Raw genomic sequence first — 279,364 nt, 5'->3', positions numbered from 1 at the left:
TTACAATGACGGCCAACCCCGGCCAAACCCTCCCCTAACCCTGACGACACTGAGCCATTTTGTTGCCGCCCTATGGAACTCCCGATCATTATTGTACTGGTTATGATACAGCCTGGGAACGAACCAGGGTCTGTAGTGACGCCTCTATAAGCTCTGTATTTAGTTCCGTTTTACTTCCATGGTAACAGAATGTATCTATCTCTCTTGATGTAGCCATTGTTTATTTCCATTGTAACAGAATGTATCTGTCTCTCTTGATGTAGCCATTGTTTTTTATTTCCATGGTAACAGAATGTATCTCTCTTGATGTAGCCATTTTTATTTCCATGGTAACAGAATGTATCTCTCTTGATGTAGCCATTGTTTTTTATTTCCATGGTAACAGAATGTATCTCTCTTGATGTAGCCCTTGTTTTTTATTTCCATGGTAACAGAATGAATCTATCTCTCTTGATGTAGCCATTGTTTTTCTCTGGTCTATTGACTGTTCCCTACTATCTTATGACCTTGTTTAAGATGTATTTTTAGGGGGTAGGTCAGCTTTAATCTTTCATCTTGAACTTCTTACATTTTCTAATAATTGTGCCAACAGTTGTTGCCTTCTCACCAAGCTGCTTGCCTATTGTACTGTAGCCCATCCCAGCCTTGTGCAGGTCTACAATTTTATCCCTGATGTCCTTACACAGCTCCCTGGTCTTGGCCATTGTGGAGAGGTTGGAGTCTGTTTGATTGAGTGTGTGGACAGGTGTCTTTTATACAGGTAACGATTTCAAACAGGTGCAGTTAATACATGTAATGAGTGGAGAACAGGAGGTCTTCTTAAAGAAAAACTAACAGGTCTGTGAGAGCCGAAATTCTTACTGGTTGGTAGGTGATCAAATACTTATGTCATGCAATAAAATGCAAATTAATTACTTAAAAATCATACAATGTGATTTTCTGGATTTTTGTTTTAGATTCAGTCTCTCACAGTTGAAGTGTACCTATGATAAAAATTACAGACCTCTACATGCTTCGTAGAGTAGGAAAACCTGCAAAATCGTCAGTGTATCAAATACTTGTTCTCCCCACTGTACATATATATATATATATATATATATATATATATATACATACATACATACATACATACATATTTTTTATATATATAGATACATTTTGTTACCATGGAAATATATATATATATATATATTTCCTTTATTCCCCTCCAACCCTACCACCCATCCCCCAATTGGAGTAAACTAGTGAACAACAACACTTAGGCCTGTATTTACAGCTTATGCATAAAATGTACGTTTTATGGACACAGTCTATTTTACAATAGTTATATTTTGTTTGTTTTTACTCCTGTCCTTCCCCTACCCTCAACCTCCCATCTATATCTGATCTCCATCTGGTGTGATTTGACCCTGCTGGTCATCTATGAACATTTGAACATCTTGGCCATGTTCTGTTATAATCTCCACCCGGCACAGCCAGAGGAGGACTGGCCACCCCTCATAGCCTGGTTCCTCTCTAGGTTTCTTCCTAGGTTCTGGCCTTTCTAGGGATTTTTTCCTAGCCGCCGTGCTTCTACACATGCTTTGCTTGCTGTTTGGGGTTTTAGGCTGGGTTTCTGTACAGGACTTTGTGTCATCAGCTGATGTAAGAAGGGCTTTATAAATACATTTGATTGATTTCTATTTGCCATATCTTTCAAACTGTGCTCTTTTAAAAAGTTATTATTATTAACCTATATACGTTTTACAGACACAGTATGTTTTACATTAGTTATCTTGTTATTAGTAGTTATTATAAGGAACAGTATGTTTTACATTACTAATCTTGATATTAGTTGTTATAAGGACACAGTATGTTTTACATTAGGTATCTTATTGTTATTAGTTATTAGTCCCAACCTTCAGCTCCATTCAACCCCTCTGTCACGCCCTGACCTTAGTTATCTCTGTTTTCTTTTTTCTTTTGGTTAGGTCAGGGTGTGAAGAGGGTGGGTATGCTTGTTTTGTATTGTCCAGGTTTTTTTGTATGTCTAGGGGTGTTGATAAGTCTAGGCATATGTATGTCTATGGTGGTCTGAATTGGTTCCCAATCAGATGCAGCTGTTTATCGTTGTCTCTGATTGGGGATCATATTTAGGTTGCCATTTGCCTTTTGGTTTTGTGGGTTCTTGATCTATGTTTAGTTGCCTGTCTGCACTATCCATATTAGCTTCACGGTTTGTTTTGTTATTTTGTTCGTTTTGTTCAGTGTTCTTTTAATAAAGAGGAATGTACGCTTATCACGCTGCGCCTTGGTCTCCTCCTGACGACGGCCGTGACACTCTCCCATCTATCTCTTAACAACATCCATATTGGATTTATATTTGTCATATATTTTTGCTGTGATGTTTCACGAAAGTTCTGAACATTTCTATTCTCATAGTTTCTATGGATTGTAAATTGAAAATATTATTTTTTTATGAAAGTATTATTGATCGATTGACTATGAATTTTCAGATCACCCAGTATTACTATCTGTGGGGTTAGCTCTAGAAAAATATTTAAATTCTTCAGCCATTCCTGGACCTGTGACCAAAAACAAACTACATATGGACAGTAACAAAACAAATGATCTAATGATTCTGCCTCTTCACAGAGCTGAGAAGGTTGTATCCCCCATGTAAATAACATTCTATTGGTTGCAAGAATTTTGTATAGAAATTTAAATTGAAACATTTTAAGTTCTATGGCTTGTTTTAAAAATAGCGATATTTGGGAGATAATTTAATTTTCAAATAACTGAAAGTGAGAGGTTGTAATCTGAATAAAGGGATAAAGGCCTTTCTTGAACATGGGGTGAGACAGTCTTACTAATTTTCTAGAAAACAAGTTTGGATTTAACTAACTTTTGTATGACTGAAGCCTTTAGTGAGAGGTCTAATGCTTTAATATTGAATAATTTCTGCCCTCCGAATTCATTTTCTGTAAGGGCTGTCGTTCTCCTCTTCCTCAGATGAGGAGAGGAGAGAAGGATCAGTGGACCAATACGCAGCATTCGGGAAATAAGCCATCTTTTATTTGACACGACGGCAACACGAAAACAAAACACTTTCAAAATTACAAAACAAAAAAACGACGTAGACGAAAAACCTGAACATGAACTTACATAACTAACGTAAAACTCACGGACAGGAAACAGACTACATCAAAATAAACGAACAGCCAAACAGTCCCGTATGGTACATACATTCGACGACACAGGAGACAATCACCCACAAACAAACAGTGAGAACACCCTACCTAAATATGACTCTCAATTAGCGGAAAACGCAAAACACCTGCCTCTAATTAAGAGCCATACCAGGCAACCCAAAACCAACATAGAAACAGAAAACATAGACTGCCCACCCAAAACACACGCCCTGACCATAAACACATACAAAAACAACATAAAACAGGTCAGGAACGTTACAGAACCCCCCCCCCCTCAAGGTGCGAACACCGGGCGCACCAGCACAAAGTCCAGGGGAGGGTCTGGGTGGGCAGTTGACCACGGTGGTGGCTCAGGCTCTGGACGCTGTCCCCACACCACCCTAGTCACTCCCCGCTTCTGTCTTCCCCTCCCAATGACCACCCTAAAACTAACATCCCCTAAATGAACGGCCAGCACCGGGACAAGGGGCAGCACCGGGACAAGGGGCAGCACCGGGACAAGGGGCAGCACCGGGACAAGGGGCAGCACCGGGACAAGGGGCAGCACCGGGACAAGGGGCAGCACCGGGACAAGGGGCAGCACCGGGACAAGGGGCAGCACCGGGACAAGGGGCAGCACCGGGACAAGGGGCAGCACCGGGACAAGGGGCAGCACCGGGACAAGGGGCAGGTCCCGGCTGAGATACTCAGGCAGATCCTGACTGAACGGCTCTCGACGCTCATGGCTGGCTGACGGCTCTCGACGCTCATGGCTGGCTGACGGCTCTCGACGCTCATGGCAGGCTGACGGCTCTCGACGCTCATGGCAGGCTGACGGCTCTCGACGCTCATGGCAGGCTGACGGCTCTCGACGCTCATGGCTCTCTGACGGCTCTGGCTGCTCATGGCTCGCTGGCGGCTCTGGCAGATCCTGTCTGGTTGGCGGCTCTGGCAGATCCTGTCTGGTTGGCGGCTCTGGCAGATCCTGTCTGGCGGGCGGCTCTGGCAGATCCTGTCTGGCGGGCGGCTCTGGCAGATCCTGTCTGGCGGGCGGCTCTGGCGGCTCCTGTCTGGCGGACGGCTCTGTAGGCTCATGGCAGACGGGCGGCTTTGCAGGCTCATGGCAGACGGGCGGCTTTGCAGGCTCATGGCAGACGGGCGGCTTTGCAGGCTCATGGCAGACGGATGGCTCAGACGGCGCTGGGGAGACGGATGGCTCAGACGGCGCTGGGGAGACGGATGGCTCAGACGGCGCTGGGGAGACGGATGGCTCAGACGGCGCTGGGGAGATGGATGGCTCAGATGGCGCTGGGGAGACGGATGGCTCAGATGGCGCTGGGGAGACGGATGGCTCTGGCCGGATAAGGCGCACTGTAGACCTGGTGCGTGGTGCCGGAACTGGAGGCACCGGGCTAAGGATAAGCACCTTCCTACTAGTGCGGGGAGCAGGGACAGGGCACACTGTACTCTCAAAGCCCACTCTATAACTGATGCGAGGTACCGGCACTGGTGACACCGGGCTGAGGACAAGCACATCAGGATTAGTAGGGGGAGAAGATACAGTGTGTACAGGGCTCTGGAGACGCACAGGAGGCTTAGTGCGTGGTGCCGGAACTGGAGGCACCGGGCTAGATACACGCACTACAGGGAGAGTGCGTGGAGGAGGAACAGGGCTCAGGAGACGCACTGGTAGCCTAGTGCGTAGTGTAGACACTGTAGGTACTAGGCTGGGGCGGGGAGGTGGCGCCGGAAATACCGGACCGTGGAGGCGTACTGGCACTCTTGAGCATTGAGCCTGCCCAACCTTACCTGGTTGAATACTCCCGGTTGCCCGACCAGTGCGGGGAGGTGGAATAACCCGCACCGGCCTATGTAGGCGAACCGGGGAAACCATGCGTAAGGCAGGTGCCATGTATGCCGGCCCTAGGAGACGCACTGGAGACCAGACGCGTTGAGCCGGCCTCATGACACCTGGCTCAATACCCAATCTAGCCCTACCAGTGCGGGGAGGTGGAATAACCCGCACTGGGCTATGCACTCGTACAGGAGACACCGTGCGCTCTACTGCGTAACACGGCGCCTGCCCGTACTCCCGCTCTCCACGGTAAGCCTGGGAAGTGGGCGCAGGTCTCCTACCTGCCCATGGCCCACTACCTCTTAGCCCCCCCCCAAGAAATTTTTGGGTGTTACTTACGGGCTTTTTGGGCTTCCGTGCCAGACGCGTTCCCTCAGAACTCCGGTTCCTCTCTCCGGTAGCCTCTGCTCTCCTCAGTGCCTCCAGCTGTTCCCATGGGAGGCGATCCCTACCAGCCAGGATCTCCTCCCATGTGTAGCAACCTTTTCCGTCCAATATATCGTCCCAAGTCCATTGCTCCTTCTTTTCCTGTCCCTTACTCCGTTGAGCTTTCCCTTGCCGCTTGGTCCTAGCGTGGTGGGTGATTCTGTAAGGGCTGTCGTTCTCCTCTTCCTCAGATGAGGAGAGGAGAGAATGATCAGTGGACCAATACGCAGCATTCGGGAAATAAGCCATCTTTTATTTGACACGACGGCAACACGAAAACAAAACACTTTCAAAATTACAAAACAAAAAAACGACGTAGACGAAAAACCTGAACATGAACTTACATAACTAACGTAAAACTCACGGACAGGAAACAGACTACATCAAAATAAACGAACAGCCAAACAGTCCCGTATGGTACATACATTCGACGACACAGGAGACAATCACCCACAAACAAACAGTGAGAACACCCTACCTAAATATGACTCTTAATTAGAGGAGAACGCAAAACACCTGCCTCTAATTAAGAGCCATACCAGGCAACCCAAAACCAACATAGAAACAGAAAACATAGACTGCCCACCCAAAACACACGCCCTGACCATAAACACATACAAAAACAACATAAAACAGGTCAGGAACGTTACATTTTCATTATATAAATAGACCCGTTTAATTTTGTCTGGCTTGCCATATAAAATAAAATAGAATTTTCTCATATCATTTTCAAAAAACTGTTCGCTAGGTGTAGGCAAGACCATAAGCAAATAGGTAAACTGGGATATGTGTCACGTTCCTGACCTATTTCTGTTAGTTTGTTGTATGTGTTAGTTGGTCAGGATGTGAGTTTGGGTGGGCATTCTATGTTTTCTGTTTCTATGTTGGTTTAAGGGTTGCCTGGTATGGCTCTTAATTAGAGGCAGGTGTTTGGCATTTTCCTCTAATTGAGAGTCATATTTAGGTAGGTTGTTTCACAGTGTTCATTGTGGGTGGTTGTCTCCTGTGTCAGTGTTTGTCGCACCATACGGGACTGTTCGGTTTGTTTTTGTACATCGTCATTTTGTGTAGTCTATTTTCCCTGTTCGTGCGTTCTTCGTGTTAATGTAAGTTCGTCGTCCAGGTCTGTCTACTCCGTTTGTTGTTTTGTTAGTTTATTAGTGAAGTTCGTGTTTTCGTGTTTTCTTTAAATAAATTATGTATTCACAACCCGCTGCGCCTTGGTTCAATCACTACTCCTCCTCTTCGGATGAAGAGGAGGAGGACTACCGTTACAATATGACTAAAGAGTTAATCAGGGTAAACTGGGATATGACTGACTAAAGAGTTAATCAGGGTGATTTTTCGACAAATAGAAAGGTATTTACCTTTCCATGGCAACAAGATCTTATCTATTTTTGTTAACTTTCTATAAAATGTATTAGAGTGAGATCATTTAGTTCTTTCAGGATATGTATAACAAGTATGTCCACATCCCCGTCAGACCATTTTATTGGTAAACTGCACGGTAATGTTAAAGCTGTATTGTTTAGTGATCCTACACATAATACAGAACACTGATCATAATTTGGTTGTAATCCAGAGAGGTTGCAATACAATGATCTAGATCCTCTATGAGGCTGTGGAGGGATTCTAATTCTAAAATCATCTAGATCCTCTATGAGGCTGTGGAGGGATTCTAAATTCTAAAATGATCTAGATCCTCTAGGAGGCTGTGGAGGGATTCTAATTCTAAAATGATCTAGATCCTCTATGAGGCTGTGGAGGGATTCTAATTCTAGAATGATCTAGATCCTCTAGGAGGCTGTGGAGGGATTCTAATTCTAAAATGATCTAGATTCTCTAGGAGGCGGTGGAGGGATTCTAATTCTAAAATCATCTAGATCCTCTATGAGGCTGTGGAGGGATTCTAATTCTAAAATGATCTAGAGCCTCTATGAGGCTGTGGAGGGATTCTAATTCTAAAATGATCTAGATCCTCTATGAGACTGTGGAGTGATTCTAATTCTAAAATTATCTAGATCCTCTATGAGGCTGTGGAGAATCCAAGTTGTGGATTTAAAAGAAAACATTAATCATCAACATAAAATGACACCTTTGTTTTAAACTTTGTGTTTCTAATCCCTTGATATTGTTGTTGGATCAGATTTTAATAGCTAACATTTTGATGGCCATAATAAATAGATATGCCAATAGTGGACAACCTGGTTTTACTCCTCTAGACAGTTTAAAACTTTGAGAAGCAGCCATTATTTACTATTTTACACCTAGGATTACTATACATGATTTTAAACAATTTTATAACAGATTCTCCAGATTTGAAATGTTCCAGGCATTTATACATAAACTCCAGTCATACTTTATCAAAAGATTATTCAAAGTCAGCTATGAAAACCAGGCCTTCTATCCCAGATGTTTCATAGTGTTATATTGTTTCCAGTACTTGTCTTATATTATCACCAATGTAAAAAACATGTCTGATAAGAATGAATAATGTCCGACAATACCTTTTTTAATTCTGTGCGCTATGCATTTTGCTAGAATTTTTGCATCACAACACTGAAGTGTAAGGGGCCTCCAATTGTGTAAATGGACTGGATCTTTATATTCCCCACTTGTATCCTGTTTCAGTAATAATGAATTCAGACCTTCTTGTTTAGTGTCTGATAATCTACCATTTACATCGGAGTGGTTAAAACATGCAAATAATGGTCCTCTGAGTATATATAAACAAAATAAAAAAGGTATGTTATACCTCAACTGGTGTGTCATCCAGCCCAGGAGTTTTCCCAGACTTAAAGGCTTTAATTGTATCAAGAAGTTCCTACTCTGTAATTTCACCTTCACATGAGTCTTTCTGTACGGCTGTTAATTTTACATGATTAATATGAAAAGAATCAACACAATTAGCTTTGGTTAGAGGAGATGGAGGAGACTGAAACAAAAACACATGAAAGAGGAAGTAAGTACTTTACTTCCTCTTTCAAAATATAATTTTGTGAATCATGGGTGACTCCATTTGTAACAAGTTTCAGTAAAAAAATGTTGGTATCATTTCTATGTTGAAGATAAAAAAATAATTTGGTGCATTTTTCCCCATATTCCATCCAGTTTGCTTTATTATTATAATATATTACACTTGATCTTTGAATAAGTTCATCCATTTCTTTTAGTTTTTCCTATAACTTATTCTGAGCCTCTATGGTACAGTTTTTATTGCAATCTATCTGTTCTGTTAGACCTTCAATTTACTTTGTTAATATGGACTCTTTTGAACTAAATTGCTTTGTTTTAGAGATGAGTACTGAGTTGCTTGGCCTCTTTAAAAGTGTCCCATACAATAAGTGGACCTACAGTATGTTATGTCGGAAAAAATATGTTATCGACTTTCCTATTTAAAAAAACATCCAATAGGCTTTGATTAAATTTCCAATATCCTCGCCCATGTGGAAATTCAGTAAGAGAAATGTTTATGCCAAGTATCTGATGGTCCGACCATATTCTATCAAATATCAACACTTTGTAAACTTTTGGTGCCAACGAGAATGACATAAGTAAGAAGCCAAGATGACTAGCTTGATTAAACCTCCGCCATGTATATGTCACTAGGTCAGGATATTAAACCTCCTCCATGTATATCTCACTAGGTCAGGATATTAAGGAGTTAGAGCCCTGTCTATGTTCGTAGATAAGATGAGAGCAACCCTCCAGCTAGGATGGAGTCCGTCACTCCTCAGCAGGCCAGGCTTGTTCCTGTTTGTGGGTGAGTCCCAGAAAGATGGCCAAATATCTACAAATTCTATCTTTTGGGAGGGGTAGAAAACAGTTTTCAGCCAGCGATTGAGTTGTGAGACTGCTTTAGAGCTCATCACTCCCCTTAACTGGGAGGGGGCAAGAGACAATTACTCAAGGCCGACACATTTTTCTAGCTGATTTACATGCTGAAGCAATGTTGCAGTTGGTGACCTCTGACTGTTTCATCCTGACATCGTTGGTGCCGACGTGGATAACTATATCCCTATACTCTCTACACTCGCCAGTTTTAGCTTTAGCCAGCACCATCTTCAGATTAGCCTTAACGTCGGTAGCCCTGCCCCCTGGTAAACATTGTATGATTGCTGGATGATTATTTTAAAGTCTAATACTGTGTGTAATGGAGTCGCCAATGACTAGAATTTTCAATTTATCAGAGATAATGGTGGGAGGCTTCGGCGCATCAGACCCCTTAACGGGAGGAGGAGAGACCAGAGAAGGCTCGGTCTCTGACTCCGATTGTTAATGGGGAGAACCAGTTGAAAGTTTCTGTCGGTTGAATGAGCGACACCGGTTGAGCATTCCTACAGCATTTCCTTCCAGAAGCCATGAGAAAATTGTCAGGCTGCGGCGACTGTGCGAGGGGATTTATACGACTATCTGTACTTATTGGTGGCACAGGCGCTGTTTCATCCTTTCCTACACTTATTACCCTTGCCTAAAGATTGCATCTGAAGCTGGGCTTGCAGCACAACTATCCTCGCCATAAGGCAATTGTTCTCCTCTATATTATGAGTACAGTGACTGCAATTAGAAGGCATAATGTTAATGTTACTTCTTAGCTTCGGCTGGTGGAGGTCCTGACGAACCACGTCCAGATAAAGTGTCCGGGGTGAAAAAGTTGAATGAAAAAAGTTGAGCGAGGGAAAAAATCCAAATATATAACGGTAAAGCAAAAAAAGGTTGGCAACAAACTGCGCAGCAGCACGTAAACAAGTCTACAAGTTGTGACCGGAAATGACGTCAAGTGCCTGAACATGAGTTAATATCTACAGACCAATGAGTTGTGCCAGTAGTACACAACGACAGGGAGTCAGAAGTCAGACTGACAGGGGTTAAAACGCAAAGTGATACAGTATATTGGCTAATGTTCTATATTTAAGTCTGCTAATTCAGGCAAAACAAAGGAATTCTATGGTAGTCTATAATACAAATTCTATAACATTAGGCCTAAGGGTACCCGGAAATTGCATCTCCTGTGTAACGAGTGCGCTGAGAGTCGGGAAGCAAGTACAGGGAGTGAGTGTTTTAATATATAAACAAAACAATAAACACGAAACACAAACAACGCACTGACATGAAACAGAGTCAATAACTCTTGAGGCAAGAACCAAGGGGAGTGACGGATATAGGGAAGATAATCAAGGAGGTGATGGAGTCCAGGTGAGTGTCATGAGGCACTGGTGTGCTGGACGATGGTGACAGGTGTGCAGGATAATCAGCAGCCTGATGACCTAGAGGCCGGAAAGGGAGTATACGTGACATCCTGATATATTACTAAAAACAAATGGTTTAAAAATAACCTAACAATCAACCCTATAGGGACACTGTAAGTGTGGGCTATGTATTGTCTCAGTTTGGGTACCATGCTAAATGGATAATACAGATTTTATTATATTCCCAATAAGAGTTTTTGATTCTTCTATTTAGCCTATTATTAGTTTATTTCAACAACTACAAAAAATGTTTTTCGGGCCCTCCATATACACACACACAATATGTCTACTTACATCATTCATTAAAACAAGTTGTTTTAAAACAGTCAAACTACCCAGTCTCTACCCTTTAGCTCAGTGCGAATGTTGCCTGTAATCCATGGCTTCTGGTTGGGGTATGTACATACAGTCACTGTGGGGACGACGTCCTTGATGCACTTATTGATAAAGCCAGTGACTGATGTGGTGTACTCCTCAATGCCATCAGAAGAATCCCGGAACATGTTCCAGTCTGTGATAGCAAAACAGTCCTGTAGTTTAGCATCTGCTTCGTCTGAACACTTTTTTATAGACTGAGTCACTGGTGCTTCCTGCTATAATTTTTGCTTGTAAGCAGGAATCAGGAGGATAGAGTTGTGGTCAGATTTACCAAATTGAGAGCTTTGTACGCATCTCTGTGTGTGGAGTACAGGTGATCTATAATTGTTTTCCCTCTGGTTGCACATTTAACATGTTGATAGAAATTTGGCAGAACTGATTTAAGTTTCCCTACATTAAAGTCTCCGGCCACTAGGAGCGCCGCCTCTGGGTGAGTGGTTTCCTGTTTGCTTATTTCCTTATACAGCTGACTGAGTGCGTTCTTAGTGCAAGCATCGGTCTGTGGTGGTAAATAAACAGCCACGAAAAGTATAGCTGAAAACTCTCTAAGCAAGTAGTGTGGCCTGCAATTTATCACAATATACTCTACTTCAGGCGAGCAAAATCTGGAGACTTCCTTAGATTTCGTGCACCGGCTGTTGTTTACAAATATGCACAGACCGCCCCCCCCTCGTCTAAGATAGTGTGCTGTTCTATCTTGCCGGTGCAGCGTATATCCCGCTAGCTGAATATCCAATATCCACCCATTTTGAAATCTGACAAAGTGGCTGGATTAACAAGAAGTTAAGCTTTTAAACGATGTATGACACTTGTATTTTCATGAGTGTTTAATATTACAATTTTTGTCTTTTGAATTTTTGTATTTTGTATTTTTAACCTCCCAAAGAAGTTTTAACATGTCTGGATTTTTTTTTGTTTTCAGATAATGAAACATGGGACAAACGCTTTACATGTTGCATTCATATTTTTGTTCAGTGTAGTTTAGAGCAATGATGCCCGTACACCTCCGTCTTGTGGTTTTGTTTGAACAATATCAGTCAGTTAACATGACCTTTATGAATTATGAAGTCTTTATGTACTTGTTTTGATTACATACACTTTTCAAAATTCACATAAGGTTATCTCATTGAACAAAACGTATAAGATCTCCTAAGCCTGTGTTTACCACAGACCTCGGCATTTATACAAAAAAAACTACAAAACCCCCATTCATTTCCTCATAGGCTTTGGCCAACGGAGTAAGTGCCTATTAAAAGCCATTAGGTTACTAGTGCTACAGCTACTACTGTCTTGCAGCTTTGATGGAAAAGGTCTTGTATTTTCTAGCGCTGGTTCTGGAGGTCAGAGGAATTAAGTAAATGGGGACTGTGAACACAGATCTTCCCTGCTCGCTATTGGCGGTTGCGCCTCTGACCTGATGCCTGTCAAACTGCTCGTGTGTAATCCAATTGACTTCTTAGTGCCAGGGCGGGCTAATAATAGTGGCAATTTACAGGAAGAAACAAAACGTTTTGAAACACCGTAACATTTCAAGGATCTGGTTATGGAAGAAATGGATTCGGCTGTTTTGTGTTGAGCCACTGGCATGGAGTACAGTTTGGTTACAGTCTTGCGTTGCTTGATGGACTGTAGCTCCTAGTTACAGAGAGGACGACAAAACTACATGCAATGATCACGAGGATTATATTGGAGCAGTGTTGACAACGCTAAGGATATTACTGAAGGTTCGAGTTCTTCACATATCGATTGTGACCAGGTAAAATGAAACCCACGTGAACAGAATGTTCTTCTTTCTATCTTTTTAAACCGGGAAGTGTAATTTAGAAAATCACCTGCTAATAAAATGTGATAATTGGATAGTTAAGGGCTGTTCTGTATCCTGTTGTAAACCCACTGTATCTCTTTTTGTTGTTGATACAGGTAGGCCTAAACATTATAGACCATATAGTATATTGCCATATCCATGTTGGCTTCATGCCAAACAAAATACAAAAAGGTAGGCTTAAAGTTTGTGGGCTTATATAGGCTACTCAACAACTGCATACTTACTTCCAGTCTTTGCCTTTGTAGGTTGTCCTTTGGTAGATACTCAGCCTAAAGTGTAGAAAGTATGCCCAAAAGTACATTTCTGTTTGAGTCTGACAGTGATTTGTAAACACATCTTGGGCAAACGCTCTCCAACACACACACACACACACACACACACACACACACACACACACACACACACACACACACACACACACACACACACACACACACACACACACACACACACACACACACACACACACACACACACAGTTCCCAGACTCACTCTCTATATTAGATATCCCTCTCAATGTCTGACACAAATATTTAAAATATAATTCAAAGTATGTCTTTGTTATTCACATGACAAGAGGTACAGATAGTGTCAGACCACGACAGTACATTGAAGTTCACATGGCAGCTATTGCTTTATGTCATTGGTTGTCATGATATGCGGGATTGTTGGCATGTGGCACATTTAAAGGGATACATCACCAAGCCTACTGTAAATGACTGGAAGCCACTGATTGTCTGATTGTGTTGTGGTGTAGATTCAAAGAAACACTGCAGAGGTCTATTTGTGTTAAGTTTTTGTTTAGGCAACATCCCTCCCTGCAGACCATTTTTGAACAGACACTTATCAGACAAGCTCAGAAATGATTTCAACCGCTTCCATGTACTTCACTCCGAGTATCAGCTTCTCCCCTCAGGCAGACGCTATAGGGTCCCAAATGTGTGTATGCTGAACATGCATAAGCACTCCTTTATTCCCATGTCTATCAAATACCTAAACAGCGTAGTTGAGCTGTGTTAATACACCACTGGCATAATGTGTAAAGGCAGTGTGCAATATGCATTATGTATGTGGTTGTACGAGACATGTACAATATGTATGACATGGGTAATGTATGTATTATGTTGAGTGTGTAATGTACAGTGTTTATTTTGGATACAGTAAGTAGTACTGTATACAAAGTAGTCCTATCCTATTCTCTAATCTACTATTCTATGACATGTGCTACTATTCTACAAAGTTTATTGGTGGAGCCTTCCCCTTCCTGGCTGATAGGGTTCTTACTTCCTGATTAGAGATTTTCCGATTTATCTTTAAGGGTTTTCTAGAAATGAGTGGGCTTCTGCACCTGAGAGGTTGCTGTCCACTGCCTTGTGGTGCTGAACTTCAGAATTCTGATTATCCCGCTGTTCGCTTCAGTGGTGTCTGCTATTTGTTTGCTTGTTTACTTTAGCACCCTCAGAATTCTACACATGTGACAAAGTTGCCACAAATGTTTCAAACGGCCAACATGGGCCTAAGCGATGGACTGGGGCGTCACTTTGGAAAATTATGTCACAGGGATGTTAACTACTTGAACCATAATCACCAATCGCCTCTTCTTAAAATATCCTGTAGTTTTCAATCCATACATCTTATTAAAAAGAAATGTCTCCTATCAGTAGATGCAATCACATTGCAGATTGCAGTTAGAAGCCTACATTTCCATGGAGTGTGTATGCCCCAAGTCCCACCATTTACCCTTGTACCACACAACCTGGGCCTAAAGTGACAGTGGCAGGGGTTTTGGAGTTGTTTTTAAAAGTGGTAGGAATGCACAGTATATCTGATCCAGAGCTTGTAATGGATTACAACAAGAGAATGGGCAGGGTTGACCATCTTGACCAACTGAGGAGCTATTACAATGTTTGACACACAGACAGAAAATGGTGGAAGAGAGGGTGTGTGGTGTGCATCCGGAGTGGATGCAGTGCAGAGAGTGGGAAATGTGTAGAAACCTCCTGAAGCTCTCATCAAGGCAAAGGGAGGCTACTTTGAAGAATTTGACTAACAATATTTTGGTTACTACTGTGTTATTTCAGAGTTTTGATAGCTTCACTATTATTTTACAATGTAGAATATAGTAAAAATGAAGAAAATCCCTTGAATGAGTAGGTGTGTCCAAACTTTTGACTGGTCTGTGTACTTCCATATATTTTTTCAACTGGTACCGGGGGATCTTAATACAAGTCATGAGGCCTGTGAGCGTCCTAGAACAAACAACATGTACAAGTTTGTAAGAGTCGCACCTTTCCACAGAATGGTCTTATTATTGTGTAGCCCAAACTGTTCAGATGCTACAGACAGAAGTTGGAAGATGGGCTGTACCGACTTCAGACGAGTCCCAAGACACTTGTGGGGGTTGAAAAATGGAGAACATAGAGGGGTCATAATTAGAGGTCGGCCGATTATGATTTTTCAACGCCGATACCGAAACCAAAAAAAAGCCGATACCGATTAATCTGACGATTTTTATATACAGTTGAAGTCGGACATTTACATACACCTTATCCAAATACATTTAAACTCAGTTTTTCACAATCCCTGACATTTAGTCCTAGTAAAAATTCTCTGTCTTAGATCAGTTAGGATCACCACTTTATTTTAAGAATGTGAAATGTCAGAATAATAGTAGAGAGAATTATTTATTTCAGATTTATTTATTTACTCACATTCCCAATGGGTCAGAAGATTACATACACTCAATTAGTATTTGGTAGCATTGCCTTTAAATTGTTTAACTTAGGTCAAACGTTTCGGGTAGCCTTCCACAAGCTTCCCAGAATAAGTTGGGTGAATTCTGGTCCATTCCTCCTGACAGAGCTGGTGTAACTGAATCAGGTTTGTGGACCTCCTTGCTCACACATGTTTTTTCAGTTCTTCCCACAAATTTTCTATGGGATTGAGGTCAGTGATTTGTGATGGCCACTCCAATACCTTGACTTTGTGGTCCTTTTACTTCTTGTCAATAGGGTGGTGCTGTTTCCACTTTGGAAAAAATCGTGCCCAAATTAAACGTACTCTATTCTAGATCGTACAATATGCATATTATTATTACTATTGTTTAGAAAACACTCTCAAGTTTCTAAAACTGTTTGAATTATATCTGTGAGTAAAACAGAACTAATTTTGCAGCAAACTTCCAGACAGGAAGTGAAAAATCTGAAAACTATGCTCTGTTCCAGGACCTGCCTATTCAATTGCCTAATATTTATCGATATACATGCACTTCATACGCCTTCCACTAGATGTCAACAGGCAGTGAAAGGTGAAATGGGGTGTCTAGCTTGATCTGAGGTCGAACAAGAGCTCTTGGAATGACGTGTCCAGAATTTCCTTTCTCTACCTAGGCGCAGGAAGCACCTCCATATTGTCTTATGATAAGCGTTCGGTATACACGGCTAATATCTCCGGCTCTGATTTTATTTGATGCATGCATAACATCGTAAAGCAGGTTTTTTCAACCGAGTTCTATCAGTTTATTCAACGTTTATTGGGTCTTTTGGAGTTTTCCATTCTTTTCGTCGAGAGAAACTGGGAACGTCATCAACCTTGGCTAGCCTTGTAGAGCGAATTCGACAGGAGAAAAGGACATTCTAAAACCAAACAACGATTTATCCTCGACGTAGGACTCCTTGTACAAGATTCTGATGGAAGCTCAGCAAAAGTAAGAACAATTTATGTTGTTATTTCGTATTTCTGTGGAAAATGTTATTTCTATTCTCTGCCGTTTTGGGCGGGCGCTGTCTCACAATAACGCAAGCTATTTGTTATGGTAAAGTTATTTTAAAAAATCTAACACAGCGGTTGCATTAAGAACCAGTGTATCTTTCATTTGCCATACCACAAGTATTTTTATGTAAAGTTTATGATGAGTTATTTGGTCAGATTAGGTGAGTGTCCAAGATAGCTCCGGACATTCTGGTGAATCGATGCTACGTATTCACAGTGTATAACCACGGTTTGCAGCTCTAAATATGCACATTTTCGAACAAAACATATGTGTGTTGTATAACCTGATGTTATAAGTGTAAGGCCTGGGTGTCGGAGTGGAAGTCAAGCGCAGGCAACAGCAGGTGCAATGACCAAATGTTCTTTAATGAACATGTAGAAAACTAGGCCACCCAACTAACACACTGGGTGACCACTTAAACAACCCCAGACACGGGGAATACGAAAACAGTACAGCAAACACGATGCACGAAACAAACACCACCACTTACAAACAAACAATCCCGCACAAAGAAACGTGTATGCCGGCTGATTAAATAAGCCCAACTAATTAACCCTCATACAAAACAGGTGCGCCCAATAAACACATAGGGAGGGGGAGAAAAGGATCAGTGGCAGCTAATAGGCCGGTGACGACGACCGCCGAACGCCACCCGAACGGGAAGGAGAGCCTGCCTCGGTCGAAGTCGTGACAGTACCCCCCCTCTGACGCGCGGCTCCCGCAGCGCGCCGACACCGGCCTCGAGGTCGACCCGGAGGACGAGGTGCAGGGCGATCCGGATGGAGGCGATGGAAATCCCTCAACATAGACCGATCCAAAATGTCCCCCACCGGTACCCAGCACCTCTCCTCCGGACCGTACCCCTCCCAGTCCACGAGGTACTGCAGGCCCCTCACCCGGCGTCTCGAGTCCAGAATGGCCCGTATAGTGTACGCCGGGGACCCCTCGATGTCCAGAGGGGGAGGAGGGACCTCCGGTACCTCACCGTCCTGCAGGGGACCAGCTACCACCGGCCTGAGGAGAGACACATGAAACGAGGGGTTAATACGATAATAGGAAGGGAGTTGTAATCGATAACACACCTCGTTTATTCTCCTCAGGACTTTGAAGGGCCCTACACACTGCGGACCCAGCTTCCGGCAGGGCAAGCGGAGGGGCAGGTTTCGGGTCGAGAGCCAGACCCTGTCCCCCGGTACAAACACGGGGGCCTCACTGCGGTGGCGGTCAGCACTCCTCTTCTGCCGTCCACTAGCTTGTTGGAGTGATTCCTGGACGGCTCTCCATGTCTCCTTGGAGCGCTGCACCCATTCCTCCACCGCAGGAGCCTCGGTCTGGCTCGGATGCCATGGTGCCAGGACCGGCTGGTACCCCAATACACACTGAAAGGGGGACATGTTAGTAGAGGAGTGGCGTAGTGAGTTCTGGGCCATTTCGGCCCAGGGAATGTATCTCGCCCACTCCCCTGGCCGGTCCTGACAATACGACCGCAGAAACCTACCCACCTCCTGGTTCACTCTCTCCACCTGCCCATTACTCTCAGGGTGATAACCGGAGGTAAGGCTGACCGAGACCCCCAACCGCTCCATAAACGCCCTCCATACTCGGGACGTGAATTGGGGACCCCGATCAGAAACAATGTCCTCCGGCACCCCGTAGTGCCGGAAGACGTGGGTGAATAATGCCTCCGCAGTCTGTAGGGCTGTAGGCATACCGGGCAACGGGAGGAGACGACAGGACTTCGAGAACCGATCCACAATCACCAGTACCGTAGTATTCCCCTGAGACAGGGGAAGATCGGTCAGAAAATCTACGGACAGGTGCGACCAAGGTCGTTGTGGAACGGGGAGGGGTTGTAACTTCCCTCTAGGAAGGTGCCTAGGAGCCTTACTCTGGGCGCATACCGAACAGGAGGAAACATAAACCCTAACGTCTCTCGCCAAGGTAGGCCACCAATACCTTCCCCGAAGGCTCCCCACTGTCCTCTTCACCCCAGGGTGACCCGAGGAAGGTAGAACATGAGCCCACCGAATCAATTTGTCCCGGACACCAAGCGGCACGTATTTCCGCCCCACCGGACACTGAGGAGGAGCGGGTTCCGCCCGTAACGCCCGCTCGATGTCCGAGTCCACTTCCCACACCACTGGTGCTATCAGCCTAGAGGCGGGAAGGATGGGAGTGGGTTCGGAGGGCCGATCGTCCGAGTCGTAAAAACGGGACAGTGCATCCGCCTTTACGTTCTGGGAGCCCGGTCTATACGTTAAGGTAAACTGGAATCGGGTAAAGAACATGGCCCACCTTGCTTGACGTGGATTCAGTCTCCTGGCTGCCCGAATATACTCCAGATTCTGGTGGTCGGTCCAGATGAGAAAAGGGTGCTTAGCCCCCTCAAGCCAGTGTCTCCACACCTTCAGGGCACTGACCACTGCTAACAACTCCCGGTCCCCCACATCATAGTTACGCTCCGCTGGGCTGAGCTTCTTCGAGAAGAAAGCACAGGGGTGGAGTTTTGGTGGCGTACCAGAGCGCTGTGATAGCACGGCACCTACCCCAGCCTCGGACGCGTCCACCTCCACTATGAATGCTAGAGAGGGATCCGGATGTGCCAACACGGGCGCATCCGTGAACAGCGCCTTCAACCTGTTGAAAGCTCCGTCCGCTTTTGCTGACCACTGCAAACGCACCGGACCCCCCTTAAGCAGTGAGGTAATAGGAGCTGCCACCTGGCCAAAACCCCGGATAAACCTCCGGTAGTAGTTGGCAAAACCCAAAAACCGCTGCACTTCTTTTACCGTGGTCGGAGTCGGCCAATTACGCACGGCCTTAATGCGGTCACTCCCTACCACCACGCCCGAGGTGGAAATGCGATAACCCAGAAAAGAGACGGCTCGTTTGGAGAACACACACTTCTCAGCCTTGACATATAGGTCATGCTCCAGTAGTCTACCAAGCACCTTGCGTACCAGAGACACATGCGCGGCGTAAGTGGCTGAGTAGATCAGAATGTCATCGATATAAACAACCACTCCCTGCCCGTGCAGGTCCCTGAGAATATCGTCTACAAAGGATTGGAAAACGGCTGGAGCATTCTTTAACCCATACGGCATGACGCAGTACTCATAATGGCCCGATGTGGTACTAAATGCGGTTTTCCACTCGTCTCCCTTCCGAATACGCACCAGACTATACGCGCTCCTGAGATCCAATTTTGTGAAGAACTGCGCTCCGTGAAATGATTCCATTGCCGTAGCAATGAGAGGTAGTGGGTAACTAAACCCCACTGTGATGGCATTTAGACCTCTATAATCAATACACGGACGCAAACCTCCCTCCTTTTTCTTCACAAAAAAGAAACTCGAGGAGGCGGGTGAGATGGAGGACCGAATGTACCCCTGTCCCAGAGACTCAGTGACATATGTCTCCATAGCCACCGTCTCCTCTTGGGATAATGGGTACACGTGACTCTTGGGAAGCGCAGCGTCTACCTGGAGATCTATCGCACAATCCCTTCCCGGTCGATAAGGTGGTAATTTAGTCGCTTTCCTTTTACTGAAAGCGATTGCCAAAACGGCATACTCGGGGGGAATGCGCACCGTGGAACCCTGGTCTGGACTCTCCACCGACGTGGCACCGATGGAAACTCCCAAACACCTTCCAGAACACTCCTTTGACCACCCCTGGAGAACCCCCTGTTTCCACGAAATTTTAGGATTGTGCCGGGCCAGCCAGGGAATCCCTAGTACCACCGGAAACGCAGGCGAATCAATAATATAAAAGCTAATACGCTCCTTATGATTCCCCTGCGTCACCATGTCCAGGGGAACCGTGGTCTCCCTGACCACCCCTGACCCTAATGGCCGGCTATCTAGGGAGTGCACGGGAAAGGGAGAATCTATCGGCACAAGCGGAACCCGTAACCTAAAAGCGAGTCCGCGATCCATAAAGTTCCCAGCTGCGCCTGAATCGACTAGCGCCCTATGCTGGGAAGAGGGGAAAAATTTAAGGAAAAAAATCAAGACAAACATGTGACTAACGGGGGGTTCTGGGTGAGTTTGGTGCGGACTCACCTGGGGTGATCGAGAAGTGTTCCGCCTGCCATCTCGACTCCCAGACGGACCCCCCCAGCACCGATCGGCCGTGTGTCCTCTCCGACCACAGCTGGTGCAGGGAGAGCCTCCTCCTCCGGTACCCCTCTGCCCAGCCCCTCCCACCTCCATCGGAATAGGAGCGGAGGGGCTGGGTGGTGGAACGTACAGGACCCTCTCAGAACGCCCGCGGGCAGCCAGCAGATTGTCCAGACGGATAGACATGTCAATCAGCTCATCCAGGGAAAGAGCGGTGTCCCGACATGCTAGCTCCCTGCGGACGTCCTCCCGGAGACTACACCGGTAGTGATCAATAAGGGCCCTGTCGTTCCACCCAGATCCTGCAGCCAGGGTCCGGAACTCCAGCGCGTAATCCTGGGCGCTCCTCTTCTCCTGCCTAAGGTGGAACAGTCGTTCTCCCGCCGCTCGGCCCTCTGGAGGATGGTCAAATACGGCCCGAAAACGGCGGGTGAACTCTGGGTAGTGCTCCTTCGCTGAGTCTGGGCCATTCCAGACTGCGTTTGCCCACTCCAGAGCACGACCCGTGAGGCAGGAGACGAGGACACTCACCCTCTCCGCTCCCGAGGGAGTGGGTCTTACGGTGGCAAGGTACAGCTCCAGTTGGAGTAGGAACCCCTGGCACCCCGCCGCCGATCCATCATAATCCCTCGGGAGTGTCAGATGGAGAGCGCTGGAGCCGAGGGATGGAGAGTCCTGGGCTGGAGGAGCCGAAGGTGGAGAGAGGAAACCACTCCTCTCCCATCGATCCATACGTTCCATTATTGACTCCATCGCTGATCCAATACGGTGGATAACCGTGGTGTGATGGAACACCTGTTCCTCCATCGATGGGAGAGGGTTGGCCGCTGCTCCTGCTGACTCCATATTTGTGGTGCGGGATTCTGTAAGGCCTGGGTGTCGGAGTGGAAGTCAAGCGCAGGCAACAGCAGGTGCAATGACCAAATGTTCTTTAAAGAACATGTAGAAAACTAGGCCACCCAACTAACACACTGGGTGACCACTTAAACAACCCCAGACACGGGGAATACGAAAACAGTACAGCAAACACGATGCACGAAACAAACACCACCACTTACAAACAAACAATCCCGCACAAAGAAACGTGTATGCCGGCTGATTAAATAAGCCCAACTAATTAACCCTCATACAAAACAGGTGCGCCCAATAAACACATAGGGAGGGGGAGAAAAGGATCGGTGGCAGCTAATAGGCCGGTGACGACGACCGCCGAACGCCACCCGAACGGGAAGGAGAGCCTGCCTCGGTCGAAGTCGTGACAATAAGACTGTCATCTGATGAAGTTGGTCAAGGTTAGTGATTAATTTGATATCTTTTGCTGGTTTTTACGAATGCTATCTATCATTTGAATAAATGCTGTTGTGTGTTAGACTATTGTGGTACGCTAATATAAGGCTATGTTGTGTTTTCGCTGTAAAACATTTAAAAAATCTGAAATATTGGCTGGATTCACAAGATGTGTATCTTTCATTTGCTGTACACCATGTATTTTTCATAAATGTTTTATGATGAGTATTTAGGTATTTCACGTTGCTCTCTAATTATTCTGGCTGCTTTGGTGATATTTTTGATGGTAGCTGCAATGTAAAACTATGATTTATACCTCAAATATGCACATTTTCGAACAAAATATGAGTGTATTGTATAACATGTTATAAGAATGTCATCTGATGAAGTTGTTTCTTGGTTAGTGACTAATTATATCTTTATTTGGTCGGTTTTGTGATAGCTACCTATGCGGTAGACACATAGTGAAAATATGCGGTCTTTGGCTATTGTGGTTAGCTAATAGAAATACATATTGTGTTTTCGCTGTAAAACATTTTAAAAATCGGAAATGATGGCTGGATTCACAAGATGTTTATCTTTCATTTGCTGTATTGGACTTGTGATTTCATGAAATTATATTATATGATATCCCTGTGACGCTAGGCTAGGCTATGCTAGTCAGCTTTTTTGATGAGGAGGATCCCAGAACCGGGAGGGTGACTCGTTAGAGGTTAAGCCATTTTGCCACAACTTTGGAAGTATACTTGGGGTCATTGTCCATTTGGAAGTCCCATTTGCAACCAAGCTTTAACTTCCAGACTGATGTCTTGAGATGTTGCTTCAATATATCCACATAATTGTCCTCCCTCATGATGCCATCTATTTTGTGAAGTGCACCAGTCCCTCCTGCAGCAAAGCACCCCCACAACATGATGCTGCCACCCCCGTGCTTCACGGTTGGGATGGTGTTCTTTGGCTTGCAAGCCTCCCCCTTTTTCCTCCAAACATAACGATGGTCATTATGGCCTAACAGTTCAGTTCATCAGACCAGAAGACATTTCCCCAAAAAGTACAATCTTTGTTCCCATGTGCAGTGAAAAACCGTAGTCTGGCTTTTTTATGGCGGTTTTGGAGCAATGGATTCTTCCTTGCTGAGCAGCCTTTCAGGTTATGTAGATATTGTACTCATTTTACTGTGGATATAGATACTGTTGTACCTGTTTCCTCCAGCATCTTCACAAGGTCTTTTGCTGTTGTTCTGAGATTGATTTGCACTTTTCGCCAAAGTACGTTAACTCTAGGAGACAGATTGTGTCTCCTTCCTGAGCGGTCTGACGGCTGAGTGGTCCCATGGTGTTTATACTTGCGTACTATTGTTTGTACAGATGAAAGTGGTACCTTCAGGTGTGTGGAAATTGCTCCCAAGGATGAACCAGACTTGTGGAGGTCTACAATTTTATCTGAGGTCTTGGCTGATTTCTTTTGATTTTCTCATGATGTCAAGCAAAGAGGCACTGAGTTTGAAGGTAGGTCTTGATATACATCACAGGTACACCTCCAATTGACTAAAATGACTGTCAATTAGCCTATCAGAAGATTCTAAAGCCATTACATAATTTTCTGGAATTTTCCAAGCTGTATAAAGGCCCAGTCAACTTAGTGTATGTAAACTTCTGACCCACTGGAATTGTGATACAGTGAATTATAAGTGAAATAATCTGTCTGTAAACAATTGTTGGAAAACTTACTTTTGTCATGCACAAAGTAGATGTCCTAACCGACTTGCCAAAACTATAGTTTGATAAAAAATAAATTTGTGGAGTGGTTGAAAAATGGGTTTTAATGACTCCAACCTAAGTGTATGTAAACTTCCAACTTCAACTGTATATACAGTATTTGTAATATTGACAATTACAACAATACTGAATGAACAATGAACACTTATTTTAACTTAATATAATACATAAATAAAATCTATTTAGTCTCAAATATATAATGAAACATGCTCAATTTGGTTTAAGTAATGAAAAACATAGTGTTGGAGAAAAAAGTGAAAGTGCAATATGTTCCATGTTTAAAAGCTAATGTTTAACTTCCTTGCTCAGAACATATGAAAGCTGGTGGTTCAATATTTCCAGTTAAGAAATATTAGGATGCAGTTAGTATAGGAATTATGACTGGTCGACCATTTCTCTCTATACCATTTGTATTTCATATACCTTTGACTATTGGATGTTCTAATAGGCACTTTAGTAGGAAGCATAGTGGGGCGGCAGGTAGCCTAGTGGTTAGAACGTTGGACTAGTAACTGAAAGGTTGTAAGATAAAATCCCCTGAGCTGACAAGGTAAAAATCTGTCGTTCTGCCCCTGAACAAGGCAGTTAACCCACTGTTCCTAGGCCATCAAAGAAAATAAGAATTTGTTCTTAATAACTGACTTAAATAAAGGTAAAAAAAAGGTTTTAAAAAAAGGTAAAAATTGGAGTTGATAGGCTTGAAGTCATAAACAGCGCTGTGATCAAGCATTGCTAAGAGCTGCTGGCAAACGAAGTAAAGTTTGAATGAATGTTTACGAGCCTGCTGCTGCCTTCCACCGCTCTATCAAACCATAGACTTAATTATAATATAATAAACACAGAAATACGAGCCTTTGGTCATTAATATGGTCAAATCTGGAAACTATCGTTTCGATAACAAAACGTTTAGTCTTTCAGTGAAATAAGGAACCGTTCCGTATTTTATCAAACTGGTGGCAACCCTAACATGCTGACCAGACCGGACACGTTGCATGCGCGAGCGTTGCAAAATAAATTTAGAAATCCATGTTATTCAATTATTGCACCCACACTGCTCGCACGCGCCAACGAGCGTCTGCGTTGCCAAGGGCTAAAATAGAAGTCATTCCTATTTCTGACGCAGATCGCGCTGCAAGTCCTGCCTCTCCCATCCCCTCATTGGTTTATAGAAGCAGGTACCCACGTATCATCTCCTCATTGGTTATACCCATGTGGGTGATTGAAAGACGGAATGTTTTGCCGGTTGTCAAGGTAATACTATGAAAGTGTAGATGCCAATCACAATATAAGGTCAAAGAATAAAAAGCCTGGAAGGAGGAGAGATGACTAGAAATTATTCGGTTGGCCGTTTTATGTGTGGATTAATTGTCGGAGTAGAGGACCTTGTGCATTTCAGGTAAAATAACAACTCAATATCCCAAGACAAATTAGCTAGCAACAGCAAGCTAACTAAATAGGACAAATTAGCTAGCAAGTGCAAGCTAAATAGCTAAATTGCCATACATGTTTAATGCTTTTCAACCTGTCCCCAAATGAATGTCATTGGTTCAGAGTTTGTTTTGATATTTTAACCTACGTGTCGAGATTGCGTTTGGTGTGGGGGGACAAAATAAATGTATGCACGATAGCGCTCGATGGTGCACGTGCGCAGCTGGTTTGGGTTCTGTGTTAGTCTAAATATTGCTGTTACATTGCACAACCTTCAATGTTATGTCATAATTCTGGAAACTTCTGGAAAATTATTTTGCAACAAGCCAGGCGGCCCAAACTGTTGCATATACCCTGACTCTGCATGCAATGAACGCAAGAGAAGTGGCACAATTTTCCTAGTTAATATTGCCTGCTAACATGAATTTCTTTTAACTAAATATGCAGGTTTAAAAATATATACTTCCGTGTATTGATTTTAAGAAAGGCAAAAGATGTTTATGGTTAGGTACATTTGTGCAACGATTGTGCTTTTTTCGCGAATGCGCCTTTGTTATATCATCACCGTTTGGCGAAGTAGGCTGTGATTTGATGATAAATTAACTCAGTTTCCAGGTGTGTGAGCAGGATGAGCAGAACATTTGTGACGCTAGCAGAGGTGTTGGAGACTCGAGGAGGTCCCCTTCTGGAGGATGAAGTGTGGTCCCTCCTCCTGGGCACCACAGAATCCCTGGTGGATGTCTCATACAAAGGTACAGTAACACTACTGATGTGCTAACTCAGTACTATTAAATACTAAATAATACTAATACTCCTCCTGGGAACCCTTACTGAAAAACCACATGATTTTGCATTAACTTCACATAAGATCACATGTGATCACAGAGAAACATTTTGGGAACACTTACGTGATCACATCAGTGGTGTTTCGCAGGTCCCCCCCCCCCACATTTTTATTTTTATTTTTTTATTTTTTATGGACCAAAGTATCAGCTATCGCACCATGTGAAGGAACAACCTCAATAAAAAATGCAACTAACTGAATTCATGTCAACTCCGTCAGCCACCATTAAAGGCATTTAATTTTTACAATTATTGTCCAACAAGTGTTAAAATGCTTTGATTGTTTCCTTCTAAAATGTGATTATTCAAATATGTAAAACATATCTCCAGACTTCTTTTTTTAATTTTTAGAGCACTTTTAAATGCTCCAGGGCTAATTCCGTTAGCATTTTGTCATGTTATCTAGATTTAGAACGTAGAACAAATTTATAAAGCAAACATTATCCCTTAGGTCTAACACAGCAAATACTTAAATTGTTTAAGTATACATTGCAGAACAATGATTACAATATTTTTTCACAATGTTGACGGACAAATCTATCTTGAGGGAGTTGGCCATCAGCAACTGAGTTGACAAGCCACTGACAGAGTTGACAACAGATACTGATGTAACGGATGTGAAATGGCTAGCTAGTTAGCGGGTACGCGCTATTAGCATTTCAATCGGTTACGTCACTTGCTCTGAGACCTGAAGTAGGGTTTCCCCTTGCGCTGCAAGGGCCGTGGCCTTTGTGGAGCGATGGGTAACGATGCTTCGTGGGCGACCGTTGTTGATGTGTGCAGAGGGTCCCTGGTTCGCGCCCGAGGTCGGGGCGAGGGGACGTACTAAAGTTATACTGTTACACTGAAAACATACATATTTTTGCCTCTAAAAATAAAAGTTCAATACAAACATTTGTAAAATATGGAAAATTGTTTTTTGAAAATCCCCAATAACAGCAAACATTCTATCAGATTTTTCAGCACTCTAATGGAATTGACGTTGGACAAAAATCTGACTGAGTTCATGTTTTGCGAAGTAAACAAAAATGTAATTTGTCTTCTTCATTCAAGTGATATACAAAGTGGCAATTTAGTTGTTCCTCAGTTGCTTTATGACTCTTCAACCTAATTACATGTAACAGATTTGAACCAAAATTCAGGCAGATGGAGTTGGTTGTGACCATGGTGATTCTAATATTTCTTCCAGACATTAATGGTCTTGTTGCACTACATGTAATGAGCACATGAATAAGGGGTCCTTATGGTAGAGCTGACCATGCTCATTCCTGATTAATTTAGGATTTTAGAAATCTGACGGAGTAAATCAACTCTCTGGACAGATCTTTTGGGAATGTAAGTTTTGACATGAAAGTTATTTAAAGTCACAGAGGGCTATTGCAATAAACTCCATAAGACAATTATTCAGTTAATATCTTCTTTTTTTAACATTAAACACTTTTTGTGAGAGGTTGAAATTGGGATCCTTTTCTCCGGAAAAGGGCATTTCCAGGCATTGAGCAGGCATGGAAATTATTAATATAGAAATTATTGTGAAAAAAACAACTCTTTTCACTTTTTAAAATTCCTCTAAATGTACATTTTAGCTCAAATAATGCAACAAAATCTTTTTTTTTACATCAAAATAAAGTTTCACTGCCGGACAAGGATTGTCCTGACTTACAAGAATCCCTTTGCTAATTTCCTGCTATTCTACACATTTTACCATGAGCTTGAGAGAAAGTGTTGCAGTTTTAAAGCTAATTTCCTGTAATTATCAACATGTTTTTTTTATTAAAAAAAGAAATTACAGGAAATTTGCTCATGAGTTTTGAGGGCCCCCAACCCCCAGAAGTCGGACCCCCCAGATAGCATAGCCATAGCATAGCTGTCTGGGGGGCCTGGCCCCTGGGTTTGGGGGCCCTCAAAGCTTGTGAGCCCCATAGCTTTGCAATATTATTTGCTTTGCCAGTGGATCACATGTGAAATTCATATTTTTTTTATGTAAGGGTACCCACTACAATACTATACAGCTACTAATAATAATGTAGTGACTACCGCATACTAAATACTACTTCAGTTGTACAGCTTAAATTACATACTGACCACATGCTAACTAAGGGGATATGGATTTGTAGAGAAACATGATTTAGAGACATTGATCAGGTATTGCATGTCATTTCCAGTATCTTTATTTCTGTTCCCTTCTCAGGACATAACAGTATGTGTAGCATCATAAGCCCCTCCTCCCTGTTGCTCTTGGACACCGGCACACTGGCGTTTAAGGACTGTACCCTATCAGACGAGGCGTGCAACTTTACTGCGCCAGAGATGCTGCAAGGCCATGCTTCCTCAACCAAAGATGTTAGGGAGAAGGTTAGCACACACCGGACACAAGCCCCAGCTCCAAACACACGTTTCCCGTAGGCACAGATCTAGAATCAGCTAACCCTCCCAAATCCTATCCTTATATATCAGGGGGCGTAAATGTAAACCTGACATTAGATTAGCGTCTATCACAATGTGGTTTCTGATGTTGACATTAGTAGCAGTTCTGCTGTTGACCGTTAGAGAAGTGTGAATGTGGTTTTTCATGGTTCACCTCAGAGAGAGAGAGAGAGAGAGAGGATTTACAGTATGGCGTAATCCATCCCTCACATGGCCTTGGGCCAGCACCACTAACTAAAAGCATTAATGGCACTATCAGCACAAACACTGCTGCAGCGAGCTAAGTCCTTGTACTGAAGCTAATACACAAGGGGGCAGCACTAACATAGTGTGTGTGCGCGCCGTGTACTCCCGATACAGTAGATGGAAGCACTTACAGCAGTGAGCCTCAAGTAATATTTCGCACATAACCCCATCTAGTGGTTATCGAGAGGAATAACGTTTTTTTAAGTGCTGCCCTTGTGTAGACACTGCTTTGCCTTTGTAAACCTAACACAATACACCAGGATACACCATCTGCGCTGTTAAGGTGAATTGTTTTGGCATACAGGGGTGTTTTCAGAATGATTTAATGTCTGACTCATATTAAGTGTCATGCTCTAATCTGTCTATCTTCTCCCAGATGCTGGTGTATTCACTGGGTATGACTCTCTACTGGTCTGTCGATTATCATCTACCTCAGAATCAGGTGAGGCCAATTTTTTTTCAAACACCACATATAGACTTAGAAGACTGATTAGAGCAGTGATACCAAATGTGGCTCTCTCTTGTTACACAACAAAGTTAGTCTCTCAAGTTTTTCTCTCAAGCATGTTCTGTCTTCCAGTGGTTTCGGGCACACCACTACACTTCTCTTATTCTCTCTATTCCCGTATTGGTATTAGTATCTGGAGAGAGATACCTCGTCTATCGTCTCTATTCCTGTCTCTCCTAGCCGGTCCAGTTGAGTGACCACCTGAACGGCCTGCTAGTGAGTATGTGTGAGGACCTGGCCCACCGCAGGGTCAATCTGAACAGTATCCTGGAGTCCTGTGAGTCTCAGCACAAAGCCTCTCTCCTGCCTCCGCCCAACAGAGTCATACGACAGCTGGTGGAGGATGTCTTTCACGAAGCTGTGAGTGTGTGTTGGGGGTGGGGGGGGGGGGAGTCTATCATGTGTATGTGTGTGTCTGTCTCTCTGTAATGCCGCAATCTAACCAGTAGAATGCTTTTCTCTCAGGTGGACCATGGGTCTGAGCCGTTTGTCCCGCTGTGTGGGAGGAGTCAGATGATCAGAGAAAGGGTTAACGGTAAGGACCGCTTCTAAACGATCTCTATAGCCCTGTCTGGGATCTTGTCTGATTTTCTTTTTATGACATTATGTCCAGACCTTTCATTGGACCTAATCTCCAGACCTTACAATAAACTAATCCGGTAGTAGTACTAGTAAACTGGGACAGGTCAGAGTGTCCAGGCCCCCTATCACTCTTAGAGGCTCTTAGCTCTAGATTTGAACTACTACCCTAAAAAAAAGTAGCATGACATCATCGAACATCACATCCTCTGTCAGCTCTTGTTTCCATGACAACAGAGTGATAATAGTGGGTAATAGGGATAAATAGAGTCGTAAACAAAAACAAAATTCTAATCCCCCTGACTGCCACTAAATTATCTTCCCAATGTGATTTGACTTCTGTTTGCTGAGTCTTCAAATTGCTGAGTCTACCTTTAATCGCATCTAATAGTTTGGATTAGGTTGCTGTATGTCGCGTGTAAACAATAAAAGGTCATTTTTATCTTTTAGCGTTACTGACAACACAAAGACGTAGACCACCTCTATTGTTCCTGCGGTAAGACTTTTGTTAAAAATGATTAAGAGTTTAACCTTGGGGCACAGCAAGGATTAGGACCTGCAGTGATAACTCGTAATCTATGGATGCAGAGTAGACGCACACACACAAACACACACTTACAGACATTTACATTTACATTTAAGTCATTTAGCAGACGCTCTTATCCAGAGCGACTTACAAGTACATACATTCATACTTTTTTTTTGTACTGGTCCCCCGTGGGAACTCGAAGATGGAGTAGTTACCCAGGTCAAACGGACAGGCAGCCATACTTACCCCTATTTCTGGAACTTTGTGCAAGAAGCAATAAAGAAAATAAACTCTAAACTCTTTGATCGCGGACCATACTATTTTGGCATCTATGGACTGACTGGCTTTAACTCCACAAACAAAGACATAGACAGCTAACGAAGCTGGGTAAGATTTGCGTTTATCCACTGAAAAAACAACAACACTGTGCTATGGAAAGTCTATGGTATTTATGGAACGTGGAACCTTGGTTTTGTTAGGGTTCGTTTCTTACGTCCTTCTTTGTCAATCATTGGTTCATTGGTGAAATTAGCATTATGACAATATCTTTAATTAAATCATTCAAAAACCTTTATTAATGCAATTGCAGACAGAAGTTGACAAACAGGAACATAGCACGCACGTTTCTGAGTAAGTTCTGCCTCAAACAAAAGGTCTCCAGTGGTTTTATTAAACGCTAAGTCGCGCCCTGGTGACGTCACTGCCTAAATCATCATCCTCTACTCCTGGGACCAAAACCATGCCTACAAAGCTGTATAAACAGGGCCCTTATTGTTAGCTAAACACTTAGCAGTAAATGTCCCCTTCCCCCAAAGTTGACCCATTGTGAAATGTTTACCTAGTCTTATCTCCTTCACTCCCCTGCAGAGTTCTGTCTAAGGGCCTCTTTATAATGAGGCAGAGAGAGAGAGAACTAAAATACAAATGTAGAACAATACTAAACTACTACAATGACTATATCTATTGTTAATCAGTAGTCTAAAACCCTATAAATGTAAGGAGGGAGGGGTATTTTAACCCCTCCCCTTCTATTAATATAACATAAGCATAATCAATTATTCTAATACACCAAACATTTGTACAGCCCCAATCATGACCCCTAGGTAAATCCTAACAGTTTGAACCTTTAAACCTGGTAAAGCCATTAGTCACCTGGTTGTTTACCTGGGTTGTATTCACAAAGCACTCAACGGAAGAAAACTTCTTTCCATTTCCTGCTGCAAAACATATTCTTATGTTTGCTACGATGTTCGCTAATGAATACACCCCTGGTTTTACCGGTTGTTTTACCTGGTATTTCACCTGTTATCTACCAGGTATTTTACCTGGTGTTTTACCAGGTAAGCATGATCGGTATCCTGACTACAGTGAGGGCTGTGCGGCTGGAGCAGGGAGCAGACAGTACTCTAACAACTCTGACACCAAGTCAGGTCAAATGCATTGGTTAGAATGCTTTGGTAGGAACAAATGATAGAAAGTGTTTTGAATAGGAGAATTAGTGTTCTTATTGGACAATTGTTTTCTCTCATTTAGTGACTCCTGAAAAAAATTACTGATGTACAGTCCATTCGGAAATTACTTTTTCCACATTTTGTTACGTTACAGCCTTATTCTAAAATTGATTAAATAATTGACACACAATACCCCATAATGACAAAGCTACAACAGTTTTTTCAACCTTTTTGCAAATTTAAAAAAAATAAGAAACAGAAATACCTTCTTTACATAAGTATTCAGACTCTTTGCTATGAGACTAGAAATTGAGCTTGGTACATCCTGTTTTCATTGATCATCCTTGAGATGTTTCTGCAACTTGATTGGATCCACCTGTGATAGATTCATTGTATTGGACATGATTTGGAAAGGCACACACCTGTCTATATAAGGTCCCATGGCAGAGCTTGAGAGGATCTGCAGAGAAGAATGGGAGGAACTCCCCAAATACAGGTGTGCCAAGCTTGTAGAGTCATATCGAAGAAGACTTGAGGTTATAATCGCTGCCAAAGGTGCTTCAACAAAGTACTAAGTAAAGGGTCTGAATACTTATGTAAATGTGACATTCCCTGCATTCATTTGTTATAAATTTGCAAACATTTCTAAAAACCAGTTTTTGCTTGGTCGTTATGGTGTATTGTGTGTAGATTGATGAGGAAAAAAATCTATTTACTCCATTTTAGAATAAGGCTGTAACGTAACAAAATTTGGGAAAAGCCAAGGGGTCTGAATACTTTATGAATGCACTGTACATCGTGTGAATTCATTTTGGATTTTCAAAGGGGTAGCTAGACAGAGCTCAGTGTTTTTAAAACTGTATATTTGTTATTACTGTACAATAAATTAGATTTCTGTTTCATCTGTTTTTGAAAAATGTTGTAGATGGTCTAGATTAGGCACTCCTAATGGTTAATTTGCTCAGTACAGTTACTGAGATAATATTGCAGTGGACCTTCCTTTTTTTAGTAAATGAGTGATATGTGTATACTTTTTATTGCAATTGTTTCAACGGTATAATGTGTGATATATGTTTAGAATATTTAAACTTCTTGTCAATATGGGGGCGCTGTTTTCACTTTGTAAAAATTCGTTCCCAAATTAAACTGCGTCGTACTCAATTCTTGCTCGTACAATATGCATATTATTATTACTATTGGATAGAAAACACTCTCTAGTTTCTAAAACCGTTTGAATTATATCTGTGAGTAAAACAGAACTCAAGTTGCAGCTAACTTCCTGCCAGGAAGTGAGAAATCTGAAATCGGGCACTCTGTTCCAGGGTCAGTTTATTAATTTGCATGTAATCTATGAGTCGACATGCACTGCATACGATTTCCCCTAGATGTCAGTAAGCAGTGAGAATTGGAATTGGGTTGCTAAGCAGATCTGAGGCCCTATAAAGGGTCTTGGAACGTGGGGTGCACTCTTTTCAACGTTCGTCATGGCGCAAGACAGACCTCAGGATGGCATTCTGAAAAGCTCTCGTTATAGGCCTTAGATATATCCGGCTCTGATTTTATTTGATATAGGTGTTAAAGACATCCTAATGTAGTTATTTTAAACCGAGTTATATCAGTTTATATCAGTATATTGCACTTTTCGGAATTTTCTTTGTCCTGCGTAATGAAGAGTTGGACACGTCTGGGCCACATAGCTAATGTTTGCTGCTAATTCCTAAACTGAAGACGACAATCTACAACCGAGCAATGATGATTCTGGACAAAGGACCACTTGCACAAGATTCTGATGGAAGCTCATCAAAAAGTAAGAACTATTTATGATGTTAATTCGTTTTTCTGTTGAAAAATGTTACACTACTATTCCGCCATTAATTTCGGCGCGGTCTCGCTTTAACGCATGCTGTATGTCGTAGTAACGTTAATTTTAAAAATCTAACACAGCGGTTGCATTAAGAACTAATGTATCTTTCATTTGCTGTCCAACCTGTATTTTTTAGTCAAGTTTATGATTAGTTATTGATTAGATTAGGTGCCTCTCCCAAGATTTCTCCCGACATTTTCTTTGCAGCTTGGCTACTATTCTCATTGTATAACCACGATTTGTGCCGCTAAATATGCACATTTTCGAACAAACAATATATGTATTGTGTAATGTGATGTTATAGGACTGTCATCTGATGAAGTTTTGAGAAGGTTAGTGAAAAATGTAATATCTTTTGCTGGTTTATTCGCTATCGCTAACGTGCATGAATCAATGCTGCTGTGTGGTTGGCTATTGTAGTAAGCTAATATAATGCTAAATTGTGTTTTCGCTGTAAAACACTTAAAGAATCTGAAATATTGGCTGGATTCACAAGATTTTTGTCTTTCATTTGCTGTACGCTGTGTATTTTTCATAAATGTTTTATGATGTGTATTTAGGTAATTCACGTTGCTCTCTGTAGTTATTCTAGTTGCTTTGGTGAGAGTTGTGATGGTGGCTGCAATGTAAAACTATGATTTATACCTGAAATGTGCACATTTTTCGAACAAAACATATGCTATACAATAAAATATGTTATCATCTGATGAAGATGTTTCTTGGTTAGTGACTATTTACATATTTATTTTGTCGAATTTGTGATAGCTACCTATGCAGGAAAAAAATGGTGAGAAAAAGTTGTGTCTTTTGCTATGGTGGTTAGCTAATAGAAATACATATTGTGTCTTCCCTGTAAAACATTTTTAAAATCAGAAATTATGGCTGGATTCACAAGATGTGTATCTTTCACTTGGTGTCTTGGACATTTTATTATATGATATCCCTGTGGCTTTAGGCTAGGCTATGCTAGTCAGCTTTTTTAATGGGGGGGATCCCGGATCCGGGTGGTTGACTCGTTAGTGTCTTTGAACGAAACAAATGTTTGTATTAGGCCTATCTTTTCCTTAAGTATGTGTTTTATCAGTGTCATTTGGTGTTTGTGTTACAGAGAGTTTACTTCACAAACCCTGGAGACAGAAACCCAGAAGTTCTCCCACCCCTGCATACCCACCTAACATAGACAGGTATACATGCCTAACAAAGCAGATAAACAAACACACACACACACATTTGCACAGACACACACACACACACACACACACACACACTCACACACATACCTGTGGGACTGACCTGTGTGTGACCTCAGGTAGTTAACAACAAGTAAGACTCTGGAGAAAGACGCACTCCCACATCCATTACTGTGTCCTATACAATAATGGACATAAACAAATAATTTTATGTTGATTACAATCAACTTGATAATGAGCAACTAATGTTGTGAAAGTATTGGAAAATGTGTTTTGATTTTTTGAGATTGAGGCGTACGGTTGAAGCTCTTTTTCTGAACTTTCTATATCTGTCTCTCGCTACCTGTCGTCTTTTAACTTGAGTGTCTGTCGCTCATCTCCCCTTTCCCCTTCTGAATGTTCTCCTTGTTAATCTCTCTCGCTCTCTCTATCCCTGTCTTTTAATCTATTTCTGACTCTCTTCTCTCTCTGACTTTCTTTCTCCACTGTCCCTCCAGACTGCCACGAGGTCTCAGACACATGGAAAGTAGCAGTAGCTGGCTGTGTCAGAGCCCCTACATTGGCGCCCCCTCAAAGGATGCACCCCAACCCCACAGCCCCTCCATCACTTTCAGTGACCCCTCAGCCAGCCTCACCGAGAGGAAAGCCAAGGTAAATCTGTCTGTCTGTCCGTCACTCCATCCGTCTGTCCATACATCCGTCCGTCTATGATCTATCAATGCCACGGTTCCTCAACTGGCGGCCAGCAGGCTGAATTTGACCCACGGGGGATTTTATTTGGCCCCCCAGGTTTATTTATTTGACATAAAACAGAAAATCATTCCAAGTGATCTTCATTTTGGAAATCTGTTCCAAAGTATTCCCAATCATAACAAAGAGATATGATAGTATACATACAGTACCAGTCAAAAGTTTGGACACAACTACTCATTCAAGGGTTTTTCTTTATTTTGACTATTTTCTACATTGTAGAATAACAGTAATGATATCAAAACTATTAAATAACACATATAGTAACCAAAAAAGTGTTAAACAAATCAAAATATATTTCATATTTTTGATTTTTCAAAGTAGCCACCTTTTGCCTTGATGACAGGTTTTCACACACTGGGCATTCTTTCAACCAGCTTCACCTGGAATGTTTTTCCAACAGTCTTGAAGGAGTTCTCACATATGCTGATGTCGTGTCTTGGACTATCATTAATGTGAAGACTGTTATATTATCAAATCAATTCTCTATGTGTAATTATTATGTGATTAACTAATCATGTAAGCATTAATTAACTGGGAAGTCGGGGCACCACGGAAAAATGTTGTTTAAAGAGTTACTATTTCCCTAATTTAACTCTCTTCAGATATTTTCATATCTTATCAATAACAGTCACCTATTAATGTATTATTTCCTCATCAGTCATATTCTGAATGTTGCAAACTCTTGGATATCTAGCATAAATGATGAATCAGCAATATACCAATTGGCTTAATTATTTATTAACTAACAAACTAAATAATCACACAGAAGTACATAAACACACACAGGCTAGGTTATACATTGGTTACTAACATGATACAATGAAAAATCCCCAGTAGACTAAACCGATATGACGGCTTGTTACACCAAATTAAAAGGGAGGGGCGCATGTAAGAAAGAGCGGGAGAAAAGACAAAGGACTCCACTACCGTACACACAGCTGATAACTATGCTCATGGAAATGCTAATACAGCCACTCATTCGAAAGGATTTGCAATTTACATATTACGATTGTATGCCTTTGTTGTCTCTCTGTTGAAATCGCCGGTCCGTCTGCTGGAGAGTCAGTCGACAGAAAGTCTCTGGTTTGACACCCAGATCCTTTGTAGTTATACAGTTGAAATCTGAAGTTTACATACACTTAGGCTGGAGTCATTTAAACTCGTTTTTTCAACCTCTCCACAAATTTCTTGTTAACTTCTTATGAGGTGCCCATAGTAAACTGCCTGCTCCTCAGTCGTAGTTGCTAATATATGCATATTATTATTAGTATTGGATAGAAAACACTCTGAAGTTTCTAAAACTGTTTGAATGATGTCTGTGAGTATAACAGAATTCATATGGCAGGCAAAAACCTGAGAAGATATCCAAACAGGAAGTGGGAAATCTGAGGTTGATCGATTTTCAACCAAGCCCCTATTGAATACACAGTGGGATATGGATCTGTTTGCACTTCCTACGGCTTCCACTAGATGTCAACAGTCTGAAGAACCTTGTCTGATGCCTCTATTGTGAAGTGGGGCCGAAGGAGACAGGAATTAGTCAGGTCTTCCATGAGGTGACCATGCTCTGACCATGCGCGTTCACATGAGAGGGAGCTCTGTTCCATCGCACATCTGAAGTCAATGGTATTCTCCGGTTGGAACGTTATTCAAGATTTATGTTAAAAACATTCTAAAGATTGATTCAACAGATCGTTTGCATGTTTCTACTGACTGTTACGGAACTTTTTGACATTTCGTCTGCTTTTAGTGAGTGCGCTTCCTGACTTTGGATTTGTTTACCAAACACGCTAACAAAAATAGATATTTGGACATAAATGATGGACATTACCGAACAAAACGAACATTTCTTGTGGAAGTGGGAGTCCCGGGAGTGCATTCCGACGAAGATCAGCAAAGGTAAGTGTAGATTTATAATACTATTTATGAGTTTTGTTGACAGCACAATTTGGCGGATAACTGTATGGCTTCCTTTTGTGGCTGAACGCTGTTCTCAGATTATTGAATATTGTGCTTTTGTCGTAAAGCTTTTTGAAATCTGGTAAACCAACAGGACATGTCTGGTCTAGGCCATGTCTGATCTTGTGAAGGCTACTGGACATGTACATGGGTTAATCATACATAGACAAAACAGGTCTGAACTTGTGAAGACCTTTGGACAGCAACATTAGCTAAGGGGTATGCATGTCATGCCACCAATAGAATCTATTCCCCAATAGCTGAGCCAATAAGAGAATGGAAATTATGTAACAAAAAAAGATTCATAAAATGGGGTGATGACGTTGTGTAAGGGTAAGACTGTATAAAAACCAAGCACTAAGAATGAAGATTCAGTTCTTCCATGGAACTGCCCGGCTTCTGTTACTTTTGTAATAAAAGTCTAATTGAATTTACGAACTCCGGTATTGGGAAGTATTTGATTAAACCTTTTCCACAACATTAGCGGGTTTTCTGTTGTGCAGTAAGCACACATGATGTGATGTTGCCACCAATGGACTGGGTGAAGTAAAAGGCCAGCAACACCGTATTATTCAGAGCCCAATGAAATGACACCGCATATACATATCTAGCCTGCATAACACGTTATAGACTTATTTGTCGATCTGTAATGCTAGCTAGCTGTGCAGTCTGTTTGCAATGGGCAGCAAGCTAGCTAGATATGTCTAGCTAGTAGTGCTGAAGAGACATTATTCAAGTTGAAGTTGAATATTAGTTGTGGTGAAGGATCTGTTATCCAGCCAGCTCAAACTTAACTTCAGGACTTCAGTCAGTCTGCTGTCTGCAGATCATACAAGCCAACATAAAATATCAATAGCATCTACCCAACCTCTTAGCTGAATGGTTATTGACACGTTTCTACTATAACGTGTGGGACGTTTATTTTGAACATTTCTGAAATTTCGTGACCTGGAAGCACTTTTTTAGTGTTGCTGATGAGTCGCTGATCAAGTGAGGAGTTCACAAATCAAAGGTCCCCACTTGTACTGCCACTGGACAGCGAAAAACAGGTAAGTTAACCTTTATTGTAATTTAAATGAGCTTGTAGTAGTTGTTAAGTGCTGAGTTACATTGCATACAATTTCAGTGACTTCACAGCAATTGCTGTCTAGCCAACATTTTGCTAGCTAGAAGGCAACATTTTGCTAGCTAAATGCAAATCCCCCCAGATACAGCCATGTCTTAGTCATGCCATGAGATCTGTACATGAAAGAAGAATATAATAATACGGATTGAATCGAGTTCCCATTTAGAGTTTCTGGCGCAGCACATAGTTTCCCTTATCCAATTGGTGTGACAAAGGAATTTCCTAACAGACCTGTTAACTTACTTTGTTGTTACTTTTAAGGTTGGAACCAACATGCATTTCCACCAGCAGGAAGAGAGGCTAGAACTAATTTGTCTGCCAGCACAGGGACAAGCTACACTATTCACAGCCCTGTGTAATGTTCAATGTCATTTTATTGCCAGACTTTTTGAAACTTTTGGAACTATTTGTATTGTTTTAACAATGTACAAATAAATGGAAATGTATGGTTTAAACATGTCTTTAATGTTTATTTGCTTTAGCTGTTAGTGATAATTCCCTAAGTGTTAATACATTTGTGTTTACATCATTAAGCCTTTATGTATGGGTTATGAATGCCCAAAGGTGTCTGACTTTATAGTAAGTAAAGCGTCATATGATATAAGACATTTATATATGTGTTATGAATGACCAAAGGTGTCTGAGTTTAAATTAAGTACAGCGTCATGTGATATAGAGTCTTTATGGATGTGTTATGAATTATCTGTTAGGTTCTAAATATCTGAGTCTAAACTCAACGGACACTATGAAAGCTTAAACTAAGTTTATTCACCCCAAAGGATCGAACAGCTGGACAGACAAAATACATATTCACCAAGCACTGATTAACCCTTTCTAATATGCTGTCTCCTCCTACATATCTGAACAGCCTATGCATCTCTGTTGCTAGACAGAACCTTAGTGATATCTGTTCTTCCTCACTTCATCTGACCTGACCTCTGCCCCAAAGTGCTCACTCCTTCCCAACTCACGGCTGTCATGTTGACTCTTACCAGACTGCGTCTTTCCTCCTCCCATATGATCCCTGATGGCTAACAATAACATGTCTTGACATAATGTAAACATTATAAATTACCCTCTCTCCCTCAGTGAAAGGAATACAGATATTTCATGAATCAGAAACCAACAGTCCTTCCTCTTGAACAATAGCTTCCTACTGTTCAACTAAAATAAACTTGGACATATACTCATAAATTAACAAACATGATCAACATTCACAGTGAGGTTTACAAACTCAAGAGACTGATGGCCTCTGTTCCATAGTCACCCCATGCAAACTGTTATTTCCATTTCTCATAGAACACTGATAATAACTTGTCCACTGGAGCTGTTGATTTCTTCCATTTCAACTTTCTCCTGGTTCCTAGGAGAGTGATAGCACAAGACTTGAAAAGCAAAAAGAAAGACAAGACATAACAGTATTAACAATGTGGCAAGATATGCATAATTATATATGCACAGAAAACCAAAGTCTGACAACATGAAAATTCCCACTCTCTCTTCGCCTGACTATGCCTCCATGAGGAGGCCCTAGAGAACCTCATGCTTTCACCCAGTCGCCCCCTTTCCGGTCACAGGCTCCGAGAGGTGTTCCCAAGTTATGTTCTTTTCATTTTGTTCCCCATCTCCATCTTCCTCCATTGCCACCTGATAGGCAAGTCACCTGATAGGCAAGTGCGTATCCCTAATCAACGCTACATCCTATTGAGGTAACGCAGCACTGTACTGTCGTGGACAAAAGTTTTGAGAATTACACAAATATTAATTTTCACAAAGTCTGCTGCCTCAGTTTGTATGATGGCAATGTGCATATACTCCAGAATGTTATGAAAAGTGATCAGATGAATTGCAATTAATTGCAAATTCCCTCTTTGCCATGCAAATGAACTGAATCCCCCAAAAACATTTCCACTGCATTTCAGCCCTGCCACAAAAGGACCAGCTGACATCATGTCAGTGATTCTCTCATTAACACAGGTGGGAGTGTTGACGAGGACAAGGCTGGAGATCACTCATGCTGATTGAGTTCAAATAACAGACTAGAAGCTTCAAAAGGAGGGTGGAGCTTGCAATCATTGTTCTTCCTCTGTCAACCATGGTTACCTGCAAGGAAACACGTGCCGTCATCATTGCATTGCACAAAAAGGGCTTCACAGGCAAGGATATTGCTGCCAGTAAGATTGAACCTAAATCAACCATTTATCGGATCAAGAACTTCAAGGAGAGCGGTTCAATTATTGTGAAGAAGGCTTCAGACGTCAAAGAAAGTCCAGCAAGCGTCAGGACCATCTCCTAAAGTTGATTCAGCTGCGGGATTGGGGCACTACCAGTACAGAGCTTGCTCAGGAATGGCAGCAGGCAGGTGTGAGTACATCTGCACATACAGTGAGGCAAAGACTTTTAGAGGATGGCCTGGTGTCAAGAAGGACAGCAAAGAAGCCATTTCTCTCCAGGAAAAACATCAGGGACAGGCTGATATTCTGCAAAAGGTACAGGGATTGGACTGCTGAGGACTGGGGTAAAGTCATTTTCTCTGAATCCCCTTTCTGATTGTTTGGGGCATCTGGATAAAAGCTTGTCCGGTGAGCACTACCATCAGTCCTGTGTCATGTCAACAGTACACCATTCATGTGTGGGGTTGCTTCTCAGCCAAGGGAGTGGGCTCACTCACAATTTTTCCTAAGAACACAGCCATGAATAAAGAATGGTACCAACACATCCTCCGAGAGCAACTTCTCCCAACCATCCAGGAACAGCTTGGTGACGAACAATGCCTTTTCCAGCATGATGGAGCACCTTGCCATAAGGCAAAAGTGATAACTAAGTGGCTCGGGGAACAAAACATCGATATTTTGGGTCCATGGCCAGGAAACTCCCCAGACCTTAATCCCATTGAGGACTTGTGGTCAATCCTCAAGAGGAGGGTGGACAAACAAAAACCTACAAATTCTGACAAACTCCAAGCATTGATTGTGCAAAAATGGGCTGCCATCAGTTAGGATGTGACCCAGAAGTTAATTGACAGCATACCAGGGCAGATTGCAGAGGTCTTGAAAAAGAAGGGTCAACACTGCAAATATTGACTCTTTGCATCAACTTCATATAATTGTCAATAAAAGCCTTTGACACTTATGAAATGCTTGTAATTATACTTCAGTATTCCATAGTAACATCTGACAAAAATATCTAAAGACACTGAAACAGCAAACTTTGTGAAAATTCATATTTGTGTCATTCTCAAAACTTTTGGCCACGACTGTATATGCTTTCACATCAATGCCTTAAGAATGTTGTCCAGAGTACAATTACCCCAACATCTATCCTTTTATATGATGCATTAACCAATAAAGCAACTAACCCAACCCATTCATGGCGGTTAAGGTAGCTCCCAGACCCAACCCCTCTGCATGTTTACAGTGGAATCTAGTATTTCTCTCTCTTTAGCTCCACTTCCTCTGTCATGGCATCTTCAAGCTCACCCATTATGCAGTTGGATCTCTCTTAACCTCTACTGCCTCAGAAACCCGGATCCGGGAGCACCCCCCACACCCCACACACTGTTTAGCATAGCTAGCATAGCTTCACAAGTAGATAGTAGCATCTAAATATCATTAAATCACAAGTCCAAGACACCAGATGAAAGATACAGATCTTGTGAATAAAGCCACCATTTCAGATTTTTAAAATGTTTTACAGGGAAGACACAATATGTAAAGATGTAAATCTATTAGCTAAAAACACATTAGCATAATCCACCATCTTTTATTTGTCCACCAACACCAGTAGCTATCACCAATTCGGCTAAACTAAGATATTTATAGCCCCTAACCAAGAAAAAAACTCATCAGATGACAGTCTGATAACATATTTATGGTATGGGATAGGTTTTGTTAGAAAAATGTGCATATTTCAGGTAGCTGACATAGTTTACAATTGCACCCACCGTCACAAATGGACTAGAATAATTACAATGAGCAACGTGTTTACCTAACTACTAATCATCAAACATTTCGTAAAAATACACAGCATACACTAATCGAAAGACACAGATCCTGTGAATACAGACAATATTTCAGATTTTCTAAGTGTCTTACAGCGAAAACACAATAAATCGTTATATTAGCATAGCACATAGCACATAGCAGCCCAGCATTGATTCTAGCCAAAGTGAGCGATAAAAGTCAACATCGCCAAAATATATTAATTTTTTCACTAACCTTCTCAGAATTCTTCCGATGACACTCCTGTAACATCATTTTACAATATACATATACAGTTTGTTCGAAAAGGTGCATATTTAGCCATACAAAACCGTGGTTACACAATAAAAATACTAGGAAATCAAGCCTCAATATGTCTGACGTCATCTATCAGAGTGATCTAGTTTAATTGAAAGCTAATCATATACTTGACTAAAAAATACAGGGTTTACAGGAATCGAAAGACAAATTAGTTCTTAATGCAACCGCTGATTTACATTTTTAAAATTATCCTTACTTTTCAATACAGGGTTCGCCAAGTGAAGCTATACCAAACAAAATGGCGAAATATGCGTTTAAAATATTTCGACAGAAACACGATTTATCATATTAAATATTGCTTACTTTGAGCTGTTCTTCCATCAGATTCTTGGGCAATGTATCCTTTCTATGTTATAAACGTCTTTTGGTCGATAGATGTCCTCTGTCCTTCGAAATGTCCACCACCAACGACCGACACCCCAAAACGTGTCCAAAGTTTCAGAGTGCACAACAAATAAATTCCTCAAAATCGCACTAAACGGATATAAATTGCTATAAAACGGTTCAAATTAACTACATTATGATGTTTTTAACACCTATAACGAGTAAAAACATGACCGGAGAAATATTGCTGGTTAAAAAACGATTTGGAACGAGGCAGGTCCGATGTCCTTCACGCTTCAGGCGCACGACGAGAAAGGGCGGTCTCTATACATTTTGGTCTTTTATAATGGCTGTGAATGTCCCATCGATTCCATTGAAAACGTGATGACGTACAGACACCCAGAGGAAGACGTAGGCAGTGTCGGTTTCTTCATAGCATTCACTGTCGCCTTAAAAACAGACCCCAGATCAGAGGTAAAAATTTCTGAAATCTGAACCCTGTCATGAAAAGTGCTGTAGAAATTGTTCTGTACCACTCAGAGACAAAATTCCAACTTCTATAGAAACTAGAAGGTGTTTTCTATCCAATAATAACAATAATATGCATATTGTACGATCAAGAATTTAGCACGAGGCAGTTTAATTTGGAGACACAAATATGCTAATGCGGAACAGCACCCCCTATAGTTCCAAGAAGTTTTAACATGAGAATTGTGAACCCACCGACGAGAGACATGACGATCATTACCGCCCTACATGTTGCAAGGAGTACTGTGTCTGGACCAGACCAACGCTGTCCCAACACCCCCACCTGATGTGTCTTTATGTACACTCAATCTCCAGAATTCAGCCCATGCTCTCGGTTATCTCCTGTGTCTCACTTCAAACTAAGTATTACAGGACACTACATGAAGTGTCAATAAATAGGTTATTAACGTTCTGCTTATTTATAAAGTTCTCTCATGATCCACAGGGTACTGTAGGGTGTGAGAGGTATTTGTGATAGAACACATACCACAGTCAAAAAGTCATAATTATTGTTAAACCCTGCCCATTTCCACAAGTTATCTTTTTTATATTTATTTTTAAACCTAACTAATGAAGTCCAAGTTTGATGGGTTGGTCCACCAGACCTTCCGCACATTTGGGCAGAAGTATCTAGGAATGAGATTAGGTGTAATGTGACTAAGATGTTATCACTTTAGAGCGTATGCCATCCTTCAGCACATGTCACCCTTTATAAAGCACATGTTCATATCATATTCGACATATCGTGTTATGTCACTTTAGACATTGGTGATTATGTCACCACCACCACCACCACCACTGATAAGTCCGTGATAATCGAAAACTTCAACAAACATTTCTCAATGGCTGGCCATGCCTTCCACCTGGCGACTCCAACCTTGGCCAACAGCCCCGCCCCCCCCGCTGCTACTCGCCCAAGCCTCCCCAGCTTCTCCTTTACCCATATCCAGATAGCAGATGTTCTGAAAGAGCTGGAAAACCTGGACCCATACAAATCAGCTCTGCTTGACAATCTGGACCCCCTATTTCTGAAACTGTCCGCCGCCATTGTCGCACCCCCTATTACCAGCCTGTTCAGCCTCTCCTTCATATCATCTGAGATCCCCAAGGATTGGAAAGCTGCCGCTGTCATCCCCCTCTTCAAAGGGGGAGACACCCTGGACCCAAACTGTTACAGACCTATATCCATCCTGCCCTGCCTAGCTAAGGTCTTCGAAAGCCAAGTCAACAAACAGATCACTGACCATCTCAAATCCCACCGTACCTTCTCCGCTGTGCAATCCGGTTTCCGAGCCGGTCACGGGTGCACCTCAGCCACGCTCAAGGTACTAAACGATATCATAACCGCCATCGATAAAAGACAATACTGTGCAGCCGTCTTCATCGACCTGGCCAAGGCTTTCGACTCTGTCAATCACCATATTCTTATCGGCAGACTAAATAGCCTCGGTTTTTCTAATGACTGCCTTGCCTGGTTCACCAACTACTTTGCAGACAGAGTTCAGTGTGTCAAATCGGAGGGCATGTTGTCCGGTCCTCTGGCAGTCTCTATGGGGGTACCACAGGGTTCAATTCTCGGGCCGACTCTTTTCTCTGTATACATCAATGATGTTGCTCTTGCTGCGGGCGATTCCCTGATCCACCTCTACGCAGACGACACCATTCTGTATACTTCCGGCCCTTCCCTGGACACTGTGCTATCTAACCTTGCATGCTTTTCAACCGTTCGCTGCCTGCACCCGCACGCCCGACTAGCATCACCACCCTGGACGGTTCCGACCTAGAATAGGTGGACATCTATAAGTACCTAGGTGTCTGGCTAGACTGCAAACTCTCCTTCCAGACGCATATCAAACATCTCCAATCCAAAATCAAATCTAGAGTCGGCTTTCTATTCCGGAACAAAGCCTCCTTCACTCACGCCGCCAAACTTACCCTAGTAAAACTGACTATCCTACCGATCCTCGACTTCGGCGATGTCATCTACAAAATAGCTTCAAATACTCTACTCAGCAAACTGGATGCAGTTTATCACAGTGCCATCCGTTTTGTTACTAAAGCACCTTATACGACCCACCACTGCGACCTGTATGCCCTAGTCGGCTGGCCCTCGCTACATGTTCGTCGTCAGACCCACTGGCTCCAGGTCATCTACAAGGCTATGCTAGGTAAAGTGCCGCCTTATCTCAGTTCACTGGTCACGATGGCTACACCCACCCGTAGCACGCGCTCCAGCAGGTGTATCTCACTGATCATCCCTAAAGCCAAAACCTCATTTGGACGCCTTTCCTTCCAGTTCTCTGCTGCCTGCGACTGGAACGAATTGCAAAACTCTCTGAAGTTGGAGACTTTTATCTCCCTCAACAACTTTAAAAATCTGCTATCCGAGCAGCTAACCGATCGCTGCAGCTGTACATAGTCCATCTGTAAACTACCCACCCAATTTACCTACCTCACCCCCATACTGCTTTTATTTATTTACTTTTCTGCTCTTTTGCACACCAGTATCTCTTCTTGCACATGATCATCTGATGATTTATCACTCCAGTGTTAATCTGCTAAATTGTAATTATTCGATTTATTGCCTACCTCATGCCTTTTGCACACATTGTATATAGATTCTCTTTTTTCTACCATGTTATTGACTTGTTTATTGTTTACTCCATGTGTAACTGTGTTGTTGTCTGTTCACACTGCTATGCTTTATCTTGGCCAGGTCGCAGTTGCAAATGAGAACTTGTTCTCAACTAGCCTACCTGGTTAAATAAAGGTGAAATAAAAAATAAATAAATAAATGTCACACAGTTATGCCACATTTATGAACCCTTTATAAAGCATGACATACGCGTATAGATGCTTTGTAACACATTTATGCAGGGCTTATGAAGGCTTTATGAAGCCTTTATAAGCTGAATGTGATTTAAAGAGGGACCCAAATATTATATCTGTTTGGGCTTTTTGTGGACAATTTGCAGTCTACAATTTATTTGTAATTATGTTCCGGCCCCCTGACCTGAGAACAAATCAGCCCGCTGCTGAATCTAGTTGATGATCCCTGATCTATGGCACCCTGTGATGTGGGTTGATGTTCTTCTGAGACCCCGTCGAGTTATCTGCTGAGCTCTGGAGGTGATAATACACAAATAATATGCAACAGAATGCATGACTCTGAGTCATACATTCTATAGATTCCATACTTCTTATTATTCTCATAGTTTTTCCTCTGACGCATACAGCTCCTTGACAGTTTAAGATATAATCCCAGTCTCATACACTAAAGCAAATATGATAATTAGATTGATTTGTATGTTACTCAATGAACGTTCATTGAAAATAATTTGTCTTTGAAAACTAGGATGTGTACGCACAGCGGAGTGTGTATGGGGATGAAACGAAGATACAGTAAGCTGGGTGTAGTCAGCGTAGCCTGTGACGTCACTGCCCCAGTTAGATTGAGGTAGCTGTCACCTCCGACCCAGTTCTGGTTTATCAGTCTTGACTTGAGACTGCAGTGCTGCTGGAGCATGGTGACGGTCATAGCCAGGACTGATGCATCCTGTGTGTGTGAAGGTGTGTGTGTGTATATTGTGGTGTATGAATTGTTTCCACGTGTAGTGATGTTAGCATGATGTGATTGTGTATATGCACTGCTGTGTTTACATTGTGTTGTGTCTTTTCAGGCTCTGGGTCCTGAATTTATCAGGATGGCTGACGAACCCCATGTAGATCTGGAGCTTCCCGGATCCATAGTGGTAAAAACATAAACTTTTTTTTCTAGAAATGTTCTGGAAGATTTATGTTTTGGGGTTTTGAGTGTATTTTTTGTTGACTAAAGATTGATTATCCTCTCTCTCTCTCTCTCTCTTTCTCTCTCTCTCTCTCTCTCTCTCTGTGTCTCTCTCTCTCTCTCTCTCTCTCTCTCTGTGTGTGTGTGTGTGTGTCTCTCTCTCTCTCTCTCTCTCTCTCTCTCTCTCTCTCTCTCTCTCTCTCTCTCTCTCTCTCTCTCTCTCTCTCTCCTCTCTCTCTCTCTCTCTCTCCTCTCTCCTCTCTCTCTCTCTCTCTCTCTCTCTCTCTCTCTCTCTCTCTCTCTCTCTCTCTCTCTCTCTCTCTCTCTCTCTCTCTCTCTCTCTCTCTCTCTCTCTCTCTCCCCCTCTCTCTCCCTCCACCTAATCCATCTTCTTTCCCCCAGTCTAAGAAGGGTAGGTCTAGTTCGTCCCAGAGAGAGGTTAGTGTGGTGTTGCCCAGTGGTCAGTCTGTATTGGTCAGATGTGACAAAAAGTCCAGAGGGAGAGATGTGTTCGACATGGTGGTGGCTCACGCTAACCTGGTAGAGCACTTCTACTTCGGACTGGCCTTCATCGATGGTAGGAAACTGACAACAACCCATCTTATGTCTCTCATAAACATATACTGTACTTGATTTATTGATTTATAATCATACTACGTATCCTATGTCATTCTTTCTTTTAGATGATGAATATTTTTTCCTGGACCACGAGATTAAAATCTCAAAAGTTGCTCCTGACAGTTGGAAAAAAGTAGTGTCGACTTCTTTTCTTGTTTTTCTACGGGTCAAGTTTTTCGTTGACGACATCTCTTTCATATTGTGAGTCTGATCATTATTTTATATCTTTCATTTTACTGAAAAGTACCTCGTTTTCGTATCATGAACTGTTAGTGAAATGCAGTTATTAGTTGTCTCTTTAAAGAACTGCACATTGGGTGTTCCAGACACAGGGTGACGCGTCACCAATACTACTTGCAGCTGCGGAAGGATATCCTAGAGGACAGGTTGTACTGCAACGAGGAGACATGCATGTTCCTGGCGGCTCTTGCTCTTCAGGCAGAGTTTGGGGACTACATGTCTGAGGTAAACTGAGTGAACCACTGTCTCAGAAACAGAATTTTCCTTCAGTGTTTTTCTTTTCTTTAATGATCTACTTTTTATTTTATTTAACTAGGCAAGTCCGTTAAGAACAAATTCTTATTTACAATGTGTCACGTTCCTGCCCTGTTTTCTGTTAGTTTTGTATGTGTTAGTTGGTCAGGACGTGAGTTTGGGTGGGCAGTCTATGTTTTGTGTTTCTATGTTGGTAAATGGGTGACCTGATATGGCTCTCAATTAGAGGCAGGTGGTTTTCATTTCCTCTGATTGAGAGCCATATTAAGGTAGGTGGTTTCACATTGTTGGTTGTGGGTGGTTGTCTCCTGTGTCAGTGTCTGTATGTTACTCCACACGGGACTGTTTCGGTATCGTTCGTTCGTTTTGTATGTAGTCTGTTTCCTGTTCATGCGTTCTTCACGTTATATGTAAGTTCGTGTCCAGGTCTGTCTACATCGTTTATTTGTTTTGTAGTTTATCAAGTGTATTTCGTCTTCGTCTTGTTTAATAAATCATTATGTCACATAACCACGCTGCATTTTGGTCGAATCACTACTCCTCCTCTACGTATGAAGAGGAGGAGGAATTCCGTTACACAATGACAGCCTAGGAACAATGGGTTAACTGCCTTGTTCAGGGGCAGCACAACAGATTTGTACCTTGTCAGCTCGGGGATTCAATCTAGCAACCTTTCGGTTACTGGCCCATCGCTCTAACCACTAGGCTACCTGCCACCCCATAATGGATTAGGTTCTCCATAAAATCCTGAGAGATTATATGGCTCTTAATCATTCTTCCAGCCAAAGCAGTATGTTTATGAGGAAGTAGTATCTCATTGATAGACCTGTTATATCTGTTCAGTACAACATCAATGGCAATATTGACTGACCTGGGTAATGTTCAGTATGGCACACAGTACCAAAACATTTTGAAACAGAAAAATAATTAAGTCAAGGTAGTCCTTCCCTGTTGCAGTTAGTTTTATTGAGTTTGGTACCTATTGAATGAAATCCTGTTATATCTGTATGGTAAAGACTACTACATTAGTGGCAGTATATGTCATTGACAGGACTGTTATCTCTGTTCAGTTGTATGGTAGGAACTACTACCAGCCGGAGCAGTATGTGTCCAAGAGAATGCTGGAGAAGATGGCTCTGCCCACTCTAAAGGAGGAGTTGTCCCGTTTCCACGCTAACAATGCCCAGATGCTGCCCGAGGAGGCTGAGACCGAGTTCCTAAAAGTAAGAAAATTGAACAGTGGTTGAACACTGTATTAAATGTATTATTATTTGCAGAAATCAAAGTTTTGGAAATGAATCCCCAGTTCAGATACATAAGACGAGACAAGACGGTTTCCTGCAGTTTTAGAACAAAGTTTTCTTGATCTGAACAGCCTAGTTTTAAAACGGCTCATGTCTGCTGCTGGAGTCAACATGTCAAATCTTTAGCTAAAGTCTTGCGACGAGACGGATCTGTTTAGCCAGTCAGAGAACAATGAGCTGATGTTCTGTTTTAGCCAAGCAGTTAGTTAGCTAGCCTAGCTTGCTGATACTTCTCTGACAAAATACCAATGTGTGGTTTGTTTCTGGTGCATGTGTTTCATGATACTCGTTTGATACAACAACTTGCTACAACAAGTGGCCACTTGTTTCAAAATTTCATCACGTCATTGTGAAGAGGCACCATTAAAGCGGGAATGGTCTCAACTCCACGTCTCGTTTGTTTGATCTGAATGCCCGGTCTTCAGTCAGTTTTACAACACAACATTCTAAAACTGGGTAGTTTTGTCTCGTCTTATTTCGGCTGATGTATCTCAACTGGGCTTAAAGATACAGTAAAACAAAGCTTCTATTATTGCAAATCATAATCAATTTAGTGCTTGCCCTTTCAATTTTCTTTAATCTATTTTGGTTCCCAGGACCCTTTTTACATGTCTACACAAGAAGATTTTGAATTGAGCATGTTCTCCTCTACTGAGATCAACCTTGCAACACACTTGTTCTATCTACTCTCTAGATCGCTCAGCAGCTTCCAGAGTATGGGATGATGTTCCATCGGGTAGGCCGGGAGAAGAAGCCGGTGGTGGGGGAGCTGGTGCTGGGAGTCTGTGCCACTGGAATCATTGTCTATGAGCTGAAGAACCACCTCCGTACCGTCACACGACGATTCCTCTGGAGGGAGACCGATACCATCTCTGCCAATGTGAGTACTACTGGAATACTAGTGTTGTATTCTATACTGTGCTTTCAGAAGTGTGTTTGACATTAACAGCTCCAATGCTCTTGATTTAAAAGACAAGCCCCTGACGATTGTCTCTCCCCCCCTTCCCCAGCGTTGTAAACTGACAATAGAGTGTGGTGGTCCCAGCAATAAGAAGCACAGTTTTGTGACAGAGAGTTCTAAGATTGCTCAGTACCTCCTTAGTCTCTGCTCCGCGCAGCACAAGTTCCACAGTGAAATGACCTCCAGGCAACTCAACTACAGCATCGCTCAAGGTACAGGACTCTTAAAGCACAAAGTCAGGCAGGAAGGCACGCATGCACACACACACAAACACACACACATTTGTGTATTCATTATGATTATTTGTTGTACTTACAGATGAGAACATTGAGAAGTACCAGTCTATCTGTCGGACACGTGACTCCCATATGAAGCGTCTTTCATGTTCCGAGGTCGTCCTGAACAGTGTAGAGATACCGGCCAACCTCAGCCAACGCGAGTCGCTAAGTAAGTTGTGTGATGACATCACAGCGAAGGTGGAGGCATGTCTACGGCAACAGAGTGAGATGAGGGAAATCAACAGAGATCTACCCGAGCCATGCCCACTGTCAGAGGTGAAGGAACAGGCCTGGAGGTAACATTACATAACACTACATAACACTACATACACTACATGCAGGTAACTGCCAAAATAAAGGAAACACCAACATAACGTTTCTTTATGGGGCGTTGGGCCACCCAGAGCTGCCAGAACAGCTTCAATGCCTCTTGGCATAGAACAGCTTCAATGCCCCGTTTCATATCTATGAAACGACATGAAATGTAGAAAGGCGCTGGAGGGGATGGCTGATGTTTTACGTGCTCTTAACCAACTATGCTATTTTGTTAGTTTTTTCACATTGCTTATTGTTTTACTTATTTTGTACATAATGTTGCTGCTACCGTCTCTTATGACCAAAAATAACTTCTGGACATCAGAACAGCGATTAACCACCTCGAACTGGAAGAACAATTGTTCTTTAACGAGTCCGACGCAAAGGATATACTGCTTTCTCACCAACGGGCCCAAATCCCAGTAATTTGCGTGAAGAAAAGATGGAGGAAAATGGGCTGCCTTCGGAGAATTCGTAGGCGAATGAGTAAACTCCCAATGCCATCCGTTTTATTGGCCAACGTGCAATTATTGGAAATAGAACGGATGACCTACGATCAAGATTATATTACCAACGGGACATAAAAAACTGTAATATCTTATGTTTCAATGAGCCATTGCTGACCGACGACATGAATAATATAGAGCTGGCGGGATTTTCCATGCACCGGCAGGACAGAGAAGATATGTCTGCTAAGACGAGGGGTGGGGGTATGTGTCTACTTGACAATAACAGCTGGTGCGCAACGTCTAATATTAAAGAAGTCTCGAGGAATTGCTCGCCTGAGGTAGTGTGATCTACAGCTTATCATAAGATACTCTATCTACCAAGAGTTCTCATCTTTATTATTCGTAGCCGTCTATTTACCACCACAAACTGATGCTGGCACTAAGACCGTACTCATCCAGCTGTATAAGGCCCCAACCAGCTGTATAACGCCAAATGCTCATCCAGAAGCGGCGATCCTAGTGGCCGGGGACTTTAATGCAGGCAAACTTAAATCAGTTTTACCTAATTTCTACCAGCATGTCACATGTGCAACCTGAGGGGAAAAAACTATAGACCACCTTTACTCCACACACAGAGATGCATACAAAGCTCTCCCTCACCCTCCATTTGGCAAATCTGACCATAATTCTATCCTCCTGATTCTTGCTTACAATCAAAAACTAAAGCAGGAAGTACTCTCTCTCAATACGGAAGTGGTCAGATGACGCGGATGCTATGCTACAGGACTGTTTCGCTAGCACAGGCTGGAATATATTCCAGGATTCATCAAATGGCATTGAGGAGTATACCACCTCAGACATTGGCATCATCAATAAGTGCATCGACGACGTCGTCCCCAAAGTGACCGAACGTACATATCCCAACCAGAAGCCATATTACAGGCAACATCCACATCAAGCAAAAGGCATAATTAACTCAAGAAGCACCTGCTTTCAATAGGTTCTGTATCCTTCATTTACTCAAGAGCTGCCGCTTTCAAGGATGGGACACTAATCTGGATGCTTATAAGAAATCCCGCTATGCCCTCAGACGAACCATCAAACAAGCAAAGTGTCAATACAGGATTACGATTGAATCCTACTACACCGGCTCTGATGCTCGTCGGATGTGGCAGGGCTTGAAAACTATTACGGACTACAAAGGGAAACCCAGCTGCGAGCTGCCCAGTGACGCGAGCCTACCAGACGAGCTAAATGCCTTTTATGCTCACTTCGAGGCAAGCAACACTGAAGCATGCATGAGAGCACCAGTTGTTCTGGACGACTGTGTGATAATGCTCTCGGTAACCTATGTGAGCAAGACCTTTCAACACATCAACATTCACAAAGCCGCGGGGCCAGACGGATTACCAGGACATGTACTCAAAGCACGCACAGACCAACTGGCAAGTGTCTTCACGGACATTTTCAAACTCCTTCTGACCGAGTCTGTAATATCTATATGTTTCAAGCAGACCACCATAGTCTCCATGCCCAAGGAAGCAAATGCAACCTGCCTAAATGATTACCGCCCCGTAGCACTCACGTCGGTAGCCATGAAGTGCTTTGAAAGGCTGGTCATGGCTCACATCAACATCATCCTACCCTAGACCCACTCCAATTTGCATACCGCCCCAACAGATCCACAGATGATGCAATCTCTATTGCACTCCACACTGCCCTTTCCCACCTAGACAAAAGGAACACCTATGTGAGAATGCTATTCATTGACTACCGCTCAGCGTTCAACACCATAGTGCCGTCAAAGCTCATCACTAAGCTAAGGACCCTGGGACTAAACACCTCCCTCTTCAACTGGGTTCTGGACATCCTGACGGGCCGTCCCCAGGTGGTAAGGGTAGGCAACAACACGTCCGTTATGCTGATCATCAAAGCTGGGGCCCCTCAGGGGTGTGTGCTTAGTCCCCTCCTGTACTCGCTATTCACTGCGTGGCCAAACACAACTCCAACACCATCATTAAGTTTGCTGACGACAGTGGTAGGCCTGATCACTGACAACGATGAGACAGCCTATAGGGGGGAGGTCAGAGACCTGGCAGTGTGGTGCCAGGACAACAACCTCTCCCTCAATGTGAGCAAGACAAAGGAGCTGATCGTGGACTACATGAAAAGGCGGGCTGAACAGGCCCCCATTAACATCGACCGGGCTGTAGTGGAGAGTTTTATGTTCCCTGGTGTCCACATCACCAACAAACTATCATGGTCCAAACACACCAAGACAGTTGTGAAGAGGGCACGTCAGCAGCTTTTCCCCCTAAGGAGGCTGAAAAGATTTGGCATGGGTCCCCAGATAAGTTTTCTAAAGCTGCCCCATCGAGAGCATCTAGACTGGTTGCATCACCACCTGGTATGGTAACTGCTCGGCATCTGACTTTAAGGCGCTACAGAGGGTAGTGAGTACGGCCCAGTACATCACTGAGGCCAAGCTTCCTGCCATCCAGGACCTATGTACAAGGCGATATCAGAGGGAAGCCCATAAAATTGTCAAAGACTCCAGTTACCCAGGCCATAGAATGTTTTCTCTGCTACCGCACGGTAAGCGGTGCCGGAGCTCCAAGTCTAGGACCAAAAGGCTCCTTAAAGCATTTCCTTCACATGATGCATCAATTTAGACAACTTTGTCGGGTAAGCATCATTAACATTTATAAAATATTTAGATCTGGACACTTATGTTTTTGACATTGCAAGTAACCATTTCACTGTACCGTTTTTACCTTCTGTATCCTGTGCATGTGACAAATAAACTTAGATTTAATTTGATATTTAATTTATTTTTATGTCACCTTTATTTAACCAGGTAGGCCAGTTGAGAAGAAGTTCTCATTTACAACTGCAATCTGGCCAAGATAAAGCAAAGCAGTACGACAAAAACAACAACACAGAGTTACACATAAACAAAGGTACACAAAATAAAATTAAAATTGAAAAATCTATGTACAGTGTGTGTAATGTAGAAGAGTAGGGATGTAGGCAATAAATAGGCCCTAGAGGCGAAAATAATTACAATTTAGCATTAATAGAGATACTGGGGTGCAAAAGAGCAAAAGGGTAAGTAATAATATGGGGATGAGGTAGTCGGGTGTGCTATTTACAGATTGGCTGTGTACAGGTACAGTGATCGGTAAGCTGCTCTGACAGCTGATGCTTAAAGATAGATAGGGAGATATAAGACTCAAGCCTCCGAGATTTTTGCAATTCGTTCCAGTCATTGGCAGCACAGAACTTGAAGGAAGGCGATCAAAGGAAGTGTTGGCTTTGGGGATGACCAGTGAGATATACCTGCTGGAGCGTGTGCTACGGGTGGGTGTTGCTATGGTGACCAGTGAGCCGAGATAAGGCGGTGCTTTACCTAGCAAAGACTTATAGATGACCTGGAGCCAGTGGGTTTGGCGACGGATATGTAATGAGGGCCAGCCAACGAAAGCATACAGGTCGCAGTGGTGGGTAGTATATGGGGCTTTGGTGATAAAACGGATGGCACTGTGATAGACTGCATCCAATTTGCTGAGTAGAGTGTTGGAGGCTATTTTGGACTGAGCCAACTGGACTGTTTTGGACTGAGCCAACTGTTTTGGACTGAGCCAACTGAGCCACACGGTCCCGTGTGGCTCAGTTGGTAGAGCATGGCGCTTGCAACGCCAGGGTTGTGGGTTCAATTCCCACGGGGGGACCAGGGTTCAATTCCCACGGGGGGACCAGGATGAATATGTATGAACTTTCCAATTTGTAAGTCGCTCTGGATAAGAGCGTCTGCTAAATGACTTAAATGTAAATGTAAATTTTGTAAATGACATCGCCAAAGTCAAGAATCGGTAGCATAGTCAGTTTTACGAGGGTATGTTTGGCAGCATGAGTGAAGGATGCTTTGCTTCGAAATAGGAAGCCAATTCTAGATTTAATTTTGGATTGGAGATGCTTAATGTGAGTCTGGAAGGAGAGTTTACAGTCTAACCAAACACCTAGGTATTTGTAGTTGTCCACGTGTTCTAAGTCACAACCGTCCAGAGTAGTGATGCTATACGGGCGGGAGGGTGCGAGCAGCGATCGATTGAAGAGCATGCATTTAGTTTTACTTGCATTTAAGAGCAGTTGGAGGCCACGGAAGGAGAGTTGTATGGCATTGAAGCTCATCTGGAGGTTAGTTAACACAGTGTCCAAAGAAGGGCCAGAAGTATACAGAATGGTATCGTCTGTGTAGAGGTGGATCAGAGAATCACAAGCAGCAAGAACAACATCATTGATGTATACAGAGAAAAGAGTCGGCCCGAGAATAGAACCCTGTGGCACCCCAGTAGAGACTGCCAGAGGTCCGGACAACATGCCCTCCGATTTGACACACTGAACTCTGTCTGAGAAGTAGTTTTTGAACCAAGCGAGGCAGTCATTTGAGAAACCAAGGCTGTTGAGTCTACCGATAAAAATGTGGTGATTGAAACAGTCGAAAACCTTGGCCAGGTCAATGAATATGGCTGCACAGTATTGTATTTTATCGATGGCGGTTATGATATCGTTTAGGACCTTGAGTGTGGCTGAGGTGCACCCATGACCAGCTCGGAAACCAGATTGCATAGCAGAGAAGGTACGGTGGGATTCGAAATGGTCGGTGATCTGTTTGTTAACTTGGCTTTCGAAGACCTTAGAAAAGCAGGGTAGGATAGATATACGTCCGTAACAGTTTGGGTCTAGAGTGTCTCCCCCTTTGAAGCTGGGGATGACTGCGGCAGCTTTCCAATCTTTGGGGATCTCAGACAATATGAAAGAGAGGTTGAACAGGCTAGTAATAGTGGTTGCAACAACTGGGGCAGATAGGTTTTAGAAAGATTACATTAGTTTACTCTTTAGTTTATCCCAGAGAACTGAGAATCGGGAAGGGACTCTCTCTCTGTACTGTATACAGTCAAGACAGTGCTGTCAGGAGCCTACCCACGGTGTACATCAACACCGAGGTCAAGCCAGCCATGACTGTCCAGCCTTGTGGTAGTCCTGATTCTATTCTACTTCACCTGTAGAGATTTTTTTGAGAAAGAGAGAATCCTCTCTGTTTCTGGGCATGTGTGAGCTATGACATTATTTACAGTGACATAGCCCTACCTTCACAATAAGCTACTCAAATGAATGTGTACACTGCATTTTTCTAGACAAACTCCAGTGAGGCTGAATTGTTGTTGTCTGTTGACTCCTGAAACACAGACACAAATGTGGAGTTAGTGAATAGTCGCATTGCCTCTCTGTCATGGATCAACATATAGCCTAAATTATTTGAACTTGACAATAAGATACAATGACATACTCAAGTGTTCTCCGTGGAGAGGAAGGTGTCTGTCTGGCCATGGTTTCACTTCTGTGGCCATATAGAGCAGAGGGGGGCTTGGATGGTGCCTGTATGGCTCAGTTGGTAGAACATGTCGCTTGAAATGCCAAGGTTGTGGGTTTGATTACCACGGGGGAAATGTATGCACTCACTACTGTAAGTTGTTCTGTTTAAGTGTGTCTGTTAAATTACTAAAATGTATATGGGTGGCCAAATAGAAAATGGCATATAGGCAACTATAATATTAGTTCTCACATCCGGGGGCCTGTTGGATAGGACAGAATGATACTCTGCTTAACACAGAAGTGCAACATTTTGGGATTAACTCATTTCACTAGCTACAGTGCATTCGGAATGTATTCAGACCCCTTGACTTTTTCCACATTTTGTTACGTTACAGCGTTATTCTAAAATTGATTAAATTGTTTATTACCATCATTAGTCTGCACACAATACTCCATAATGACAAAGCAAAAACAGGTTTTTAGAAATATTTGGAAGTTCATAAAAATGATAATAACTAAAATATCACATTTACATCGGTGGAGGCAACTACATGTTCACATAGACATGCGTTTTTGATTGGACACCCTATATATAGTTAGTGACCCTTAGGCCTACTCATGCTGCTATGCATATGAAAACAACTCAAACTTTATTTGTCACCTGCGCCAAATACAATGTGTAAACCTTACCGTGAACTGCTTACTTACAAGCCCTTAACCAACTGTGCAGTTTAAGAAAGAGTTAAGAAAATATTTAAGTAATAACAATAAAATAACAATAACGAGGCTATATACAGGACCGAGTCAATGTGCGGGGGTATAGGTTAGTCTAAGTAATTTGTACATGTAGGTAGGGGTGTAGGTTTGTACATGTAGGTAGGGGTGAAGTAACTATGCATAGATAATAAACAGCGAGTAGCAGCAGTAACTATGCATAGATAATAAACAGCGAGTAGCAGCAGTGTAAAAAACTAATGATGGTGGGGGGGGGGGGGTTGTTAATTGTTCAGCAGTCTTTTGGCTTGGGGGTAGAAGTTGCGTCCTGTCCTGCAATTCAAATAAATAATCGTAATATTAAACATTTATGAACATACAAGTGTTTTATATCGGTAATTACCTTATGGCTTGGGGACAGTATTTCGACGTCTGGTTGAGAAGCGTGCCCAAAGTAAACTGCCTGTTACTCAGGCCCAGAAGCTAGGATATGCACATAATTGGTAGATGTGGATAGAAAACACTCTAAAGTTTCCAAAACTCTTAACATGATGTCTGTGAGTATAACAGAACGGATATGGCAGGTGAAAACCTGAGGTAAATCCATCCAGGAAGTGGGATTTCTTTGATGTGGGTATTTTCAATTGAATGCCTATAGAGTATCTAATGGGTTAGGACCCAGATTGCAGTTCCTATGACTTCCACTAGATGTCAACAATTTTTAGACATTGTTTCAGGCTTGTTTTCTGATAAACGAAGAAGAATGAGATCTTCCTGTCAGTGGACTGTAGAATTATGCAGTGCTGGTTTGCGCGTGTGACCGAATGCGCGCCCTTCATTGTTTTTCCTTTCTATTGTCCGGTTGAAATATGATCAATTATTTAGACAATTGACAACCTGAGGATTAATTATAAACATCGTTTGACATGTTTCAACGAACTTTACCGGTACTATTAGGATGTATTCGTCTGCATGTTTTGACCGCCTTTGAGCCAGTGGATTACTGAACAAAATGAGCCAACAAAACAGAGTTTTTGGGGTATAAAGAGGGACTTCATTGAACAAAACAAACATTTATTGTGTAGCTGGGACTCTTGTGACTGCAACCATATGAAGATCTTCAAAGGTAGGTGATTAATTTTATTGCTATTTCTGACTTTTGTAATTCCTTTACTTGGTTGTAAAATGTTTGCATGCTTTGTAAGCGGGGCGCTGTCCTCAGATAATTGCATGGTATGCTTTCGCCGTAAAGCCTTTTTGAAATCTGACAAAGCGGCTGGATTAACAAGAAGTTAAGTCATTAATTTGTTATGAATGTTTATTATGACTATTTCTATATTTTGAATTTGGCGCTCTGCAATTTCACCGGATGTTGTGGAGGTGGGTCGCTAGCGGAACGCCTGCGCCAGAAAGGTTAAAAGCTTAAATTCTTGTTAACCTGTTTGGGCTGCAGGGGCAGTATTGAGTAGCCTGGATAAAATGTGACCATTTAAAACGACCTCGTACTCAATTCTTGCTCGTACAATATGCATATTATTATTACTATTGGATAGAAAAATGGTTTTAGATGTTTTCTATCCAATAGTAATAATAATATGCATATTGTACGAGCAAGAATTGAGTACGAGGCCGTTTGAAATGGGCACCTTTTATCCAAGCTACTCAATACTGCCCCTGCAGCCCAAAGAAGTTAATGCAACCGCCGTGTTAGATTTTTAAAAATAACTTTACCATAACAAACAGCTTACGTTATAGCGAGACAGCGCCTGCAAAAAGGGCGGAAAATAGGACTCAACATTTTCCACAGAAATACGAAATAACATCATAAATTGTTCTTACTTTTGTTGAGCATCCATCAGAATCTTGTACAAGGAGTCTGTAACGTGAGCTGGGTGGGAATTCTATGTTGTGTGTCTAGTTTGTCTGTTTCTGTGTCCAGCCTAATATGGTTCTCAATCAGAGGCAGCTGTCAATCGTTGTCCCTGATTGAGAATCATATATAGGAGGCTTGTTTTGTGTTGGGATTTTGTGGGTGATTGTTTCCTGTCTCTGTGTTTTGTCTGCACCAGATAGGGCTGTCTCGGTTTTCACATTTGTTATTTTGTTATTTGTATTAGTGTTACCGTTTATTCATCTACTAAACATGTTGAACACTAGCCGCGCTGCATTTTGGTCCTCTCCTTCATCCCAGGAAGAAATCCGTGACAGAGTCCTAGGTCCAGAATAAATCGTTGTTTGGTTTTAGAATGTCCTCTTCTCCTGTCGAATTAGCAACCTTAGCTAGCCATGTGGCGCGAACATGCCCATCTTCTCCTGACGCAAAGAAAGGAAAATGCCAAAAGTCGCAATAAACGTTGAATAAACTGATACAACTCGGTTGAAAAAAACTACTTTATGATGTTTTTATCACATCTATCAAATAAAATCAGAGCCGGAGATATCCACCGTCTATACCGAACGCTTTTCAGAAGCCAATGTCGATGTCCTTCCCGCGCCTAGGTAGAGAAAGGAAATTGTGGTCACGTCATTCCAAGAGCTCTTGTTTGACCTCAGATCAAGCTAGACACCCCATTCCACCTTCCACTGCCTGTTGACATCTAGTGGAAGGCGTATGCAGTGCATGCAAATCCATAGATATTAGGCAATTGAATAGGCAAGCCCTGGAACAGAGCATCGTTTTCAGATTTTTCACTTCCTGTCTGGAAGTTTGCTGCCAAATGAGTTCTGTTTTACTCACAGATATAATTCAAACAGTTTTAGAAACTTGAAAGTGTTTTCTTTCCAATAGTAATAATAATATGCATATTGTACGATCTAGAACAGAGTAAAAGGCCGTTTTATTTGGGCACAATTTTTTCCCAAAGTTAAAATAGCGCCCCCTACACACTAGCATGTTTTAAAACAAGCCAAACTATGTTTCTATTTAATCCTTAGGTACCCTAAAATGTAAATAAACTATAATATTTCTTACAGAAAGAAGTATGTTCAATGGAAAAGTAAAATTAGCAAGTGCGAGTCCTCTTCATCGCGTGCCCACCAGACTGATTTCCAACTGTGACTCCTGGTACTAAAACTCAGAATTCTTCCTCATTTTGGAAGAAACAAGCTTGAAACCTTGAACAAAGAGACGGTTGACATCATCTAGTGAAAGCCATAGGAATTGTAATCTGGGACCTGGAATTGCATAGGACCCATAGGATTCCATTGAAAGAGCATGGGATCTAAAAAAAAAAAAAAAAAATTCAGGTTGGTTTTTCTTTGTCTAACATATCAATTGTGTTATAGTGTCATACATTATTTTAACATTTCTCCAAACTTCAAAGTGTTTTCTATCCAATGATACCAATTATATGCATATCCTGGCTTCTGGGCCTGAGTAACAGGTAGTTTTCTTTGGGCGCGTCAGTCAGTCGGAAATTCAGAAAAAAGGACCCTAGCCCTTTAAAGAGCTAACCAACTAGGTTCAAAGTTAGCTAGCTAATATTAGGCTATGACTAGCAATGCAAATTACTTTCTGATTCGAATAATATTACTACACAGATCATACACGTAATGTTAGCTTACGCTCGCTAGCTACTGTAGCTATCAGTATGCTTTAACTTGCAATGAAATGTATAATATCTGAACATGTAGCTAGACTACATGTTCTACATGTTCTTACCAGTATACATGAGTGAATGCTTCACATCAGACTGGAACCATTTAACTCTGTTTTGTTTGTATCTACCAACTGATCTGTTGATAGCACCTGCTAAATTCAGGGCATCAATCTTGTTGAGAAAAGTAGCAAAACTTTTGTACATTATATCTTTCAAAAACGAGTGGTGGAAAGGACTATCAAGACATACTGACCAGCTCACGCTATAGATAGAAGCATGCTACATGGCAGACTAATCCAAACTCATCTCCTGGCATCTCCAGCTCATCCATTAACTCAGCCAATCATGGCTAGAGAGAAGGTTCCTGATTTTCTCCGTGGCTAAACCAACGAAGCTCGTAATTTAAAAATTGTATTCGCATTTACGGATGGCATACACATTTGTTATTAAAGCACATGGAAGTTCACATGTTCCAGAAGGCATTTCTGCCCCCCAAAAATGCATTTTTTAACAAAATAAATGTTTACGTTCAACTGCCTCCTGTGAAGTAGTGACCTGTGACCTATTTTCCTGAAACGAGTCACAATTTTTAAACGGGCTGTTTGAGAGGCAAGTTTGAGGTAGGGTTTTTGAAGTGTTTTTTCTCCAATTTATGCTTTGTCCAAATTCGAATATAGGACGAGTCAACAACATTATTTGGGTAATGGCTTTAACAGTTGCAGATGGTTGCGGATAATTTTCGTGATGCATCAGGAAATTCAAATGAGCCTCGTGATTGGCTAAAAATTAGCATTTCTCTTTCTCTCCATGCGGGGGGCAGTTGAGTCAATGGAATCAAGGCTCGCTATCTTAATCTAGCGCTCGCTCAAACGCTATAGGCCTAGGTCCTATTACTGCAACATTCAAATGTACAAAAATTTATCTCATTGGCTTAAAATGAGCAGAGGGACATTTCAAAATGGTAAATGTTTGCACTTTAGCAAGTCTTTATTCATATAAAATATCAGATTAATTTAATTTTCCATGTGGTCTATATTAAAGTTTTGGCAACTAGTAGGTATTTTTTTAATATGTAGTTCATAAATGCATAATCTATGAGCAGAATTACTGTCTTACCTCAATTAGCCATGAAATCCCCAGTTTGAAAGCAACTGTTTTCTGGAAACTGTGTGGTGCCATTTTCCCTACATTTACACCCACGTAGGCAAGCCCCCTAGCGATTCGATGTTCAGTTAATGACCTTCATTCCCTTGCAATTTGAGTGACAGCTAGTAAGATACACACACAGTAGACCGAAAGAGAGAATGACAGAGAGCACATATCTGCACATTTGTAACGTAGTACGCAATTTTCGGGGACCACATAGTTGGTGGTACAGTAACCAAAAAATGTTGGTAAACATTGACTTAGATTGTATTTTACTCAAGTACAATGTGCCGCCTTAAGAAACTACTCAAGTAAGAGTAAAAAAAGTATTATTACAAATTTAGTTTGGTAATTGTTTATACCTTATGGTAAACTATGACAGCAAACAAAAAGGACAACAGCTAATTTGACATTTAATTTATTATTAAAGCCTGCCAACAACATCTTGCAGATGTCCTCCAGCATAGGAAGTCTCCAATGAAGACTGACATCAAACAAAGTCCGTAGGCTGTACTGTTTCAATTACGGTTATTCAACGTTGACTTGTTCTCTATCAATGTGCAATTTCATTTACCCTGGATTTACCCTCCATCCTCCTTCTCTTCTGAACCGCTGTAACGGTTGTCCTCCTCCTCTTAGTCCAAAGAGGAGGAGTAGGGATTGGACCAAAGCGCAGCGTTGTTATATGACATAATGAATTTATTAAAGTAATGACGAAACACGAAAATACTTCAACAAACTACAAAACAAAATAAACGATGTAGACAGACCTGAACTAGAGAACTTACATAAACACGAAGAACGCATGAACAGGTACAGACTACACAAACGAACGAACAAACGAAACAGTCCCGTGTGGTGCACAGACACAGACACGGAAGACAATCACCCACAAACAAACAGTGTGAAAAACCTACCTTAATATGGTTCTCAATCAGAGGAAACGTAAAACACCTGTCCCTGATTGAGAACCATATCAGGCTAAATGACATTGAACCTAAACATAGAAACACATAACATAGAATGCCCACCCCAACTCACGCCCTGACCAACTAAACACATACAAAAACAAGAGAAAACAGGTCAGGAACGTGACAACCGCTCCTTTCCACTTTGAAAGTTATTTAATTTATTTGGCTGGCCCATTCTCACACCCTCGGTTGTGTCGCTACAAGTTGTAAATAAAAAGACACAGAAAAACTAGATGTCTAGTATATGGCACCAAAAGCTTATGGAGATGATACACTGACTGTATGGCAGAGGGGCTTATTGGCCTTTTCATAAAAACAGAATGACATTTAAACACACATAGACAAACATACACTGAGAGCGAGAGAGAGCAATGCGTAGGAGGATGCTGTGGTGGACTGACCCATTGGTCTAGCTAACGTTAGTTAAATACATGGTTGACAATGCAGCTAGCTAGATAACTTAGCCAGCTTATTTAGTGACAACCTAATGTGATAGCTAGTTACCCACTGCCACACATATCTGATTAATCTGTGCACGCTTTATGCAAATGACAAGGTGGCTAGTTAGCCAAAAAACAGAGATTATGTGGGAATCTAAAAAATGTATATTAAACTTTTTCTGTCAGAATCTGGGTCAGCCGAAGCTAGTTAACTATCTAGCTAGTTAGCTACCTAGCCATTTAATTTGCACTTGTCCACAAAACACAATTTCAGCATTAGAATTATATCTTAGAAATAGATTTCTTACTCCAGAAATATATAATATTACAAAGGCAGAAGTTAATTAAAGTCCAATATACCTCTGATCGTGTCTGGCTGAGAACCCAAGAACAAAGTGAAGTGCGCTTCACTTCAAGAGCCTTGGTGGAGATAAAACTGGGTTTGATGGACAACTTGGAGAGCCATTGGACTTAAGAGTTTTTATGAGAAGCTATTTTGAATTTCATTGGTCAAGGGGTTGTGAAACGTTCATACAGACATAAAAGGGAACCAATAGTATCGGTTCATGTAAAAAAAAAATCTAAATCAAAACATTTGGTTAGGTGGTTTTCCTCCGACAGCAACAATATAATAATATACAGTGCCTTCGGAAAGTATTCAGACCCTTTGATGTTTTCCACATTTTGTTACTTTAAAGCCTTATTCTAAAATTGATTAAATAAATACAAATCCTTAGCAATCTAGACAGAATACCCCATAATGACAAAGCAAAAACAGGTTTTAGACATTTTTGCAAATGAATAAAAAATAAAAGACACAAATACCTTATTTACACAAGTATTCAGACCCTTTGCCATGAGACTCAGGTGTATCCTATTTCCATTGATCATCCTTGAGATGTTTCTACAACTTGATTGGATTCCACCTGCGGTAAATTCAATTGATTGGATATGATTTGGAAAGGCACACACCTGTCTATATAAGGTCCCACAGTTGACAGTGCATGTCAGAGCAAAAACCAAGTCTTGAGGTTGAAGGAATTGTCCATAGAGCTCTGAGACAGGATTGTATCGAGGCACAGATCTGAGGAAGGGTACCAAAACATTTCTGCAGCATTGAACATCCCCAAGAACACAGTGGCCTCCATCATTCTTAAATGGAAGAAGTTTTGAACTACCAAGACTCTTCCTAGAGCTGGCCGCCCAGCCAAACTGAGCAATCGGGGGAGAAGGGCCTTGGTCAGGGAGGTGAACAAGAACCCAATTGTCACTCTGACAGAGCTCCAGAGTTCCTCTGTGGAGATGGGATAAACTTCCAGAAGGAAAGCATCTCTGCAGCACTCCACCAATCAGACCTTTATGGTAGAGTGACCAGATGGAAGCCACTCCTCAGTAAAAGGCACGACAAACCACTTGGTATTTGCCAAAATGCACATAAAGACTTTCAGACCACGAGAAACAAGATTCTCTGGTCTGATGAAACCAAGATTCAACTCTTTGGCCTGAATGCCAAGCGTCACATCTTGAAGAAACCTGGCACCATCCCTACAGTGGGCATGGAGGTGGCAGCATCATGCTGTGGGGATGTTTTTCAGCGGCAGGGACTGGGAGACTAGTCAGGATCATGGAAAATATTAACTTAGCAAAGTACAGATATCCTTGATGAAAACCTGCTCCAGAGCGCTCAGGACCTCAGACTGGGGTGAAGGTTCACCTTCCAACATGACAACGACCCTAAGCACACAGCCATGACAACGCAGGAGTGGCTTCAGGACAAGTCTCTGAATGTTCTTGAGTGGCCCAGCCAGATTGAACGTCTCTGGAGAAACCTGAAAATAGCTGTGCGGCAACGCTCCCCGTCCAACCTGACAGAGCTTGAGAGGATCTGCAGAGAAGAATGGGAGAAACTCCCCAAATACAGATGTGCGAAGCTTGTAGCGTGATACCCAAGAAGACTCAATGCTGTAATCACTGCCAACGGTGCTTCAACAAAGTACTGGGTAAAGGGTCTGAATACTTATGTAAATGTGATATTTCAGTTTCATATTTTCAGTAAATTAGCAACAATTTCTAAAAACCTGTTTGGCCTTGTCATTATTATATTGATGAGAAAAAAACGATTTAATTAGTTTTAGAATAGGGTTGTAACTTAAAAAAATGGGGAAAAAACTCAAGGGGTCTGAATACTTTCCGTAGCCATTGTAAATCTTTTGTAACTCAAGTGATTTGGTAAAAAGTAAGTTACTTCCTTCAGAAATTACTTGAAATTACAAGTACAGCCCAAGGAGAGTAACTAGGAAAGGTACTAGTTCCTCCAAAAATGTAAAGGTAAGTAGTGGGCCAGATTCAAACACATGCCTACTCTGGCACGTGTGTTGTTGCCAGCAGCAGTACCTGCTGGACCACACAGGCACTGAGATTATATATATACATATATATATATATATATATATTGTCTGATGCTTGCCCTGAACATATAATAAACCATTGATCTAAAAAAACAGATTTTACATCTACCCCCTGCAAATATTGTACATTTATTATAATCCGCAAACAGTGCCTTCAGAAAGTATTCACACCCCTTGACTTTTTCCACTTTATGTTGTGTTATAGTGGAACTAAAATAGTTTTAAATGTCTTTAAAAAAAAAAACATTTTAACATTTGTAAAACATTTATGAAAAATAAAACACTAATATATCTTGATTAGATAATCATTCAACCCCCTGAGTCAATAGATGTTAGAATAACCTAATAGTCTTTCTGGGTAAGTCTCTAAGAGCTTTACACACCTGGATTGTACAATATTTGCACATTATTCTTTTTAATATTCTTCAAGCTCTGTCAAGTTGGTTGTTGATCATTACTAGACAGCTATTTTCAAGTCTTGCTATAGATTTTCAAGCTGATTTAAGTCAAAACTGTAACTAGGCCACTCAGGAACATTCAAAGTCATCTTGGTTTTAGGTTATTGTCCTGCTGAAAGGTGAATTTGTCTCCCAGTGTCTGTTGGAAAGCAGACTGAACCAGCGTTTCCTTAATGAGTTTTCCAAATCCAATCAAATCAAATTTTATTTGTCACATACACATGGTTAGCAGATGTTAATGCGAGTGTAGCGAAATGCTTGTGCCTCTAGTTCCGACAATGCAGTAATAACCAACAAGTAATCTAACCTAACAATTCCACAACTACTACCTTATACACACAAGTGTAAAGGGATAAAGAATATGTACATAAAGATATATGAATGAGTGATGGTACAGAACGGCATAGGCAAGATGCAGTAGATGGTATAGTGTACAGTCTATACATATTAGATGAGTAATGTAGGGTATGTAAACATAAAGTGGCATAGTTTAAAGTGGCTAGTGATACATGTATTACATAAAGATGGCAAGATGCAGTAGATGATATAGAGTACAGTATATACATATACATATGAGATGAGTAATGTAGGGTATGTAAACATTATATTAAGTGGCATTGTTTAAAGTGGCTAGTGATACATTTTTACATAATTTCCATCAATTCAAGTGGCTGGAGTTGAGTCAGTATGTTGGCAGCGGCCACTAAATGTTAGTGGTGGCTGTTTAACAGTCTGATGGCCTTGAGATAGTAGCTGTTTTTCAGTCTCTCGGTCCCTGCTTTGATGCACCTGTACTGACCTCGCCTTCTGGATGATAGCGGGGTGAACAGGCAGTGGCTCGGGTGTTTGTTGTCCTTGATGATCTTTATGGCCTTCCTGTGACATCGGGTGGTGTAGGTGTCCTGGAGGGCAGGTAGTTTGCCCCCGGTGATGCGTTGTGCAGACCTCACTACCCTCTGGAGAGCCTTACGGTTGTGGGCGGAGCAGTTGCCGTACCAGGCGATGATACAGCTCGACAGGATGCTCTCGATTGTTCATCTGTAGAAGTTTGTGAGTGCTTTTGGTGACAAGCCGAATTTCTTCAGCCTCCTGAGGTTGAAGAGGTGCTGCTGCGCCTTCTTCACAACGCTGTCTGTGTGGGTGGACCAATTCAGTTTGTCCGTGATGTGTACACCGAGGAACTTAAAACTTTCCACCTTCTCCACTACTGTCCCCTCGATGTGGATGGGGAGGGGGGGGGGGGGGGTGGGGGTGGGGGGGGGGTGCTCCCTCTGCTGTTTCCTGAAGTCCACAATCATCTCCTTTGTTTTGTTGACGTTGAGTGTGAGGTTATTTTCCTGACACCACACTCCGAAGGCCCTCACCTCCTCCCTGTAGGCCGTCTCGTTGTTGTTGGTAATCAAGCCTACCACTGTAGTGTCGTCCGCAAACTTGATGATTGAGTTGGAGGCGTGCATGGCCACGCAGTCGTGGGTGAACAGGGAGTACAGGAGAGGGCTAATGATTTTTCCAGTGCTTAGCTCTATTCTGTTTTTTTTTTATCATAACAAGTTCCTTAGCCTTGCTGATGACAAGCATACCCATAACCTGAGCGTCCGTGCTTGAAAATATGAACAGTGGTACTCAGTGATGTGTTGTGTTGGATTTGTCCCAAACATAACGATTTGTATTCAGGACATAAAGTTAATTTCTTTGTCAATTTTTTGGTAGTTTTACTTTATTGCCTTATTGCAAACGGGATGCATGTTTTGGAATATTTATATTCTGTACACTGTTCTGTCTTTTAAGCTAGTATTGTGGACTAACTACTGCAATACCCTTGTTAAAACCAAGTAGTGAGTTTATTTGTTATAATTAATTGGTATTAGATTTAAAAGGTGATTGAATTGCTCCTAAATTGTAATGTTGATAAATATTTATTTTGAATAAATATTTATTTAATGTATAAGTGAAAAGGTTGGTTTACTTTTAAGTTTAAGTTTTGACCAATAATGTCGCCTGTTAAGCTGTGGCCAATGGGAGTGGACCTGCTTAATTGGAGGCCTGGGAAAAAAGAGAGGGAGAGAGACCTTGAGAAAAGGATGGGTTTTTACATTAGGACCGTTGGTGAGGAAAAATTATAAAGAAGACGACAAAACTAGAACAAAACCCATACCTACTAACACATGAAGGGAAATACCGATTTTATTTTATAAGAGAGTTGTTATAATTTTGTTAAGACTTAGTGAAGACTGAAGCTAGCATCTCATCGTGAAGGTATTTGACAGCCTTGAGGTTAGCCTAGCATCGTGTAATACTGAGAGAGAATTGTTTTGTAAAGCTTAAACGAGTTCATGTTCCCATGGGATGTCGTTTATGACTAAGGAGTACTGTCTGCATTGATAGCGGTGCTTGCTGTGGATCTTGTGAGGAAACCTGCAAGGAACTGCCATACTTCGCTAAAGGAATATCTACAAGTAACGTTAGTGAGTAACCACAAGGTGAGGTGCTTCTGGACTTTGTGTGTGTCTTAATTTTTTGGAGCTCCAACGTGCGCCAACGGGTTATTAAGAAAGCTTGAAATAATTTGGACATGTGCACGACTCATTGGGGTTTATTATTATAATATTTTTTTTATGTTGTGCTATGTTAATATGTAATAACACACATATTGAACCGTATGTATGTTGCTTTGGTGGAGTTATTTAATGTTTCAATCTAATTTAATGCATTGGATAGCCTATCCTGATACAATAACAGAAACATATAATAATTTCATCTGAGGTTAATACCAATTGTCATCACCCTAGAAAGTTTACAATAGGAGTTCTAATTGGAGATGTCCTTCTCACCTAACATCCCATGCTGTTGAGATACGTTAATAAGTTAATATTGCGAGAGTCATATTCAAGCCCGGTGAGAGGGTTACACTACAATGTTGTTTCCCCCCCCCCCTCTTTCCCTAAAATGCAGGCTGTAACACAACAAAATGTGGAAAAAGTCAAGGCGTGTGAATATTTTCTGAAGGCACTGTAAGAATTCATACAAGACTAGCTTACATAGGCTACTTGAACTGACGCTCAGTGGACTTGCAGTCTAAGTGATTGTATAGCATACAACACCACTTCCAGCTGTCCCGTGGCAGTGCTTCTAAATATTAAATATCCTTTCAAATCCTCCTGCTGTAGGATTTTTCCCGTGGCAGTGCTTCTAAATATTAAATATCCTTTCAAATCCTCCTGCTGTAGGATTTTTCCCTCCTGCAACAAAATGGGACATATTAAGATCTGACATCTGTACAACATTTTTTTTATTCGTCCACAAAGGGAGAGACCCTCTGCTTACTTACATTGACTTCATCCGTTGATGATAATAACCATTATTCTGACAAACTGTTTGTCGTTGTGTTCTAGTACTCCATAATTATTTCCATCAGTTTATTATTATACTAATTATCTATGTAAACCCATGACTGTGTTTGTGTTCCAGTACTTCAGAGCCCATCCCCAGAATCATCTCCAATGCCTCTCTACAGAAACAGGACTCTGAGGGCTTCTTAGAGGCCCCCTCCACAAGCTCCTCCATACGAGGTGAGGACTGAGTATGCTATATCTGAAATATATACTCTCAAGCTGCATATGTTTAACTCTTTGCATTAACTTAATTCTTCACTCTTATCTTAGCTTATTTTATGAATGCTCTTGGTATTGTGTTTAACCCCTGACCTGTGCGTTGTTTTACAGTAGACACATTAACCAGGGGTTCTCCAGAGCGAGAGATCATCTGTCTGGTCCTACGGAAAGACCCTAAATTGGGCTTTGGTGAGTAGTAGGGTTTTAGGGGTGATTGGGTGGTTTTCTAGATTTGTTTTTAGCCATAGAAATACAATGACTCTGGTCCTCTGTCTCTGTGTGTATGTGTGTCTCTCTCTCTCTCTTTTTCTCAGGTTTTGTGATAGTGGGGGAGGACAACACAGGGATCCTGGACCTGGGAATCTTCATAGCCTCCATCGTACCTTACGGACCAGCGGACAGAGACGGCAAAATCAGACCAGGTACTGAACAGGGAGCTAAGTCATCAGGATTCAGACGAGGTTACTCATCAAGTTAACAGACACACAAACACATCATACTAGTCTTTTCAGTTTTCTTTGGTTGATGGTTAGACTGATACTGTGGTTGGGTTGATTGATTATGTAGGTGGTCGTCTGATCTCTCTGAATAAGATCAGTCTGCAGGGCGTGACGTTCACCAATGCAGCAGCCATCCTCCAGAGCAGCCCTGATGAGGTGGAGCTCATCGTCTCACAGCCCAAATGTACGTAGCACCTATTACAATAAAATACATCCCCACCCAACTATACGCTACATACTCTCTCATCGTCACAGTTCTCTCTCTGTCATACACTCTCTGACAGACCATGTCTGTCTGTTTCTCCCTCTCTCCCTCTATCCTCTTTCCCATGCAGGTTCTCTGAGGGACAGTAAGGGCTTGCTGCCACCCAGTACCCGGGGTATGACATTGAAGAATTGACTTCAACACTTTTGTTCTCGGGGAACATAGGTTATGATGTTGGAGAGGGAGTTCAAAAAGCCACCCACCATCTGGTGCTGTATAACCAGTAACAACTTCTATATTGCCCTTTTCAGACTATTGTGTCAAACTGTGCTGGGCTGGACATTTTCTTTTTACATAGTCTTTTTCAGCACTTTTCCAGCAACTGTGGTGGTTGAGTAACCAGGCCAGCTCAGTACTGCTTGGTTTGGCTTGATACGGCTCATTAGTGTGAAAGCCCTTCTGAGTCCTCTCTCTCCCATGCAGATTCTCTGAGGGACAGTAAGACTTCTCTGGCCCCCAGTACTCAGAGTCTGATGTTGGAGAGGGGCTTTGGGTCCCAGACCACCCTGAATGGGACAGAGGAAGCACTGGCTCTGTCTAACATGGCCACATCTAAACATGGCAAGAGACTCCACAACCCTGTGGTTCGGATCCTAGACGCTCAGGTAACACTGCCCACTGGGCACACCGTCAGCACACCGTCATTTCATCGTGGAAATATGGGTAATATTTGGTTGAGACATTGATAAATGAGATCTCAACCTTTGTTGAAAAGACAGCCAACAGTTATTTTTTAATTTCAGTACTATCGAGTTTGAAAACTATACACAACTAATAATCAACTACATTTAAATATTGGAGTGAGGTTAACCTCACTAGGGTATGTGGGACGGTTGCGTCCCAACTCTTCAACAGCCAGTGAAACTGCAGGGCGCCAAATTCAAAACAGAAATCCCATAATTTAAATTCCTCAAACATACAAGTATTTTACACCATTTTAAAGATATACTTGTTGTAAATCCAGCCAAAGTGTCCGATTTCAAAAAGGTTTTACAATGAAAGCACACCAAACGATTATGTTAGGTTAGAGCCAAGTCACAGAAATACAGCCATTTTTCCAGCCAAAGAGAGGAGTAACAAAAAGCAGAAATAGTGATAAAATTAATCACTAACCTTTGATCTTCATCAGATGACACTCATAGGACTTCATGTTACACAGTACATGAATGTTTTGTTCGGTAAAGTTCATATTTATATCCAAAAATCTGAGTTTAGGCGGGACGCTACTGTCTCACTTGGCAAAAAGACAGAGAAAATGCAGAGCGCCAAATTCACATTAATTACTATAAAAATCTAACTTTCAGTAACTTCTTGACGCTAGGAGGCAGAATTTTTATGTTTGGAAAAATAACGTTCCCAATGTAAACGGCCTATTTCTCATGCCCAGATGCTAGAATATGCATATAATTGACAGATTAGGATAGAAAACACTCTAAAGTTTCCAAAACTCAAAATATTGTCTGAGTATAACAGAACTGATTTTGCAGGAGAAAACCTGAGGAAATCCAACCCGGAAGTACCTCTTATTTTGAAAAATCCCTGTTCCATTGCCTGTCTTTCCTTCATTTAAAGGGATATCAACCAGATTCATTTTCCTATGGCTTCCCCAGGGTGTGAACAGTCTTTAGACATAGTTTCAAGCTTTTATTCTGAAAAATGAGCGAGATTTATCAAATCCAGTGGTGTCCTTGATTAGTTCTTGCGCGCGAAAATTGTAGCTCAACATTTTATTTCTGTCTTCTATTGAATAGTTTACTGTCCGGTTGAAATATGATCGATTATTTATGTTAAAAACAACCTGAGGATTGATTATAAAAAACGTTTGACATGTTTCTACAAACTTTACGGATACTATTTGGAGTGTGCCAAATCTATTTGGCACTTGTGATTTCATGAATATAAATATTTTTAGCAATTAAAAAAAAAAAAGCTGCAAGAAGGTCCCTTAGAAATCTGTTTTACCAATGAAACCTCTTTGAAAAGAGTGACCTCAAAAAACAAAACAAATCTGAATGGTTTGTCCTCGGGGTTTCGCCTGCTAAATAAGTTCTGTTATACTCAGACATGATTCAAACAGTTTTAGAAACTTCAGAGTGTTTTCTATCCAAATCTACTAATAACATGCATATCTTATCTTCTGGGGATGAGTAGCTGACAGTTTAATTTGGGCATGCTTGTCATCCAAAATTCCGAATGCTGCCCCCTACCCAAGAGAAGTTAAGAAAACATTGGGATCTGATTTGACCAAAACACACCATGAATTCAACAAGGATTACCATCAATCCATGAAGTTTGTTGATTAGTTGTTTAGAAGTAGTTGCCATTTTGTGAAGTAGGCTTGTTTACTTTAAATAAGGATAAGTTCCTGAGCTAAGAATAGGAAAACAAACTGTATCAAGCAGGACCTTTCTGATGTTGCACACTCTTGAAAAGCATGCTGATGTATAATACAATTCTACTCTTGGTGCAAAATGTATCTTCTAGACTTAGGGTCTATGCTACTGTTGGCTATTGTCATTCTGTGTAACACAATTAGAGCAGTAACTTGGATTGTGTAAACCTTTGTCAATGTAAAAACTGTTATTCAAAGTAAATAAAAAGGTCAACATTTTATTACACTTGAAAAGAAAATGCTATGCACCATATAATACTGTAGATGTACAAGCCATTAAAATACATTTTAAAAAAGCCAAAAAAAGTCATTTCTGGCACAGGCTTCTGGAAACACAAATGAGAAGTTCAATATATCAGTAAAAGTCACTGTCGGAAAAGGCTTTAATGCTTTTAATTTCTTAAGTGCTATTTTATCTCCTTAGTCATTGGTCCTCCCACTGCCCCTCTTGCAATCAGGTGCATGTCTCAGGCAGGTTGACATCGCCTGTAGTATTTCTGCCTATGTAGCCTTTGATTCGCAAAGACTCACACCTCCTGCAAAGGGGGAAAACAAATGATTAGCTAGAGAAGGTATTCAAATGTCATGTAAAATGTCATAATTTGGCCTCCACTGTACCTATAATTATGCTGCAAAGGTTGGAGACCTCAAAGACCCTCTTCCTTTTGTTTCCTTTCATATTCATCGTTGACATGAGGCCGTTTGTCAAGCTTCTCTATAGAACACAAAATATGTACTTTACAAGCAACACGCCAATTTCAATCAAATTTGTTTATAAAGCCCTTTTTATATCAACTCATACCAATGAAACATTTAATTTCTCACCATGTATTTTCGAAAATCATTCTCCATTAGCTGCTCTTCCATCTTTAGTAAATATTCCTTTGGCTCTTTCAGGTTAAAGAGAAATTCCTCAACCTGACTCGGGCTACTGGCCTTTACAAGATTTTGCATCATCTTTCAACTGAACAAGAACAGGCAAACATTCAGATATTATGCTGGGGATAATTTTGATGCAGAACATAAGATGGCAACAGTATTAGAAAAAAGTTTAAAAAAGATATCTTCAGGAACGAGTGAGCATGTAGTTACCCAGGTGTCCCACACAAGTTGCCCAAATGTACCAAGTGGCCAAATTGGTACAGTGATGCATTTTGAAGAAAATGACTATATACAAAATACTAAAATGCTATTCTAACACACCCCCCCCCCCCCCCAAAAAAAAAAAAAATAATATGAAAATTTGAAAAATAAATAAATAACAAGGTTAACTATGTACACACATTCAATGTATAATATACAATATTGTGAAGACCCTCAGTCCTCTACATAATATTGTTCTGCAGATGCCATGCCCAATAGCAGTCTCTTTCTGCTGTAAAGCAGAGGGTTACTGAACAGGTGGTGCAGGTGATGGGGCATTTCCTGTGACAAAGCACACATCAACGCCTCCCCACTGTGCCCTTTTTGCCCTAAGGCACATTCATGCCTGCAGAGATGAATCTGGGCAGGTGAACAGCACTGGTTGGAGCAGAAGGGGCAGAGGTAGAGGGAACAGAGGTAGAGGGGACAGAAAGGGCTGCAGTAGACTTTCTGTAGCAAGCAAGCTCCTGCATGAGCAGCTCTCGGAAGGCTAGCTGTGAGATGTGGGGCTGTCCACAGCTCTTAGCCATTTCCTTCTGGAGGATGAAGGAATTCACCACAGCAATGTCAATGAAGTGATAGAAAAATGTCTTGTACCATTTCATTGTCTTGTGGAGCACATTGTAGTAGCCAATCAGTGCATCTGACAGGTCCACACCTCCCATGCTCTTGTAGTCCTTGATAGCTAAAGGAATGGGGACATTTTTGGTGGTCCATGCCCCGGCAGCATCTTTCACACGCCTGATGACATGATCCCCACTGAAGGACTTGTGGATAGTGGAGCACATGACCACCTCTCTGGTATCCATCCACTTCACAAACAGCAGGCCGTCTTGGCGAATCCATCTCATGGTCCCCCGCTCAGCACGCTTAGGCATGTCGTTCACCTTTGTCTTCGGAAAGCCCACTCTGTTGGTCCGAATGGTGCCACAAGCCCACACCTCCAGCTTCCTCAGGTCTGCAAACAGGGTAGGGCTAGTGTAGAAGTTATCCACAAAAAGTTTGTAGCCCTTCCCCAGCAGCTGAAAATCTAATAACTGCATAACGGAATCATAACCGAGTCCCTTACCGGTCCCAAAACTGCTCTTCCCCTCATAGACAAAAAAATTGCACGTGTATGCACACACAGAATCAGCCAAAACAAACAGCTTGTAACCCCACTTAGTTGGTTTGTTACGCATGTATTGTTTTAGGCAAATTCTGGCCTTTGAGGCTACCATCCTCTCATCGATGGACAGGTTCTGGGCAGGATGAAAATAAGTCTTGCATGCCTCAACGATACTGGGGTAGAGGTTTTATTTTGCAAAGCTTATCAAACCTTGCTGTGCCTCTCTTCTTCTCGTTGTCCTCATTAACTTCTGGGTCACTGATGTGAAGCGCCCGTGAGATTGTCAGAAACCTTTTTCAAGACATGACAGTGGACGGGAAAGGCAGTTGATAGAGGGGAGCAGTTTTCCAGTAGTCTTTCAGGGTTTTGAGCTTCACAAGACTCATGTAAATGACCATTGACAGGAAACAAAAAAGATCTGACATGGAAATGGGCTTCCATCCCTCTTTCTTGCCTACCTGCTTCTTAGCACCATACTTATTAGTGTTCAACACCAGGGAATCAACAACAGATGAGGTGAAAAACAGCTGAAAAAGTTGCATGGGGCTGTACTTGGATGTCATATCCAGCTGAGGGCCTGATGGCCTCTTTGGTCTGAATAATGGAGGTGGAGGCGCCACATCCTCCTCCAGCACAGAGTGCCAATGACCCTCCTCCTCTCTGATTGCAGGTGTATCTCTTCCCCATCTCCGCTTCTTTGTCACAGACTTCACACCTGGCAGGGCGGGGGTAGATGTGGAGCCGGAGACAGCAGGGGTCCGGCTAGATGAACGAGCTCCCCTGGGGGATGGGCAACTTGGCAGTGGGGGCTCCCAATCAGAATCGGAGGGACTGTGAAATAAAGACAGACACACACAGATTATATATAGAGTAGTGAAACAAAATCATTTTGGAGATCTGTGGTTCTATTCCATATTTAGATAAAATAAATCTAAAAAATCACATATATACAGACACACAGATTATATATAGAGTAGGGAAACTCAATCATTTTGGTATTATTTTCAAACAACGGCATGAGAGTTACTTACCGATCGAGAATTGCGTCTTCTCCATACCAAAAACATATCCTCAAATTGGGAGTCCAAACGTGACATACAATCATCTTCTTGTAAATCTGTGTCACTTTCTCTATCAATTTCGTTATCAATTTTGTCAATAATTGCATGTAGATCTTTATAGCTGGACTTTGCCTTCGATTTTCCAGATTTACTCGCCATAATTCTTTCAATAAAATAACGGAAAATGATCTCGACTCAATACTGCTACGCGCAAACAAAGTGGCTCCTTCAGTTAGAAATTAATGGCGAATGTCTGCATAACGCAAGACTTTCGTTCAAGACCGGGTCTTCCCGGATAGAACCATTAGATATTGGCGTTTACCTCAGCTCATTGGCTCTCTACCAAGCTAGATTTCAAGACGATCAGTGGTCATTGGGCCAAAATACAATCAAAGAAGCACTGGTCATATCATTGGCGCGCAATGAGGTCATTGTTTGGTGTGTTCAAATCAGTTCCTTTTGGTTAATACGCCCCGTAAAAAATAACCATCAGGTATGGTTGTGTTACTAACAAACAGAGGATTGCAATGAAACCCACCATGACTAGATACACGTACACAGCTGCACTACCTGAGCCACTTGTGTGGGTTGTAGACTCCGTCTCATGCTACCACTAGAGTGAAAGCACCACCAGCATTCAAAAGTGACCAAAACATCAGCCAGGAAGCATAGGAACTGAGAAGTGGTCTGTGGTCACCACCTGCAGAATCACTCCTTTATTGGGGGTGTCTTGCTAATTGCCTATAATTTCCACCTTTTGTCTATTCCATTTGCACAACAGCATGTGCAATTTATTGTCAATCAGTGTTGCTTCCTAAGTGGACAGTTTGATTTCACAGAAGTGTGATTGACTTGGAGTTACATTGTGTTGTTTAAGTGTTCCCTTTACTTTTTTGAGCAGTGTATTTTGAATTTCGCGCCCTGCACTTGAGCTGGCTGTTGTCATAAGTGTACCGACGTCGGGCTTGCAGCCAAAAGAAGTTAATGTAAAAACTTGAAACTCAGGATTCTGTAAAAGCCTGCCCCAAGGAGGATATGTTTACTTTCAGCTTCCTGTGACAACTGGAAGTGCCATAAATTGGGGTCATAGGGGCTGTTTCAAAGGGTTAAAAAGGTCACATCTTTCCAAAATGTCATATGTGTGATTAGGCAACCCTCATGAATTGTAAATCAGTCATTTCTCCCATCAGATGTCCAAGAAAAAACTCACACACACTGCCAGGATGGAGTGACAGTGTGGTACTTAGACACACAGAGCCTGTAATAGTTACCGGCGTACACACCATCAAAGAACCGTCAGACCTAGAGCGCTGAAACTTAATAAACCTGTTCTAGAGCTTAAGTAAGTAGTGCACGGTGAGTTATGTGGCTCTAGGCGGTTCTCAGGCTGAGAAACAGCCTCGGCCATTTTCAATATATTCAATACATTTTTAATGGTGTAAAAATAACGACATTTAAAAAAGGCCCAGAATCATAAGACTAGGTGCATTGAAACCGCCTCGGCCCATAAACTGACCCTACACGTTTCTGTCCTCTAGCTCGTTCAAGGTCCCTGTAGCAACCCCCAAAATAAGTGCATTTTCAGCACTAATTAACATCACTGCTCGGGCTCCGAATGACCTATCGAGCCAAGATTCGAGGTCGCCTCAGCTAGGCCTACACATAATGTCAGAACTGGACCTCCAGCTCGAATATAACTATGGTTTTTATGGTTTTTTATGGTTTTAACAGAAGGTACTATGAATTGTGGGCCGGCTCTGAAATGTGTGATAGTTGGCTTCTAGAAGAGTTAGACAAAGTGGGTTTGGTGTCTGTATGTATACGTTTGGTGGCAGACTTGATGGCAGTATAATATTGGGATTGTACATTTTATATTGCAAATGGACAGTGTACATTTCCAATGTGTTTAACCTTTCACGAGTATCTACCCCGGGTCCGGGAGCACCCCCCACCCCCCCCACACTGAGTAGCATCGCTAGCATAGCGTCACAATTAAATAGTAGCATCTAAATATCATTAAGTCACAAGTCCAAGACACCTAATGAAAGATACAGATCTTGTGAATAAAGCCACCATTTCAGATTTTTAAAATGTTTTACAGGGAAGACAAAATATGTAAATCTATTAGCTAACCACGTTAGCGAAAGACACCATTTTTCTTTGTCCACCATTTTCTCTCTCCACCAGTAGCTATCACCAATTCGGCCAAATAAAGATATTGATAGCCACTAACCAAGAAAGAACCTCATCAGATGACAGTCTGATAACATATTTATGGTATAGGATAGGTTTTGTTAGAAAAATGTGCATATTTCAGGTATAAATCATAGTTTACAATTGCACCCACCATCACAACTCGACTAGAATAAATACACAGAGCAACGTGTATTACCTAATTACTAATCATAAAACATTTCGTAAAAATACACAGCATACACTAATTGAAAGACACAGATCCTGTGAATACAGACAATTTTTCATATTTTCTAAGTGTCTTACAGCGAAAACACAATAAATCGTTATATTAGCATACCACATGTGCAAACATTACCAGAGCATTGATTCTAGCCAAAGAGAGTGATAACGTAAATATCGCCAAAATATATTAATTTTTTCACTAACCTTCTCAGAATTCTTCAGATGACACTCCTGTAACATCATATTACAACATACATATAGAGTTTGTTCGAAAATGTGCATATTTAGCCACCAAAATCATGGTTAGACAATGACAAAAGTAGCCCAGCTGGTCAGAAAATGTCGTGCGCCATATTAGACAGTGATCTAGTCTTATACATAAATACTCATAAACTTGACTAAAAAATATAGGGTGGACAGCGATTGATAGACAATTTAATTCTTAATACAATCGCGGAATTACATTTTTTAAATTATCCTTACTTTTCAATACAGGTTGCGCCAAGCGAAGCTACACCTAACAAAATGGCGGAACATGCGATTTATCATCTTAAATACGATTTATCATCTTAAATATTTCTTACTATGAGGTGATCTTCCATCAGAATCTTGGGCAATGTATCCTTTCTTGGGTCTAATCTTCTTTTGGTCGAAAGATGTCCTCTTGTCTGTCGAAATGCCCACTAACGTTCGACCGGGACCCCGAAACGTGCCCGGCGCTTCAAAGTGCACAACAAAGCAATGCCTCAAAATCGCACTAAACGGATATAAATTGGTATAAAAGGGTTCAAAATAACTACCTTACGATGTTGTTAACACCTATAACGAGTAAAAATATGACCGGAGAAATATTACTGGCTAAACAACAGCTTGGAAGGAGGCGAGTCCGACATCCTTCGTGCGCCAGGCGCAGGCAGCCAAAGAAAGTTACTTCCGGTATTTAGTGATTTATAGAGGCACTGATTGCGCAATCGACTCAATTCAAAGCGTCATCACGTACTGACATCCAGGGGAAGACGTAAGAAGTGTCTGTTTCTCCATAGCATTTACACGGACCTTTAAACTGACTCCAGATCAGGGGCCAAGATGTCTGAAATCTGACTCCCTATCATGAAAAGTGCTGTAGATTGAGTTCTGTTTCACTCAGAGACAAAATTCCAACGGCTATAGAAACTAGAGTGTTTTCTATCCAATAATAATAATAATAATAATATGCATATTGTACGAGCAAGAATTGAGTACTAGGCAGTTTAATCTGTAGAGCAAATTATGCTAATGCGAAACAGCACCCCCTATAGTTGCAAGAAGTTAATGAGGGGTTTTCCATCATAAAATGGACAGGCTAAAATCAACACCAGCAAGCGATGGAGGGGGACCACTATCACTGCTAGGCCATCCCGAGTTCAACGTGCCAGATAATTGGGCATTTCAGCAGTATATTAGAGCATGTCCACTTTGTGATGGTAAATGCCCATTGTAATACAGTGCAAATGGACAGTACATTTGTACTTTTCCAATGTATTTAATGAGGGATTTTCCATCACCAAATGGACAGGCTGAAATCAACACAAACGAGCGATTGGACAGTGTCCATTACACACATGCTATATTGTCCAACTTCCTATGATCATATATGGCAAATGGATATAACATACTGATTTAGTACTTTCAATACTGATATATGTCATTTGGACATGGTTCACTGACTTTTGGGCTCTGGCCGACATCCTATGATCATATATGGCAAATGGACAAAACATAGGCCTTATGGACAAATTCAATAACATTGAAATGTATGTCCTTACGGTTGCTACATATGCATAGTTGACAAAAAAAATTGTTCTTCTAAAAACGGTCCAAAAAAGCACTTTATATGAGGTTTAAAAATTGTATTTTTTTTATTTTGAATATTTCACCCTTGAGACCTGACTGACCATTTCCCATATGAAATCCTACAGTGGAGCGTGTTCACTGCCTTTAGGATTTTTGGAGTTATGACACTTGGCATTTGCCATGTCCACTTGCAATATCTTTTTAATGTACTACTGTCCATTTGAGTGGTATTTGCGATTGTGTATATGGTTCGCCCAATGCCAATAAGATACCCTTCATTTTTGTCCGTTTCATGGGGGTCTTCTCTTATGTTCTTTGGTGAGTCAGCATCACAGATTATTTTGACAATTTATGGAGTAGTTGCTTGAAGAGGAGGTTAGGATTTTAACCAGAAAGTGTGGGTAGTTATGTTAGTCAGCTAGCTAGCTAAAGCATGCAAGATTTGGTTCTGGTTTCTGAAAATAGGGTTAGTTCAGCGTTATAATGCAGTGTGTGTCTCTGTATGTTAGCTCTGTGCTTTATTAAGCACGCTCCCTCGCTATACCTCCTCTCTCTGTTCCATGTTACAGTTAACCTCTCTTGGGTAGTGGGCAGTATTTTCCCCTCCAGATGAAAAGCGTGCCCAAAGTAAACTGCCTGTTACTCAGGCCCAGATGCTAGGATATGCACATCATTGGTAGATTTGGATAGAAAACACAAAGGTTTCTAAAACTGTTAAAATGATGTCTGTGAGTATAACAGAACTGATATGGCAGGTGAAACCCCGAGGACAAACCATCCAGGGGGAAAAAACAAATTGAGGTCATAGGATTTTCCAATGGGTTTCTTTGGGATACCCTTATTAATAGGAACCTGGTTGTAGTTCCTATGGCTTCCACTAGATGTCAACAGTCTTTTGAAATTGTTCTTTGTTTTTCTTTTGAGAAATTAAGAAGTAGTCCTATTCATTGTAAGTGTCACTCCAGGTGGACTCTACTGTTTTGGTGCGCGTGAACTGGAGCGCGCTTCATGTTTTTATCCGGTATTGGAAACAGTTTATTCCGTCTTAAATATTTTGATTATTTACGTTTTAGGGTACCTGAGGTTTGATTAGGAACGTTGTTTGAAATGTTTGGACCAAGTTTACAGGTAATTTATTAGATACTTGGTAGGCATGTTGAGCAAGTTGAAACCGGTGTATTTTAGAATCAAACATGCCAAATAAATTGAAATTTTTGGGACATAAAGAACATTATCGAACAAAAGGGCCATTTGTGATGTTTCTGTGACATTTGAGTGCCAACACAAGAAGATCTTCAAAGGAAAGGCAATTTGTATCGCTATTTCTGATCTTTGTGGCGCACCTGCCTGGTTGAAATATGATTTTCATGTGTTTGTATGCGGGGCGCTGTCCTCAGATAATCGGCTTTCGCCGTAAAGCCTTTTTGAAATCTGACACCGGCTGGATTAACTATAAATTAAGCTTTATTTTGATGTATAACACATATATTTTCAAGAAAGTTAAATATTTGAATTTGGTATTTTTGAATTTTGCGCTCTGCAATTTCACCGGATGTTGGGCAGGTGGGACGGTAGCGAAGAAGTTCATTCTCTGATCTAGTAGAAATTAGCTCTGTGTGTCTCACTTTCACCTCTGACTCTGAATTCAGGATTACACAGCGATCAGACGGTCTGCCTCAGTCTAGTTAACATGCAAATGAGTTGTCATGGAATGCTTGGTGCAAATTGATACTGTATGTATCTGTGGCCCACCATTGTAACCACACAATCTAATTTTACATTAGTGCACAAAGTATGGTGAAAAATAAATTGAGGCTGATTCAGATCATTTGTTGTGGTTAGTAAAAGCCTGCAGACCTCCCTACCAATATGCCCCTGCCCTCTGCAGCAGACACACACACCCATAATTCCTTGTACTGACCCTTGACCTCTCATCAACAGAGGGTCTTGTTCCTGCTCAGTGGGGCTCTGTCTGAGGTCCACCTGACTCTCTGCAGACCTGTTCCTGGAGTACTGTCTCAACTGCACGCTGACACACTGGTGATTTTGCGCACACACACACATACACACACACACACACACACACACACACACACACACACACACACACACACACACAGTAACAGGCAAACACATACTGAGCACTGAGTTTTATCTCGCTCTTTAAATAGGTTCCTTTCCCATCTCCTACCAGTGGGGTGAGGTCCAAGTCTCTAGACATCAGACTGGGAGAAGACTACAGCCAGCTACTCAAGCTACAGTCACACCAGATTCACCAGGACCATCAGTACAACAAGGAGAACCAGGCCCAGAAGGGGCCTATGAAGTCATCATATGCCCAGGAACAAGCATCCAGTCAAGAGAGTCAGGACAGCGAGATGATAGCAGCTGAGAAACAGCCATCCTCACTCTCTCCCACCCCTCCCTCACCCCCCTCCCCGATTTCCCTCGCCAGCAGAAGTGACCCAGCAGACCATGAAAAGTTGTCTGTTGTGGACGATGAAGTTTCCGAAGAAATTAGCTTGGCATCTGGTGGGTCCAAGACCAGCGTTAGTCTCATGTACGCCAGGTAACATTATTGAACATTCTATGTACAGTAACATATTATTGATGGCTGCCTTTTGGAAACAGGTCTCTATTGTAAAATACATTTTTGTTTTCAATGGGATTTACCCATATAATTAAAGGATCAAATAAATTAACACACACAACCGAACTGTGATTGAACTCTGTATGCACTTTCAGTTGCATCAGAGACGAGGCGGATGGCGGTTTGACATACTGCCTTATGGGTGATCAAATAACCATTCTGGCTGATCAAGAGTACTTGACCATCAGTTCAACTTCTGACAGTCCCTCTAGCCTCACCTCAAAAACCTCACGTACCCCTAGTGTGGTTTCACACACCACCTCTCATACACCCAGGCCCAGATCCACCACCCCTACTAGTGTCCGATCCACCAGCCCCAATTGTACTTCCATCCCCCACAGCTTGTCCTCGCAGACCACAAGCTCAACAAACCCCAATCTGTCCTCGAAAACCGCCTCTGTCCAGCAGACACGATCTCAGCCCTCTTCTAGGCCTCCATCCAGCCTCTCTTCTAGGATGTCTGACCTCAACATCAGCCACTCTGTGCATCATCCCCAGCCCCAGCCTGCTACACCCCCTCTTCCCAGCCTCTCCTCCCATACTGCAAACCCTAACTCCAGGACCTCCGACTGCAAACACAGCTTTACCTCCAATCGTAAACATAGCATCACCTCTGATTGCAAACCCAGCATCACATTCAAGACTACCAATGCCTCCAACATCATTAGTACAGTCATCCAATACCATCCCCAGCCCCCTGACACCTTGCCCCTCTCTCAACCCCCCACACACCACCCCTCTCCCCAGCCTCCACCATCCTCACTCTCTCCCCTCATTCAGCCTGCACCCCTCCCATGCACAAATACTACCTGGAGACAGGAGACAGAAGGGGAGGAGGATGAAAATGATGATGAGGATCCAAGAAAGGTAAGACCTAGGGCTCTATTGTAATAAACCTAATGCAATGGTAAATCCAAGCGCTTGCAGTAGCGCCATAGGAAAGTATTCAGCCCCCTTGACTTTTTCCACATTTTGTTACGTTACAGCCTTATTCTAAAATCGATAAAATACCCCATAATGACAAAGCAAAACATGTAATATCACATTTACATAATTATTCAGACCCTTTACTCAGTACTTTGTTGAAGCATCCTTTGGCAGCAATTACACTCTTGGGTATTTGAGAAGTTTCTCCCATTCTTCTATGCAAATCCTCTCGAGCTCTGTCAGGTTGGATGGGGAGCGTCACGGCACAGCTATTTTCAGGTCTCCAGAGATGTTCGATTGAGTTCCAGTCCGGGCTCTGGATGGGACACTCAAGGACATTCAGAGACTTGTCCCGATGCCATTCCTGCGTTGTCTTTGTGTGCTTAGGGTCAGCTTGCTGTTGGAAGGTGAACCTTCGCCCCAGTCTGAGGTCCTGAGCTCTCTGGAGCAGATTTTCATCAAGGATCTCTCTGTACTTGCTCCTTTCATCTTTGCCTCGATCCTGACTAGTCTCCCAGTCCCTGCCACTGAAAAACATCCCCACAGCATGATGTTGCCACCACCCATGCTTGACCGTAGGGATGGTGCCAATCTTGGTTTTATCAAACCAGATAATCTTATTTCGCATGGTCAGAGTCCTTTAGGTGCCTTTTGGCAAACACAACGTGGACTGTCATGTGTCCTTTACTGAGGAGTGGCTTCCGTCTGGCCACTCTACCATAAAGGCCTTGTTGATCGAGTGCTACAGAGATGGTTGTCCTTCTGGAAGGTTCTCCAATCTCTGCACAGGAACTCTGGAGCTCTGTCAGTGACAATTGGGTTCTTGTTCACCTCCCTGACCAAGGCCTTTCTCCCCTGATTGCTCAGTTTGGCCAGGCGGCCAGCTCTAGGAAGAGTCTTGGTAGTTCAAAACTTCTTCCATTTAAGAATGATGGAGGCCACTGTTTTCTTGGGATGTTCAATGCTGCAGAAATGTTTTGGTACCCTTCCCCAGATCTGTGCCTCGACACAATCCTGTCTCAGAGCTCTACGGACAATTCCTTCGACATCATGGTTTGGTTTTTGCTCTGACATACACTGTCAACTGTGGAACCTTATATAGACAGGTGTGTGCTTTTCTACATGTCCAATCAATTGCATTTACTACTGGTGGATTCCAATCAAGTTGTAGAAACATCTCAAGGATGATCAATGGAAATAGGATGCACCTGAGCTCAATTTCAAGTCTCATAGCAAAGGGTCTGAATACATATGTAAGTAAGTTGATTGGTTTTCACTCTCTTTGTTAGAACAGACAACTAGTCAAAGCTCAAACCAAGTTCATTCACCAAAGGGATCAAACAGCTGCAAAGACCAAGACATATTTACACGAGCACTGGTATTTATTTACCTTTCTGCTATGCTGCGTCTCCTCCTTACACATCTGGACAGCAAATCCATCTGTTGCTAGACACGACTTTAGTGAGACCTGATCATTCTCACTTCATCTGACCTGACCTCGGCACAGATTCCTCACTCCTCCCCAACTCACAGCTTAAACGAACAGAAAATAATACATGAACATTCACAGTTGATTATTATGTTTACACCCCAGACTTATGGCTTCTGATCTCGACTTACACTATGCACGCATCTCTCGTCAGACAACTGAGAATGACATTTCAGCTGGAGCTTTTGACTTCCTCCATTTCAGCTTTAGCTTTTTACTTTCTCGATTTCCTTCTGATTCCTAAGAGAGTGATAGCACAAGACTTGGAAAGCAGAAAGAAACAAAACATAAGTATTAATAATGTGTTAAGCTATGCATAATTATATATGCAAAGAAAATCTGAAGTTTAATAACACGATGATACCCACTCTCTCTTCACCTGAATCTATGCCTTCTGGAACATTTTCTGCTGGGTTACACAAAAATGAAAACTTCCTCATGCTTTCACCCAGTCTTCCCCGCCCAGACACTGGTTACTAGAGGTGTTCCCAAGCCATGTCATTTTCACTTCGCTCCCAATCTCCTTCCTCCTCCATGGCCATCGTATATACACATGCTGTGGCCCTAATCAACTTTACCTCAGGAAAATCAGCACTGTATATAAGTTTCAACATAAATGCCCTCAGAAGATGATATCCCAACAATGCTACCAAGCTAACCCCTGCTACTACTAACACTGCCCATGACGCATACTTCAAAATACCCCTCATTTACACCTTAGTCCAGTTCCATGCTGTGACTATAACATCCTTCACTACTACTACCGCTCCTTCAGTTACTGTCCCTACAGCGACTGCCGTGAGAATAGCTATTACATGGAATCTGTCTCCTGCTCTCCTATTGCCTTTGTGGTTCACTGATAGATCTAGGACTGAACCTTTCAGATACTCCCTACCTGTCTCCCAACTCATACCCGGTCCCATAGTCACCAACCTCTCCAATGACCTGTTTTCTGCTACAGTCGGTACCTGTGGATAACACTTTCCTGTGCTCAGGTTAGGTAAACATCGCTCATCCCAAGGCCGATGTACACCCCACCCCTTTGTGAACGCTTTCGTTAGTGTAAACTTTGGGTCCTAACGGTTGATAAGCAGCCACCTTCTGACACTTTCCGTTTAACGTCACTCGGTCCCAATCTTTTGGGAGATATGCCAAGTGTTTGCTGGCTGTTAGGAATGGAGGAGAGATTAGTGGTGTTGGAAGAGTATCCAACCTTACAAAACTCTGAGCCACATGTTTCTTAATCACACTCTGCAGGAGATGTGATGCTACTACTACAGCGAACTTCTCTTCCGTTGATGTGGCCTCCTGTATACAGGGATCTGTGGCTATTCTTTCAGGCGTTGTACCTTCTTTGACAATCCCATCACTGAAAGTGTCTGAAATGACAACACTATCTCTGCTACTCTCACCATGATCTGAGTATGTGTGACGTTCAATTTAACTTCATAGTAGTCTCTATATTGTGCACAGTTAGCTGTCCTTCCTCTCCTACGAGCTATCCTCTGTAACAATATACATAGAGGAGTGGTATCGTTCCCCAGAGACTCTATTACCCACTTCCTTAATTTATTAGCCACTCTAATCTCCACCACAGTCATATTAAATTTTGCTTCCCCAATTCCCTGTGATGTTAACACCTTGGTTTTTGGGACTCCATAGAATGCACTGACATCGGTCCTGCCATAATCTACAACCAACACTCCATAAGACTGACCCTTGACACTCCCCCGCCATCATACCATTTACACTGATGGATTTCTGTCTCAGTCACTAGTTCAGCCCCTAATTGAGACTAAGTATGCCTTCATCTGCTCCATATGCATCTTCTTCCCCCTGACGCTTGACCGTAATAATTAGTTGGTTCCCATATTCACCCCTTAGGATGTTGTCCAGAGTATAATTACCCCCAACAAGCTATCTTTCTCCATGTTCTTAGTCCACTGGTGTCTAAAACTTTCCCTGGCCACTTCACTCCCTTAGTTGCTGTACTAAGGGGGATCACTGGTGAATAAAACCTCCTTTTACGCGATAGCACTTCCCCAACACTATCCTTTGCTGCTCCATTGTCAGCAATGGTTGTGTCAATGCTATTAACCTCCTGAAATGGTTTTAGTCCTGGTAGCATTAATCTGAAATATATCGACTGACCTTCAGCTGATTTAGAACCCCGGCACCTTATGTCCATCTGCGGCAAAAGAGGAAATCTAGTTTCGTTCTTTAGACTCTATTACGTTCCTTCCACACTCAAATCAAAGTTTGTCATGTGCGCTGAATACAGTGAAATGCTTACTTACAAGCCCTAACCAACAGTGAAACTTTTAAGTAAAAAATAGGTATTAGGTAAACAAAAGATAAGTAAAGAAGAAGAAAAAATGGACCTACAGTACCAGTCAAAGTTGTGGGGATGTTTTTCAGCGGTAGGGACCAGGATACTAGTCAGGATCAAGGGAAAGATGAACTGAGAAAAGTACAGAGATCCTTGATGAAAACCTGCTCCAGAACGCTCAGGACCTCAGACTGGGGCAAAGGTTCACCTTCCAACAGACAATGACCCTAAGCACACAGCCAAGACAACACATGAGTGGCTTCTGGACAAGTCTCTGAATGTCCTTGAGTGGACTTGTACCCGATTGAACATCTCTGGAGAGACCTGAAAATAGCTGTGCAGCGACACTCCCCATCCAACCTGACAGACCTAGAGGGGATCTGCAGAGAAGAATGGGAGAAACTCCCCAAATACAGGTGTGCCAAGCTTGTGTCGTCATAACCAAGAAGACTCTAGGATGTAATCGCTGCCAAAGATGCTTCAACAAAGTACTGAGTAAAGTGTCTGAATACTTATGTAAATGTAATATTTCCTATTTTTTTGTATGAATTTGCAAAAACATGTTTTGGCTTTGTCGTTATGTGTGTGTGTGTGTGTATATGATTGAGGGGGGGAAATATTTAATCAATTTTAGAATAAGGCTGTAGTGCAACAAAATGTGGAAAAAGTCAAGGGGTCTGAATACTTTCTGAATGCACTTTATTTACACAAGCACTGGTTTTAATACCTTCCTTCTATGCTGTGTCTCCTCCTTACACATCTGGACAGCCAATACATCTCTGTTGCTTGACAGGACATTAGTGAGAACTGTTCTTTCTCATTTCATCTGACCTGACCTCGGCCCAGATTCCTCATTCCTCCCCAACTCACGGCTGTCCTGTTGACTGGAATCAGATTTCGGCCCTTCTCTATAGGATTCCCGATGTCTAACAATAACATGTTCTGACAGAATATAATGTAAAACAGCAGAGATGGTGTCCAGTCCTTTGGTCTATATATCTATCTTTATTTCCCTCCAGGTTATGATGGAGTTTGAGATGTGTGTGGTTCTGACCAAGTTGTCGCGCAGTAGTTTTGGGTTCACCATCACACGCAGCAAACTGGATGCCTGCTACTACATCCAGGACATACTGGACAACCCTGCTAAGACTGACGGACGGCTCAGACCAGGGGACAGACTAATCACGGTACACCAGTGGAGGCCGCTGAAGGAAGAACGGCTCATAATGGCTGGAATGGAGTCAATGGAGTGGTATCAACTACATGGGAAGCATGTGTTTGATATGATTCCATTCCAGCCATTATCATGAGCCGTCCTCCACTCAGCAGTCTCCACTACGGTACACACACACACACACACCCACAGGCACACATTATCCCTTACCGGTTTCTTCCATTTTCCCCTCTCCCAGGTCAACGGCCAGGATGTGACAAACGTGACAGATGAGGTTGCCATGTCGATCCTGAGGTCATCTCCTAGGAGGCTGAGTATGACCCTGGGGAGGGCAGTGACCAACCTGATAGCTCCACCTTCTCCAGACAACCTGCAAGACATCATTCTACACAAGACACCTACTGGACAGCTTGGTAAAAAACTGAGTGGGAGCGGGACAATTAGGATTTAGTTGAGGGAATCATCTTATGGGTATGCTTGTAATCGTTAAGGATAGTCTTTCAGGATAAAAACGGAATGGAGCCTAAGGACAGGCAAAATCCTAGAGGAAAACAATGCAAGCCCAAATATACACTGGAGTTGCTTACTAAGAAAACAGTGAACGTTCCTGAGTGGCCAAGTTACAGTTTTAATTTAAAGCTACTTGAAAATCTATGGCAAGACCTAAAAATGATTTTCTAGCAATGATCAACAACCCAATTAGAATTTAAAAAAGAATAATGGTAAAATGTTGGCGTGGAAAGCTCTTAGACTTACCCAGAAAGACTCACAGCTGTAATCGCTGTCAAAGGTGCTTCTACAAAGTATTGACACAGGTGTGTGATATTTCATTTTCAATACATTTCGCACAAATTTCTAAAAACATGTTTTCACTTTGTCATTATCGGGTATTGTGTGTAGATGGGTGAGGGGGAAAAATCATTGATTTATCCATTTTCACTTCCGGCTGTAACACAACAAAATGTTGATTAAGTCAAGTGGTATGAATACTTTCAGAAGGCACTGTATATCTGGATGGTGTTCATTAGGGCACACCTTAGCAAATATTTGTAAGATGAAAACATTGTTAGTCAAGGTCTCGTCGTTTCACTGAGTCTAATGAACACCTCTCAGGTATAAAGCTGACAGGTGGTATAGGCAGCAAGAGGCAGGGGATCTACTGTCTGGAGGTGGTTCCTGGTTCACCTGCCTGTGAGGAAGGCAGCATCCAACCAAACGACAGGATCCTGTACATCTGTGGCCGATGCACCATGGGAATGACTTTAGAGGATGCTGTCAAGGCCTGTGAGAACGCTCCACGCAAAGTGAAACTCAAGGCCACCAGGTGTGTTTGTGGAGGGCGGTGTGTGTGTGTGTTTGCGTGCCCTTGTGCTTGTGTGTGTATCTTCTTCATGCATGCATGTGTGTGTGTGCACTGAAGTGTGTGTTTTTGTTGTTAAATTAACTTTCTTTCTTGTTGTAGAGATGATCAGCCTGTGACGCCCAAAGCCAAGAGGAATGGTGTGTATCAGACCATATAGGGAGATGATGAACACTATGTTCAGTTCAGAACTCCTCTTGATGTGGATGACTGCTGGTTCAAAGAGAAACAGAAACTCTGGAAGGTGGCCAAGTGGTGCAATAGGTTAAGTTGATATAATGAGAGGTTCGTAGGTTGACGCCTCATTGAGGAAGTAGATGCTATTCTCAGATCAATCGTTACCAGAGTTGATAACCATACCTTAGACAGAGACAGAGGCTTCATGGTTTGGCGTTTCAACCAGTGGAGGCTGCTGAGTGGAGGATGGCTCATAATAATGGCTGTAATGAAGTGTAAAGGCCTTTAATTAAGTGAATGAAATGGTATCAAAACAATGAGAACCATGTGTTTGATACCATTCCGTTCACTCCATTCTGACCATTAATATGAGCCGTCCTCCCCTCAGCAGCCTCCACTGGTTTCAAAATAGGGTGGCAGGTAGCTTAGCGGTTAAGAGCGTTGGGCCAGTAACCAAAAGGTCACTAGTTTGAATCCCAGAGCCGACGAGGTGAAAAATCTGATGCTCAAGCTGAAAAATCTGATGCTCTTGAGCATGGCACTTAACTCTAATTGCTCTTGTAAGTCGCTCTGGATAACAGCATCTGCTAATTGACAAAAATGCAACAGTAAATGTAAACATGACACTGTGATTCGGTGTCCTGTCTGTCCAGGTCTCAGTGACCTGAGAGAGTGGAAGAAGGAGAAGGAATGGAAGTATTTCACTCATTTTGAGGAACCTGCCTTTCCTGAGCCAGAGACACCTACAGAGCAGGGTAAGAAACTTCTCGCTCATTCTTTCGCTCTCTCATCTCGTCTCTTTTTCTGTGTTTGTAGCCGTAGTGGTGCTAATAGACAGGGTGCTGTGTGTGTGTGTGTGTGTGTGTGTGTGTGGGGGGGGGGGGGGGGTTGCTGACGACCACACGGTTATAGGCCTGATAATCATCAACAATGGCGAATCAGCCTGTAGGGAGGAGGAAAGTGAACTGGTATTGTGGTGCCAGGAAAACAACCTCTCCCTAAATGTCAGCAAAAGAAAAGGAGTTGGTGGTTGACTTCAGGAAGCAGAGGGAACATGCCCTGATCCACATCAACGGGTCTTGCAGTAGAGAGTCAGCATCCACATCACTGAGGACTTGACATGGACCAAAAACACCACTCTCGTCAAGAGGGCACAACAGCATCTCTTCTTCTTCTTAAAGCGGCTGAAGAAATTTGGCATGCTTCCCCGGGTCTTCTCAAAATACTACCGCTGATTCATTGAGCACGTCCTGACTGGTTGCATCACGGCCTGGTACAGGAATTGCTCAAACCAAGACCACATGGTGAAGACAGCCCAGTACATCTCTGGAAACGTGCTCCCACCCATCCAGGATATCTACTTGAAACAGTGCCTGCGGAAGGCCCGCAGCATCAAGGACCTTACACACCCCAGCCACGAGCTGATCACTCCTATACCGTCGGGCAGACAACATCAGAGCATGAGGTCTGATCCTAACAGGCTCAGAGACAGTTTCTATCTACAACTTATCAGTCTGCTGAACACATGAGCTGGACTAAACACCTGCACGAACTCTCCGCACACATGCACTCACTCACGCACACACCCACACAGATATACACTCATCCACGCACGCGCACACACACCCACATAGACATAAATGCTACACACACATCACAACCGCAAAATTCTGCACAATTTAAAAACTTGCCCCCCAAGACACATGTAAATATTGGACTATAAATTGTGCCCAAGCCCGCCCCCCCCCCCCCCCCCCCTTTTTTTGTTGTTGCAATTACCTTGTTTGAACACCTTAGTATTTCGTTTTAAATGACTTAATTGTTTTGCCTGATTAGGCCTCTTTTATTATGCAGTTTGTCATACCATGTAATGGTTGATGCAGCCATTCATTCATAGACAGTTCTTTGATCGCTTAAAGCCGAACTGCTTTTGAATACTGGAGCATGTAAAAGGGGAGAGTTTGGAGCAGAAACATAATTCAAGCAGAATAAAACAATTGTATCGGCCTTCTCTCCTGCTCAAGTTTTGCTCTGGTACTGTTCAGCCACAAGCTCTGGGCATGATCTGCCTAACATTTATTGTTTCCTTTATCACTATTTTAATTAGAACCCAAAGCAGGTGGAGGAAAATAAGTTTATTCAAAGAGAACAAATTGTGGTGGGAGGTAGGTTCATTTTCCCCTGTCCTCAGTGATTCTCTCCACAGAACAAAGAGACAGGATGCAGCTTTACAACCCAGCCCTAGCCTCTCCCCGTGTACTGAGGACGTACAGTTGAAGTCGGAAGTTTACATAGACTTAGGTTGGTGTCATTAAAACTTGTTTTTCAACCACTCCACAAATTTCTTGTTAACAAACTAGAGTTTTGGCAAGTCGGTTGGGACATCTACTTTGTGCATGACACAAGTAATTTTTCCAACAATTGTTTACAGACAGATTATTTCACTGTATCACAATTCCAGTGAGTCAGAAGTTTACATACACTAAGTTGACTGTGCCTTTAAACAGCTTGGAAAATTCCAGAAAATGATGTCATGGCTTTAGAAGCTGCTGCCAGGCTAATTTGACATCATTTTAGTCAATTGGAGGTGTACCTGTGGATATATTTCAAGGCCTACCTTCAAACTCAGTGACTCTTTGCTTGACATCATGGGAAAATCAAAAGAAATCAGCCAAGACCTCAGATAAAAAGCTGTAGACCTCCACAAGTCTGGTTCATCCTTGGGAGCAATTTCCAAATGCCTGAGGGTACCACGGTTTATCTGTACAAACAATAGCACGCAAGTATAAACACCATGGGACCACGCAGCCGTCATACCGCTCAGGGAGGAGACGCGTTCTGTCTCCTAGAGATGAACGTACTTTGGTGTGAAAAGCGCAAATCAATCCTAGAACAACAGCAAAGGACCTTGTGATGATGCTGGAGGAAACATGTACAAAGTACCTATATCCAGAGTAAAACAAGTCCTATATCGACATAACCTGAAAGGCCGCTCAGCAAGGAAGAAGCCACTGCTCCAAAACTGCCATTAAAAAAGCCAGACCACGGTTTGCAACTGCACATGGGGACAAAGATCGTACTTTTTGGAGAAATGTCCTCTGGTCTGATGAAACAAAAATAGAACTGTTTGGCCATAATGACCATTATATGTTTGGAGGAAAAAGGGGGATGCTTGCAAGCCGAAGAACACCATCCCAACCGTGAAGCACGGGGGTGGCAGCATCATGTTGTGGGGGTGCTTTGCTGCAGGATGGACTGGTGCACTTTACAAAATAGATGGCATTGAAGCAACATCTAAAGACATCCGTCAGGAATTTAAAGCTTGGTCGCAAATGGGTCTTCCAAATGGACAATGACCCCAAACATACTTCCAAAGTTGTGGCAAAATGGCTTAAGGACAACAAAGTTAAGGTATTGGAGTGGCCATCACAAATCCCTGTCCTCAATCCTATAGAAAATTATGGGCAGAACTTAAAAAGGCCTGCAAACCTGACTCAGTTACACCAGCTCTGTCAGGAGGAATGGGCCAAAATTCCTCCAACTTATTGTGGGAAGCTTGTGGAAGGCTAACCAAAACGTTTGACACAAGTTAAACAATTTAAAGGCAATGCTACCAAATACTAATTGAATGTATGTAAACTTCTGACCCACTGGGATTGTGATGAAATTAATAAAAGGTGAAATAAATCATTTTCTCTATTCTGACATTTCACATTCTTAAAATAAAGTGGTGATTCTAAGACAGGGAATTTTTACTTGGATTAAATGTCAGTAATTGTAAAAAACAGAGTTTAAATGTATTTGGCTAAGGTGTACAGTATGTAAACTTCCGACTTCAAATGTATATGTTTTGCAAAAGATATGGGCAATACAGTGACTTCTTCACCTGTATCTACTGCTAAGCTATTAGCCATGTTCACATATATTCCATCCGATTTCATATGTACCCAGCTGAGATAGGACGTAAGAGGGGGTCTATTAGTTTACCTCCACAGCGTCCAGCAAACTCTGCTGCTGAGCCGGAGAGAGATTCTTCCATTTCTGCATCAGCATTGTGTCGTTGTGGCTGTTGTCATAAGAACACGTTTTATTTCCCGACATTCTTGTTGCCAGTGACCAGAAATCCCGCAATGACATTCACCAGGTTTCTCTTCTGCTGAAAGAATAATGTTGGTTTCACTTGGAACCTGCACAACTCTGACAGCCGGTTTATTACGTTGATTGATGTCTTTGTCCAGTTGTGACAACCTGTCGCCAAAGTTTTGTCTCCCAGTCATTAGTTGTGGAAACATGTTGACTCGAAGCCAGGCAATGCTGACCAGATGCTTGAAACCTGATCTGCCTTGCGCAACTCAGTGTGGGTAGATTGAGGGAACAAAAGGTCCACATGTTGGAACCAAGTCTGTTTTTACGACCGTTGCCTATAATTGTTGTATTTCTACTTTCAGGGTTTTTATCTGTTCACCAAGAGCTCTCAAACTATCTTTATCTCTCTGCAATGTCCTGTCATGATTCTCCAGAGACAATTTCTCATCCCGTTTTCTTACTTTGGCTAAAACAGTTAAAGACCATCTTGTATTTCTCAACTAGTTAGATTTCCTCTATTTTTCCCCAGCTTTTTGTGTATCAGACAGATTCCGTCTTTGTCAACAATGACAGAGTATTTCTTTATCTCTTGCCTACACCTCTCTACCTTGAAATGGTTCTTCAGATCACAAAATCTTTTTCATGCTCACATCCGGAGGAGCTGTCCCACCCTTTCTAAAGTGTATTTCTCACTTAACAATGGCATTACATTAACTTCAAAAGTTGTATAATATATATCTCTTTATTTAAAGAAAAAAATATATATCACCCCTTGAACTCAAACCTCCTAACTATAGATCACATTGTTTCTGTAGGGCCTGGTTACCCATAACACGTGTGTTCACTTCAAAAGCTTGTTGAAGGCTTACATTAACAGCACATTTCTCAACACTAGTGCAACTCATGTCGCCTATGGTAGGCCTACAGTATATCGGGAAAAATATTTTTTTCAATGAAGTGACCGCGAATAATTACACATGGGTCACCGGCACGGGTATCTAACATGCATCTGTAGCAACGCATTTTGTACTGCGATGCAGTGTCTTAGTCCACTGCGCCGAACAGGAGGCTCTATCCACAAGTATCAAAATACATAGAGGTGTTCGTAAAGGTATATTGTCCTGCTAACAGCCCAAAATGGGCTATTATAATACTCTACATGGTGTCCAGGTCAGGATAACCAAAACATTTCTTTATTAACTTCTCTAGGGTATGTGGGACGGTAGCGTTCCACCTCGTCAACAGCCAGTGAATCTGCAGGGCGCCAAATCAAAACAAAACAACAGAAATCCCATAATTTAAATTCCTCAAACATACAAGTATTTTACACAATTTTAAAGCTACACTTGTTGTAAATCCAGCCAAAGTGTCCGATTTCAAAAAGGTTTTACGACGAAAGCACACCAAACGATTATGTTAGGTATGAGCCAAGTCACAGAAAAAGAGAGCCATTTTTCCAGCTAAAGAGAGCAGTAACAAAAAGCAGAAATAGAGAAAATTAATCACTAACCTTTGATCTTCATCAGATGACCCTCATAGGACTTCATGTTATACAATACATGTATTTTTTGTTCGGTAAAGTTCATATTTATATGAGTTTAGGCAAGACGCTACTATCTCACTTGGCAAAAAGCCTGAGAAATTGCAGAGCGCCATATTCAAATTAAATACTATGAAAATTACTATAAAATCAAATTTTCATTAAATCTCACATAAAAGATACCAAATTAAAGCTACACTGGTTGTGAATCCAGCCAACATGTCAGAATTGAAATAGGCTTTTCGGCGAAAGCATACGATGCTATTATCTGAGTATAGCACCATAGTGAACAAAGAGATAAGCATATTTCAACCCTGCAGGCGCGACACAAAACGCAGAAATAAAAATATAATTCATGCCTTACCTTTGACACGCTTCTTTTATTGGCACTCCAATATGTCCCATAAACATCACAAATGGTCCTTTTGTTCGATTAATTCCGTCGACATATCCAAAATGTCCATTTATTTGGGTATGCTTTTCATCCAAATGTGAAAATGCTGCCCCCTACCCTAGAGAAGTTAAAGACTATCAGAAAGAATGTTAGTTATTTCTTTTATTTATTTTGATCCAAAGCCAAGAATGAGTGAGTTACTCAGCTTTATGTAGGTGCCGGGCTATATTACTCTGCCATCAACTTGATAATATATAACAATATATTGGAGGTTATTTAGTTTTCAAAAGAAAGTAAGCGATTTGCAATTTGAATAAAGGCCAAAATAATATTTTTAAAGGCCAAAACATTTATTTCTGTTTTTTAGAGGGAGAGATACGCTGGGTCATTTGTCTGCCGCCCTATGGGACTCCCAATCACGGTCGGAATTGATACACAATAATAATAATACTTTTTTGTATTATTTATTTTGTATTTTCTGGTGGATTAAATTGCAACCAATCACGGCCGGTTGTGATACAGCCAACCTAACTAACCTAACCAACCTACATTTGACGATATAATTCTCCCCCTACCCTCCTTCTAGGCAAGTCTATTGTCCAGCTACCTCCTAATAGCCATAATGGCGCTGTACAACATGACCGTGTGTGTTTTGAATGGGTATTTTCCAGTAAGCAACAATTTGTTTACCTTCATTAGACAATTTTGTTCCAATATTTCTGGATTTCAGTGATATTTATTCCCATAGTAATTCATTATGGATCCATAACTAAATAAACATCTGCATTTTAAAAATTGTATTTTTATCATTATTTTATTAACGAAAGTATAAAGATTCTGATAAAGAAATACAGTACTGTACAGTAAATGCTTTTACATTTGGATAGTAAAGCATTTTTAAGATATAAGCCACCTGCATTTGTTTATTAGGCTACTGTGCAGTCTGACAAATAAACATAGCCTACAGTACATGGGAAAGTGCCTAATTCCTTACATAAGGGAGAGCAGGCCATGTCCAGACTTTGTCGGTGACCTCAAGTACTCATTAACTCTGTCCTTAATGCTTTTTCGGGTTGCATCTGTCATGGACAGAAACTTCTGAGACAGTGTTAATGATGAACACCCGGAGGTTCACTGGTAAGCCACATTTGCCTTGGTCAAGTTACGTTGTCAGAAGAGGAATGGAAATGTCAAGGTGAACCGACGACCTGACGAACCTTCCAGTTATGTTGACTCTGCCTGGCAGAGGTGGAGTTCCAGAGCTCACAGGTGCTCCTGGCATAGATTGTGACTCCATCTCGTTCCTCGCCCTCTTCAATGCGTCATTCTCCGCCTGACTCTCCGCCAATGCCGCCTGGCTCTGGAACAATGCATCAGCTGTCGCCCGTATCTCTGCCCTCCAGATAATGTTTCGCTCTCTGCTGGTCTGCCTTCAATGACTCGATCTCTGTCTTCAAAGATTGAATCTGATCAATGTGCACCTTCATCAGATGAGCAGAATGGTACCGCCTTGAGCCACCATCGATTACAGTGGCCTATGATGGAAATGGTAGATTAATTAAAAGTGACTCTAACACACAAATTCTGCGTACACATTTTAAGAATCTAGTAATTCTAACCGCTTTCTTGGCAACCATGCGTTTTTTCGGTGCGGCCCGTGTCCAGCCCTTTGTCCACTGTTCTCCACGAATGGTTGTCGGCATGGTTGTATGCTCTGCAAAAACACAGTCATGATTTTAGTACACAATATTTTATTTTTTATTTAACCCTCGATTTCATTACACAGTATGCCTACACATTGATAGGCTATATACATTTTATTTTATTTAAGAAAATGCACTGAAACCAAAATACCTTTTTTGTTTTGGTGATCCTCAGCTCCTGCTTATTTTCAATTCATCTCGTGGTTATGGTCCTAACCCTGGAATGGGTAACACCGTAGAAAGATGCTGGCTTGATGAAAACAATGTCCATTTAGTTTGTTTTCTTTGGTCGCAATGTAATTTTCTTTAGATAAACAGCTAGTTTATGAATGGTAACTGTGTTATGGGTGGAGTTTGGGGCGGGGTGAGGAGAACTGGAAAGGTGTGACTTTCAGTTTACAATAGGCCGTAAGTATACAGCAGATCGCCGATTATGCTGCTAATCGGGTTACAAGTGTTTGAAAACCTGTTTTTAAAATGTCACCAGCTGTCCATCACCACTGTAAAAAACATTTAACATTTCAGCCCTCTTTCCCTGGATCAACTCACAGTTGAGTTTTTCATGACCAATACATCCGGGTCACGGCAAGAAGTGTTAGTAGTTGATGTTACTCTTCAATAACACAGACCCCAAAGCAAATCATGGGGAGGAAAATAGGTTTATTCAAAGAGAACAAATCATGCGGGGAGGTAGATGTTTGGGAGGTAGATGTTCATTCTCCGCTGTCCTCAGTGACTGTCCTCAGTGACTCTCCACAGAACTAAGGGACAGGATGTAGTTTTATAACCCAGCCCTAGCCTGTGGTTGACCAATTTAGAAATCCTTGCAATAAAACTGGGCCAATGGCCAAATAACAAGTATCCTATTTCAGGTTCAAAGTATAGACAATTTGGACCAATGAGAACTTGCCATGTAGCTATGAGTCCCGGACTGAAATTCCTCCCATGTCTCTGACCTATTGATATTACAGAAAATTTCCATTGATTTTTAGTACTTTATTGACCTCATCCTCTGCATTGTGTATTTATCTTGGAAGTATTCTTACACCCTTTGTCTGTATGAACGTTTCATGACCCCATGCCAAATGAAATGTATTCAAAATAGCTTGTCATCAAAACTTTTAATTCCATTGTCTCTCAAAGTTGTCCGTCAAACCCTGTGTGACATCAACTGAGTGATGTCACACACTCTGGCACCAGGGAATCAGAATGTCAGAGGTAAGTTGCACTTTAATTACCGTTTGCCTTTGTAATATTATACACTGAGTGTACAAAACATTAAGAACACCTGCTCTTTCCATGACATAGACCAGGTGAATCCTGGTGAAAGCTATGATCCCTTATTGATGTCACTTGTTAAATCCACTTCAATCAGTGTAGATGAAGGGGAGGAGACCGTTTAAATAAGGATTTTTAAGCCTTGAGACAATTGAGACATGGATTTTGTATGTGCGCCAGTCAGAGGGTGAATGTGCAAGACAAAATATTTAAGTGCCTTTGAATGGGGTATGGTAGTAGGAGGTGCCAGGCGCACCGGTTTGAGTACAGGAAGAGCTGCAACGACGCTGGGTTTTTCACTTTCCCAAACAAAGTTTTATCTCCTGTTTTTAGCTCCCAATCTCTGCTTGTTGGTTAACTAGCCACCTTGTCATTGGCATAAAGAATGAACAGATTAATCAGATGTGTGTGACAATAGCTAACTAGCTATCACATTAGGTTGCCGCTAGATAAACTGGCTAAGCTAGCTAGCTGCAGTGTCAACTAAGTAGCTAGCTAACGTTATCTACAGTAGATCAACCGGTTAGCCCAGTGCCAGGGGGTCTAAATGTTATTCATTTTTTATGGCAAGGCCTATAAGCATATCTATCATACAGTGCATCATCTCAGTAAGCTTTTTGTGCCACATACTAGAAATGACTTTTTGTTGTGTGTGTGTGTGTGTCTTTATTTACAGCTTGTAACACAACCAAGGGGGAGGAGAATGGGCCAGCCAGGAAAAAATACCCTTCAAATTGGAAAGGAGACGTTCGGAAGAGAGGCAGGGTAAATCCTACCTCGGCAGGGGGGGGGGAAGTATTGAGTTGACTATTGCAATTAATTCTGTTTCTCCGCTTTGATTATTTATTACTTGCATGATTCTTACCTGAATAGACTACCTACCTTGCTGTTTAATTCCATGCTGAAATGTGTCTGATTTGTATACTAGTAACATTGATAGTGAAATTTCGACATTGATTGTTGTTTGACTGCTGTAACACTTCCTCCTTGATATTGAAGTAAAACATGAAACATCACACTTGGTGTAAATCTTTTTAGTACGCATTCACCATCATATGTACTTGAAATTAATTTCAAATAGTTATATTTAAATTGGGAAATTATTCCAATGTCTGGAGTAGGGCTGTTATGGTGACCGTATTACAGCTACACCGGTGGTCACGAGTCGTGATGCCAGTCAAATTCCACGTGACCGTTTAGTCACAGTAATTAGGCTTCTCCATGCCCTGATGCTGCTTTTGGTTATTAGTAATCTACCAAACGTACTAACTGCCTGGTACTCAGCACTCTATTGTCCCTCTAATCACTTTGACATCAATCCAAATGTAATCAAAAATCTAATCAAACCCTTCATTAGATCCCATGAGCTCATGTTACGCAACATTTCTTAGGCTATGCTATTGCGTGAGAAAACTGCTTTGGCCTCTATTAAAAAGAGGAGGATCCCATCAGCTTTCTATAGGCTAGGCCTAGTATATAAATGTAGTAACTTGACAAGGAATGCCCACACGCATTTCTATATTACTTTCCTTTATTTTCAACTTAAGAAATAAAAGGTGTACAGCCATGTACAAATGTTACCAATATAGCAAAACGATACAGCCCACTCAACATGTGATAGTCACCTTTTACAGATACGACTGTGGGTGATGACCTCATCAAAGGGGAAAGGTCACAGTCAATGCTAATGCAAATAATAATCATGCACACATGAATACCAATCATTCTATACTGGAGGTAAGGACAATACATATTCAATGTAGTTATTTATATGGTGTCGACACTAACAAATATCTAGACTTTCCTAATATGAGGCACATTGCTTGTCTTTACAACATGAGTATAGCCTACCTGACTGGCATAAAAATGAACCACTGGAAAAGCGTCCTCCATTTGCTATTTAAGTGCATAGATGACATGGATTTTTTTTTCTGCCCATTTTGAGACAGGTGCATGATATGGTCCATTCTAAATCAAAACAAATTTCACACATATTAGTTAGTATAAGTCAAGACAATATTAAATCAAGAATAGTCTAATGGCTGAAAATATTAGCATATCGCTTGTGAATTATATATAATCACCTGTGAATGATGCCCAGCATGAGACAAGAAACAATGCATACCTTTTTTTGCAACTTTTTCAAAGTCTTGTAGCGTAGCCCATAGGCCTATATGTTTGTATCACAACTAAAATGGCCAAAATAACTTATTTAAAATTAAGCACATTATTCCGCTTTACAATGGGTGTAGAGCGTAACTGGCATACATACGTAGCGCGTGAGTTTCAATTTTGGGGGAGAATTTTCACCATAAAAATGCACCTTTATAATAAAAGCATTACATGCATAATCGCATTAGCGGTCACTTTTGATAGTGATGTTTCCTGCTAATGGAACATCCAGGCTTATAGCCTGCCGTGGGCGCATTACTGCGCTTATGTGAAGAAATAGCTTAATAGTTTATCAACATTTTAAGCTGAATGTTCTGATCTGTTGCATCAGCCTCATTGTGTAAAAAATATATATTTTTAATGCTAGTGGTTGTATAAATGTGGGATCTATCGCATCCCACAACTGTCCTAGTCTATGTTTGGAATATTTATCTCTCGCACGGAATAGTATAGTTAAACTTTTGTACTATAGGGGATAGTAGATTGACATAGCCTAGTGCGTTTGCTGTTCGTTAGGCCTACTCATCTTGTTGGCTAACGAAAAGTAAATGTGGACAGTGGACACTTCCAATATCTTCAAATTGCGCCTCGGAATTGGATAAGAACGCTTGCAGTTGTGTCCCCTATGTCTACACCTGTAGCCTGTGAGAAAGACCCGATCACCTGACAGAGCCATGTGAGTGAGAGATGCTTCAGAGCATTAAGCATGCAGGGAAAAGGGAATTAAAATGATTATATTCAGCCCAAGGGCACAACGGCTACTGGCCGCAAAAGGCATGGATATTTTTAGGGGGCATTAAGGTCACACAAAGGGGATGCCGTAGGGAAATTCAAGGCGTTAGCAAGTGCTTGTCAAATTGTGAATGAGAGACTAATGAAGTGTTCAGCCTGCACAAATACATAGCAGAGCTCATGCCTTTCATGCAACCTTTTTCAAAACATCATTAGTTGCATCATGCAGCCTTAGAATGTATTAAAAATTTAAACCATATAGCCCTACGTTTGTATCACAATGAAAGTTACATAAATAACTCTAAATGAAGCGCATAGGAGTACCTGTTTTTTTTTTGTTAACCGCTCTACCCAGAATAGCCGCATATGCGGCAATTCTGTGGAGAAAATATCCTTTCTATTTTATTCAGCTTTGTTCAGTTGTATTCTTCATACTATGAAATACAATAAAATAATGCCACGGAATTCTAAGCAAATCTCGTCTGCTAATTGAGTATAGCCCACAGCCATATGGCATAGCCAGATCAGGACCTAACATAAGGACAATTCAGAGTATGCTATTCAGTTCTTCTGAAATAGACTTCATTTTCTTCATATCGTGCTTCTTTAGACCTGTCTAAAATAAATAAGGGATTTATTGTGAAGGTGTAGGCTATATTACATGGATTTATTAGACTTTTTAAAATGTAGATGTTCCAAAGGTCTACATCAGTGGCTTGTAGGCTATGTTTTGAAGCCAGGTGATGCTAAATGTGTTTGTTAATTAACGGTCAATTACCGTGAGACCGGTAGTTATTTGGTTGACAAACACCGGCTGACAATTTCGGGACTGCCACAGCCCTAGTCTCGAGTACCATTGACCTTTTAGTAAAATTGAGCACATTGATAGATATTAAGTCAACTTTGAATAAGACCATAATTGAAACTGTACAGCCTGCAGACTTTTTTTGGCGTCAGTCTTCATTGGAGACGACCTGTGCTGGAGGACACCAAAGGGTCAGGACAAATCCTCTTTGTGATATCAGAACAGGTTTGGCAGATCTCTGCTCTGCTTTAAATGCCCTGATTGAGAAATATGCCCAATGTATTGTGACACTTTTGTTTACTAAAGACCCCATAATTAAACAGTTAAAATTCTTCCTGTTAATAAAAACGACTACACACAACATTGTCCAAATAATCTGTGCACACCTCAGACATGTTTTGCCCAGCAGGTGATTTTTGACTCCTGGGCTGCATTTACACAGGCAGCCCAATTCTGATATTTGTTTCACTAATTGGTCTCTTGAACTGGACTGTGTTTACAGCGCGACTTTGGATCATTAGAACACATTCACCAAAAGCCACGAAACACCCCTGAATGGATTTCTGCACTTTTGTAAATGCCACAGGAGTCCTCTTACATTTTGGAACTTTACAGTCCATGAAAAGGTAGGCACTCACTCACAATCAAGAACTAATGCTAGCCAGAGGAAGATTATCTAAAATCCAATGAAGGAACATTAAAAACTTAAACGTTTTCAGCTAGTTGGCTGTCAAAATTGCACTGACAAATGATGGCTGACGTGATCATTGCCCTTGCTAATTTGATTTTATTGACATTCCCAGCCTTAGTTACATTTGTCCGTTTTTGCCCAGAATGTTGAGTCATTGAAACTGAAAACAGTGCATTCCCAATGGAGACAGCAAACAATGTACCAGGCCAGCAATGATTTACAACCTGGTAGCAATATGTTTTGGACTACCAAGAAATGTATTGTTGAATTATATTAATCATGCATTGCACTGAATCCATCTATTCTGCCAACAATGTCTTCGTGTACGTCATGGAATGTTGAGTGAAATAGAACCTATTTTTAAAACCTCTTATGAAGTTGGTTTTGTAGCATAAACTGGGAATTTGATATTTTTGTCTGTTTAATGTCTGCAAAGTAGTTAAAACTGTCAATTCCACCTAAAACTTTAGGTCACCGGTTACTTTATGTGCTGAACGTGAAATGTTTTTTGCAATGGGAAGTAGTAGTTTTACATTTTGATTGGGAAATGCTTAATTGTTTTTATTTTTATTTTTTATGATTGGGACATACTGGCTTATTATGTCCGAGTTTACGGACTGCTTATCCTTTTAACATCATGCTTAAACCACTTTAATCTGATTGGGTGGGCCTGTGTCCACCCAGGCCCATCCATGTCTACGCCCCTGATGCAAACAACGCAACATGACAATTGCACATCACAAATAACACTTCGAACTAAAATGTTTCAATACCTGGTTTGCATACACATTGTTGCCTTAGTTAGCATTTACTGGTAGATATCATAAGTTGAAATGTCTTTCCTACCCTACCGGCTACCGATTCTTCTGTGAGCTGCTCAATGCCAAAACCAGTTTAGAACTGAAAACTCTTCCTGCCTGCAGATGACATTCCGCTGAAACTAGGCTATGTGCAGCGCACATGTGAATGTATTTCACGTGCTTTGCGATTGTGTAGGCTACTTTATGCATGATTTCTTTATTGTACTACATAAATTGTATACCACCACTACACTACTTTCATATGCATCAGTAGGAATTAAGAAGTGAGTATACGCAATACCCACAGAAAAAAAGTGTGTCTTTCTGTCCGAGAGGAGACCTACACACCAAAATGGCCACAGAGGATAGAGGTCAATGTGAGTTTTTGTCCTGTTCTGACTACAGTGCATTCGGAAAGTATTCAGACCCGTTGACTTTTTCCACATTTTGTTACGTTACAGCCATTGACATCACCAGACCCGGGCTTTCGTGGCTTTAGCCGCCCGAATGATTTTGCCTCAGCCCGATTCTTTTGCCCTGCTGGGATGGTGTAAAACAAGCTAGGCTATACTGTATTACACATGGCAATGAATACTCCAAACTAGAGCCCTGGCCTGGCTCTGCCTTTTTAGTGCTGCCTCAAACCAGCATTTTTGTGTACGATGTCTCTTTAGCAGGCAGAGACAAAGTGGTTTTCCAAAGTCATTTTTGATTCATCCCAAAAAAGTATATTTCGGCACCTGCGGGCGACTGTTCATTCTCTGAGGGAGAAAGTGTAAAGATGAGAAGGAGAACCGGAGGTAAAACTTTGTTGGCTTGCTATTACTATAGCACATTTTGTTAGCCCATGATGATGTTATTGACCTCACATTAAGACAGATTCGACTAACTTACATTTAAACATGTTGACTCAACATTATCTGTCAGTGCAGCTTTTAAGATAACTAATTAACGTGAGGGACTACCCAGTCTAGCTAGCAGCAGTGCTGCTTAATTAGAAACCTATCAAATTTTATGAGCAGAGTTTTGACAGCACATTTATTGATTAGCTATCTGGACACTGAATCCGACTGCTGGAGCTCTGTCACCACTCGACAAAGTATCACTAACTAACCAATTACTGTCTAATCAAGTACTGTCCAAATATATTTAAAAAATGGTAATAAAGATAGCTTGCTAACGTGACGTTAGCTACTTTTGGAAATGTCGAAAGAATTGTCAAAAGGACTCTCAGACCATGAGAAACAAGAATCTCTGGTCTGATGAAACCAATATTGAACTCTTTGGCCTGAATGACAAGCGTCATGTCTGGAGCAGAACTGGCACCATATCTACGGTGAAGCATGGTGGTGGCTGTGGGGATGTTTTTCAACGGTAGGGACTGGGAGACTAGTCAGGATTGAGGGAAAGATGAACGGGGCAAAGTACAGAGAGATCCTTAATGAAAACCTGCTCCGGAGCGCTCAGGACCTCAAACTAGGGCAAAGGTTCACATTCCAACAGAACTATGACACAAAGTACACAGCCAAGACAATGCAGGAGTGGCTTCGGGACAAGTCTCTGAATGTCCCTGAGTGGCCCAGCCAGAGCCCGGAATTGAACCCGATCGAACATCTCTGGAGAGACCTGAAAATAGTTGTTCAGCGACGCTCCCCATCCAAACTGACAGAGCTTGAGAGGATCTGCAGAGAAGAATTGGAGAAACTCCCCAAATACAGGTGTGCCAAGCTTGTAGCGTCATACACAAGAAGACTCAAGGCTGTAATAGCTGCCAAAGGTGTTTCAACAAAGTACTGAGTAAAGGGTCTGAATACTTAAACAGTGATATTTCAGTATTTTATTTTGAATACATTTGCAAAAACCTGTAAAAACCTGTTTTTGCTTCGTCATTATGGGGTATTGTGTGTAGATTGATGAGGGAATAAAACCATTTTATCCATTTTAGAATAAGGCTGTAATGTGTCAATGTTGATAAAGTTGTGGAGTCTGAATACGTTCCGAATGCACTGAATATTGTTGAAGTGAACAGAAATTAGGCTTTGTTTTGTGACTGGAGGTATATAACTAGTTTCAAGGTCAAACAGGCATTGATACAATGTATGTGTTATATTAATCTTGTTTCATTATAAGTCTGCATTGGTTATGGTACCTTTGCTTATGAATAAGACAAGGGGCGGGGGGGTGTCTATTTGTCAATAACAGCTGGTGTGCGATGTCTAATATTAAAGAAGTCTCGAAATATTGCTCGCCTGAGGAAGAGTACCTTATGATAAACTGTAGACCATAAAATCTACCATGAGAGTTCTCATTTACGTATATTATTCGTAGCCATCTATTTACCACCACAAATCGATGCTGGCACTAAGACCGCACTCAACCAGCTGTATAAGAAAACAAGATAATATTAATCTTGAGTGGCCGAGGAAACTTAAATCATTTTTACCTAATTTCTACCAGCATGTCACATGTGCAACCAGAGGAAAAAACTCTCGACCACCTTTACTCCACACATAGAGACGCATGCAAAGCTCTCCCTCGCCCTCCATTTGGAAAATCTGACCAGTGACTCGCTCAATACGGAAGTAGTCAGATGACGCGGAGGCTACGCTACAGGACTGTTTTGCTAGCACAGACTGGACTTTGTTCCAGGATTCATCCAATGGCATTGAGGAGTATACCACCTCAGTGATCGGCTTCATCAATAAGTGCATCGACGACGTCGTCTCCACAGTGACCGTACGTACATATCCTAACCAGAAGCCATGGATTACAGGCAACATCCGCATCAAGATAAAGGCTAGAGCTGCCGTTTTCCAGGAGCGGGAGACTAATTCGGACGCTTATAAAAAATCCCGCTACGCCCTCAGACGAACCATCAAACAGGCAAAGCATCAATACAGGATTAAGATTGTATCCTACTACACCGGCTCTGACGCTCGTCGGATGTGGCAGGGCTTGAAAACTATTACGGACTACAAAGGGAAACCCAGCCGTGAGCTGCCCAGTGACACAAGCCTACCAGATCAGCTAAAGGCCTTTTATGCCCACTTTGAGTCAACCAACACTGAAGCATGCATGAGAGCACCAGCTGTTCCGGACGACTGTGTGATAATGCTCTCGGTAGCCGATGTGAGCAAGACCTTTAAACAGGTGAACATTCACAAAGTTACGGGGCCAGACGGATTTCCAGGACGTGTACTCAAAGCATGCGCGGACCAACTGGCGAGTGACTTTACTGATATTTCAACCTCTGCCTGACCGAGTCTGTAATAACTACATGTTTCAGGGAGACCATCAAAGGTTGTGTGCCAAAGGAAGCAAATGTTACCTGCCTAAATAATTACCGCCCCGTAGCACTCACGTCGGTAGCCATAAAGTGCTTTGAAAGGCTGGTCATGGCTCACATCAACAGCAGCATCCCGGGTAACCTCCCCTCCGATTCGCATACTGCTCCAACAGATCCACAGATGCAATCTCAATCGCACTCCACACTGCCCTTTCCTACCTGGACAAAAGGAACACCTATGTGAGAATGCTGTTCATTAACTAAAGCTTAGTGTTCGACACCATAGTGCCCACAAAGCTCATCACTAAGCTAAGGACCCTTAGACTAAACAGCTCCCTCTTGCAACTGGATCCTGGACTTCCTGACGGGTCGGCCCCAGGTGGTAAGGGTAGGCAACAACACTTGGGTCTGTGCTTAGTTCCCTCCTACTCCCTGTTTACCCACAACTGCATGGCCAAACACGACTCCAACACCATCATTAAGTTTGCTGACGACACAACAGTGGTAGGCTTGATTACCGACAATGATGAGACAGCCTATAGGAAGGAGGTCAGAGACCTGGCAGTGTGATGCCAGGACAACAACCTCTCCCTCAATGTGAGCAAGACAAAGGAGCTGATTGTGGACTACATGAAAAGGCAGGCCGAACAGGCCCCCATTAACATCCACTTGTGCTGAAGTGGAGCAGGTCAAGAGTTTCAAGTTCCTTGTTGTCCACATCACCAACGAAATATCATCATCCAAACACACCAAGACAGTTGTGAAGAGGGCACGACAACATCTTTCCCCCCCAGGAGACTGAAAAGATTTTGCATGGGTCCCCAGATCCTCAAAAAGTTCTACAGCTGCACCATCCAGAGCATCCTGACCGGTTGCATCACCGCCTGGTATAGAAACTGCTCGGCATCTGACCGTAAGGCGCTACAGAGGGTAGTGCAAACAGCCCAGCACATCATTGGTGCCAAGCTTCCTGCCATCCAGGATCTATATTCTAGGCGGTGTCAGAGGAAAGCCCGAGAAATTGTCAAAGACTCCAGTAACCCAAGTCATAGTCTGTTTTTCCCCCCCACCCCCCATTTGTTTTAACACTGCTGCTACTTGCTGTTTATTATCTATGCATAGTCACTTTACCCCTACCTGCATGTACAAATTGCCTTGACAAACCTGTACCCCCCCGCACATTGACTCGGTACCGGTACCCGCTGTATACAGCCTTGTTAAACTGCGTTGTTGGTTAAGGGCTTGTAAGTAAGCATTTCACGTTAAGGTCTACCTACACCTGTTGTATTGGGTGCATGTGACAAATAAAGTTTGATTTGATTTGATCAATGATGGCTGTTCCTAATACTTTGCAAATAGTTTTTGCCTCTCAGTAGATTTGGTTACGTTGAGCAGGATTGAGGAACAGTAGCTATCAATTACCTTACCTGCCATACTGGCCTTTGCGTTGACCATAGGACTTACATAACATAGCAAACTTTGATGTTCTTGCAGAGATATGTTTTTTAAGCTCTCTGTCTCATTTTGTTCCGTCTCTCTGTGTTTGTTCTGCAGCTAAAGCCGTGACCGAGACCACTGGGAAATTCAGATCACGTCTTTTTGTCACCTCAGATCAAGATGTAAGTAAGATCGCTGTCTACCTATCTCTTTTTATTTCTCGCTCTCATTATCTCCCTCTTTCTATTGCTCTCTCTTCCTCTCTCTTTCTCTCAGTGATGACACAGGTTGAAGCTAGAGTCATCTGTGCTCTCGGCTCTGGGGGGGCTGTGTGGGCATTCTCACCTGATTCATGCATTCATATTTTACTGCTCAAACACTGCTCACTTCAGCCTCTTGGCAGAGAATTGCTTAATGCACTTATATTTTTACTGTCTTGGTACAAGAGGAATGGGGAAATTCCTAACTTTCTAAACTGAATTTTCACTTAATCATGCATTGATATCAATGGGAGACTTAATGCAAATGTGTCTTTAAGTGGAAGTTAGAATTGACCCCTATGAGTGGATTTGTAACGTCCCACTTTCCCTCTATCAGAGCTGTATCTTGCAGATAGATGTCTGTAAGCCAGAGGGAGGGTGGCTGGGCTTTGCTCTGATTGGAGGATGCAATGGGAGCGTGCTTAGAGTGAAGAAGATCTGCACTGGAGGCGTGGCCCAGCAAGACGGGCGGCTCAGAGTGGGAGACATACTGCTCGAGGTACGCGCAAGCACGTACACACACACACACTTATCAATGACTGATTATGAGTCCTAACATTACTTTTAATATATTTGTACTAAATACAGTGAGCTCCAAAAGTATTGGGACAGTGACATTTTGTTTTTGTTTTGGCTCTGTACTCCAGCACTTTGGATTTTAAATGATACAATGACTATGAGGTTAAAGTGCATTTTGGGTGAACTGTTTAGAAATTACAGCTCTTTTTGTACGTAGTCCCTCAATTTTAGAGGACCAAAAGTATTGGGACAAATTCACTTACTATATATGTATAAAAATAGTCAAAAGTTAAGTATTTGGTCTCATTCAAAGCACGCAATGACTACATCAAGCTTGTGACTCTACAATTTGTTGGATGCATTTGCTGTTTGTTTAGCTTGTGTTTCAAATTGTTTTGTGCCCAATAGTAATTCATGGTAAATAGTGTATTGTGTCATTTTCGATTTACTTTTATTGTAAATGAACACTTCTACATTAATGTGGATGCTACCATGATTACAGATAATCCTGAATGAATCGTGAATAATGATGAGTGAGAAAGTTACAGAGACATAGATATCATACCCCCCCCCAAAAAGAAAATACACTGCTCAAAAAAATAAAGGGAACACTTAAACAACACAATGTAACTCCAAGTCAATCACACTTCTGTGAAATCAAACTGTCCACTTAGGAAGCAACACTGATTGACAATAAATTTCACATGCTGTTGTGCAAATGGAATAGACAAAAGGTGGAAATTATAGGCAATTAGCAAGACACCCCCAATAAAAGAGTGGTTCTGCAGGTGATGACCACAGACCACTTCTCAGTTCCTATGCTTCCTGGCTGATGTTTTGGTCACTTTTCAATGCTGGTGGTGCTTTCACTCTAGTGGTAGCATGAGACGGAGTCTACAACCCACACAAGTGGCTCAGGTAGTGCAGCTCATCCAGGATGGCACATCAATGCGAGCTGTGGCAAGAAGGTTTGCTGTGTCTGTCAGCGTAGTGTCCAGAGCATGGAGGCGCTACCAGGAGACAGGCCAGTACATCAGGAGACGTGGAGGAGGCCGTAGGAGGGCAACAACCCAGCAGCAGGACCGCTACCTCCGCCTTTGTGCAAGGAGGAGCACTGCCAGAGCCCTGCAAAATGACCTCCAGCAGGCCACAAATGTGCATGTGTCTGCTCAAACGGTCAGAAACATGAGGGAGTCTCCATGAGGGAGTCTGTAAAATAGCATTGTATCTGGTCAAATACAATTTTTTCCAAAACCTTACTAAGGTTTGGTAACAGGCTGATTGGTCGGGTATTTGAGCCTGTAAAGGGGGCTTTACTATTCTTGGGTAGCGGAATGACTTTTGCTTCCCTCCAGGTCTGAGGGCACACACATTCTAGTAGTCTTGAATTGAAGATATGGCAAATAGGAGTGGTAATATAGTCCACTATTATCCTCAGTAATTTTCCATCCAAGTTGTCAGACCCAGGTGGCTTGTCATTGTTGATAGACAACAATCATTGTTTCACCTCTTCCACACTCACTTTACAGAATTCAAAATTACAATTCTTGTCTTTAATAATTTGGTCAAATATACAGTAACAGTCAAAAGTTTGGACACACCTACTCATTCAAAGGTTTTTCTTTATTTTTACTATTTTCTACATTGTAGAATAATAGTGAAGAAATCAAAACTATGAAATAACACATATGGAATCATGTAACTAAAAAAGTGTTAAACAACTCAGTATATTTGAGATTTTAGATTCTTCAATGTAGCCACCCTTTGCCTTGATGACAGCTTTGCACACTCTTGGCATTCTCACAACCAGCTTCACCTGGATTGCTTTTCCAACAGTCTTGAAAGAGTTCTCACATATGCTTGGCACTTGTTGGCTGCTTTACCTTCATTCTGCGGTCCAACTCATCCCAAACCATCTCAATTGGGTTGAGGTCAGGTGATTGTGGAGTCCAGGTCATCTGATGCAGCACTCCATCACTCTCCTTCTTGGTCAAATAGCCCTTACACAGCCTGGAGGTGTGTTGGGTCGTTGTCCTGTTGTACAAATGAAACTCCCACTAAGCACAAACCAGATGGGATCGTGTATCGCTGCAGAATGCTGTGGTAGCCATGCTTTTTAAGTGTGCCACCATCACACCTCCTCCATGCTTCACCGTGGGAACCACACATGCGGAGATCATCCGTTCACCTACTCTGCGTCTCACAAAGACATGGCAGTTGGAACCAAAAATCTCCAATTTGCACTCATCAGACCAAAGGACAGATTTCCACCGGTCTAATGTCTATTGCTCGTGTTTCTTGGCCCAAGTAAGTATTTTCTTCTTATTGATGTCCTTTAGTAGTGGTTTCTTTGCAGCAATTCGACCATGAAGACCATTTCACGCAGTCTCCTCTGAACAGTTGATGTTGAGATGTGTCTGTTACTTGAACTCTGTGACGCATTTATTTGGGCTGCAATTTCTGATGCTGGTAACTCTGATGAACGTATCCTCTGCAGCAGAAGTAACTCTGGGTCTTCCTTTCCTGTGGTGGTCCTCGTGAGAGCCAGTTTCATGATTGTGCTCGATGGTTTTTGCGACAGCCTTTGAAGAAACTTTCAAAGTACTTGTAATTATCCGGATTGACTGACCTTCATGTCTCAAAGTAATGATGGACTGTCATTTCTCTTCGCTTATTTGAGCTGTTCTTACCAGACTATGGACTTGGTCTTTTACCAAATAAGGCCAAGAGTGTGCAAAGCTGTCATCAAGGAAAAGGGTGGCCACTATGAAGAATATAAAATATATTTTGATTTGTTTAACACTTTTTTGGTTACTACATTATTCCATATGTGTTATTTTATAGTGTCGATGTCTTCACAATTATTCTACAATGTAGAAAATAGTAAGAATAAAGAAAAACCCTGGAATGAGTAGGTGTGTCCAAACTTTTGACTTGTACTGTACATGTACGTGGATGTGTAGTGTCAGCTTTTGTTGCTGGCATTTCATGCCTAAGTTTGAAAAACTTGCCATTGAAATATAATTAAAGTAGTTGTCAATATGAATTGGTTTTGAATTGAATGAGCCATCTGATTCAATGAATGATGGAGCTGAATTTGCCTTTTTCCCCAAAATATCCTTGAAGGTGCTCCTCCAAAGCCTTTTACTGTCATTCTTTGTCATTTATCTTTGTTTCATAGTGTAGTTTCTTATTTTTATTCAGTGTAGTCACATGATTTCTCAATTTGCAGTACATTTGCAAATCGGTTGTGAAGCCAGACTTCTTTGCCATTCCTTTTGCCTCATCCCTCTCAACCATGTACTTTTTCAACTTTTCATCAATCCTCGGGATTTAACAGTTTCTTAATGGGTGCATGCTTTTTAGTAACTGGGATAAGCAATTTCATAAATATGTCAAGTGCACCGTCTGTTTGCTCCTCATTACACACCACAGACCAACAAATATTCTTTACATCAACAACCTCGGAATCACTTCAAAACTTATTGAATGACCTCTTATACACTGTACTAGGCCCAGCCTTTGGAACTTTGGTTTTCCTGTATATGGCTACTATATTGTGGTCACTACATCCAATGGATCTGTATACTGCTTTCAAGAACATTTCTGCAGCATTAGTAAAGATGTGATCAGTACATGTTGATTAATACTTTAAAATAGGGGGACTATGCAAAAAAGTGCTATAATTTCTAAACTGTTCACCCAATATGGATGAAAATACCCTCAAATTAAAGCTGATAGTCTGTACTTTATCCTCATAGTCATTGTATCATTTCAAATCCAAAGTGCTGGAGTATTGAGCCAAAACAACAAAAATGTATCACTGTCCCAATACTTTTGGAGCTCATTGTATGTGTCATTGTTGTATTCCAATGTGTTTTAGGTGAATGGGATAATAGTATCAGGTCTGGGCCACAGTAAGGTGGTGGATATCCTTCGTAAGGTAAAGGGAAACGTCCAGCTCATCATCTGTAGAGACATCATACCCCGGGTCAATACAGCACCCTGCACTGATGGTTCCTTCTATATGGCCTCTTGCCATAGAGACAACATTGCCGCCTGCCCTGGATCAAATATGGCCTCCTGTCCTGGATCAGGATCCAATATGGCCTCCTGTCTTGGATCAAATATGGCCTCCTGTCCTGGATCAAATATGTCCCCTTGTCCTGGGTCAAATATGATGACCTGCCAAGGAGTCAACATGGCTATCAGCACTGGGTCAAATATGGCCTCCTGTTCTCGATCAAATATGGCCTCCTGTCCTGTATCACATGTGACCGCCTGCCCTGAAGCCCATATGGGGGATAAAGCGGAGCTTGTCTCTAACCCTGCTGCCTGCTCCTTACCTGATGTCCAGCAGGAGGACCTTCCCCCTGGTGAGATCTAAGAGGGCCAGTTAATCCCAAATTAATGTTTATTGGGGGGGTTTCATACTTAAAAAAAGTTATATTTTTAGCTATTTTTAGCTAAGTATATATTCCAATCTGCAGTCATCAAACCTAAACAAAATGTACTTAAATAATTGAGTTTATACTGTATGTATGTATTTTTGCCTGTGTGTTTGATTCCAGAGTTGACTTCAGATCCAGTACCCTATGTAGAGGAGGATATTACCCCACTTTCTCCCCCACCCCTCTCTCCTCCCCATCATCCCGCACACCGCCTGCAGGCCCTGACAGGGGGCATGGCTGGACAGGTAACACACACACACACATTCACAGTGCTCTAAATAAAATAACATAAATTGTGGCACTGGTGCTCCCAACTTTAGAAAGTTAGGAGTACCACATAAAATTTAGGAGCACCAGAAAATACAATTTCTTGTTGATTGAGACAGTCTTTATTGGGCCTATATTAATTCTAGTTATTGTAGTTTTCAAGCAGATGTTGTGCCCTAGAAACAAATATGTTACCCTGTAAAGACATTTGTTTATTATAAAAGCTAAAATCTTGATACAAATACCTGTCATTGAAATTACAAAGTAATTTGTGGAATATTAGGTTTCTACATTGTGTAAAAAGCACTGTTTCCTATTGAGATGCATTACATTGAAAGTTGTACACTGTCTCTTTAAGAATGTCAGTGACGTTCTGAGTGACAACATGCAAATATGTCATTCATTAATTGCTATGATCATTGATCTCTCATTTCCATTATTTCTGTGCCCCAAAATGTTTGGATATACTGGTAAAGTTGGCAGGTGGTTAGCTAGCCACCTATTGAGGTAACATGACTGAACAAGGTGTTAACAGCCCACAAGTAGTTTTAAAACGAGATGGTTTAAGAATGTAAAATGTGGCCCGCCAATTGAGATGCATCCAGCTGCAACGTAGATTATATGGGTCACAAATTCTGAACAGTTTGGGCTAGAGACAAGCGGTTTTCAATGTAGTAATGGTACAACCACCACGGTCACAAATCTGCACTCACTTTGTTCTCTAGGGCACTTGGAAACAGCAGTACAGCGATGCTTATTGTAAATGCTTTTACTCAAATAGTATTTTACTGGGGGACTTTTACTTGAGTCATTTTGTATTAAGGTATCTTTACTTTTACTCAAGCAAGTATGACAGTTTGGTAGTTTTTCCACTACTGCATGTTATGTGTATGCTTGTCATCAGTAAGGACTCAGGAGTTTAGGATAAAAAATAAATGGAATAGAGCTTAGCACGAGCAAAATCCTAGAAGAATATATGGATCAGTCTGCTTCCAACTGACACTGGGAGACAAATTCATCTTTCAGCAGGACAATAACCTAAAACACAAAGCCAAATATACACTGGAGTTGCTTACCAAGACGACATTGAATGTTCCTGAGTGGCCTAGTTTCAGTTTTGACTTGAATCGTCTTGAAAATATATAGCAAAACTTGAAAATGGCTGTCTAGCAATGATCAACGACCAACTTGAGAGCTTGAAGAATTTTTAAAAGAGTAATGCACATATGTGACCCTTTTCAGGAAACTAGGTGTATGTCGCGGGTCACTCCTTCACAGGAGAGTTGTTTGAACGTAAACTTTTTATTGATTTATCAAAATGCGTTTTTGGCAGAGATGCGTTCTCGAACATGTGAACTTTCATGTGCCTGAATAACAAACTTGTATGACATCTGTAAATACGAATACAATTGTTAAATTACAAGCCTAGTAGGTTTAGCCAATGAAAAAGTCAGCAACCTTCCCGCTAGCCATGATTGGCAGAGATAATGAGGGGACTGGACATGCCGAGAGATGAGTTCGGATTGGTCTGCCAGATAGCACGCTTCTGTCTATTTGAACTGGTCAGTATGTTTAGGTAATCCTTTCTTGAAATGTATTGCATATTAAAACTGCATCAGCCTAATGTCAAGTTAAAGTGTACTGGCTCGCTAGCTAACGTTACGTGTATGCTCTCCACTTTCTGGAGGACCGAGTTTTGAAATCAGTGGAATTCAAGTATGATAGCTAAGGAGATGGAGAAAACACCTGTCTCCGGATTACATCTTCAAACTAAGGGCAACCATGGCATCCGACAGGAGACGCATTCATTTGATCATGAATAAGATAGTCTAGCTAGCTACATTTTCAGATATTACACGTTTCAAATTTTGACAAAGTGGTTTCATTCTAAGTTAAAATGTACAGTTAGCTAGCTAACGTTAGATGGCTGGCTCGCTAGCTAATGTTACGTGTATGATCTTATTATTCGTATCGCAGAGCCATTTGTTTGACTAGTTATAGCCTTATGTTAGCTAGTGTATGCCAGAGCTCAGAATAACTGATGATTTTACGAACGCTCAACACCTGTTGAATATGGCCGTGTCAGTAAACGTCGGCAGAAAAACATAATTAAATTGTTGCCAGCAGCACAGTTACAGTCACCAACGCTCTGGATAACATGAAAACAGCCTAACCAGCTCTGCTAGGGAGAGTCAAATAGTCCGAGTGGGGTTTTCTCTCATTATGTATCTGGAAGTAGCTAGCAAGCTAGCCAATGTTAGCCAGTTAGCTTGGGTGCCTGACTGCCGTTTTGAGGTCAGAACGCTCGGATCAACCCTACTTTTCAGCCAGAGCGCCCAGTGTCCGCTTGAACGCTCCGAGAGCGAAACGCTCTGAATTTATGAACAGACATTCTGACAGCACAGATCAAATCAAATCATATTTATTTATATAGCCCTTCTTACATCAGCTGATATCTCAAAGTGCTGTACAGAAACCCAGCCTAAACCCCAAACAGCAAGCAATGCAGGTGTAGAAGCACGGTGGCTAGGAAAAACTCCCTAGAAAGGCCAAGACCTAGGAAGAAACCTAGAGAGGAACCAGGCTATGAGGGGTGGCCAGTCCTCTTCTGGCTGTGCCGGGTGAAGATTATAACAGAACATAGCCGAGATGTTAAAATTTTCATAAATGACCACCATGGTCAAATAATAATGATCAAAGTAGTTGTCGAGGGTGCAACAGGTCAGCACCTCAGTAGTAAATGTCAGTTGGCTTTTCATAGCCGATCATTGAGAGTATCTTTACTGCTCCTGCTGTCTCTAGAGTGTTGAAAACAGCAGGTCTGGGACAGGTAGCACGTCCGGTGAACAGGTCAGGGTTCCATAGCCGCAGGCAGAACAGTTGAAACTGGAGCAGCAGCACGGCCAGGTGGACTGGGGACAGCAAGGAGTCATCATGCCAGGTAGTCCTGAGGCATGGTCCTAGGGCTCAGGTTCTCCGAGAGAGAGAAAGAAAGAAAGAAAGAAAGAAAGAGAGAATTAGAGAGAGCATACTTGAATTCACACAGGACACCGGATAAGACAGAAGAAATACTCCAGATATAACAGACTGACCCACCCCCCCGACACATAAACTACTGCAGCATAAATACTGGAGGCTGAGACAGGAGGGGGCAAACCCAGACAGGAAGACCATGTCAGTGACTCAACCCACTCAAGTGACGCACCCCTCCTAGGGACGGCAAGGAAGAGCACCAGTAAGCCATTGACTCAGCCCCTGTAATAGGGTTAGAGGTAGAGAATCCCTGTGGAGAGAGGGGAACCTGCCAGGCAGAGACAGCAAGGGCGGTTCGTTGCTCTAGTGCCTTTCCGTTCACCTTCACACTCCTGGGCCAGACCACTCAATCATAGGACCTATTGAAGCGATGAGTCTTCAATAAAGACTTAAAGGTTGAGACCGAGTCTGCGTCAAAAATATTCAAGGCCATTTTCTCAAAAGTGAGTTTATTAACCTTCAAAGCAAAATAACTTCCCCTTTGCTCTTCAACTGTAGTGTATGATATACCATTTTCTAGCTCCGAGTCTCTACTTTTATCCAATGTTTAAAAAAATAAAAATTTAAAAAATACAATTTCAAATGTTGCTACATAAGACTGATTTGAGCCGGTCGGTCACATATATTGTTATTTTCCAGGTGTGCAAAGCTCTTAGAGACTTACCCAGAAAGACACAGCTGTAATCACTGCCAAAGGTGATTCTAACATGTGTGAATACTTTTCTACTTCTGTAAATTAGATATTTCAGTACTTCATTTTCAATACATTTGCAAACATTTCTAAAAACATGTTTTTACTTTGTCGTAATGGGGTATTGTGTAGACCAGTGACACATCTCAATTTAATACATTTTAAATTCAGTCTGTTACACAACAAAATGTGGAAAAAGTCAATATTTCCTGTATGCAACAAAATGGTTGCGCTTTAGAGCCCTACACACATATACACACACACACCACTGTAACATTGCAGTGTATCTTAAGAGCCACCTGTCACCTCACTCTCTTTCTCTCTTGTTCTCTCTCTGTGTGTGTGTGTGTGTGTGTGTGTGTGTGTGTGTGTGTGTGTGTGTGTGTGTGTGTGTGTGTGTGTGTGTGTGTGTGTGTGTGTGTGTGTGTGTGTGTGTGTGTGTGTGTGTGTGTGTGTGTGTGTGTGTTTTGTGTAGGAGAGCTGTAACAGTACACCCTCTCATCCGGCTTGCTGTCTGTCTAGCAAGAGTGTGACTAACTTGCTGTATGACGCTTCTGACAGGTAAGACTAATTTGATCCTCCTCTTTCTTCTCTTCTCTTCCTCTGCTCCATCTGTCTCAATAACAATCGCACATTTGGGCCTGTACGATTTTGGTTCTTAAAGCTAAGTTCACTTTACTTGAATTATCAGTTTCAGACGCAAAATAGATGATCCTTGATGAGTTAACTGCCCTGTAAGCTCTGTGTATTAATATTAAAGTCATGTTTCAGTTGTTGTTCTCAGAGTACCCTGTGTACATCTGTAGTGCCAGACCACACACTGTTACTCCACGTTACTGACTAGTGTAGACTTACTTTGACCACAAGGAGGGAGCAAAGTGTCACTAATAAAACACAAACTCATGTTTCCTATGATGATATAACCATATCACAATAGAATGTTCTAGTTGAATATAAGTTGACTTGACTCTTAAAAGCTCTTCATGGTCTATCCGAACTGCAGTGGCCATACAGCATTTACTGCCTCCCCAAAAGTCAGAGCATTCATGCTTTTTGCACTTCAGGGACCTGTCATACACATCCAATACATTTTTCTGTACTGCGCTACTCGTAATGATTGAGGGCTAATCTCTATAGCCATCCAGTTAATTACAAGTGACTGGCTCAATGAAAATACCTTACCTCTTCTGAGATGTTGGAGTTCATTTCCCGGTGCTTGACATAGGAGCTCAGCCAAGTTAGCATGAAATACAAAGACTGCCCTGTTTTCCCACCTGCATCTCCACCCCAAATTTCTCAGCAAAATTAGCCTACATTTAGGCTATTGTTTATTTGTGTATTTCAAACTAAGTTGAAGTAAAAATCTGAGTATAATGCTTGTATGGATTTCAACCCCATCGTCATCAATCAACTACATAACAGTTAAAAACTACTTTGACTACCATAACTGATTTCTGTGTGCTAGCTATGCTTCTTGCTTATACGAATGGGAGTTAGCATTTGGCAGTCACTTTTTCTAAACCTTAAAAGGGACAATTTCTAAATGCTATGCTGCCAAATATATCTAAATTGTATTTTAGTAACCACATTGTGGGCCTGTTACAATACATCAATCATGACAGATTTGACAAATATCCACTTTGTTAGACCAGATGTGTTAAATGTGCGCCAAGCCAGTGTCCTTCTATCTCCCATGGTCTGCATTCGATTGACCTTTTTACTACTAAATTGTATTAAACTTCATCTACTTTTTAATGGGATTTATTGAACATTGTAAACCTCCCATTGTTAAAAACTCCCATGCCGAAGCTATGACTTTTAACATTCTATTCACTTTAAACAGTGTAACTTTTGATGCAAATCAGCTACTTTGACCACTTTCCCAACAACTTAGAGAAATACTTCAAATGTATGAAATCTGAGTCTTCTCTGCTATTTAAATCTGGAATCAGAACAGAATTATCTATTACCTATCAAGAGGTAGAGCTGTTTTAGTAACCACATCAACTACTTTCATTAGCTAACTTCCTACTGTTTAATTAACTGTCAAAGACCTTTCAGAAATGTCTAATTATAGCACTGGGTGAGCACATTCTAAGCATTGTGACTTTTGACACAAATCAGCTACTTTGACCACTTTCCCATAATTTAAAACAAAACTTAAGAGTGTATGAAATCTTTGTCTACTTCTCTGCTTTTCAAATATAAAATCAAAACAATACAGCTGTTTTAGTAACTGCATCAACTCCATTTTCTTTCAACTTTTAGAAACAACTGATATTTTGACCACTTTCCCAGTACTTTAGACAAAAACTTAAAAGGTATGACATCTTGATGTACTTCTCTGCTATTTAAATCTGGAATAAGAACACAATTATCTTCTACCATTTAAGAGTGTCGTGACTTGACTTTAACATCAATCTGAAGACTTATTTATCTAAATAACTAACTATGTTTAATTGTTACCTGATTTAAATTAGTGTAACAATTAACTCATTAGGATCTGGGGCACCACGAAAGCAGTACTTTAAAGAGTTACCATCTCTCGAATTAAACTCTAAAATGTCTTTAGCTATCACATCTATAAACAGTTAACTTATTAATCATAACCTCGTATCATATCATCATTCTGAACAGTCGTAACCTCCTTGCATCTGCAAAAATCTGAGCATTGCTTATGATTCAGTACTACACAAATTGGTTTAACCTCTCTAGGGTACGTGGGACGTTAGCGTCCCACCTCGTCAACAGCCAGTGAAACTGCAGAACGCCAAATTCAAAACAACAGATATCCCATAATTAAAATTCCTAAAAGATACATACATGTATTTTACACCATTTTAAAGATACACTTGTTGTAAATCCAGCCCCAGTGTTCGATTTCAAAAAGGCTTTACGACGAAAGCAAACCAAACGATTATGTTAGGTGTGTGCCTATTCACAGAATAACACAGCCATTTTTCTAGCCAAAGAGAGGATTCACAAAAAGCTGAAATATAGAGCAAATTAATCACTAACCTTTGATGATCTTCATCAGGTGACACTCATAGGACTTCATGTTACACAATACATGTGTGTTTTGTTCGGTAAAGTTCCTATTTATATCCAAAACTCTGAGTTTACATTTGCGCGTTACGTTCAGTAGTTCCAAAACATCCGGTGATTTTGCAGAAAGCCACATCAATTTACAGAAATACTCATTATAAATGTTGATGAAAATACAAGTGTTATGCATGGAACTTTAGATGCACTTCTCCTTAATGCAACCGCTGTGTCAGATTTCAAAAAAGCTTTACGGAAAAAGCAAACCATGCAATAATCTGAGGTCGGCGCTCAGAGCCCAATCAAGACATAAAGATGTCCGCCATATTGTGCAGTCAACAGAAGTCAGAAATAACATTATAAACATTCACTTACCTTTGATGATCTTCATCAGAATGTACTCCCAGGAATCCCAGTTCCACAATAAATGTTTGTTTTGTTCGATAATGTCCATCATTTATGTCCAAATTCCTCCTTGTTGTTCTAGCGTTCAGTACACTTTCCAAACTCACGACGTGCGTGCAAGTCCAGCCGAAAGTAGGGACGAAAAGTTAAAAAAGTTATATTACAGTCCGTAGAAACATGACAAACAAAGTATTGAATCAATCTTTAGGATGTTTTTAACATAATTCTTCAATGACGTTCCAACCGAAGAATTCCTTTGTCTTCAGAAGTGCGATGGAACAGAGCTCGCTCTCACATGAACGCGCATTGTCAGCGCATATTCAGCTCATGGTAGACCTTACTCAATCCCCTCTCATTCCCCACTTCACAGTAGAAGCATCAGACAAGGTTATAAAGACTGTTGACATCTAGTGGAAGCCTTAGGAAGTGCAACATGACCAATATCCCACTGTATCTTCAATAGGGAATGAGTTGAAAAACGACCAACCTCAGATTTCCAACTTCCTGGTGGGATTTTTTCTCAGGTTTTTTTTCTGACATATGAGTTCTGTTATACTCACAGACGTCATTCAAACAGTTTTAGAAACTTCTGAGTGTTTTCTATCCAAATCTACTAATAATATGCATATTCTAGCTTTTATGGCTGAGTAGCAGGCAGTTTACTCTGGGCACGCTTTTTATCCAGACGTGAAAATACTGCCCCCTGCCCCAAAGAAGTTAATTATTTATTTACTAGCTAATTAAATGGGAACACAGGATAAACATACACACATTGCATCGGTTATTGACTTAATATGCTGAAGACAGGTCCCTAGCAGAATGACAGCATTGGTACATTCAGAAATTACTGTCACTTACAGTAACCATATACTTGCATTTACCATCATTTATACAGTTTGTTGGAAAGGCTGACACACTTTCTCATCTCACTCAGGGGCGGTGACTACACACTTTGCAAAGTGTGTAGTCAATTAGGTCTTATAGCTAATCAAACACATCCCACTCTGAACAAAAACACTTTCATAATTTTTTATAATACATGCTCAAAGCACAGTAAGGAAACTTTATACATGTAGTGGGTATACTTTTAAGTTACAATATTTCCTTTATACATTTTTTTATGTCATCACAAAATAACAAACAAAATTACATTAGTGTTTTATAGATTGCCCTGACCATTCCCCACGTTCTATGTTGGACAGTCTGTTTGAGATACAAGTTTGTGGTGGGCTAACAGAATATTACACTGGACAGTTAATTTCAGCTAACTTTCCACAGTTGAATTTATTATCAGAAATATCTCATAGCACTGGATTAAGACATTCTAAGCCTGAGACGATGAGTAAACATTATGACTTTTGATACAAATCAGCTACTTTGACCATTTCCCAACAACTTCGACACAAACTTGGAGGGTATGACATCTCAGTCTACTTTTCTGCTTTTCAAATCTAAAATCAGAACAGAAATCAAGAGTGACCTCTGTTTTAGTAACCGCATCAACTACTTTTCATCTCAACTTTTACAAACAACAGACATTTTGACCATTTTACCAGCATTTCAGACACAAACAGTGGGTATGAAGTATTGATCTTACTTCTATACTATTCAAATCTAAAGCCAGAACACTTCTTACAGTACTAGAAAAACAATTTTAAAGAGCTGAAGCAAGGCACATAATTTTACTTCATGTAAAATTACCATCTCGTTTGATATCAGATATAATAGCAGCTTTTCTAGACCGTATTTGGTCCCGCTTTAAATGACATGCAGACATGCAGTTCTTTCCAAGATGGCGTAGCAGTCGGACGTGTGTTTGTCTTGTCCCGTCTTGTCCCGCGTAAATAGTCCTCGTATTTTTTGTATACATTTCGTATATATTTTAATTTCACTTTCCATCTTGGAATTGAATATACATTCCCGCAACCCGCCTCACCCAATGTGGTACGGATCTGCTATTTTTTTTATACTTTAGAACCGTAACCCCAATCAGAAGCTAGCCAGATAACTAGCTACTAGCTAGTAGTCAGTTAGCCACTGCTGCGGTCTTCACCCTTAACTCGGACACCAGCCAGCTTCAGCTCGGGCCAATACATGCCAGTCTGCAGGCGCGATATCAACCCAGAGAATATAGGACTGCTTTTTCTCTACCACATCACCGGATTCCTGACGCAAGCTCTGGACAATTACACCGGATCATCGTCGCTAGCTAGCTGCAACCAAGTGGCTACTACTGGCTAATACCTCTGTCCCGAAACAAGCACCAGTTAGCCTTGAGTTAGCCTCGAGCTAGGCCCATCTGCCGGCTAGCCGAAGAGGTCTACCTGCGAATTCTTGGGCTACAGTACCTCTTTTGCCAATTGGACTGGACCCTTTATTGCCGAAACGGAGCCCCGCCGATCCATCACGACTGGTCTGCCGACGTAATTGTCCGAGGTGGTTTCAACAGGCTTTTCCATTGCGACGTTTCTGAATACCCATCTGCTAATTATTAGCTGTCTTATCGGCTGCTATCTAAATAAATATACCGGACAATTTTTTCTTTTTTTTCTTGGGACTTATCTATCTATCTATTTTGCCAATTGGATCGATCCCCTCTACCACACGGAACCCCACTAATCTACCGACGGATACGAACGAGGTGGGGGAAAAAAATTATAATAATAAAAATAAATAAAAACAGACCTCCATCCTATGTTATCTTGCTACCGATAGCCAGCTACCCGGCCAGCTGTCTGGATCGCCGTGACCCCAACCAACCTCTACTCACGGGACCCTTATGATCACTCGATTAAGCATGCCTCTCCTTAATGTAAATATGCCTTGTCCATTGCTGTTCTGGTTAGTGTTTATTGGCTTATTTCACTGTAGAGCCTCTAGCCCTGCTCACTATATATCCAACCTCTCAGTTCCACCACCCACATATGCGATGACATCACCTGGTTTCAATGATGTTTCTAGAGACAATATCTCTCTCATCATCACTCATTACCTAGGTTTACCTCCACTGTATTCACATCCTACCATACCTTTATCTGTACATTATTCCTTGAAGCTATTTTATCGCCCCCAGAAACTTCCTTTTACTCTCTGTTCTAGACGTTCTAAACGACCAATTCTCATAGCTTTTAGCCGTACCCTTATCCTACTCCTCCTCTGTTCCTCTGGTGATGTAGAGGTGAATCCAGGCCCTGCAGTACCTAGCTCCACTCCTATTCCCCAGGCGCTCTCTTTTGATGACTTCTGTAACCGTAATAGCCTTGGTTTCATGCATGTTAACATTAGAAGCCTCCTCCCTAAGTTTGTTTTGTTCACTGCTTTAGCACACTCTGCCAACCCAGATGTTTTAGCCGTGTCTGAATCCTGGCTTAGGAAGACCACCAAAAATTCTGACATTTTCATCCCTAACTACAAGATTTTCAGACAAGATAGAACGGCCAAAGGGGGCGGTGTTGCAATCTACTGCAAAGATTGCCTGCAGAGTTCTGTTTTACTATCCAGGTCTGTTCCGAAACAATTTGAACTCCTACTTTTAAAAATCCACCTCTCTAAAAACAAGTCTCTCACTGTTGCCGCCTGCTATAGACCACCCTCTGCCCCCAGCTGTGCTCTGGACACCATATGTGAACTGATTGCCCCCCATCTATCTTCAGAGCTTGTGCTGCTAGGCGACCTAAATTGGAACATGCTTAACACCCCAGCCATCCTACAATCTAAGCTTGATGCCCTCGAACTCACACAAATTATCAATGAACCTACCAGATATCACCCCAATTCCGTAAACACGGGTACCCTCATAGACATCATCCTAACCAACTTGCCCTCCAAATACACCTCTGCTGTTTTCAACCAAGATCTCAGCGATCACTGCCTCATTGCCTGTATCCGTAATGGGTCAGCGATCAAACGACCTCCACTCATCACTGTCAAACCCTCCCTGAAACACTTCAGCGAGCAAGCCTTTCTAATCGACCTGGCCGAGGTATCCTGGAAGGATATTGATCTCATCCCGTCAGTAGAGGATGCCTGGATATTTTTTTAAAATGCCTCCCTCACCATCTTAAATAAGCATGCCCAATTCAAGAAATTTAGAACCAGGAACAGATATAGCCCTTGGTTCTCTCCAGACCTGACTGCCCTTAACCAATACAAAAACATCCTATGGTGTTCTGCATTAGCATCGAACAGCCCCCGTGATATGCAACTTTTCAGGGAAGCTAGAAACCAGTATACACAGGCAGTTAGAAAAGCCAAGGCTAGCTTTTTCAAGCAGAAATTTGCTTCCTGCAACACAAACTCAAAAAAGTTCTGGGACACTGTAAAGTCCATGGAGAATAAGAACACCTCCTCCCAGCTTCCAACTGCACTGAAGATAGGAAATACTGTCACCACCGACAAATCCACTATAATTGAGAATTTCAATAAGCATTTTTCTACGGCTGGCCATGCTTTCCACCTGGCTACCCCTACCCCGGTCAACAGCACTGCCCTCCCCTCTGCTACTCGCCCAAGCCTTCCCCACTTCTCTTAATCCCAAATACAGTCAGCTGATGTTCTGAAAGAGCTGAAAAATCTGGACCCTTACAAATCAGCCGGGCTAGAAAATCTGGACCCTTTCTTTCTAAAACTATCTGCTGAAATTGTTGCCACCCCTATTACCAGCCTTTTCAACCTCTCTTTCGTGTCGTCTGAGATTCCCAAAGATTGGAAAGCAGCTGCGGTTATCCCCCTCTTCAAAGGGGGAGACACTCTAGACCCAAACTGCTACAGACCTATATCTATCCTACCCTGCCTTTCTAAGGTCTTCGAAAGCCAAGTCAACAAACAGATTACCGACCATCTCGAATCCCACCATACCTTCTCCGCTATGCAATCTGGTTTCAGAGCTGGTCATGGGTGCACCTCAGCCACGCTCAAGGTCATAAACGATATCTTAACTGCTATCGATAGGAAACAGTACTGTGCAGCCATATTCATTGACCTGGCCAAGGCTTTTGACTCTGTCAATCACCACATCCTCATCGGCAGACTCGACAGCCTTGGTTTCTCTAATGATTGCCTCGCCTGGTTCACCAACTACTTCTCTGATCGAGTTCAGTGTGTCAAATCGGAGGGTCTGTTGTCCGGACCTCTGGCAGTCTCTATGGGGGTGCCACAGGGTTCAATTCTTGGACCGACTCTCTTCTCTGTATACGTCAATGATGTCGCTCTTGCTGCTGGTGAGTCTCTGATCCACCTCTACGCAGACGACACTATTCTGTATACTTCTGGCCCTTCTTTTGACACTGTGCTAACAACCCTCCAGGCGAGCTTCAATGCCATACAACTCTCCTTATGTGGCCTCCAATTGCTCTTAAATACAAGTAAAACTAAATGCATGCTCTTCAACCGATCGCTGCCTGCACCTGCCCGCCTGTCCAACATCACTACTCTGGACGGCTCTGACTTAGAATATGTGGACAACTACAAATACCTAGGTGTCTGGTTAGACTGTAAACTCTCCTTCCAGACTCACATCAAGCATCTCCAATCCAAAGTTAAATCTAGAATCGGCTTCCTATTCCGCAACAAAGCATCCTTCACTCATGCTGCCAAACATACCCTTGTAAAACTGACCATCCTACCAATCCTCGACTTCGGTGATGTCATTTACAAAATAGCCTTCAAAACCCTACTCAATAAATTGGATGCAGTCTATCACAGTGCCATCCGTTTTGTCACCAAAGCCCCATATACTACCCACCACTGCGACCTGTACGCTCTCGTTGGCTGGCCCTCGCTTCACATTCGTCGCCAAACCCACTGGCTCCAGGTCATCTACAAGACCCTGCTAGGTAAAGTCCCCCCTTATCTCAGCTCGCTGGTCACCATAGCAACGCCCACCCGTAGCACGCGCTCCAGCAGGTATATCTCTCTGGTCACCCCCAAAACCAATTCTTCCTTTGGCCGCCTCTCCTTCCAGTTCTCTGCTGCCAATGACTGGAACGAACTACAAAAATCTCTGAAACTGGAAACACTTATCTCCCTCACTAGCTTTAAGCACCAGCTGTCAGAGCAGCTCATAGATTACTGCACCTGTACATAGCCCATCTATAATTTAGCCCAAACAACTACCTCTTTACCTACTGTATTTATTTATTTTTGCTCCTTTGCACCCCATTATTTCTATCTCTACTTTGCACCTTCTTCCACTGCAAACCAACCATTCCAGTGTTTTTTTTACTTGCTATATTGTACTTACTTCGCCACCATGGCCTTTTTATATTTTTATTTATTTATATATATATTTTGTTTGCCTTCACCTCCCTTATCTCACCTCACTTGCTCATATTGTATATAGACTTATTTTTCACTGTATTATTGACTGTATGTTTGTTTTACTCCATGTGTAACTATGTGTTGTTGTATGTGTCGAACTGCTTTGCTTTATCTTGGCCAGGTCGCAATTGTAAATGAGAACGTGTTCTCAATTTGCCTACCTGGTTAAATAAAGGTGAAATAAATAAAATAAAAAAAATGATAAAGCCTTCATAAACCCTAAATAAATGTGTTACAAATCATCTATAAGCATATGTCATGCTTTTATAAAGGATTCATACATTTGGCCTAACTCTGTGACATAACAACCAATGTCAAATCTGACATAACCCACTATGTCAAATATGACATAAACCTGTGCTTCTCACATATTGGGATCAATTCCCTTGACAACCCATATGTAAAAATGTATTCACGCATGACTGTATGGTACATTTGTTGAATTATATTATATTTCACTAAAACATTAGTGCACCCACTAGGGTGCATAGTCAATATTGGACTTGATCTCAACTTACCCCAAAATATTGGTAGAGCCTTTTAAAATAGTTTGAAATTTTTAGCCTACTTCTGTTTTGTTTTTTTTTATTCCGTTTTCTTGGTTTTGGTTTTCCAGGTTTCGGTTTACCCCAGTTTTTTCACACTTTTTTCATAGAAAAACAACAGCATTTAATTTTCTGTGTTAACAACAATGCTTAAACCACATCAGGGGATGTCTTTTGAGGTCTGGAAACAATCTTACATTTACATTACATTTAAGTCATTTAGCAGACGCTCTTATCCAGAGCGACTTACAAATTGGAAAGTTCATACATATTCATCCTGGTCCCCCCATGGGAATTGAACCCTGGTCCCCCTGTGGGAATTGAACCCACAACCCTGGTGTTGCAAGCGCCATGCTCTACCAACTGAGCCACACGGGACCACACGGGACCAAGAAATGTCGATTTTTGAGTGTACTTGCCCTTTAATTCAGTGAGCATGCCCATTGAATGTGGAGTACATTGAGTGTGACATTGAATGTGATTCGGCCGCCAATGGAATGGGTGGCGTAAAAGGCCAGCAACACTCTGTATCATTCAGACCCCCATGAAATGATACCATACAGTACATTCTACAGACCCTACTGAGTATTCACTACAATTATTTTGCTGTTGCAGAATGAGTTATTTCTCTAAGCCAATATGTATTCCATATACAGTGATTCGCATTGTCTTCATTTATTTGACCATGGAACATGTTTTTAAACAGTCATTTAATGCATGTCACTTAAATATGAACAAATATGAATCATTGTTAATGTTTAGACAATTATTTTACATATATCATGAATGGTTATTGACACTTTTCTACTATTACGTGAAGGACTTTTATTTAGATTTTGTATTTTAATTTCGTGACCCGGAAGTACTTTTTTAGTGTTGTTGATGAGACACTGATTTTTCCACATTTTGTTACATTGCAGCCTTATTCTAAAATTGATTAAATATGTTTATTTTTTCAGCAATCTACAAACAATACCCAATAATGACAAAGCGAAAACAGGTTAAGACGTTTTTGCAAAATATATATTTTCAAAAACAGAAATTCATTATTCACATTAGTATTCAGCCCCTTGGAGTTTGCCAAAATGCACCTAAAGACTCTCAGACCATGAGAAACAAGATTCTTTGGTCTGATGAAACCAAGATTGAACTCTTTGGCCTGAATGCCTTGTGTCACTTCTGGAGAAAACCTGACACCATCCCTACGGTGAAGCATTGTGGTGGCAGCATCATGCTGCGGGGATGTTTTTTAGTGGCAGAGACTGGGATATTAGTCAGGATCGAGGGAAAGATGAACGGAGAAAAGTACAGAGAGATCCTCAATGAAAACATGCTCTAGAGCGCTCAGGACCTCAGTCTGGGGTGAATGTTCACCTTCCAACAGGACAACGACCCTAAGCACACAGCCAAGACAAAGCAGGAGTGGCTTCGGGACAAATCTGAATGTCCTAACATATCTAGATTGACCTGAAAATAACTGTGCAGCAATGCTCCCCATCCAACCTGACAGAGCTTGAGAAGATCTGCAGAGAAGATTGGGTGAAACTCCCCAAATACAGGTGTGCCAAGATTGTAGTGCCATACCCAGAAAGACTCGCTGCTGTAATCGTTGCCAAAGGTGCTTCAACAAAGTACTGAGTAAAGCGTCTGAATACTTATGTAAAAGGGATATTTCAGTATTACATTTTTTATGAATTTGCAAAAAATTCTTGAAACCTGTTTTTGCTTTGTCATTATGTGGTATTGTGTGTAGATTGATAAGGGAAAATAACGATTGAATACATTTTAGAATAAGGCTGTAACGTAAAAAAAAAAAGTCAAGGGGTCTGAATACTTTCCGTGGTCACTGTATGTGTTATGAATGACCAAAGGTGTCTAACTTCAAACTAAGTATTACAGGACACCACATAGTGTCAATAAATAGGTTATTAATATTCTGCTTATTTATGAAGGGTCCCTTCATGATCCGCAGGTGGTTACTGTAGGATGTGAGAGGTATTTCAATTGGTTGATGGACCTGCAAAGCGTGTGTGTGAGTGTGTCAGAACCAATATGATTTGGAGTAGTCCAACCTGAGACTACCTGTTCCCATGCTGGAGACCAGGGCTTGATTGCAACCTGTTACAATGGTGCCAACATTTTGTCGCTGATCTTCCCCGGTGGGGGGGGGGTGAATGTTTTTGTTGTGTGCATGTTTGTGTACTGAGGAACATGTGACTTGGTTCCAGAAGAAAGACACTTTCAATTTCATTATGTTGGTGGCTTTCATCAAGTGTTTCTTGTGGTAGCGTCGTCCCCAGGCTATTGCACACAGCACATATAAGCCTGTGAATATCTATCAACCAATTTGGCCTTAGTGGGAGTGACCATAGAATTCTATAGGAATGACCTTACTGAGTAAAGTATTTGTCATTATCACTACTTAATACTACTTAACCCTTCCCATTTCCATAATGTATCTTCTTAAAATTGTATTTTAAACCTAACCCTAACTAATGAAGTTTGATGCGCAGGTCCACCAGACCTTCTGCACATTTGGGTGGAAATGTCTAGGAATGAGATTAGGTGTAATGTGACTAAGATGTCATCCCTTTAGAGCGTATGCCATCCTTCAGCCCAAAATGTCACCCTTTATAAAGCACATGTTTTTATTATATGTCACATTTGTTATGTCACATTTGACATTGGTGATTATGTCACACAGTTATGCCACATTTATGAACACTTTATAAAGCATGACATACGGTTATAGATGCTTTAATACATTTATGTAGTGCTTATGAAGGCATTAGTAGGGTTTTAGGAAGCCTTTATAAGCTGAAAGTCATGTAAAGCGCAACCCTGTAGGTCAGGTAAAAAAGAAGCAGGGAAAGGAGGGTCAGCCCTGCACGATTTCAACCCTATTACGGAACAATATAAATGTTCTGGTCTGACCCCTACAGAAGAGTAGGAATGGTTTCATCCCTGACCCCTCCCCTCCAGGAACCAAATCTCTGTGACGACATTGGGCGAACCCATCACGGGCAGCAAGAAAAGCCAATCAGACGGCTGGAGCAGCGAGGATGAGGATGATGGGACGTTTGAAGCTAATGATCAGGAGATGATGTCACCTTCCTCAGGTACAGGGCAGGGCCGCCCGTTCAAGTCCCTTTTTGTTTGCCGTTGTGGCTTTGAGCAAGGGCACTTAACCACTGAACTGCTCCAGGAGCTCTTGCATCATGGCTTTTTCTTTTTCTAGCACTGTTAAATGGTTGGTCTACAAAAACCTTACTACAGGTAGCCTAGCGGTTAAGAGCCTTTGCTCTAAAGCCCGCTGGTTCGAATCCCCGAGCCGACTAGTTAGCAAACTGCCAATGTGCCCTTGAGCAAGACACTTAACCCTAATTGCGCCTGTAAGTCGCTCTGGATAAGAGGGTCTGCTAAATGACTAAAATGTAAGAACTGATTCCCTCCCCTCTCTCTCCAGGCCCACCTATAATTTCAGAAGAAGAGTTGGCCAGCCTAGCCATGATCAGTCCAGCTAAGACCAGTCAATACTCTGGGCCCAGAGTGAAAGCCCTGATACAGATACTACAACATCAACTAGACCAGCAAGAACTGGTCCGAGAGTTCATGGTGGGTATACAGTTTGTGTTCCTCATACACATACACGCACGCAAACACACACTAAGGAAGTATGCTAACCATATCATGCACGTTGGTCTGCCTTTTCGATAGCAGAAGCAAACATTTTCAGTTGCTGTTGTTTGTGTTGTTTGTTTTAGGCCTTGGAGCATCTAAAGCCATTTGATAACTGTCTGGTGGGGAAAGCTCCTGAGAACCGGGAGAAGAACCGCTACCAGGACATCCTGCCCTGTAAGTTCTGTTAAACTAGTTAAACTACAGTTCCTTTTACCCTGCTGTGTAGTCTGCACTAGAACTATCTAATCTGGGCTGGGGCTAGAGAGAACAGCTGCGGGCCAAATTGACACAAGACGTCTTTAATGTCATCATTTTCTGGTTGTAAGACCACAACCCAGTGGTCCTTGTTGCAACCAGATGAGAGGTATTTTTAATGACAATAACAAGACATCATGGGAAAGATGTCATATTTTGGTCGTTATCTGGTCAGATAATAGTTCAAGATAAGTATTGTTTTTTTGTGGTAGCTTAAAGGGGCAATCTGCATTTCAAACAATAACAAAGTGGTTTACCCCGCCACTGATATGGTAAACAGCTGAGGGATGGGGCTGGAGAAATGTAACCACTTTCAAATTCATAGACAGAGCTATGGATGCAAGGACTTACCACCCAGGAGATCAAGTGTACAGTTCTAGTAATGTTTTGAGGCTATACAGTGTTTGTTTACAATGACATTGGTTACAAACATTGGAGTAAAACAAGCTTTTATTTTGGGTTCTGATGGGGTAGCGCAGTTGAACTAAGCTCGTGAGGCATTCACAAGTTATATTCTTCAAGAATCAATGGGTATACAGTATGTTATTATTTAAAAGTAAAAAAATTGATGTAGCAATTGCAAGTTGCCGCTTTAAAGACATCAACAAAACGTCCTTATACAACCGGTATATAACCTGACCATAATATCGTCATTGCAACCAGTTTTGCTTGCTGGGCAGTGTTTATTCAAATCTTATCCCTTATTTTATGACTTCCCATATTTAGGATATTTATTTTCACTCACACTCTCACAAATGAAACATTTCTAGTCAGCATGTTTACAGTGTTGACTGATCACTATTACCTGAGAGGAAACTGCCACAGCACCCCTATATACAGCAGCTAGTGACAGGATGGAAAGAGTGTAACAGAAGGTATACATTTACAGGTGAACAGTGGAGCACTTGACTCCATACAACACACACACACACACACACACTGGACTACATGCAACATGGCAATTAAATTAAACTAATCCGATTGCTGTGGTAATTTACGGCTGTGTGAGTGATAGGTGAGGCAAGTCTGCTTGTCAGAGACTTCTCTCCCTCTTACAAGCTGGAGACAGAAAGTTCTCCAAATATACAGTCATAAAAACACTGAAACAGTTTAGCGCGTTAGAGGGTTTGAGAACATTGTCATGGGAAAAGATCAGACCTGATCCTCAAATGCATACACACACACTAGGGCGATATGGACAGAATATCATATAATTATATTTTTTACGGTATTTTATGTTCTTGAATAATAAAAGTTCTACATTTGCTTTATGAGTTGTGCATGACCCTAGGTTAGCAACACATACATTTTAAGTATTTCAATGGGGTTTTCGCCATTTCAATGGAGTTTTTGCCATTTCAGTGGGGTTTTTCTGATTGTTTCATCACTCAAACTTCAACCAAAAGTTTATCTCATTTGAGATAATTTCCACACTGCCACATAGGTATGCACAATATGGGCAAAAAATCTAGGTCTTATTTGTAAACAAATATTGCTATTTCCTTTTGACTGGTGATTTAGATCAAAACACTTGGGTGATCTGTTGAAATTATGGAAATATAATCATTATTCTTATTCTACAGTTAGAATGTACAGTTGAAGTCAGAAGTTTACATACACCTTAGCCAACTACATTTAAACTAAATTTTTTACAATTCCTGACATTTAATCCTAGTAAAAATTCCCTGTTTTAGGTCAGTTAGGATCACCACTTTATTTTAGGAATGTGAAATGTCAGAATAATAGTAGAGAGAATGATTTATTTCAGCTTTTATTTATTTCATCACATTCCCAGTGGGTCAGAAGTTTACATACACACAATTAGTATTTGGTATCATTGCCTTGAAATTGTTTAACTTGGGTCTAACGTTTTAGGTATCCTTCCACAAGCTTCCCACAATAAGTTGGGTGAATTCTGGCCCATTCCTCTTGACAGAGCTGGTGTAACTGAGTCAGGTTTGTAGGCCTCCTTGCTCGCACACGCTTTTTCAGTTCTGCCCACACATTTTATATAGGATTGAGGTCAGGGCTTTGTGATGGCCACTCCAATAGGACTTTGTTGTCCTTAAGCCATTTTTCCACAACTTTGGAAGTATGCTTGGGGTCATTGTTCATTTGGAAGACCCATTTGCGACCAAGCTTTAACTTCCTGACTGATGTCTTGAGATGTTGCTTCAATATATCCACATAATTTCCCCCCTCATGATGCCATCTATTTTGTGAAGTGCACTAACCCCTCCTGCAGCAAAGCACCCCCACAACATGATGCTGCCATCCCAGTGCTTCATGGTTGGGATGGTGTTCTTTGGCTTGCAAGCATCTCCCTTTTTCCTCCAAACATAATTATGGCCAAACAGTTCTATTTTTGTTTCATCAGACCAGATGACATTTCTCCAAAAAGTACAATCTTTGTCCCCATGTGCAGTTGCGAACCGTAGTCTGGCTTCTTTATGGCAGTTTTGGAGCAGTGGCTTCTTCCTATAGCTACTTTTGTACCTGTTTCCTCCAGCATATTCACAAGGTCCTTTGCTGTTTTTCTGGGATTGATTTGCACTTTTCGCACCTAAGTACGTTCATCTCTAGGAGATAGAACGCATCTCCTTCCTGAGCGGTATGACGGCTGCATGGTCCCATGGTGTTTATACTTGCGTACTATTGTTTGTACAGATGAACATGGTACCTTCAGCGTGTGGAAACTGCTCCCAAGGATGAACCAGACTTGTGGAGGTCTATAGTTTTTTTTCTAAGGTCTCGACTGATTTCTTTTGTTTTTCCCATGATGTCAAGCAAAGAGGCACTGAGTTTGAAGATAGGCCTTGATATACATCCACACATACACCTCAAATTGACTAAAATGACTGTCAATTAGCCTATCAGAAGCTTCTAAGAAGCCATAACAGCATACCACCCTGCATACCACTGCTGGCTTGCTTCTGAAGCTAAGCAGGGTTGGTCCTGGTCAGTCCCTGATGGGAGACCAGATGCTGCTGGAAGTGGTGTTGGAGGGCCAGTAGGAGGCACTCTTTCCTCTGGTCTAAAAAATATCACAATGCCCCAGGGCAGTGATTGGGGACACTGCCCTGTGTAGGGTGCTGTCTTTCGGATGGGACGTTAAACGGGTGTCCTGACTCTCTATATACTCTCTATATCTCTGTTTTGTCTGAGTTTAAAAGTAAAACATTTGCCACCATTCACTTTTTGTCTGAAACACAGGCTTCCAGGGAGGGCAATTTTTGGGCTTCACCATGTTTCATCGAAATTTACAGCTGTGTATCGTCCGCATAGCAATGAAAGATAACATTATGTTTCCGAATTACATCACCAAGAGGTAAAATATATAGTGAAAACAATAGTGGTCCTAAAACTGAATCTCGAGGAACACTGAAATTTACAGTTGATTTGTCAGAGGACAAACCATCCACAGAGACAAACTGATATCTTTCCAAAAGATAAGATCTAAACCAGGCCAGAACTTGCCCATGTAGACCAATTTAAGTTTCCAATCTCTCCAAAAGAATGTGGAGCTCGATGGTATCAAAAGCAGCACTAAGGTCTAGGTGCACAAGGACAGATGCAGAGCCTTTGTCTGACGCCATTAAAAGGTATTTTACCACCTTCACGAGTGCAGTCTCAGGCTATGATGGGAAATAAAACCAGACACCAACAGCTTTAAACATTTTTTTTGAGAGGAATGGGAGATTCGATATAGGCCGATAGTTTTTTATATTTTCTGGTTCAAGAGAGGCTTTATTACTGCCACTTTTAGTGAGTTTGGTACACATCCGGTGGATAGGGGCCATTTATTATGTTCAACATAGGAGGGCCAAACACAGGAAGCAGCTCTTTTGGTAGTTTAGTTGGAATAGGGTCCAGTATGCAGCTTGGAGGTTTAGAGTCCATTACTATTTTCATCAATGTGTCAAGAGATATAGTATTGAAAAACTTGAGTGTATCCCTTGATCTTAGGTCCTAGCAGTGTTGTGCAGACTCGGGACAAATGAGCTTTGGAGAAATACGCAGATTTAAAGAGGAGTCTGTAATTTGCTTTCTAATGATCATGAGCTTTTCGTCAAAGAAGTCCGTGAATGTATCACTGCTGAAGTGAAAGCCATCCAATGCTGCTTTTTAGTTAGCTTTGCGACAGTATCAAAAATACATTTTGGATTGTTCTTATTTGCCTCAATTAAGTTGGAAAAATAGGATGATCGAGCAGCAGTGAGGGCTCTTTGATACTGCACGGTACTGTCTTTCCAAGCTAATCGGAAGAATGGTGTAGCGCCATTTCCGTTCCAATTTTTTGGAAGTTTGCTTCATGGCTCAGGTATTTTCTGTATACCAGGGAGCTAGTTTCTTATCACAAATGTTTTTTGTTTTTAGGGGTGCGACTACATCTAGGGTATTATGCAAGGTTAAATTTAGTTCCTCAGTTAGGTGGTTAACCTCTCTGGGATATGTAGAACGGTAGCGTCCCACCTCGCCAACAGCCAGTGAAATTGCAGGGCGCCAAATTCAAACAACAGAAATCTCATAATTAAAATTCCTCAAACATACAAGTATTATACACAATTTTATAGATAAACTTCTTGTTAATCCAGCCACAGTGTCTGATTTCAAAAAGGCTTTACGGCGACAGCACACTGCGATTATGTTAGGTCAGCGCCTAGCCACAGAAAACCATACAGCCATTTTCCAAAGAAGGAGAGGTGTCACAAAAGACAGAAATAGCGTTAAAATGAATCACTAACCTTTGATGATCTTCACCAGATGGCACTCCTAGGACTCCATGTTAGACAATAAATGTGTGTTTTGTTCGATAAAGTTCATCTTTATGTCCAAAAACCTAATTTGAAATTGGTGCGTTATGTTCAGAAATGCATTGTCTCAAACAAACATCCGGTGAAAGCGCAGAGAGCCACATCAAATTACAGAAATACTCATCATAAACATTGATGAAAGATACAAGTGTTAAACATTCGATTAAAGATAAACATCTCCTTAATGCAACCGCTGTGTCAGATTTCATAAAAGCTTTACGGCGAAAGCACACTTTGCGGTTATGTTAGGTCAGCGCCTAGCCACAGAAAACCATACAGCCATTTTCCAACCAAGGAGAGGTGTCACAAAAGTCAGAAATAGCGTTAAAATGAATCACTTACCTGTGATGATCTTCATCTGATGGCACTCCCAGGTCTCCATGTTAGACAATAAATGTTTCTTTTGTTCGGCAGGTGGCAGGTAGCCTAGTGGTTAGAGCGTTGGACTAGTAACCGAAAGGTTGCAAGTTCGAATCCCCGAGCTGACAAGGTAAAAATCTGTCGTTCTTCCCCTGAACAAGGCAGTTAACCCACTGTTCCTAGGCCGTCATTGAAAATAAGAATTTGTTCTTAACAGACTTGCCTGGTTAAATATATATATATCCAATTTGTAAGTCGCTCTGGATAAGAGCGTCTGCTAAATGACTGTAATGTAAATGTAATGTTCGCGCGTTTAGTCTTGTAATCCAAATGCACAAGTCGCGGGAACTAAATCCAGACGAAAAGTCAAAAAAGTTCCATTACAGTTTGTAGAAGCATGTCAAACGATGTATAGAATCAATCTTTAGGATGTTTTTATCATAAATCTTCGATAATATTCCAACCGGACAATTCCTTTGTCTTTAGAAATGACAGGAAACGGAGCTCGCGCTCACGGCCGCGCGCAAGGCTTTCAGCCAAACCCCTGGTTCAAACAGCTCTTATTCGCTCCCCTTTCATAGTAGAAGTCTGAAACAACGTTCTAAAGACTGTTGACATCTAGTGGAATCCTTAGGAAGGAAGTCAGACAATCTGACCCCATTTACACTGTATATTGGATAGGCAATCACTTAAAAAGACTACAAACCTCAGATTTCCCACTTCCTGGTTGGATTTTCCTCGGGTTTTTGCCTGCAATATGAGTTCTGTTATACTCACAGACATTATTTTAACAGTTTTGGAAACTTTAGAGTGTTTTCTATCCAAATCTACTATTATTATTATATGCATATTCTAGCTTCTGGGCCTAAGTAGCAGGCAGTTTACTCTGGGCACCTTATTCATCCAAGCTACTCAATGCTGCCCCCGTTCCCAAAGAAGTTAACTGATTTTTGTACTCTGACATCCTTGGGTAGGTGGAGTCTGGAAGGACATTTATGAATCTTTCGGTTGTCTGAGAATTTATAGCACGGCTTTTGATGATCCTTGGTTGGGGTCTGAGTAGATTATTTGTTGCTATTGCAAACTTAATAAAATGGTGGTCCGATAGTCCATGATTATAAGGAAAAACATTAGGATCCGCAATATTTATTCCACGGGACAAAACTAGGTCCAGAGTATGACTGTGGCAGTGAGTAGGTCCGGAGACATGTTGGACAAAACCCACTGAGTCGATGATGGCTCCGAAAGCCTTTTGGAGTGGTCCTGTGGACTTTTCCATGTGAATATTAAAGTCACCAAAAATGTGAATATTATTTGCCATGACTACAAGGTCCGACAGGAATTCAGGGAACTCCTGAATAGTAGCAATAAAAAGTGATTGAGTAGGCTGCATAGATTTCATGACTAGAAGTTCAAAAGACGAAAACACATTATGTGTGGGAGATATGGTCACTGGTGTAACCAGGAGGAGAGGCCTCATTTAACACAGTAAATTCATCAGGCTTAAACCATGTTTCAGTCAGGCCAATCTCGTCAAGATTATGATTAGTGATTTGTTCATTGACTATAACTGCCTTGGAAGTGAAGGATCTAACATTTAAGTAGCCCTATTTTGAGATGTGAGATATCACAATCTCTTTCAATAATGACAGGAATGGAGGAGGCCTTTATTCCAGTGAGATTGCTAAAACGAACACCGGCATGTTTAGGTTTGCCCAACCTAGATCGAGGCACAGACACGGTCTCAATACGGATAGTTGAGCTGACTACACTGACTGTGCTAGTGCCAGACTAGGTCTGTCTATGTTCATAGATAAGATAAGAGCACCCCTCCAGCTAGCATGGAGTTCGTCACTCCTCAGCTGGCCAGGCTTGGTCAGAATGAGGGCGAATTATGTACAAATTCTATCTTTTGGGAGGGGCAGAAAACAGTTTTCAACCAGCAATTGAGTTGTGAGACTCTGCTGTAGAGCTCATCACCCCCTAACTGGGAGGGGGCCAGAGACAATTACTAGATGCCGACACATCTTTCTAGCTGATTTACACGCTGAAGCTATGTTGCGCTTGGTGACCTCTGACTGTTTCATCCTAACATCATTGGTGCCAACATGGATGACAATATCCCTATACTCTACACTCGCCATTTTTAGCCTTAGCCAGCACTATCTTCAGATTAGCCTTAACGTTGGTAGCCCTGCCCCCTGGTAAACAATGTATGATCGCTGGATTATTATTTTTAAATCTACTGCGTGTAATGAAGTCGCCAATGACTAGGGTTTTCAATTTGTCAGAGCTAATGGTGGGAGGCTTCGGTGTCTCAGACCCCATAACGGGTGGAATAGAGACTAGAGATGGCTCGGCCTCAGACTCCGACCCATTGCTTAATGGGGAGAACCGGTTGGAAGTTTATGTTGGCTGAATGAGCAACACCGGTTGAGCATTCCTACAGCATTTCCTTCCAGAGGCCATTAGAAAATTGTCTGGCTGCGGGGACTGTGCGATGGGATTTATACTACTATCGGCACTTATTGGTGGCTCAGACGCTGTTTCATCCTTTTCTACACTTAAATTACCCTGCCTAACGATTGCGTCTGAAGCTGGGCTTGCAGCACAGATATCCTCACCATAAGGCGATCGTTCTCCTGTTTATTATGAGTACAGCGACTGTAAAGCATGTTACTACTTAGCTTTTGCTGGTGGAGGTCCTGTAGAACCATGTCCAGATAAAGCGCCCGGGGTGAAAAAGTTGAATGAAAAAAGTTGAGCGAGGGAATTAAAAAATATATATATTAAAGTTGGCAGGTAGCAAAGTAGCATTAGCAACAAATCTGACCATGCCTCCATTTTGCTACTACCGTCCTATAGGAAGAAACTCAAACAAGACATGCCCATGACAAGAACTATTCAATGCTGGTCTGACCAATCGGAACCAACGCTTCAAGATTGTTTTGATCATTCGGACTGGGAAATGTTCCTGGCAGCCTCAGAGAATTACATTGATTTATACACTGATTCGTTGAGTGAGTTTATAAGGAAGTGCATTGGAGATGTTGTACCCGCTGTGATGATTAAAACCTACCCTAACCAGAAACCATGGATAGATGGCTGCATTCGTGCAAAACTGAAAGCGTGAACCACCGCATTTATCCATGGAAAGATGACTGGGAATATGGGAATATAAACAGTGTAGTTATTCCCTCCGCAAGGCAATCCAACAAATGAAATGCTGGTATAGGGACAAAGTTGAGTCCCAATTCAACGGCTCAGACACGAGACATATGTGATAGGGTCTAGAGCCAATCACGGACTACAAAAATAAAACCAGCCACGTCACGGACACCAACGTCTTGCTTCCAGACAAACTAAACACCTTCTTTGCCCGCTTTGAGGGTAATAAAGTGCCACCGACGTGGCCCGCTACCAAGGACTGCAGGCCCCCCCTCTCCTCCTCTGTGGCCGACATGAGTAAGACATTTAAACGTGTTAACCCTCACAAGGCTGCTGGTCCAGACGGCATCTTAGCCGCATCCTGAGATCATGTGCAGACCAGCTGGCTGGTGTGTTTACGGACATATTCAGTCTCTCCCTATCCCAGTCTGTCATCATGAAGTGCTTTGAGAGACGGTTCAAGGATCATATCACCTCCCCCTTATCTGCCATGCTAGACCCACTTCAATTTGTATACCACCAAAATAGGGCCACAGACAATACAATCGTCCATCACACTGCACACTGCTCTATCCCATCTGGACAAGAGGAATACCTACGTATGTAAGAATGTTGTTCATTGACTACAGCTCAGTATTCAACACCATAGTACCCTCCAAGCTTATCATTAAGCTTGAGGCCCTGGGTCTCAACCCCGCCCTGTGCAATTGGGTCCTGGACTTTCTGATGGGCCGCCCCCAGGTGGTGAAGGTAGGAAACAACATCTCCACTTTGCTGATCCTCAACACAAGGTTGCGTGCTCAGCCTCCTCCTGTAGTCCCTGTTCACCCATGACTGCATGGCCATGCATGCCTCCAACTCAATCATCAAGTTTGCAGACGACACAACAGTAGTGGGCTTGATTACCAACAACGACGAGACAGCCTACAGGGAGGAGGTGAGTTCACTCGGAGTGTGGTGTCATTTCTGGATATTTTGAGCCTATAATCGAACCCACAAATGCTCCAGGTACTCAACTAGTTTAAAGAAGGCCAGTTGTATTGCTTCTTTAATCAGAACAACAGTTTTCAGCTGTGCTAACATAATTGCAAAAGGTTTTTTTAATGATCAATTAGCCTTTAAAAATGATAAACTTGGATTAGCTAACACAACGTGCCATTGGAACACAGGGGTGATGGTTGCTGATAATGGGCCTTTGTTGAAATTTCCATTAAAAATCAGCCGTTTCCAGCCACAATGGTCATTTACAATATTAATAATGTCTACACTGTATTTCTGATGAATGTTATGTTATTTTAAAGGACAAAAACAATTGCTTTTCTTTCTAAGTGACCCCAAACTTTTGAACGGTAGTTTACATCTGACCATTTTTCTGATTCAGATTATTTTATTAGTCATTTGGAAAATATGTCCTCCTCACACACACACACACACACACACACACACACACACACACACACACACACACAGCATGACTATATAACTATCTCTCTCTGCCCCTCTCTAACCCCTCTCTCGCTCTCTCTTCCCATTCTCTAGATGATAAGACGCGTGTTCTAGTGGGTGATAACCAGGACTATATTAACGCCAGTTATATCCGTATGGAGGTTGGCAGCGAGGAGTTCTTCTATATCTCCTGCCAGGGTCCTCTGCCCTCCACCGTGCCCGACTTCTGGCAGATGGTCTGGGAGAACAGGTCTGTGGTGATTACTGTGTTGTGAAAAGTGTTTACATACAGTACATGACATCAGTGCGCACACAAATGTTTTGACAGAAAACATTTTCCAGTAGAAAATCTGCATTTATTATTGGATAAGTCCATGTAGTCCCTCCCTGTTTCCGTCTGCTTTCTTCTAGTTGATGCGTAATGAACACAATACTGGTGTGTCAGTGCTGACCTCAAACTAAAATCTTATAGCATATAATTGAACAGTACAAAGTTGTTAACAACCCTCCTCCCCCACTTCCCAGGTCTGATGTGATAGCCATGATGACCCAGGATGTGGAGAAAGGCAGGGTGAAGTGTCACCGCTACTGGCCAAAGAAGGTTAGCTGTCCCCTGGACACGGGACGCTTCCATCTCAGCCTGGAGAACCAGCAGATCCTGGAATACTTCCACATCAAGATAATCCGCATGGTGGAGAAAGAGGTGAGGGGGAGAGAGGGATGACAGAAAGAGAACACAGCTCAAATACGATCTACTTATAGATGTGACGGAGAAAGGATAGTAGAAAGCTGAAATATGTAAAACAATATTAGCACATTATACTCATGCTAATTCATGCATCTACTAAATCCAATGAAGCCGTTTCGAAGGATGCACAATCTCTCTCATTTCAATTAAGTCATCTCTGCCCAGGTTCCAGGTTCAGATATCAATCATCTCTGCCCAGGTTTCTGTTATGTTAAAACGCATTTGTACAAATATTCTAATTTGACATTTTATTGATTGATCAGTTGATTGATATCTGTTCCCTCCTATTCCAGTCTGGTAAGACCCACTTTGTCCGTCACCTGAAGTTTACCCGTTGGCCTGACCACGGTGTGCCGCAGTGTTCAGAGCAGCTGGTCAGGTTTATCCGTTACCTCCGAGCGGTCCACCATAAAGGACCTGTCACTGTACACTGTAGTGCTGGAATAGGACGAACAGGAGTACTGATCTGCACCGATGTCATACTGAGTCTCATAGAATACGATCTCCCGGTAAGTTGGAGCACACGTGCTCACCAATGATGTATATAAACGCTAGAATACTGATGCTATGTTTTGGCAATGAAAGAATTCCCCGTTTTGAATCCCCCGTCCACCATATTGGTACTCCTCAGAAGGAGCATTCCTCCATAGGATTGAATGGAATTCTACAGTATTTCAATTAAATGTTTCAAGGACAAAAGTACATGTACACTGTATTTAAGTATTTATTGTTGTAATGGGGACAGTAACATTAGTACTCTACAAATTCTATTTTAAAGGGGCAATCCACAGTTGACACAATAAAAGCTGATGGATGGGCCTGGAGAAATGTAACCACTCTCAAATTGATAAACAGAGCTATGTTCTTACTAGTTACTGATTTTAGGCACTGATAAACAACATGTAGCTTGTTCTTTATTAACAATAGTTTGACAGCTTTCTGATGAAGATGTGTTCTCAGAAATCAGTCCGTACTGACAGCATGTTTCTAAGCAATGTTGCGTCAGCTGTCTGCACTGTCTACTTTTCATGGAAATTGTTTTTCTTCAGAAATACTGCACAAAACACCGTAGCTAGATGCAAAATTGTGCAACTAAAACCTCTGTAAAAACGCCAAATTTTATTCCTGATTCATCAAAGATTAATTCTGAAAAAAGTAGTAGTGGCAATGTTGTTGCTATGGTGACTCAAGATGGACAAACAACAACAAATGTCAGGGTACGATATAGCGAACATAACACACCCACATCGAAGACGCAAATCTTGTTTTTCCTAATGAGAAGCAGAAAAGCCCAGACAATATCGGTTAGTTCAGAAGCTCTTCAATCTGCAATTGAAACATTAACAAAGTGTTTCCCAGCCACTGTTTCGATAAACTGAGGTATGAGTCTGGAGAATTGTAACCACTCTCATATTCAAACACTGAGCTATGGATGCAAGGCCTGACCAAAATTATAGTTTTTAATCATGTTTTGATGCTTTACAGTGTGTGTTTACATTCACTTTGTTTACAAACATTGGAGTAAAACACTACTGAACAAAAATGTAAAATGCTACATGCAATAATTTCAAGATTTAAAGATTTCAAGACCACGTTACAGTTCATATAAGGAAATCAGTCAATTGAAATAAATTATTTAGGCCCTAATCTATGGATTTCACATGGCATGAGCACAGGCATGGGTGGGCCTGGGAGGGCATAGGCCCACCCACTGGGGAGCCAGACCCAACCACTGGGGAGCCAGGCCCAGCAATTCTGAATGTATTTTTCTCCACGAAAGGGCTTTATTATAGACAGAAATACACCTCAGTTTCATCAGCTGTCTGGGTGGCTGGTCTCAGACAATCCTGCAGACGAAGAAGCCGGATGTGGAGGTCCTGGGCTGGCATGGTTACACATGGTCTGCGTTTTTTAGGCGGAGGCTTATGGTAAAGAATTGAACATTCAGTTTTCTGGCAATAGCTCTGGTGGACATTCCTGCAGTCAGCATGCCAATTGCATGCTCCCTCGAAACTTGAGGCATCTGTGGCATTGTGTTGTGTGACAAAACTGCATATTTTAGTGGCCTTACTGTCCACAGCACAAGGTGCACCTGTGTAATGAACGTGCTGTTTAATCAGCTTTTTGATATGCCACACCTGTCAGATGGATGGATTATCTTGGCAAAGAGTAATGCTCACTAACAGGGATGTAAACACGTTTCTGCACAACATTTGAGCAACATAATCTTTTTGTGCGTATGAGAAATGTCTGGGATCTTTTATTTCAGCTCATGAAACATGGGACCAACACTTTACATGTTGTGTTTATCAAATCTAATTTTGTTTGTCACATGCGCCGAATGGTTACTTACAAGCAATGCAGTTCAAGAAATAAAGTTACGAAAATATTTACTAAATAAACTAAAGTGAATTTCAAAAACAAAAAAATCAAAGTAACACAAGAAAATTACATAACAATAACGAGGCTATATACAGGGGGTATTGGTATCGAGTCAATGTGCGGGGGTACAGGTTAGTCGAGTTCATTTTTAAAGTGACTATGCATAGATAATAAACAGTGAGTAGCAGCAGTATAAAAACATTTGATTAATTGTTCAGCAGTCTTATTCCTTGGGGTGGAAGCTGTTAAGGAGCCTTTTGGTCCTGGACTTGGCGCTCCTGTAACGCTTGCCGTGCGGTAGCAGAGAGACACCGCCTAGCATATAGGTCCTGGATGGCTGGAAGCTTGGCACCAGCGATGTACTGGGGCGTACGCATTACCCTCTGTAGCGACTTACGGTCAGATGCAGAGCAGTTGCCATACCAGGCGTTGATCAAACCGGTCAGGATGCTCTCGGTGGTGCAGCTGTAGAACTTTTTGAGGATCTGGGGACCCATGCCAAATATTTTCAGTCTCATGGGGGGGAAAAGCTGTTATCGTGTCCTCTTCACAACTGTCTTGCTGTGTTTGGACTATGATAGATTGTTGGTGATATGGACACCAAGGTAGTGGAAACTCTTGACCGGCTCCACTTCAGCCCCGTCAATGTTAATGGCGGCCTGTTCGGGGCCCTCCTTTTCCTATAGTCCATGATCAGCTCCTTTTGTCTTGCTCACATTGAGGGAGAGGTTGCTGTCCTGGCCCCACACTGCCAGGTCTCTGACTTCTCCCTATAGGCTGTCTCATCGTTGTCTGTGATCAGGCCTACCACTGTTGTGTCGTCAGCAAACTCAATGATGGTGTTGGAGTCGTGTTTGGCCACACAGTCGTGGGTGAACAGGGAGTACAGGGGGGAACTAAGCACACACCCCTGAAGGATCAGCGTGGCAGATGTGTTGTTGCCTACCATTACCACCTGGGGGCGGCCCGTCATGAAGTTCAGGATCCAGTTGCATAGGGAGGTGTTTAGTCCCAGGGTCTTTAGCTTAGTAATGAGCTTTGTGGATACAATTGTGTTGAATGCTGAGCAATAGTCAATGAACAGCATTCTCACATAGGCGTTCCTTTCGTCCAGGTGGGAAAGGGAAGTGTGGAGTGCGATTGAGATTGCGTCATCTGTGGATCTGTTGGGGCAGTATGCAAATTGGAGTGGATCTAGGGTCTACAGCATGATGGTGTTGTGAGCCATGACCAGCCTTTCAAAGCACTTCATGGCTACCAACGTGAGTGCTACAGGGTGGTAATCATTTAGGCATGTTACCTTTGCTTTCTTGGGCACAGGGACTATGCTGGTCTGTTTGAAACATGTAGGTATTGCAGACTCGGTCAGGGAGAGGTTGAAAAAAAATCTGTGAAGTCACCTGCCAGTTGGTCTGTGCATGCTTTGAGTACATGTCCTGGTAATCTGTCTGGCCCCACGGTTTTGTGAATGTTGACCTGTTTGAAAGGTCTTGCTCACAACGGCTACGTGGGAGCGTGATCACACAGTCGTCCAGACCAGCTGGTGCTCTCATGCATGCTTCAGTGTTGCTTGAATCGAAGCGAGCACAAAAGGCATTTAGCTTGTCTGGTAGGATCGCGTAACTGGGAAGCTCGCGGCTGGGTTTCCCTTTGTAGTCTGTAATATTTTTTAAGCCCTGCCACATCTGACGAGCGTCAGAGCCGGTGTAGTAGGATTCAATCTTAGTCCTGTATTGATGCTTTGTCTGAGGGAATAGCAGGATTTCTTATAAGCGTCCTGATTAGTGTCCCGCTCCTTGAAATTGGCAGCTCTAGCCTTTAGCTCAGTGCGGATGTTGCCTGTAATCCATGGTTTCTGGTTGGGAAATGTACGTACGGCCACTTTGGGGACGACGTCATCAATGCACTTATTGATGAAGCTGGTGACTGAGGTGGTATACTCCTCAATTCCATTGCCTGAATCCCAGAACATATTCCAGTCTGTGCTAGCAAAACAGTCCTGTAGCGTAGCATCTGCGTCATCCGACCACGTCTAAGACGCAACAGTCAGCATTTGAGCTGGCCACTGTTTTTTCACAGAAACATCCTCTTGGCTCACGGATCCCTTTAACGTGATCATTTTCGTAAACAACCGCTGAATTGCAGAGCGCCAAATAATATATATTTTTTTTAAATAAATAAATTATTTTCATGAAATCACAAGTGAAATATACCAAAACACAGCTTAGCTTGTTGTTAATCCACCTATCGTGTCAGATTTTGAAAATATGCTTTACAGCTAAAGCAATCCAAGCGTTTGTGAGTTTATCGATCACTAGACAAAAACATTACGAACAGCTAGCAGCAATGTAGATTGGTCACGAAAGTCCGAAAAGCAATCAAATTAATCGCTTATCTTTGATGATCTTCGGATGTTTGCACTCACGAGACTCCCAGTTACACAATAAATGTTCCTTTTGTTCGTTAAAGATTATTTTTATATCCAAAAACCTCCATTTGGTTTGCGCGTTATGTTCAGTATTCCACAGCATTAGGCAGGTCATGAAGGGCAGACAAAAATTCCAAATTGTATCCGTAAAGTTCGTAGAAACATGTCAAACGTTTTTTATAATCAATCCTCAGGTTGTTTTTAACATAAATAATCGATCATATTTCAACCGGACGGTAAACTATTCAATACTACAGAGAAAGAAAATGTCGAGCTATCACTGTGGCGCACATGAACTAATCAAAGGACACCTGGCCATCCACTGACGCGTTTTGATCAATCTCGCTCATTTTTCAGAATAAAAGCTTGAAACTATGTCTAAAGCCTGTTCACAACCTGTGGAAGCCATTGGAACAGGAATCTGGTTGATATCCCTTTAAATGGAGGATAGGCAGGCAATGGAACAGGGATTTTTCAAAATAAGAGCCACTTTTGGGTTGGATTTCCTCAGGTTTTCGCCTGCAAAATCAGCTCTGTTATACTCACAGACAATATTTTGACAGTTTTGGAAACTTTAGAGTGTTTTCTATCCTAATCTGTCAATTATATGCATATTCTAGCATCTGGGCCTGAGAAATAGGCCGTTTATATTGGGAACGTTATTTTTCCAAACAAAAATTCTGCCTCCTAGCGTCAAGAAGTTAACAACTTTATGTTCTTAGTGTGAGCAGTTTATTTTTGGATGGAATGTTCAGACATTCAAATAAATAGCAACAGCAAAACACAATTTTCATCAATCTAAAAAATGTAGGCTACATGAGTCGTAGCGCTAACTGAGGAAAGAGTGAGCTAATCTGAGTGGTCATATTTAGCTAACTCTCAGCTGACAGAAACCATACTATAAATGAACTAATAGCAATTACTATTTACAATTCATTACATCATGGGTGAGCTCACCAGTGATTAAAATAAGTGAGTAAAACTCTCTAAAAGTCTATAATAATCTGACAGTGGGTAGAGTGTGTGCCCGCCACCAAGTCTGTTTTTCTGCCTCAACCAAAGATAAGTGAAAGGTGACAAGATGAGCTGGGTCTGTTTGCAGTATGCACATTGAAGGGGGTTAGTCATCTACTATCATTCACTTCCCATCATTCACTTCCGGAAGTTGACTCAAAAGACGAGTGAACTATCCCTTCACCTCGTTTTGTTATAACATCTTTGGTCTGACAGATGTTTACGTGACACCCACAATGCATTGTATGATGTCAACCAACATGGCTCCACACATAGCTGGCAATCAGCTTAGCATTAGCTCATCATAATCAGTACAACCTTTAAAACAGTATTTTACATACATATGTGTCCATTACAATCTATACAAGAATCAGAATGCATGATTTGTCACCAGGACTTGAAAACATGTGAATAAAACAGTAAATAACGAAATAATTACCGCACTGTAGCGGTATTGTTAGAGAGGGGTAAAGATGGGTATAAACCCTGCCGAAAGGAGAAAAGTAGGATATATAGAGTACCACTACCAGACACACACACATCAGCAGAAGAGACTGCCTAGAGCGTAGCCTGTTTGCCAGATAGGCAGTGGAGAGAAAATATAAGACACACCATATAAAACACAGATCACAGCACAGGGGTAACCCAACCAATAATAACTCATAGAATAATAATGTCAGAGCATTTTAACAGCAACTTCATAGAAACAATTTACAAGAAAGAACCCAGTCATCAAAAATTAGAGGATTTGCAATAATCTGTATTACCTACCAGTGGAGGAGTGCAGAGGGTATGAATGGGGGGAGGTTATTGTGTATTGTTCGAATAACAATACACAAAAACTTGCAAGCAACCTCCCATTAACTAAAATGTCATCCCAAATACGTCTAGCAGGGAAATAATAGTCCAGTGACACTGAACATCAAAGGGAAGCGCATTGATAAAAAGAAAGTCTCTTGCAGTGAAAAGCACTGGAGCGATAGAGGGAAGAGAGAGAGAGAGAGACAGTCTTAGCTGTTGACTTCAGGCTTGCAGTTGCACTGTCTGTCCGTCTGATGGTTTGTTTGTTTGTTTGTATGTCAAAGCTTTGCAACAATGTTGCTACTAATCCACGCGATCAATAACCGGTGTGGTCCCAAAAGATAACAACCACGACCTAGAGCGGTAACACCGATGATCAAGTTAAACACTTTACAAAATAAACACGCTGAAAATAAACAAGACTTCATTGCATTGCACACACTATCCAACTGCCGCGCCAACTAAGAGCTCCCTTCCAGAGAGCCGGGAGAGCTATCTTTATTTCCTCTTTCCTTACTACTGATGCGCTCTAAAAGTGGCAGCGCAGGGTTTCGCCACAACACAAACCATTTTCTGATAATGATTTATTGATACGTACATGTGGCACGTCCTGGCAGTCAATCACGTAACATCTTGACACTCACTCAGAGCCATTCAGTGTTGTTGTTTATGTATGTAGCTAGTGGGCTAAGCAGTAGCACTAGCAATGCCAATCAAAAGGCGATAACTCACAAATGCGGAATTTCCGAGTATGAAAGTGAGAAATCAGATTATGACAGTGACAGTGAAGAGCTAACCCGCAACCTTTTGGCCATTGAGAACCTTGAATCTGAAGACCCTGGCCCACCAACGAAGTCCCAGGTCCCTCTGAAGATGCTGGTGGTGATGGAGGCAGACCAACAATGGATGGAGTACGGGAGGTCTGCGGTAGCTAGAAAGCCGCCAGCCATTTCACCCCTCTTGGCCCTGCTGTTGATTTTGATGAGTCCCAGTCTGGAATGCGAAGCCTGGAGTGCTCCAAGCTGTTTCTGACAGACAAGCTGGTCAGAGACATAGTGGGGGAGACCAATCGCTATGCCTTGGAGCTACAGGAGAAGAGAAAGCCAGGAGTGAGGGGGAAGCTCACTAAATGAGTGACAACCACAATTAGTGAAATTAATACCTTTCTGGTGACAGTCCTTCTCTTTGGAAATAGTGAAGAAGAACTCCCTAAGGGAATACTGATGCACAAATCCACTCTCTTTTCCCAAGACCTCTTCCTAGTTATGCTTCGATGCCTGCATTTCGTCAACAATGCTACTGCCAACCTACAGTGCCTTCGGAAAGTAATTTGACCCCTTGATCTTTTCCATATTTTAAATCCTCAGGAATCTACACACAATACCCCATAATGACAAAGCCTAAACAGGTTTTTAGACATTTTTACAAATATATAAATAAAACAAACAGAAAGACCCATTGTTATGAGATTCGAAATTGAGCTCAGGTTTCTACATCTTGATTGGAGTCCACCTGTGGTAAATTCAATAAATTTCAATTTATTTAGAAAGCCACACACCTGTCTATATAAGGACCGACAGTTGACAGTGCATGTCAGAGCAAAAACCAAGCATTGAGGTCAAAGGAATTGTCCATAGAGCTCAGAGACAGGATTCTGTTGAGGCACAGATCTGGGGAAGGGTACTAAAAAATGTCTGCAGCACTGAAGGTCCCCAAGAACACAGAGGCCGCATCATTCTTAAATGGAAGAAGTTTGAAACCACAAAGAATCTTCCTAGAACTGGTCACCCGGCCAAACAGCAATCGGGGGAGAAGGGCCTTTGTCAGGGAGGTGACCAAGAACCCGATGGTCACTCTAACAGAGCTCTGGAGTTCCTCTGTGGAGATGGGAGAACTTTCCAGAAGGACAACCACCTCTGCAGCACTCCACCAATCAGGCCTTTATGGTACGACAAAAGCCACTAGTTAGTAAAAGGCACATGACAGCCTAAAGACTCTCAGACCATGAGAAACCAGATTCTCTGGTCTGATGAAAACAATATTGAACTCTTTGGCCTGAATGCCTAGCGTCACTTCTGGAGGAAACCTGACACCATCCCTACTGTGAAGCATGGTGGTGGCAGCATCGTGCTGTGGGCATGTTTTTCAGCGGCAGGGACTGGTAGACTAGTCAGGATCGAGGCAAGGATGAAAGGAGCAAAGTACAGAGAGATCCTTGATGAAAACCTGCTCCAGAACGCTCAGGACCTCAGACTGGGGTTAAGTTTCACCTTCCAACAAGACAACGACCCAAAGCACACAGCCAAGACAGTGCAGGAGTGGCTTTGAGACAAGTCTCTGAATTTCCTTGAGTGGCCCAGCCAGAGCCCGGACTTGAACTCGATCAAACATCTCCGGAGAGACCTGAAAATAGCTGTGCATTAACGCTCCCCATCCAACCTGACAGACCTTGAGGGTATCTGCAGAGAAAAATGTGGAAACTCCCCAAATACAGGTGTGTCAAGCTTGTAGTGTATAGACCCAAGAAGTCTCTAGACTTTAATCGCCCCCAAAGGTGCTTCAAAAAAGTCCTGAGTAAAGTGTTTGAATACTTATGTAAATGTCATATTCCTTTTATTTATTTTTGTAAATAAATTAGCAACATTTCTACTATCCTGTTTTTGCTTTGTCATTATGGGGCACTGATGAGGGGGGAAAACAACATAATCAATTTTAGAATAAGACTGTAACCTAACAAAAATATGATAAAAGTCAAGGGGTCTGAATACTTTCCAAAGGCACTACTCATTCAATAATTGTTGATAGACAAAAAATATTTTTTCACCTCTTCCACACTCACCTTACAGAATTCAAAATTACAATTTGTGTCTTTCATAATTTGGTCAGATATAGAGTACCAGAAAAAAGTTTGGACACACCAAGGGATTTTCTTTATTTTTACTATTTTCTACATTGTATAATACTAGTGAAGTCATCAAAACTATGAAATAACACATATGGAATCATATAGTAACCAAAAAAGTGTTTGTAACGGTAGTCCTCCTCCTCTTCAACCGAAGAGGAGGAGTAGTGATTGAACCAAGGCGCAGCAGGTTGTGAATACATAATTTATTTAAAGAAAAGACGAAAACACGAACTTCACTATAAACTAACAAAACAACAAACGGAGTAGACAGACCTGGACGACGAACTTAAATTAAATACGAAGAACGCACGAACAGGGAAAATAGACTACACAAAATGACGATGTACAAAAACAAACCGAACAGTCCCGTATGGTGCGACAAACACTGACACAGGAGACAACCACCCACAACGAACACTGTGAAACAACCTACCTAAATATGACTCTCAATTAGAGGAACGCCAAACACCTACCTCTAATTAAGAGCCATACCAGGCAACCCTAAACCAACATAGAAACAGACAACATAGAATGCCCACCCAAACTCACGTCCTGACCAACTAACACATACAACAAACTAACAGAAATAGGTCAGGAACGTGACAGTGTTAAACAAATCAAAGTATATTTTAGATTCTTCAAAGTAGCCACCCTTTGCCTTGATGACAGCTTCACTTGGAATGCTTTTCCAAAAGTCTTGAAGGAGTTCCCACATATGCTGGGCACTTGTTGGCTACTTTTCCTTCACTCTGCGGTCCAACTCATCCCAAACCATATCAATTGGGTTGAGGTTGGGTGATTGGGGAGGCCAGGTCATCTCATGTAGCACTCCATCACTCTCCTTAGCCAAATAGCCCTTACACAACCTGGAGGTGTGTTGGGTCATTGTCCTGTTGAAAAAATAATAATAGTCCCACTAAGCGCAAACCAGATGGGATGGCGTATCTCTGCAGAATGCTGTGGTAGCCATGGTGGTTAAGGGTGCCTTGAATTCAAATAAATCACAGACAGTGTCACCAGCATCACACCTCCTCCTCCATGCTTCACGGTGGGAACTATACATGCGGAGATCATCCGTCCACCTACTCTGCTTCTCACAAAGACACGGCGGTTGGAAACAAAAATCTCACATTTGGACTCATCAGACCAAAGGACAGATTTCCACCGGTCTAATGTCCATTGCTCGTGTTTCTTGGCCCAAACAAGTATTTTCTTCTTATTGGTGTCCTTTAGTAGTGGTTTCTTTGCAGCAATTCGACCATGAAGGCCTGATTCACACAGTTTCCTCAGAACAGTTGATGTTGAGATGTGTCTGTTACTTGAACGCTGTGAAGCATTTATTTGGGCTGCAATTTCTGAGTCTGGTAACTTTACTGAACTTATCCTCTGCAGCTGAGGTAACTCTGGGTCTTCCTTTCCTGTGGCGGTCCCCATGAGAGACAGTTTCATCATAGCGCTTGATGGTTTTTGCGACAGCCCTTGAAGAAACTTTCACATTTCTTGACATTTTCCGGATTGACTGACCTACTTGTCTTAAAGTAATGCTGGATTGTCATTTCTCTTTGCTTATTTGACCTGTTCTTGCCATAATATGGACTTGGTCTTTTACCAAATAGGGCTGTCTTCTGTATACCCTACCTCCTTGTCACAACACAACTGATTGGTTCACAAAGCATTAAGAAGGAAAGAAATTCCACAAATTAACTTTTAAGGAAGGCACACCTGTTAATTGAAAAGCATTCCAGGAGACCACCTCATGAAGCTGGTTGAGAGAGAACCAAGAGTATGCAAAGCTGTCATCAAGGCAAAGGGTGGCTACTTTGAAGAATGTAAAATCTCAAATATATTTTGATTTGTTTAACACTCTTTTGGTTACGTATGTGTTATTTCATAGTTTTGATGTCTTCACTATTATTCTACAATGTAGAAAATAGTACAAATAAAGAAAATCCCTTGGTGTGTTCAAACTTTTTTCTGGTACTCTATATCTGACCAAATTATGAAAGACAGAAATTGTAATTTTGAATTCTGTAAGGTGAGTGTGGAAGAGGTGAAAAAATATTTTTTGTCTATCAACAATTATTATATGTTTTGAGAATTTTCATTGTTGGACATAAAAGATGGTAAAAACTCCAGGAAATCGGCTCCAAGTGATTTTATTTTGGAAATCTGTTCCCAAATATTCTCATGCATAATAGAGACATATGTGGTCATATACTAATAATAAATAATAATTATTTTGATTTATGTAGTGATTTTGTACCAACTGAGGTACTCAAAGAGCTCTAGGGAGAAACTCGCCTCATCCACGATCAATGTGTAGCACCCAACCATTTTTGTGCCAGATTGCTCACCACACATCAGCTATCAGGTGGAGATGTGAGGAATGATATATGCCAATTCGGAATGAGTGGGATTATTTGGTGGCCATGATTGAATGTGGCCAGGTTGGGAATTTAGCCATGACACCGGGGTAAACACCCCTACTCGTAAAATAAGTGCCATGGGACTTTGAATGACCACAGAGAGTCAGGACACCGTTTTAACGTCCCATCTGTACGATGTCACCCTACGCAGGGCAATGACCCCAAACGTAATGAAAATTTGAATTGATTATTTAAGTCAAATATTATATCTGTTTAGGCTTCTTGAAGTCAATTTGCAATCTAAAAATATTTGTTTTATTATATTCTGGCCCCCCGACTATCCGCTCAAGAAAGAATTGGCCCACGGCTGAATCTTGTTGAGGATCCTTGCCATACCGCAACCATGTCGGCCACAAGGAGTCTGCATCACCTGATGGGAAAGAGAAAGATCAAGTCAGACTGTACTTGACTATAACCTCAAAATGGGGGCAGTGGATAAGGCAGACATTATAAACAGTTCGTGGAATGTGCTTGGAAAACTACCAAGTGGTATAAGAAGATCATTTTCCATTTGATCGTCACTGCTGTCCTCAATGGCCACATAATTCACCACCAACTAACAGGTGAGATTATTACTGAACAGGTTTTTTTTTGCAATTGGACATACAGTTCACATACAAATCACATAGTCCAGCAGGTATTTGAAATAATTGTTTCATTTTATGATACAAGTATCGAACTTGGTACACTAAAATGTTCCTTATTGTATCGAGTATTAAAGATCATAGGCAGTCTGGGAAGCCTGTCAGTCAACCAGGGTGGCCTATCAGGGCAGTCCTGATAATGAGTGGCAAGGGTGTGGCATTGAGAGAGAGTCAACAGGTGAAATCAACTTGGTTGATCAAGTTAATCTCAGTAGTATGCTGCTCCACTCCGAGGGCTTTTGTACAGCTGCCAAACAGCTGCAATGATATACAGTATATTATGATATTCTGTTTTGTGTCAATTTTAAGAAGTGTGACAGGAAACAGCCCTGTACACGTCACTTTAGGTAAAATCCAATAGGAATGCATTATGTCCAGCAGACAGGTAATCCATTAATATTATACCTTTCAGTCTTTACACAAAGTGAGTAAACTACTACATAAAGATGTCTAGCTATAGTGCCATTGCAGATGTAATAACCTATTATACTCTAAAAGACCAGTTTTCCAAAATGACCACCAACCAGCTACATTGGTTCTAATTGGACAGGATTCACATGGACATAAATAATTGGTACATACATGGCTTAAAATGTTTGTGGTGGTGTGGAGAACAGAATAAAATGACACAAGTATGCCTTGTGGTGGAAATGCACCCTAAAACTTTGAATTTGCCATAACTTCATTAGTAAGTGGTGTATTTAGCCTAATGCTAGCCTTGTTCAGGATAGCATGGTAAATACAATATAATGGATCATGTATGTTTTTTTTAAGATGTTTTTGAAAATAATTGCCCAAAATGCTGTCTAAATCACAGATTTTGATTATATTTTCATATCTCAATTGAGCCGATTTACGTTTCAGCATGCTCCTAATGATTTCACAATATTGTGTGATATCTGTGGATTAAAATGATATACAACATGTGCGTAATGGCAGCCTTAGTATTCCCATACATCCCATTTAAAAAGGTAGATTTCTATTGGAATGGCTTCACATCCATGGTTCCATTTTCAACATTCTAAATAGGGAAAGGGGGATACCTTAGTCAGTTGTCCAACTGAATGTATTCAACTGAAATGTGTCTTCTGCATTTAACCCAACCCCTCTGAATCAGAGAGGTGCAGGGGGCTGCCTTAAGTCGCCATCTTCAGCGCCCGGAGAACAGTGGGTTAACTGCCTTGCTCATGGGCAGAACAACAGCTTTTTACCTTGTCAGCTCGGGGATTCGATCCAGCAACCTTTCAGTTACTGGCCCAACGCTCTAACCACTGGGAAACCTGACGCCCCAATACAGGGAAGTAAGTACAGGGAAGGTTTCTTGTCACCTTTCTTGAAATTGTGTGCTGAATGGTTGCAAATTTTCTCATGATGCAGTTAAAACTGGCATTCGGGTGCAGCTTGGATGTTTCACCCATAAAACAAGAATAATTATCTTTCACAATTGGCTGAAAGGTCTCAGCATAAAAGTATTTTGTTAAAATGAGTTACAAAATCCTTGGGCGAACAGACAGTTTACCTGTCTGGTGGACATTTATTCATTCCCATGGGATTTGCCCTAAGTACAGGGCAGGTTTCCTCTTATTTTATTTTCCAATTGAAACAAAACAGAATATCATATTGTATATTACTGCAATCACAGTAGACTTCAGGGAACACCCATATGACATTTTAGAGTGTTTACTTGTAAACTTTTGGAACTAACCATGAAAACATTGACCAAAAAAAATGTATTTTGGCACGCATTTTCACCACTTTTCTACTTAAAGCTTAAAGGATGCATCTATATATGGCATTTCTGGGCCATTTTATTGTGTTTTCCAGACCCCCTCAAACATTTTAAGCCATCATTGGGCTGTATCTACTGTACAAATTATTTATGGAGATATGACCAAGTGAATCTTGTCCAATATGTCCCCATGTAGCTGGTTGGCCACCAGGGGGTAATGGGCAAAATCTTCTTTAGACATGCTCCAGCTGTGTGTGAAATGTGGTGACTATCACAAGTCCAAAATGTTCTCCCCTCGCCGCTGGACTGAGGTCAAAAGGACCTCAATATGACCCTCATGAAGGTCTTGAGTATTATAATCAGCATTATTGTCTACATTAATTGTGGGGTTTATTTAGTGGGTAGATAACATTACAAAGTCATTTTTAGATTGTTTGGAATGATTAAACCCTATTTTATTCTAACAGGAAATCCGAATGGCAGCCATTTTGTTAAAATGGCCGCCTTTGTTGACTGACAGACTGCCTCCAATCTTTAAGTTGTTCCTAAAGGTATTTAGTATTAGTATACCAAGCTTGATACTTGTATCATGAAGTGGAACGATTACTGGTATATTTGGTTCTTATCCGCTGGACTAACAGTTCCATAATTCAATTATATTGACAATATATCGCCCACCTACACAATCCCTCATCATCCTCTCCCCTCCCCTATAGGTGAGGTGATTACCTACCAAAAGTACCAAGAGAACCTCATGAGAGAGCTAATGGAGGAGCACCACACCCCTCCGTGTCCACGTCCATCCGCTGGGTGCCGTCCTGCTGCAGACAATTTCCTTCCCCTCACTGCGTGGCATTTTCCCTCCGAAGTCCCTCAAATTGCTGCTCAAGGCAGTTGCACACAGAGGCACTGCAAAGTCTGCCTGTCCAGAACCAGGAGAAGGAAGCAGAGGAGGTTGACAAAGTACATGTGTTTAGCTTGTGACACACCCCTGTTTGTTGCGCCATGCTTTGGGGAGTACCATATGCTCAAGCACTATTGAACACATCTGCAGCAATTACTGACTGACTGACTTGACAGGTGACCTGCCATTACAGTATGCCTTTAGGGGTGGGAATGGAGTTTCTGTTGTTCAATCACTACATGAATATTGAAATATGAGTTATGCATATTTATACGTTGTTAGTCTTTGGTTTTTGTTTTACCTCTAGTAATGTTTGTTTTGCTTTTGTTGTTCAACCACTACTACTACTTCAATTAAATAGACAACTTTTACACATAGGCCTATGTCTCTACAGTTTTTCTGGAGGAAAAAAAATCAAGAAAAGGAGTAAACGTTCAAACAGAATGTTGCTAGCATAGAAAGATGTCCAGTTCCAAATAATTGTCAATACTGTTTGTGTGTGTGGTTTCTGGAAGTACAGAATAAAGAGGATTTATTAGTAATTAGAATACAATATCAGGATATAGCAATAAAACAATATTACAATTAAGTAACATAACACTGCTATAAAAAATAATAAATTGCTTTGACAACATCACAATTAAGAATGAAATACATACGAAACAGTAACTGAAGAACTCCCCAAGGGCTCCACAAGGGGGCATAGCAGAGCTATGCTAAGCAGGCCAAAAAATGATGAGGCAGGACCGCTTCAAAGGAAACAAGCTAATACTTCTCTTAGCATTGATTTACAGAGATAATAGAATACTGTAGCTAGCAACATAAGCACAATTGAGTATAACACATAAAGGTTATGAAATTAGTATCTTGCGTGTCCGCGGTTATGAAGGAATACACAGAATACAGAATGTATGTTCCATACATAGCTACATACAGTATGCTACAGTAGAAACAACATAAGATATACAGAAACTTTTATGATAACGTAATAAGGTACTTACTTTCATAGGAACGCACACATGTCCAAAGTAATTATTAGTAAGAAAAACAACAATGAAGGCAATGGTCTGACTGGAGATGAGAAAATGTCTGCATACTTGACTTGGGGAATCACTGGATAGTGCTTGTGCTCTCATCGAAGAGAGAAGTTTGTTCGGCTCATCCTTGCTTGACATTAGCATAGCAAATGTAAATAGTCTGCCACAGTGAAATTGGCTACTCCTATGTGAATTAATGAGCAGGTGGAACGCACCTCATTTCAAACTGTTGTTTGAATATTATTTGAAATTGACAAGTTGAAACATCCTTTAAGGTAATTAGCAGGCAGCGTACCTTGGTTTGAGGGCAGCGTGGGTTAAATGACCTGCTGTATAACAATAACATTTTGGAACAGTGAGCACATCATGACACCCGCAGTAAAAAAAAAAAACTGACTCTGGGGTACCATTAGGGATATTTGAAACTCATGCGTGAAAAGGTTCCAGATCAGGTTTTAAAGTTTGAATGGAATTTTTAGCTTAAACGGTGTAAAAGGGGTCACGTGCTAAATAATAAATATAATAACTAGATAGTAATTTTCCATGACGAAAAAGGGTGGCACTTGCTTTAGCTCTTTAAACATACGTTATAGGTAGTGGAAGAAGTGTTCTGATTTTAGAATTGATAAAGCAGAGATTTCATGCCCTCTGTTTTAATCAAAGTTTTTGTTGGACAAGTGGTCAAAATGGATGTATTTTTTTTAATTGAAAGATAATGTATTTGATGCACATACTAAAACAGCTGTAAAGTTTGGCTGGTAGAATATATTTCAGTTCTGATTTCAGATTTGAATAGCAGAGACATAGACCAAGATGGCATACCCTCAGTTATTGTCTAACTTGTTAGGAAATAGGCAAAAATGGCAGTTGTTTGTAAAGGTTGACAGAACATCTAGTTGATGCGGTTACTAAAACAGCTGTACTGTTTGATTTGGTTCAAGATAATTATGTTCTGATTTCAGATTTGAATAGTAGGGAAGTTTCATAGGCTCTAAGTTGTCTAATTTGTTGGGAAAGTTGTTAACATTTTAGTTTATAAAAGTTGATAGAAAATGTAGTTGATGCAGTTCCTAAAACAGCTGTGTCATTTGATTGGTATTAGATATTTATGTTCTGATTTTAGATTTAAAAAGTAGAAAGAAGTAGGCAAAGATTTCTTATGCTCTAAGTTTTTTTATAACTTGTTGAGAAAGTGGTATCAAAGTATCTGATTTGTATTAAAAATGCAATATTTTTTTACTGTGAATTTTGGAAGTCTGGGAGTTTTAAACAATGGAACATTTAGACTGCTGAAGAAATCCCATTAAAGTGGATGAGGTTTTTTAAGAAGGTCAAAAAGTTTAATAGTTAAAAAAAAAAAATGTAATTGTATTAAAAAGTTGTATAATACAAACTTAATCCAGATCAGTCTACACATTTGAACGTTTGAATGGCATTTCTAGCTTAAATGGTGTAAGAGAAGTAGCATGCTAAATAAGAAGAACAAGAACAAGAAGAATAAATAATTTTTATAAGATTTAAAGTGGGGACCTTTGCTTTTGCAAGTGCCATTAAAAAGTTTTAAACAAGTGGTACATTATTTAAAGTGTTACTGCTTTCCAAACCGCACTAACAAGATTATATTTTGAGTTTGACAGTCGAACTAAGATCATGAGCCCCGATTCCTACTCGAGTTAAGCGTGCGTAAATGGAACGTTATTCTTTTTTTATGCGCTTTTCTCTCTGCGTATTATGACCATGAACTTAAGGTCGAGTAAATGACGGAAATGTGTCTTGAACTTGGCAACTTTCAGGATGATTCAAACCTTTCATCAATATACAGTATTTTGTGCGTAAAGGTTCTCCAAACATACTTTCCTAACACAAAAATTAGCCTAAATAATTACAAAATTAGACTTTTTAAAATCTACCAGTTAGTGCTGAAAAGGAGACGAATATGCATAGATGGCTTTCTTTTATTGATCCATATATTCTCAACCCGTTCTCTCAATGTATTCTATTGAGTCTGTCGACAAAATACTAATTTAAGGTACACCGTATTTATAGGGTTGGCTTTATTACCTCTTAAGGATCGTTCCCTTTTTTTAAATGTTTTGCCTAAAATGACATACCCAAATCAAACTGCCTATAGCTTAGGACCTGAAGGAAGGATATGCATATTCTTGATACCATATGAAAGAAAACACTTTGAAGTTTGGGGAAATGTGAAATTAATGTAGGAGATTATAACACACTAGATCTGGTAAAATATAATCTTATAAATGCAAGAGAAAGGCCATAATGTATTATTCCAGCACAGGCGCAATTTAGATTTTGGCCACTAGATGGCAGCAGTGTATGTGCAACGTTTTAGACTGATCCAATGATGATCCAATCAAAATGTTGTATCAAGACCCAAATGTGCCTAATTGGTTTATTAATACAGTTTCAAGTTCATAATTGTGCACTCTCCTCAAACAATAGCATGGACTTCTTTCCCTGTAATAGCTACTATAAATTGGACAGTGCAGTTAGATTAACAAGAATTTAAGCTTTCTGCCCATATCAGATATGTTTATGTCCTGGGAAATGTTTTTGTTACTTACAACCTCATGCTAATCACATTAGCCTACGTTAGCTCAACCGTCCCACGGGGGGGGGACACCGATCCCGTAGAGGTTTTAAGATAAATGTTCTGAAAACCCAATTGAATGAAAACTCCATTAAAATATGTTGGTTTAATTAAATTGATTCAGAGTGCACAGCGTAGTCACACCTGCAGAGCGCGTTGCATGACTGAATAAGGTAATTCTGAGCACCAAATACTGAGAAGTGCGTAGGAAAGTCATGGGTAGGAAAGGTATACATTCCTAAGTCGGGATCAGGACCAAAATAACAACAAATCTCAAAATTGTTAGGTGGATTCAAAGATGTCATGTCAGCCAGTGGTTCCTGGCCTTAAGGGGTAAAAAATATTTTTTTTTTTTCAGTTCAGTTCACATAATGTAAAAGTATGCATTAAGGTGTCTACAATAGAACATACTTTAATAAATGCATTTCTATATCTTCCAAAACCTTTTTTACAATTGTGGAGTACAAAGATGGTAGCGCATCGGCTTCAAAACAGCGCATGCTGTTGGTCATCTAGTGTTTATGTACATCATTGGTGTGCACCCAGACACACACACACACAAACACGCACACACTCCTTACCTTAAAATAAGGACACAAACTTTGCTCTTCAGTTGGTGTTCACAAAAGTTTGTGTGTATATCACAGACATATGCCTGTACTGACCGCCATAAACCTACAGTAACTCCTTGTCCCTCTCTCTGTCCACAGATCAAGGTCAGCAGCATTGTTAGGGAGATGAGACTGCAGCGATATGGCATGATTCAGACCAAGGTCAGTACAGTAGGCCTGCCATACAAAGGTTAGTGGTCAGAGGTCAGGGGTTAAACGTTTTTTATGGCCATTCAGGGTACCAATGATTCTTTGTCTATGGCCTCCATAATCCTGTCCACGCTATTGTTTCCTACATAATCAGATAATAAATTACACATATTCCAGAAACCCATGTTGAGTAGTAGTTCTTTGGACCTACTAACCTGGTGTGGGTTTCCAAAGACTTCATAGTTAGTCGTATTTTATTTTTCTCTACCACCCAGCCACACAGCAGCGAGAGAGTAACAACAATAAAACCAATGCTTGAAAGTCAATCTATGCATGACCAAATCTAATTCATAAAAAAAATAAAGCACTTTGCGGTTGGAGTGGCCTGAGTCTGGTTGGACGAGAGAAAGTATTTTAGCTAAGAAACTTACGGGAAACCGACCCTCATCATTAATGACAGTGTGTGAATAGAGTAAATGGACCCCCAGAGAGCTAGAGAAAGAGGCTGCCACCCAGAAGCTATTTCCCCCTAACCACTAATGTACCATATCATTAGTCATTAAAACATCCTATAACAATTTGACTACAGTCGGCTCTTTACTGCACTCTCTGTGTGTGTGTGTGTGTGTGTGTGTGTGTGTGTGTGTGTGTGTGTGTGTGTGTGTGTGTGTGTGTGTGTGTGTGTGTGTGTGTGTGTGTGTGTGTGTGTGTGTGTGTGTGTGTGTGCATGCGTTTGCATGTGTGTTTGTGTGTTGTAACACCTGTCTTGTCTCTGCATAGGAACAGTACCTATTCTGCTACAAGGTATGGTTGGAGGTTCTACAGGGCATCCTGCAGCTGCATGGTAACCGATGGCATCCTGAGAGCCCCCACAAATTGTAACGCGAGAGCCCCCGCAAACTTATGGGCCCTCACAAACACAGTAACCGATGGCAACCCGAGAGCCCCCATGAAGATAACCAATTTGTTTAACCAGTTACTTCCCCCCTTCCCAAAGAAGATACCTTATCAATGAAGATGTGTAATATTTGAATAGTTGACTATGTAAGTTATACATTTGTTAGCAGTTGATTTTGTTATGAGCACTGTAAGTATGTGTTTTAGCCAACTACTTTATTTGTTGTCATGCCTAACATGACTATTAACAGTTGGCTATAGCACATATAGATGGAAGACCAGGCTGTTTCTGCAGAGTTTTGATATTTGGGTTATGAATTTATTGATGGAGGTAGACATTCTTACTGTTGGTTCTTTCTTTGTTCTCAAACTGTGATTATAGTATTTAAAAATTGTGAAATAAATGCATGCTAATCATTTATTAATTCTGTCCATGACTGAAACCAAAAGTGAATCGAATCAAGTGCCTTGGAAAGACTTGCAGGTTTATGTGACACTGATTCATAATCCAGGTTTCTGGGGGTAAATCCAAACATGCGATCTTGGAGTGCTAAGAGACTCATATTTTTGTTTGTTTCACCCCCAGAAACCTGGAAACCAGGTTTGATTGAACAGGACCCTCAGTACACATGCTCTGTGTGTTTCTGTAAGGAATGTCTGTCCGATACTGTTTTTGTTCGAATCGTGTTGTCCCAAAACTTTTGCAGCACTGTAGTGAAACTTTATTCATTTTGCAGTCTAATCTCTATGACCACTGAACAAGTGCTTGAAGTTTGAAATATAATGGGGGTCAAATGCACAAAATCATTGTACAGTAACATCACCATTGTAGCTGCAGTTTCAGTAGCATGATAATATACCTCACTGTAACATTCACTACCAGTACAGTATAGCCTCGGTCTGATCACTATGTATTACTTTGGACCGTCACAAAAAGTTGTTCTGAAATACTGCTTTGTTTCACGGCGTGGTAAGGGCTGGATCACAATTAGAAACTGATATTTTTTATTTTCAGTAGGTCACAGGTGCTGTATATGACAAGGCAGTTGGCTATAGCAATATCTACAAGCAGAGAGAGCGAGAGAGAGAGAGAGATTTACCTACAAGTGCTAACTGACAGAACATGGAAAAGAGTCCCTCTGCAGGCTTACTGAAGGGTAAATAAGTGTGTCTCAGAGGTGCCCTTGTGACTGCATGGGAAAAAATATCTTCTCCTCTCTAACTATAAGGCACATGTGAGAGGACTATCTTTGCTTTAGCTGTAAGGAGAGGAGGAGAGGATGTCCAGAGGTGATAGAGGAGTGTGGTGAACATGGGGAGGTGGTAGAGTAATTAGTTGTGGTGTGTTCAGTGATTTACAAACCATGGGAACATGTAGAAAGGAACTCACCAACTTCCAGTAAATCATCTCTGTTGGGTTCACAAAGAAACACACACACACAACCATCTTTTCTGTTAATACATTTTAAATGCAGGCTGTAACACAACAAAATGTGGGAAAAGTCAAGGGGTAGAATACTTTCTGAATGCAGTGTAAATAGGGGACTTCACATTTCACCAAAACACAACATAATGATAGCTTCTCAATGTAGTTTTTTTAACAACCAGTTAATCCAATAGCAAAAAATGCTAGATCATTTTTTTTTAATTGCCCTTTGAATGTAATATGCTATAATAACGTACATTACACCGTTTTTACATTAGGCAATACACTTGCACTACCGACTGAAAATCACATTTCTATCCCATGTGTTATCAAAGTTGTGATCCCTGAAGACAACGTTCACAATCATTGATGCAAAAAATAAAATGTTAAAGAAATTCAAAAGGGGTGATGGTTTTAATTAATAATAACTTTGATCCAAATGTGCAACTTGTCCAAACAGATCCTCAAGGTAGATGGATTATTTTAAATATGTTATTGGACAATAAACATAAATGGCTTATTAACCTATACGGTCCGAATAATGATGATCCAAGCTTCTTTGACAATATATATAAGAATGTATCAACTCTACAAGCAACACTAGACTCTATTATTATAGTGGGAGATTTTAATACGGTCTTAAATACCTCTATGGACCGGAAAGGAAATCACACTACAAACTATCACCCTCAGGCACATAAGGAAATCAGGAATGTCGTGGATATATTGGAATTAGTGGATATATGGAGACTTAAATACCCTGACCTAGTGAGATATACATGGCGGAGGCTTAATCAAGCTAGTCGCCTTGACTACTTTCTTATATCATTCTCTCTGGCACCAAAAGTTAAAAAGTGTTTGATAGGGGACAGAATGCGGTCGGACCATCACATAATTGGCATATATATTACTCTTACAGAATTTCCACGTGGGCGAGGATATTGGAAATTTAATCAAAGCCTACTAGATGATAAATTGTTTAGAACTAGGACAGAAGAATTTATAACTGACTTTTTTAGACATAACATAGGTACAGCAGATCCCCATATTGTATGGGACACTTTTAAGTGTGCCTTTAGAGGCCATGCAATTCAGTACTCATCTATAAAACAAAAGCAATTTCGATCAAAAGAGTCCATATTAACAAAGGAAATTGAAGGACTAACAGTACAGTTAGATAACAATAAAAACGGTACCATAGAGGCACAGAATAAGTTAGAGGAAAAACAAAAAGAAATGGAGGAACTTATTCAAGAAAGATCCAGTGTAATATATTATAAAAATAAAGCGAACTGGATGGAATATGGGGAAAAATGCACCAAATTCTTTTTCAATCTTCAATATAGAAATGCTACCAAAAAAAACGTATTAAAACTTGTTACAAATGATGGAGTCACGCATGATTCACCAAATGATATTTTGAAAGAGGAAGTAAAGTACTTTAAGAATATGTTTTCGTTTCAGTCTCCTCAATCTCCACTAACTGAAACTAATTGTATGGATTTTTTCCCTAATAATAATGTAAAATTAACATCTGTACAGAAAGACTCATGTGAAGGCCTAATTACAGAGGAGGAACTACATGATGCAATTGGGGCCTTTAAGGATGGGAAAACTCCAGGACTGGATGGCATACCAGTGGAAGTATACAAACATTTTTTTGATATACTCAAAGGACCATTATTAGCTTGTTTTAACCACTCCTATATAAATGATAGATTATCAGACACGCAACAAGAAGGTGTGATATCATTATTACTGAAACAGGACCCAAGTGGTATATATAAAGATCCAGTCCATTTCAAAAATTGGAGACCTCTTACACTTCAGTGTTGTGATGCAAAAATCCTAGCAAAATGCTTGGCGCATAGAATAAAAAAAGTTTTGTCAGATATTATTCATCCTAATCAGACAGGTTTTTTACATGGACGATACATTGGAGATAATATAAGGCAAGTACTGGAAACAATAGAACACTATGAAATATCGGGGACACCAGGCCTGGTTTTCATAGCTGATTTTGAAAAGGCTTTTGATAAAGTACGACTGGAGTTTATATATAAATGCCTAGAATATTTCAATTTTGGGGAATCTCTTATAAAATGGGTAAAAATTATGTATAGTAACCCTAGGTGTAAAATAGTAAATAATGGCTACATCTCAGAAAGTTTTAAACTATCTAGAGGAGTAAAACAAGGTTCCACTATCGGCATATCTATTTATTATTGCCATCGAAATGTTAGCTGTTAAAATTAGATCAAACATTAATATTAAGGGATTAGAAATCCAGGGCCTAAAAACTAAGGTGTCATTATACGCTGATGATTCATGTTTTCTTTTAAAACCACAACTAGAATCTCTCCACGGCCTCTTAGAGGATCTAGATACATTTGCTATCCTCTCTGGATTAAAACCAAATTATGATAAATGTACCATATTACGTATTGGATCACTAAAAAATACACATTTTACATTGCCATGTAGTTTACCAATTAAATGGTCTGACGGTGATGTGGACATACTCGGTATACAAATCCCAAAAGAAAGAAATGATCTCACTCCAATAAATTTTTATAGAAAGTTAGCAAAAATAGATAAGATCTTGCTACCATGGAAGGGAAAATACCTGTCTATTTGTGGGAAAATCACCCTGATTAACTCTTTAATCATATCACAGTTTACCTATTTGCTTATGGTTTTGCCTACACCTAGTGACCTGCTTTTTAAATTATATGAACAAAAAATATTCAATTTTATTTGGAACGGCAAGCCAGATAAAATTAAAAGGGCCTATTTATATAACGAATATGAATTCGGAGGGCAGAAATTATTAAATATTAAAGCATTAGACCTCTCACTAAAGGCATCAGTCATACAAAAGTTATACTTAAATCCAAACTGGTTCTCTAGTAGATTGGTACGAATGTCTCATCCTATGTTCAAGAAGGGCCTTTTTCCCTTTATTCAGATTACACCTGCTCACTTTCGGTTGCTTGAAAAGGAAATAATTTCCAAAATATCTTTATTTTTTAAACAAGCCTTAGAAAGTTGGTTGCAATTTCAGTTTAATCCACCTGAAAGGACGGAACAAATAGTACAACAAATCTTGTGGTTAAATTCAAATATAGTAATTGATAAAAAAAACTGTATTTATCGAAGAAATGTTTAAAAAAGGTATAATTTTTGTGAATGATATCATAAATAGGACTGGTGGAGTAATGTCACACATGCAGCTAACACAGACATATGGAAATGTCTGCTCTACCCAAAATTACAACCAATTAATTGCAGCATTACCACAAAAATGGAAGAGGCAGGTGGAAGGGGATAAAAGTAAGGAACTTGTATGTCGGCCTTATATTAAAGAACATAAATGGTTAAAGAAAAGTGTGATAAATAAAAACACATACCAATTTCATTTAAGGACCAAAAAACTTACAGCTGTGCCATATAAATTGCAAAATAGTTGGGAAGAGATTTTCGATGTACCCATTCCATGGCACATGGTTTATGAATTGATACGCAAAACAACGCCGGATTCAAAACTTCGAATTTTTCAATTGAAATTATTGTACAAAATTCTTGCAACTAATAGAATGTTATATATATGGGGGATACAATCTTCTCAGCTCTGTAGATTCTGCTGTGAGGAGGCAGAGTCATTAGACCATTTATTTTGCTATTGTCCGCATGTAGCTCGTTTTTGGTCACAGGTCCAGGAATGGTTGAAGAATTGCAACATTTGCGTAGAACTAACGCTACAGATAGCAATACTGGGGGATTTGAAAAGCCATAGTCAATCAATCAATAATATAATAATTATTTTAGCAAAAATGTTTATTTTTAATTTACAATCCGTGGAAGCTATGAGAATAGGAAGATTCAAATCTTTTGTGAAGCATCACAGCACAGTTGAAAAATATATGGCAAATAAAAATCCGAAATGGATGATGTTGGAAGATAGATGGGAAAGGTTGAGTGGAGCTGAAGGGTGGGACTAATAACAAGATAAACAATGTAGGGCATTACGGGATCTGTGAAATGTGTATAGGTGCGGAGCTATTGTGAAATAGCACAGTTACAAGTGGAAATCAAACTGGATGGACAACAGAAATAGAGGAAGGACTAAGAACAAACAAGAGAGAACTATTATAAAGTAGACTGTGTCTGTAAAATGTGTATAAGATGTATAAATTGAAGGTAAAAACAGAAATGGTTATCAGTTTACTCCAATTTGTAACGGTCCTGACCTGTTTTATGTTGTTTTTTGTATGTGTTTAGGTCAGGGCATGTGTTTTGGGTGGGCAGTCTATGTTATCTGTTTCTATGTTGGTTTTGGTTGCCTGGTATGGCTCTTAATTAGAGGCAGGTGTTTTGCGTTCTCCTCTAATTAAGAGTCATATTTAGGTAGGGTGTTCTCACTGTTTGTTTGTGGGTGATTGTCTCCTGTGTTCGTTGATGTCTATACCATACGGGACTGTTTGGCTGTTTGTTTCGTTTTGATGTAGTCTGTTCCTGTCCGTGAGTTTTACGTTAGTTATGTAAGTTTATGTTCAGGTTTCGTCTACGTCGTTTTCTTGTTTTGTAATTTTGAAAGTGTTTTGTTTTTCGTTTTGCCATCGTCGTTACAAATAAAGAGATGGCTTATTTCCCTAATGCTGCGTATTGGTCCACTGATCCTTCTCTCCTCTCCTCATCCGAGGATGAGGAGAACGACAGCCCTAACACAATTGGGGGATCGGTGGTAGGGTTTGCTGGGAATAATAATAAAGGTATACTCTTTAAAAAAAGTATGTATGTCTATGTAGGTATGTGTATGTATATATGTGTATATGTATGCATACGTGAAAGGATATATATATTTACCCCAAAAAATATGGGGGATTGGAAATGATGCAGACAATTACATTGGAAACAACATTCTTTCCGCAATATTAAGCTGATCCACCCCCCAAAGAAGAAAAAAAAATAAAAAAAATGTATTGTTCCAATATAATTACAAGATAGGTGTACTGTAATCAAATTAACATAAAATAAACATAACGTTTAGCAGGCACTAGTTTGCATCCGGCCTGTCATGAGCATTTGGCCATAGGTTCTCTTCGACATTACTGTAAATGTCTTCATTGTTCATGCAGCTGGGGAAAACTTTTTGGCATGGCGAATCCAAGTGTGACATTGGTCTGGAAAGATGTCATCTCATGCCTCATCCATGGCCTGAAGGAGGGTGGCACACTCATGGGGATGACAATGATAATCTTTCCACCTGTACTGTAGTCATGTATTGTATTTCAGAAAATTCCAGAAAATTATGTTATAACTTTAGTAGCTTCTTCAAAATCAGTGCCTCTGCTTGACATCATGGGAAAATCAAAAGAAATCAGCCAAGACTTCAGAAAAAAAAATCTAAACCTCCACAAGTCTGGTTCATCCTTGGGAGAAATTTCCAAACGCCTGAAGGTACCACGTTCATCTGTACAAACAATAGTATGCAAGTATTAACACCATGGGACCACGCAGCCGTCATACCGCTCAAGAAGGAGACGCGTTCTGTCTCTTAGAGATGAACGTACTTTGGTGCGAAAAGTGCAAATCAATCCCAGAACAACAGCAAAAGACCTTGTGAAGATGCTGGAGGAAACAGGTACAAAAGTATCTATATCCACAGTAAAACGAGTCCTATAATGACGTAACCTGAGAGCCGCTCAGCAAGGAAGAATCCACTGCTCCTAAACCGCCATAAAAAAGCCAGACCACGGTTTGTAACTGTACATGGGGACAAAGATCGCACTTTTTGGAGACATGTCCTCTGGTCTGATGAAACAACAATTGAACTGTTTGGCCATAATTACCATCATTATGTTTGGAGGATTAAGGGAGAGGCTTGCAAGTCGAAGAACACCATCCCAACCATGAGGCACGGGGGTGGCAGCATCATGTTGTGGGGGTGCTTTGCTGCAGGATGGACTGGTGCACTTCACAAAATAGATGGCATCATGAGGGAGGAAAATGATGTGGATATATTGAAGCAACATCTCAAGACATCAGTCAGGAAGTTAAAGCTTGGTCGCAAATGGGTCTTCCAAATGGACAATGACCCCAAGCATACTTCCAAAGTTGTGGCAAAATGGCTTAAGGACAACAAAGTCAAGGTATTGGAGTGGCCATCACAAATCCCTGACCTCAATCCTATAGAAAATGTGTGCAGAACTGAAAAGGTGTGTGCGAGCAAGGAGGCCTACAAACCTGACTCAGTTACACCAGCTCTGTCAGGAGGAATGGACCAAAATTCTCCCAACTTATTGTGGGAAGCTTGTGGACGGCTAACCGAAACGTTTGACCCAAGTTAAACAATTTAAAGGCAATGCTACCAAATACTAATTGAGTGTATGTAAACGCCTGACCCACTGGGAATGTGATGAAAGAAATAAAAGCTGAAATAAATCACTATTTTTACTATTATTCTGACATTTCACATTCTTAAAACAAAGTTGTGATCCTAAGTGACCTAAGACAGGGAATTTTTACTTGGATTAAATGTCATGAATTGTGAAAAACTGAGTTTAAATGTATTTGGCTAAGGTGTATGTATGTAAACCTCCGACTTCAACTGTATATCATTAACATTGCATGTCATTGCAGAATGTGTAGAACTGCAGGAAATTAGCTTTAACACGTCAAACATCTCTCTACACCCCATGACAAAATGTGTACAATTGAAGGAAAGCAGCTTTAAAACTTCCAAAATGTATCACTGAATGAAATATTTCAGACAAGGAAATCTCGAATTGTGAGCACATCCTAGTTAAGATTTTAGAAGTTTGTAGTGTATGCCCAGCATAAGGTGAGCGCTGTCTGTTATGTAGCCAGGACAGTGGTAGAACTGCATTGCCCCCTAACAGTCATACCAATGGTTTATATACATCATTGGGTCATATACAGGACCATTTCTGAATTGACGTCATTTTATGATTACGGTTTAAATGTTAAAAACAATTGTACATTTGTCACATCCCTACTATGTACTGTAGATACACAATAATTAGACGTAAGTACCCCTCAAGATACACTTCACTTTAAGGAGTTAAATCCTTTATAACACCTTGTAATTACCTTGTACTTATGCAGATATTACATGCATTCTGTGGTGTATTAGTGTGTTTATTTTCTCACTTGGATGGTGCTCCCGGAAGCTTAAAAATAGGGCCAGGTTGTCAGGATGGGTAATGTACTATATAAGGACACATTAATTTCAAGTAAGTACCCCTCAAGATACACTTCATTTGAACTCAAATCTATTCCTTCGGGGGGGTTTCTACTAAGCTAACATATGGAATTGTTTTAAGATGGTCATACCATGGATCATTTATCTATTTGATTCTGAGTTTTAGGAACCCTGTAAGTATAAAATAATATAATACAAATTATTTGAAAAAAATATGTACGACTATAGCCCGCAGAAATGGCAAAACAGACGGTCCAAAACAATATCATAAGGAGTAATGTTTTGAAGTGTCTGTCCAATATCTAGGAAACATACAAAAGCTCAGCAAATTATACTTTTTTGGGGGGGACACAAAACAACTTCCGTACTGTCATTCATTTTATAAAACAGATACCGGATTACATTCAGATGAGTCCTGTGACAGTTATGGGGGACATAGAGCAAAACGTAGGACACCATCGTGTTTGTGAGAGTATCCCCTTTCCATAGTGTGGTCATAATATACTGAACAAAATTTTACAATATGCAACAATTGTTCAAACGTTGTCTCATGCAGCGTGAAACATCTTCACATAGAGTTGATCAGGCTGTTGATAGTGTCCTGTGGAATGTTGTCCCACTTCTCTTCAATGGATGTGCGAAGTTGTTGGATATTGGCGGGAACTGGAACACTCTGTCGTACATGTCGATCCATAGCATCCCAAACATGCTCAATGGGTGACATGTCTGGTGAGTACAGTATGCAGGCTATGGAAGGACTGGGACTGTCACCTTCCAGGAATTGTGTACAGATCCTTGCGACATGGTACCGGGCATTATCATGCTGAAACATGAGGTGATGGCGGCGGATGAATGGCATGACTATGAGCCTCAGGATCTCGTCACGATATCTCTGTGCATTCAAATTGCCATCGATAAAATGCAATTGTGATCGTTGTCTGTAGCTTATGCCTTCCCACACCATAACCCCACTACCACCCTGGGTCACTCTGTTCACAATGTTGACATCAGCAAACCGAAGGTTGGACGTACTGCCAAATTCTCTAAAATGGTAAGTTGGAGGTGGCTTATGTTAGAGAAATTAACATTCAATTCTCTAGCAACAGCTCTGGTGGACATTCCTGCAGTCAGAATGCCAATTGTACACTCCCTCAAAACTTGAGACATCTGTGGCATTGTGTTGTGTGACAAAACTGCACATTTGAGTGGCATTTTATTGTCCCGAACACAAGGGGCTTCTTGATATGCCACACCTGTCAGCTGGATCGATTATCTTGGCAAAGGAGAAATGCTCACAAATAGAGATGCAAAAACAATTGTGCACAAAATTGGAGAGAACATTTTGGGGATCTTTAATTTCAGCTCATGAAACATGGGACCAACACTTTACATGTTGCGTTGATATTTATGTTATATGTAGTTTGTAACCCAAACAGTTACGGACAGAAGTTGGCACATTGGCAGTACCGATTTAACCTGTTGGGGATGGGGGCGCTGTTTAGACTATTTATGCTAATTTGGCTAATTTTTGAAACGGCTTCCCACAAAATCCTTGATCGTACAATATGCATATTATTATTATTATTGGATAGAAAACAGTCTATAGTTTCTATAGGAGTTGAAATTTTGTCTCTAAGTGGAACAGAGCCCATTCTACAGCAATTTCCCTGACATGGATTCAGATTTCAGAAATGTTGGCCACTGTTCTGAAGTCAGTTAAAACGGCACTGATTTTGCTATGACTATACGGACACTTCTTACGTCTTCCCCTGGATGCCTTTACGTGATGACGATTCCAATGGGGTCGATTGCGCGTTCACAGGCACTACAAATGAAAAAACCCTGTAGCTAGCAAGTCTTTCCTTGGTGCGTAACGCGCGTGCTGGACACCGACCCGCTCCTGTTCCAAGCGTTAGTTTAGCCTGTTATATTTCTCCGGTCATCTTTTCACTCGTTATAGGAGTTAAAAACATCATAAGGTAGTTAATTTAAAGCGTTTTATAGCAATTTATATCCGTTTAGTGCGATTTTGGGACATTTATTTCTTTAACGCTGTGAATAGGTGGGCACGCTTTCAGTTCATCCCGAACGCAGTTGGCATTTTCACATGGCAAGAGGACAGCTTTCCACCAAAAGACGATTCCTCCCAAGAAAGGATCCTTTGCCCAAGATACTGATGGAAGAACAGCTCAAGGTAGGACATTTTTATTATGATAAATCGTGTTTCTGTCGAAACATTTTAGTGGCTTAGGACGCCATGTTTTTTGACGTAGCTTCGCTTGGCGCAAACTGTATTGAAAAGTAAGGATAAATTAAAAAATGTAATAACGCAATTGTATTAAGAATTAAATTGTCTATCAATCCCTGTCCACCCTATATTTTTTAGTCACGTTTATGAGTATTTATGTATAAGAGTAGTGTTAAGGCTGTCGCTTTCCTCATCCTCGGATGAGGTGAGGAGAGAAGGATCTTCAGACCAAAATGCGGTTTGCGGGAAATAAGCCATCTTTTATTTTATAACAACGAAAAACTGATGATGAATTCAACACGAACACAAACACTATAACAAACTTACAAAATAACAAAACGACGTAGAACGAAACCTGAACATAAACTCACATCAATAAACGTAAACTCACGGACAGGAACGTTACACCAAAACACACGAACAGCCCAAACAGTCCCGTATGTGAAAATACATCGACAACGACGAAGACATCACAGGAGACAATCACCCACAAACAAACAGTGAGAATGCCCTACCTAAATATGACTCTTGATTAGAGGAAAACGCAAACCACCTGCCTCTAATCAAGAGCCATACCAGGCAAACCAAAACCAACATAGAAACAAATAACATAGACTGCCCACCCAAAACTAACGCCCTGACCATAAACACATAAAAACAACATAAAACAGGTCAGGACTGTTACAGTACCCCCCCCTCAAGGTGCGAACGCCGGGCGCACCAGCACAAAGTCCAGGGGAGGGTCCGGGTGGGCAGTTGACCACGGTGGTGGTTCCGGCTCAGGACGCTGTCCCCACACCACCATAGTCACTCCCCTCTTCTGTCTACCCCTTCCACTGACCACCCTAAAACTACTTTCCCCTAAATAAACAGCCAGCACCGGGACAAGGGGCAGCACCGGGACAAGGGGTAGCACCGGGACAAGGGGCAGCACCGGGACAAGGGGCAGCACCGGGACAAGGGGCAGCACCGGGACAAGGGGCAGCACCGGGACAAGGGGCAACACCGGGACAAGGGGCAGATCCCGGCTGAAGGACTCTGGCAGGTCCTGTTTGGACGGCTCTGGCAGGTCCTGGCTGGACGGCTCTGGCAGGTCCATGCAGGCTGACGGCTCTCGACACTCATGGCAGACTGGCGGTTCTCTACGCTCATGGCAGGCTGACGGCTCTCGACACTCATGGCAGGCTGACGGCTCTCGACGCTCATGGCAGGCTGACGGCTCTCGACGCTCATGGCAGGCTGACGGCTCTGGCTGCTCATGGCTCTCTGACGGCTCTGGCTGCTCATGGCTCTCTGACGGCTCTGGCTGCTCATGGCTCTCTGACGGCTCTGGCTGCTCATGGCTCGCTGGCGGCTCTGGCAGATCCTGTCTGGTTGGCGGCTCTGGCAGATCCTGTCTGGTTGGCGGCTCTGGCAGATCCTGTCTGGTTGGCGGCTCTGGCAGATCCTGTCTGGCGGGCGGCTCTAGCGGCTCCTGTCTGGCTGACGGCTCTAGCGGCTCCTGTCTGGCGGATGGCTCTGTAGGCTCATGGCAGACGGGCGGCTTTGAAGGCTCATGACAGACGGGCGGCTTTGCAGGCTCCTGGCAGACGGATGGCTCAGACGGCGCTGGGGAGACGGATGGCTCAGATGGCGCTGGGGAGACGGATGGCTCAGATGGCGCTGGAGAGACGGATGGCTCAGATGGCGCTGGGGAGACGGATGGCTCAGATGGCGCTGGGGAGACGGATGGCTCTGTAGGAAGGAGAAGGAGAGACAGCCTGGTGCGTGGTCTAGGCACTGGCTGCGCTGGAGAGGAGGAAACAGCAGGAGAGAGAACCCGGAGAGACAGCCTGGTACGGGGGGCTGCCACCGGAGGACTGGTACATGGAGGTGGCTCCGGGTCTACCGGACCGTGAAGGAGGACTCGTGCCCTTGAGCACCGAGCCTCCCCAACCTTACCAGGTTGAATGGACCCCGTAGCCCTGCCAGTGCGGCGAGGTGGAATAGCCCGCACTGGGCTATGCAGGCGAACCGGGGACACCACCTGTAAGGCTGGTGCCATGTACACCGGCCCGAGGAGACGTACTGGAGACCAGATACGTTGGGCCGGCTTCATGGCACTCGGCTCGATGCCCAACCTAGCCCTCCCAGTGCGGCAAGGTGGAATAGCCCGCACTGGGCTAAGCACGCGTACTGGGGACACCGTGCGCTTTACCGCATAACACGGTGTCTTACCAGTACGACGCCTTCTACCTCCACGGTAAGCACGGGGAGTTGGCTCGGGCATCCTACCCGGCTTTGCCACACTCCTCGTGTGCCCCCCCCCAAGAAATTTTTTGGTCTGACTCACGGGCTCCCAACCGCGTCGTCGCGCTGCCTCCTCATACCAGCGCCGCTCAGCCTTCGCTGCTTCCAATTCCTCCTTTGGACGGCGATATTCCCCTGGTTGAGCCCAAGGTCCTCTACCGTCCAGGATCTCCTCCCAAGTCCAGAAGTTCTTGTTGCTCCGTCGAGCATTCCCATACCGCTTGGTCTTAGCGTGGTGGGTGATTCTGTTATGGCTGTCGCTTTCCTCATCCTCGGATGAGGTGAGGAGAGAAGGATCTTCAGACCAAAATGCGGTTTGCGGGAAATAAGCCATCTTTTATTTTATAACAACGAAAAACTGATGATGAATTCAACACGAACACAAACACTATAACAAACTTACAAAATAACAAAACGACGTAGAACGAAACCTGAACATAAACTCACATCAATAAACGTAAACTCACGGACAGGAACGTTACATCAAAACACACGAACAGCCCAAACAGTCCCGTATGTGAAAATACATCGACAACGACGAAGACATCACAGGAGACAATCACCCACAAACAAACAGTGAGAATGCCCTACCTAAATATGACTCTTGATTAGAGGAAAACGCAAACCACCTGCCTCTAATCAAGAGCCATACCAGTCAAACCAAAACCAACATAGAAACAAATAACATAGACTGCCCACCCAAAACTAACGCCCTGACTATAAACACATAAAAACAACATAAAACAGGTCAGGACTGTTACAAGTAGATCACTGTCTAAGTGGCGCAAGGACTTTTTCTTTACCAGCTTGTCTACATTTCACATTGTCTAACCATGATTTTGGTGGCTAAATATAAACATTTTCGATCAAACTGTATATGCATGTTGTAATGTGATGTTACAGGAGTGTCATCGGAAGAATTCTGAGAAGGTTAGTGAAAAAATGAATATCTTTTGGCGATGTTGACTTTTATCGCTCACTTTGGCTAGAATCAATGCTGGGCTGCTAATTGCTATGTGCTAAGCTAATATAACGATTTATTGTGTTTTCGCTGTAAGACACTTAGAAAATCTGAAATATTGTCTGTATTCACAGGATCTGTGTCTTTCGATTCGTGTATGCTGTGTATTTTTACGAAATGTTTGATGATTAGTAAGTAGGTAAACACGTTGCTCTAAGTAGTTTTTCTATTCCATTTGTGACGGTGGGTGCAATTGTAACCTATGCCATCTACCTGAAATATGCACTTTTTTCTAACAAAACCTATCCCATACCATAAATATGTTATCAGACTGTCATCTGATGAGTTTTTTTGTTGGTTAGGGGCTATAAATATCTTAGTTTAGTCGAATTGGTGATGGCTACTGGTGTTGGTGGACAAATAAAAGATGGTGGATTATGCTAATGTGTTTTTAGGTAATAGATGTACATCTTTACATATTGTGTCTTCCCTGTAAAACATTTTAAAAATCGGACAAGTTGACTGGATTCACAAGATCTGTGTCTTTCATTAGCTGTATTGGACTTTAATGTGTGAAAGTTAAATATTTTAAAAAAATATTTTTTTTGAATTTCGCGGCACTGGTTTTTCAGTGGGGGGGGGGGGGGGTGTGCCGCTAGCGCCACGCTGATCCTAGACAGGTTAAGACTAGTTCTGTGAGGCTTGTGGGAGTCGTAAATAGAAATGGAGAATACCATCGTGTTCGTGAGAGTCTCATCTTTCCATAGTGGTCATATTATTTTGTAGGCCAAACCGTTCTGACGCTCTCCCTCTCTTGTTCCGAATCACACAAAGGACTATTGATAAATTATAAACTTATTCTAATTATTAGTGTTTACATAGCACATTTAAATCTCACCCAATGTCTCTAGTCTTTCTAGTGAGTGTCACGCGGGACTAGGTGAGTGAAGGAATCAGACGCAGAGAGTTCCAATTGCGAAAGGTGCTCCTTTACTATAGCACACAAAAAAATTAATAAACCCAAACATATAGGGCGCAGCGAACAACTTGAATAACCCAACAACACAGGGTGCCAAGTAAATAGAAATTAAATACACCTCTACCTAAAACACACACACGTAACATAAAGACAATCCCGCACAAAACAAGGGCGGGTCTACCTACTACATATAGGGAAGCTCATTAACCAAAAACAGAAACAGGTGAAACTAATAAGACACAACAAACAGACAAACGAAAAAGGGATCGGTGGCGGCTAGTAGGACGGTGACGACGACCGCCGAGCACCGCCCGAACAGGCAGGGGAGCCAACTTCGGCGGAAGTCGTGACAGTGAGGGTGATTAGGCCTCACCAATAAGTCAGAACAGAGGTCAGGGGTCATTCAACGCCATTAAGTGAGTGTTTGTTTCCCTGTACCTGTTTCCCTGTACCTATTTCAAATATTTAAAACATTTTGTGTATCAGGTTTACATTTTCAATAAATTTCTTATCAAGAGAATTTACAAGTGTACAACCAAAACTCTCACAATAGAAACCCCAGAAAAATGTACTTTGTTTACCGTTTAAGTTGCATCCTTTCCAACTCACGAAAACAAAAATAAAAATATCCCACACAATAAATCAGAGTATTAACCACTAACAAATATGAATTACAGGTGGGTTGTGTGTGGGTGCTGGTGTGTGTGTGGTAATAATCGTAGGGTAAAAACAAACAAAATGGCCAGGCCTTACCCTTACGTCAAGCTGAATAGGCACATTCTAAAGTAAACAATCCCAGAGCCCCTATCTTGTAATCATTGTTATTTTGACCTGTTGCATTGAAATACAGTTCTGTACAAACTGGTGCTACCCAAACTATATAATTGATTATTAATAATTGGAAATGGTCAAAAACGTGTCTTATTCAATAATTCATACCTCTGTCCCAAATTTCAATCAATCAGCGTCCTTTCCACACTCAAACAACTTTCACATCCACATTCACTTAGTACTATTCCTAAACATACTCAGTAATCTCCCTTAGTACTCCATGTGCATCTTCAACGATTCTCCTGTCGTTACATAGGAAATGCACCATATGCATCTTTCTATACATATAGAATAGCCTCATATTCGGAAATAATACTCTGTTCTTTCATATCTCCATACAGATTCCCTATATAATGTTATACATTTTTAGTTATTCATGTCCACACCGCAGCAACGATCACAACGCAGCAGCCCAAGAGGTACACATATCTTTCATATCGAGGAAATCAGTGTCCGGGGGCTGTTACCCTCTCAAATATTTCAATGGCTTCTCCTGTCAGTGCTCACTACCTGTAGATCGATGGGCGGTGATGGACAGAACCCCAATATGGCGTTATAGATCTGAAAACTATGCTCACACAGAACTGGTTGGGTTCATTATTTTCCTTATATAGCTATACTTAGGTATTCATGTCCACACAACTCTATGTACATATATGCACCATAAGTGACCCGTTTCAGGAAACTAGGCATATGTCATGGGTCACTACTTCACAGGAGAACCGTTTGAACATAAACTTTTTATTTTTATCAAAATGCGTTTTTTGGCAGAAAGCCTTCTCGAACATGTTAACTGTCATGTGCCTTAATAACAAAGTTGTTTGCCATCTGTAAAAACACATACTATTTTTTAATTACGAGCATAATTGGTTAAACCACAGAAAAAGTGAGCAACCTTCGCGCTATCCATGATTGGCTGAAATGAGTGGGCTGGACATGCCGAGGGATGAGTTTGGATTGGTCTGCCATATAGCATGCTTCTGTCTATTTGAGCTGGTCAGTATGTGTAGGTAATCCTATCTAACGCTGCTTTTTTTAATGTATTGCGTAGTAAAACTTAACAAAAAAATACTATGCAAGTATCCATTTCAATAGAATGTCACTGCAAACACTGTGCCAGAGCGCAGAATAACTGATGAATTCACGAACGCTCAACACCGGTTGAATATGTCCGGTGTCAGTAAACGTAAACGCAAAAAAGCGGGATTAAATTGTTGCCAGGAGCACAGTTACAGTCACCAACGCTCTGAATAACACGAAAACAGGCTAACTATCTCTGCTAGGGCGAGTAAAATGGTCAGAGTTTGGGTGAGGGCTAAAGCTTAAGATGATTCTTATGGCATTGCACACATTCAGTGTGAACCAGAGGGACTTGACACAACGGGCCAAGCAAGCTGTACAAACAAAAATGGAAAAGACACAGGACGTCTTTCAAACGGGGTTGCAGTCTGCCGTGAAGTGTTCATCCATGTATACGGGTAAGAATCTAGCTACAGTTTCAGATGTTATACATTTCTAATTTTGTCAGAAAGTTGTTTTCATTGCAAGTTAAGCTTACTGTTAGCTAGCTAGCTGATGTTAGATGGCTGGCTCGCTAGCAAACATTACGTTTATGATCTGTGTGTAGTAATGTTTTCTCAGAATGCCATATCGCATTGCTAGTTATAGCCTAATATTAGCTGCTAACTAGCTAACAATGAACCTATTAGCTAACAATGAACCTATTAGCTAGCTATGACAATCGGTTTGTATTGCTAGTACTCTATGGATTAGGATCATGGTTAATTGTTTAGCTAGCATGTCCAAACAAAAGACTCCACTTCGCCAGATGATTACATGATCCATCAAGTTAGCCAGGTGTCATGACTTCCGCCGAAGTCGGCTCCTCTCCTTGTTCGGGCGGCGTTCGGCGATCGACGTCACCGGCTTTCTAGCCATCGCCGCTCCATTTTTCACATTTCCATTTGTTTTGTCTTGTTCCATACACACCTGGTTTTCATTCCCTAATCACACTGCATGTATTTAGTCCTCTGTTCCCCTCCATGTCTTTGTGTGAAATTGTTTTATGTTATGTGGGTATTGTCACGCTCCAGTCTTTTGTTTAATGTTCCGTGTTTTGGGCACGTTTATGTACTTATGTGCTTTTGTTTGGATCGGAATAAAAAGTGCACCTGTTAACTACACTCTGCTCTCCTGCACCTGACTTCGCCTCCCGTACACACCCGTAACACCAGGTGTGTCTGACTGTGATTACGGCTATCTATTGTATAATAATGCCAAAATATTTGTTTCTGGAATTTGTCTTTTAGCATCAGTAGAACACGTCTGACTTTCCTCCACCAATCATACAAGGAGAATGGTCTAATGCTTCCCATCAAAAAGAGAGTTGGCCCAAGCAAGCACAGGTTACACCTGAAGCATGAGGACTTGCAGCGAGTTGTGAACTTCATCAACAGCTACACAGAGGATAATGCAGTAGTATTACCAGGATGCCACACAGGACACAAACACCTGGTGGAAAGCTGCTGCCTTCCCATTTGACAAAAGCAGCAGTGTGGCGTCTCTACAAGGAATCGATGACAACACTTGGTATGTAAAGCATAAACAACACGTTTTGATTATTTAATTTACCTCCAACATGATTGGCACTACTTTTATTAATCTCACATCCTTGTACATCTTTGATGCTCTGGAGCCTGGGGTTGTTGTCGCCAAGGAGCATTCGGGCTCAGTCGGGACCAGGTTTCAGCTGCTGCGCAATGCTGACACCCTTCCTCCCATAGATGACGAAGAGGCCATGGACACATGCCCTGCACCAAAGTCAAGAGTAGGACCAAAACAGGCTCTCTGAATATAGATTTCTTGTTCATGCATGCTGCGGACGGACCAGTTCGTCACTGGGGGTGAGTTCCCAGTCATCATAACTATCTGCAGTGCCTCTATTCAAATTACTTTCTCCTAACACACACGCCATACGTTGCTGCTACTATTTTATTTTTTTATTCTGCTATTCAGCCACTTTACCCCTGATTGTATGTATATAACTACCTCATCTATCACTGATATCGTTATTGATATTAATCAAATCAAATTTTATTTGTCACATATACATGGTTAGCAGATGTTAATGCGAGTGTAGCGAAATGCTTGTGCTTCTGGTTACGACAGTGGAGTAATATCTAAGTAATCTAACAATTCCCCAACAACTACCTAAAACATACACATTTTAAAAGTGGTGAATGAGAATATGTACATATAAATATATGGATGAGCGATGGCCAAGTGGCATAGGCAAGGTGCAATAGATGGTATAAAATACGGTATATACACATATGATATGAGTAATGTAAGATATGTAAACATTCTTAAAGTGGCATTGTTTAAAGTGACTAGTGATCCATTTATTAAAGTGGCCAGTGATTGGGTCTCCATGTAGGCAACAGCCTCTCTGAGTTAGGGATTGCTGTTTAGCAGTCTGATGGCCTTGAGATAGAAACTGTTCTTCAGTCCCTCGGTCCCAGCTTTGATGCACCTGTTCTGACCTCGCCTTCTGGATGGTAGCGGTGTTGTCTTTGATGATCTTTTTTGCCTTCCTGTGTCATTGGCTGCTATAGGTGTCATGGAGGGCAGCCTCCAGTATTTATGCTGCAGTAGTTTGTGTCGGGGGGCTAGGGTCAGTTGGTTATACCTGGAGTACTTCTCCTGTCTTATCCAGTGTCCTGTGTGAATTTAAGTATGCTCTCTCTAATTCTCTTGTTCTCTCTTTCTTTCTCTCTCTCTGAGAACCTGAGCCCTAGGACCATACGTCAGGACTACCGGGCATGATGACTCCTTGCTGTCCCCAGTCCGCCTGGCCTTGCTGCTATTCCAGTTTCAACTGTTCTGCCTGCGGTTACGGAACCCCTACCTGTCCCAGACCTGCTGTTTTCAACTCTTAATGATCGGCTATGAAAAGCCAACTGAGATTTATTCCTGATTATTATTTGACCATGCTTGTCATTTATGAACATTTTGAAAATCTTGGCTCTCTCTAATTTTCTCCTTCTCTCTTTCTTTCTCTCGGAGGACCTGAGCCCTGGGACCATACGTCGGGACTGCCGGGCGTGGTGGCTCCTTGCTGTCCCCAGTCCGCCTGGCCTTGCTGCTGTTCCGGTTTCAGCTGTTCTGCCTGCGGTTATGGAACCGCCACCTGTCCCAGACCTGTTGTTTTTCAACTCTTAATGATCGGCTATGAAAAGCCAACTGAAAATTATTCATGATTATTATTTGACCATGCTTGTCACTTATGAACATTTTTGAACATCTTGGCATAGTTCTGTTATAATCTCCACCCGGCACAGCCAGAAGAGGACTGGCCACCCCTCATAGCCTGGTTCCTCTCTAGGTTTCTTCCTAGGTTTTGGCCTTTCTAGGGAGTTTTTCCTAGCCACCGTGCTTCTACACCTGCATTACTAGCTGTTTGGGGTTTTAGGCTGGGTTTCTGTACAGCACTTCGAGATATTAGCTGATGTACGAAGGGCTATATAAAATAAACTTGATTGATTGATTGATTGACCTGTTAGGGCGGTAATGTTCTTGTACATACTGTATATTATGTTCTTTATATTGACACTGTTTCTGATATTGCTACTATGCAAGTAACCATTTCGCTGTACCTCCCAGAGGCAGTGGTGCAAGTCCACATGGACAATTCCCAGAAATGCCTATAGACCGCTTCTTCCTGTACATATAAAACAACACCCCGTGCTCAAAAATACTTGCTATTATTAGTAGTCCCAGATTACAATGGGCGGTGGTGGAAAGAACCCCTAGATAACGTTATAGATTGAAAAAAACTCACACAGAACTGGAAAACTCAGCTCACATTCACACTGGAGATAGTCCCCTGACAGTTCTCATTCACTCAGTATGTTATAGCTACATTTCAATCTCTTATTATTCACATTTCAATCTGCTTATTATCCATATTTCAATCAATCAACTTATTAATCAAATTTCAATCTTAATTGTAATCATTTAAATCCATGTATTATCCAAATTTTAAATCAGCTTAATATGCCATATCTCACAATCACACAACTTTCACACCCACATTCACTTAGTACTATTCCCAAACACACTCGGTAATCTCCTTTATTACCCCATGTGCAACTTCAACAATGCTCTTGTTGTTACTTCCTATAAACCATATGTATCTCCTATACATATTTAATAACACCACGTTGTTGTTAGTAGATGCAGACCACGTAGACACTTATTCAAGAAATACCAACAGACCGCTATCAGCGGGGCATTCCATGGTACCATTACGCCCTCGCTCTAGTCTTCTCATAAGACTAGAAAATAACCTTCTCTCTATAAGACTATGGGTACCTTTTTATGCATTACTCGCATTCATTTTATTGGTTTCATCATTTTTATTTATCAAATTAATTTAAATTGACTTACTGAAATCAGCTGCGTCCCTCAATTGTTTGTGGATGATGTGTCTCCTCCTGGGCATCTCACAGTAAGGCTCTGGTCTGGGCAGGTCTCGTCGTCTTTTGGTCAGACGGAAATTTCCCTCACACTTCTTAAAATGCGCCACCGGTTTTCCTCGCAGACCCCCACTGGAAAGCTCAGCAGGCAGAATCAATAATGTCGTAGAAATTCTACACAGGGACAGTCGATGTCCATCTTAAATTAATCATTGTTTGTTGTCAGCATACTGGAGAGATTCCAACCAACTCAATGCACCACTTACACATGTCGATCAGGAGCTCCACCCGGGGCTGTCCCATTAGTTCTCTTATACACAGACAAGTTATATTTGCATGATTTAGCTTATTCATCATTCAAAATTAATTCATCATTAACGTTTGCTTCCTTCATGTGACCAACCAATACCTCACAAGGCTTCTTCTCTCTGAATCCCTTTCTCAGAACAAGGTTCTGGGAGTACTGTCAAATTGCAGATACTGATAGTGAGCATACATTCAATTAGTCACTTGCATGAACACAGAAATTGGTTATTAGAAAAGCACATGATGTCACGATCGTCGTAATGATTGGACCAAGGCGCAGCGTGCGTAGACTTCCGCATATTTTAATGAATAGAAACTCACTAAACAAAACAAACAAGCACAAACGAAACGTGAAGCTACTGGTGTGCACACAGGCAACTATCTGTAGACAAGATCCCACCAAGCACAATGAGGAAATGGCTGCCTAAATATGATCCCCAATCAGAGACAACGATAAACAGCTGTCTCTGATTGGGATACATACCAGGCCAACATAAACCATTAATCACCTAGATGACCCACCCTAGTCACTATCACGCCCCAACCAACAGAGAATAAACAGCTCTCTATGGGCAGGGCGTGACACATGAATAGAACACAGAATTATGTTTATTTTTTTTTACCTTTAACTAGGCAAGTCAGTTAAGAACAAATTCTTAATTACAATGATGGCCTACCAGGGAACAGTGGGTTAACTGCCTTGTTCAGGAGCAGAGCGACATATATTTACCTTGTCAGCTTGGGGATTCAATCCAGCAACCTTTCGGTTATTGGCCCAATGCACTAACCACTAGGCTACCTGCCGCCCCAGGTATCCTAGTGGTTATTGGTTATTAGAAAAGCACAAACTTAAACATTTCCATCACAAGCCTCCAACCATTGTAATCTCATATTTGGTTCCTAGCCTCCCACGCATAGGCCTAACATGAAAACTGAAACTAAATAATAGAAAAACTTAACCAGTGTATATATGTATATATACGTAAATGTAATCTATGTAATCCCCAAAAGTTACTATTAATCATGGGAGGGCCATAAACAATATCTAGTAATGCTGCATACTCAATGAAATGTTAAAATCTCACCTTTCTGGTAAAAATAGTTATATATTGCTGAGGTGTAGCTCAAGTAAACAGCACAAATATGGTTAAAAAATATGAAATACTTTATGATGCATTTCCTATTCAACAAAACTGTTTGAATAAGGTTTGAAATGACTTATATAAATTCTAAATATAGCATAATCAAAATATAAAATAACAAACTATAAGATTACACCTTCCTTATAACTGTAAAATACATATTTGTAAGTTGAATTAATGTCATAAGTGTACAAAGCATATAAAGTATGATTTGCACATGTAAAATATGAGCTGTGAATGTATAATCAGTTGTATAGTTGCAAAATATATCTGCAAACTTATTTTGAGAATAAATGCAACAACCCTAGCAAGCAGGTCATGTGTGAAAAAATACAACACTTGCAAACATGTAACTTGTTATGTCAAATCCAATAAGATTTTGCAAATGGTGAATCTTCTCCTGTGAATCAAAACTACATTTGCCTGTGTTGAATATGTTTTGGCACAAATTTAGCGACTAAACTGTGCCAAAAGTTTTGTAGTTGTAAACAAAAAAATCTGTGCTTGTAAGAGCTGCTCTGCAAGCAACCAGTAGAGGCAGTGGTTGTGTGGCTAGCATAGGCAGAGTTGTGCTTGGCAGATCTGAAAGAGGCGCAACATTATAATGACACACACACAGGGCTATGGGACACTTTCTTCACTCCCAGAAAAGTAGGAAGCATAGCAAAGAGGTTTGGTCTATAGAGAGTGAATCATGAGGTGTTTGGGGACAGGGCCCATCTTCAGATCACTGGAAACACTGACACACACATGCAAGTACAGACATGTGAGAGTGCGTACACAAACACACGCACACAGTGATTTTGCTCCATTACTGTATTTATTTTTCATTGCAGGGAGAGAGGCAGGCTCAATGTGAATGTGAATCTGAGTGTTTCACCACCTCAACTATATGATTAAAAACACCTTTACTTAGAAAAGGGATATTACACTTCAAAATCACATTTTGGCAGATATTTTCAGGCCTCAAAAGTAGTCCAAATATCACGGTGGTGTAGGTCCAGCTCTACGTCTCAACCCAAATGAATGGAAAAGATAAGCACCTCAAATCTGGAAATTACATGGTGCTTTTCCATTAGATGGCCTGCTACGTGAAACTACAGTATATCAACCGAGATCCAACGTATGAAAACATCTGACGAACCTTGATTTTGGAGTGTAATGTCCCTTTAAACTCCTATAGGTCAGGGGTATATACACTTCTCAAAATTAAAATCTGTCTGAATAATCATAATCACATTTATCCAGCAAAAAGTAACCTACAAATCATTTGGGTCATGATCTTCTGTGACTTACTTGCCTTTTCAGGCGTTCTGTTCGCACAACTATATAGAACATGTAATGGAATGGCAAGGACTGTCTTCACCTCCCGAACTCCCCCACCCCTCATCAGCCGTGTCAGAAAATCATGATTAACACCTGCTGATAATTAACCAGCCCTCTCTGTCAAGCTGTTATTTGAAAATAATAACTGGCTCACCATGTCAAAGATGTTCCCATAATGAGAAAACTATTTTACACACACACACACACACACACACACACACAGACACACACACACACACACACACACACACACACACACACACACACACACACACACACACACACACACACACACACACACACACACTCCATGGATAGAAACATCGTTTATCTTCATCTACGGCAGATCATCCTTGAGTGGCTCCGGCGGGAGCAGGTAATTGAAAAATGACTTTGAAGCTGTGAATTGATGCTATTTAGCGACAATGATAATTTATGACTATCAGCTTGTGGAGTCCTGGGAGTCGTTTGTATTCATTAGTGTAAATTCTAATTAGGGGTTGTGATTAAAATGTGACTGTGACAGGCAGCGGGGTGCTGGTGAGATCTCTGGTCTTAACCAGGAGCACCGTGGAGGAGGACGACGACCAGTCGTCACTTGCGGCTACCACCATCAATCTGTGTCTGCTTCCAATTGAGATGTCCGCTCTGATGGACACTGCATGTGTGTAAAGGAGGGATAGAGAGAACGCACCAACCGAGCAATTAAATTACCATATGCCTGCATACACGTCACATAGGCCAATAGACTTGCATGCTTGTGCACACACGTGCACACATACATACATTCAGGGAGAAACAAAACACTCACTTAATAAAACTCACTGTGCTGTGTTCCAAAAGACTGGTTAGAAATCTTTACTTAACCTAGCTAGCCATAATAGCACCTCTCTTTCCTGATAATTATTCATTGAAGAGTAGTCTTATTAATCCATTAAATAGGCGTATACAGCTAATGATGACCAAGCACAGTCCATCCCCAGACGTGCTGATACAGTGATGTGTTTGACATTCCAAACGAAGGGACTTTAAGTAGGTCACTGTCACAATGATACACATCAGACATGGCGGGTCACTGGCTGCTCTGCTCCTCCACTTGGCCGCCTGACACTAAACGGATAAACAGGACGGCTTATTAAATGCTCCTTTAGCAAGTGGCAGAGCACCATAAATTACCGCTGACACATGCTGTCACTGCAGAATAACGTGGCGCCCTGTCATGACGGGAACGTGAGAAACTTCATCAGATGTGCCACGCCAAAGGTCATTTGTCACCGGCCTGATATGTGTCAGACAGGTTCCCTAGCAAGATTGTTGGTTCAAAAACAGAGTTCAGGATATCGCTCATCAGTCAAGGTTGCACACCCAAGAATGAATGATTGTAGCGAATTTGGGGGAACATTTTCTACCAAAAATGAACATACTCGCCGACGCTTACCCTGTATCGAATCCAGACACGGTTGCTGTATTTAGCCTAGAATCATTATTTTTTGTGCTTTTATTTCCTTCCCGTGAAAATCTGACAGTAGAAGACCATCTGGCTTTTACGAAAATCCTCGCTCCTCTTACCCCTGTAAATCTGTCATCACCCATAATATCATTATCAGCTTTACGTCGAAAACAATGTTAGCTTCTTATGGCTGCAAGCCCGATGTCGGTACACTTATGACAACAGCCAGCTCAAGTGCAGGGCGCAAAATTCAAAATATATTTTTTTGAAATATTTAACTTTCACACATTAACAAGTCCAATACAGCAAATTAAAGATAAACATCTTGTGAATCCAGTCAACATGTCCAATTTTTTAAATGTTTTACAGCGAAAACACCACGTATATTTATGTTAGCTCACCACCAAATACAAAAAAGCACAGACATTTTTCACAGCACAGGTAGCTTGCACAAAACCAACCAAACTAACCAAGAACCAACCAAACTAACCAAGAAACAACTTCATCAGATGACAGTCTTATAACATGTTATACAATAAATCTATGTTTTGTTCAAAAAATTTGCATATTTGAGGTATAAATTAGTTTTAGATTGCAGCTACCATCACAGCTACCGTCACAAATAGCACCGAAGCAGCCAGAGTAATTACAGACACCAACGTGAAATACCTAAATACTCATCATAAAACATTTCTGAAAAATACATGGTGTACAGCAAATGAAAAACAAACATCTTGTGAATCCAGACAATATTTCCGATTTGTTAAGTGTTTTACAGCGAAAACACAATATAGCGTTATACACTGCTCAAAAAAATAAAGGGAACACTTAAACAACACAATGTAACTCCAAGTCAATCACACTTCTATGAAATCAAACTGTCCACTTAGGAAGCAACACTGATTGACAATAAATTTCACATGCTGTTGTGCAAATGGAATAGACAAAAGGTGGAAATTATAGGCAATTAGCAAGACACCCCCCAAAACAGGAGTGATTCTGCAGGTGGTGACCACAGACCACTTCTCAGTTTCTATGCTTCCTGGCTGATGTTTTGGTCACTTTTGAATGCTGGCGGTGCTCTCACTCTAGTGGTAGCATGAGACGGAGTCTACAACCCACACAAGTGGCTCAGGTAGTGCAGTTCATCCAGGATGGCACATCAATGCAAACTGTGGCAAAAAGGTTTGCTGAGTCTGTCAGCGTAGTGTCCAGAGCATGCAGGCCCTACCAGGAGACAGGCCAGTACATCAGGAGACGTGGAGGAGGCCGTAGGAGGGCAACAACCCAGCAGCAGGACCGGTACCTCCGCCTTAGTGCAAGGAGGTGCACTGGCAGAGCCCTGCAAAATTACCTCCAGCAGGCCACAAATGTGCATGAGTAGCTTGGATGAAAGGTGCCCATTTCAAACGACCTCGTACTCAATTCTTGCTCGTACAATATGCATATTATTATTACTATTGGATAGAAAACACTCTCTAGTTTCTAAAACCGTTTGAATTACATCTGTGAGTAAAACAGAACTAATTTTGCAGCAAACTTCCTGACAGGAAGTGGAAAATCTGAAATCGATGCTCTGTTCCAGGGCATCCCTATTAATTTTTTTGATATGTATTAGTATACATGCACTTCATACGCCTTCCACTAGATGTCAATAAGCAGTGAGAGAAGAAATGGAGTGTATAGCTTGATCTGAGGTCGAATAAGAGCTCTTGGCATGACGTGACACCAATTTCCTGTTTTCAGGAAGGCGAGAGAAGGAACCGGGGATTGCCTTCTGAAAGGCTGTCGTTATAGAATGACAAATTTACTCTAATTGTTTGAAATCAGTGCACATAGCAGACAAGCAGGAAAATAAAATTGTTTATACAATGGAGAATATAAAGACTGACTTTAATTTATTAAAATGTAATTAGAGCATTCAGGGATTTTGCACTCATGGTGAATCAAGGAAAGAAACAATATTGACTAATTCATCAATGGAAAATTATGCTCAGTAAGCTTGACAAATAGTAAAATGTATAAATAGAATAAATAGTAAAAAGTTAAATAAATGCCACAGAGGGACAAACAATTTAACACAAATAATTACAGTTATATATAATCAACTAAAAATGGAGAGAGACTGGCTCCATCAGAATGCTCAGCCCGTCAGGAGCGGAGGACAGGGGCTGATTGTGGGACAGGTGGGCATAGATGTGGAGGACGGACAGAAGCCCAGCTGGGTACAGGTGTCGAGGGCTCAGACAGAGGCCCAGCCTGGCAAAGGTGTCGAGGGCACGGGCAGAGACCTAGCTGGTGGAGTAGCCCGTAAAGAGTGGAGGAGTGATGCGGGTAGAGGTGTGGACTGGATGCTGGATGCTTTTCACCCTCAACAGTTTCCCATGTGTATCAAGAATGATCCACCACCCAAAGGACATCCAGCCAACTTGACAAAACTGTGGGAAGCATTGAAAACAACAAGGGTCAGCATCCCTGTGGAACTTTTGACATCTTGTAGAGTTGCCCCGATGAATTGAGGCTGTTCTGAGGGCAAAAGGTATACTCAATGGAAATATAAATAATAGCAGCAGTGTGTGTGTGTGTGAGTGTCTGTGTGTGCAAGGGCCACAGCTTTTGTGGAGCAATAGGTGTTCAAAGGGCCCCTGGTTCGAGCCCAGGTTGGGGCAAGGAGAGGGACGGAAGCCATGCTGTTACAGAGAGTCAGTGGAAATAGTCTCTTAATTAAGGTGTAGGTGAACAGCAGGTTGTACAGGTGGACAGCTAGGCTTTTCAACAGTCTTATAGCCTGGTGATAGATGCTCCGGTACTGTCTGCCAGACGGAAGCAGAGAGAAGAGGCCATGGCTAAAGTCCTTGGTGATCTTCTGTGGGATGGTGCAGCTGCCTTACCAGGTGGTGATGCAGCCATGCAGCCAGACATGATGCTCTCAATGGTGCTGTAGAAGCTGGTGTTTTGCTAACTATCTACTGTCGTGTCTTTGGCATCATTAAACAGAAGACTTATTTAATCAAATCAATTCTCTGTAATTATTATTACGTGATTATTCTAATCATGTAAATGTAATTAACTAGGATGTCGGGGCACCAGGAAAAAATATTCAGATTACAAAGTTATAATTTTCCTAATACAACTTTTCAGATATTTTAATTAATGAATTATTCTTTACCTCACGTTAGTCTCATTCCAAACGTCGTAAATTGTTGGTTATCCAGTCTTCACTATGAATCATCCATACATCAATTGTCTCAATCATTTATTTATAAACTAACTAAATAATCACAGAAATGCATAAACAAACAGTAGTACATTTCTTTATTTATTTAACCTTCATTTAACCAGGTAGGCAATTTGAGAACACGTTCTCATTTACAATTGCGACTTGACCAAGATAAAGCAAAGCAGTTCGACACATACAACAACACATAGTTACACATGGAGTAAAACAAACATATAGTCAATAATTCAGTGAAAAATAAGTCTATATACAATGTGAGCAAGTGAGGTGAGATAAGGGAGGTGAAGGCAAACAAAATATATATATAAATAAATAAAAAATATAAAAAAGGCTATGGTGGCGAAGTAAATACAATATAGCAAGTAAAAACACTGGAATGTGTCACGCCCTGGCCTTAGTATTCTTTGTTTTCTTAATTATTTTAGTTAGGTCAGGGTGTGACATGGGGAATGTATGTGTTTTTTGTAGTGTCTAGGGTGGTTGTAAAGTTTAGGGGGTTTATTAGAGTAGTTGGGTTTATGTTTAGTATAGAAGTCTAGCTGTGTCTATGGTTGAGTGTAGGTATCTAGGAAAGTCTATGGTTGCCTGAATTGGGTCTCAATTAGAGACAGCTGGTTATTGTTGTCTCTGATTGGGAGCCATATTTAAGGCAACCATAGGCTTTAGCTGTTTGTGGGGAATTGTCTATGTCGAAGTGTTTTGTGTCAGCACTTATGTTTGTATAGCTTCACGGTCGTCTGGTTTGTTTTGTTTTTCCTTCTTATAATAAAAAGAAGATGTATTTTTCACTCGCTGCGCCTTGGTCCTCTCTCTCTCCCTTTGACGATCGTGACAGAATGGTTGGTTTGCAGTGGAAGAATGTGCAAGGTAGAGATAGAAATAATGGGGTGCAAAGGAGCAAAAATAAATAAATACAGTAGGTAAAGAGGTAGTTGTTTGGGCTAAATTATAGATGGGCTATGTACAGGTGCAGTAATCTATGAGCTGCTCTGACAGCTGGTGCTTAAAGCTAGTGAGGGAGATAAGTGTTTCCAGTTTCAGAGATTTTTGTAGTTCGTTCCAGTCATTGGCAGCAGAGAACTGGAAGGAGAGGCGGCCAAAGGAAGAATTGGTTTTGGGGGTGACCAGAGAGATATACCTGCTGGAGCGCATGCTACAGGTAGGTGCTGCTATGGTGACCAGCGAGCTGAGATAAGGGGGGACTTTGCCTAGCAGGGTCTTGTAGATGACCTGGAGCCAGTGGGTTTGGCGATGAGTATGAAGCGAGGGCCAGCCAACGAGAGTGTACAGGTCGCAGTGGTGGGTAGTATATGGGGCTTTGGTGACAAAACGGATGGCACTGTGATAGACTGCATCCAATTTATTGAGTAGGGTTTTGGAGGCTATTTTGTAAATGACATCACCGAAGTCGAGGATTGGTAGGATGGTCAGTTTTACAAGGGTATGTTTTGTTTAACTTTGGATTGGAGATGTTTGATGTGAGTCTGGAAGGAGAGTTTACAGTCTAACCAGACACCTAGGTATTTGTAGTTGTCCACATATTCTAAGTCAGAGCTGTCCAGAGTAGTGATGTTGGACAGGCGGGCAGGTGCAGGCAGCGATTGGTTGAAGAGCATGCATTTAGTTTTACTTGTATTTAAGAGCAATTGGAGGCCACGGAAGGAGAGTTGTATGGCATTGAAGCTTGCCTGGAGGGTTGTTAACACAGTGTCAAAAGAAGGGCCAGAAGTATACAGAATAGTGTCGTCTGCGTTAGAGGTGGATCAGAGACTCACCAGCAGCAAGAGCGACATCATTGATGTATACAGAGAAGAGAGTCGGTCCAAGAATTGAACCCTGTGGCACCCCCATAGAGACAGCCAGAGGCCCGGACAACAGACCCTCCGATTTGACACACTGAACTCGATCAGAGAAGTAGTTGGTGAACCAGGCGAGGCAATCATTAGAGAAACCAAGGCTGTCGAGTCTGCCGATGAGGATGTGGTGATTGACAGAGTCAAAAGTCTTGGCCAGGTCAATGAATATGGCTGCACAGTATTGTTTCTTATCGATGGCGGTTAAGATATCGTTCATGACCTTGAGCGTGGCTGAGGTGCACCCATGACCAGCTCTGAAACCAGATTGCATAGCGGAGAAGGTATGGTGGGATTCGAGATGGTCGTTAATCTGTTTGTTGACTTGGCTTTCGAAGACCTTAGAAAGTCAGGGTAGTGTAGATATAGGTCTGTAGCTGTTTGGGTCAAGAGTGTCACCCCCCTTTGAAGAGGGGGATGATCGCAGCTGCTTTCCAATCTTTGGGAATCTCAGACGACACGAAAGAGAGGTTGAAAAGGTTATTAATAGGGGTGGCAACAATTTCAGCAGATAGTTTTAGAAAGAAAGGGTCCAGATTATCTAGCCCGGCTGATTTGTAAGGGTCCAGATTTTGCAGCTCTTTCAGAACATCAGCTGACTGTATTTGGGAGAAAGAGAAATGGGGAAGGCTTGGGCGAGTAGCTGAGGGGAGGGCAGTGCTGTTGACCGGGGTAGGGGTAGCCAGGTGGAAAGCATGGCCAGCCGTAGAAAAATACTTATTGAAATTCTTAATTATAGTGGATTTGTCGGTGGTGACAGTGCTTCCTATCTTCAGTGTAGTTGGAAGCTGGGAGGAGGTGTTCTTATTCTCCATGGACTTTACAGCGTCCCAGAACTTTTTTGAGTTTGTGTTGCAGGAAGCAAATTTCTGCTTGAAAAAGCTAGCCTTGGCTTTTCTAACTGCCTGTTTATATTGGTTTCTAGCTTCCCTGAAAATGAGGCAGTGATCGCTGAGATCTTGGTTGAAAACAGCAGAGGTGCATTTGGAGGGCAAGTTGGTTAGGATGATATCTATGAGGGTACCCGTTTTTACGGATTTGGGGTGGTACCTGGTAGGTTCATTGATAATTTGTGTGAGATTGAGGGCATCAAGCTTAGATTGTAGGATGGCTGGGGTGTTAAGCATGTTCCAATTTAGGTCACCTAGCAGCACGAGCTCTGAAGATAGATGGGGGGCAATCAGTTCACATATGGTGTCCAGAGCACAGCTGGGGGCAGAGGGTGGTCTATAGCAGGCGGCAACGGTGAGAGACTTGTTTTTAGAGAGGTGGATTTTTAAAAGTAGAAGTTCAAATTGTTTGGGAACAGACCTGGATAGTAAAACAGAACTCTGCAGGCAATCTTTGCAGTAGATTTCAACACCGCCCTCTTTGGCCGTTCTATCTTGTCTGAAAATCTTGTAGTTATCTTGTAAGCCAGGATTCAGACACGGCTAAAACATCCGGGTTGGCAGAGTGTGTTAAAGCAGTGAACAAAACAAACTTAGGGAGGAGGCTTCTAATGTTAACATGCATGAAACCAAGGCTATTACGGTTACAGAAGTCATCAAAAGAGAGCACCTGGGGAATAGGAGTGGAGCTAGGTACTGCAGGGCCTGGATTCACCTCTACATCACCAGAGGAACAGAGGATACGGGTACGGCTAAAAGCTATGAGAATTGGTTGTCTAGAACGTCTAGAACAGAGAGTAAAAGGAAGTTTCTGGGGGCAATAAAATAGCTTCAAGGAATAATGTACAGACAAAGGTATGGTAGGATGTGAATACAGTGGAGGTAAACCTAGGTATTGAGTGATGATGAGAGAGATATTGTCTCTAGAAACATCATTGAAACCAGGTGATGTCATCGCATATGTGGGTGGTGGAACTGAAAGGTTTGATATGGTATAGTGAGCAGGGCTAGAGGCTCTACAGTGAAATAAGCCAATAAACACTAACCAGAACAGCAATGGACAAGGCATATTGACATTAAGGAGAGACATGCTTAATCGAGTGATCATAAGGGTCCAGTGAGTAGAGGTTGGTTGGGATCACGGCGATCCAGACAGCTGGCCGGGTAGCTGGCTATCGGTAGCAAGATAGCATAGGATGGAGGTCTATTTTTAGTCACCTCGTGCGTTTCCGTCGGTAGATTAGTGGGGTTCCGTGTGGTAGAGGGGATCAATCCAATTGGCAAAATAGATATAGTTATAGTGACCCAAGAAAAATTGTCCGATATACTTATTCAGATAGTACCCGATAAGACAGCTAACGATTAGCGGGCCCCAGATGAGCGTTCAGGTAACGTCGCGACGGAGGTGCCAGTTGGATAACTCCCTTGGGCAGATAACATCAGTAGTCAGTCGTGAAGGCCCGGTGGGGCTTCGCATTTGTAGTAAAACGGGTCCGGATAGGTGATTGTAGCCCAGGAATGGCTGATGGAACTCTTCAGCTGGCTAGCTCCGGAATAATTTAAGTTTTCTCCGGGATCGACGTAAGCCAATAGACACACGGTTTGCAGCTAGCTAGCTGCGAAATCAAGGTGTAAATGTCCAGAGCTTGCGGTTGAAATCCGGGGTTATTGAGAAAAATAGGTCCGGTATGTTCTGGTCTGAGGCCCGTTGTACAAAAGTGCCGATAGATTATCGAGCTATAGGGATAGCTGATGACCACAAAACGTGGTTAGCTGAAATACTAACGTTAGCCAGTAAACCGGCTAACTTCTGGGTAGCTTCAGGTTAGCTTCTGGCTAGCTTCTGGTTAACTTCTGGGTAGCTTCATATGGTTACAAGGAAATGATAGGGGAGGTTCCCTAGTGGGATAAACCGATATTACGGCTTGGTGGACAAAAGGGAAGTGGGTGTAGACTGAGAAAGGCGGGAATTACGCAAATGAGTCACTACACACTTGATAATTATATTCATTGAAATGCTAATCTTTTGCACATGAACGCTCACTCATTCGGGAACAATTGCAATCAATATATATATTTACGCTCAATGTGTTGTCGTGATCTCTGTTGGAAAGTTTGTCCACCCTCTCTCTCTCTTCCGTGGTTAGAATGGATACTTCAGAGTCCCATTCAGAAATATTGTTATAAAATAGATATTTCGGCCACGCATTCACGGGTACATAATTTCTAGCTGCAGACTAGTAATTAGTATTGAAGAGTAGCTCTTATTCTGTCGGATCGATAGTCTCAGAGTTTAACCACGTGGTATGGTTAAAAGATTCAGCAATCTACTCAAACCTTAGCTCCCTCTGTGATTGAGGTACTGGTCTGCTGGGAAATCTTCAGGTGTTTTTTTTTCTTCGTAACAGCAGAAAAGGGCTGTCCCATGACGCCAGGTCAATGTCTGTGCTCATGGGGCGGGCCTTTGACTTAGTTAAACTCCAAAGGGAATTGGAGTTTCCTTCATTAACTTCTTAGCGCTAGGGGTCAGAATATATATATATATTTTTTAAATAACATGCCCAATTTTCTCTGGCCCAGATCGTAGAATATGCAATTTACAGATTAGGATAGAAAACACTCCAAAGTTTCCAAAACTGTCAAAATAATGTCTCTGAGGATAACCTGTTAGGCGGGCTGTCCCGACATCGGTACACTTATGACAACATCCAGCTCTATTGCAGGGCGCGAAATTCAAAATCTATTTTTTTTTAATATTTAACTTTCACACATTAACAAGTCCAATACAGCATTTGAAAGATAAACATCTTGTTAATCCAGCCAACGTGTCCGATTTTTAAAATGTTTTACAGCAAAAACACCACGTATATTTATGTTAGTTCACCACCAAATACAAAAGAGGACAGACATTTTTCACAGCACAGGTAGCATGCACAAAGCCAACCTAACTAACCAAGATCCAACCAAACAAACCTAGAAACAACTTCCTCAGATGACAGTCCTATAACATGTTACACAATAAATCTATATTTTGTTTGAAAAATTTGCATATTTGAGCTATAAATCAGTTTTACATTGATGCTACCATCATTGCTACAGTCAGAAATAGCACGGGAGTAGCCAGAGTAAATACAGACACCAACGTCAACTACCTAATTACTCATCATAAAACATTTCAGAAAATGTTGTATAGCAAAATGAAAGACAAAGATCTTGTGAATAGAGCCAATATTTCCGATTTTTTAAGTGTTTTACAGCGAAAACACAATATATCGTTATATTAGCTTACTGCAATGGCTAACACACAACAGCATTGATTCCAAGTAATCGGTAGCGATAGCACAGCTCGACAGATATATTAAATAGCATCCCAAATTGGGTCCTTATCTTTGTTGATCTTCCATCAGAATGTTGTAAAGGGGTCCATTGTCCAGAACGGTCTTTATTTGGATCCAGAACGAACTATTTCCCTCTTGAATTAGCAAGCACACTGGCTGTCTAACCTCTCCTTCTTGAAAAAATTCTTCCAACGCATCACGTCTAAAGTCCCGAATAAATTTCAATAATATAATTCAACTATATTGAAAAAACATACTTTAGGATGATATTGTGACATGTATCAAGTAAAATCGAAGCCGGAGATTATATTCACCTATAACGACGGTTTTCCAGGAGGCAATACAAGGTCCAACTTCGTGCCTTCGAGAAAAAAAATTATGGCGGACCTCTCACTCCAAGAGGCTCTATTCAATCCCTGAACGAGATATTCAAGTCCTTTCTGCTCTCACTTCCGCATGACACCCAGGGGAAGGCGTATGACGTGTTTCTATGGTCCCAAGTGACATGCCTTTTTATAGACAAGCTCTTGAAAAAAGACCTCGCATTTGGAAATCTCACTTCCGGATAGGAAATGGGCTGCAGAAAGAGTTCTGGTTCACTTAGAGAAATAATTCAAACGGTTTAAGAAACTAGAGAGTGTTTTCTATCCAATAGAAATGATAATATGCATATTGTACGAGCAAGAATTGAGTAGGAGGCCGTTTGAAATGGCCACCTCTTTCCAGGTTACTCAGTGCTGCCTCTTGCAGCCATAAGAAGATAACAATATTTATTCTGCAAGCGAAAACCTGAGATAATGTAACCCGGAAGGGATATATATTTTTTTTAATCTGTGTTCCCTGGCCCGTCTAACCTCCATTTAAAGGGGTATCAACCAGATCCCTTTTCCAATGGCTTCCTCAGGCTGTGACCAGGCTTTAGACATAGTTTCAGGCTTTTATTTAGAGAATTTAGCGAGTTTTTTCAAAAGTAGTCAGGTGTCCTCTGAATATTTCCTGCGCGCGAGAGAGGGGCACCCCATTTTCTAACGAATAGGTTATGGTCCGGGTGAAATATTATCGATTATGTTTGTTAAAAACAACCTGAGGATTGATTATAAAAAACATTTGACATGTTTCTACGACCATTACGGATACTTTTTGGAATTTGTCGAACGGAACACGGCTTTGATTTTCTGAACATAACGCGCAACCCAAATGGCGTTTTTTTGTGATAAAAGTAATATTTATCGAACAAAAATAACATTTGTTGTGTAACTGGAAGTCTCGTGAGTGGAAAAATCTGAAGATTATCAAAGGTAAGCGATTAATTTCATTGCTTTTTTGACTTTCGTGACCAAGCTAACCAAGCTAATATAAGGCTAGCTGTTGTAGCATTGAAAGCTACACTCACAAAAGCTTGGATTTCTTTCTCTGTAAAGTATATTTTCAAAATCTGACACGATAGGTGGATTAACAACAAGCTAAGCTGTGTTTTGGTATATTTCACTTGTGATTGCATGATTATAAATATTTTTAGTAACATTTTTTAATCTGATACGTTTGGAAATTTTCATCTTCCTTTCAGGACCGGAACGAGGCTGTAGTTTTTTCAGCATAACGCGCAACCCAAATGGCATTTTTTTGTTGTAAAAGTAATTTTTATCGAACAAAAATAACATTTATTGTGTAACTGGGAGTCTCGTGAGTGCAAACATCCGAAGATTATCTAAGGTAAGCGATTAATTTTATTGCTTTTCTGACTTTCGTGACCATGCTAATTTGGGGCTAGCTGTTGTAGCATTGAAAGCTACACTCACAAAAGCTTGGATTTCTTTCGCTGTAAAATATATTTTCAAAATCTGACACGATAGGTGGATTAACAACAAGCTAAGCTGTGTTTTGGTATATTTCACTTGTGATTGCATGATTATAAATATTTGTATTAATATTTTTGCAATTGGCGCCCTGCAATTCTAGCGGTTGTTTAGGAAAGGGATCCCCTAAAAGGGATCCGTAGCGCAGAGAAGTTAAACAGTTTATAATCACATTACCTAATTTCACAAATAGTTTCATCTTTACTCATTCATTTTATACAACAATTAGATGCAAGCCTTACAAATGAGACTCTTGTATAAACAGAGTTATGGTAATGTGGCTGTATTGTCTCTCATGAGTTTCACAAACATTAAACGAAATGGACCGGTCGTAGCTGGATTCTCCCCCGACCGTGTACACATTCTCCAAAACATGGACATTGTTTAGTTCTCAAGTTCTATGATGGAGAAGAGGTTCCTTTGTTCTCTTGTGAAACCTTCGCTCTCTACACTGCCTGGCCATGAGGAGAGAGAATCCTCTAGGAATTTATGACCTGCAATAACAGAGCCTGGGTGAAGGGGTAATAGAGAGGTGGTGAGAGAGAGGGGGATGGTGCTCGCTATATCCAAAGAGGGCCACGTCATGACACTACAATAACATTTGTTAGTAATTCCAAAGTAGCTAACATTAGCTAGCTGGGTGTGACATAACATAGACCTACTACAAAATCATACTTTATAATTTAAGCCCAGTATGGAAATATTGGGGCTGACGTCTGACTTTTTTGATGATGAGACAAACTATTTTGACAACCTGTAAAAACATCCAGATAGCTACTGTTACTGTAAATACTGTAGCTAGCTAGCTAAGCTAACTGTAACATGATGTAGTCTAATGCACTGATCTTACCTCAAATTGAAAAAAGCAGACAACAAAAGTACTGATTTCAGGAAAAAGAAAACATAAACCGTTAGTACTTAAGGTCCTCAATACTATGTAAATAAACAACATATATGCAATATTATATTTATTCATTACCCGCCGTTGGTATTCGCTCACATAGTTTCTATGTACTTTGTCTTTAGTTATCATGTATTTGTTAGTGCTGAGCGATTATCAAAATGTAGGTTATTGGTTATTAAAGGGATACTTCAAGATTTTGGCAATGAAGCCATTTATACAGGATTTTTGATTTCAGCTAATGAAACATGGGACCAACATTTTACATATACAGTTGAAGTCGGAAGTTTACATACACCTTAGCCAAATACATTTAAACTCAGTTTTTCACAATTCCTGACATTTAATCCAAGTAAAAATTCCCTGTCTTAGGTCAGTTAGGATCACCACTTATTTTAAGAATGTGAAATGTCAGAATAATAGTAGAGAGAAGGATTTATTTCAGCTTTTATTTCTTTCATCACATTCCCAGATGGTCAGAAGTTTACATACACTCAATTAGTATTTGGTAGCATTGCCTTTAAATTGTTTAACTTGGGTCAAATGTTTTGGGTAGCCTTCCACAAGCTTCCCACAATAAGTTGGGTCAATTTTGGTCCATTCCTCCTAACAGAGCTGGTGTAACTGAGTCAGGTTTGTAGGCCTCCTTGCTCGCACACACTTTTTCAGTTCTGCCCACAATGTTTCTATGGGATTGAGGTCAGGGCTTTGGGACGGCCACTCCAATAGCGTGACTTTGTTGTCCTTAAACCATTTTGCCACAACTTTGGAAGTATGCTTGGGGTCATTGTCCATTTGGAAGACTAATTTGCAACTGTAACAGTATAACTTCAGTCTGTCCCCTCGCCCCGACCCGGGCGCGAACCAGGGACCCTCTGCACACATCAACAACTGACACCCATGAAGCATCGTTACCCATCGCTCCACAAAAGCCGCGGCCCTTGAAGAGCAAGGGGAATCACTACTTCAACGTCTCAGAGCAAGTGACGTCACCGATTGAAAGGCTATTAGTGTGCACCACCGCTAACTAGCTAGTCATTTCACATCCGTTACACAACCAAGCTTTAACTTCCTGACTGATGTCTTGAGATGTTGCTTCAATATATGCACATAATTTTCACTCCTCATGATGCTATCTATTTCGGGAAGTGCACCAGTCCCTCCTGCAGCAAAGCACCCCCACAACATGATGCTGCCAACCCCGTGCTTCACTGTTGGGAGGGTGTTCTTCGGCTTGCAAGCATCTCCTTTTTCCTCCAAACATAACGATGGTCATTATGTCCAAACAGTTCTATTTTTGTTTCATCAGACCAGAGGACATTTCTCCAAAAAGTACGATCTTTGTCCCCATGTGCAGTTGCGAACTGTAGTCTGGCTTTTTATGGCGGTTTTGGAGCCGTGGCTTCTTCCTTGCTGAGCGGCCTTTCAGGTTATGTCGATATAAGACTCGTTTGCTGTTCTGGGGTTGATTTGCACTTTTCACACCAATGTACATTCATCTCTAGGAGACAGAACGCGTCTCTTTCCTTAGCGGTATGATGGCTGTGTGGTCCCATGGTGTTTATACTTGTGTACTATTGTTTGTACAGATGAACGTGGTACCTTCAGGCATTTGGAAATTGCTCCCAATGATGAACCAGACTTGTAGAGGTCTAGAATTTTTTGTCTGAGGTCTTGGCTGATTTCTTTTGATTTTCCTATGATGTCAAGCAAAGAGGCACTGAGTTTGAAGGTAGGCCTTGAAATACATCCACAGGTACACCTCAAATTATGTCAATTAGTATGTAAACTTCTGACCCAATGGAATTGTGATACAGTGAATTAATAAGTGACATAATCTGTCTGTAAACAATTGTTGGAAAAAGTACTTGTGTCATGCACAAAGTAGATGTCCTAACCGACTTGCCAAAACTATAGTTTTTTAACAATACATTTTTGGTGTGGTTGAAAAACGAGTTTTAATGACTCCAACCTAAGTGTATGTAAACTTCCGACTTCAACTGTGTATTAACCGACTTTGGTGTTCAAATGTGCCGGAGTCTCAAAGGTCTGATAAAGACAAATACCTCAGCTTTTTCACCAGATGAGGTGTTTCTTCTTTATTGCCATGAACTGGGTCTGAGAGGAGCAGGACACCAGAGGCAGCAATGAAGTCAAAACAAATGGATTCTGAAGCTGAAATTATATATATTTTTTATTAAATATTGTACAGGGTTCAGTACAGGGGCATCCCAACTGCCTGTGTGCACTCTGGGCTTGTATAATTCAACTGAACAGGTCACGCTACAAAACTGTTATGAGGCCAGGGGAAATCTGGGTGGACTAAAAGCTAAAAACCAGCCAGAGACTTAAATGTATCATGCCCATGGGTAGGGGGCCAGATCCAAGCCAAAGCAATGTTATAAATTCAAACAGGCATAATTTCTTGTTATGTCTCACCTCCTTAGAAAAACAATGGAATTTGTCATGTTTCTGCTTAATTACCGAGTTACCTCAAACAGTCTGCCTGTTGAATTTAACATTAAGTTTTAGGAAGGACAAGTCCTTCTGAGTAACAAATGATGACTGTGTGCACTCCGCAATTAGGAAGTCTTCTCTGCCTTGTACTGTAAGACATGGAAATTATAGCTCTAACACTGTATAAATGTTCAAACAGTGTGGGACAGAGTGATAAGACATTACTCTTATTTTTCAGCCCTCTGCCTTCTAATATATTGAAATATGCTGCATAGCCTTTGGCACAGTTCATTAATACAGGAAGACACAGTATATCATGAATACATTATTTGGGGACTTTGAGAATATGTGACAGCAGGTAAATTATACAATGAACTGTGTATACTGTTGCATTAACATAATCTGATTGGTTTACACTATCAAATTGGAGCCAGGAGGATATTTAAGGCCAGGAGCTGGTGTTTCTTGTCACACACTGAGGGATGAACATGTGAGCTGTGTCTCAAGGCCTCCCCAGTGTTATAAATCTGACAGTAGACGGGCAGTGCAGCCGTTTGACCCCTGAACTCGCCTGGTGAGAGGGCAGTGTTTCAAGGCGATGATAAGGGCTTTAAACCAGGGAATCCTAACACTGAATAAACGTGATGTAGTGTATTGTAACAGAAGCCAGATGTGGGGTCGCTCCACTTGCACTTCCACTAACACCTTATAACAAACTTCCCTCAGAGTCCAAACACTTAATGAAGAAAATGATAGTCTAGTGTGAAAGAGTCATAGAGTGAAAAGGGAGAGCCCATTTACAGTGGCTTGCAAAAGTATTCACCCCATTGGCATTTTCCCTATTTTGTTGCCTTACAACCTGGAATGAAAATAGATTTTTGGGGGGTTTGTATCATTTGATTTACACAACACGCCTACCACTTTGAAGATGCAAAATATGTTTAATTGTGAAACATGTTTAATTGTGAAACAAACAAGAAATAAGACAAAAAACAGAACTTGAGCGTGCAACTATTCCCCCCCAATAGTCAATACTTTGAAGAGCCACATTTTGCAGCAATTACAGCTGCAAGTCTCTCGGGGTATGTCTCTATAAGTTTGGCACATCTAGCCACTGGGATTTTTGCCCATTCTTCAAGGTAAAACTGCTCCAGCTCCTTCGAGTTGGAAGGGTTCCGCTGGGGTACAGCAATCTTTAAGTCATACCACAGATTCTCTATTGGATTGAGGTCTGGGCTTTGACTAGACCATTCCAAGACATTTAAATGTTTCCCCTTAAACCACTCAAATCAAATCAAATATTATTGGTCACATACACATGGTTAGCAGATGTTAATGCGAGTGTAGTGAAATGCTTGTGCTTCTAGTTCCGACCATGCAGCAATATCTAACAATTTATCTAACAATTTCACAACAACTACCTTATACACACAAGTGTAAAGGAATGAATAAGAATATGTACATATAAATATATGGATAAGCGATGGCCGAACGGCATAGGCAAGATGCAGTAGATGGTATAGAGTACAGTATATACATATGAGATGAGTAATGTAGGGTATGTAAACATTATATAAAGTGGTATTGTTTAAGTGACCAGTGATACATATATTACATTGAATTTTAGATTATTAAAGTGGCTAGAGATTTGAGACAGTGTGTTGGAAGCGGCCACTCAATGTTAGTGATGGCTGTTTAACAGTCTGATGGCCTTGTGATAGAAGCTGTTTTTTAGTCTCTCGGTCCCAGCTTTGATGCATCTGTACTGACCTCGCCTTCTGGATGATAGCGGGGTGAACAGGCAGTGGCTCGGGTGGTTGTTGTCCTTGATTATATTTTTTGTATATTATATTGGACTTGTTAATGTGTGAAAGTTAAATATTTCTAAAAAATAGATTTTGAATTTCGCGCCCTGCGCTTGAAGTGGCTGTTGTCATATTGTGGCCGGCCTCGGGCTTGCAGCCAGAAGAAGTTAATGCAATCGCCGTGTTAGAATTCTAAAAATAACTTCATTACGATATGCAGTTTACGTTATGGCGAGAGAGTACCCAAAACCTGGCCGCAAACGACTAGTACAACATCAAAAAGGAGGACCAAGGCACTCTTCATAAATTAATTAAAATGCCTTTATTAGTAACCTAACCCTACTAATAAAGGCATTTTAATTAATTTATGAAGAGTGCCTTGGTCCTCCTTTTTGATGACCAATTTACACCTTTTACCAAAGAGCACCTTCTATCTACCAAAATATACTATAGTGTACCTTAGTAGCGCTTCCCTTCCTCCTCTTTTGACTAGTACAACATGTTCGACAGATATATGAAATAGCATCATAAAATGGGTCCTAATTTTGATGATCTTTCATCAGAATGTTGTACAAGGGGTCCTTTGTCGGGAACAATCGTTGTTTGGATTTAGAATGTCCTCTTCTCCAGTCAATTAGCACGGAAAGCTAGCAAAGTGGCGCTAAGCTCTCCTTCCTAAACAAAGGCACACAACGCAACACGCCTAACGTCCCGAATAAATTTCAATAATCTAATAAAACTATATTGAAAAAACATACTTTACGATGATATTGTCACATGTATCAAATAAAATCAAAGCCGGAGATATTAGTCGTCCATAACGACAGCTTATCAGAAGGCAAATCCAGGTCCCTTCACGCGCTCTCCAGAAAACAGGAAACTGGTGACACGTCATGCCGAGAGCTATTATTCGACCCCAGATCAAGTTATTCACTCCATTTCTTCTCTCACTGCCTGTGAAGACGTATGAAGTGCATGTATTCTAATATATATCAAGGACATTATTAGGCAGGCCCTAGAACAGTGCATCGATTTCACATTTTCCACTTCCTGTCAGGAAGTTTGCTGCAAAAGGAGTTCTGTTTTACTCACAGATATAATTCAAATGGTTTTAGAAACTAGAGAGTGTTTTCTATCCAATAGTAATAATAATATGCATATTGAACGAGCAAGAATTGAGTACGAGGCCGTTTAAATTGGGCACGATTTTCCCACAAAGTGAAAACAGCGCCCTCTGTCCTCAACAGGTTAAACACACCAGCCAGCTGGTCTGAGTATGCTCTGAGGACGCGGCTGGGAATGCCGTCTGGGCCTGCAGCCCTGCGAGGGGTAACACGTTTAAATGTTTTACACACCTCGGCTGCAGTGAAGGAGAGACAGCAGGTTTTGGTAGCGGGCCGTGTCAGTGGCACTGTATTGTCCTCAAAGCGAGCAAAAAGTTATTTAGTCTGTCTGGGAGCAAAACATCCTGGTCCGCGACGGGGCTGGTTTTCTTTTTGTAATCCGTGATTGACTGTAGACCCTGCCACATACCTCTTGTGTCTGAGCTGTTGAATTGCGACTCTACTTTGTCTCTATACCGGCACTTAGCTTGTTTGATTGCCTTGCGGAGGGAATAGCTACACTGTTTGTATTCGGTCATGTTACCGGTCACCTTGCCCTGGTTAAAAGCAGTGGTTCGCGCTTCAGTTTCACGCGAATGCTGCCATCAATCCACGGTTTCTGGTTTGGGAATATTTTAATCGTTGCTGTGGGTACGACATCGTCAATGCACTTTCTAATGAACTCGCTCACCGAATCAGCGTATTCGTCAATGTTGTTGTTGGACGCAATGCGGAACATATCTCAATCCACGTGATCGAAGCAGTCTTGAAGCGTGGAATCAGATTGGTCGGACCAGCGTTGAACAGACCTGAGCGCGGGAGCTTGCTGTTTTAGTTTCTGTTTGTAGGCTGGAAGCAACAAAATGGAGTCGTGGTCAGCTTTTCCGAAAGGAGGGCGGGGGAGGGCCTTATATGCGTCGCGGAAGTTAGTATAACAATGATCCACGGTTTTACCAGCCCTAGTAGCACAATCGATATGCTGATAGAATTTAGGGAGTTTTGTTTTCAGATTAGCCTTGTTAAAATCCCCAGCTACGATGAATGCAGCCACAGGGTGTGTGGTTTCCAGTTTACATAAAGTCAGATAAAGTTCATTCAGGGCCATTGATGTGTCTGCTTGGGGGGAATATATACGGCTGTGATTATAATCGAAGAGAATTCCCTTGGTAGATAATGCGGTCGACATTTGCTTGTGAGGAATTCTAAATCAGGTGAACAGAATGACTTGAGTTCCTGTATGTTGTTATGATCACACCACGTCTCGTTAATCATAAGGCATACACCACTCCGCCCCTCTTCTTACCAGAAAGATGTTTGTTTCTGTCGGCGCGATGCGTGAAGAAACCAGCTGGCTGCACCGACTCCGTTAGCGTCTCTCGAGTGAGCCATGTTTCCGTGAAGCAAAGAACGTTACAATCTCTGATGTCTCTCTGGAATGTTACCCTTGCTCGGATTTCATCAACCTTGTTGTCAAGAGACGAGTAGTATGCTAGGGAATGGAGCGCGATGTGCCCGTCTCCGAAGCCTGACCAGGAGACCGCTTCGTTTGCCCCTTTTACGGCGTTGTTGTTTAGGGTCGCCGGCTGGGATCAGATCCATTGTACTGGGTGGAAGGCAAAACACAGGATCCGCTTCGGGAGAGTCATATTCCTGGTTGTAACGATGGTGAGTTGACGTTGCTCTTATATTCAGTAGTTCCTCCCGACTGTATGTAATGAAACCTAAGATTACCTGGGGTACCAATGTAAGGAATAACACATAAAAAAACAAAATACTGCATAGTTTCCTAGGAACGCGAAGCGAGGCGGCCATCTCTGTCGGCGCCGGAAGTCGATGAACAGCATTCTTACATAGGTATTCCTCTGGTCCAGATGGGTCAGGGCAGTGTGCAGTGTGATTGAGATTGCGTCGTCTGTGGACCTATTGGGGCGGTAAGCAAATTGGAGTGGGTCGAGGGTGTCAGGTAGAGTGGAGGTGATATGATCCTTGACTAGTCTCTCAAAGCACTTCATGATTACGGAAGTGAGTGCTACGGGGCGATAGTCATTTAGCTCAGTTACCTTAGCTTTCTTGGGAACAGGAACAATGGTGGCCCTCTTGAAGCATGTGGGAACAGCAGACTGGGATAGGGATTGATTGAATATGTCCGTAAACACACCAGCCAGTTGGTCTGCGCATGCTCTGAGGACGCGGCTAGGGATGCCGTCTGGGCCGGCAGCCTTGCAAGGGTTAACACGTTTAAATGTTTTACTCACGTTGGCTGCGGTGAAGGAGAGTCCGCAGGTTTTGGTAGTGGGCCGTGTCGGTGGCACTGTGTTGTCCTTAAAGAGAGCAAAGAAGTTGTTTAGTTTGTCTGGGAGCAAGACATCGGGGGGGCGGGACGGGGTTGGTTTTCTTTTGTAGTCCTTGATTGACTGTAGACCCTGCCACATACCTTTCATGTCTGGGCCGTTGAATTGCGACTCTACTTTGTCGCTATACTGACGCGTAACTCGAGTGTTGCTTTAGCAGTATGCTTAGGGTCATTGTCCTGCTGGAAGGTGAACCTCCGTCCCAGTCTCAAATCTCTGGAAGACTGAAACAGGTTTCCCTCAAGAATTTCCCTGTATTTAGCGCCATCCATCATTCCTTCAATTCTGATTAGTTTCCCAGTCCCTGCCGATGAAAAACATTCCCACAGCATGATGCTCACACCACCATGCTTCACTGTGGGGATGGAGTTCTCGGGTTGACAGGAGGTGTTGGGTTTGCGCCAGACAGAGTTTTCCTTGATGACCAAAAAAAAAAACCTTTGTTTGCAATTACAGAGATCATACGTTTCCTGTAGTTCTTGACCAGGTTTGCACACACTGCAGCAGGGATTTTGGCCCACTCCTCCATACAGACCTTCTCCAGATCCTTCAGGTTTCGGGGCTGTCGCTGGGCAATACGGACTTTCAGCTCCTTCCAAAGATTTTCTATTGGGTTCAGGTCTGGAGACTGGCTAGGCCACTCCAGGACCTTGAGATGCTTCTTACGGAGCCACTCCTTAGTTGCCCTGGCTGTGTGTTTCGGGTCGTTGTCATGCTGGAAGACCCAGCCACGACCCATCTTCAATGCTCTTACTGAGGGAAGGAGTTGTTGGCCAAGATCTCGCGATACATGACCCCATCCATCCTCCCCTCAATACGGTGCAGTCGTCCTGTACCCTTTGCAGAAAAGCATCCCCAAAGAATGATGTTTCCACCTCCATGCTTCACGGTTGGGATGGTGTTCTTGGGTTTGAACTCATCCTTCTTCTTCCTCCAAACACGGCAAGTGGAGTTTAGACCAAAAAGCTCTATTTTTGTCTCATCAGACCACATGACCTTCTCCCATTCCTCCTCTGGATTATCCAGATGGTCATTGGCAAACTTCAGACGGGCCTGGACATGCGCTGGCTTGAGCAGGGGGACCTTGCGTGCGCTGCAGGATTTTAATCCATGACGGCGTAGTGTGTTACTAATGGTTTTCTTTGAGACTGTGGTCCCAGCTCTCTTCAGGTCATTGACCAGGTCCTGCCGTGTAGTTCTTGGCTGATCCCTCACCTTCCTCATGATCATTGATGCCCCACGAGGTGAGATCTTGCATGGAGCCCTAGACCGAGGGTGATTGACAGTCATCTTGAACTTCTTCCATTTTCTAATCATTGCACAAACAGCTGTTGCCTTCTCACCAAGCCGCTTGCCTATTGTCCTGTAGCCCATCCCAGCCTTGTGCAGGTCTACAATTTTATCCCTGATGTCCTTACACAGCTCTCTGGTCTTTGCCATTGTGGAGAGGTTGGAGTCTGTTTGAGTGTGTGGACGGGTGTCTTTTATACAGGTAACGAGTTCAAACAGGTGCAGTTAATACAGGTAATGAGTGGAGAACAGGAGGGCTTCTTAAAGAAAAACTAACAGGTCTGTGAGAGCCGGAATTCTTACTGGTTGGTAGGTGATCAAATACTTACTGTATGTCATGCAATAAAATGCAAATTATTACTTAAAAATCATAGAATGTGATTTTCTAGATTTTTGTTTTAGATTCCGTCTCTCACAGTTGAAGTGTACCTATGATAAAAAATTACAGACCTCTACATGCTTTGTAAGTAGGAAAACCTGCAAAATCGGCAGTGTATCAAATACTTGTTCTCCCCACTGTATATGCCACAAACTGTTTGGAGCTGGCACAGAATATCTTCTCCGCCTCAATGTCTTCAGCTGGAGAGTACGCATCTGAACTCCTTCAGGATCTATAAGACGCATACATTCTTGAACACGTCGTCCTTCATAAAAGCGGATGAAACAGAGGTTAAAACGTTGTTTCACACAAATGTCATATTCACTTATAATTGTCAGGTAAGCCCACATATTAATAGACAATGTTCTTCCCCATTACACAGAAAATCTACACAAAATGCAGCACTCACGCTCGATCCGTATACCTCTAGCGTTGAGGTGGCCCAACATAATTTTATATCCTGTATTTGCACAATTGCTTCCAACTCCTCATTGACAATGGTGGTGTTAAACAAGTCAAACACCCTTAAGAACAATATTTCATATATGTCAGATAAATAAGACTTTGTGAGCAGGTTATAGATCTAACTTTGCACTATTGCCATTTCATCATACAGACCAAGTTAACTTCTTAAGGATCGGGGTCCTCATCAGCTAGATGTCACCACATGCTTTTAAGCCAGTAGCAGACAAAAACATACAAATCTAAAAAGCTAATGTTACCCTTAACCTCAAGACGCATTCACACACCAACTCGTTTGGGGGCTTGTTCCCGCATGATATCAGGTACACTCCCCTTATCCCATGCTCTACCATTTGATGGTGAACTGTTCTTTCACCAACCCCAAAAAGAGTTGCAATGTCATGAACAGACAAACGTGCTAACAAATAACTTTCTACAGCATCCATAGGCAGTATGTGAGCAGGGCGTCCAACTGCTCCGGTGTCATCTGAATGTTGGATTGAAAGATTCAGGCGATGGCACACTTCATCCAAATTGCTGAACATTAAAGGGTCAACCTCTGTGTCAGTAGGTGCAGCTAACTGGAACAAATTGTCAGCCAGAGAATCCACACGAAAAAGTAAATAATCAGATTCAGAACTAGCATTTTCAGCTCGGTCTCTTGCATGTGTGTAGCCATATTGCGAAGTGTCTGTGTCATAGCAACCAGGCATGTGAAGTTGATCTTCGTGCTCTGATACCGATCAACCAATGGGAGTAAGGTCACAGTGACATAGCTTGATTGACAGCCTCGTCATTTGCATAGGGACGAAGAAAAACATAAATAAATAAATGAAGAAAGAAAGAAAAGTTGACAGAAATAAAGAAATAAGCAAATAAATAAATACAGGAATAAATGATGCAAAAGTACCCATTTATATCAAATTGTGTTTATGTATTGATTGATTTCCATGTACATTCATTTATTTTTACATTTATGTGCATGTATATTTATAGATTTATTTATGTATTCATTTATTTTTGATTTTGGCTGTCTTGAATGGAATGGTGGTAGAATAGAATGGTGACGCCTCTTGGCGTTCCCAGACAAATTTACCTGTCGATTGAAATCATCGATAAGGGAGTGATCCAGAATGTCCCTAGCGGGTACCCAACTTCTCTCCTCCGGACCGTAACCCTCCCAGTCTACCAGGTACTGGAATCCGCGTCCCCTCCTTCTCGAGTTCAAAATCCGATTGACAGAAAAGGTGGTCTCCCCATCAACAAGTCGTGGCGGCGGGGGAACCGGGACCGGCGGGTTAATGCGTGCCTGAAACACCGGTTTTATCTTGGACACATGGAAGGTAGGATGAATTCTCCTATACGCCGGAGGAAGCTTGAGCCGGACCGCCACCGGACTAATGATCCTGGTGACCTTGAACGGCCCGATAAATTTGGGGGCAAGCTTGTTAGAAACGGATCGGAGTGGAATGTTCTTCGTGGAAAGCCACACTCTTTGTCCAACGACGTATACCGGAGGCTTCGACCGGTGGCGATCGGCCTTAGCCTTGGTGCGCGCCCCCACCCGGAGGAGAGTCTCACGGGCTCTGCTCCATACGTGACGGCACCTCTGGATGAAAGCGTGAGCGGAGGGAACAGTGACCTCGGACTCAGTACTGGGAAAGATAGGTGGCTGGTAACCTAAACTACACTCAAACGGAGAGAGACCCGTGGCTGCCACTGGCAACGAATTGTGAGCGTACTCAACCATAGAGAGTTGTTGACTCCAGGAAGAGGGGTTCTTAGAAACCAAACATCGCAACACTCTCTCCAAATCTTGGTTGGCCCTCTCCGTTTGACCGTTGCTCTGGGGATGAAACCCTGAAGAAAGACTTACACTTGCTCCCAGTAACCTACAAAACTCCTGCCAAAACTTGGACACAAATTGGGGCCCCGGTCAGAAACTACGTCCATCGGCAGGCCATGTAAGCGAAAGACATGATCCACGACCGTTACCGCTGTTTCCTTGGCAGATGGTAATTTAGGCAAGGGAATAAAATGAGCCGCCTTCGAGAACCGGTCCACCACGGTCAAAACAACCGTCTTGCCCTGGGAGGGCGGGAGACCGGTAACAAAATCTAGCGCGATGTGGGACCAGGGTCTCGAAGGGACCGACAGCGGTTGGAGTAACCCATCTGGGGGTCGATTAGAACTCTTCCCAGTGGCACAAACCGAGCAAGCCAAGACAAAACTGTGAATGTCACGAGCCATCAGCGGCCACCAAAAGCGTTGCTTCACTAAAAAGCTAGTACGGCTGACTCCTGGATGACACGCTACGTTGGAGCAATGCCCCCACCGAATAACATCGGACCGACACCCCTCCGGCACAAACAACCGATTAGGCGGACAACCGGGCGGAGGCTCTACTCCTTCTAAGGCCGTTTTGACCCTCGATTCCACCTCCCATGTGAGAGTGGAGACCACTAGGGTCCCGGGTAGGATGCACTCGGGAGTGGATGGACGTTCGGAATGGTCAAAAATACAAGAAAGGGAATCGGGTTTGACATTCTTGGAACCCGGCCGATACGAGAGAGAGAAGTCAAAACGTCCGAAAAAGAGTGCCCACCGCGCCTGCCTGGAATTGAGTCGCTTGGCGGTTCTGATATATTCTAAATTTTTGTGATCGGTCCAAACTATAAAAGGTACCCCCGAACCCTCTAACCAATGGCGCCACTCCTCCAGTGCTAACTTCACTGCCAACAACTCTCTGTTGCCAATGTCGTAGTTGCGTTCCGCAGGTGATAACCGATGGGAAAGGAACGCGCAAGGGTGCATCTTGTCGTCAGAAGAGGAACGTTGGGAAAGTACCGCACCTACCCCCACCTCTGAAGCGTCTACCTCCACCACGAACTGACGCGAGGGATCGGGAGCTATGAGGATGGGAGCCGAAACAAAGCGGCTCTTGAGTTTGGTGAATGCAGCCTCGGCTACATCGGACCACCTGAACGTCACTCTGGGGGAGGTTAAGGCGGTAAGAGAAGCGACTATCTGGCTAAAGTTGCGAACGAAACGCCGGTAGAAATTGGCGAATCCCAGAAACCTCTGTAGGGCCTTACGGGAATCTGGGCTTGGCCAATCCACCACAGCCTTAACCTTGTCAGGATCCATGCGAATACCTTCAGTCGAGACGATGTAACCTAGGAATGGAACGGATTGTGCATGGAAAATACATTTTTCCGCCTTGACAAAAAGTCCATTCTCCAACAACCTCTGAAGCACTCGTCTGACGTGCTGAACGTGTTCCTGGAGAGAAGAAGAAAAAATCAGTATGTCATCCAGGTAAACATATATGAACTGATCAATCATATCTCTCAGCACGTCATTGACGAGTGCCTGGAAAACCGCTGGGGAGTTGGATAACCCAAAAGGCATGACCAAATACTCGAAGTGCCCTCTGGGGGTGTTAAACGCGGTCTTCCATTCGTCCCCTCTCCTTATGCGAACCAAATGATAAGCATTACGTAAATCCAACTTAGTGAACACGGATGCTCCCTGTAACCTTTCAAAGGCTGAGGACATCAACGGTAAGGGATAGGTATTCTTCACTGTGATGTTATTCAACCCACGGTAATCAATGCAAGGACGCAGAGATCCGTCCTTCTTCCCCACAAAGAAGAACCCCGCCCCCGCTGGAGAAGAGGAAGGACGAATGAATCCAGATGCCAGAGAATCAGAGATGTATCTCTCCATAGCCTCTCTCTCAGGAACAGAGAGTGAATATAACTTGCCTTTAGGCGGAGACTCACCTGGCAATAACTCTATTGCACAGTCATAGGGACGATGCGGAGGAAGAGAAGCAGCACGGGACTTGCTGAACACCTCCTTCAGGTCGAGGTATTCAACGGGCACGTTAGACAAATCCACTGCCTCCTCTAGAAACACAGAATCAGACACAGATGAACAAGCAGACACTAAACAGGACTCAAGACACTTGTTACTCCACATAGATATAGAGTTATGACCCCAGTCAACTCTGGGGTTGTGTTGGGTGAGCCAAGGGTGGCCGAGAACTAATGGTGCAAGGGGTGAGTCCATGAGTAGAAATGATAGTGTCTCAGTGTGATTGCCAGAAGTGATGAGTGTGATAGGTTCAGTGGTGTGAGAAATGTTGGGGAGTTCTTGACCATTGAGAGCGTTGACGGATATCTTGTGCGTGAGTGAGGTGATAGGAATCTGGAGCTTGTGAGCGAGCTTGAAGTCCATGAAATTACCCTCTGCTCCTGAGTCCAGTAAAGCTTGGGTGTCGTGCGTGTGGGTGGCCCATCTTAGTCTTACCGGGAGGAGAGTAGATGATGAGGTCTTCTCTGTGATGACACCACCCGATAGTAGCCTCATACTTACTACCGGGCCTGATCTTTTACCGGACAGGAGTGGATAAAGTGGCCAGCTCTACCACAGTAGAGACAAAGTCCTTGGGATCTCCGCCTCTCCCTCTCCTCCCGGGAGAGACGAGCTCTCCCCACCTGCATGGGTTCGTGAGCGGAGGCTGAACTGGCCGTGTTCCCGCTGCTGGCATGCCAACCCTCCGTGTCGTTATACGGTCTGTTAGGGTATGCTCGGCGGCCAATACGACTCAGACGAGCGTCGACCCTCAATGCTAGTTCCACTAGTCCATTTAAACTCCTGGGAAGGTCCAGAACATAAATCTCCTTCTGGATCCGGTCCTCCAGCCCATGCAGGAACATGTCCCACTGCGCCTCCTCGTTCCACTGACATTCTACGGCCAGAGTGCGGAATTGAATGGAGTATTCCGATATTCCGATACTGTCTCCTTGGCGAAGGTCAGCGAGTAGTTTGGCCGCCTCCCTACCCGCCACGGCCCGATCGAAGACCCTTCTCATCTCCTCGGAGAGTGTCTGGAAGGAGGTGCAGCATGGGTCCTGGTTCGCCCACACCGCCGATCCCCAAAGGGCCGCTTTGCCTGATAGCAGTGTGAGTACGAATGCTACCTTAGACTGTTCACGGTTGAAGGTCCGTGGCTGCAACGAGAAATGCATGGAACATCTCGTCAGAAAAGCTCTGCAATAGTCAGGATCACCTGAATAACCCTCTGGTGTCGGTAGCCGTGGCTCTAGCTGGGAATCCGGCTCTGGCGGGGCGTGTTGAACTGCCGGTGTAGGTGGCGCAGCGAGACCCCCCAGCTGTTGTAATTGTTGGGTCAGCTGGGATACCTGCGTCGCAATAGCTTGTACTGCCCGACCTGTGCTAGAGATGTTCTCCTCTTGTTGGTCCATTCTCGTGATACTGCGGGAAATGAATTCGGTCAGACTCGTTGAACTCGCTGCATCCATGATGTGGTCAGATCGTTCTGTCACAATACAGAGGCGGATGCAAGATGCAAGCAACGATGGTTTAATGAAATAGTTTACAGCATCAACAGGACAGACAGAATATACTCAGACAGAATCCAACCCAGGGCCTAGGGCACATCCTCTGATGATAGCGTGCTGAGAAATCCAAGGGAGTGAGTCCGGCTGGGTAGGAAGGAGCACAGCAGATAATCCCCACAAGGGCTGCGAGAGAAAGAGCACTGACACACGACACAACCTCAGGGAAGAAACAACGATCTGACAACAAGAAACACAGGTTACAGAACATATAAAGGGGAAGATAATTAATTCCAGCTGGCGCAGACAATCAGGCCAAGATTGGAAACCACGCCCACACAAACACAGGAGAGAGAGAGAGAGAGAGAGAGAGAGGCAGTGGATTCATGAACCGTGACATGTTCACATTACCCATAAGCACTCCATTACATTGCGCCGGATGTGGAATCGCAAAGCCCGCTTGCGGTTGAAGGCTCCATTGCGAGATGGACACCACATACTTTTACATTTTCCAAACTTTGTGTCATCTTAAGTCCACCCAGAGTCTGTAGAAAAACAGGAAGTTACCAAACCACTGAAGATGAAAATATTAGATTTTTGGTTATGGCTTTATGGAATAGCTAGCAACTTATAAAAAATTACCCAATCCTATAAGTGTTATTTTAATATTTATGTTAAATCATACACATTTGCTGTTAACCCAATTATATTATATGACTGTTGCCTCCCGTTTATTGTGATACTAATGATTAGGTGGCGGTCGCTAGCTACTAGTGGTATCTTTAAATCTATCCTAGCTTTTAGCTAGCTATGTACAGTGCATTTAGAAAGTATTCAGACCCCTTGACTTTGTCCATATTTTGCTACAGCCTTATTCTAAAATTGATTAAATCGTTTTTTCCCCTCATCAATCTACACACAATACACCATAATGACAAAGCAAAAACAGGTATTTAGAAATGTTAGAAAATGTATACAAAATGAAAAACTGATATCAAATGTACATAAATATTAAGATCCTTTACTCAGTACTTTGTTGAAACACCTTTGGCAGCAATTTCAGCCTCGAGTCTTCTTGGGTATGACGCTACAAACTTGGCACACCTGTATTTGGGGAGTTTCTCCCATTACTCTCTGCAGATCCTGTCAAGCTGGATGGGGACATTCAGAGATTTGTCCCAAAGCCACTCCTGCGTTGTCTTGACTGTGTGCTTAGGGTCGTTGTCCTGTTGGAAGGTGAACCTACACCCCAGTCTGAGGTCCTGAGCTCCCTGGAGCAGGTTTTCATCAAGGACCTCTCTGTACTTTGCTCTGTTCATCTTTACCTCGATCCTGTCTCCCAGTCCCTGCCTCTGAAAAACATCCCCACAGCATGATGCTGCCCCCACCACGCTTCACCGTAGGGATGGTGCCAGGTTTCCTCCAGACGTGACGCTTGGCATTCAGGCCAAGTTCAATCTTGGTTTCCTCAGACCAGAGAATCTTGTTTCTCTCTGTCTGAGAGTCTTTAGGTGCTTTTTGGCAAACTCCAAGCAGGCTGTCATGTGCCTTTTATTGAAGAGTGGCTTCCATCTAGCCACTCTACCATAAAGGCCTGATTGGTGGAGTGCTGCAGAGATGGTTGTCATTCTGGAAGGTTCTCCCATCTCCACAGAGGAACTCTAGAGCTCTGTCAGAGTGGCCATCGGGTTCTTGGTCACCTCCCTAAACAAGGCCCTTCTCCCCCGATTGCTCAATTTGGCTGAGCGGTCAGCTCTAGAAAGAGTCTTGGTGGTTCCAAACTTCTTCCATTTGCGAATGATGGAGGCCACTGTGTTCTTGGGGACCTTCAATGCTGCATAAATGTGTTGGTACCCTTCTAAAGATCTGTGCCTGGACACAATCCTGTCTCGGAGCTCTACGGACAATTCCTTCGACCTCATGGCTTGGTTTTTGCTCTGACATGCACTCTCAAATGTGGGACCTTATAATAGACAGGTGTGTGCATTTCCAAATCATGTCCAATCAATTGAATTTACCACAGGTGGACTCCAATCAAGTTGTAGAAACCTCTCAAGGATGATCAATGGTAACAGGATGCACCTGAGTTCAATTTTGAATCTCATAGCAAAAGGTCTGAATGCTTATGTAAATAAGGTATTTCTGTTTAATTTTTAATACATTTACAAAAATGTCAAAACTTTTTTTGCTTAGTCATTATGGGGTATTGTGTGTAGATTGCTGATAAAAAAATATTGAATCAGATTTAGAATAATGCTGTAACGTAACAAAATGTGTCAAATTTCAAGGGGTCTGAATACTTTCCAAAGGTACTGTAGCTAATCAAATCAAATTTTATTGGTCACATACACATGGTTAGCAGATGTTAATGCGAGTGTAGCGAAATGCTTGCGCTTCTAGTTCCAACAGTGCAGTAATATCTAACAAATAATCAAATAATTCCCAGCAACTACCTAATACACAGAAATCTAACAAGTAATCTAACAATTCCCCAACAACTACCTAATACACACAAATCTAAAGGAGTGAATGAGAATATGTACATTTTATTGTTTAACAAAAGAGAGAGAGAGATAAACTTTTGGCATGAGCGCATCGGATATCACCACCAAGTGAGCTGCGCATCAGTGAAACTGGAAAACATTTTTAGGACTATAAATTTCCTTCTCATATTGTAGCCTACAAAATGTGTCTCCACACACATACGCCTAGGCTATTGATGGATTCAAGACAAAATTGTTTTTATTTATCTCAGATTTTCAGTTTGTCAGTGTCAAAGTAGCCTGCCATTTAGATCATTTGTGCAGTATGTCAAATTAAGTAGGATTGCATGAAATGCATTTATAAAAGGCCACATTTTTCCCGGACCCTAGGCTACTAAAAATGTTCTTCAGGTGTATAACTTCTGTAAGTGCCTCTCTAATGCTCTATGCCTCTAGCAAATGAGATGATATGCATGCAATGCTTTTTTATAAGGGTGAGGATTTTCTTTCTCATGTGTTCAGGTACCTCAGAGGTCACCCCACTCTAGCGCTCACTTTTTGTTCCGGTACCTTCCGATTTACAAATTAAGCACTACCTACCCATAATGACATAGTGAAAACAAGTTTTTAGAAATGTTTGCTAATTTATTGAAAACTAAATACAGAAATATCTTATTTACATAAGTATTCCCACCTCTGAGTCAATACTTTGTAGAAGCACCTTTGGCAGCGATTACAGCTGTGAGTCTTTCTGGGTAAGTCTCTAAGAGCTTTCCACACTTGGATTGTGCAACATTTGCCCATTAATATTTTCTAAATTATCTGTCAAGTTGGTTGTTGATCATTGTTAGACAACCATTTTCAGGTCTTGCCATAGATTCCCTAGTAGATTTAAGTCAAAACTGTAACTCGGAAACTCAGGAACATTCACGGTCTTCTTGGTAAGCAACTCCAGTGTAGATTTGGTCTTGTGTTTTAGGTTATTGCCCTGCTGAAAGGTGAATTCATCTCTCAGTGTCAGAAAGCAGACTGAACCAGGTTTTATCTAGGATTTTGCCTGTGCTTAGCTCCATTCTATTTCTTTGTTAACCTGAAAAACTCCCCAGTCCTTAATGATTACAAGCATACCCATAACATGATGCAGCCACCACTATGCTTGAAAATATGGAGTGTAGTAGTTAGTAATGTGTTGTATTGTATTTGCCCCGAACTTAACACTTTGTATCAAAGACAAAAAGTGAATTGCTTTGCCACATTATTTTTCAGTATTACTTTAGTGCCTGCCTTGTTACGAACAGGATGCATGTTTTGTAATATTTTTTATTCTGTACAGGCTTCCTTCTTCTCACTCTGTCAATTAGGCTAATATTGTAGGAGTAACTATAATGTTGGTCATCCATCCTCAGTTTTCTCCTATCACAGCCATTAAAAAAGTTTGACTTTAAAGTCACCATTGTCCTCATGTTGAAATCCCTGAGCGATTTCCTTCTTCTCTGGCAACTGAGTTAGGAAGGAACGCCTGTGTCTTTGCAGTGACTGGGTGTATTGATACACCATCCAGTGTAATTAATCACTTCAACATGCTCAAAAGGGATATTCAATGTCTACTTTTTTTTTTACCCTTCTATCAACAGGTGCCATTTTTTTGCGAGGCATTGAAAAAACCTCCCTGGTCTTTATGGTTGAATCTGTGCTTGAAATTCACTTCTCGGTTGAGGGATCTTACGGATAACTGTTTGTGTGTGGTACAAAAATTATGTAGTCATTCAAAAATAATGTTAGACACCATTATTGCAATCAGAGTGAGTCCATGCAAGTTATTATGAGACTTGTTAAGCACATTTTTACTCCTAAACTTTAGACTTGCCATAAAAAAGGGGTTGAATACTCATTGACTCAAGACATTTCAGCATTTCATTTTTAATTCATTTGAATAACTTTTGAAAAGTCATAATTCCACTTTGACATGATTGGGTATTGTGTGTAGGCCAGTGACAGAAAAATGTCAATGTAATCTATTTTAAATTCAGGCTGTAACACAACAGAATGTGGAAAAAGTCAAGCAGTGTGAATACTTTCTGAAGGCACTGTAGCTTCAAACTGCACTATTCTGCCTCTCTCTGTAGCCCACCTTTCCTAAAAATGTTGATAATGCATTTAATTCATCCACTGTGTTAACGATGGAGGGTGATTTTGATTTCTAGTTAAGCAAAGGTTTTTCAAAATGGAAAAGATTTAGTCTTGTATAATAAACTCTGTACATTAGTTTACTGGATTAAGCATACATTTTCTTTAACTGTAATTGTGTTAGTTATTTTCCAACACTCTCTCCATTTTGTGCCAATATCAGTTATTTGTAGGTCTTGGTTCCAATAGTTTATATTTTTTTCTAAGAGATTGTCAGTTGGATAGGCTTTCTGCAAGATTTTGTATATATTACCTATCATATGACTATCCTTTTCTGACTCAAATGAGAAAATTCTCAACATTGCTCTGATGTCCAAAAGATTCCAGATCAAAATGTTGTAAATTAAAATGTCTACATTTGTCAGTCCAAAATTACCTTTTAATTCTGTCATGGTAATAAGAAATATATACAATTGCTTCCAAGGCGTTTATGGTTTCTATGCCTTTAGTTTAAGCTATCCAAGAAATGTTCCATCCGGGTGTGTTTTTAGAGAGTGATATTGGTTCTTGTAGAATATATTTTATTTTATTCCATATTGTTATAGTGTTCTTAACCATTTGTCTGTTAACGTTCTTAGCTCCATCCTTTGAACACAGACACTTAAATATTCTGGGGGTGAACATGCGCATATTCAATTTTTACCCATTTCTGTTCTTTAGTGTATTTATTTTTATTGAACCTTTATTTAACTTTATTTGACCGATTGGCATCCGTTATAAACCTGGGAGGGCCCCTGTCCGCTGGCCTTTGGCCGGTGTTCGGACGGACGGTTCCTCCCGCCCCATGTGAATTCGCTTCTATCCTTTTGGAGACTGTTCACCCAGTTTCTCTGATACAGTCCAGCCGAGCCACGTCCAAGCAAGACCCAGTCGACCCATCTGTCCCAGTGGCCCTATGTTGGTGTTCCGGTGCGCTGCGAGAGGTCTTATCTAGCTGGAGGGTTTAGTAGGAACCGTTGCAGGTATTACTGAATGGGTGTGCCACTACCCGCTACACACTGGTGCCAGAGACATGTGTGTTTCTCAAACCCTGTCGTTGGCTCGTTTCCTACTAAACCCTCCAGCTAGATAAAGATCTCTCGAGCGCGCCCTGGCAGTTCAGGGCCCCCCACTGGATTGCACCGGGGCCTCCTCCCCCCACGGGGTAGGACACTTCCCCCCAGCCATTCTCCGCCCAGCGCGCCCAGGGACAACCTCTACGTTGCGGGGGGCTACCTGGTTGATCCTGCCAGTAGCATATGCTTGTTTCAAAATTAAGCCATGCAAGTCTAAGTACACATGGCCCGGTACAGTGAAACTACGAATGGCTCATTAAATCAGTTATGGTTCCTTTGATCAGTCCAACATTACTTGGATAACTGTGGCATATCTAGAGCAAATCATTTCCAACCTTCAGGGATGCGTGCCTTTATCAGACCCAAAACCCATGAGGGGTGCTCTCGGATGCCCCGGACGCTTTGGTGACTCTAGATAACCTTGAGTTGATTGCACACACTTTGTGGCGGTGACGTCTCATTCGAATGTCTGCCCTATCAACTTTCGATGGTACTTTCTGTGCCTACCATTTTGACCACGGGTACCGGGGAATCAGGGTTTGATTCTGGTGAGGGAGCCTGAGAAATGGCTACCACATCCAAGGAAGGCAGCAGGCGTGCAAATTACCCACTCCCGACTCTGGGAGGTAGTGACGAAAAAGAACAATACAGGACTCTTTCGAGGCCCTGTAATTGGATTGAGTACACTGTAAATCCTTTAACGAGGATCCATTGGAGGGCAAGTCTGGTGCCAGCAGCCGCGGTAATTCCAGCTCCAATTTATTGCCATGACCATATTTAACAATATGTTGCAGCCTACAACCTATACCCTGTTCAAAGGCATTCAAATGGCACGCATACCCAATCCATGTCTCAATTGTCTCAAGGCTTAAAAATCATTCTTTAAACTGTCTCCTCCCCTTCAGCTACGGTGATTGAAGTGGATTTAACAGGTGACATCAATAAGGGATCATAGCTTTCACCTGGTCAGTATGTCATGGAAAGACTAGGTGTTCTTAATGTTTTGTACACTCAGTGTATAGCCTATGCATCCATACACTCCCATTCTCTCCCCCCTACTACACATATTCACCCTCCCTCACACCTCTCTCACATATCCATTCATATACACACAGCCACACACACCCACCCATTCATAGAACAGTTATTGACATACAGTGCCTTCGAAAGTATTCAAACCCCTTGATGTTTTACACGTTTTGTTAGCTTACAGCCCGACTCTAAAATTGATCAAATTGTGTTTTTCCCTCATTAATGTACACACAATACCCCATAATGACAAAGCAAAAACTTTTTAGAAATTTTAGCAAATGTATTAAAAATAAAAACAGAAATACATTATTTACATAAGTATTCAGACCCTTTGCTATGAGAATCGAAATTGAGCTCAGGTGCATCCTGTTACCACTGATCATCCTTGAGATGCTTCTACAACTTGGAGTCTGATTGGAGTCTACCTGTGGTAAATTGATTGGACATGACTTGGAAATACACACACCTGTCTATATAAGGTCCCACAGTTGACAGTGCATGTCAGAGCAAAAACCAAGCCATGAGGTCAAAGGAATTGTCTATATAGCCCCGAGACAGGATTGTGTCGAGGCACAGATCTGAGGAAGGGTACCAAAAAATGTCTGCAGCATTAAAGGTACGCAAGAACACAGTGGCCATCATTTGTAAATGGAAGAGGTTTGGAACCACTAAGACTCTTCCTAGAGCTGGCCGCCCACCAAACTGAGCAATCGGGGGAGAAGGGCCTTGGTCGGGTTCTCTGTCACTCTGACAGAGCTCTAGAGTTCTTCTGTAGAGATGGGAGAACCTTACAGAAAGATAAAACATCTCTGCAGCACTCCCCCACAATACCCCATAATGAGGGGCTTCAGTCTAGCCACTCTACCAATCAGGCTTTATGGTAGAGTGGCTAGACTGAAGCCCCTCATTATGGGGTATTGTGTGTAGATTGATGAGGGAAAAATACAATTTAATCAATTTTAGAATAAGGCTGTAACCTAACAAAATGTGGAAAAGGTCAAGGGGTCTGAATACTTTCCGTGGGTACTGTACATTAATTGTCTTATCAGTGTCTATGTAGCCTGTTGGCATCGGCTACTTCTATAGAGAACAGTTCATTGGGGCCATGAACTGGAAAGGTAGTTTTTTTTGCAGCTTGATAAAGGCTTCATCAGCGCTTGTGAAATCCATCTTTTGCGTTCCCTTCCGTACCCACAGCACTGCTGGGAGGCAGAATTGAGATTTGATCTCATTTTCCTCCAGTGACTGTCTGATTGGCAGGTATTCCTTATGTTTCTTTCTCAGCTTTGCAGACAGGTCCTGGACTAATCCAATGGTCTAGCCTTGGCTTCTCATCCCCTTTCCCGGTAGTGCCTTCAGAATGTTGACTTTGGTCTGATAGTTCCATTGTTTGAAGATTAATCTGTGTGGGTATTTAGCGTTCGATCCTATTGCGTCATTCCAGATGCTCTGGTGATATTCCCACCTCAAGTTACTCTGAAATCAGTTTGACTACGTAATTGGAAAGACCCGTTTTCCCTCGTCTTCTAGTAAAGACAATATTCTCATGTAGTTACGTCTCATTCTGTTTTCTTGCTGATCCAATTTCTTTTCTAAAGTTAGCATTTTGTGTTGTTCGTTCATGCACACACCTTGTTTGTGCGTGCCTGACACGATAGCCTCCACTACCTTTGAGGCAAATCTACTTTTGAAAGGTTCATGATCTTGACACTACAAACAGTCGCCTGGACATTCTATGTTGACGGACTGGTGAGTTTAAATAGGGTAGTAGTGAGATCCAGCGGCACAACTTTGGTTTTATAAGTGAGGGGGACATAACTTGATGGGGGGGTCCTCCCATTTTGGAGGGGACCCATTTCCTGAATTTCTACACAATCTAATATGAACAACATAAAGTAAGCAGAAATGCCCATTCATCAAGCTAGGTAAGAGATCATTATTTAATATGTTTAAGTGATTAGTAAGACTGAACTAGATCAATGATAATTCAATAATCAATATTGTGTTGCACCTTTAACCAATAGCCTAACAAATGAACAACTCTTACAAATATAGTTAAGACTTTTGTCTTTATTAAGCCAACTTCTACATCAAACTTCAGCCAGACCGCCCAGCCAGCCTGAGCCACCTGCAAGCCCAACCCCTACCAGTCTAGTCAATAACTCAACTCTCTCCCCAACACAATGTCTCAAGCAAAGCAAAATAAAGGGTTGTATCTGCAAAAATTCACCTCAGCTCCATCACAGACTGGTCTTCCCTGGCTGCCTGACCCCGATGAGACCCCTTTCACCATCTGATCCTTCTCAGATGAGGCATGACAAAGAATTACATTGGTGTACAGTTATACATTACATTATCCATGAATAGAATCAATGTTTCAACAATTGAAATTACCATTATTCCCAGATCCCAGACTGTAGCCTACTCATCAACTCAAGATGGAACTTTGTATCCATTCCCTGAGTGTTATAATATACTTTAAAATTGTCCTGAGGTCTGTAGATTGGTCTTCCCTGGCTGTCTGACCCTGCAGAGACACCGGTCTCCATCTGATCCTGCTAAGACACGATGAGCATAGTGTTGTGTACTGACATGACCATAAAGCCTGTATAGCTGTTTATACTGTGTCAGTGTGAAAGTATAGAATTAGCTAGGGAAACTGACAGATCAATAACGTATCATTGCTATACTTACTAGTAAAAACTGACATTGCACTGAAAAACCTTCAGAATAGTTGATTTAATAATTTGATTCAGGTCAAGTGCGATTGAGGCAAAAATAATAGCTAAAGTTAGTGAGCTAACTGGATAGCTATCTCTGCTAGCTAATGGTACTTCTGTTGAAACGGAAAAAAACAAAGGCTACAAAACATTTCCATACATACAACAGCTGCTAGATACTGCTACCTGACAGATACTGTAGCTACAGGCTAGCTAGAGCTGAACTGGCTGTGGTAGCTACTAGCTAGGTAACTAGCTGCTAGTAGTTCATTCACTTCAGTCAAGAGGGGATAAAACATTCCCTAATGTAACATGTCAGTTACACTACTAGCTTAAAATATAAAAAATATTTTTCTGTCAAAAAGCATTTACCTTGCCAGCTAGACCAGTCAACTAGAGTCGCCAGTTTCCAGTTTCTGCTCTGCGGTGTCTGTTCGGTCTTAAATCCAGCCGGGTGAAACTGGAAAACAGCCTACCCAACCTCTCTCTGAGGCATCCGCATGCTACTAAAGCACACCGGAGCCACGTTTTGTATCACAGTGCAATGATAAAACTGGGGGGGGGGACGAACATGCAATTTCAGAATGTGGAGGGTCATGTCCCCCCCTGTGCCCAGTGAAAGTTGCGCCTCTGCATTCAATTTGAAGTAGTTCTCAAAATTCCCTGTACCCTACTTTTAAATCATGCTGAGAATAATTTGGGAAATCATCTTTTCACACTAGACCATTTGTACATTTGTAAATTACAGGGGGGGCCACAGTTCAAGGAAAAACTACAGTACTCCTGTTTTATAAATAGGGTGCAGTTTTCTGTGCTCGCCTGAAATGGCTCTTTCCGCAGGTGATAAGAACCCGAAGCGAATCGTCGTTCTGTTAATTAGGATTAATAATGTGTCGGTTTATAGAATCACATTCACATTTATTCTATAACGTCTGAAACAGAACTATGATTGTTTGACTAAATAGTCAGTTTGTGCTTTCCATGGTCAACGCAATTGGGTTACGTTACAAAGATTGTACTCTGAGAAGGTCGAAGCCTGACTTTCCCATGAACCTTCAGGTCCTGGTGCCCACTTCCCACCTCATTTACCTGCGATAGAAAGGCAATTTCTGTAGGCCAGGTTTACCCGGACTAGATAGGTGTCAACAATATGGCTAAAGCTCCACCCTGGAAACATCACTCTTCTTTCAGATCTGTGAACACTTAGGGCAGAGGAAAGGGACTTGGGCAGGTTGAAATGTAACTGGGCCTGATTTCTGAAATGTGGAAAGAACACACTCTAGAGGGGAGTGAAACTGATAAGAAATGTAACCTGTCTAGTAAAACTGATATGAAATGTAACCTGTCCAGCATTGTCAATGTGAGAAATTGCCAAAGAGTTGACCTTGTGTGCCATTCGATATTGGTTCTATTTGTCTTCAGGGTCCAGATGACTGGTTACCTTAAGGCCACTGTAACCAGCTATTAGATTCAGTGTTTAATGTTCCGCCTGATTAACCAGATATTGTGCTAATTAACAGATGAAGTGATTGATTAAGATCTGTTATCGCTGGCAGCATGTAAATTCTAGATTATAAGCTTGATGAATGATAAAGACAAGAGTCAGACTATTGTGAGTGATGTTCCAGGTGGAATATTTTTTTCCCATAACACAATCCGTTGTTTTTCACCACAATAATGAATGGCCTAATACTGTATAACACTTTGATTCATATTGTTGGTTTTGGTACTGTGAGGGTGTTGGTGAATGGAAGAAAATGCAGGACACAGATATGAGTAATTGTCCAAAATGTACTCAAAATAAGTTAAGTTCCAACAAGGAAAAAATACAATCCAGAGCACTAACAACACGAACAACAATAATGCACAAAACAGAGAGGGATGTCAGAGGGTTAAATAAGGAACATAATTAATGGAATGGAAACCAGGTGTGTATGATAAAGACAAAACAAAACAAAAATGAAACATGGATCGGTGATGACTAGAAAGCCGGTGACGTCGACCGCCGAACGCCACCCGAACAAGGAGAGGGACCAATTTCGGCCGAAATCGTGACAGGTACTAGCCCCACTTGGCCTCATTGGAGTCATTACCCACTTTCATTAAACAAGTTGAAAAGGCCAACAAGTATCTTGGAATGGGATTGAATTACTGGACTCATTGGCCGCTGCATTTGAGGAAAATTGGTGTCTGATGCCACCTGTTGGAATAGAAGGGAATAAAGGCAATGCCATCGCAAACGTTCGACAGCTTGCTAAAATGGTTTTTCAAATAGATAACTTATGTTTCCACATTATTATCCACTGTGTTATTTTCATTTGTTAGGTGAAATCTAGCATCTTTATTCAACAATACATGTCCCCTTTCAGGTCATGAAAATGAAATGGGTAATATAGTTCAGGTTGTGGGTGTCACATGTATGGGTGACCCAGTGAATCTGGTGGGTCAAGTAATACAAGGTCAATATGTTTCACACAAAATGTCTTTATGTAGGCCTAAGTATAGACACAGTGCTAGTAGAGTTTGGCTTTGATGTTTTTCATCAAAAACAGCTAAATGAATCTACACATCTCTGTACAAGCTCTGGTAATACTGTATGTCTAGTCAAACAATGAGCAACAGACATTGAAAACATGTTTAACAATAATAGGTCTATAGCAAGAGCTGCAAATTAAGCTACCTTCAGTATTTCTTCAGTCCCATCCTGAGTTTCATAAGGCACAGTTCAGACATGTCATTTTCCAACCTACACAACTGGACAATGATCCAAAATATTCCTATCACGCACTGTGCAGATAAGTAAAGTAATGTGCAATGTATTCTTATTTCGTATTCTGTTGACATCTAGTGGACACTGTGCAATCCTGAATGGCCACCTATGTGCCCTTACACATAATGATTGATAGGACCATCCACTTGTGACTACATTCAGGTGTTAGTGACTTCAAATTGTAATTAAATGTTTAATTACTCAGGTCTACTCTTGTAATTAGATACAGAATGTCCGATGTCGTTTTCATTAAATATATTAGTTTTCTTATGTCCAATAGGCTTTAATTGTGAGAAGTCATGTGGCGTGACAGGTGGTGCCGTTCCCGGAAGAACTCGTGGCAGATAGGGCATGTGAGTTTCTCCTCTCGCCTCCTCACCTGGGACCGCTCCAGAAACTCCTTGTGGTGGGAGCGCATGTGGAACACCAGGTCTGAAGTCATGCGGAAGGAGAGGTTACACTTGGCGCACCAGTTCTGTACCGACACCCCAAAGGAGCTAAATGTTGGAGGAAGAATTGTTTGTATTTGGGCTCCAATGCTCCTGGACCAGTGCTCTGGTGGGTAAGGAAAAGCATTGCAAGTAACCGGTGTGGGTAGGGTCTGTGAGCCAGGTAAATCACCATTCAACATAATATTATTAGATGCCAACAAATTGTTGTATCCCAGAACAGTCTTTGAGGTAAAAATGTCTCTCACGTCTTCTAGGTGGTTCGATTGGGCAGGTGTGTTGGATGGGTGAGCTGTAGAGCAGTTAGAAGAAGTCCCTTTACTGGGTTTACAGAAAGCGCTTTTCTGCTCCTCCTGTCCACTGCGCAGAATGAATGAAAACTCACCGTTGTTGCTCTTGGAGTTCAAACCAGAGCTTATCTCCCTCACTGTCTCAGAATCAGCCTCTGTTGGCATTTCTTTCTCGTGCATAACACTCCTTTTTGCAACTCCTACTTCTGTGAACGCACTATCTTTGCATTCCACCTGGTCCTTTTTGAGCTGGTACTTCTCCGCCTTCAGTTTCAAAACAGAGCCAGTTGACTCTGGCACAATGAGGTGGTAGTCTCTGGTTATCTGTGTGATGTTGTCATTCAAGATGTTGGTTTTCTCCAGTAACACTGGTTTCCTCCATCGGGGATAATCCGTCTCCTCATGTTTCCTTTTCCTCAGAGAAATCTCGGCTTCCTCACTGGCGCTGGATTCTTTATGTTCCAGATCCCTGGCGATGTTGTGGAAGTCTGTGATGCGGTGTTGACGTTTTATTTCAATGTGTTTGTGTTCATAGGCCTCTCTGCTCAGCGTGTCATTCTTCACCTGCGAGCACAGGAAGCGGCAGTGGGCCAAGTAGGGATGCTCGTTCTTGAAGACCTGGTTGCATTTTGCACATTTGAGCTCTGTGAAGATATATGTATTTTGTTAGTTAATACGTACATTACAAAACACATTGGTGCAAAATGAAGCAAATGAAGCAAATAACAATAGTCCACATATATTATCTTTGAAAAGTTTCAGTACATCTCTTCATTTTGTCCTTTCCATTATGCATTTACGCACAGGCTACAACAAAACTTCTGACAAAATGCTGAAACAACAAGGGTAACATTAGCATGCCGATCTTTTGAGGATGATCATGAAGAAGATGATGCCCTAGTCAAAATATCCTATATGATTAGTGATAGGAATAGATTCTCACATTCCTTTAGGATTTTGTCACCTCTATCAGAATCCTATTGGACAACTTTTTCCCCTATTTGTAATCAAAAGTAATCCGATTGGATCCTATAGGTTTTTGATAAGACTTGTAGAATTTTGTCACTCCAATCAGAATCCTATTAGAACTTTTTTCTTAATTGAACCCAATAAATAAGTGGCTTAAGTTCCAGTACAATACAACAGCATTAATTACAATATTTTAGTTGATCCGGAAACAACAGTTCTATATTCATTTCGGTTTTATTCACCTTTAAACTGTCCCTTTAAGTGATTGATGAGGTCACAGCGACACGGCTTGCAGTGTTAATTAACTACTGCCACCTGTGGCTGTGCAGAAAATTTCTGGTTTTCTAACATTATTATTTGAACTGTTTTATCCTTAACTGTGCATGAATGCAATAACTGTGAATACAGTATTTGTTTCCTTATGAAGATATCAATGTTTTAGTCATTTCGTCATTGTGCTGTATTTTAGGCACTCATTTTAATGCTAGCTATGAAACTACTGTTAGCCACATTTTGCCTATCAGCTGACCAGCTAGCTAAGTTGTAGTCATTTGTATTTCATTTCAATTTCATTTCAATGAGTCAATATTGTTATAGCAGATAATAAATGTTTATATTGTTTGTTATTGCTAAATATATGTGCCTTATTATAGGCAAGGCAAACACGTTTTCATGATTTCAGGTAAATGATCAACATAAATCAATCACATCACGTTTGTGGACTCATTCAGCAGTTTTTACCTAGTAGAAGTAGAATACTATTGGAAATTAATGTTGAAAGTTCTATTTATATTCCTAAAAGATAAGTTGAAAAGGATGCTGTCGCTGCTTCCTAATTGACAATAAGTTTTGAATAATAGCCTTAAGTGTCCTAATCAATAAACAGTTTGTTTGGCAATTAATCACTCATATTGACTAGGGGAAAATCAGGTTGTATGCGCTATGGGAAATGAACTCAAAAACCACATGGAAACTGGAAATATTGTTTGCATCTCTTGTTAGAGGAAAACCTGCTAAAGACAACCAGCTACATTTTAGAATTATTTATTTTGATTTGGGAATCACTAAAACAGAGAGAGAGACGCAACATTTATTTGTCAATCACTCATATTGATGTCTCATTGAAATCAATAGAACAAGAGGGGGGAGTTGGGGTGCACGTCCTGTTAAAACTAACCTTACAAAAAAAGGAGGACAACTTCTAGAAGACAGCAAGCTACATTTTAGATTGTTGCATTTTGTTTCGTTTCATGTGGGTCGCCAACTCAGAAAGCTAAACGCAACATTTGAAACATTTGAAATCAATAGAACGGGGGCAGACTTTGGTGTGTATGAACTATTTAAACTAACACTATTCAAAGGGCACACAATCTGAGAATAATTCGTATAGCACTGGTTAGAAGAGAATTTGCTGAAAACAGTCATCTAGATTCTAGAATGTCGGATGGAAGTTTTGTAAGGCTCCCAAAATGGGTCAGTTGATTTGTAATTTAACTTAAACGAATCACGACCCGCCATAGGATATCAATAGTGACAAGGGTTGGCTGTTATTTAAGTGATGGATTTGAGAGTCAAACTATCTATTGGTGTGAGGCCAGTGACCTTTAAAGCGAGAGCGGCCCAAATTTTCCATGCCATTTGAGTTGGAAATTGATAGCAGAATTCGACCGTCGGAGCGTATGACAAAATCAGCGATACAAAACCAAAGATATTGATTGGTTTTAAGCAATCGATTTTGTGTCGTGATTACTATAAACGGTTATACTAACATCACTAATTTGAGGTAAAAAAGGATATGTAATTACCCTCAATTCGATGTGGTCAAAACGTGAGGTTGTGTAATTTAGTAACACATACAGTCCACATACAGGAAATTAGTTCTAAAATAAATTAATGTCATCTGTAGCTTTATTGGACAATCTCACAGCTAAATATGGCACAGATACCTAAACATTTATGTTCAACTGCAATCAGACCAGTAAACTGAGGAACACTCGCTCTCTCTCTCTCGTGTCTCTCCGGAGCATAATCTTCATCTCTTTGCCTACTCACACCAGTAATAATTCCCGGAGGTTCTAAACCTTTTCAACATACCAGCACAATATCGGAGTGATTCAAGCCCATCACATTTCGGAACCAGTCCTATTAGACGCCTATGGGATTCTACTGTATACTATAGGATTTTATTTTACAGGATTCCAATACAATAGACAAATCATATCAGATTTTGGAACCAGTCCTATTGGACTTCTATGGGATTCTTTCCTATAGGATTTTAATACAAGAATCGTATCAGATTTGGGAACCAGTCCTATAAGATAAAATCCTATAGGATAGGTCCTATAGGATCAAATCCTATAGTATAGGTTCCAAAATCTGATAGGACTTTCTATTAGGATTGTTTTATTGGAATCCTATAGGATTTTTTGGCTAGGTTGCTGATTAAGAGCTGTATTTCTATAGCACTTTCCAAGTCTCTATTTCTCTCACCGGGATTATGTCCTCTGGTTGAGATGTCAGTGAAGCCCAGTAGATGTGACAGCTCCTGGTCATACCACACCAACAGTTCCTCATCCTGATGGATTTCCTTGGTGGTCCGGAAATACAGCTGGCCTCCCTTCAGGAACGCTTCGGTGTTCTGCTCCTCCCGGTGACGTGCCGCTTGCACCAGACGCAGCCAGGACAGCATGAGAGCAGAGCTCCGCATAGCCTCGGGGTCCACCTGTTCAGAGAAATCATTATGACATAGAGACATCAGGATCGCCTCTCCTCAATCATTGTGAAAACATTTAATTGTTTGGAATTTGTAAAGATGTAAATGTAATGGCTGGACAATCATTTTCCACTGGTATGTGGATGACAATGTCTATATCAAGCCATTTGGTGGTATATCATTTTTTTTTAACAAGATCTTGATTTAGCCTATGAGTCTCTGTGTTGCATCCTTGTGTCTCTGTGTGGTATCCCAGCTTGCAAGACAAAATGTGTTATTAAATATAAAATAAATTTACCCTGAACACGTATGATTTGCTTCTCTTGTCGCAGGATTTTAGCGCTATGAAGGCGATGGTGTCATGGAACGTGTTCTGAAGGAGGCACGGCCCGAACTGTGCCCCAGCAGGGATGTTGCACATGACATGTACGCTGGAGTAGAGGACTGTCGCGTGGTGGTGGAGGAATTTACCCTCGCTGGTCCAGAGGGAATGAGGTAAAAAATGATGGTCCATGGTATGTCTGTAGGAAGATGATATATGTTAATAATGCATTATTAAAATGATAGTTATTCGAAAGTGTAGGACATTTTAAATGTGATGAATCGAGACTTTGAATATGATGCTTTTGCGAAAGAGTTATTATAATACAATATATTCGTCTTAAATATGCATAATCCCTGTAACGATACTCTAAATCCTCCTCCTCCTCAGACGAGGAGAGGAGAGAGGGATCTGAAGACCAATGTGCAGCGAGGTATGATGACATGATTTATTTAAGACACGACAAAACAACAAACACGACGTAGACAGAAAACGAACTATACTTGAATAAACTACAAAACAAATAAACGATGAAAACAGACCTGGACACGAACTTACATATAACTTGAAGAACGCACGAACAGGTACACGACTACAAACAAACGCTACAGTCCCGTGTGGCACGAACATACATACAGACACAGGAGACAACCACCCACAAACAAACAGTGTGAAAACACCTACCTTAATATGGCTCTCAATCAGAGGAAATGAAAACCACCTGCCTCTAATTGAGAGCCATATCAGGTCACCCTTAAACCAACATAGAAACAGAAAACATAGACTGCCCACCCAAACTCACGTCCTGACCAGCTAACACATACACAAACTAACAGAAAACAGGTCAGGAACGTGACATAACCCCCCCCTCAAGGTGCGTACTCCGAACGCACCACCAAAAGTCTAGGGGAGGGTCTGGGTGGGCATCTGACCACGGTGGTGGCTCCGGCTCCGGACGCTGTCCCAATCCCACCATAATAAATCCCCGCTTCTGTGTCTTCCTCAAGGTGGCGACCCTCGCCACCGACCTTGGACTGGGAACCCTAGACATGGGTCCCGCTGGATTTAGGGGCCGCCCCGGACTGAGGGACGGCAGCTCCGGACTGAGGGACAACACCGGACTGGCTGGCGGATCCTGGCTGGCTGGCTCTGGCGGATCCTGGCTGGATGACGGCTCTGGCTGGTCATGGCTCGCTGACGGCTCTGGCTGGTCATGGCTCGCTGACGGCTCTGGCTGGTCATGGCTCGCTGACGGCTCTGAAGGCTGGTCCTGGCTGGACGGCTCTGAAGGCTGATCCGGTCTGGCGGAAGGCTCTGGCTGATCCGGTCTGGCGGAAGGCTCTGGCTGATCCGGTCTGGCGGAAGGCTCTGGCTGATCCGGTCTGGCGGAAGGCTCTGGCTGATCCGGTCTGGCGGAAGGCTCTGGCTGATCCGGTCTGGCGGAAGGCTCTGGCTGATCCGGTCTGGCGGAAGGCTCTGGCAGCTCCTGTCTAGCGGACGGCTCTAGCGGCTCCTGTCTGGCGGACGGCTCTGTAGGCTCCTGGCAGACGGGCAGCTTTGCAGGCTCATGGCAGACGGGCAGCTTTGCAGGCTCATGGCAGACGGGCAGCTTTGCAGGCTCATGGCAGACGGGCAGCTTTGCAGGCTCATGGCAGACGGGCAGCTTTGCAGGCTCATGGCAGACGGGCAGCTTTGCAGGCTCATGGCAGACGGGCAGCTCAGGCGCCGCTGGGCAGACGGGCAGCTCAGGCGACGCTGGGCAGACGGGCAGCTCAGGCGACGCTGGGCAGACGGGCAGCTCAGGCGACGCTGGGCAGACGGGCAGCTCAGGCACCGCTGGGCAGACGGGCACACCTGTAGGGAGGAGACGGAGAGACAGCCTGGTGCGTGGCTGCCACAGGACCCACCAGGCTGGAGAGACCTACAGGAGGCTTGATGTTAAAAGGCACCTGAAGGACCGGGCTGTGGGGGAGCACTGGAGCTCTGGTGCGCAGCCTTGGCACCACTCCCCCAGGCTGGCATACTACTCCAGCCCGTACCCTCCAGAGTGCAGGCACAGGTTGAACCGGGCTGTGGATGAGCACTGGAGATCTAGTGCCTACTACGCGCACTTCTCCCTTAGGCTCCACTCCCACATTTGCCCGGTACGAGCGGAGCGTAGGCATAGGACGCACTGCACCCTCCCAGCGCCCCGGAGACACAGCACGCAGAGCCGGCGCAGGATACCCTGGACCGAAACTGCGTACCGGAGACCAGACGCGCTGAGCAGGCACAATACGCCCCGGCTGGATGCCCACACTCACTTGACACTTTCGGGGGGCTGCCCTATAGCGCACCAGGCTATGGGCACGCACTGGCGACACCGTGCGCTTAACCGCATAACACGGTGCCTGACCAGTGACGCGTTGCTTATAATAAGCACGAGGAGTGCGCTCAGGTCTGCTACCTGGCTTAGCCACACTCCTCTCTAGCCCCCCCCAAAAAAAATTCTGGGGTTGCCTCTCGTACCTGTCCCGCTGCCGTGCTGCCTCCTCATATCGCCGCCGCTCAGCACTCGCTTCCTCCAGCTCAGCTTTGGGGCGGCGATACTCCCCAGCCTGTGCCCAGGGTCCTTCTCCATTCAAGATCTCCTCCCATGTCCATGAATCCTGGGATTTCTGCGGTTGCTTTCGCTGCCTTTTTCCCCGCTGCTTGGTTCTGGTTTGTTGGTGGGTGGTTCTGTAACGATACTCTAAATCCTCCTCCTCCTCAGACGAGGAGAGGAGAGAGGGATCTGAAGACCAATGTGCAGCGAGGTATGATGACATGATTTATTTAAGACACGACAAAACAACAAACACGACGTAGACAGAAAACAAACTATACTTGAATAAACTACAAAACAAATAAACGATGAAAACAGACCTGGACACGAACTTACATATAACTTGAAGAACGCACGAACAGGTACACGACTACAAACAAACGCTACAGTCCCGTGTGGCACGAACATACATACAGACACAGGAGACAACCACCCACAAACAAACAGTGTGAAAACACCTACCTTAATATGGCTCTCAATCAGAGGAAATGAAAACCACCTGCCTCTAATTGAGAGCCATATCAGGTCACCCTTAAACCAACATAGAAACAGAAAACATAGACTGCCCACCCAAACTCACGTCCTGACCAGCTAACACATACACAAACTAACAGAAAACAGGTCAGGAACGTGACAATCCCAAATTAGTAGGCCGATATAAACGCAGTGTAAAACTTTCCCTATTAATTTACAACATTATACTGGCAGCAGAGTTGCTGTTACAAGTGTGCTGTAAAACATTTTACAGCAAGAACTGTAATCATTGCAGCAACACTTCTTGCGAATCCAAGATGGCGTAGCAGTAGGACGTGTGTGTGTTTGTCTTATCCTGTGTAAATAGCCGGTATTTTTCGTATATATCTTAATCTCACTTTCTATCTACGAACTAAATATACTTTCCTACAACCCGCCTCACCCAATATGGTACGGATCTGCTATTTTTATTCCTTATTACTGGAACTTCCATCAGGAGCTAGCCAGCTAACTAGCTACTAGTCTTTGTTAGCCACGGCTAGTGGTCTTCACCTTTTTTTCGTTCACCAGACAGCCTTAGCTCGGACAACACCTGCCAGTCTGCACAGTGCGATATCAACCCAGATCATATTGGACTCCTCTCTACCACATCACCGGATTCCTGCCGCTCTGGATCATTACACCGGATCATCGCAGCTAGCTAGCTGCAAACGAGTGGCTACTGTTAGCTAATGCCTCTGTCCCGAAGCAAGCACCAGCTAGGCCCATATACCAGCTAATTCTAGGGCTACAATACCTCCTTGGCCAATTGGCCTGGACTACAGGTCGACTGATAGGATTTTTCAACGCAGATACCAATACTAATAATTGGAGGACCAAAAAAAGCCGATACCGATTAAAATAAATAAAATAAATAAAATAAATAAATGAAAAATAAATAAATATTTAAAATAATAATAATAATAAAAAATTCAGTAGATTTTTATATATATATATATTTGTAATAAAGGACAATTACAACAATATTGAAAGAACACTTATTTTAACTTAATATAATACATCAATTTAGTCTCATATAAATAATGAAACATGTTCAATTTGGTTTAAATAATGCAAAAACACTGTGTTGGAGAAGAAAGTAAAAGTGCAATATGTGCCATGTAAAAAAGCTAACGTTTAAGTTCCTTGCTCAGAACATATGAAAGCTGGTGGTTCCTTTTAGCATGAGTCTTCAATATTCCCAGTTAAGAAGTTTTAGGTTGTAGTTATTATAAGAATTATAGGACTATTTCTCTCTGTATCATTTGTATTTCATATACCTTTGACAATTTGATGATCTTAATAGGCACTAATCTCGGAAGTTGATAGGATGTCATAAGGTGAATGCACCAATTTGTAAGTCGCTCTGGATAAGAGCGTCTGCTAAATGACTTAAATGTAAATGTAATAGGCTTGAAGTCATAAACAGCGCTGTGCGTCAAGCATTGCACATTTGTGGCCTACTGGAGGTCATTTTGCAGGGCTGCTGCTGGGTCCTGCTGCTGGGTTGTTGCCCTCCTACGGCCTCCTCCACGTCTCCTGATGTACTGGCCTGTCTCCTGGTAGCGCCTCCATGCTCTGGACACTACGCTGACAGACACAGCAAACCTTTTTGCCACAGCTCGCATTGATGTGCCATCCTGGATGAACTGCACTACCTGAGTCACTTGTGTGGGTTGTAGACTCCGTCTCATGCTACCACTAGAGTGAGAGCACCGCCAGCATTCAAAAGTGAACAAAACATCAGCCAGGAAGCATAGGAACACGCCCTGACCGTAGATTGCTTTGTATGTTCCTATTTTTAGTTTGGTCAGGGTGTGATGTGGGTGGGTATTCTATGTCTGGGTATTCTATGTTGTAGGTCTAGGTTTTCTGTTTCTGTGTCTTTGGCCTGGTGTGGTTCCCAATCAGAGGCAGCTGTCTATCTTTGTCTCTGATTGGGAGCCATATTTAGGTAGCCTGTTTTCCCAGTTTTGTTTGTGGGTGGTTGTTTCCTGTTTATTGTTTTGTTTCACCTTTCAGGACTGTTCGTTTGTCGTTTTTGTTGTTTGTCAAGTGTTTTCATATTTTATTTAAAAAAATATGACCACTTACAACGCTGCACCTTGGTCCTCCTCTCCTTATCCAGACGACAATCGTTACATAGTGATTATGTTAAGATTGATTGTTTTTTATAAGATAAGTTTAATGCTAGCTAGCAACTTACCTTGGCTCCTTGCTGCACTCGCGTAACAGGTGGTCAGCCTGCCACGCAGTCTCCTCATGGAATGCAATGTAATCGGCGTCCAAAAACGCAGATTACCGATTGTTATGAAAACTTGAAACCGGCAATGCCAATTAATCGGTCGACCTCTAGCCTGGACCCTTTTGTCAACACAGAACCCCGCCGATTCATCACAACTGGACCGCCGACATGATCGCCCGATGTGGTCTCAACATGCTATTCTGTTACGATGTCGCCAAAGAACCATCTACTAGCCCCGGCCCGCTAGCTTTTCTGAACGCTGTGTCCGCTGCTCGGCTAGCGTAGTAGTGACTACCAAACGGCACCCTGACTCACCTATTGCTGCTCTTTTGACACAACGATCACTCGGCTACACAGCTGATGCCCCATAGACTGTTTCAATAACACGGTACCTCATTTTGTTTACCTGTCGGCCCCAGCCTCGAACTCAGGTCCTGTATTTACCTAACTGACCCGCTCTGCCCATTCATCGACATTTACCCGCTGTTGTCTTAGCTCTCCTGATCAACTCCTGTGATTGCTTTATTCCCCTCTCTAATGTCAATATGTCTTGTCTACTGCTGTCTTGGCTAGTTCTTATTGTTTTATTTCACTGTAGAGCCCTCAGTCCCGCTCAACATGCCTTAGATAGCTCTTTTTTCCCACCCCACACACATGCGGAGACCTCACCTGGCTTAACTGGTGCCTCCAGAGACGAAACCTCTCTCATCGTCACTCAACGCCTAGGTTTACCTTCACTGTACTCACATCCTACCATACCATTGGTCTGTACATTATTCCCTGAATCTATTCTACCACGCCAAGAAATCTGTTCCTTTTTTTCTTTGTCCCCAATGCACTAGACGACCAGTTCTTATAACCTTTAGCCGTACCCTTATCCTACTCCTCTGTTTCTCTGGTGATGTAGAGGTTAACCCAGGCCCTGTAGCCCCCAGTTCCACTCCTATTGGCGCTACCATTTGTTGACTTCTGTAACCGTAAAAACCTTGGTTTCATGCATGTTAACATCAGAAGTCTCCTCCCTAAGTATGTTTTATTCACTGCTTTCGCACAGTTTGCCAACCCTGATGTCCTAGCCATGTCTGAATCCTGGCTTAGGAAGGCCACCAAAATTTCTGACATTTCCATCCCCAACTACAACATTTTCCGCCAAGATAGAACTGCCAAAGGGGGTGGAGTTGCAATTTACGGCGAATATAGCCTGCAGAGTTCTGTCATGCTATCCAGGTCGGTGCCCAAAGAGTTTGAGCTTCTACTTTTAAAAATCCACCTTTCCAGAAATAAGTCTCTCACTGTTGTTATAGACACCCCTCAGCCCCCAGCTGTGCCCTGGACACCATATGTGAATTGATTGCCCCCCATTTATCTTCAGATTTCATACTGTTAGGTGACCTAAACTGGGATATGTTTAACACCCCGTCCGTCCTACAACATAAGCTAGATGCTCTCAATCTCACACAAATTATCAAGGAACATACCAGGTACAACCCTAAATCCGTAAACACGGGAACCCTCATAGATACCATCCTGACTAACCTGCCCTCTAAATACATCTCTGCTGTCTTCAACCAGGATCTCAGCGATCACTGCCTCATTGCCCTGTGTCCATAATGGGTCCGCGGTCAAACGAACACCCCTCATCAAGGTCAAACGCTCCCTAAAACACTTCAGCGAGCAGGCCTTTCTAATCGACCTGGCCCGGGTATCCTGGAAGGATATTGACCTCATTCCGTCAGTAGAGGATACCTGGTTATTCTTTAAAAGAGCTTTCCTCACCATCTTAAATAAGCATGCCTCATTGAAAAAATGTAGAACTAAGAACAGATATAGCCCTTGGTTCACTCCAGACTTGATTGCCCTTGACCAGCACAAAGACATCCTATGGCGTACTGCAACAGCATCGAATAGCCCCTGCGATATGCATCTTTTCAGGGAAGTTAGGAACCAATATAGACAGGCATTTAGGAAAGCTAAGGCTAGCTTTTTCAAACCAAGTGAACCACGCCTGGTTCACCAACTACTTCTCAGATAGACTTCAGTGTGTCAAATGGGAAGGCCTGTTGTCTGGACCTCTGGCAGTCTCTATGGGGGTGCCAGAGGGAGAGCAGGGCTAAGATTGAATCATAATACACCGGCTCCGACGCTTGCCTTATGTGGCAGGGCTTGCAAACTATTACAGACTACAAAAGGGAAGCACAGCCGCGAGCTGCCCAGTAACACGAGCCTACCAGACGCGCTAAATCACTTCTATGCTCGCTCCGAGGCAAGCAACACTGAGGCATGCATGAGAGCATCAGCTGTTCAGGACGACTGTGTGATCACACTCTCTGTAGCCAACGTGAGTAAGACCTTTAAACAGGTCAACATACACAAGGCTGCAGGGCCAAACGGATTACCAGGACGTGTGCCCCGGGCATGTGCTGACCAACTGGCAGATGTCTTCACTGACATTTTCAACATGTCCCTGATTGAGTCTGTAATACCAACATGTTTCAAGCAGACCACCATAGTCCCTGTGCCCAAGAACACAAAGGCAACCTGCCTAAATGACTACAGACTCGTAGCATTCACGTCCGTAGCCATGAAGTGCTTTGAAAGGTTGGTAATGGCTCACAGCAACACCATTATCCCAGAAACCCTAGACCCACTCCAATTTGCATACCGCCCAAACAGATCCACAGATGATGCAATCTCTATTGTGCAATCCACACTGCCCTTTCCCACATGGACAAAAGGAACACTTATGTGAGAATGCTATTCATTGACTACAGCTCAGCGTTCAACATCATAGTACCCTCAAAGCGCATCACTAAGCTAAGGATCCTGGGACTAAACACCTCCCTCTGCAACTGGATCCTGGACTTCCTGACGGGCCGCCCCCAGGTGGTGAGGGTAGGTAGCAACACATATGCCACGCTGATCCTCAACCTTGGAGCTCTCCAGGGGTGCGTGCTCAGTCCCCTCTTGTACTCCCTGTTCACCCACGACTGCATGGCCAGGCACGACTCCAACTCCATCATTAAGTTTGCAGACGACACAACAGTGGTAGGCCTGATCACCGACAACGGCGAGACAGCCTATAGGGAGGGAAGTCAGAGACCTGGCCGGGTGGTGCCAGAATAACAACCTATCCCTCAACATAACCAAGACTAAGGAGATGATTGTGGACTACAGGAAAAGGAGGACTGAGCACGTCGATGAGAGTGGAGCAAGTTGAGAGCTTCAAGTTCCTTGGTGTCCACATCAACAACAAACTAGAATGGTCCAAACACACCAAGACAGTCGTGAAGAGGGCCCGACAAAGCCTATTCCCCCTCAGGAAACTAAAAATATTTGGCATGGGTCCTGAGATCCTCAAAAGGTTATACAGCTGCAACATCGAGAGCATCCTGACTGGTTGCATCACTGCCTGGTACGGCAACTGCTCCGCCTCTGACCGCAAGGCACTACAGAGGGTAGTGCGTACGGCCCAGTACATCACTGGGGCTAAGCTGCCAGCCATCCAGGACCTCTACACCAGGCGGTGTCAAAGGAAGGCCCTTAAAAATTGTCAAAGACCCCAGCCACAGACTGTTCTCTCTACTACCGCATGGCAAGCGGTACCGGAGTGCCAAGTCTAGGACAAAAAGGCTTCTCAACAGCTTTTACATCCAAGCCATAAGACTCCTGAACAGGTAATCAAATGGCTACCCGGACTATTTGCATTGTGTGCCCCCCCAACCCCTCTTTTTACGCTGCTGCTACTCTCTGTTTATTATATATGCATAGTCACTTTAACCATCTCTACATGTACATAATACCTCAATCATCCTGACTAACCGGTGTCTGTATGTAGCCTCGCTACTGTATATAGCCTGTCTTTTTACTGTTGTTTTATATCTCTACCTACCTATAGTTCACCTAATACCTTTTTTGCACTATTGGTTAGAGCCTGTAAGTAAGCATTTCACTGTAAGGTCTACACCTGCTGTATTAAGCGCACGTGACAAATAAACTTTGATTTGATCTGACAGGGTTCAATTTTAAGGCCGACTCTTTTCTCTGTATGCGTCAATGATGTCGCTCTTGCTGCTGGTGATTCTCTGATCCACCTCTACGCAGACGACACCATTCTGTATACTTCTGGCCCTTCTTTGGACACTGTGTTAACAAACCTCCAGACGAGCTTCAATGCCATTCTATTTCACTGGTCACTACCAAAGCCAACTCCTCTTTGGCCACCTTTCCTTCCAGTTCTCTGCTGCCAATGACTGGAACGAATTGCAAAAAATATATATTTTTTAAACCACTGAAGCTGGAGACTTATCTCCCTCACTAACTTTAAATATCAGCTGTCAGAGCAGCTTACCGATCATTGCACCTGTACACAGCCTATCTGTAAATAGTCTACCCAACTACCTCATCCCCATATTGTTTATTATTTTGCTCCTTTGCACCCTAGTATCTCCACTTGCACATTCATATTTTGCACATCTATCACTCCAGTGTTAATTGCTAAATTGTAATTATTTCACCACTATGGCCTATTTATTGCCTTACCTCATTTGCACACACTGTACATAGATTTTTCTATTGTGTTATTGACTGTACGTTTGGTTATCCCATGTGTAACTGTGTTGTTTGTGTCGCACTGCTTTGCTTTACCATGGAGAGGTCGCAGTTGGAAATGAGAACTTGTTCTCAACTGGCCTACCTGGTAAAAGAAGGTGAAATAAATGTTAAAAACAGCTGTATTACATAATTACCGTAATATGCTGGAAACTCTGCTGCCAGCATAATGCTGTGAAAGCACAGTACAGCATGTTACCATTATCAATTTTATAGTACCAAAACTCTTACTGTAATATTTTTACAGTAATTGTAATGAATTAAAAACATTTTTTTTTACAGTATTTTACTCTAATTGCATGGGATTGGTGCAAGAAGGTTGGCTGCTAGGTAATGTGTTTTCATATTACAGCATATCAAATATAAATACAGTATCATTCAAAAGTTTGGACACACCTGTAATGAATAGAAAGCTTTGCAAACTCTTGGCATTCTCTCAACCAGCTTCATGAGGTAGTCACCTGGAATGCATTTCAATTAACAGATGTGACTTGTTAAAAGTTAATTTGTGGAATTTCTTTCCTTCTTCATGCATTTGAGCCAATCAGTTGTGTTGTGACAAGGTAGGTGGGTATACAGAAGATAGCTCTATTTGGTAAAAGACCAAGTCCATATTATGGCAAGAACAGCTCAAATAAGCAAAGAGAAACGACAGTCCATCATTACTTTAAGACATGAAGGTCAGTCAATCTGGAAAATGTAAAGAACTTTGAAGTCGCAAAAACCACCAAGCACTATCATGAAACTGGCTCTCATGAGGACCGCCACAGGAATGGAAGACCGAGTTACCTCTGCTGCAGAGGATAAGTTCATTAGAGGTACCAGCCTCAGAAATTGCAGCCCAAATAAATGCTTCAGAGTTCAAGTAGCAGACATCTGAACATCAACTGTTCAGAGGAGACTGCGTGAAAATCAGGCCTTCATGGTCAAATTGCTGCACAGAAACCACTCCTAAAGGACAAAAAGAAGAAGAGACTTGCTTGGGTCAAGAAATACGACAGACCGGTGGAAATCTGTCTTTTGGTCTGATGAGTCCAAATTTTTGGTTCCAATCGCCATGTCTTTGTGAACGGATGATCTCTGCACTTGTGGTTCTCACCGCGAAGCATGGAGGTGGTGGTGTGATGGTGTGAGGGTGTTTTGCTGGTGACACTGTCAGTGATTTATTTAGAATTCAAGGCACACTTAACCAGCATGGCTATCACAGCATTCTGCAGCGATACGCCATCTCATCTGGTTTGCGCTTAGTGGAACTATTTGTTTTTCAACAGGACAATGACCCAACACACTTCCAGGCTCTGTAAGGGCTATTTGACCAAGGAGAGTGATAAAATGCTGCATTAGATGACCTGGCCTCCACAGTCATCCGACCTCAACCCAATTTAGATGGTTTGGAATGAGTTGGACCGCAGAGTGAAAGAAAAGCAGCCAAAAAGTGCTCAGCATATGTGGGAACTCCTTCAAGACTGTTGGAAAAGCATTCCAGGTGAAGCTGGTTGAGAGAATGCCAAGAGTGTGCAAAGCTGTCATCAAGGCAAAGGGTGGCTACTTTGAATAATCTAACATGAAATATACTTTGATTTGTTTAACACTTTTTTGGTTACTACATGATTCCTATGTGTTATTTCATGGTTTTGAGGTCTTCAATATTATGATACAATGTAGAAAATAGTAAAAATAAAGAACCCTGGAACGAGTAGATGTGTCTAAACTTTTGACTGGTACTATATATCAAATATGTATGAATGCCTTGCACTTCTAGAGGCCTTAACAAATGCTTCAAAACTTGTAGTGACTACAAGGTAAAACATACCAAGGACATGGCAAATAGGTTTGAGGCTTGCTGCCATGCCAATCTGTCCCCTATAAACATTTCATTGTTGGGGACCTACTACAGCACTTTCACTCACAGGTGCAACAATTGTAGCCTCTTACAAGGCACTCCTCAATATGTTAACGAACAAGAAACAAGACCATGCACCCTATATTGGTCAAAAGGATTTTGGCAATCCAAAAAGACAGTAAGGTATTGTGTGTGGTGGAATACAGTACTTTTTTAAAGCAATATACAGTTAAACCAACATTTCATTGGAATTTATGGTATAATTTACCAGTTAAGCCTAAAATCACCCAGAGGCCATTGCAATTTACTGTAAATAAATATGGTACATTGCTGTTTTATTGTAAAATACTGTAAAAACAAGATTTAGAAAGGAAAACACGAAAATATGGGTCATATCTTTGGGCTAGATGCAAGCCGTTTTCTCTGTAGTAATGGCGCAAACAGCGGTCACAAATCAGTTTATTGAGCTCAGTTTATTCACTATGGCACCCAGAGGCTGTGGTATATAGTGAAGCCTAATCATTACAACAATTTGGGGCTGGATTTTTTCTTCTTCTTCCCCTCAATGTTCTGACAGCATGAGGTTGGCACCTGAAACTAAACATTTGAAGTAGGCATAAGTTATCACTGTAAAGAAATGCAGTATGTTGGTCATTTCTACAGGTTTCCAGTTACAGTTAACTGTACTTTTCAGCATTAATTCTGTAAAACAATTAAGGTATTTTACTGTGCATTCTACAATTTTTCACTGAGATTACAAAAAAGTCTTAGTGTATCATCTATTCGATTTCCTTACGATCTAAATGGTATATCTATTAAAGTGGTGAGTAGAAGTTGATTTATTTCTCTGAATAAATATGCATTTGATCAAAAATATTCATTGTTTTCCATAAAATCTCTTTATTTTTCATAGCAAATAGTGCAGACTCCAGATAAAAATAGGCCTATAGGAAAATGTTGTGTTGAATTAATCATGTCTGTATTATGCATTTGAATCACTCAATTTTATAACTTTTTTTTCTAAAACCACATTTGAGAGTTAATATCCCCAGCAACTGGCGCTCAATCGCACGTAAGAATTAGACATTCATCCATGTTTCTCAAACGTAAATTGGTGACGTTTAGGCATTAACTCTGAATGGTTAAGTGAATAGGCTTAAAACAAAAATCTCAAACAACTTTATATCGCTGGATTCAAGTGTGGGGTCAGAAGCAGATGCTTATGCCTATCCTCCACCCTAGCTGAAGCGAAACCTACTTGAAGGTAACAGTACTAAATGTTGCTCCTAGTGGCCGGTTTCCCCGTAATCTCCCGACATCCTCAGACAAGGATGGACATGGAATACTGACTTTCACGGGTGAGCTAGTTTATGAGAGCGATGGCATATGTTTTTATTCAACATTATCAATGATTTTGTGGCAAATTCTTAATGGATATCATTCAACTAAATGTACCCTTACCTAAATATTGAGCAGGCATATGGGCTTGACTTCTATAGTCCTTTGTCTCAGGTTGTCGGTTTGTTTCATTGTCCTCCCATCTGCACTGCAGCTGCCTCTGTCTGCAGTTTTGTTGCAAACAATGTCCATTCACATGTGTTGGTCTATTCACTTGGGTTGGACGTTATGCCCATTTTAGTGTAGGCGATAGGCTTTTGATGAATAAGTCATTTTTCCTCTGGATATATCAAACTACACATTAAATAACACTTATATTGGGGTTTAGGTCTATTTCCAATAAATGTAGTAAAGTTGTCCGATAAACATTAAGACACGGTTTTCTATCACAAACACCTGTCTTGGCATAAGGCTTTGGTAAAAATTACACTTTCCCTTTTAAGGTAAAAAAGCAAAACAACTAATCCAAGAGACTCCAAAAACTGTTGCACGTGCATATCACATACCCGCTGGTCGTTGAAGTAGCGTGTGTTGTCTGCGAGGAGGCTGGTCATCCGCAGGCGCGCTCTGACCGTGACCGGTATAAAGATTCTCCTTCCTTCCTTTGGTTGTTGTTAGTATCTGAGAGTGAGTGATCTCGAAAGTGTCTGCCTCATTACTGCCTCTGCTCTCACACACACACACTTATCCCCATCAGCAGAAGGTGCAGTGAGGCGTGCTAACACGCACGCGCACATGCGCTCTGCCTTGACAAATCAAAGCCGTGAATTTCGAAAATGTCACTCAAAGAAAAAGCTTGATTACTAAAAATATACGTTCATTGCGTAAGAATGCTATTTCAAATCCACAGAACACTCGCCACAATATTTCGAAGTGGTCCTATGTAAAAATTGCTTTACATTCAACTGTATGCAAAGTATGCACTATGTATGAGGGATAGTGAAAAAAATATAAGCATTTCAAATTAATTTTGACAATAACCCTCATTGTAATAGTAGGTAGTTATTTCACAAATTTCTCAGCCTGGAAGAGATTACTCAATGTACCCTAACTAAACCCTTGATGCAGAATAATCGACTAAATGCTAATTAGATTTTATAAAACGTTCCTGTTTAATTGTATGCATAATGTATTTGCCCAATGGCAAGGCTGGACCCCTTGGATAAGAAGGCATTTAATAATGCAACATTGTACAGCCCCTCAGTAGCCTATCATTATTATCACCCCAGTGAGAGGCCAAATTGTGTTTCTCTACTGTAACTTCTACAGAGCTAATGCATTTCCTGAAACTCACATTTACTATCATTACCAATCATTATTTTGTTAATTTCATTCACGTCATATTTCAACAAAAGTGTATAGGAAGATTTATAAATTGTATGGAATATATTTTTAACTTTTTACGTCCATAGGCTACAATCGAATCAATTCAGCATCCTTATTTTCAGACATTGTGGATGAATCATTAATTAACATTTGAGTAGACGTTTCACCAGAAAGTTGCTCTCACTAACCAGAACAATAAAATCTCATGACACATCTACAACACTGCTATCACTTTGATTACAGTAATTGGTGACTGTTGGCATCAATTAACGCTGTGCCCTGGGATGTGTGCCTAGCCACTGCCGTTAACTGGTGTGCTTTCCATGTATTTTATTTAAAATGAATTTAAGTAGGCTTAATTGCAACTTTCACCAAGCATAACAATGTTTATTTGTATTTTTATGTGAAACCATTTTTTTGCCATCTATTCTATGGCCCCACCACCTCAAAGCATAATGCAGGAACTAAAATAATTGTGGATCTTCAGATTTACTTTTAATGCAAGGCAATTCATGTTGAAGTCCAAATGAAGTCTGGTAATTATGGGGCTAGAGAAAAGGGAACTTTCTTGTGCATAGTGAAATGCAGTGGATAGTTAAATAGCCTACAAACATTTAGTTAACTTCCGACTGTGGCAAAGGCTTATTGGGATTTTCATTTACTATTTTTGTCTTTCACATTATTTGTTTTTATACCGAAAAAGGGAAATATGCTGGCTGTTGCCTTCCTATCTTGAGCTGAGTCCTGTCCTCCACAATTCCTCCAGGGGATGCTTGGGGCGAGGAAGCCGAGGTAAAGAGGGACTTGATTTGCGGTATTAGTCAACAAAACTGTCCCGGAAAGATGACGAGAGCTGCCATCCGTGTGTCTTTAGCCCTGGGTTGCGTTTCAAACTCAAAGTAGACAGCCCTCGGCCCTGAATCCTATGTCCTTGGGAATCCCCCGGCCATATTTGCCGTCTGTCCAAATTATTAGCCAAGGAAGAGAAGTTGGCAACTTACTGTAAGCCCCTCAGCCCTCTTTTTTTATAGAGTTTGCGAGTGTACAATTATGTTTACTCCAGGCCTAAATGCCCCATAATTCAATTTGTGATGATTGTATATTCGCTAAGAAAAGTCAGCCAAAACTTAAAACCAAAATTAATATGGAGGTCAACATACAAGTAAGTAAAAACGAATGTAAATAAGTTAGAAATTGTGCTACTAATGTACATGACGGCTCAAACACGTATCATAAAAGTAATGATGTTTTTGTTTGGTTAGCTTTTGGAAACGTTAACTTGCGCGCAACTTTCCCAGACATCACACTTATACATTGTAATTTTCAATTTACCTGATATAATAGGATGTCTGCGGATGCGTTGTCTTCTAGCCAAGCTATGAAATACAATCCATAATTGACTGTATAAAGCACACAACAGTTCCATAATGACTGAAAACACACCCTTGGGATGAACGAGTCACACATTTCCGGGAGAGAGTGGTCCATTTACAATTAATTCATTCTTCCCTTGCCCTGCAGTGTCAGACTTCATCAGAAGTGTCCACTCAATTTGAGGGCTGAGGGGAGAGGGTGTGTCTTTTAAATGTTTGGAATGCAGCCCTGGTGTTGGGAATGTGGATTTTTATTCTCAGACTTCACTCGGTAAAAGGAGAGATGGAAGAACAGGAGAAGTCCTGTCATCGTGCCTTTGACCTATACTTTGACCTTGACAAGTGTCCGTTATTTTCCTTTTCCCAACTGCTTATTGCCATGCAACCCATCCAGTAGTTTGGAAAAGTGGTCTGCTGCCGGAGCAGAAAGGCCGGTTTCCCAATTCATTCTCACATACTGTATCTACAAAACCTCCCTGAGACAAGCTATGCCACCAGTAACTTTTCTGCAGTGGTGAGTATTTATGGATGCCAAGGGAAGCCAGGCATCACCCCACAAAAAAAAAAAAAATGTGCCCGTTTCATAGTTTCCCTTCAATTCGCAAGAGGCTGAATGTATCTCCCAGGATAAAGCATCCAAGCGAGCGAACCAGTGTCTCTCTGTATGCCAGCTATCTGATGCTGTTTGGTCCAAACGAGTATGACGTCATTGCCGGCTGAGCATCTGGGCTCTCTTGACAAAGTGTTAACAAAAATTACCTATCAGTCTTGTGTTCAACTGGGAATGGTCCTGGTGCACCAAAAAAAAGTGGGAAGCCAGCTTGGATTTTGCGTCTCTCCTATCAAATCCCATTGAGAGCATACCTCATTGATAGAAACTTGAATTGTTGCTTCTGGTTGTGTTGTCCTCTGGTGAATAGCTAGCTAAAATTGTCCCTTTCCTAAATTAGCTATGGATGGAGATGGGGATTTGGACTTGTGGTTTTACTTAATTCTCTGTACAGGCCAATGATTATAACTGAGATTCTGATCCAACCATTAATTCATACATTGTTGTGCCCCTGGCCTGAGAGGATGGAAGTTCAATATGTAGCTAGATGTAGAAGGCTAATGTTAACTATCTAACGTTGCCCATAAATGGAAGTTATGCTAGCTAGCAAGCATTTTAGCCAGGTAGCCTAGGACAACAAAAAATAAAAGCTTGTACTGTATGACAGTGACCGTTTCGTCAACATGAAAGAGGATGGCATTGGCGTTTCTCCATGGTTCTGATTTTTGTGTGTGTGTGCGTGTGTGAACGCACACAGAAATCAGAACCATGGATAGCTACATTTAGCTTAATTTTATTGGACAATTGTTTTAAGGTATCTTTGAGTTGTCTCTGTAATAGACTAAGCACAAGTGATTTTGATGTTGAAATGATGCTGAAATAGTGGAGGCAGTTCCTATTTTCTTTGCGACCTGCGATAACTCTGTGGTTCTAAATCAATAGTTGTTTAGTGGTCCGAAAAATGTAAAACATTAACTTGCTTGACCATGCTGTAGGTCATGTTACTGTACATGCAATATGCTTTGTGGGCTTCCCTGGACAGAAGTTGCTATCCGGTTTTGTGATAAAACAAAGGTGTGGTTGAATATATTCTGCCACTGTCTTATTGTCTCTGCCTTTAGGCCTATAATTCATATGCCTTGTGACTGTGATATAACAGGTTATAGAGCAAACAATGCAATTATCACAACACAGAGGTTGTAATATGGGGGGGCTTGGCTTCCCCAATGATTTTTACCCATGCACCGTTACTGTCACGCCCTGACCTTAGAGATCCTTTATTCTCTATTTTGGTTAGGTCGGGGTGTGACTAGGGTGGGCATTCTAGTTTCTTTATTTCTAGGTTGCTCACATTGTATATAGACTTATTTTTCACTGTATTATTGACTGTATGTTTGTTCTACTCCATGTGTAACTATGTGTTGTTGAATGTGTCGAACTGCTTTGCTTTATCTTGGCCAGGTCGCAATTGTAAATGAGAACGTGTTCTCAATTTGCCTACCTGGTTAAATAAAGGTGAAATAAATAAATAAATAAAAAGGTTGGCTTGGTATGGTTCCCAATCAGAGACATCTGTCTATCGTAGTCTCTGATTGGGGATCATATTTAGGCAGCTTTTTCCCACCTGTTTGTTGTGGGATCTTGTTTGTGTGTAGTTGCCTTGAACACTGCATAGCTACACGTTCGTTTTGTTCTTTATTGTTTTTTGCCGGTTCACATAATAAATATGATGAACCCAAACCACGCTGCATTTTGGTCCGATTCTTACAACAACGGTCGGGACAGAAGATCCCACCACCAACGGACCAAGCAGCGTGCCCCGGAGGAGCAGGGATCCTGGGCCTGGGAGGAAAGCCAGGAGTGGAGGACATCCTGGACTTGGGACGAAATAATGTCAGGAGACAAAAGCCTGCCATGGAAGCAGGCGGAAGCAGCTTTGAAGCGTTTTTACTTAAGTACTTTACACCACTGGAAATGACTTCCATCATTGACTGAGAGCGGACATGTCTTCTGTAGAGACATACTAATGAAAACCACATGCTGTATCATTCTAAACTCTGCACGCGGGCTTTGCAAAATACAATAAACATGCCCAAACACATGCACAGCATGCCCAGTGAGTAACCAGCTAGCATTATCTGAAATTATATTTGACAAAATGCACCACAAATATTCACAAAGGAAACATCTTGTGTACAATATTCCAGAAGTGTTTACAAACAAAATGATATAACTTGTACATTCCAATCTGCGCTTAGGAGTATAAAAATAATTTTTGATGTACAGTGCTTTGCAACAGTTAACTTCCCACTGGTTTGGCGCTTGTTGAATGGGACGATTCAAACTCGTAAGCAAGCCACGCAAACCAGCCACTATGATTCCATGTTGAGTAGGAGAAGGCAAGACAAAAAGGGGATTCAGCAATAATAACTCTGTCACACACACACACACACAAACAGGAGATAAACTTGTTTTATTGCCGATAATCACAGACCTAATGGATTATTGTGTGTGTCAGTTACTTGCGTTTTGTTGAACTCTGATTCCAACACAGTAAACTATGGCTCCAAGCGACCGTGCCCTTTGCGCCTGCATGACGAGAACACACACACCTCTGATCTGTTAGCGCCATATTTCATTTCATAGTAGGATTAGCTACGGTCAAAGGAATTGTTAAAAGATATTTGACAATGAATGAAGATACTTCAAACCTTTTTGAATGTTTAAAATGCATCAGATATTGACAATTACAGTATAGCACATAAAATATTATATTTGTATAGCACATAAAAATACTGGCATAAATAATGAATGGAGTTCAGGCATTTTGGTGGGAATTCAGATATTCAATTAATTGTACAAATAAAATTTATTTTCTTATAATGCACTCATATACAGTGGCTTGTGAAAGTATTCACCCCCTTGGCATTTTTCCTATGTTGTTGCCTTACAACCTGGAATTAAAATGGATTTTGGGGGGATTTGTATCTTTTGATTTACACAACATGCCTACCACTTTGAAGATGCAAAATATGTTTTTTGTGAAGCTAACAAGAAATAGGACAAAAAGCATAAGTTGAGCGTGCATAACTATTCACCCCCCAAGTCAATACTTTGTAGAGCCACCTTTTGCAGCAATTACAGCTGCAAGTCTCTTGGTGTATGTCTCTCTATGCTTGGCACATCTAGCCACTCTGATTTTTGCCCATTCTTCAAGGCAAAACTGCTCCAGCTCCTTCGAGTTGGATGGGTTCTGCTGGTGTACAGAAATATTTAAATCATACCACAGATTCTCAGTTGGATTGAGGTCTGGGCTTTGACTAGGCCACTCCAAGACATTTAAATGTTTCCCCCTAAACCACTCAAGTGTTGCTTTAGCAGTATGCTTAGGGTCATTGTCCTACTGGAAGGTGAACCTCTGTCCAAGTCACAAATCTCTGGAAGACTGAAACAGGTTGTCACGTTCCTGACCTGTTTTCTGTTAGTTTTATGTGTTAGTTGGTCAGGACGTGAGTTTGGGTGGGCATTCTATGTTTTCTGTTTCTGTGTTGGTTTATTGGGTTGCCTGGTATGGCTCTTAATTAGAGGCAGGTGTTTGGCGTTCCTCTAATTAAGAGTCATATTTAGGTAGGCGTTTTCACAGTGTTCGTTGTGGGTGGTTGTCTCCTGTGTTTGTGTATATGTTTGCGGTTTGTTCGTTTTATGTAGTCTGTTCCTGTTCATTGCGTTCTTCACGTTATATGTAAGTTCGTCGTTCAGGTCTGTCTGCATCGTTTATTTGTTTTGTTTGTTTATGCAAGTTTAGTTTGTTTTTCCGTCGTGTTCAATAAATCATGTAATTTCACTACGCTGCGCCTTGGTTCGATCACTACTCCTCCTCGTCTGATGAAGAGGAGGAGGACTGCCGTTACACAGGTTTTCCACAAGAATTTCCCTGTATTTAGCGCCATCCATCATTCCTTCAAGTCTGACTAGTTTCCCAGTCCCTGACGATCAAAAACATGGTGTTCTCTGGGTGACGAGAGGCCCCAGACATAGTGTTGTCCTTGATGGCCAAAAAGCAACATTTTAGTCTCATCTGAGCAGAGTACCTTCCATATGTTGGGGAGTCTCCCACATGCCTTTTGGCGAACACCAAACGTGTTTGATTATTTTTCTTGATTATTGATTATTTTTCCGTTGCGCCTTCTTCACCACACAGTCTTTGTGGGTGGACCATTTCAGTTTGTCTGTGATGTGTACGCCAATAAACTTTCCACCTTCTCCACTACTGTCCCATCGATGTGGATAGGGGGGTGCTTCCTCTGCTGTTTCCTGAAGTCCACGATCATCTCCTTTGTTTTGTTGACGTTGAGTGTGAGGTTATTTTCCTGACACAACACTCCGAGGGCCCTCACCTCCTCCCTGTAGGCCGTCTCGTCGTCGTTGTTGGTAATCAAGCCTACCACTGTAGTGTCGTCTGCAAACTTGATGATTGAGTTGGAGACGTGCATGGCCACGCAAACTTGCCCTGCTTTTTTTTTTTATTGTATGCTGTGTGCTGCCATCCTGTTAGAAGGTAACAGATAATTTTATTACAATGGTTAAAATGGATTTTCATTGTGTTCCATGGTGTTATTCGCCCCCTAGTGGAGCTTTCTGGTACTTAGAAAGACTACGCAAACCGGAAGTAGAGAATTCGTTCTGCACGCATAGAAGCAGCTAAAAACAACGCTACGGTGCAGGTCTTTCAATGTAGTTATTTCTTGTCACGCTCCAGCCTTGGAAAATGTTTGTTTGTAAGTTCAATTCAAGCATTTAGCTAGTGATGATAATCTTGTTATTGATAGAGTTGCTTACATATCAATGTTGGTTGGTTACATTTACTCACACAAATTGCAATGCCTTTCATGTATGACGTTAGCTGTATTACTTTGCTCGTGCGTCATGCAAACGAATTGTAAAATATACCATACTGTAGTTTTGTTACTGGTTCTAGTGTAATATTCTTTGTTATTCTCCATAGATGGTTGTACATTATTAGAGTAATGAAAGGAGTTAGCCAACAATTAGCTATATGGTTTGGCATCATGCCAGATGCATGGTGCCTTAACACGTGCTTTGTATTTATGCAACTTCAAATGTATAATGTACAGCTACATTATGTCGGTGTGAATTGAATACTAAAGTATATTCTTTTCTGTATTTTGCAGTTTTACAACATAAACGTTTTCAATATATTCATTCAAGAAAAGTCACGTCTTGGGAGTTTTATTGAAGACTTAGTTGTTAACTATCTGTCTAGTTTTCATGGGTACGCAACTCAAGGGCAAAATATGCTGAATACAATTGCTCACTGTTTGTTGTTGGCATTTCCTGCCTAAGTTTGCCCACTTTGCCAATGTAATAATCATTCAAATAATTGGCAACATCAAATGGTTTTGTGATGAATAAGCCATCTGATTTGATGAAAAATGGAGTTGAATTAGTCTTTCTGCCCATAATTTCATTTAAAGTACTCCATTGTTTTTTTCCCATCATTCTTTATATCATTGATCTTGGCTTCATAATACAGTTTCTTCTTTTTGTTAAGTTTAACATAATTTCTCAACTTGCAGTAAGCCAGTCAGATGTGCAGGCAGCCTTATTAGCCACTCCTTTTGCCCCATCTCTTTCAACCATAAAGTTGTTCAATTCCTCATCAATCCATGGAGCCTTCACAGTCAGTTTCTTAACAGGTACAAGTTTAACAATAATTGGAAGAAGTCATTTCATAAATTCATCAAGTGCAGCCTCTGATTACTCCTCATTAAACACATCAGACCAACAAATATTTTTAACATCATCCACATAAGAGTCACAGCAAAATATTTTGTATGATCTCTTATAGGCCCATCTGTTGGAACTTTGGCTTTCCTGTATATAACCACTATTGTGATCACTGCATCCAGGTGGGAAGGGCATGCACGTTGCTAGTAGGATGCTAGTGGCCTGTGTACTCGCCTCTCGTTGTGCAGTATCAAACTGCATACTTATTAAGTTCTCAGTCAGTACAATGATCACACTGGCTGTCCCTTTTTAAAACAGAAAAAATATTTCCTCGGTACCAGCCTGTACATATAAATACATAACAGAACCATATAGAGAGATCTGTATATACAGTACATTTGGAAACTATTCAAACGCCTTTATCCACATTTTGTTGCGTTACAGCCTTATTCTAAATTGATTAAATTACCAATAAAAACAAATACCTTATTTACATAAGTATTCAGAGCCATTGCTATGAGACTCGGAATTGAGCTCAGGTGCATCCTGTTTACATTGATCATCCTTGAGATGCTTCTACAACTTGATTGGAGTCCACCTGTGGTAAATTCAATTGATTGGACATGATTTTGAAAGGCACACACCTGTTTATATAAGGTCCCACAGTTGACAGTGCATGTCAGCAGAAACCAAGCCATAAGGTTGAAGGAATTGTCCGTAGGCACAGATCTGGGGGAAGGGTACAAAAACATTTCTGCAGCATTGAAGATCCTTGAACACAGTGGCTTCCATTCTTAAATGGAAGAAGTTTGAAACTACCAAGACTCTTCCTTGAGCTGACCGCTTGGCCAAACTAAGCAATCGGAACGAAGGGCCTTGGACAAGAACCCTATGGTCACTCTGACAGAGCTCCAGAGTTCCTCTGCAGAGATGGGAGAAACTTCCAGAAGGACAACAATCTCTGCAGCACTCCCCCAATCAGGCTTTTATAGTAGTGTGGCCAGACAGAAGCCACTTCTCGGTAAAAGGCACATGACAGCCCACTTGGAGGTTGCCAAAAGGAACCTAAAGGACTCTGTCCATGATAAACAAGATTTTCTAGCCAGATGAAACCAAGATTGAACACTTTAGCCTGAATGCCAAGTGTCACAAAGGAGGAAACCAGGCACCACTCATCACTTGGCCAATACCATCCCTACGGTGAAGCATGGTGGTGGCAGCATCATGCTGTGGGGATGTTTTTCAGGGACTGGGAGTCTAGTCCATATCGAGGGAAAGATGAACAGAGCAAAGTACAGAGATCCTTGATGAAAACCTGCTCAGGACCTCAGACTGAGGCGACGGTTTACCTTCCATCAGGACAATGACACTAAACACACAGCCAAGACAATGCAGGAGGGGCTTCGAGACGTCTCTGAATGTCCTTGAGTGGCCAAGCCAGAGGCCCGACTCGAACATCTTTGGAGAGACCTGAAAATAGCTGTGTAGCGATGCTCCCCATCAACCTGACAGAGCTTGAGAGGATCTGCAGAGAAGAATGGGACAAACTCCCCAAATAGAGTTGTGCCAACCTTTTTGTAGTGTCATACCCAAGAAGACTTCAGGCTGTAATTGCTGCCAAAGGTGCTTCAACAAAGTACTGAGTAAAGGGTCTGAATACTTATGTAAATCTGATATTTCCGTTTTTTATTAACACCATTTGCAAAAAAAAAAAATATTTTTTTCTTATGGAGTATTGTGTTTAGATTGATTGGGGAAAGAAACGATTTAATCCAATAAGGCTGTAACGTAACAAAATGTGGAAAAAGTGAAGGGGGCTGAATAGTTTCTCAATGCACTGTATGGCCCGGCATATCCATTTTTTTTTTTTTTTTTACCTTTATTTAATAATTTAACCAGGTGGGCCAGTTGAGAACAAGTTCTCATTTACAACTGTGACCTGGTCAAGATAAAGCAAAGCAGTGTGACAAAAACAACAGTTACACATGGGATAAACAAATGTACAGTCAACACAATAGAAACATCTATGTACAGTGTGTGCAAATGTAGTAAGATTAGGGAGGTAAGGCAATAAATAGGTCATGGTGGCAAAATAATTACAATTTAGCATGAACACTGGAGTGATGGATGTGCAGATGATGATGTGCAAGTAGAGATACTGGGGTGCAATAGAACAAAAATAAATAACAATATGGGTATGAGGTAGTTCGGTGCGCTATTTACAGATGGGCTGTGTACAGATAGTGATCTGTCCTGGTCAATCTACCCCCCCCCCCCCCCCCCCCCAGCCTCTTGGCATTGTTAGCATTTAGCATCAGCGTTATTACCTGCAATTATCCCTCATTAGCATTATTAGCATTAGCTCCCTGAGAATGAGCTCATCTAACTGACTGCTGTTGAATCTTGGTTGTTAACGCTCCACATACCAAAGTTGTGTAGCTTACATACCTCTACACTGAAAAGCAAACTTTTTTTCATGCATACCGTATGCTGTACACCTGCACATGGTGGTGCAGTGGTTGAAACGGTGCTCACAGGAAAAAATGGACATTGTAGTGTTAGTTTTGTTCCTTCAGATCTGGCAGTGTGAAACACTACTGAATAGAGACCTACTCCTTCGTTGAGCAGCTGGTTGAGAAGTTCATCATGTAAGAGCTTTCATACTGTAGTACAGCTTGCCTCTTTAGATGCATCTCTGTAGTCCCAAATAGCTTTCTTTCCTTGTATCCTGTTTTTCTGCACTGAAATAAAGAACAGTACTGTTTATCCTGTCTGTCTATATACAGCCCCATGTTACGGGTGTCTTTTCATCGTCTCAACCGGAGGATTCACCATGAAACTGACAGAGAACAGGTACTGAGTTACACTGTCATTAATTTACCATTTCAACTGCCAATATCTCACCTTTCAAATCCCTTCAGGAGGATCTTGCTCTCTCCCTGTATCTTATCCCTGTGTCCCTCTCTTCTTCTCTCCTCTCCTTCACAGGGAGTCCATTGACAGAGGTCTTACAGCTCTGAGGAGAGAGGTATCAGGAGGAGACACCTTCATGGATGTTGGCCTGGAGAAGGTAACACTTACCTCAGATACATTGCCCCTCTGTGTTTTGCATTGGTATGTCGGTCCATATATACAGATATCTCTATATATGACTATGTATAGGCTGATATTGAGGAAATATGTTACCTGTTTTTAAAGGGACAGCCAGTGTGATCATTGTACTGACCGATGGAGAGCTGAATAAGTGGCAGTTTGATACTGCACAACGAGAGATGAGTACGCAAAATCCACTTGCCTCTTAAATGTCGCTGGATTGTTTGTTTTCGTGTTACTCTGGCTCCCACTCTTACTTGGGCCATTCATTTTTTGACATTGACGTAACGACAGCGGAAACAGTTCTACTGACCTGTCAAACACACTCCGGTTATGGCTGAAATGGACTCAATGGAATACATTGGCTTAACATTGCATCTATAAGAACGCCAATGCTTAATTTGAGATGTATTGCACCATCTCGACACATCACAAGAAATAGCTTTATTTTAGTGGGTGTTGATTTTGGGTGTAATCTTTCTTATAATAAAGTTGAAATGTTTACAAATGCCCTGAAAAGAAAGCAACTTTCAAATCAACATTCGGATTATAGTGATATTATGTCTGATCTTGCAAACAATGTGGGTATCCTTCTCTTGACACACTTGTTATATTATGCAAGAGAACATGACAACAGTAATTAATGAGGCAGTCTAGACAGTGGCGGTGAGGGCAGATAGGCCTAGACAGACCACGTTTTGGGTGGTTGTAGCCCTTTTTAACCCATTTATGTTTGCAAATATGCCCAGTGTGTGTGTACGCAAATGTGGCACATTTGAAATAAAAATAATTATTATCTTAAGTGACTTTTTAGTCAAAGTATGAAAAACATACTTAATATACTAAAAAGGTATATTTGAGTGCATTATAAGACAAAGTGAACTTTTACAATAAATGAAATGCCTGAACTCCATTCATTATTTGTGCCAGTACAATATTTTATGTGCTATAATTCAGTCAACATTTAAATGTTTAAAATCCTTCAGAAGGTTTGAAGTTGCTTCATTCATGGTTGTATATATTTTTTTCCTTTTAACAATTCCGATGACTGTTGCTAATCCTACTTTAAATTCAAAGATGGCGCTAAACAGATCAGAGCTGTGTGTGTTCTCTCCATGCAGGCACAGAGGGCACGGACGCTTGCAGCCATAGTTTACTGTGTTGGAGTCAGAGTTCAACGAGACGCAGAACACACACACACAAGAAATAGCTGTATTTTAGTGGGTGTTGATTTTGGGTGCAATCTTTTTTATAATAAAGTTGAAATGTTTACAAATGCCCTGAAAAGAAAGCAACTTTCAAATCAACATTCGGACAATGCATGTTTTCTGTGATTATCAGCAATAAAATAAGTATCTCCTGTGTGTGTTCTGTAGCTGGCCACTAGCAGACACCCTGGAGCATGTATTTCCTGTCTGTTTCCAAGCCCTATCGACTCGGTACGTATGGTATTAATGCCAAAAAATAATGGAAGGTCTTTGTTACTTCAATTAATACAATACATACAGAAATGGTGCAGTGGTCCTTGTTTAAAATTCATCCATAGAACAAGTGTATCTATCAAGTCATAGCTATCTAACTTTTTAACCATGTCTTTTCATAGTAAATAAGTCCTATGTATAGGCCTACAATACGTCTACCTGCGTAATGACCCACTGTCTTCTGTGTTTTCTGCATTGAGATTCTAGCTGCTGAACCGTCCAGTGTGTGCAAGAAGTAACACTTCCTTCCATTTCAAATGCCTATTGAGCAATGTGCAATGCATCTTTTTCTGTAAAACTGTGCCTCTTAGGAAAGATTTTAAAGAACCAGATTAAGTCAATTTGTGGACTAAAATAAAGGGTTATTTTGATCAAACCCATTCATCAAATCTACCATTTCTGTTTATGGTATTTCGTCAGACAGATACCGTGACAGTGAATGTGTTCTGGTTCAGCTGAGTAGTCATCAGAGTACATTATCATAATACGGTGTGAGGTGAGCGCACGGCCGGCCATGATTACCTCAGAGAGAGAGAGAGACAGAGAGCATATTGTCCTGCACAGTCCTGGGAAATGACCATGTGTGTGCAGTGCCTTCAGAAAGTATTCATACCCCTTTACTTTTCCCACATTTTGTTATTACAAAGTGGGATCAAAATGGATTTAATTGTCATTTTTTGTCAATGATCTACACAAAATACCCTAATGTCAAAGTGGGAAAAAATTGATATTTTTGTAATGGAAAATAAAAAGCTTTTTTTGATTAGATAAGTATTCAACCCACTGAGTCGATATGTTATACAACAGGTGGTTCTAATGCTGATTGGTTAGAACCGCATTCCAGCCGGTGTCTATTCCACAAGTTACCACCGGCTAAATCTATAACGTGAAAATGCCTATTTACTCTGTTCCATCTGACTGTGCAATCCACTGTTTCATTAGACCAGCCAGGCAATTTATGAACTTGATCTCCACGATAAAAAGCATCTTTATTTATTTTTATTTAACTAGGAAAGTAAGTTAAGAACAAATTCTTATTTACAATGATGGCCTACCAAAAGGCCTCCTGTGGGAACGGGGGCTGGGATTAAAAATATAAATATAGGACAAAACACACATCAGAAACAACACTACATAAATAGATACCTAAGATAAAACACAGCATGGTAGCAACACAACATGACAACATGGTAGCAACACCACATGGCAACAGCACAAAACATGGTACAAACATTATTGGGCACAGACAACCGTACAAAGGGCAAGAAGGTAGAGACAACAATACATCACGCAAAGCAGCCACAACGGTCAGTAAGTGTCCATGATTGTCACGCCCTGACCGTAGAGATCCTTTTTATGTCTCTATTTTGGTTGGACAGGGTGTGAGTTTGGGTGGGCATTCTATGTCTGGTGTTCTATGTTGTCTATTTCTTTGTGTTTGGCCGTGTGTGGTTCTCAATCAGAGGCAGCTGTCTATCGTTGTCTCTGATTGAGAACCATATTTAGGTAGCCTGTTTTCCCACTTTGAATTGTGGGTGATTATTTTCTGTTTAGTGTTTTTTGTCACCTTACAGAACTGTTCGTTTGTCGTGTTGTTGTTTTGTTAGATTGTTCATATTTATTAAAATAACATATTATGAATACTTACCACGCTGCACCTTGGTCCTCGTCTCCTTCTCCCGACGACGTTCGTTACAATGATTGAGTCTTGAGTCTTGGAGATAAAATGGTCCAGTTTGAGTGTTTTTTGCAGCTCTTTCCAGTTGCTAGCTTTTGCTAGCTTTCCAGTCGCTAGTTGCAGCAAACTGAAAAGAGGAGCGACCAAGGGATGTGTGTGCTTTGGGGATATTTAACAGAATGTGACTGGCAGATTGGGTGTTGTAGGTGGAGGATGAGGACAGCAGTAGATATATCAGATAGGGGGAAGTGAGGCCTAAGAGAGTTTTATAAATAAGCATCAACCAGTGGGTCTTGCGACGGGTATACAGAGATAGCCAGTTTACAGAGGAGTATAGAGTGCACTGATGTGTCCTATAAGGAGCATTGGTGGCAAATCTGATGACCGAATGGTAAAGAACATCTAGCCGCTCGAGAGCGCCCTTACCTGCCGATCTATAAATTATGTCTCCGTAATCTAGCATGAGTAGGATGGTCATCTGAATTAGGGTTAGTTTGGCAGCTGGGGTGAAAGAGGAGCGATTACGATATATGAAACCAAGTCTAGATTTAACTTTAAGCTGCATCTTTGATATGTGCTGAGAGAAGGACAGTGTACTGTCTAGCCATACTCCCAAGTACTTGTATGAGGTGACTACCTCAAGCTCTAAACCCTCAGAGCTAGTAGTCACACCTGTTGGAAGAGGGTCATTCTTCTTACCAAACCACATGACCTTAGTTTTGGAGGTGTTCAGAACAAGGTTAAGGCTAGAGAAATCTTGTTGTACACTAAGAAAGCTTTGTTGTAGCGCATTTGACACAAAATCCGGGGAGGGGCCAGCTGAGTATAAGACTGTTTCATCTGCATATAAATGGATGAGAGAGCTTCCTACTGCCTGAGCTATGTTGATGTAAATTGAGAAGAGCGTGGGGCCTACGATCGAGCCTTGGGGTACTCTCTTGGTGACCGGTAGTGGCTGAGACAGCAGATTCTCTGACTTTATACACTGCACTATTTGAGAGGTACAGTGGTTCCTCCTTTAAGGAGAAGTGTATCTATAATTCTATGCATAATAGTTCACCGGATGTTTTGGAACTACTGAACGTAACGCACCAATGTAAACTCAGATTTTTGTACATGAACTTTATCGAACAAAACATACATTGTGGCAAACCTCTTCAAGGTTATGAGCATTTGTCACAAATTAAGTGGGAAACTGTCACCAAATTACCCCAGAATGAGAGTTCTTTCGAACAGGACAGTACCTGTGTGTTTGTCTCTCCGTCCTGGTCCACCCAGGTCGTAGGCAAGGTCAAGGATAGCAGGGTTCGGTACACGAATCGGGTTCTCAGTAGGTCCAGGTCCAAACGCCAACAGGTAAGTCCAAAACAGTCCAGCTCATACACAGTAAATCCAGCCAATATCTATTGTCTCTTTCTCTATGGTTCACAGATCTTTCCAGCCCTCACCTCCTCTTCCTGGTTTTTCTTGACCCTTTATTCGTGTGTTGGCTCCACCTTCTGAGGGTTCCACTTGCTTCTGGGACTTGTAGTTTTTGCAGTCGGCCATTTTATGATCTGTAGATCTGATCGGGGTGGCCATTTTAGTGATCGGGCAGAGCCCGTTTATTAGTTCTGCTCTCACATATCTGCCATTTATCACTCGACCCCCTTCTTTGCCACAACATGTATTGTGTAACATGAAGTCCTATGAGTGTCATCTGATGAAGATCATCAAAGCTTAGTGATGAATTGTATCTCTTTCTGCTTTTTGTGACTCCTCTCTTTGGCTGGAAAAATGTCTGTGTTTTTCTGTGACTAGGGTCTGACCTAACATAATCGTTTGGTGTGCTTTCGTCGTAAAGCCTTTTTGAAAACGGACACTGGTGGGATTAACTTCTTGACGCACGGATCCCTTTAGCGGGATCATTTTCATAAACAACCGCTGAATTGCAGAGCGCCAAATTTAAAAAAATACTAAAAATATTCATAATCATGAAATCACAAGTGAAATATACCAAAACACAGTTTAGCTTGTTGTTAATCCACCTATCGTGTCAGATTTTGAAAATATGCTTAACAGCGAAAGCAATCCAAGCGTTCGTGAGTTTATCAATCACTAGACAAAACAGTAAGAACAGCTAGCCGCAAATTAGCTTGGTCACGAAAGTCAGAAAAGTAATAAAATTAATCGCTTACCTTTGATGATCTTCAGATGTTTGCACTCACGAGACTCTCAGTTACACAATAAATGTTCTCTTTGTTCGATAAAGATTATTTTTATAGCCAAAGACCTCAATTTGGTTTGCGCGTTATGTTCAGAAAACCACAGGCTCGTGCCGGTCCTGAAGGGCAGACGAAAATTCCAAAAAGTATCCGTAATGTTCGTTGAAACATGTCAAACGTTTTTTATAATCAATCCTCAGGTTGTTTTTAACGTACATAATCGATAATATTTCAACCGGACGGTAAACTATACAATACTACAGAGAAAGAAAATGTCGAGCTACAACTCTCGGGCGCATGAACTAATCAAAGGACACCTGACGCGTTTTGATAAATCTTGCTCATTTTTCAAAATAAAAGCTTGAAACTATCTCTAAAGCCTGGTCACAGCCTGAGGAAGGCATTGGAAAATGAATGTGGTTGATACCCCTTTAAATGGAGGATGGGCAAGCAATGGAACAGGGATTTTTCCAAATAAAAGGGACTTCCGGGTTGGATTTCCTCAGGTTTTCGCCTGCAAAATCAGTTCTGTTATACTCACTGACAATATTTTGACAGTTTTGGAAACTTTAGAGTGTTTTCTGTCCTAATCTGTCAATTATATCTCATTCATCCAAACCTCCGAATACTGCCCCCTATCCCAAAGAAGTTAAGCCTTTTTTTAAAATTCTAACACGGTCCGTCATCATCATCAGGAGGTGAAATGCAAAACTGACCTTGGATCATTAACTGTGCGACTACTACATCTCTATCTCTATCAGGACGTCCCAGGTTCAGTCTCCTCGCCGCCCTGATGTACTCCAGATTGCGGTGGTCAGTCCAGATGAGAAAAGGGTGTTTAGCCCCCTCAAGCCAATGTCTCCACGCCTTCAGAGCCTTGACAACAGCCAACAGCTCCCGGTCCCCCACCTTCACTATGAATGCCAAAAAGGGATCCGGATGAGCCAGCACGAGAGCTGAGGTAAACAGAGCCTTCAGGTGACCAAAAGCCCTGTCCGCCCCAGCTGACCACTGCAGCCGCACCGGTCCCCCCTTCAGCAGTGAGGGAATGGGAGCTGCTACCTGACCAAAACCCCGGATAAACCTCCGGTAGTAGTTGGCAAACCATAGAAACCGCTGCACCTCCTTTACCGTGGTGGGAGTTGGCCAAATACGCACGGCTGAAATGCGGTCACTCTCCATCTCCACCCCTGACGTGGAAATGTGGTACTCTAGGAAGGAGACGGACTGTTGGAAGAACGGACATTTCTCAGCCTTGACGTACAGGTCATGCTCCAACAGTCGACCAAGTACCCTGCGCACCAGGGACACATGCTCGGCGCGTGTAGCGGAGTATATCAGAATGTCGTCAATATACACCACTAGACCCTGCCCGTGCAGGTCCCGGAAAATCTCGGCAACAAAGGCCTGGAAGACTGATGGAGCATTCATCAACCCGTACGGCATGACGAGGTTCTCATAGTGCCCTGAGGTGGTACTAAATGCCATCTTCCACTCGTCCCCCTCCCGGATGCGCACCAGGTTGTAAGCGCTCCTGAGATCCAATTTTGTGAAGAAGCACGCCCCGTGCATTGACTCGATCGCACTGGCGATGAGAGGCAGTGGGTAGCTGTACCTCACAGTGATCTGATTGATACCTCGATAGTCAATACACGGGCACAGACCCCCATCCTTCTTCACAAAAAAGAAACTTGAGGAGGCAGGTGAAGTGGAGCCGAATGTATCCCTGCCCCAGGGTTAAATAATGAACAAGTAATTGTGGGGGATTGAAACCAGGTGTGTAAAACAAAGACAAAACAAATGGAAAATTAAAAGTGGATCAGCTATGGCTAGAAGGCCGGTGACGTCGAACGCCGCTGAACAAGGAGAGGGACCGACTTCAGCGGACGTCGTGACACAGTCCTCCTTCGTAGGTGTCCGCTATGACTTCCTTTGTGTCTGAAAAAAGTAGCTTTCCGAAAAATTATTTTTGATTGAAAATAAAAGTTTTGCTCTCGACAAAAGGGGACTCATCAATGCACAGGTCCTTGTATGGCACAAAGACCCGACCAAATGCTGATGTCAAGCTGATAAGAACATTTCTTATTTTGTGTAACGGGTCATTTAGGTTGGTAGTAGCATTGTTGATGAAATGCAGGCATCGCAGCCGAACTAGGAAGCGGTCTTGGGAAAAGAGGGTGGTAAGAAGGAAGTTGCAAACAGGATCTGTTCTCCAGTATTCTCTTAGGGGGTTCTTATTTACTATTCCCATGAGAAGGAATGTCACCAGGAAAGTATATATTTCACTAATTGTGGTTGTCAAACATTTAGTGAGTTTCCCCCTCACTCCTGACTCTCTTCTGTAGCTCCAAGGCATAGCGATTGGTCTCCTCCACTGTCTCCCACCAGCTCCTCTGTCAGAAACAGCTTGAAGCACTCTGCCTCACAGGGAGATGGCAAGGGGCTTTGCACTCCATACTGGGACTCATCAAAGCAAACAGCAGGGCCAGGAGGGGTGAAATGGCTATCGGACTTCCAGCTACCGCAGAACTTCTGTACTTCATCCACTGTCGGTCTGCCTCCATCACCACCAGCATGTTCAAAGGGACCTGGGACTTTGTCAGTGGACAAGGGGTCCTCAGAATCAGGGTTCTCAATGGCTACAAGGTTGGAGGGCAGCTCCTCTGTCACTGTCCGAATCTGATTCCTGACCTTCGATGTTGTGTGGTAATTATTTATTTACTGTTTTATTCACGTGTTTTCAGGTACTGGTGACAAATATTTTCTTCCGATTCTTGCAAAGATTGTAATAAAAACATTATGTGTGTAAAATACTTTTTTGAAGGTTGTACTGATTATGATGAGCTAAGCTAATTCCGGCTGTGTGGAATTGTATGTTTTTTGACATACAATGCATTCTGGGTTTCACGTAAAGGTCTGTCAGACCCAAGAAATTATTACAAAATGAGGTGAGGGAGGGTTCGCAAATTTTTCGAGGAAACTTCCGCCGGAAGTGAATGATGTGATGTGAACGATGGTAGATGACACACCCTCTTCAACATGCATACTATAGACCAAACTAATCTTGTCTCTTATCTTTGGTTGATGCGGAAAAAAACAAGCATGGCGTTGCGCACTAACTACCCATCTCAAATTACTTTCGATTTCTAGAAAGTGTTTTACTCAATTATTTTTGATCAATGGTGAGCTCACCCGTGATGTGATTAATTATAAATAGTAATTGCTATTAGCTAATTCATATTGTAGTTTCTGTCAGCCGAGAGTTATACAAATATGGCTGCTTGTGCTACGTCAATCTTCCTCAGTTAGCGCTAGAACAAATGTAGCCTACATTTTTTAGGGTGATTGTGTTATGCTGTAGCTTCTTCTGTGAATGTCTGAACATTGCATCCAAAAATAAACTGGTCACATTCTGGACATAACTTTGGACTGTGTTTGTGCGAAATGATTCGGTGAAAAAAAGAGAAGTGTGGCCAGCTCAAATGCTGATTGTTGTGTCAATCAAAAATGGATATTCTAAAGAAGTGTTCTAATCAAGCGTTCAGATCACACTGGTTTGATCGTATGCAACAGGGACCACTGTAGAATGATCACACCTGTTTGTTGGTATGTGTGAAAAGGTTAAAGTAACTAACTTTGGCCTTCCAATACACTGAGTGCACTTATTTCTCATTTGCCTGAACAAGAGTCAGTTAGCCTGAGTGTAATATCTTTCAATTATGCTATGATGTTTAACATACAATTTCTATCTAATCGAATAGAATCCACAGATTGCAAGTTGAAGATAAACACTTTTACTAAGAGTATTAGTAATTGACTGACCTGGTCTCTTCAGATCTCCTAACAGTATTATTTCTAGGGTCAATTTTAGATCAATGCTATGTATTTTCAGCCATTCCTGAACGTGAGACCAGAAACAGGCTAGCTGAGGGCAATACCAAAATAAATAGTCTATTAATTCTGTATCCTCACAACAAAATCTGCAGGGCTTCGATGATTTTATGTCACAAATATTCAACATTTTGTTGGTGGTAAAAATTCTATATAATAATTTTAGCTGAAAAATATATCAACTCATACACCCTGTATCATGGAATCGCTACATCAAAAATCTATTTTTTGCAATCTATTTTGCAATCTGTATGGCACAGCTGTCAACATCCTGGTCCTCAAATTAAACTGGTATACTTTCCTATTTATGCTATTTTTATTCCTCCGCCAGTTTTGATCCTTTATATTGGGCAGACAGACCAGTTCCCTACCTCCTCCCGCTGCCACCTGCCTCCATTTTTGGGGTAATACTGTAATTAATTGGTTGTACTCGTGGATTGAGCAGACCTTCCTGTACAATTCTGATAACTCCATGAAGGACATAACTCTACCATTCCAATTTACAACATAATTTAAGAACAAAATGCCCTTTTCAAGCATCTTTCACATAAATACAGGTATTTTATCAACCAGCACATTTGAGTTCAGCCATAATATTTGTTGTAATATTTGTTCTATCTTTTCAGGGCGATGAAATTGAAAATGTCGCCAGCGCTGCAACGTTGTCTGAAAAAGAGATACTTTGAAAAAAGTATCATTTTCAATTAATTGAAAATGAGACATGGCAATCTGCACAAAGGCAAAAAAGGCAATTTTTAAACAATGGATGAGCTTTTCTTAGTTAACTACATGAGAACCATTTAGGGTTTGTGGTGGCATTTTTCTGCTTTACCAAATGAGGAGAGTTACAAACTACACACCAGTCAGAGTTATACTTAAATTACATCTTTAATAATAATAAGAGCTTTGCAATAGCCTTTTTTGACTTTCAATGATGCGCTATCTCTAATGAACCATTGAAAAGTACAAACAGAAAAGTACAAAGATCTTTTATAGCCAAGATACACCCCTCTCAACTTACATGACGAATCACAGATCTTAGGAACAGTTCACAAAGGTTAAGATTTGTATGAAAGATATCTATAAAACATAGAAGACAGTTACTGCTGTGTCAACAGTTCTCATTGTAAAGACCAGTGTCTGGCCCCCTCACTCCAAAAGGGATCCGTCTCTCCCTGATACGGCATAGAACAGAACCATTAGCTCATGTTATCTGGAATGCTCTTGAGGCTTTATTACCCAAAGACGTCGTAAATCTCCTCTGTCAGTGCTATCTCATAGAGGCCCATCCTCAGTGGAACACACACACAATACTCTATTCTGTCGAATGTAACAACTATTATAATGTAATACAAACATTATAACATAATCTTACAATTTTCCACGACAGGTTCAAGTAAAACTTTTGAATAAGTGAAGCTTTTAGAGAGAGGTTTAGTGCTTTTATATTTAATAATCTCAACCCACCCAATTCATATTCATTATATACAGTTGAAGTCGGAAGTTTACATACACCTTAGCTAAATACATTTAAAACTTGTTAGGGATAAGGTCTAGTTTCCGCCTGACTGACGTGCCAAAAGTAAACTGCCTGTTACTCAGGCCAAGAATCCAGGATATGCATATAATTGGTAGCATGGGATAGAAAACACTTTGAAGTTTCTAAAACTGTTAACATTATGTCTGACACTATAAGAGAATTGATATGGCAGGCGAAAATCAGAAGAAAAACCAACCAGAAATTTCTTTTTTTTGAGGTCCCAGGCTCTTACAATGGAAAGCTATGGGTCCTATGTAATTCCATCTCCCAGATTGCAATTCCTATGGCTTCCACTAGATGTCAACAGTCTTTATTCAAGGTTTCAGGCTTGTTTTCTTTTAAACAAACAAGAAATGAAAGTTTTGGTGAAGAGAGCCCCGGAACAATATCTTTCAGGCGCGCGCGTAATAATTTTGCTTTCCTATTGAACATACACCTTTCCGTATGAAATATTATAGTTTATTTACATTTTAAAGTACCTGGGAATTAAATTGAAATGTCGTCTGACTTGTTTGGACAAAGTTTAGCGGTAGCTTTTTGGACTTCTTTGTCTGCATGTTGAACAAGTGGATTACTGAAATCGATGGCGCCAACTAAACAGACTTTTTGGGATATAAAGAAGGATTTTATCTAACAAAACGACCATTCATGTTGTAGCTGGGACCCTTGGGATTGCAAACAGAGGAAGATTTTCAAAACTAAGTGATTTATTTAATCGCTATTTGTGATTTTGTGAAGCCTGTGCTGGTTGAAAAATATGTTGAGGTGGGGCGCCGTCATCAGACAATCGCATGGTATGCTTTCGCTATAAAGCTTTTTGTAAATCGGACAACGCAGTTAGATTATCAAGAATTTAAGCTTTTAAAAGATATAAGATACTTGTATGTTCATGAATGTATAGTATTACGATTATTTATTTGAATTGCGCGCCCTCCAATTTCACCGGATGATGTCAACAGGTGTCCCGCTAGCGGAATGCCTATCCCTTCTCAGTTTTTCACAATTCCTGACATTTCATCCTAGTAAAAATGCCGTGTCTTAGGTCAGTTAGGATCACCACTTTATTTTAAGAATGTGAAATGTCAGAATAATAGTAGAGAGAATGATTTATTTCAGCTTTTATTTCTTTCATCACATTCCCAGTGGGTCAGAAGTTTACATACATTCAATTAGTATTTGGTAGCATTGCCTTTTAAATTGTTTACAGCCCGACACCGGTACACTTATGACAACATCCAGCTCAAAGTGCAGGGCGCGAAATTCAAAATCATTTTTTTTTTTTTTATATTTAACTTTCACACATTAACAAGTCCAATACAGCATTTGAAAGATAAACATCTTGTCAATCCAGCCAACATGTCCGATTTTTTTAAACGTTTTACAGAGAAAACACCACATATATTTATGTTAGCTCACCACCAAATAAAAAAGAGGACAGACATTTTTCACAGCACAAGTAGGATGCAAGTAGCATGCACAAGCCAACCTAACTAACCTAGAACCAACCTAAATAACCTAGAAAAAACTACCTCAGATGACAGTCCTATAACATGTTACACAATAAATCTATGTTTTGTTCAAAAAATGTGCATATTTTAGCTATAAATCAGTTTTACATTACTGCTCCCATCATAGCTACAGTCTGAAATCGCACGGGAGTAGCCAGAGAAAATACAGACACCAACGTCAACTACTAAATACACATCATAAAACATTTCAGAAAAATATATGGTGGATAGCTAATGAAAGACAAAGATCGTGTGAATAGAGCCAATATTTCCGATTTTTGAAGTGTTTTACAGCGAAAACACAATATATCGTTATATTAGCTTACTACATTAGCTAGCACACGGCAGCATTGATTCTAGTCAAACGGTAGCATAGCACAGTTCGACAGATATATGAAAAAGCATCCCAAATTGGGTCCTTATCTTTGTTGATCTTCCATCAGAATGTTGTAAAGGGGTCCATTGTCCAGTACAGTCTTTGTTTGGGATCCAGAACGAACTATTTCCCTCTTGAATTAGCAAGCACACTGGCCGTGCGACGCTAACCTCTCCATCTTGACAAAATTCTTGCGTCGCATCACATCTAAAGTCCAGAATAAATTTCAATAATATAATTAAACTATATTGAAAAAACATACTTTAGGACGATATTGTGACATGTATCAAATAATATTGAAGCCAGAGATCATATTCACCTTTAACGAGCGCATTCCAGGAGCCGAGTCCAGGTTCTACTTCGTGCCCAGAAAAAAAAATAAAGTGCGCAGGTCTCACTCCAAGAGGTTGTGTTCAGTCCCTGGACGAGATATTCAAGTCCTTTCTGCTCTCACTTCCGCATGACACCCAGAGGAAGGCGTATGACGTGTTTCTACAGTCCTAAGTGACATGCCCTTTTATAGACAAGGTCTTGAAGAGAGACCTCGCATTTGGAAATCTCAATTCCAGATAGGAAATGGGCTGTAAAAATAGTTCTGTTCCACTTAGAGAAATAATTCAAACGTTTTTAGAAACTGGAGACTGTTTTCTATCCAATAGTAGTAAATATATGCATATTGTAAGAGCAAAAATTGATTAAGAGGCCGTTTGAAAATGTGCACATATTTTCCAGTTTTTCAATACGCCCCCTGCAGCCATAAGAAGTTAATTTGAACCATTTTATAGCAATTCATATCCGTTTATTGCGATTTTGAGGCATTGATTTGTTGTGCACTTTGAAGCACCGGGCACGTTTTGGGGTCCCGGTCGAACGTTAGTGGGCATTTCGACAGACAAGAGGACATCTTTCGACCAAAAGAAGATTAGACCCAAGAAAGGATACATTGCCCAAGATTCTGATGGAAGATCACCTCATAGTAAGAAATATTTAAGATGATAAATCGTTGTTCTGTAGAAAAATGTTAAACGCACGTTCCGCCATTTTGTTAGGTGTAGCTTTGCTTGGCGCAACCTGTATTGAAAAGTAAGGATAATTTAAAAAATGGAATTCCGCGATTGTATTAAGAGTTAAATTGTCTATCAATCGCTGTCCACCCTATATTTTTTAGTCAAGTTTATGAGTATTTATGTATAAGACTAGATCACTGTCTAATATGGTGCACGACATTTTCTGACCAGCTGGGCTACTTTTGTCATTGTCTAACCATGATTTTGGTGGCTAAATATGCACATTTTCGAACAAACTCTATATGTATGTTGTAATATGATGTTACAGGAGTGTCATCGGAAGAATTCTGAGAAGGTTAGTGAAAAAATTAATATATTTTGGCGATATTTACGTTATCGCTCTCTTTGGCTTGAATCAGTGCTCGGGTAACGTTTGCATATGTGGTATGCTAATATAACGATTTATTGTGTTTTCGCCGTAAAACACTTAGAAAATCTGAAATGTTGTCTGAATTCACAAGATCTGTGTCTTTCCATTGCTATGTGCTGTGTATTTTTAAGAAATGTTTTATGATGAGTAAATTGGTAATACAAGTTGCTCTCTGTAGTAATTCTAGTCGCTTTGGTGAGATTTGTGATGGTGGCTGCAATGGCAAACTATGACTTATACCTGAAATATGCACATTTTTCTAACAAAACCTATCCTATACCATAAATATGTTATCAGACTGTCATCTGATGAGGTTTTTTCTTGGTTAGTGGCTATCAATATCTTAGTTTAGCCGAATTGGTGATAGCTACTGGTGGAGAGAAAAAATGGTGGACAAAGAAAAATGGTGTCTTTTGCTAACGTGTTTAGCTAATAGATTTACATATTGTGTCTTCCCTGTAAAACATTTTAAAAATCTGAAATGGTGGCTTTATTCACAAGATCTGTATCTTTCATTAGTTGTCTTGGACTTGTGATTTAATGATATTTAGATGCTACTATTTAATTGTGACGCTATGCTAGCGATGCTAATCAGTGTGGGGGGGGGGGGGGGGGGTGCTCCCGGATCCGGGGTTGAGGCTTGTGAAAGGTTAAGGCAAGGGCTGATTTCAAGGTTTTACTCCTGACCTCCAAAGCATTACATGGGCTTGCTCCTACCTATCTTTCCGATTTGGTCCTGCCGTACATACCTACACGTACGCTACGGTCACAAGAAGCAGGCCTCCTAATTGTCCCTAGAATTTCTAAGCAAACAGCTGGAGGCAGAGCTTTCTCCTATAGAACTCCATTTTTATGGAATGGTCTGCCTATCCATGTGAGAGACGCAGACTCGGTCTCAACCTTTAAGTCTTTACTGAAGACTCATCTCTTCAGTAGGTCATATGATTGAGTGTAGTCTGGCCCAGGAGTGTGAAGGTGAACGGAAAGGCTCTGGAGCAACGAACCGCCCTTGCTGTCTCTGCCTGGCCGGTTCCCCTCTCTCCACTGGGATTCTCTGCCTCTAACCCTATTACAGGGGCTGAGTCACTGGCTTACTGGTGCTCTTCCATGCCGTCCCTAGGAGGGGTGCGTCACTTGAGTGGGTTGAGTCGCTGACGTGGTCTTCCTGTCTGGGTTGGCGCCCCCCCTTGGGTTGTGCCGTGGCGGCGATCTTTGTGGGCTATACTCGGCCTTGTCTCAGGATGGTAAGTTGGTGGTTGAAGATATCCCTCTAGTGGTGTGGGGGCTGTGCTTTGGCAAAGTGGGTGGGGTTATATCCTGCCTGTTTGGCCCTGTCTGGGGGTATCATCGGATGGGGCCACAGTGTCTCCTGACCTCTCCTGTCTCAGCCTCCAGTATTTATGCTGCAGTAGTTTATGTGTCGGGGGGCTAGGGTCAGTATGTTATATCTGGAGTATTTCTCCTGTCTTATCCGGTGTCCTGTGTGAATTTCAGTATGCTTTCTCTAATTCTCTCTTTCTCTCTTTCTTTCTTTCTTTCTTTCTCTCTCTCGGAGGACCTGAGCCCTAGAACCATGCCTCAGGACTACCTGGCATGATGACTCCTTGCTGTCCGCAGTCCACCTGGCCGTGCTGCTGCTCCAGTTTCAACTGTTCTGCCTACGTCTATGGAACCCTGACCTGTTCACCGGACGTGCTACCTGTCCCAGACCTGCTGTTTTCAACTCTCTAGAGACAGCAGAAGCGGTAGAGATACTCTCAATGATCGGCTATAAAACTAACATTTACTCCTGAGGTGCTGACTTGTTGCACCCTCGACAACTACTGTGATTATTATTATTTGACCATGCTGGTCATTTATGAACATTTAAACATTTGTTCTGTTATAATCTTCACCCGGCACAGCCAGAAGAGGACTGGCCACCCCTCATAGCCTGGTTCCTCTCTAGGTTTCTTCCAAGGTTTTGGCCTTTCTAGGGAGTTTTTCCTAGCCACCGTGCTTCTACACCTGCATTGCTTGCTGTTTGGGGTTTTAGGCTGGGTTTCTGTACAGCACTTCGAGATATTAGCTGATGTAGTACGAAGGGCTGTATAAATACATTTGATTGCCCTGATCTGCTGCTAGCCTACCACCACACACACAGGAGTTGTCACCTTATATTTGTACCTGCAAGCCTGACAAGGATGTGTATGTGTGTTTGTGTGTGCGTGCGTGCGTGTGTGAGTTGTGTGTGTACTAGATATGCCTGCGGCCAACACCCCACCAGTTCCTGCCCACTACGAGGGGGAAGGAGAGAGTAGAGGAGAAGAGAAAGAAAAAGGAGGGAGGGAGGGAAGAGAGGGTGTTATCTCTGTAATTAAGGAAGTAGTGACAGGTTAATTGTGGGGATGTGGTGTGTAGGAAAGGGAGGGGTAAGGTGTGTGTGTGTGTGGGAGGAAGGGGAGTTTTTGCCATGCAAGGAGATGAGCACTAGTGAAAGGTCGCAAGCCACTTACGCTCTTTTGAACAGCACTCACACACACACATAGACACATCCAATGAATACAGCTCTCAGCCAAACGCAAATTAGACTACCAGTGACAGAAAGAGCAGGACATCCTCAAATGTGGCACTAAATATGACAACATGAAGAACATGAAGGTCTGTGATTTTTAATTACTGCTACATGACATTCACAACATGATTAATTCTGATGCCTTGGTATTTCAGAGAGAATGAAAATGTTTTTCCTTAGTTGCCTGGACAGTGAACTTTACACTTTAGCTTTAAATGTTAAAGGTGTGTCAAATGTTAGCAGGAATAAGGCTAGAGTATGCATCAGTGCACAGCAAAGATCACACACACACACACACATACATACCATTGATTCCATAGGTAAGGTCAGAGCCACTCTGTCTCTGCTGGTAGCCCTGCAGACCGCTTTCTAAGCAAGCGTTTTATCCCCCCTCTCTACAACATATGCTGTACACATATCCACACACTGACACACACACACACATTCCAGCACATGCTGGTTAGCTTACGCCAATGCGCTTTAGTGGTGCCTGGGGGAACTAAAAGATCAGAGACACACACACACATCTCTCCCGGCTGTGCAGGTGGGGATTTGTAAACAGCAGTACTTTTAGCGTTAGCACCAGTGAAGCATATGCTGGTTGTTTTTCTGCTGCTTGAGTTTAGTCTTCCTGAAAGGTTAAGCATAGAGCACATAAGAAAGCAGGCAAAGAGCCACACACACACACACTGCCTCTGGCTGTGAACACTTTCTAATGTAAAACAGGGCCAAATGAGACAAATAAGTGGAAGAGAAGTGCTGCTACAATACTCATTGTCATATTTATATGCTTTCCTAGAAAATACTTTCCTTTTTTTTTGTGTAATTTTGTTCTTACCCTTTCTGTTTCTTTCTCTGAGTCGTACCAGGTAGTGGTTTGAGGGAATTGTTTTCTTCACACCAGAAACACCAACCAGGTCCTCTGTAGCTTCAAACTCAATGACATAAACACTCTGGGTTAGTCACACACAAGCATACACGTTTATGTGAAAAATGGGGGCGTCATTTTGGCTATAATTATAAATATTAAGAACATGTCTAATGAATATCTCTCTCTCTCCATCACACACACACACACAATCACACTCACTCACATACACACACACACACACATTTTCTGTAGTCATTTGCAAGATTAATATGATGTTAATTAACAGATGATCATTTTTCTTTTGATGAGAGGCCTGCTGGTATAGAGGAAACGTTCCTGCTGTGAGTAAGTAGAAGGTAAGTTACTCTTCTACTTACTACAGTATTCCAATGTGTTCTTCAATCCTACACGGTCTTGTATAGCTACAGGACGTGCAGGCATTAGTTCCAGCCCTGCAGTAACGATAGTGCTAGCGCTCTGCCACTGCAGCTGGATTGGAAGATTGGTTTGAGCGAATTAGGGCCAAAGTCGTTTGTTGCTGTGATCAGTCACCGCTAACGAGCTTAGACAGTAATCAGAGAGAGAAAGCGAGCTAAAGAGTGTAAAGGAAAGAATAGAGGAGGAGAGGAGTAGAAGCAGGAACATGGTTTAATTAGACTCTTGGAAAACACGCAGGAGAGACGGACAGAGCGTGTGTGCGTCTGGTGTGCATGCGTGCACATGAGTGTGTGTGAACACAGTCACGAGGGAAGTGAGAAGTTTTCTATGCGTGTCTGTATTTGCCTGGTCTCAGTTCAGCGCTAGTGGTCTGAGAGAGAGAGAGAAAGAGAGAAAGAAAGAAAAAGAGAAAAGACCTCCATGTCTAAAGCCTTCACCCCAGCATCCTCAAGAGCCACACCAGGTTTGAGAGCTTCTCAAGGGACAGAGAAAGATCTGGGAACTGGGAGAAACTACCCCCCAGCCCAGCGCATAATTATACCGCTGTCCCCCAGCCACAGACACCTGCAGGTGATCAACTGTCTTGTTGTTGTTACTCAGATGTCTGAGGAGGGCTTGCTCTTTTCTTGACTTGGGGTTTGTCACGTTCCTGACCTATTTCTGTTAGTTTGTTATATGTGTTAGTTGGTCAGGACGTGAGTTTGGGTGGGCATTCTATGTTTTCTGTTTCTGTGTTGGTTTATTGGGTTGCCTGGTATGGCTCTTAATTAGAGGCAGGTGTTTGGCGTTCCTCTAATTAAGAGTCATATTTAGGTAGGCGTTTTCACAGTGTTCGTTGTGGGTGGTTGTCTCCTGTGTCTGTGTATATGTTTGCACCATACGGGACTGTTTGCGGTTTGTTCGTTTTATGTAGTCTGTTCCTGTTCATTGCGTTCTTCACGTTATATGTAAGTTCGTCGTTCAGGTCTGTCTGCATCGTTTATTTGTTTTGTTTGTTTATGCAAGTTTAGTTTGTTTTCCGTCGTGT

General features: G+C 41.8%; 2 protein-coding genes and 1 long non-coding RNA gene across 7 annotated transcripts; 2 read left to right on the top strand and 1 right to left on the bottom strand.

Annotated features, from left to right (window-relative positions):
• The first annotated feature begins 37,276 nt into the window (after positions 1–37,276).
• Positions 37,277–166,955, top strand: LOC129853821 (tyrosine-protein phosphatase non-receptor type 13-like). The gene is made up of 36 exons (XM_055920242.1): positions 37,277–37,578; positions 47,598–47,669; positions 48,107–48,281; positions 48,388–48,523; positions 48,649–48,787; positions 49,888–50,040; positions 50,816–51,001; positions 51,132–51,294; positions 51,401–51,656; positions 70,705–70,805; positions 70,959–71,036; positions 71,162–71,269; positions 71,415–71,531; positions 71,683–71,727; positions 72,036–72,217; positions 83,509–83,607; positions 83,739–84,136; positions 84,313–85,084; positions 89,982–90,149; positions 90,375–90,549; positions 91,250–91,460; positions 91,599–91,636; positions 92,327–92,428; positions 110,715–110,779; positions 111,195–111,356; positions 115,260–115,752; positions 115,948–116,072; positions 120,294–120,379; positions 133,111–133,247; positions 133,595–133,743; positions 133,893–133,983; positions 143,946–144,102; positions 144,378–144,555; positions 144,894–145,109; positions 164,192–164,254; positions 165,023–166,955. Exons 2-36 carry the CDS (start codon positions 47,622–47,624, stop codon positions 165,122–165,124), a joined length of 5,874 nt encoding a protein of 1,957 aa, XP_055776217.1. The 5' UTR covers positions 37,277–37,578; positions 47,598–47,621; the 3' UTR covers positions 165,125–166,955.
• Positions 166,956–229,595: 62,640 nt separating this feature from the next.
• Positions 229,596–235,685, bottom strand: LOC129853811 (zinc finger protein 488-like). The gene is made up of 3 exons (XM_055920229.1): positions 235,055–235,685; positions 234,534–234,765; positions 229,596–231,718 (listed from the first exon to the last, which is right to left on the bottom strand). The coding sequence occupies exons 1-3, from the start codon at positions 235,268–235,270 to the stop codon at positions 230,619–230,621; spliced, it is 1,548 nt and encodes a 515-aa protein (XP_055776204.1). The 5' UTR covers positions 235,271–235,685; the 3' UTR covers positions 229,596–230,618.
• A 20,502-nt stretch (positions 235,686–256,187) lies between these two features.
• Positions 256,188–263,448, top strand: LOC129853797 (uncharacterized). 5 transcript variants are annotated; one of them, XR_008759183.1, is made up of 5 exons: positions 256,188–256,296; positions 259,843–259,914; positions 260,053–260,119; positions 260,255–260,336; positions 261,481–263,448. It is a non-coding gene; the product is annotated as an uncharacterized LOC129853797 (long non-coding RNA). The 5 variants fall into 5 exon arrangements; XR_008759182.1 differs by having other exon boundaries at positions 260,465–263,448; XR_008759184.1 differs by having other exon boundaries at positions 260,255–261,579; positions 261,736–263,448.
• Positions 263,449–279,364: the final 15,916 nt, after the last annotated feature.

This window comes from Salvelinus fontinalis, chromosome 1 (assembly GCF_029448725.1).
Source record: "Salvelinus fontinalis isolate EN_2023a chromosome 1, ASM2944872v1, whole genome shotgun sequence".
NCBI lineage: Eukaryota > Metazoa > Chordata > Actinopteri > Salmoniformes > Salmonidae > Salvelinus > Salvelinus fontinalis.
The sequence above is the reverse complement of the archived record's forward strand: the minus strand, read 5'-3'. Positions and strand labels throughout refer to the sequence as shown.

Coding starts and splice junctions, on each gene's coding strand:
- LOC129853821 (XM_055920242.1), top strand. CDS start 47,622: ATGGCTGACGAACCCCATGTAGATCTGGAGCTTCCCGGATCCATAGTG. Junction 47,670..48,106: donor AGCTTCCCGGATCCATAGTG/GTAAAAACATAA, acceptor TCTTTCCCCCAG/TCTAAGAAGGGTAGGTCTAG. Junction 48,524..48,648: donor GACGACATCTCTTTCATATT/GTGAGTCTGATC, acceptor TGGGTGTTCCAG/ACACAGGGTGACGCGTCACC.
- LOC129853811 (XM_055920229.1), bottom strand. CDS start 235,270: ATGGACCATCATTTTTTACCTCATTCCCTCTGGACCAGCGAGGGTAAA. Junction 234,766..235,054: donor GCAAATCATACGTGTTCAGG/GTAAATTTATTT, acceptor TTCTCTGAACAG/GTGGACCCCGAGGCTATGCG. Junction 231,719..234,533: donor AACCAGAGGACATAATCCCG/GTGAGAGAAATA, acceptor ATATCTTCACAG/AGCTCAAATGTGCAAAATGC.